Consider the following 240,999-nt stretch of genomic DNA (forward strand, 5'->3'; position numbering starts at 1 on the left):
AGCAAAGGTATTGGCAGAACAGTGGGTTGCAAGTGAAGGTCTGTTCCATTTGTTGGTCCGGTCCCTGGCTGCACCCTGACGTGGCCATCGCGGGCTGTTGACACCCGGTGGGAGCTGCGCCTGTCACCTGTGTGGTGACAGAGATCGGCTCCCCATGGCACGGCCTGGGCTTGGTGTTCGGGTCTTCCCAGCTGGGGCTGGCTTGGAGGCTGTTTTCTGTGGGCACCTGTGAGTTAAATGCTCCCCGTCAATCGAACGGTGTTTATCAAACGGAGGGTCACTGCCTTCTAAAGCTTGCAAAGCATGCAGAAAAAAATCTTGATTGGTTTTTAAGTATTACAAAAATTAAGTGTCAATTTAGGTTGAGCTAAATAAATACACTTTTTTTTTTTCTTCCTTAAGTATTTGACCTTGAAATATTTATTTTTACATGCCTGCAACTCAGATAGGACAAGTTGTCCATGCAGCAGTCCTTAAGGGACCGTGCCAGAACAGTCCTGCCAGGGATGGGGAAGGCTGTTCATACTTACAAGTTTTGCGAAGTTCTGCTATCAAGTAATCAAAGATTTTTCCCTGTTGCCTTGTAGTGATTAAGCTGAGACTGTGCCTCCATTTACAGAGGAAGAGGGTAAAAGGGAGATGGTTGTAGAAACCTTCAGGGAATTTTTAAAGATGTGATGTTCTTACCACTTAAGTACTCGGGATTTGGGTTTTTTTTTGGTCAGCCAATACAATGGTATTTATGCAGCAACAGATCTTTACCCAGTGCGGAGCAGGGCTGGTTTCCATGCCTGGGGCTCCAGATAAATACATTTCTGATGTGTGAACCTCTCCACTACCCGCAGCAGAGGGAGGCGAGCATAGCTGTGCACAGTGCAGGGACAGGGACTGCTCTTGGGACAGTCCTTCTTGACCGCGCCTGGCCCCAGACCTGGGGTGGGAGTGGGCAGAGAACAGAGGATCGACAGAAAGCGCTGCCGGGGCTCTGGCTGGCCTCCCTGGGAGCGACACGTCTGAGGGCAGAGGGACACAGAGACCCCTACCCCGCTCAGCGGTGTTACTGCTAGAAAGCAGGGACGGCTGAGGAAGGGCAGAGCAAGAACACAGCGATACTAATTTGGATGCGCTGTGACGTAGCAGGAGAAGGTGGCTTTCCCATTGCCATGACCTCCTTTGAGGACTCTCATCACTTACTGATGAATTAATTCCACTCCAGCTTTGCAGCTCCCTGGACAGAAAAGGGTGAAGGTTTCTCGGTGGGTTGCTCCCGTGCAGGATGCCGCTGCCCCGCTCCGCAGCCCTGCACGCACTGTGCTGCCACTGTGCTGCCACTGTGCCAGCAGCCCGACCTGAGCAAACAAAACCCGGCTACCAGCCACAGCCTGTGGAAGAAGGTGGCGGTGCTGCAGTGCATCAGTCCCTGCGCCTGCCGCGCACGTGCCAGCTGCGCAGCGTGAACGGAGGAGGTGCTCACAGTGCGGTGCCAGCATCCTCCCTGTGCCCTACCTGTTAAAGATATCGGCACCTACAACTGCATTTGGTGCCACTCACATCTCTGTTAGAAATCACTGCAAAATAAAGGCCGGATGGGTGAGAGCAGTGCAGCTCCTGTCCCCGGAGCCGGCAGGGTGGGGGTTCAGAGACAAACACCAGAGCTCTCTCAGCAGAGGGAGCGGAGCGGCGGTCCCCCAGCATCGCCCACCACAAACCAGACTGCCCAGAGAATCCAGCCCCCAGCGGTCCCCCTGTACAGGTCCCGGATGGGACCCTGTACAGACTTGTCGAGACCATGTGGGACCGCCCTGCTCGGCCTTTCTGCAGCGGAGATGGCAGCAGACATGTGCTCCACTGCATCCCCCAAGAGACACGGCCGGCGCGGGGGGAGACCCGGCATCTATCGCAATCCACAGGAAGGCTCATAAAACCCACTCATAAAACCCAGCGAGGGCACACAATAAGGAGCAGCTGGTGGTGGGACACCCCACCACCACCATTGTAGGTGGGACCAGAAAGTGGAAAACACCTACCTAAAACTTATTTTTAGGCACAACCTATGACGGAGCTGCTCTGTGCCAGGATGCCGGTACATGCCCCCGCAAAGGCGGACAGGCAGCACACTCTCACCAGTTGCTGGGACTGCCATCCCCTGCCCTGGATTCAGGCAGGCTCAGGGGGACGGAGACGCTGCTCTGGCAGGGATGGCCACAGGGATGGCCACAGGGATGGCTGGTGGCCCGTGCACATGCATAAACCACACATTTCCCAAAGCAAACCTGCCAGCCATCAGCAGATCACGGAGAGAGGGATTATTTCTGTGTCAGTCTATCTGAAGCAGCTATGAACCATTGGGAAGTCTACTGCACACAACCTGACATTTTTTCTGTCAGTAATGGACTGAATCCACAGCTCCATGGCAGAGGGTGTCTGAAAGTCTCCAGCAGAGGAAAAGCAGATTTAAACTAAGTCCAGTAAAGTCCTAGTTGGCTCTAGGCAGGAGGAACACCCATTCTGCCTCGCTACGCAAGTGACCTTGGAAGTAACATAGACTTTTGCGCATCTGGGAAGGAGCCTTTCATTTGCTGTTGGTTTTATTCAGCCTTTTTTTTGAGTTGATCAGATTTAGCCATAGAGAAAGACAGGAAGGCACAGGGGATACAGAGAACACCTTTGGGCAAATGGTTCATCGTGCATTCATCATATTGCTGAGAACAGGAAAAATGTCAAATAAGGAGGTGAAACATCAGGTCTGCCAAAGTGTTTTCCAGCATTTCCAGCATTACTGTAATAGACATGCTTTGGCCAACCTCAGTTTTGACAAAGACTGTGCCAGGAGCACGGCTGTTGCTGCAAACAGTAGCTGCTTAAATGGTAGAGCAATTAAAAATACACATTTGAATTTACCTCTGATGTTGGAAGCCAAACCCCATCAGACTCAGTGAGCAGCAGCAGTTTAATGTGATGGTGAATGGGTTTTTCAGGCTGACCTGGAAAAGCGTCTGGGTGCCGGTTAATCGCCAGTGCCTGGTTGTTACCTCTTCATTTCCATGTCTGTCTGCACGCTCTGAGCACCCACCACCCACCGGGTCCAGGAGCCAGCACGGAGAGAGGGGGACCGCACGGTAAGCCTCTGCTGCCTCCTCCCAGCTAAGGAAGGAGACCATTGCCGCTTCCAGCCCTCCGTGCCCACGCTCACGGGACGTTCACAGGAGGCCACCTTTGTAAGCAGAGGCCACCTTTGTCACTGTGCGCTGGTGGAGACGGTGCAGCGTCTGGCCTCTTCCAGCCAGAGCCATCACCTGCGCACCCCTGCGGGAGGCCCGACCTCCACAGAGCCCCGACCCCATGGACCCACCACCAGCAGCGATATTAGCGATGACACCTCTACGAACGCTGCACGCTCAACCCTTTGGTTACGCTGCTGGCAGGCAGCACTGCGGGCTGTGACGCGGCCTAGCTGAGCCGAAAGGGTGAATACCGAATGGCTCATCCATTTTCACATGGTCACATTCCTGCCAGCCAGAAAAGCAAAATAATAGGATCTGAGTCTAATGGACTGCGGCAAATTGCAGAGGCAGGACCCACAGCCTCTCCCCCCACCCCCAGGCAGTGGGGTGGAAGCAGAGGGAGCGGGTGCCCTGGCCCTGGGCTGTCGGCAGCGTCCCGGCAGCAGGGGTGAGTCCGATGGCCCGGTGTCATGAAGGTGGGTGGGCGGGCACTGTCCCCACAAGGAACGGTCCAGCAGAGGCTCTGCTGCTCTCAGAGGTTGTTGTTCTGGTTGTCCTCCTTGTACGCGCCTCTGCTTTTTGCCAGTGTTACGGTCTCCTGGGTGTTGTTGTGGTGGTGTCTCACCCTTCGGGAGAGAAAGGGAGTCGAGCTGTGGGGGACAGCCCAGGCAGCGCCGAGCTCCACACAGCCACCTGGGACCATCCCAACCCCTGGCACGAGCTGCCACTTGCCCCGCAGGGGCTGCACCGAGCCCCACAGCCCCGAGCCCCCGCAGTAACAGTCTGCCTGCACAAACGGGACAACGACCGCAGTTCGTGGCCGTGGGCCCAGCCCTCCACCTCAAGAACAGAGATGCCACGTCGGTCCCTGGCAGATGACAGGTCGGCCAGCATTCACCATACCTGCTCTCCTCAACTGCCTTCCAGTGAGCTCCTAAGCCCCACCTGCAGCGTTTGCCAAGGTGGCCCAAACCCCACGTCTGTCAAAAGCCAGAGTCTCCGATGCTGCCTCTGTACCAGGACTTACTTTTCTCTGTTGAAAACAATGAAGTCCCTCTGGAGCATCTCTAGGTGCTTTTGAAGGTGGCAGGCCTTTCACATTCAAATAGAAAAATAAAGAGATCATAGAATCATAGAATAGTTTAGGTTGGAAGGGACCTTTAAAGGTCATCTAGTCCAACCTTCACAGCTGACACAGGAAGACATCACAAGGACAATTTCAAGGCAATACGGAGACATCTTTAGCTATAGAGCATCTTTAGCACTGCAGTGGGGAGAAGGGCATTAGGACTCTCCTCGCACACAAAACACGAAAAAGGAGAGGGCATCTCCTCTCACACAAACCCAGTGTGTATATATGCTGCCTTCCACCAAGGGAAGATGTGGGAGAGTCTTGGGAATAAAGTTGGTCACAAGGGAAAAAAAAACCTGTTTGCTCTCACCTGGGAGGAATTGCTTTTGCTGGTGTCTTTCTCCTTCTTGGCCAAGCGCTTCTTTTTCTTGTGAAGAGGTTTGGATTCTAGGATCATTTCTTCCAGTTCAAAGGCCGGGTCACAGTTCAGTCTGCCTTTCTGGAGGGGAGAGAGAGGTGGCCTTGAGTGGTCAGAGCCTGTCTTGAAGAGTCTCTCGTAAACTGGGCCGCATCTGGGAGCTGAATTTTGTAAAAAATAATTACAACTGCACACATAGCCAGCACACCTGCCACACTTCTTACGTATTTGATCAGCTCCCTCAGCCAGGGGACATGTCAAGGTGTGACAATCGCTCTTTTTGTGCTCACTGCCTCTACTCAGCCCTTTGGCCGCTTGGACGTGACAGCGAGGACGGTGTGACGGTGTCTCGGCTGAGCTGTGCCTCTGCTGGGGGGCGCACAGCAGCCTGCGGAACTGGTTTTACAGTAGTACACTGTGCACCCACCGCAGAGAAAACCAGCAAGAGAGTGGGGGGGGACACATACAATTAACATTCATCATTTAGCCCAACTTTTGTTTGGCTGAAAAACAGTCGGAGTAACTCTGTGCACAACGGTCCTTGGATTATTTTCCGTGAGGGTTATGTTACTTCTGTGCTGCTTTAATCCAATTAAAACAGGATCAGAAACACCGATCTATTGTACTTGTTATTTCATTATGAACAATGGTCTTGTTAGGGAGAGTCATTACAGGAAGAAACAATTATCATATAACGGCGGGTGATCGCCAGGCTGCTAATGAGCCAATGCCTGTCCCTTGGCTTTCGCATTTGAGGAGCTAGTTAGTCCTAAGCTGGGCTGCTACGAAACGCGGTCCAGCGCAGGACGGCTCATGGGCACTGTCAGTGCGGGTTCCATCTACCGTGCCACGGACAGGCCGGAGCGGGTAAGACCAGTTCTGCACCTAGAAGTCCTGGCAATATTGTAAACAGAGCAGATCGATTTTAGGGCACCCACGCTTTGTAGTCATCCCCCATTACTCTTTATTACACCCACAGGAAAGTGAAAATTTTGCCCTCTGTTCCCCTGTCCCTTACAACATCTGATGCTCTTGTGGAAATTTGTAAGAACTTCTGGTGCCTGGGGTGGGGGGAGGCTGCAGCGTGTAACGCTCGGGCACATCGAGAACCTTTGAAAATCAAACTGCCTTACCGTGGGAATGAATTCTGGCATTATCCTTTTCTGGAGAACTGCATCCCAGTTCACATCAGACAGATATGGGAAGTCCTGGATATCTTTCAGCTGAGAAAAACGCTTCTCGGGGTTCGGCTCGAGCAACTGCAGTGAGAATCAAATGGAAGAGGTGTGAAAGTGAGACGCTGCAACACGAAATCAGAGCTGAGGAACACACAGATGTGTCTGTGGCAGCGTTACAGCAGGTAACGGCTGGGGCAGGGACACGGCCGCCAGACTTCTGAGCGCACGTCTCTCAGTAGCCGCTTTTCGAAAAGGAGCCGGTTTTGCTTGTGGCGGGTGGGACAGTCAGAGCAGCCGGGAACCCCAAGGGCTGCGGTGGTGGCACGCAGCTACAGAGCCCCCGGGGCTGACGCTCCAGGGCAGCTTTGCCTGCCCTCGGTGCCGGGGTCAAGTGCGAGGCCGATGCAGGTTTTCAGTTTGGGCTGGACCGCAGGGTCGGCCGTGCCTTGCCCTGCGACGAGGAGCAGCCGCTGGGGACATGGCAGCCTCTGTGACGGCTGGGGCTCGGGGAGGCGTCCCGGGGACGCCCCGCGCCATCCCCCGGCCCCGCGGGTTGGACGTGGCACTGACTGGGGCCGGGGACACGCAGCACTGGTGACACTGCATGAACACTGGCGCCTTGAGCTGGTGCCTCTCTTCTGTTGCTCCAGCTCAGATTCACTTCACCAGCATATGCGAGGGGCTCACAGTCTTTAAATCTATTCTCATTTTTATGAACAACTCTCATCCCCGCGTTAGGAACAGGCGATAAGGCAGCACACAGACATCAAACAATTTGTCCAAGGTTAAAAATAAGCGTTTGTTTCAGAATGGGGAGTTAACCTCATGCCTTTGTGTCCCCAATTTAATACCGTATCAGTAAAACATCCCCTGTTTTCTCACTTTAGTAATGGAATATTCGTAAGTATAATTCCAGTGTGAAATAATGGATTCACACTGCTTATTTTCAGTGTTTTTTAACACTGCTGTATGAATTACTTGTGTAGAGGAAATGACTGAGTTTTGTCTCTGACTTTCAAGGACCCAACATTGCATAAGCTCCTGATGCACTCTGAAAACCCAGCAGGAAAACGGGCGATGCCAACCCCGCGGGAAGGGGCGGACACGGTGAGCCCCATCAGCCCCCGCCCGGCGTGCGGCGGGTGCGGGCAGCGAGGGCTGCGCAGGGGCAGCGGTACAGACACCCCGCGCAGCCCCCTTCCCTCTGCCCGGCTCCGTGCGCCCGTCCTAACAGCAGCGACGCGGCTCTGCCACGAACCACCGTTTGCCTTGAACGTTAATACATACAGAAAGTCACAGGAGGTGTTTGAGCCAGGGCAGAACCACAGTTGGCCTCATCTTTAATAGATACGGCTGTTAAACCAGATGCAAAGGGGCACTTGGAAATTTAAATAGTTGTGACATTGCATTATTTATTCTCAAGGGAGCCTGTATGGCTTGTGGCATGTTGTGGCCCAGGGAAAGACTTCCAACATAACAATACAGAGGACATCTGCAGTAAATATCCCTATATTACTGTTAGGCTTAATGGAATATTAGCTCCATTTAATTTTAAGCAAATGGAAATAGTCTTCAATTTTCTTCTTGGAAAATATGCTGTGATTCTGTCTCAGCAAAGAATTGATGTCTCATTTTCATTAAAAAGTTTGAGAGTATTTCAGTAGAGAGGACAAAATACTTCTACATACTATTTGGAACAAAAAAATACATGAACGCTACACTAGGTACTACTTTACTGCCTACACTTACTTGAAAATTAGAAAACTATTTACATACTTTCCAAAATTTGCAGCTAGTGCTGTTAGGCAGGGTTCAGTATTTCAGCTTTGCTGCCGCTGTACGCAAACAGTCTCTGACACTGTCAAGCAACAGTTTTGTTTATTGAAGATATAGTTTCACTTCAAACATGATTTCAGCTTCAAAATGATTCCAGTAATGATTTTGAGGGAATTTTGATAACGGCTTTATTAAAAAAATAATTAAGGTGGTGCATAAACCTCATGGCATCAAAGGACTTCAGTGTATCAGCACTTCTTGCAAATCTTTTCATTATTGGGAAAAATGGTTTTCTAAAAATAAAAGAACATTATGCAAATTTTTTCCCAAATTTTTTGCCACATACATTAACATCTCCTTCTAAGTTACATCACTGCAGAGAGACAAAGTCACGGGAGAAACTCTGGAAGCAAAGACTGCGTGCGTCCTTGGAAGAGCTGCATTAGCAGCCGCCGCGCTTGCCAACGCAAGCTGCATCCCCCTCACTGCAGGAGGCGGTACTGCTGGTCACCACATCCCTGGGGCTACAACACCAGAAGCGGGATATTTATCATCTGGTGCCATCTGAAGGTCACCAACTCTGGGTCCGGACACCATTTGCAACAAATCCCCACAATCCACTGCAAAGGCCACAAAGCAGGACGCGAGGACTCAGCTGCTTTCAGCAGGCGCCGGATACAAGACATCCAGCCCCTACGCCCTCCGCTTCCGCGCTGCCCTCACCTTTTTGATCAGCGACACCATCTCTGTGGACCAAGCGGCGGGGTACATCACTGTAGCTGTCTTGAACACGTGAGCGATTTCATTTGTGGAAGTGTTGGCACGAATATGATACGGCCTCTGTGAAAAACGCCACAAGGAAAGCATTTTAATTTATATCTGTGTTTTCAGACTCCTTGGGAAATCTTTTTAGAGCAATGAAGCTCCAAAGAAAGTCTCTTCATTCTCTCCCCAGGCTCCCGCTGAAAGCCTCTCCCTGTGTGACTGTAGCTCAGTTGAAATAAACAAAATAATAATGTCAGCAAGAACGATGGTAATAACCAGGTATTTAAACAGCATGACAGATAGGAGGCAAACCCCAAAAGTTAGAGTCATTAGCCAGCTTGTGTTTGCTTGGTCTTTTCAATAGTTGTACCTTAAAGGGCTACAAAAAAGGATTTTATATATATAGTGCCGTGATTAGAGCATTCCCAACGTTCGCTGTAAAACACACTCCTGTCTTCGGTTCTTTGCTCATGTTGGAGATGACACAAGTAAGAAGGACCAGGATCTTTCCCACCTATTAAATCAGCTGAAAAAATGATGTCCCGGGAAGGGTTACAGGTCCCGGGTGTGACACCAGGCTCTGGATGACCCGTCCCCTCTGCCCGTGCCTAACACCCCGCCGCAGGAGCTGCGCCCGCTGAGCACTGGGGAGCTCAGTCTGGGACGATGGGCCATGCACAGCCGGTGTTACCGCCCAGGTGAAGTCACCCCCACGTTTAACTCCCAACTACAACAGCACTACTGCCTTGCTTTGAAAGAGAATATACAACAGTAGAGTGTTTCCATTTTGAAAGATTTTTGATTCCCAGATTTTTACAGTATTTCAGGGGGGTGAGGTATGTCTAAAAAATAGTACCTAAAAATGGTCAAATCCAATCAGGTCCATTGAGCTTAACATGTACCGACACTAGATGGACCTCAAGGTCGCCCTTCACTTCCCCCATGCGGTGACCGCCACTGGTGCCACCATCTTACCACGGCTGTGCCATCGGGTTTGAACACCTAACAGCATTTCCACTCCCATCTTTGGAACGAGTGCCATCACGCCAAAAGTCAATGTGATGACCTGTCCTGCAATTAACATTACAAATGGAAAACTCAAATAGTATATTAATATGCTTACGGGGGCACATGGCTTCAGTTACCCAACAGGTCGACAACCACGTCCCCTTAATGTGTGTTAACTTGATCACTCACAATTCGAAACACTCAAATTCATTTGAAGATCTGTTCTTTAAAATATATCCAACAAAACATTTTTTTAGGTATCCTGCAAAGATTAATGATAGAGTTTCTTAAAAACGTGTTTTGCAGACTCGCACTGAAAGAAGAGGTTTCCTAGCCTCACGAGATTTTAAACAACTTTTTGCTTAGATGAATGTAGTTTAAATAATTTTGACCCACTTTTTTACATAACACTTCCAAAACGCTAATCTGACCGTCTGCCTACAAGGCCCCCAACCTTACCTGCGCTCGCAGCAGAACACTGATGTGACAGGCAGGGATTGTGCTTTATTAATAATTTGCACATTGCGATTTGCTTTTGCTCAAACTGCTCAGTCTTATCACAACAGCAGCAGCCCGGCCCAGCTTGCGCCAACCCAGAGGCGCCCGGGCGCAGCGGGGAACTGTCGCGACGTGCTATTCTGTATTGCGACAGCTTCTCTTTGAGCTCTTAGGTGCGATCACAAGAACCCTGGTGAAGAAGAGGTTTCACGGAATCACGGACTTTCAGCGTTGGAAGGGACCTCTAGAGATCATCCAGCCCCACTCCCCTGCCAAAGCAGGATTGCCCGGAGCACATCCCTCAGGACTGCATCCAGGCGGGGCTTGAAAATCTCCGGAGAAGGGGACTCCCCCCCTCCCTGGGCAGCCTGTGCCGGTGCTCTGTCACCTGAACCGTAAAGAAGTGTTTCCGTGTATTTGAACGGAACTTCCTATGTTCTAACTTGTGCCCAGATGTTCCTATGTTCTAACTTGTGCCCATCTAACTTGTTTCTGCTTCCTATGCCAGAATAGCCCTTAAGGCCCTGAATTTGGCTCAGCCCTTTCATCCCTGTTATAGAGCATTAACCTTTCCAACAGCGTCCAGGGAAAGAGATGGACAGGGACAGGAGCCGCGCGCACCGTACCCGGGTCCTGAGCAGCTCATAGGCGGTGATTCCCAATGACCACCAGTCCACAGCGAAGGAATAGGCGGTGGGTTTTGTGGAGTTAAACATTTCAGGTGCTGTGAAATACAGAAAAAAAGAAAGTTTGCCTTATTGCAATCTCAAGTGGAAATGAGCAACACAGACTGCTTGACCCACGCCACAGAGAGCGTCCCCACTATTCTGCCTGGGACACAAATTAGCATGTTACCCGTTACCCATTACCACGCCTTTGATAATTTCTGCTTTTTTCTTCAAAGCAATGGCATACATGGCAGGTTGGTCCTTTACCAAAGCACTGCTGAGGTGGACACGAATCAGAACACACAGGTTTCCCTGCAGCAGTTCATCTTTTGGTCTCTGCCCGGTTCCTCGCCTCGCGATGCAGAACCACCCCACGCTGAGGAGCCGCAGCGCGGAGGGACACCGTGTGGACCATCCCGCTCTCCCACCCCACGGTGCGCAGTGTGCGGCGCAGCAGGACCGGCCGACCTTGCGTCCTGCTTGGTGCTGAGCGCCATCTCGGTGCGAGCCAGACCTGACCCAGTTCCCAGCACGGCAGCGTAGCCCAGATATCTGCCCGCCCTCGGAACAGACCCTCCTGGAAACCTCAGCCCTGCTGGTTGATTACCTGTGCAATTAGCAGGACGTGAAACACTTCCTAATGAGTTAAAACCCAAATAGGCTGTTCAGCTCCTCTGTGCCTTACTCTCCTCGACGGTGAAATGGGGCTGTCAATAATTTCTACTTCAGTGGAATGTTACAGAATTTAATTGATTAATGAGTGTAAATGATGGGATGGCCGTGAGCAACAGGTGTGCTACCACCTTTGTAAATAGAATGTCTGATGTTCAATAAACACAACCCAGTTCATCTGGTTTATAAAATGTTTTATATAATCACTAAGAGCTTCACCAGACCCTGTTCATTTCCTCCATCGTGCAAAGCACCACAGCCGCAGCCGTCCCGCTGCAGACCCCTTCCCGCACTGCCACGCTCCCGCTCCTGCGGCACCAGCCCCCACAGTCCCCTCCGCGTGCACCTCAGTGCTGCTCTGCCCGCAAAGCCCGAAAAGAATAAACTCCTTTTGCTGACACAGGACTTGCCAGTTATCCCACAGCAAATGTGCTTCAGAACAAGGACTAACCCTAATTCACAGAATCGAAGCATAAAACTGGCCTGAGCATCTCCTCACCCCCTCGAAAGCCCCTCCGCCCTCAACTCGTGCTCAGCAGATCCTCATGTTGGAAAGCTGCTCTCGTCCCACTCAAATCCCTTTGTTCTTATTTAAAGTACTTCAATCTGGCAGAGCCTAAATACGGCCTCGCACAGCAAATGGAAGCAGCTCTTCAGAAACATTAATATGCAGTGTAAGCGCAGACATAGTGCCAACTGCACCCTCGGCAGGGAAAAGCAGATTTTAACTGAAGGAAGCCCGAGAGCCACAGCTTTTTAGGAGGCGGTTATCCAGCTAATAGGAAGTGGGTGGAGGCACGGACTGAAATGCTCTTTCTTAGTCAATAAATTTCCCTTTTGAGATTAAGGAAAAAAAATACTGTGGGATTTTTGTGTGAGCTGGGAGGCAAGAATTGCACTAAAAAAACAAAACAGGGAGAATTGCTGTCTTTTGGGGCATGTTTTCCTTTTTAAAAGGATTGCACTGTTGGTGCAAAGGTGAAAGGTCAATTTGGTCATCTTGATAAAAAGGAGATTCCCAGGGAACATCCTAAGGGATTCGGCTATGGAACAGCTGTAGGGAGGCTGCATTATTTAGAAGAAGGAGGAAGGGGGGGACATTTGGAGTGATGGTGTTTGTCTTCCCAAGTCACTGTGATGTGGGACGGAGCCCGGCTGTCCTGGGGACGGCTGAACATCCCCTGCCCATGGGGAGCAGGGAATTAATTCCTTGTTTTGTTTCACTTGCATGCACGGCTTTTGCTTTACTTATTAAACTGTCTTTATCTCAACCCATGAGTTTTCTCGCTTTTACTCTTCCGACCCTCTCCCCCATCCCACCTGGGCGGAGTGAGCGGCTGCGTGGTCCTGGTTGCTGGCTGGGGTTAAACCACGACATCCCCTTATAAAGCAGAAAAGAAAAAGAAGGAAATTTGTTTTGAATAGTAGGAAAATGAGGTCTGCACAGGGAGCGCTCACAGTGTGTCTTCCTGCCACGCGAGTGTTGATTTGCTCACGCAAACTGTTTCTCCAGCTGACCCGAGGCTGCCATGCAGCGATCCGCCCGTTCCAGAGCCACTTTGCCCCAGGAGAACATCCCCTCCATGCACTCCTACCGCTGCCTGACAAGTCATCTTGCCTGGGACTAGTCCCATGCCACTGCCTGGAGATTAAAAGACTTCCTAAAACCTGCATTTTTTGTGAACTGAAGAAAGAAGGGGAAGGGGATGGTAAGTAATGCCAGCAACCAGCCCAGCTACTCAGCTCCACGGGCACCTGGAGGATGGCACCCCACTTCCACAGCGCCAGCACCCCGCTCTGTACGCCGGGGGCAGGTCAGCATGACAACGTGCTGAGCACTGGGGAACCCACTCAATGGCCCTCCAGCACCTGGCTGTGGCTTTCCCTTCTGCGCAGCTCCATTTCCAGGGCTGCACGTGGATGGGTTTCAGTTGTTGGCAGAAATAGCCACATCTGCTGCTACAAGAAACATAGGTACAATAAGAGGGGTTTTCAGAAAGACTGAAAAAATAGGCTCAGCATCTATCTTCCAATTGTGGTGGCCACTTCTGCACCAGCTGTGCTTCCCTTTGCTAGGGACAACACACACCCGTCACCGCTGTGCTCTGCAGACCCCAGTTACAACCGCCCTCCCGTCCCCCTGCCCGAGGACGGGATGCTGTCCTCAGCCTCGCTCGCCTGCTCCGGATGCAGACCTGCCATCAGCACGGCACCGCCCTCGACTGTGTCAGCCTGACGCCAGCGTACAGCTCTTCCCCACCGTGCTGAGCAGATGCTGCAGCCCAGGAGAATATGTCCACTCACTTGCCCTAAGCACAGAGTAAAGCTAGTTTTTAAAAAGTGGCCCGTCTATATAAAAATTCAAATTATTGCTAGTGATGCAGCAGTGTCAGACTTGTGCTAATGTACTGAGGGACCAAATACAACCCTCTGTGCTTCGTTTTCCTTCTCAAGGGTAGCAAGACATTTCATCACTGCTACACGGCTCGATGGCTGCTTGTGAAATGCTCTGAGATCTCAGGAGTGCAACTATCTCGTTTTATAATCAAAAACATGCTGTACAGTATGGCATAACGGCACTAAAATCTGTGTTTACAGTACGCTTGCTTTGGTCTGTTGTGTGAAATCACATTTTCCAGCTGTGTCAGGGTGTTACCGGGGAGGGGGTCCCACACGCTCCCCAGCAGCACCTCTCAAGCACGTTCCTCACGTCAAACGCATGCGGTTTGTTACACACCAGGAAGAAAAGCATCCAAACTCTCATCAAAAGAGACTTCACCCGAATCCCAGCATGGCTGTCAAATCAAGCCCATAAAATGGCAATTCAAGAACACAATTGTCATCGGTCCTTACCCATATACGGCTTTGTGCCAGCAATGGTGGTGACTTGTATTTCTTTAGTCAGCATCGTGGCAATATTGAAATCGGTGATGTGCACGTGCCCTGAAAGACAGAGGTTAACGTGTAACTTGATTTGCTGTAATTTCACATGAGAAAGCTTTGAATCAGAAACTTAAATGCTCTATGGAAAGGAGCTTCCAGAAAAAAAAATTCTGGTGGGAGACCTGATGGATAGAAAATATTTCAGCTCATGGGCTTCTTACAGATGTATCTTGTTACATCAACTATCCCCTTATTTACCCTTTGGGGAGCAAAAAATGGAGTTCTCCAAGGAGTCATTTAATGATGATTGTTTTGAGTCTTTATAAATTTTTGGGGAAAGAGAACTGAACTTCTCTTGCAGAAAAACATCCACTATGTTTTTGGAAAAAGAGAAAATCCTTGATATTTTTTGCTTTCAAGCTACTTGCCCTTTGGTGTTCCCAGGGACTAAGAACTCCCTCCATTTTCCTCTTTAGAAGATGTATCTGGAATGGAACAAAATAGCTTTGGCAGCAAGCAGAAAAGCCTTGTGCAAGAAATTCAAACATCATGAAACCCCCCTTGTGGGGTAGGAATGGTTTCTGCTATCACTGCCACCATGTGCACAATTGCTGCCTGCAAACCCAAAAGGGAATAAAAGAGGTGGAAGTGATTTGCAGGGATGAGAAAGGAAATGCTTCCACCTAGCTCCTGCCAGCTCTTCCACTTGCACTTTCTTTTTTTTTGTTTGCAGGCACTTAATTTATTATTCCCTACTCACTAAACTCCTACCAGCGAGCAGCAGAGCAATCATGGACAGCAGTACGGGGATCAATACAGGGGAATTTCTTTTAAACTTGTGGGTTAGTCCAGCTTCATTCGTCTGATTCAATGCAGAGTCCCTTCTCCTTCCTGACCTCACGCACCTCCTCCTCGGGCTCTGACCCTGCCCAGCCCCGACAGAGCCGGGCTCGTTATCGGAAGCATCAGATGTTTTGTATGTTGTGTTTTGCCGACTCATCACCTCCTCTGCAATAACAGAGGGTGGCTGAGATGCTGCTGTTTCCTCTGACCGCAGAGCTCAAACCGAAGTGGCTTTTTACTGATGGAGACATTATGACAATACTTCCCTCAGTCATCATCTCCAACAGCTGGAAATTCACTGCTGCTGTAGTTCACCAGTTAAAGTAGAATAACATCACCTTCGCATGTCTAAAAGTTGATGCTTTAGGAATGAACTCCTGTTGTCTTGTCTGGATGCTATGAAACGTTCAAGTAAATCTTCACAATTGCGCCTATATATATATATCTGTTATAGGAGAACAGTGATACCAGTTTGCCTGCTGCACGTATCTGATCTAGCTGGGAAAATGTGGGGAATAAAAGCAGAATGTGCGATTTCACCTAAAACCAGTGTGTCACGTCCATGTCCCTGCCTGTGTCTCCTCCACGACACACGCAGTGTGTAAAGCACAGGAGCCTCTTGCCCACTCTGTAACAGCCGAGGACAGTGTGCGAAACGCACCCTGGAGCACCCACACCAGAACCGCACGTCCTGCAGCGCGGGGAGGGGTGGATGTGCATGTCCGGCTCCTCCAGAGACAGGCGAGGAGCGGACCAGACGCCCACCAGAACTGGGGGAGGCAGCCTGCCACGCTCTGTGCAAACCCGGGCACGTTCAGCGCTTGGCCTGTGCGTTCCCAGGGACAAGGACCCTCTGTCAGGCACCGGCTCCTGCCTCCCACCGAGCCCTGGCCATACCCCTCCCGCCAGTACAGACTGGGCAGACATGACCCTTCTCCACAAGGCCCTGGGATCATGCCACAAGCCCTCAATTTCCACCTCTGTGTCCACATCTGGCGAGGAAGAATACATCCCTCAGCCCCTCCCCGTGAAGTTATCTTCATCCAGCTTTTCAGCAATTTCAAATTCCACTATCGGCCTGCCTCGGGCAGGGAAGGGGCAGGCACAGCGCGGCAGGACCACGACCTGCCAACAGCCCGTCCAGGTGGGACCCGTCCCTGCGCTCGGGGCTCCCTGCGAGTCCCAGCCAGACAGATTTCCTTATCAAATCTGTGCCGTTTGCCAGTCTTGAGTTTGAAGGAAGAAAACTTGCAGTCCCTCTGGTGAGCCGTGGGCACTGCTGGGAGCACAAGCAAGGTGTCGAAGCTCGCCCCTCACCCGGTACCCGACCGACCAGTCAAGAGCACGTCTCCCTCCTTGCTGCTCACACTGCTGCTCAGACTGCTTCACACATCAGCCGTTCCCTCTCTTCTTCAGTCTGCCCACTAACAAACGGGCGCCAAATCGCTGGGGAGTACTTGAGAGACAAGAAGGACAGACAACTGTCTTGTCTGGATATGTCCTCTACGTCCTTGCATTGTTTTTTCTTTCATCTCCAGCTCTCACTCCACTTTGTGGGGAGCTGTTTCCATAAATATGAATCATAAAGACTTATTAAGAATTTGATATTCCAAGCACAAACGTGCCTTCCTCTGGATGCATCTTTTAAACTATTCACTTCAAATAAATCATGAGTTTTATAAACTAGCCCACTTGGGAAATTACCAACTCAAGCCAACGAGGCTGAGGAAGACGGCTCCGGCCGGCACGACGGGGCTGCGCTACAGAACGGGGTGGTCCGGGCGACCAGGGATGGCAGCTACTGGTAACCAATAGGGAAGCACTGGGTGTTGCTGCTGAGCTTTAGGGTCAACCTTTAGGGCTCGTGTTTTCCTGATCGCTCAGCGTCTCGTAACTGCAGCCAGTCTGGAGAGAGCCATACGCCGCACCAGGTCCTTCCCGAAGCTCATCTGTCTGCCCGAAACCGGCACTGTCAGATCAAGCCTTTGGTTCTGCATTAAGGCAAAGAATTTTCTTATTATATTCAGCACCTCTGTTACTACGTAATTCCTTCACCTTTCTAGAGCATCTTTTGTGCAAGAAGTATAAGGCCTCTGCAGATTCAACCAAGCTAAGATTTTGAAGAATATGAAACTGGAGACATTCGGAGCCGTGGAGTACGGAGGCTCTCGGACAGACTGCGCCGTAACTCTCTTACCTGAGATTGGAGAGCAAACGGGCTCTGCGTGCGGTGCCTGCATTGGCATGAAACACCCACTTCAGCACTGCCCTCGAGAACCTTTCAGCAGTGGTACCAGAAAGGTACAAGCCATTACGGAGCTCTTGCAAAAAAACCTCCGAGTTTTACCAGAGATAAAACTGAGCTTTTCTTCAATTTTATTAGACAAAGGACCTGGCCAAAATCTCCTGATGAATTACTCACAATTCCTGGAAACTGCCATCTGTTATATTCTTTTATTCCCAGGTGAGCTGTGCTGTCATTGAGCCAAATCGATATTTGTATCATTAAAGGAGGAAATCACTTTGTGCTTGGAATGACTGCTGCAGGTGGTCGTTGTTGCAGGCTGAGGATTTTTTCGTTGTGGGACCTGATCGCAACCTCTGATGTCGAACAACTGCTTTATTTATTGCACAGAAAGACGTTTGCCTGACATCCCACCTTATTTATGGCTCACTTCAATTTCTTAGCTGAAATCAATATGGTAATACAGAACGTCACTGACGAGGGTGACAGCAGCAAACGCGTGAGGGGTGTGTTAAGGTCACGACAGTCAGCAGCGGGACAACACGTGTCAGCTCACGGCATCATGAGAGGCATTTGCACTATGAAGGCCCTGAACCAGCCTCCTACACAAAGACGAGATGATGTGCACGAGAGCTCCTGCAGCCTCGTCAGGGGTTAACACCGGCAGAAAGGGCACTGTGGTTCGTAACAGACGTGGGCGCCTGTCGGCACGTACATCTGAAAGGGAGCAGGAATCACAGCTGGAAAGGTGCTTCACAGCTGGAAGGGAAGATGGGCCAAAGGGCGGAGTGAGGTGACAAGAACAGTCTGAAAAACGAAGGACAGAAGTCTGATTGCTGAAGGTCTCCAGGTGCTTCATACTCTCAGGGGACCGGTCTCAATCAAGAACATTATAAAAAATTGATGCTGTCAAATAGCATATATTTTGTGATCAGAGTTGTGAAAGCCTGGTGAAGGGAGAGGAGAGGCAACGGGGAGCTGCAGCCCATTCCACGGGGAAAGAGGTACTGAAAAACAAGTGCAATCTACTAGGCTAAATATAGATAAACATGCTACGATAACAGTTGCTCCAGGGACAGGAAAAAATTGCACAGTGTTTGCACACAGCTGTCTGTATGCACACCTTTGCTGCCATGGACGAAGAAAAGAAATACAAGCAGTCACAGTCAGAAGGACAGTGAATTCAAGGGTAAATCCACAGACAGTAACTCTGAAACCTCTGCAACAGTTAAAACATCACAGCGAGCAGAGAATAGGCTCAAAAATCAACCCAAATTGCCGTGTCATTATAGACGCTTGCAGGTTACATCCCGCTGAATGCAACTGCAGAGCCAGTTTCCCCTCTGTTTCCCCTCTGTTCTTCCCTCTTTGGGAAATGCTGACCTACATTTCCACAGCTCTCGTGCTCCCTCTCGGGCGGCTGTATCACCCCACTCCTACGGGGCACAGGGGCTGGTGGAAGATGGTGACAGGTCACCCGAGGTGAGGACTGACCGAAGGCAGCCCCGGCCGTGCCGGCAGCCCCGCTGGCCGAGCAGGTCCGCGGTGCCTCGGTGGGGGTTGGCGGGAGGGAGGACGGGGTCTCTGCATCGGCTGTGCATGGGGCAACAGCAGGAGAAGAACCCAGTGAGGCAGGAGAGAGGCTACGGCACTTGGAGGCAGAAGCAGGTTTGCTGACAGCTCCTAAATAAATAATTAGCCGGCACTTTGAAATTAGAGGTCATATGCAAAACAGGTAGAGTGTGGGCTCCGCGCTGCCAGGCAACCCTCCTCACACAGCAGAGCCACCGCCATTCCGCGGGAGCTGCAGCATCTCCATTACAGCCTCTGAAGGGATAACGAATTCGGATACGCCTGGTCTCTAGACTGACTTTCTCTCTGCGAGTGCCTTGCTGCAGCTGCTAATGAAGATTTCTCACAACAAGCCAGTTACATGGATTTGCAAAAAATACCAAATGACAAAGTGTTTTTCTAATGAGTTAAAAGCTAATAAATATCAGACAAGTCTTTACTGCGACAGCTTTGCCAGGACAAAAAATGCGTTTAGAGAGTAATGCAAGAATATAGGTAGAGTTTTGCCTGAGAAAAAGATTAAAGACAAGATGATGGCAATATCTACAATATCGCCAGCCCCAAATCCTCTTCAGAGCTCCCTCCCAATATCAAATGCTTAAGGAAAAAGAAATCTCCTGAATGAAGATTATCTGTTCACCCATAATTCATTCTGTTTGTGAGCACTCATGACACACAGCCTGCAAGTGCACGAGCAGTTCCATTCAAATGATTACATTTTGGGTAAGTTTTAAGCAAGAGCCAAGAAGGTCTTTAAATGAGGTCTGCTACACAACCGAGCCCCAGCAGCTCAAAACGTGTAGTCCCTGCCAGTGCCTTCCAGAGACAGCAGGAGGTCAGTCGCTCAGATTAAACACCCCCAGAAATACCGCAGCATCACAGAGTGCCCAGTGCTCTGAAGGTACACGACGCTGCCACTCATAAATCAAAAGACAGCGACCACAGCACCGAAGGATGGTCCCGTTCCTCCCTGAACCAAGGGAGAGAAGGCAACCCCAAATGAGGAAAACAGCAAACACCTAAACTTGAACTCGGCTGTCCTGTTTCTGACTCTGCTTTTATGCATTGCGTGACCATAAAGCAACTGGCACTTACCACGCTCATCCAGTAAAATGTTGTCAGGCTTGATGTCCCTAAGAAAAAAGGCAGAGAAGGGGAGAGAGCCATTAGCTTAGAAAAGGGACACGAAACACGGCTGAAGACACTCGAGGGAAGCCCAGGCCCTGGCAGGACACAGTCCCAGAGACATCGCGCCCGAGAAGGTGTCTTTGCTGGGGCTCTTCAGCTCTGATGTTCCTGCAGGGTTTGGTTTAGGCATGAGAGAATGACTAATGGAACAACAGGAGCAGAAACAGTGGTACAGTGCTACGGCTGTGAAGGCTCCCGTGGTTCGCTCTAGCAGCACCCAGGTAGTCCACCTGCAACGTTGGAACTTCTTTTCATCTTTTTCCTCCTTTTACTTTTTAATCTGTTTCAATACTATATTCAGACCCGTTCCCCATTTACTCAGTAAAAATCAAATTATTTTAACATCTTTGTTCTAGAAACAAATAGGTTCTGCACAGGTTTTTTCCTGACCAAAAAACCCAACAAACAACAAAATAATAATACCTATAGCAACGCTGTAGGGAAATACTTTCTGTTGAAGGAAGAAAACATACACCTGATATGCCTATTGTATCCACCCGAGTGACTTTACAAGACATTACCTGGTTTTAATGAGCTAATTACACCAGTCCCCATTCACCTGCCATCAGCCTGAGCCAGGCACCCAGAAACCTAATGCCCCGCAAGGAGACGGGGACACACACACAGCACACGTGCGACAGCCCTGCGCTGTCCTGACGCCTCTCACCGTGCCCAGGGCTTCAAAGGGAGGGAATGCGCAGGTTTAGGATATCTTTAAAAATACAATCACTAAGATAAAGTCTGAATTCACCTAGCCGCCCGGAATACAGAAAAGACAGTATATTGAATTATCATGTAATAGCTTACAGTTCTTTGGCATTGTCTCACCCAAGCTACTTCCAGTGGGTTGTAAATACCAGTTACCTTCTTGTGCCATCCCCCATCACACAGGTAAGCACAGGCGCCTCTCGACAGAGAGAACGGGGCAACTGCAGGTAAGCGGGTGGTTTTCCCCATAAGAGCAGCAGAACTGTGCCACAGGTTAGAGCCAAACAGTCCCGATGCTCAGAACCACTGTATTTGATAGTGAAAAATGGTGATGCCACACTTGGTATTTTTAAGAAAACACTAACTTAAGGAAAAAAATTAAGAAATATTCCAGCAAAAGAGTTTGAAAAACATGGATCCTTTGAATCCCTCGATACAAAAATATTTTCAAAGTTTTGAGATGAACCACGAAGACAGGTGTTCGTTTCTCATCCAGTTTTCAACTTTTTAATTATTAATTGTTTTAGTTCCTCTGGGGCGTTTTCTGATCTCACACAGTCTGGTGTGCAGCCTATGGAATAATGCCAGCATGGTGAGATCATTCCCAGGACGCAAACAATGAACAGGGATCATTTTGTGTATCAATTATTCGTATATTTATTTTTTTATAAACTGGTTATGCCATTTCCTAGCCTGAAAAAATTAACAAATATTTCCCACTCTTCTACTTGTAGGTGGGAAATAATTCCAGCGACCAGTCTGTTTGCTGCCCTGCGCAGCTCTGTTCAGCCTGTCTCCTGGTGATCCCAATTACAGATGTTGCAGTGTAATTGACTCAGCTGAGTCACTCTACCAATCTAATACTGTCCCACTGGGACAACCTGCATTACTGTGTTAATTAAATAACTTGCAAATTTTACAGACTGTCATACATGTTTCGCTGTACTTGATTCACCTTAGGCACATATAGCTGCTTGAAAAACACACTGCAGCCTGAAGTTTAGCTTCTCCCCCTAATACTTACAAATAACCCTCCGGGAACTCCCAGGAGTTTTGCCCCTTGGTGTCCTCTTCGTACCTGCCCTTACGCCGCAGCCGTTATGGGATGTCACCCACCCTGCGGCAATGCTGACGGCCATGGGGGGACGTGTCTCAAAGCCGGATCGCAGCCCCCCGGCACCCTGCGCTCCTGTAGTGGTCACGTCTTTCATCATTACCAGGAACAGTCTCCTACTGCAGACTCGTTCGTTCCACACCAAACCGTGGGGAACCTCCATCCCCTCAGTCCTGTAGACACCACTACTAACTGTAACGCATCACCAATACAGACGGATTTGGGCCCTGTGCTTCCCTCATGTCTGTGCCCCACTCGGTTTGTTCAGGCCAAGCCGACAGCGTGAGGATTTACGCCCCGCTGCCCAGGAGAGAGGCGGCCGAGTCTGCGCTCACGAGGTTCAATTCATGCTCGTGCAGTACGGGGTGCGGGTGAGCGGGTGCCGGGCACAGGCGGCCAGCGCAATGTCCCCGTCACCGCATGCCGGCTGCGTGTCCCGACCCCAGCGGTGCCCGCTGGAGCCGGAATGGGGCAGCTGGGGGCGGTGTGCCAAGATCGGGTACATCAGAGTAGAAATCTATGCAGGTATAAAACAAAACAAGCAGCCCGAAAGCTGAGACTCCTGAGAAAGAGGGAGCGATCCCCAGGCAGGTCTGGCTCCAACTGAAAGAGAGCAAAACCCCTCTGGGGCTCTCCACAGTTGTGCCACGGCCACGCCAGATGTCAGCCTTTCTGCCTCCACGTCCCAGAAACGGCAGCCAAACACTACGGACACGAACAAGCGTTAATCTTCACCAGCCCTTGAAGAGCGTGTTCCTCCCCTTACGAACAACCAGGCTCATTTCAGTTTCAAATTTTGCACCACGCTTTATTTTTACACCTCCCAAGAATGCTCTCCTGGAGTGATATTTATAAATGAGCTAATCTTCTCTTCTGCTAGTCCGTCCCTGCCCGTACCCCCTGAGAGCAGCTCTGAACCCTTGGAGCCCCGCGGTCTGCAGTGCCCGGTACACCTGTGGCAAACAGCCGCGCACCCGTCCGTCCGCAGCCCGACCCCGCGCCTGCAGCCAGGGAACCGCTACCCCCTCTGCTGTTTTGCCGCTCTTCGAATGTGTGGGAAGACTGCAAATATTTTTTCGCTGGCCATAAAAAAATCTTGGTGGCCAAAAAGAAACTCTCGCCACTTCCAGAAAGCGATTTCACCTCATACAGAAAAAAGCTGTGTTTGGTCCCTTTCCCTGTCTTTCAGTGCGGTACAGAGAGGGGGGAGACACCTCCGAGTGCGGCAGCTGGGGAATTCTGAATGCTGACGCCTACCCTCCCTGGACCAGGATGGATATTAACGAGCTACAGCTAATTAAACCTATTACAGACAGCTTTTTGCAGGATCAGCAAACAAATCAAATATGCTATAACACAGCCATCCCAGAGGGAGAAATGCTCCGTGTTGTACGTGAAGTGCTTTTCCCTGAGAAGCCTGAGAAGCTTTACAGAAAAGCAACGTATGTGGGAGGCCATTTTGTTTAGCTCTTCAGCTTCTATTTGTCCTTTCACATCAAAGAGGAACGCGTCCGCCCCTACTGCAGTCTACGAGCCCCAGTGCACCTACGAGGTCCCCAGCTGACCTGTGGATGATGTGTCTGCTCTGCAGGTAGTCGAGGGCCAGCACCAGCTCACAGATGAAGAGTTTCACAGTGCCTTCTTGGAACCGCACGTTTTGTTGGAGATGGTAGCGCAGGTCCCCTCCAAGCAGCAGGTCCACAACCATAAACATATCTTCTTCATCCTGGAACGAATACCTAAAACGGCATAAGCACGATTCAAGGATGATAACATTAAAAAAGACAGGTTAAAAAGGGGACATATGGTACCTCTGGGAATACTCATAATTTCTTGGAACTTTTTCACTTGGTAAATAATAATTTCATTACCTTTCCATGCTCCGTTTCCCACTGCGACTAAACTCCTACCACCTATATTCTCAAAATAATTGAGATGACAATAATTCAGCTTCAGACCCATAACCACGTCAGTATGAACAACAACCAGCAGACACACTAGAATAACAGACACCCCATGTTTTTCTGTCAAACTTGTTACTCTCAGCCACTTCAGAACCAAAGCCACATCCAAACCCGTTACCCTAACGCAGCGTGCTGCCGATTTCCTCCCCCAAACAGTTGCGAAGGCAGACGGACAGGAGTCTGGCAGGCGGGCACAGCTCTCGGGAGAGTTTATCACAGGTACGAGCGGCAGTGACTGACAGCACAGACCAGGAAGGGCCCAGGAGGTGCAGACCACGCACGTGTATCTCGGGGAGGAGCTCGCACTCACCCTTGTTTACCGCTTGCTTCCTGAATCGCCAGGCAGCGTACGGCGCGCAGCAGCTTCGTTTGCTCAGCAGTTAACAGCTGCGGCCACCAACTAATGAAACACATCCACTTAGGACATGCGAGGAGGATGATGGTACGGCTGCCACCCAGGGAACGCTGTCAGGAGAGGCTGGCCACAGGCCGCCACGAAAACAGCCGCCACTTGGACTATGGAGTGGTGCAGCTCCAGAAATCACTCGTGTCACACCTGCACTGGTGCTCTGAAATCCATCCAAAAAGCCTACGCTGCCCCAGCCAACACTCGCGTATGTAAGATCCCTCCAAGGCATCCTGGAAGACCCCTTCACCCGCTGCGAAGTCCCAGCTGGCTGAGCAATGGCAACTCAATACAGCAGTGGAAATCCGGCTTGGAGCTCTGGATAAACACAGTCTGCTCCCCCCAGGGTTCACACTCAGCTTGTCAACACAGACTCTTCATCTTCTCCAAGCACCCAAGGAACTGACCATAGGAGCAACATGGAAGAGCCCAAAACCAGCAGGCGCCGCCCTGCCCCAACTCACAGCCAGCAGTCTGTGCGCCGGCGGCACTCAGAACCGGTGCTGGTTCTCCTGGCCGCAGCCTGTTAATAGACCCATTTGCTCAACACAACAGGGGACGCAGCTGCTATCTGCCGTTCCTCTTTAAGTGACCTGATTCCATGCAAGTATTTACCAAGTGTCCCTCTGAGACCGTCTAACAACCAGCTACGAGCTTTCTTCTCACGGATATTTTCTTACCAATACGCCAGCGTCTTGATGTGATGAGCAGCACCACAAACCAGAACTACTCCACACGAAGCTGGTAGTCCGCGTACCATTCAGAACGCAGGACTGCTAAAGGCTACACCCGAGGCCAGGGATGACATGATAACAACAGAAGTGGGGAAACCCAGGTGATTTGCCCTGTACAGGTCTATACACACGCATACACTGCTTAGTTCCCAGCAGCTGACGAGCTTTGCCTGGAACTGCTTGTTCAGGTAGGAAAGCTACGTCCAAAGCTCTGGGAGGTGTAGATGCATGATTCTCATTCAGACCCTAATTAGAACAACACTGAATGGCAATACCAGCAAAATCACGAGAGTTCACCTAACTACTCAAATTTCAGGAGAATTCAAAAAGGAACACAAAGTTATTCAAAATTTGTGATGTTCAATGTGGTTTAGCCTTATTTTTTGTGTTTAGCATTGCTAAGCTCTACCTCATTCTAAAAATAAATCCAATATCCAATAAACATAACTAGCCACCACCCCAGAGGAACCCTGTAACTACGGGATAGTGGCCACAGCATCTGGTGGTGTATGAGATGTAACCACTTGAAATGTTACTGGTGTCATAATAAAATTAATCTGCAGATTCTAACAGTAATTGAGTCTTGTCTAAAGTTCCTTTCCACTGCCCCACTGCAGGAAAATATGCCGAATCAAATGAAGGGGGAAGAATTAGTGCGTCCTTTATCACTCAGCTGGTCAATCCCATTGCTAATGGTTGGAAAAGGACTATAACCAGAGCACGTAGGTTGCATTTATCAGGTACTCTTAAAGGAAAGAGACCTTTTTATGTACACATTTCCCCTATAGATATATGGGTTTCTGCAATAAAATTTGAATAGTATTATTTTTCTGTCAGTAAATTCAACGAGAAATTGCTTTTGTCTTTGCTGATTAGCATCAATTCAGTCCAATATCAATAAGGTATTAAGCCAGGCTATTTAAAGTACAAAATAAACCACAAAAACAGCATCAGGAGGTGATGAGAGGAAAGTGCTGCCAAGGGAAACCCTGCGAACAGAGCACTGCTTGGCCATCGATCCCGTGCTGTTACTGCGTGGTCCTGGGAGCTGCTCGTTGAAATAGAACTGGGTTACAGTGACGAGCAATACCTGCCTAGGAAGAAAGCACAAGGGAACACACAAATGAACTCTTTTGGCTTGTCTGGGGGGACAAGGAGGCTAGCTTCTTGTTTAATTAAACAGGATTCCCCTGAAAGCAGAGCCCCGGTCAGCGGAACAGATGAGGAGCCCCCCGCAAGGTGGGGACGGGTGCCCGGTGCGCACACACGCCTTGGCCAGACCGGCACAGGCACCCACAGCCGCTTGCCCGCAGCAGTGCCCAGGCAGCCCCCCGCCAACGGCTGCCCGCACTGGGCTCGGCCAGCGGCACAACGCCCATCACGCTGCGGATGGCAACGTCCCAAAACCGGCTTGCAGCAGAGAAGCCAGCCGGTCTGGTCTCAGAGATGTCTCTTAGCTGACACTGCTGACCTAGCCAGTAGCAAAGGAGCAGTGTCTTACCATAAATTAACCAGGAAGGGGTGCTCCAGGCCCTGCATGATCTGCAGCTCCTTGAAAACATTTCTCACTTCATTGCGCTCCACGCATTTTTGTTTATTCATGTATTTCATGGCGTACATCTTCTTGGTGTCATTCTTCTGCACAACACAGACCTAAGTGAGCAAATCAAGGGATAAATCAGAGATGATGTGTCAGCAAGTTTAGGCGGTAACACCCCGTCACACGAGTGTTCTCCAGGGGCTTTAGCAAAGTCCCCACTGCCGAATCACGGCTCCATGCGCCAACACCAGGCATCGCCAGCAGATCCCTCACCCAGTTTTCAGCCAAAGAATAAATTTTGCTGGGGGGAAGTGAGGGGAAGGAATTTATCACCACACAGACAGGAGATAGGGAATCGTGCAGGAGTCAACATTTTATTTAATAGATGGTTGTGTCCGTCCCTCCCACATCAGTTACTCTTCGGAAGAGTCCTTTCCACCGCAGCACTACAGGTTGGAAACTGGGGAGCAGCACCTGACCTCCCCCTTCTTGATAAGCCTCATTCAGCTCACACAGAACCTTGTGCTTTGTCAGAGGGGTACTGGCGTTTGAATTTTAACCCTTCTTACAGTTATATTTCAAATCTAGAAAGAAACGTTGCTTCAGTGAAAGACACAGAGCTTGTAAAACTGCAAGGCAAACCAGACTGGTTTTTCAGGTTTGTTTCCACAAGAGTTTATGAGTTTGGGATGAATTTGCAAAGTTTCAGTCAACCTTTTTTGTTTTGCCACCCAATGAATCTCTTTGTCTAGAGATTTTTGGTCACACTCTGCACCTAAGACACACTCCATTTGTGGCACGAGAGTGCCTTTACGTGAAGGTGCAAATGACCTTCTGGAATTCTGTCAGCGTACATATAACAGCATAAAAATAAAATGTGTTACTGTAACCTGATGCTTAATACCAAACACTGTGTTTCACAGACAAACATCCTCTTAGAAAAATTGCCAGGCCTTTCATGTTGAATTTAGTTCTTTATTAAAGATGCATCATGATGTCTAGTGTTGCTTTGCTGGGGAATCTTAGAAAATGCTTATCCAGAAACATAATGAAATTCAGCTCATTTGATTTATCAGTATCTCATTTTAATCTCCTGTAATATAATTTGTGGCTGTGGCGTGGATGAGGAATGGGGCTGTGATTCCTTCTTGATTACCAGGAGTTGAAGCTCCGGTCAAAGCTCATTGACAAGGCAGGGGTTATTTCTTTACTCTCACGTGAGCCTCTAATCTGCCCGTTTCTCAATTATATTTCCAGCTGTCCAAATGGTGATTAGTTCACAAAATACTTACTTTTCCGAAGCTGCCCTTCCCAATAGCTCGCAAAATTTCAAAATGGTCAAAGGTGACTGCAAGAAAGAGCAAACATTCAAACATTAAATGGCTGAGCAACCACTTGATTATATTCCATTATTTCTACTTTTTTTTTCCTGAAGACAAGACCTAAGAAAAACAAGGGACACCCTAGCAACTTTCTGGTGCTTTTGGGTGGGAGATTTGGGTGCTGTTTAAAACTTGAGTGTCTGCCCAGCTTTTTTGCTTTCCAGCTGAGCTGCACAGGCGAGCGCCCTGGGTCAGCTGTTGTCAGGGGTGGACTGGGCAAGGAACCATCAAGGGAGTGTTTTCACTCTGCCCTGACTGTTAAACACAAAAGTCTCATCTTATCATAGAATCACAGACTGGTTTCGGTTGGAAGGGATCTTAAAGCTCATCTGGTTCTGCCCCCCTGCCCTGGGCAGGGACACCTCCCCCCAGCCCAGGTTGCTCCAAGCCCCGTCCACCCTGGCCTTGAACACCTCCAGGGATCTTCTTCCTGCTGAAACCAAATGCAAAGAAGTTTAGTCCATTAAATGTTTATACCACGCGAAGACGTAAATGGGCAGCTGGGTTTTCGTATCCTTGTGGTATTCCAGACGCCGTTCGATACCTGGGCAAGATAAACACAGCAACCCTGGACGCAAGCTCTGCCGCCGCTCAGCATCCAGCATGGCTATTCCTGCTCAGATGGGAAACAGGAGAGCAGCAGCTTTGCAGACTGTGCACTGAAACGGGGAGGGAGAAACATGAACGTGGTCTTCAGTTCCCCTTCTGGCCTCTGCTTGAGACAGAGGGAGGTGGACATCTGCACGGCGAGGGAGAACACGTCACTTACAGCGTTAATCGACAGACCCCACACGCCGAGTGTTTCTGATCGGCCAGGACAAAGCTGCCTGTGTTTCATCTCAGGCAATAAACAGATCCAGAGAAATAGCGAATCAAATTACCATACAGCACGCACAGATTAACTGTGGCGGCTTCAAACCCTGCTGCCAACTGCTGGGTGAGGTACCACAGCAATGGCTGCCGAGTCGAACGCGCTGAACCCCGCTGGCGCCTCTGCGGGACGCCGGTGCAGCCGCACTGTGCGCAGCAGCCATCAGCTAAGGGAAGGCCACGTGCCGGGATCCGCTCCCGAACCGGCCACTGCTGAGCCACACCGCACCGCGACACTCATTCGAGGCTTCAGGAAAAGGCCTCTAATGGATTTACAAGAGCTCATCAGCTGGGCTTGAAATCGCAGAGCTCATTTGCCTCGTGCCCTGGCAGAAGGGGCCGGACCCTGCGGCCGGAGCCAGTGAGGGCGGGTTGTCCCCCCACCAGGACCACGGGAACCGTGCGACACCATGTCCAGCCCTGCCGTGCAGGCCCTGTGGCACCTCCCCTCCCCGCTGAGGCCGACCACCAAACTGGCCGTGTGCTCCCAGTGCCGGTGCCCAGGGGTCGCTGGCAGGTTGGGCCCTCAGGAACAGCCATCCTCGGCAGTCTGCCTTTGGGTATTACTGTCAGCACCCTGCGCGAGCACAAACAGCCGCGTGTCCTGCCACCGGACGAGACTTCACACTGCCTCCAGCACTTGGCTAAATCAGAGGAAAACCCCACAGCCTCTCTCCCTTCCAGCTTCAAGTGACACAAAAATGGAAGCACTTGCTGTACAACGAAGCACGGCCATGCCTGCGCTTGCGTGCTGACAGCAGCCCGGGGCGCCCGTCGGTGCCCTCCCGGCCACAGGCCGCAGTCGGCTGTCCCACCATGGTGGGCCTCTGCTACCAGTGCTGACCTGGCGCTCACTATGGGCTGCCCGTGGCATCTTCCGAGGCGCAGGCTCTACGCGGATGTCTTGCATGAAAGCCCTGCCTGGCAGCTCCATCGGGTGCCACGGGCGTTCTCCTCTCAGGCTGACCTGAAGTAGTTCAATTACGTTGGCACCATCCCCGAGCAGACAGGTCTGAGCACACCGAGCCCCCGGCCCCCTCGCTCTGCCATGGCCCACCGCTCCGGCTCCAGGCTTGGGCAGAGCAGAGGGAATGGTTTCTGTAGCCTGCCCAAACCTTCCCAGGCAGCTTTCACCATAGCAGAGCTTGGACGTACGCGGGCTGCGGCAGTGCCACATGCTATAGCGGGTGCTGGACCCACGTGCCACGTGCCTGGTCGTCTGGGGAGCGAACCCGCGTGGGCAGGTCCACTTCTTGTCCTCACAGACACACAGGCGCGTGAGCAACCTGTGCTTCAGGCAGCAGAGCTGTCCCTCTCTGCCCCTTCCGAGGCCACGGGTTGTCTTGAAAAGTGCAGCTCTCAACACAACTGTCATCTGCTGTTTTCTGCATTAACTGAACTGTGGCACAGAAACCGAGAGGTGTTTGTCCCCACAGCTCTTCATCAGATGAGACTGCCAGCAAGGAAGCTGTTGTTAATCACTCTGCCACAGCAACAGACGAATCCTCCTCGTTACAGATTTGTGCACAATACCGGTCAGAAATAAACCGATCTTCCTCAGGCTACATCATGCCTCTAAGCTACCACAGGGATAACCGGTCAGACACTGCATCCTTGCCACCACGCAACTACAGGGAAGTGTGCTCATACTTTGCTAATGGATTTATTTATTTTTTAACGAAATTAATGTATTTTCCAAAGAAATTAACCAGGCAGACTGGGTTTCATTCAGCAGAAACATGATGCATGAGGGTCACCAAACTGCCATACGGTCGACTGAGCCTGCCCAAACTTCCTCCAAAAAAAAGGCTGAAAACAGCCACTGCATACCTTGGCCAGGAGCGTAACACTCACTGCATAACCCATAGAATACATTATTTAAAACAGGCACACTAAACTAAAAAAATTGTCCTTTTCATGGCCATTGTCTTTCCAGGTAGGATGCCACAATCTAACCAAAGCCAAGTTCATGGCTTCCAGCTATAGCACTTCCAAAAAAGATGGGCTTTTAGGCACAGAAGCCCCTTTTCAAACCTGGAACAACAGCTGCCAACATCAGAGCTAAATACAAGTCGGTAATGATTGTGCTTAACTCAGTGTGTTTACCAGTTAGACCATCTGAGGGAAGGGCAGGGGGTACCCACAGAAAAAAAGGGGAGAGTGAAGATGCTTATCACCCACGGGGGGAAAAGGGAGCGGAGAGGAGCGCCCGGTGCCCGCCGGGGAGAGGTGGGCTGCGGGACCTCCATGCCACACCGTGCAGCCCACGACCACGGAGAGGGAATCTCTGGCTGCAGGCGCTGGGACCCCACACGGGCTCTGGCAGAGCGGGGCACACCACGGAACACAGAGATCCAGCCAGACATTAACATCTGGGACAGCTGCAAATCCAGAGCAGTTAAGCCGGCAGGCAGATGTTGCATGTTAACACCCTCTACCTCCATTGTCTTTTAATAGGAACACTTTCATGAACATGTTAACACCCTCCACCTCCTTGTCTTTTAATATTAATATTTTCATTAACATTTTAAACATGGGTCTATAACTGAGCTGGTTGTAAGAAAGCTAAATTGCTTACTTTTTATTTAAGACTCTCAAACGAGGTACAATCACGTTTTAACCTCTCTCTGTTTTCACGTTTCCTATCATCCCCGATTTTCACAGTGAGCCAGTCCAGAGTCTCACTTCCAGAGAGTACAGAAATTTGTGGCGTCCAAATCAGGAACCAAACACATGCTCTTCATCCTGAATCCACATCTACAGATCTGAAAAGCCTCATTTCACTGCCTGATGGCATCTAAAACAATGAAAAAACAAAAGCATTTGCCCTTCAGAGAGAAAATTCATGTGATATGCCAGCTCAGACGAATCATGTTGAAGAGATGCCAAGGAAGATAATACAATTGCTGTAAAGAACCAACTGAAGCATAAGCACGAAATACCATTTTGAAAGCCAGGATTGTATTTCTAAACCCAGGTTCAAGAAACAATATTTAGATAAAAAATACAGAACCTAACTAGCCATGAAAAACGTCCCCATCGGAGACAAGTCAACCCTGCCAAAGCCCCAGGCTCCAACTGCCAAGTGGCAGTGAGTGCTTCGGAGGGCTCAGCTCCCCCCATCCCCATCGCCCACCCCAGTACAGCAAGCTCAACACCGCACAGTCTGTTACCACTCATCTTCCTTTTGTCACTGTAATTTCCCCCGTTTTCATTCTATTCCCTCCCTCCCTCCCTCCCTCCCGGGCTCTGCAGCCCCAGGAGAGCCAGCGCTACCGCAGGGTCAGGATGCTAACGCAGGCGCCCCTGGAGCGGGGAGCCAAACTCGGAGCAGATCCAGGCAGAGGAACAAAGACACAGCTCATGCTCTTCTGAGTCCTGGGGCAGTTTAAAGACAGAACAGCCGGTGGTGGACTACAGAGGATACTGGCAAAGGACCACAGCGGGATGTACACCCAGCTCACCCAGCCACTGTCCTCACCTATTATTTATTTCTGCTTTATCTTCCAACAAACGCGGCCAGCTGGAGAGAATATTGGGCTGCCACCCTCCAGGGGGGCTTTCCACACCCTTTTGCCCAGAAGCAGCACAAACAAAATCCGGCTTTTAACGTGGTCTCATCCTGACTACAACGGGAGGGGGATCACCTTGCGGCACTGAACCTTCTGTCTGGTTATTTCATTTTCTTTTCATCTCACTAACTTATTATCTACAACTGTGCCTACTCAGAGGAAACGCTGAGAGAAAAATAATGCTGTCATTCCACTTCAGCTGATGGCAAACAAAGCCCCTTTGAGAAGTCCATCTCAAAAAAAAAACCCAAACCAAACGTGCCACAGAAAATAGTCAAATTATAGCAACAGCAATTTGGAACAATATGCAAGGGGCGTTATGACTGTGTGTGCGTATCAAAGGACGAGGGGAGCCCGTGCGAGGCGTGAGCCCGACTGCCCTGCTCCGTGCTGCCCGTCTCTGCACGGCACGAGGTGCCGCTCCACGGAGCGAACGGCTGAGCGGCGGGAGGAGGAGGGAGCGCACCGCTGAAGAGCACAGGCACAGGAAGGTGAAGGAATCTGCCCACGGCTCTGCAGCAAACAACGGTACAACATAAATCCAGATGTTTTCACCCTCAAGACAGCTCCTTAACAATCCTGTTTTGCAAAAGGTTTCACCTTGTTGCAAGTGCCTGAGTACTCTCCAAGTTGTGGGGTATTATATTTTTCAGCAAATTGAGAGGTAGTCTGGAGAAATGAAATCACCGAACATTACGGCACAGTTCTCTGAGAAGCAGACCCGGCTCCTGGTGCAACGGCACAGTGCTCGCTGGGGCGGGATGTTCCCTCCCCCCGTGAGCAGCATCCGGCGGCCACGGCCCCACCAGCGGATGCAGCTGCAGCACAGCACTGCCAGAGGTGAAATTCGGGCTGTGAAGAATCAGGTGCCTTCCTGGCACCGCGGCACTTACACCTCTCACACTGCCGCTGTTTATATCTATGCAGGTCCCGAAGGAAAAATCTCCCTACGGCACGGCCAAAGAGGTGAGACCACTCTCCACTGCCCGGCAAAGCGCCCCGCCAGCGTCACGGAGCAGAAGAGCTGTTGTGCGGCTTCCTGCTGCACCCAGCAGCTCTTAATCCATTTCAGTTTTAATTGACACTAGAATAAGGACAAGATTGTGACATCTAAGGTGATACAGTCTGTGGTCACAAATTTGCCAAGATAATGGAAAAGTTAATAGGGGACATCCCCTTTTCAGCTGGGGTCATCTTCCCCCAGTATGTTAAAATATGACTAATTAGAGAAAAAAATGTGCTACCGCTTTTTAAATTTGGGCAGGGCCATGAAAGCACAACAGCACCAGTCTGGACACGGTATCTGGGTGCAAGGGAGACCCCTGAACCTACTGAAACTCAGCAGACCAACACTGAACGCCTTGAGATGGTCAGGACTGGGCTTTTCCCTCGACTTGCCAGCACGACACACAAACGCACCAGGCATGGGTATGACACTTCACACTTGGGGAGCCCAGTGCCCTTTTCCAGAGAGCTAACGGGGGCTTCACACGCTGTCGGGTTTTGTTTGCTGAAACCAACCCCTTTCTAAACACAGAACTGGCTCTCATGAGAAATCACCTGTCCGAGAAGATTTCCTGCCCCAAGGACAGTCACCCTGCACAGGTCACCGCATCGCTCGGGGCATTATTTATTCCTCAGTCACAGGAGCTGATGCTGCACAAAGCATGTTGAACCCAGAGAAAGGTTCAGCAGAGAGACCAGCCACCCCAATGAAAACCCTACTTGTTATAGTCAATCTCACGGCCAGGACATATCACCCCAAGGAAGGTGACCAGGAATGTGAATAAGGATTAGTCATACTGAGCTAGCACAAGTAGTTATTTATGAGAGATGCCAATAATGAGCATTTAGATGCACCAAGAATAAAATCTTCAGAAAAACCTCACAACACTGATTTCTTTGCACTAAAGTAACTGGAAAAAAATACAAAAAACAAAGAAAAATCTCAAGCGGTTGAATTATTCATTTGGGAACCACAGCCAACTTAGCCCAACAGCCCCAGACACGCTGCTGGCACTGCGGGCACAGCAGCACAGGGCGATTCACCGGCTGTGCCCGGGGGCGACAGCAGCAAGCACAGACCCCAAGGTGGGAAATCTTCTCTGCAGAATGACAAACCGGGCCGGATCACCGCAGGGTGGCTGGGGACAGCGGGGGGAACATGCCGCTGCGCAGGGTGACTCTTCCCCTCCCCAACAGCCGTCCACATCAGCCGCTGCGCACAGGGGACGGCGACAGCCTGGGGCAGGAGGCTGGCTGCTGTCTGCCATGAGCACTAACGCAGCTATGTGGGATATAACCACTGCCTTTCCAGAACAAAAGTGCGTTCCCCCTCGAGACCTCTTTCCCCAAGGAGCTGAGTGAGAAAGACCAGGTTTTGGCCACCATCCCCTCCTTTTCCCATTATGTCCCCAGTAATCAGGATTACATCCTCTCTGGTTGGAATTCTTACCTTCAGAATGGCAGTTTATGAGTGATCTAGGTTCTCGTATATTTTACTTTTATTTTAACCTATCTGTGTTTATCTAGATATGCATTTTATGATCGTACCCAGGTGAAAACCCATATGGCAGCTACCAAGCTGACTCATGCAACAGGAAATATATTTATGGAACAATCTTAATGACCGTCTCTACAATCTTGGCAGGACAGTGACACTGGCCTCCAGTACTGCTCTCAGCAATGTATTCTCCTTTTCCAGCCGACTAAGCCTGTGTGCTGGTCTCCCAGTGCCAACAGGCAGAGCTGCCCCGCCGGGCAGTCACCAGCAGCCTCCACCTCTGCCGCTGCCGGCCAGGTCTCTCTCGGTGGCCCTCCTGCCAAGCCCAAGGCGAGGATGGGAACAGGCACTGCTCAAGCTCTTGTCCCACCACACTTCATGCTGGTCCTCCTTGTGCTGTGGTCTCCAGAACAAACCTCCGCTGCTTCCACAAGAGCAGCGTTTCTCCCCTGCCTTCGCAGTGCCTGGCAGTGTCCCAGAGACATCTCTGCACCAAACCTCTGCCAGTGCCCGGCCGCAGAGAGGGGATGCGAAAGGACCACCAAGACACCCGACCACAGCTCTGCAGGGGACCACAGACACGCTGCTGCCACAGACCCCAACAGACCTTTGCTTAACCAAGACGTGCGGATGTTTGCAGCCCCAGAAGGGAGGTGGTGGTGACTCTCAGCCTCACACTCTACACTGGTGGACTCTGCAGTCCCAGACATCAACTAGGAAAAGCTCTTACCATCTTCATTTTCATCAAAGGGAGGTGACTTGCTGGAGGTGTTTGCGCCCATGGTGTGTTCAGCCCCAGTTCCTCTCTCTCCACTTCTTCAGTTGGGTTCCCACCTGCGAAGCCGGTGCCTCCGGGACAGAGTTACCTGCAGGTCACTGCCAGCAGCCCCGAGCCGCGTTCTGCTGGTGCATCCTGGGGACGGCAGGAGGCAAAAATGCATCATCATTCAGGATTAAGCAGCATTTTGCAGCTTGCAAATTTCTCACTGGCAGTTCACTGCTGTGGGGACAAAACTGAGTATCAGGGAAAAAGCACATTATAATGGAGTTCACTAGAGAAACCCAGTAACTTCATAACCTTGTAACCTAGACCAGGACCACTGCCCGCGAAGGGAAGTGCAGAGACAGATTAAGAGACCAAAAGATCTGAGGATCTGGCTCATGTTTGCTGTATCATCCAATACACTATATTTTGTAGCTTCAGTGATGTTATGACCGATTTAGAGATGCGTGACTAATTGAAGTGAGGTCAAAATCCAAAATAAATTGATATAGTGAATTGGCTAGATAAAATCAGAAATGCACTTTTGACTACTAAGGTCACGTGGGAGTGTAAAAGCTATATAAGAAGAAATTCAAAGTGTCAACCTTAAGTTGCTACAGAAGTCTTTCATTTGGAACAAAATCATACTTTTTTTTTTAATTAAAAGATTTAATGGAAAATCAAGGTATAGCTGCCATTCAGTTTCTTCAAAAATTTTTTGGATATGAACTATGAACAAAAAAATAAAATCCTCTGATTTATGGTTCAGTGCTGGCTGCAGTGGCTGGTCTTCCTCTCACACTGCGGAAGGACAGGTTTGCTCATGAGCAGACAACACAGGTTTTAATTTTCCAACTCTCCCTCCAACATGTATGTGTATACTGGAGCATTTGATTCTGTATAGTTTAGTGACGCTCAAGAGAGCTTGAGTGATCTCATATGAGTGCAGCAGCAGTTTTATTTTTAAAGCATTTACATGCAAGGCACCTTTATATGCTCATTCTGATACCGATATCCCTGTGAAACACACATTTATTTCTTTTTGGAAGTACAAAACCCTGAAAGAATAAAGTGAGGGAGTAACAGTGCAGCACCACCTGGATTTTGTCCAGCCCGGAGTGTTCTCCGAGGCGTTTGTATTTTCACTGAACGTTTTAGGATGCGATGCAGCCTTACTCATTTTTCTCAGATCTATGCTCTGGAAATACAGCTACTGTTCACTTTCTTACTTCAAAGTAACAAAATCATGTTATTGAAGCATAAAAAGGAGGAATCATAAAAAAAAAAAAAAAAAGTTGGTGAAAACAGAATTACTGGGACAGTCCTGGGAGCCGGGATGGCCACGGGATGCTGTGGGTTCCCCACAGCAGCACACTCAGCTCCTCCTCCCCAGGTACCTTCACCTCCCCCACTCAGCCAGGAACCCCGCTCTAACCTCACGCCCTGGGTCGGGACAATCACCTTAAAGCACGTGCCAAAGGCTGCCTGAGGTTTAAAAGCAACCCCTGTATTTGGGTGTCTTCCTGAGCCGGGCTGCAGCAATGCAAACTTCATCCCCAACGTGAAGGGACATCCCCAAACTTCGTCCCCACCTCAGGAATCCAACTGTGGATCAAACCGCAGCAGCTGCCGAGGCAACGCATGGCTCTCCGCGATGGGATCCATCCTCCCCACGGCAGCTGGGGCTGTGGGGTCTCCCGCATCCCCACAGCCTCCCCCAGCACCCACAAGAGGCACACGGAGCAGAGCAGAGGCAGCACACCGGGCGCTCGCTCTCCACGGTATTTTACAGCCCCAAATGCAACCCAACCCGCTTCTGCCGCGGCTCAGATAGATCCCACTGTTCCCAGCAAAGAGCAGGGCAGTCTGCATTTCTCAAAAGGCCAAAAAGAACCCAGTGCAAACCATTAAAAAACCTAAATTATTGATTTCTCATCTCGGAGAACTGGAACAAGATCCAACAGTAAAACAAATGAAGCAGCAAATGTTTGCAATCCCTATCGGTGCCTCCGAAAGGAACAGATTGAGCTTTCAGTCTGAAACAAAGCCACACCAGCACTTCTTTTCAAGCCCCAAAACTTACTCTGCAGAAGAACAAACACACCTTTGGATGTAACAGCCACAAGTCAGGTTCGCATACTGATGTGTCTACATCACAGTGAACTCATTGGTGTCAGTCAAGGTCAGCTGCTCAAGGAAATTTTCTTGTATAGGAGTCTGCATCTTAATTTATTTTTGACAATACATCAATACATAAAAGCCCTGAGGAAGGAGGGCAGGCATTCCTTGAAGTTAAGCTACTCTGAGTAATAATTACAAGGATCGGTACCTTTATAAAGTGCACCCAGGCTATGGTAATGATACATCTTTTTCTGTTTCGCGCTGTACAGTCACAAAATGATTAAAATCATTACTTTCTTTTGGGCCAAGATGACTAACGCTTCCACGTTAACTTCATGCTCAGTTGGGCTGCTCGTTGTTCCCCGCGCAGTGCAGCAGCAGCTCCGCTCGTCAGCGGTCCCGGGGTCTCGTCAGCCCCAGCAGAAATGGCACAGGCGTGGGAAAGCAGCCGGGCGGGAATGCCGCCGCTCCCACCGCCCGAGCCGGGCCGCTCCCCTCCGCGCTGCCGAGCGCATCGTACCCCCCACAGATAAATGTGAAGCCAAAGCAAAGCAAAGCGCCCACCTGAGTGCCGTGGCCAGGCCGGACACTCGCTCCGAGCGCGGACAGGAGCCCGCGGGACCGAGGGAAGGGTCAGACCTCCACACCGAAGGCGAGCGGGCACTTGCCTTGTTCGAACTGCCGCCGCCGGGCGAGTACCGACCGTCCTCAGGAGAGGGCCGCTAACTCAGGGGTTCACACGCAATTTCTCGGAACACCCCTTCATTGCTGCAGCTGCCGCGGCTCTGCTGAACACCCGAAACCGGGCAGTAAGGCGGCGACTCCCGACGCGGCCCTACCGCGCCCGCCCCACGGCAACCGCAGACGGTCCCGGACTGTGCCGCAGCGGCGCTCGGGGAGGGCGAGAGCGGCACCGGCGGTGTCATCACCTTCGGCTCCGGCCCGTCCCCGGCGGCGCGGCCGTGCGGCTGCTCAGCCCCGGACCGCCCGTCCTGCCCCGGGCAAAGCCGCTGCCGCCAGCCCCGGGCCCGCGGCGGGGGGAACAGCGCGGCCGGGGCCGGGGCTCGGGCTGGGGCGGACCCCGGCACGGCCCGGGAGGGCACCTACCTCGGGCGGCACGGGACGGGACGGGACGGGACGGGACGGGACCCAGCCGCGCCCGGCTCCGGCGGCAGCGACCTGCGGCGGCGGGCGGGGGAGCGGAGCCGAGAGGAGCCCCGGGGGCGCGGAGGGGCCGGAGCAGCCGCAGCAGCCGCAGCAGCCCCGGAGCAGAGGGACCGGAGCAGCCCAGGAGGGGCCGGGGGGGTCCGCGCCGCCCACCGCCCCGCGGGTGCCGGACCGCCCCCCCCCCCCCGGCGGGAGCTGCCCCCGGGCGGCGGCGGGAGGAGCCCACGCGTGGGGCTGCGACCCGCACGCGCCGCCACACCCACGGGTGAGGGGGGTCCCCCGGTGCCGCCGGCAGCGCGCGGGCACTGCGGGAGCGGCGGCGGCGGCGCCGTTGAGCCGCTCCTGAGGGCTCCGCTGTGACATCTCCCGCGGGCGGGGGAAGGACAAAGCCTCTCTGGTCGCCCCCCGTGGGAACCCCTCTGCCGTCCCGCCCCGCGCTCCCCAACCGCGCCCGTACCGCCGCGACGCGGGTACTTACTCCTCCCTTTTAACGGCGCCGGAGTGCCGGTGGGCGCTCGGCCTCCTCGTCACTCCTGTGCGAAAGGGTCCCGCGGAAAGGCGGACACCCCGTTTCCCGCCCCATTGTCCGCGTCCTTTGGGCACTGGCCGCTCCTCTCATCCCGTAGTGCCCGGAGCAGGCCGGGGCGCTTGGGGCTCCCGGGGAGAGCGGCCCGTGCCCCGGACAGCAATCGCCCAATTTTAGCCACATTCATGTATCACTTGGAGAAGATCCAACGAGCTGAAACATAGCTTGGCCTCCCCTAAAACCGTCTGGATTTTAGTCAAATGCACCAAATTCAATTGTCTGAAAAATAAACGCACAGGCTGCAGGAGTAGGAGTCTGGGTTCACTGCAGAGCCGGACCTGGGGCCGCTCGTGTCCCCCCCCCCCGGCCCAGGGGCAGGAACACGTACCAGAGCTCGGGGGGCAGGTGAGCTCGCGGGCAGGGGGACCCCAACTCCCCTCCCTGGGAGATGACCTGCACACCCCTACAACCGGGGCGGGGATCCAGCAGCTAGGGCACAGAAATACAATAACAAAGTGGCTCAAAGCCACACATAAAAGCATCTCTGCTGGGTAGGATAACTAGTTCATGCTGCAGGGAATGTTTAATGATTTATCTACAGCTCCAGCAACAGGAGACATCTGAGATTCCCTTCCCTGCCCGAGGTCAGACTTTACCTTTCAGAGCATCCACCTGCGGTTTTCTGCATGTTCAAAGCAGCTTTTCCTGGATGGACTAAAATTTGCTGGGTTGAGGATCCTTTCTGTGTGATCTTTCACACTAGCGATTTAAATGAAATTTGAAGAATGTTACCTCAAGCCATTAGAATTCTTTCCTAAACATTATTCTTGAGATTTTATTTTCAACAAAAGCTAGAACCTGGGACAAACCCAGTACAGATGGTGGCATCAGAAGTGAAAATGTTACAAAAATATTAATTCAGAGTTGTTCTCCGCAGAGTGCATCATCTGGAGAGTTTCAATATCTCCGTACGTTGACAGAAATAAAATATTAAAGTGGAATTCCAGAGCATGCCAAAGAAACAGCGAATGAGAGGGCAGAAGGCAGCTCTCCTGCAACAGCTTCTGAGGAACAGCCAACCTCTGTCCCTGGACCGGCAGTGGCGCTTGGAAATGGGAAAACACCGCTCAGCTCAGTGCTGGCTGAAAGCTGCCCTGGGGTTCATTTTCCATGGCAAACAGAGAGCATCATCTCCTTCAGCTGGGGCTTTGTTTGGTCTGCAACAAAAAGAGGGCACGGGCACACACACACACACAAATTCAGCAAAACTTTCCCCCCAGTTTTCTTAAGAAATGGAGCTTTCCTACTCTGTCAACTGAGAAACAGGAGGCATGTCCCAAGCAGAGGAACCTTTTCAGTGGGAATAGAAAAAGGGACTCTGTTCCAAAAGCAGACACTCATTTACAGAACTAATTCACTTACCTGTGTAATGTGCTACCAGCCAGGGGCGTTGTATACAGACGGGTTAGGGAATAATGAGCTGCAGTTCTCTTTTCTGCAACCCGCAGCCATACTCGCAGCCTTCCTTCGTTTCTACACACCCATTTCTCCAACTTCAAAATTTAGGGAAAGTGCTGGAAATTTCCTGTTACATGCGATATATGGCATCCAGAACTGTCGCAGCTGAATCCAGAGAACTACCTGCCCGAAGGCACAATGAAGCTACCGCCTGCCCGATGGTACCTATGAGCTGCATGTCCAAAACCTGCTTTAAAGCTTACATCAGAGCCCTTTGCATAGATTTTCCTCAGGTTTCTTACAACAAAACCAACACCTCCGAGCAGGCAGACCCAGGCGCAGCAGGAGGAGATGAGGACTGAGGCACGCAGCAGCAGACACCCTGTCCCACCGCAGACCCCCACTGCGCAAGGACATCTCTGGGCAACAGATGGAGGTGTGCTCCGGGAGACACATTGGGGCAGGGAAGCAGAGGCGAAATTCCCAGGTGCAGCGGAGTACACTGCGGAGAAGAGGCAGCAGCGGGACATCCCTGCACCGAAACATGCCAAGCAGAAGCTCGGGGAAGAGGAGTGGGGTCACAAAGGCACCCGTCATGCGGCACGGGCACCTCCGGCCTTCCCGGCTGCTGACACAGGCGCAGGATGGTAGATCTCTGGTGCCTTCTAATGGAGAAGAGGCAAGGCTGAGCCCTCTCCTCCGACAGGCTCCTGCGACAAATCAAACACCCTCTGCGCCTCCGCGGGGACACCGAAATCCTTCCGTCCCGCCCCAGCCCATGCGCACAGCGCAAACCCCCAGGCTCTGCAAGGGTCTGAGGGAGCACAGCACCAAATTGCTGCCACTGAATTAAAAAAAAAATGTTTTCTGTTTTATCTTTTACAACTTTAACTAGTCAGACAACTATATTTTTCTTTCAAATGCCAAACTAATTGTTAGCAATGGCTTACAAAACCAGAAATGTTTAGCCACGTTTACAGCGGAACTGAATTTCCCGGAACCTTAAGCTCTAAAAGAAGTGAAATTGTACACAGCAGCTGTATCTCAGCTGTAACCCTCTGGTGAACTTTAACATTATGGTATGTCTTCCATGTGTCAGATTTTAATATCCATTTCTGGCATCGCTTGTGGTTAAGGTGGGCTCACTTTCACATGGGTGCCCGAAGAATTAGAGATATTTTGTATACTTCGTAGTTCTAACAGGTGGATGCTTGTTCAAAAGTATAGCTATCTATACACATATTTAATCGAGCTTAAAACTGGTATGTTGAATATTTTAATCTACTTCATTTAGTTTCCCCGGTGCTGTCAGCCCACCACAACCTCCTGCAGCCGCCTGTACCCGCTCGGCACTGGAGGGGAGAGGGCTCCAGCCAGAGCCGGCAATGCCACCACCAGGCACTGATGCTCACTGACGGCTGATGCTCTCCTTTCCAGGGCTACTGCAGACCACAACATCTCCTTGGTTCAGATACCTCCGCCCGGCGCCATCACGGGGGGTGAAGCCTGCTGCTGGGGAGCCAGGCGTGGGGAGCGATGGCTCACGCTGCTTCAGGCCCCACCAGCGGCAGCTCCTGCAGCCCCTTCCCTCCGCTGCGCTCAGCGCGGCACGGCCCACCCAGCGCTCCCCTCCAGCAGCACGCTCTCCCACAAGCAGGGAGCGAGGTTTTTCTGGATGGGCAAATCCATCCCCGGTGTCAGCTGACCCTTCTAACCGTATGGGAGCAAGGACTCATTTATCCAGCTGAGGATCAAACTACTCCCTATTAATGAACAGACGGCAAACTCTCCCAGGGGGCGGGGAGGAACGATATCATGGCTCTGAAGGGCCCTTAGAAGTCATGAGAGATGAGATTTGCTTAATAAAAATCATGAGAGGAGAATCCTTCTCCGAGGACACAACTTCAAGTGTGTCAGTGCACAGAACGATCGTTGTCTTCAGCAGATCATGTGAAACTGCCAATATCATACGTTGGCTTGAATAAAAGGCTTTGGAAAGTTCTAGGCAGCGACGGATAAGATAGACAATGAAAAGCCCTGTTAGGGTTTGGAGGGGGTTTTTAGCTTATATTTGACAGATATAATTGCTACCTTTATCATCGAGAATCAAAATTGTCCACCCCTGGGAGGTATAAAGACCAAATTGCTCCCACAGCCAAGAGGACTTTGGTGTGGGCATTTGCTGTCTATTCTGGCTCTTCGCTTTAGCCAGAAAAGAAGAAACCATTAAACAATTTGGGAGATGGGGGAGTCAATGTAGCAGAAGTTTTGCTGCTGGCATCATGGCATCTAAGACCTCAGCTGCATCCCCTGGGGCTTCTCGTGTCTCTCACCCTGGGTCAGGAATGTCATCCAACCTCTATTCACGTACCAGGACTGTGTTGCAAAGTGCTCCTTCACCTCACCGGTGTGCCAGAGGAATCCAGAGCCCATGAAGGAAGGGGCTTCCACATCACCACTTGCTACTGCCAAAAGTGGAAACCATTTGGCTTCTGTTCACCATGTGCACAGCTCACTCGTGGTTCTTCCAAACCCTGTGCAAACGCCTCTTTCCAGCCTTCGGAGAGACAGCGCAGAATAAGAAAGGAGACATTCAAGCATTCCCCTGCCATGGAAGGAATTGAACCAACTTCTGCTGATTGCCACGCAGAGCTGGGGATACTGGTTAGACAGTATTCCGCACACTTCATATTTTCAGATGTTTCCTTTAAGGTGAGAAAGCTGCACTTTCCAAGTGAGCAATCTGCAGCAGGGTCTTCCCTGGAAGAGTGGGGGCCAATACACACACTAGTCAGCTGTTCTCATTTGCCTTCGCAAAAGAAAACAATCTGTTCTGGCTTTTTTTTTTTTTTTTTGCATAATCACCTTGCACTACAGCTCGATCTTTTTGCCTTCTTTCCTTAATCCATTGTTCAGCTTCCTGAGTTCATACAAATGCAATGTAATTATTCCCCATAATCTTTAGCAGGAAAGGCTCCTCACTGGCTTTTACGAACTGCACTTTGAAGCAGCAATGATGTCTCCACTACCAGCTCCCTACGCACTGTACACAACAGGGATTCTTCAAAAACGCTGTTAGAATAGCACTAAGGGACCACATGGCATTTCATCGGCAGCTGCTGAAGAACCACTAAGACGTGCTTGGGCTTTTCAGAGTGCAACACTTTATGCTGTACAAGTTCATATCAGAGTTCAGCTGAATAAAATATCAAATAACTGTTACGTAGGGGAACGAAACGTACCTCTGGCAGAGCTCCTTAAACAGGCACAAGGCTTTATCCTCAGTGACACCCTGCGTCCTGCATCTGGTGTCTGTAATAATGCTCCAAGGAAACGGAGCTTGCGCTTTGACAGCCATCACGCTGTATCAGCCCCTGCGCTGTATCAGCCCCGAGCTGGTTTGCTCTGGATGGCTTCGGGCACCCTCCGCTGTTTCAGTGGACCCTCCTCTACGCGTCGCGGGGAGCGTGCTCAGGCTGAGCGACGTCTGCCTGACAGCAGAATTTGGGTGACACGCAGCAGGCTCTGTCCCCCGGTGGACGTGGTCAGCTGCGGGCCTGAAAGGCAAAGGGCATGGTTGGGGTTAAACTGATCTCCTCCTGCCTGGATTTAGCTTTTGACATCATGTCAACAAATGCAATTAGAGCCCATCAACAGTACCTTTAGAAACCTAAAACATCTGCTAATCAACATCGGAGCACAGTCCCGTTTCCCCTTTTCAGTTAAACTGCCTTAAAAGAACAACAAACCAACAACAACACACAGACACACCCCCAACCCCCTGAAAAAAAAAAACAAGAAAAGCTCTGACAAACTCTTTTGAGCAGAAGCCAATTATGTCAGCTAAAAGCTGCCCGAAGGTGGAACTCCCACTTCTGTGGAGGGCAGCCCGGATCACTTCAGCAGTTCCGTCTCATTTCCACTGGTTTAAGCAGCGAAGCGTAACTGGCAGTGGGGCCGTCACTGGGTCTCTGCATAGGGATGGACTTCTCCCTGAAGCAGGACAGCAACTCAGGCACGCTTTTTCAAAGCATCAATTAAATTAAAAAATTCCCTCCCGAAACCTTGCACTGCACACTCGGAGGCACAGGAAAAGCAGCCGGAGCCGGCGGGATGCAGTGTCAGCATCTCAGGTGTCCAAAATGCCATCGCGCGGATCAGTCCAACACGGAAGGAAGCCACAGCCAGGGATTCAGTTGCTTTCTCTGGTTTTCCTAACTGACATACATCCCATTACATTTCCATATTGTCATTTAAGTGCTTTCCTCCCGAGAAGAACTAGAGATTCAGGCCACACTGGATTTAACTCGTGGCACATCTCCGGTTTTTCTCTGCCGAAGACAGCAGAATGAAGGATACCGTCTACTTACGCGTAAGGGAATCGGTAGGATGCAGCTGCACAATTTCAGGAAGGGACGTAACTGTGCAGCCAACAAATTGCATGCCTTGCTGTAGTTTGTTAAATTGCAACAATCATACCCGTACTAATGAAGTAACTGGCAGAAGGGGGTGGCGGGGAGAACAGTCAGCTCTGTCATACTGAATCATCCCTACACAAATCCATCAACGCAGCAGACAGCATTCCTGGGTTGAGCTGAGGTTTCAGCCACTAAACAATGCAAAACATCTAAAGCAAGGCAGAATTGCTGATACCTTGGCAGTATCACTGATATCTTGGCAGTATCGTGGGTTTATTTTGTTTTAAAAAGTACTGCGATTTTAAAATTGTTACTTTCAAACAGATCCAGCTTAAAAAAAGAAAGTGTGTGTGTGCGACTTACCCAGTTCACAGACTCCCGAGACCTTTGGCACAGCACGGGCAGTGGCACCTGCCCCCACTGATACCTGCCCTTGGGTGACTCGTTCTGAAAACACCTTGGACAACTTTTTCACACTGCAAACCACAGTATCCAGGAGCCCGGATTGAAAGAGAATTTTTAAACACATCAATCCCTGCAAGATTTCTGTTAGAGTCTGAGCTCCGGTTTGGAAAACAGACTGAATAACGGCTTTTCGAGGCTGCAGTATGTGAAGTGCTCGGACTCCTCAGCTAGGGGTCACTAGAATTTAAGGCAGAAGAGGATTTCAGAATCTAAAGTTTCTCCAGAGGGAGGACATGCTCTATAGAGGAGACTACTGGGTAGAAGCTTTTCTATATTAATTGTAGATTAACAGAAGCTCCACATTCCTTCCGTAATACTACTCCTGGTAAAGAGACTGCAAATCACGCCGCTTTGCATGAATCCCCGGGCCATGCACCAGGCTCGCTGCCACCCATCCCTCGTTCGCTAACGGGCCCACAGTGTACAGAGCAGGCTGCGTTTTGCTTTGAAAGGGTCAACGCTGAATCCCAAATACCTACAAATTACAACTACATCCCGACCCGAAGGACAAAAAATGTTTCACGGGGGCCTTATCAATATGTTACAGTTCAATAAATTAGTTTATGTTACAGGTTAAATTTATAAGGATAAAATGTGCATCTCCTGCTGCATGCGTTAATTCACAACATTAAAGAACCCTGCCCGCAGAAGAACGGAGTTCTGGAAAATCCCTTCCAGAACAAGAAAGAAGAAGCCAACCTAAGTAGTTTAAAATACAACTTGACAAATCTCTAAACAGGCTCATGCAACGTGGTTGCAGCGACAGCGGGGCCCAGGCTGCCGAACTGGAGGAGGCGCCATTCAACCACACCCACAACATGAGACCACTGAGTCAGTTCCCATATCAGACCCCAGAATGCAGATAGACACACACCGTCTTTAGTACGTGAGACAGGCACCGCGTACTTTCTCAGAGAGAAGGGACCCGATGAGGATGACAATATAAACAGTTTCACACTGCCTGTCACGCTGCCCTGCCTGGTGCTGCAGGTACCCGGGGGTCGCCCTTAACTTCAGCCTTCCCTTCTCATTCAGGTACGCTCCACGCGTTCCCCTCCTCCAGCTCTCCCTGCCCTGGAATAAGGAGAGTCTATTTTCGGACATAGACAGATACGAAAGGAAATCCACCTCATTTCACTTATGTGTTTTTCTTCTTTAGCCACAATGAAGACCACCTAATCTTCTTTTTCTTGATTTGTTTTAAAACTTTTCCATAACATTTACATTGTGAAAAACAACTGAGGGAAAATCATAGTATAAACCCAAAAGTTTTAAGTAAAGTTTAAGTAATTTTCTGCAGAAATTAATGCTTTATGAATAGCTTTGTGCACAAAAATAAATAGTGAGTGTGTAATAGCCCTCCTCCAGGGAGCTGAAACATTAACGGTAACTCTAACAACTAATGAGCTCAGTTTCACAGCAGTAAGAACGGATGCACATGCAAGTTAACTCTGGTTTAGGGTCACACGATGTGTCAATAGGTGGTCTGGGAAGTAAAAAGTATTCCTACTCCCACTCCTTTTCACTAATACGTGTCGTAACTCCACACACCAGGAAGTGTTCTCTGTGCACATCACCCAGTCCCATCAATATTAACAGACTGTCACATGCAACTCAAATAGACGCTCTCCCACTGCGATACAGCACTCGTGACTCATTCTGTTTCAGGACTGAATGCAATGCAGTTAGCAGCAGACATCATAAAAATAATCAATATCCATGTACAGCCTTTCCCTAGGCATATTTGATTTTTAAAAGAGTTCTTCAAATTCTTAGAATAAAAAGGCATTTAATTTGCATGTGGGAAAGAGAGAGACCAGGCTTGCAGGCAAGCTGTTTTCATACATCAATATCACCAGATATGTACTTTGTTAGTGCAATCCTATCCTAATAGCAAGAGCTGATGTTTTGAAAGAAACGAGTCCAAGAATTACAAGTGATGTCTACACAGTCCATGGAGAATTTGCAGAAGTGAAGTCGGCAATAAAACTTAAAAAACACAACAGCATTCTTTAAATCAATCCTCTCCAACATCTCAGATGTGGACTCAGTTACTAAAGGATTTTTTCCAACCTGGTTTCTGTAATATTGCAATATTCATGCTCTAGGAGTCAGGAGGTACCAAGGGCCAAGAAACCCTGTCTGCTGCTCTCAGCACTTCCAGCGCAAAGCAGGAATAAATGGTCCCTGGTGTAAATGTGAGAACTACAGTAGTGAGGACAGGAACAAATCCTGTCAAAGACAGTTGGGCAAAAAATGTACTGAACAACATTTATGACAGTGAAGATCGGAGGCAGAACTCCCCAGACGTTGAAGAGACTCACTGCCGCTCTTATCAAATCTTCAGTCTGATCTCCAACAAGCGTCACAGAACCTCCAGAAAATGTCAATCCTTCCATTATCCGTATGCAGATATTTCATCCTCTCCCTCTCCCTTTCTCCCACAAAGAGCTTTCCCTTGAATTTATGTCCTCCTGTACAACACCAACACCCCCACCCCCACCTCCCCCGTGACCACAGCAGACGTTAACTGCAGCAGGCTGCTGTCACAAGCCCCGACAGTGACACTGCTCCCGGGAGCCGGACGGGTGCACCCATCGCAGGCACAGCACCTGGTGTGGGACATGGCCATGTCCTCTCCAGCATGGGCAACCCAGGCACGACCAGGTTTCAGGGGTCTTCTTTGACAAGACAGGATATGTTTTTTTTTTTTCCCCAAGGCATTGCTGTGGATTAAGGGAAGTAGTTCTTGGAAGTGATTAACAAGGTTTTATTGGCACATTTTTAACCAGCTCTAATGTTATTTCTAGGCCCACAGCAAAATCCCTAGCAAGCTTACACCCAACCATAAAGGATTGCTTCGATGCAGACTAAGAAGGTGCTGTTGTTCGGGGCACTTTTCATGTATCTGTCTGGACTCAACTGTTAGAGAAGACAGGGGGCCATGCCACAGCAATCAGAGATTAAAAATGGAAATCAGGAGTTCCAGATAATTTTTCTCAATGTCTTGGACACCCGTGAGACAGTTACATTTCAGCTGTAGAAACAGTGTGCGTAATCATGTGCTCCTGACCTTATACACACACACACACACCACCTTATATACAACTGGCTTTTCTTTTGTAGGTGCTTAGTATTTTGAAGAGTTCAGATGTCCAACTTCACATTCCCACGGCCAAAAACTCTTCATCAATACCTTCAGCAGCAACTGTTTCTGAGAAATGCTTTGAAAACATGGAGAAAACATCATCAAACACATGGTTGTTTGTTGTTTCTTCAAAACAGTCATATAAAAGGAGACAGATGTGTTTATATGCACAGAAATCTTTGCAAACTGCTAGTAAGTCAACATCATTGAAAACATTAGACATCTATCACACACACAGACATTAAACTGACATTAATAAAGCTGCACTGTAAGGCATTTACAGGTTAGCAAACGTAAAAAGTCAGGATCAAGGGCTCAAATAATTCTGGCGGTTACTCAGGAGAAGTCAAGGTGAGGCAGCAGACTTAGAATCATAGAATCATAGAATTGTCTAGGTTGGCAGAGACCCTTGGGATCATCGAGTCCAACCATCTACCCTACTCTACAAAGTTCTCCCCTACACCATATCCCCCAACACCACCTCTAAACGTCTCTTAAACACATCCGGGGATGGTGACTCAACCACCTCCCTGGGCAGTCTATTCCAATGCCCGACCACCCTTTCTGTGAAAAATTCTTTCCTAATGTTCAGTCTAAACCTCCCCTGGTGGAGCTTGAAGCCATTCCCTCTTGTTCTGTCATTAATTACCTGTGAGAAGAGACCAGCACCAACCTCTCTACAGTGTCCTTTCAAACAGTTGTAGAGAGTGATGAGGTCTCCCCTCAGCCTCCTCCTCCTCCAACTAACCACTCCCAGCTCCTCCAACCGCTCTTCCTATGATTTGTCTGCGAGGCCCTTCACCAGCCTCGCTGCCCTCCTCTGCACTCGCTCCAGCACCTCGATAGCTCTCTTGTATTGAGGTGCCCAAAACTGGACACAATACTTGAGGTGTGGCCTCACCGGTGCCGAGTACAGGGGCACAGTCACCTCCCTGCTTCTGCTGGCCACGCTATTTCTAATACGAGCCAGGATGCCGTTGGCTTTCTTGGCCACCTGGGCACACTGCCGGCTCATATTCAGCCGCTTGTCACTTAGAACCCCCAGGTCTCTTTCTGCCCAGCAGCTTTCCAGCCACGCTTGCCCAGGCCTGTAGCGCTGCACGGGGTTATTGTGGCCCAAGTGCAGGACCTGACACTTGCCCTTGTTGAAACTCATACCATTGATGTTGGCCCAATGATCCAATCTATCCAAGTCCCTCTGTAGAGCTTCCCTATCCTCCTGGGAATCAACACTCCTGCTTAACTTGGTGTCATCTGCGAACTTGCTAGAGCTTGGCAGTTCCTAGAGCACACACGCACGTACTCATATCCATGTGCACACAGGACCCTACACCGCGATCTAGAGCAGCTGGGAACACAGCAATACCTCCCTCAACAAAACCACACTCAGCCTTTTAGACAAATGTTATCAAATAATAATTATCAAAGTGAAATGAGGGTCTAACTCTTACAGTTAGACCCTATACAATACCCATTATAGTTTGTCCCTTTAATGACAAAACAATAAATAATAAAAATGTTATAAACAATAAGGAAATAACAACAGCATAAACCTTGTATAATAACATAACACAGCATAAACCCTATGTCATAGCAACAGCAAAACCTTACCACAACAATTAGAAAAAGAGGTATTTGTTCATTGGTTTGCTTAGGTTAGAGAATCAGAGCTCTTATTATTGTCATGACTGTATAAAGAAAATCTCACATACAAAAATATTCTTGTCCCAGACGGGCTTGATTGCCGTATTTGCTTTCCAGTTTTTATAATTCGCACTTCAAATCTCTGAGGAAAAAAATTGCTCTAACAGCTGTTGATTTGTATGAACTAACTTGCATAAATGTTCTCCCTCCTATCCTTAAGGGAAAAGTCTGAGTAAACATGAGCCAGGGAATTCTATTCCCTTAGAAAAAGTCATCTTCTGGCAATCTGAAAAACTCGGTCCTTTACGCAAGTAAGTCATTTCAGCATTACAGTTTTTTCCCTGATGGGTAAATCTAGTCATGGTGAAACCAGATACACCACTGAAAGGACTCCAGCGCCGTACTCCCCCTCTCCCTCAAGGTCACATCCAGCATCTGGCTGCCCAAGCACCGCCATGGCTAAGGAAGGGCCACCGTTCGCCCGGCCCCGGCTGCTGAGCACCGCGGCGCTCTGACGTGCCTTTCTCACGGGCAACCCGGCCAGGATCAGCAACTCCCGTCGCCCGGGCTAGCGCTCTGCCCTGCACAACACCTTGCAGTTAAGGCCACAGCTAGCTGAAAGACCTATTTTTTTTGGCAAGAAAACCTCTGCAGTTCTTAAATTCATTTTTCTTTCATGTTTCAATAAATGTGGAAACATCTGGCAGACCGATTTAAAAAGCAGTGTTTCTCCAGGGAAATGAGTCTGCCCTCGAACTCCAGAATTTCTCCATTGAGAATTTAAAAATTAATAAATTTAAAATTTAAAAAATCCCAAACTTTACATTGGACGCTACTCAGCAAGAGAGTTACTCTAGTGCATTAGCAATGCACAAGGGTCTTGAATTGTTCCCTTGTTTCTATTACAGCACTTTTTCCTACTGGCAACATACTGGTGTTTCCTTAGCTCTAACCTACGCAGGAGAATCCTGCCTACCTGAAAGCGTGAGGAATTGACCCTGAAGTACTCCCAGTGTAATTCCTACCGTATAAACAGTGACTAAAGACCAGAATTTTAATGGGCGCTTAGTGAAGCAGATGGGAACCCAAATGTTTTTGCCGATCTGTTCTTCCATACTGAAAAGCTCTGAGTGACTGAGCTAGCAGACCCTTATGCTCGGCATGACGGTACTATGCAGTACTTATAATAAGGGTCGCATATCCATGTATTAAGCTTCACGAATTTTTCTGACCACTGATAAACAGAAGCCTACTGATCCGGGATGAAACCTAGAAAGCCTAAAGGAAGGCACAAAGCATGGAGTTACCTCTGTCAGCCCTGTGCTCAGCACCTGCCAGTGAGTCTCGTGTGAGAGTTACAGAAATGCTTAATTACAGAGAGTGAATAATTAGTGATGTCTCTCAAACACAGACCATCTTCCATAGTAACCCTCATGGAGCAAAACCACACTGAGGAGCCCAGCGGCAGAACCGACAGCAGCTGGATCCCATCCTCCACCTTGCACAGTAAAAGTTTAAAGAAGAATGGGCTGCCATTATATACAAACACTGCAGTAGTTAAAAAGAGGCTCCAGACAGACAGAACCGTTAATGGGGAGGTCAAAGGGAACAGCTTTGATCCAGAACATGTATGCACAAAAGGTTAAGTGCTGTGGAGCACACCACAGTCTAACCAGGGACAAACCCCCGGAATAGCCTGCTGGGCAGGGGCTGGCAGCAGGGACTCCGGCACCAGGAGCCCCTAGTCTGGGACCACTGGGAAAAGCAGAGCTCGGTGAGGTGCCTATAGAGCTCGGTGAGATACCTATAGAGCTCAGTGAGGTACCTAAAGAGGCACTGCTCTGTGCGTGCGCTATAGAGCCTGGGTACAAGGAGCTCACAGGCATGCAAGAGCCTGCAGCAGCCATCCTCTCTCGCTTCAATTATTCCAGTCAGATGGCACCATGCAGCATCGTCTCGGCACAGACGGCAGGTACTCGGTGCTCCCACCCAACCATGACTCTCCTTCAGGGTGATGTTGGCCAGCCGGGTGCCTGCTGCCAGCCGCTCCGTGGGTCTGTTCTCTTAATGCAGGAAGATGAGACCAGCCCTCTGCGAGCACTCTGAAACACACCAGTGAAACAAACTGCCCAGGGACTGCGAGAAGTGGGCCTGTGCGAACACCCTGAGGTTCAACCAGGCGAAGTGCAGGGTCCTGCACCTGGGTCAGGGCAACCCCTGGTATCCATACAGGCTGGGGATGGAGGGGTGGAGAGCAGCCCTGAGGAGAAGGGCTTGGGGGTGTTGGTGGATGAGAAGCTCCCCAGGAGCCGGCAATGTGCGCTGGCGGCCCAGAGAGCCCCCCGCCCCCGGGCTGCATCCCCCGCAGCGTGGCCAGCAGGGCGAGGGGGGATTGTGCCCCTCTGCTGCGCTCTGCTCTGCTCTGGGGAGACCCCCCCGCAGTGCTGCCTCCAGCTCGGGGGGTCCCCACAGCAGAAGGACACGGAGCTGATGGAGCGGGGCCAGAGGAGGCCCCGGAGATGCTGGGAGGGCTGGAGCCCCTCTGCTGGGAGGACAGGCTGGGAGAGGTGGGGGGGTCAGCCTGGAGAAGAGAAGGCTCCAGGGAGACCTCAGAGCCCCTTCCAGTGCCTAAAGGGGCTCCAGGAGAGCTGGGGGGGGACTCTGGGTCAGGGAGGGGGAGCGATGGGACGAGGGGGAACGGTTTGACACTGAAAGAGCGGAGACTGAGATGAGATCTGAGGAAGAAATTCTCGGCTGTGGGGGCGGTGAGCCCCTGGCGCAGGGTGCCCCGAGAAGCTGTGGCTGCCCCATCCCTGGAGGTGTTCAAGGCCGGGTTGGACGGGGCTTGGGGCAACCTGGGCTGGGGGGAGGTGGCCCTGCCCGGGGCAGGAGGGGGGACTGGATGGCCATTAAGGTCCCTTCCCACCCGGACCACTCTGATTCCCTGCTGTGAGCCCACCTTCACAGCTCGTAACCGGGGCGGGGAACACCGTAGCCGGACACGGGCCGGGCCGGGCCGGGCCGACGTTCCCGTTCCCGTTCCCGTTTCCGTTCCCGTTCCCGTTCCCGTTCCCGTTCCCGTTCCCGTTCCCGTTCCCGTTCCCGTGGCGCCGGGATGTCCCGAAGCCCCGCACTCCCTCACAGACGCACACCGCCGCTGGGCACGAACCCACAGCGCGGAGCAGTGGCCCGGCCTTCCGCGCCCGAGGGAGGCGGCGCCGCTGCAGCCGGACCAGCCGAGGGGAGCGGCGGGGCGCGGCGCGGGGTCTGACCGGGCGCTGCCTCCTTCCCCCGCGCCGGGAGCGCAGCGCCGCACCTCCGCCTCCGCGGTACCCGCCCCCGGTGCGCATGCGCGGCGCGGGGCGGGGCGGGGCGGAGGCGGCGCGGAGGCGGAGGCGGCGCGGTCAGCGCTCCCCGGCGGGACGCGGTGGCGGGGCGGGCTCGGGCTCGGGCCCGTGGGGAGCGCCCGGAGCCGGGCTGCAGCGGGACGCCATTCCCAGCGAAAAATGGTGGTTTTTTTTTCAGAAAGCCCTACCTGGAAATGTTGGCGTTTTCCTGAAATAGCAAACGCCTGCGCCCTCCGCGGCTGCCCGGGCGGCGCACGGGACGCGCCCCCGCACCGGGTCGGGGCTGCGGGCAGGAGCCGGGGCCGCCCTCGGGGACCGCCCTCAGCTCGCAGTCAGCCCGCGGGCAGGCCTCGCACCCGCCCGCTCGCTGGAAGGATTGTCAGTTGCTGTGAATAGGGGCGTTTCTGTCAGTAGGAATTACTAAAACGGGGCTGCCGAACCCAGGCAGGACCGCGCTCGACACAGCCGCCGCTTGTCCGGATTGAAACTGCGCCTGAAGAGTCGGCGGCAGCAGCGGCTCCGAGGGCCGTCGGTCCCGCAGCAGCCCAGCAAGTGCCACGTCAAAGGTGTCGCTTTCCAGGGCTCTTGAGAAACTTGAGTTATAAATAATTCCTTTAAAACCTCATTTTTGCCTTTCATGAAAAAAGCCCTTGCTCTGATGCCGAGAAGCTTTTCTTAAACAAGAACTGCAAACAACACGGAGTGGAGCTGGGCGAGCGGCCGGTAGGGAGACCGCGGCAGGGGTGTCGTGCTGTCTGTCCGTCTGCCTGTCCACGTCTGCTCCCGCGAGCAGCCCAGGTACTGGAAAGCACAGAAATCCCTTTTCAGAACCTTATTAGCTGTCATCAGACTCTCAGACTAAGAGGAAGAATTTGAAGTCACAAGTCCTTTTTCCTCTGAGGATTTTATCCAAATGAATAAGATAATAATAAAGAAGAGCTTTCTAGAAAGGGCATCATGATTTTGCTCCTATCACCCACCGTGCTGTCTACTTGCTTTTGAAATACCGTGGCAGAATTCACGAGACATTCAAGTTTATGCAATAATGTTAGACCTGTTCTTGTAGATGTCATTTTTTTGCCTCTTCCTGTCGTATTTTGTAGCTGTTCCTATTATTTGCACATCTCAAGTTATGAATCTCACTAAACTTAATATTCTTTCATAATCTTATCAAACCCTCAGATTCCAGATCTTTTCATACTCTTAAAATTCCAATTTTCCCCTGTATTGAGCTTGAATCATCCACTAAAGCTCATTCTGGACTTTGTATCTATTATGTATTGAAGGTGATTATATAACTTTTAATATGTATGATATATATTGACCTGTATTAATATACAAAAACTTACAATGATATAAATAAAACCAGACAGAAATCTCACAAAGACATTTGAGTAGGCCATGAGATAGTCCACTTAACTCAGTTATAGCTATACGTTATCTCCCAACCCCACGTTTTCCTTTTCTTTTGCAGGGAAGTAACAAGTTTGAGCCTGCCATAGCTCGACTCCCTGCCTGGGTCCAGTATCGTGCTTGCCCACTGTGAAACACTTATGTTTTCTGTGCTACATTTCACCTGTGTGAAATAGGTAAGACGGTATTTCCTGTCCTCATGGCTCCATTGTGCGGCTTTCTTCGTGTTTGGAAATTGCTTTGAGATAAAGTGTGTGTTAGGATAAAAGGAAGCGAGTTGTCCTTTGAGGCACTGGATTTTTGTGCTACAGTGAAAACTGCATTACAGAAAGGGAAATTCTGCTGACCTGTCAAGAAAATGAGGAGCAGCAGTAGGTAAAATCCTAATTTCTCACAGAGTGGCTTAACGCAGAGTATTGCTACAGCAGCAAACACAGGTGAGAGAGCTACAGCTTAATAATATGCCTTATAATAGAAATGCCTGTAGTATTCTTTTAAAGCAACTACAGTGCGCTTCTGATTCCAGGCAAATTTTGATTTTAATATTACGATGTGCTGTAAAGTGGCTTCACTCTGCCTGGGTTCATTGCCAAGCAGTTCACAACTACACTGACCACAAATTGGAAAACAAATCTGTTGTGGTAGTAAGAGCAGTTCTCGTCTCTGTTTCACTCTCTCTTTAATGGTGCTGGAAATGATTGGGGGCATTAGTATTCTGATGAAGAGAGGCTGTGACAAAGACTGTGATACAGGGCCTCCTGACTCTTCTGTGATGCTGCCAGTGATGTAGAGGGGACTGACTCCTATTACACCGTTTTTGAAATAGCCCTGCCGTGGTACGGAGAAAACAAACAGACGGGCAATTCATAACGCAGGCATAATGTTTGCAGTTTTGCAGTGTTAGCTTTGCACTTTGTAAGGAAGAATGATAACCGGTGAGCAAATATTTATCTTCATGCAGGGATTGCAGATACTTGTGTGCCAATTTGGATGTACGTGTGTGTGTTAGTTTACAAAAGGACAAGCTATGTACAAATGTGATCCTATCTTATCTTCTGTCTGCATGTGCTTCCCTGGCAGGATTTGGAAACCTCATGCAGGATGTGCTGTGGTGCTTCAGTCAAGTGAAAGGAACTATAGATATTGGGGTGACAGAAGGTAAGTTTATTTTTCCTTTTGTTGCTGTGATCAAAAAGAACTTGTTTGTCATGTACATCTTACTAATCAGTGTGCAGGGGGGGTTGTTCGCATGTTGTTGGAAGCTGCTGGCAAAGAGCGAAGTTACACTCCCTTAGTTTCTGCCTTCATTAAGCACTTACGCATTTGAAAGAGATGGGTCTCTAAAATTAGCTATCGATCCAGAAAATTCATTTGAAGGCATTATGGCTTAATTGTATCAATAGTCTTTGAAATAGATTTCCTTTTGATTTTCAGCTTTTATTTACAGAATTTTCCAGGGAATGATGAGACAGTGTCTCCCACTGTAATATCCTTTACTGGAATCAGTTGGATTCTGTTTCTGGGTAATATAACTTTGTGCTCATTCTTGAATCTGGAGTTAAAATAAATTGCAGTGCATACACTTCTACAGATACGTAGCTATGTGGGAGGGATTCATGCAGGCAGTTGGGGGATTTAGGAGCCCAAGACATCCCCTTTCACACTCAGTACCTTTCAGGGTGATTTGTGCCCCTCGGTCACTTAGGCACTTTGCTCTCTGCAAGCACAGCTGTTCGGCATTTAGCCAGCACGTGGACTGCAAAAACATGGACAACTGAAAATGAATAAATACATTCAATTTTCCTGACTTTAAAGTTGAATTTATTCAGTTCTGTTCCTCCTATGATTGTTGTGGTTTAAACTTCTTACCGGGCATTTTCTTACATTTTCTTATTCTCATTTCACACTTTCATTTTCCTTTCTCTTATTGCATTACCCATTAATCCAGTAATTCCTTTCCATTTCACATTTTATTCCCTATGTGTTCTCTATCCCTCAAGGATAACCGAAACCTTTATCACATCCCTCTTCTCTTAACCTTCCCAGTATAGGCAGTGGTTTGTAGGGAGGCCCAACAAACAGGGATGAAACCCTGTCTTCCCGAGTGCAGAGCAGGTTGGTTTGTGTTACTGCAGTGACCTCTACGTTTGCATGTAAATTCCTGTCCTGTGTTGTGCGGAGCACCAGAGGACATGAGCTGTGTTCTCTGGGATCACCCTGCAGACTGACCGCACAGTGGACAGCCCTGTATCTGGAATACACATAGCATGTGGGGATGCTGCCCATCAGGACTTAGTTGCACTGGCAGGACTGTGCTAACATTTTCTGCCTGAAAGCAGAACGTGGACGCTACTAGTAGCATTTCATCCCTCCACCGGAGTGGTTTTGGACATGAGAGTAATGCCGGGGAAAGAGCTTGTTCGCAAGTGCAGTAATGCCTGGGAAAGTGCTGCTAAAAGTGCAGCTCCTCACAAGTTGCTCATGTGGATATTAAGATGATAAAGGCAAGAACTGAGTTGGCCTATTAGATGTAGTTCTTCTATTTTGTTGTGTTTCCTGAAGTGTGATGCTTTCTTTAAAAGCACAGCCTCCTAAGACTGAGGACAGAGTCAGCCCAAGCCTCTGACAGCAGAGCTCTGACTTCCCCCAGTGGGAACGCCATTCCGCCTGCAGTATTGTCATGTTTCGCTTCAGTGGCAGTTCTCTGTTACGCTGCTTTTGCAGAAGAGGGTTTCATTCAGTCTGTAACATCTTGAGAATACCGTGGGGCACAAAACTCAGGAGGATATTTAACAATTTGTTAAATATCCAGGGACAGCCCCCTCTCCCCCCCCCTTGCGATTAAAGCCACATTTTTTTTCTGAGGTGGTTTTTTTTTTTTGAAAAAAAATGTTTACAAGTGGTTTGAGCTTTTACAGTAGAATCTGAAAATAATTTAAAATGGTCAAGAGTACTTGTTTGCTAGTTCAGGATTAATAAAATGGTAGGTTACCTCTTCTTACTCACTATCCTTATCTTAATTTGACCAGTTATCAACAGGAGGCTATAAGCTTTTTTTTTTTCCCCACATTTGAGACTGAGTGCTGGAGGAATCCAGAGGCACGATGACAGGAAGGGAGACCCCTGTGATTTTTTTCTTGGGGTAACCTGGACTCACAGAACAGTAAAGGCTGATAGAAAATACTTAAAGGCTGTATCCAGTGAAACCAGTAACAGCAAGGTGATGTCGCTGCTCTATTGAATCTGGTCCACAGGTACAAATGGCCTTACCCTGACTGAGCAGAAAGCTCGAGAGTGTATTTAGGTGTGGGATTGGGCTTTTGGTTGTTACGCTGGTTTTGTGTTTGTATGTGAATGTGTGCGTGTGTAGCTACAGATGTACATACCCATGAATTATGTGTCATAAATGTGTTTATATCATAGATTCCTCCCCTTCATGAGACGTTTATCCATAACTTGTTAGTTTTATGCTAGTCTCTGTGGCACATTTTTGACCTTCAGAGCATCTAAGCATCCTGAATTTACAAAATGTAATTTCATTAGTTACTGCAATGTATGCAGTTGTGTATAGTCAGTTGGAGGGAGATGTTACTATTACGTTAACGTTCTGCATCTTTAAATGTAGAAGAGCTTGCCTCCTTCAGCAGGATGGATTGTCATTCTGGCTTTCAAATGATATTTAATGTGTTGCCCGGAACAATTCTGTATCAATTCTCTGATAATATGCTTGCTCTTTTCCGTGCACACGTAAAGCCGCACATAGACACAGATTTTCTCATTTTGTTCTTTCCTTGTTCATTGCTTTCCTTAACTTGGAATATAGTATTGTCATGTGTGGTACTTGTCCTGATGAAACCAGTGGTATAATGCATCCTGTAACTCTAACACAACTCTCCGAATGAATGAGCTCTCTTATGCATCAATGGGAGGCCTGGGACATCTTTCAACTGCTCAAACACACACCAATTTCAATGTTAAATATGAAGTAAATGATGTTGCTGATTGCCATTGTGGTGCCACAGTGCTTTGAACTATATTTCATTGCTACTAACAGGAAACAAGTTTTAGAGATCTTGCCTTATTTTGATATATTGATAATTAGCAGTCTGCTCTAGAAACCAGATTTGTGCAAATTTACGAGATGGAATTTCCTCTAGTCCTTTTGAGCCTCAAGATCCACAGTCTAGAACTACCGTGGCCGTGGGAAGCTGCCTCGGCGCTTGCCGAAGGGCACGTCACAAGGGAGAGCGACGCAGTGGCTGCAGGGGTTCGGAGGGGAAGGGCAGCCTTAGGGGATGTGGGGCTGCCGTGCACCGGGCTGTGTGCTTCAGACAAGGAACCCAGGCACCCAGCATTTAAATCTTGGTCTTATTAAATTAGGCAGGTGTAAAGCATACATATAATAAAGTTGTCAAATGGAGGAATATCACATAAATATTAACGGCTAAATCAAAATGGTCCTAATGAAATCAGATGTTCTACCTCGTGTCTGGAATATTTTGCAGTCGGGATGTCACCAGATCCTAGCAAGCTGCATGACCAACAGCCATTTCCAGTGGGTGAGAGGTTTTTATTACGTCTGCTTGCACACGCCTGTGTTTGCCATGTCATCCAGATGTGTAACCAATAACTCCAAAGATTTCAGTGTTGAATGACGGTCTGCAGGCTCACCAGGCTGACTCAGAGCCTCACCTGTGTCCGTACATGTCGGTTTCCTTTTTGGGTTGCTTGCTAATTAAGCTCAAATATACATCCTGATTTTTGCATGTAAAGTGAAATTCAGTTTGTTAATGGGACATAAACCCTGGGTATAAATATTTAAATAGATCCTAGCCACAATAAAGATATTTTGGGTTGGGGTTTTTTTGTATGTGATTTTAATGAGGTGGAATTAATCTGTTTCTTAGGGAATGTTCATGTCTATTTTTGAGTGGAAAAAAATATTTTTTCTATCGTGTACAATGGAATCTATTACATCCATACACATGGTGGAAGAGAGGCACAGCATTTGCACATTTCAGTCCTACAAGTAGGTCTCAGATATGGCTTCTGCTTCAAGCTGACTCTGAGTCCCCGGGTAAACCCGAAGCATGTCGCTGCACAGCTCTGTGTGGATAATATTTATTCCAGAGGCTCACATAACCTCTGACTCTGTGATCTACATCTACATCCATACGGGTGATGCAGACACAAAAACTACAGGGATGCCATGTAAATAGTCGAAAAGGCATAAAGGGAGGAGAGACACTGACTTAGGAGGAAATATGGTCCTCCTGAAGCCATTGTGATCATCTCGTAAGCAGAACTGGGGCAAATCTCTTTCTGGGCTCTTAAGCGCAGGACCAAAGGGACCAAAGGGAGCTGACTGGACAGCTGAGCAACTTGGACTGGCCCCAGAGCAGCCAGTTTTCCTCTCCCTTCCTGGAAGAGGAGGCAGGTGAGCACCTCACGGTTCAGTTCATCTGCTCAGTTCCAGGGGTGGAATAAACTTCCAGCTCTTGCCTACCAGAGAAAGTGACACAAGCCCAGTGCTGTGATTGAAGATCTGGGTTGCAGTGCGATGTTGTTTGGCGTGGAAATGCATGCTGGAGAATGAGCAGGTTGGTCTGTGCGCAGTCCGTGACCGTGGTACAGCAGCGTGGCTGCGAAGATGCCATCCTCGGGCGGCACAGCGTACGCTGCCCTCTTCTCACGACGTGCACTGCATGTGCAGAGCGTAGGCTGCCTGCTGAGAAAGGGAAGGTCGTAACTGAAGCAGTAATACGCTCTTTTTTCCTGTGTAGAGGGCGAATGGTTTCTCCAGAGCTGCGCTCAGCTGGCCCGACTGAGGAGCAGCCGTAGCCTTCTCTAAAGGCACCCTGGCTCAGAACGTTAGTTCAACCAGCTGCTTGGAAATTACATTCTTCTCCAGGTTTTGCTGTACACTGTTATGAAAGTGGTAACTGAGCTGCTGTGATCATTAGAGATGTGTAATTGCAGTTTTCACGTCTGTGATGTGGTTTAATTATGCATACCGCACCGAACTTCCCTCTGTAATTTCAACCGGAGATGACATTCATCACTTTCTCGAGTAAATGCGAATGTAGTTTCTGGGTGCAGTTAAACAGCAGCGTTTGCTTCAGAGACGGTCGTTTCCATTTCCAGGCTAGTGTATTAAATAATCTCATTGGGTGAGTCATGTATGAACACATAAAGTGACTTTCCATGAAGACTGCTTTATAAAATACCATCTCTTTATTTTGTATCTTGTTTCCTGGGATGGACTGGAAGATACATGATAGTACTAAATCTTCAGCCTTCGCTTCTGTGTGATGCAATCAGAGGGAGCCGTCACCTTTAGGCGGGCAGGCTTTGCATTGCTTGCAGCCCAGACCTGGATTTTTTTTTTTTCTTTTTGACATCCAGAGAGGGTATTTTGAATAAAGAGAAAGATATTAGAGTGAAATGAAAAGCTGCTCTCTTCACTGGCACAGGTGCTTTGCATCTCCTTGGTATAAGTGCAGTCCTGCTGTCATCTGACAGCAACATTACCAAGGCTGCAGCCAGATGATCAAACCAAACAGCAAAACGACCCAGTGCTCCACACGAGGCAACAGCAGCAGGCGACAACGGTGAGTGGTTTTGTCCCGAACCAAACCCTCGTCTGCGAAGTAACTGAACGGCAGGAAAGCAGGGGGGCGAGCATCAGCAGCTCATCGCGTTACCTCCTTCCAACCTGCCCCTCTCCACAGCGCGGTATTCGGCGTTCTGTGCCGCTGATGGGCTGTGGCGGGGCGAGTCCGGGGCGCACGGAGCCGTGAGCGGTGTCTGCCCGAAGGAGCGGGCTGTGGCTGGAAAAGCGTTAGAGCCGCCGGTGCGGGGCGGCTCCGGCGCTGCGGGCTCAGCCCGGCGCTGCAGCCGCGCCGCCTCCGCGGGGTCCCCGCTACCGCACAGCGGGCGTCGGATGCCGCCGATGCGTCCCCGAGGCGGGAGGCCGAGAGCGCGGCCGGGGCTCGCCGGGAGGGCGCCGGGGGTCTCGGTGCGGGGACCCCGCCGGGGCAGCGACCGCCCTTCCCCGCAGCACCGCGCCGGGAGCGGCGCCGCCGGCGGGGGCCGAGCCGAGCGCCCCCCCGGGCAGGGCGGGCTGAGTCAGCGGTGGCCGCCGCGGCGGGGCCGCAGCATGGGGGGCGGCGGGGCGGCTCTCCCGGCCGGGCGGCCCCCGCCGCGTCGGCTGCCGGGGCACCGCGGGGGCCTGATGGGCTGAGGAGGGGCCGCGTCAGTTTCTTCTTTATTTTCTTAGTGTTTGGTTGGGTTGTTTTGTTGTGGGTTTTTTTGTTTGTTTGTTTTATTCCTCCCTCCCTCCTCCCTTTTTTTTTTGTTGTTGTTTGTTTTTAATTACGGTTTTGTAAGATGAAATGCTTCTCGCGCTATCTGCCGTACCTCTTCAGGCCGCCCAGCGCCATCCTCGCCTCCAGCTGCCACGCCGAAGGTACGCGGGAGGTGCGCGGGAGGTGCGCGGGGGCACCGCTCCCGACGGCCGCCCCTGGGGGGCGGGAGGAGGCCGGGACGGCGGAAAAGGGGGCGCGGGGGGTCTGAAGGCCTAGCAGAAAATGACTTTGTTTACTCCTCTCAGTGGTTTACCGTCCGCTCTGCACTAAGTGTGCAAACGGGCAAGTGGCAGCGCTGGCTCGGGGAGGACTTTCTAGTTATGGTGCTGCACATCTTTCAGGTTTATGTACTTTGTAAATGGGTCCTTTAATTCAGCTGTATGTTCCCAAGAAAATGAAAAAATCATAGCTAGCGCTGCCTGGGTTTGGTTACCTGTGCCCTTCCCCTCGTTCAGTAAAACCTATTTTCAGGGCTCAGCAAAACAACTCTGCAGCTATTTGGGATGAATGAAATGTTCTCAGGAGGATCTGAACTTTCTATTTTCTGGGCAGGAATGCAAAGCATCAGGTCCATGTTCACTGAGACTCCAGTGGGACTTCTGCCATAGGGTCTGTAGTCCTGAGTGACGGTTCTGTGCGTGTTTGTGGTCTGTGAACTGTCAGACAGTTTTGTGAATCATCTGCAGTCATCTGAGCAGCTCAGTTGGATCAAAATTTCACACCACTGCTACTCCCCTACGTGGAACCACAGCAATGTTCCTCCTGCACCCTAACCATAGTTAGTTAATGAGGAGAAACACCCTTCCTGTCACCCGGCTTTTACAGGCTCATTCATCTCCTTTGAGCCTGTGTGCAGAGACTGAATTACCAACCTCGTCCGTGAGCAGTGGGAAAATCCAGAGGAGCACTGTAGGGATGTGGGTTTACGGCTGGTTTTGAGACGATTGGCTGCGGTCTCTGCCCACTGTGTGTCTCCGGCTAAAAAGTGGCGCTTTGGGGAGGACCTCACCTCAACTCATGCCGTGACCAAGCATGGCGTAAGGCTGAAGATTGGGAGTGGAAGGGTCTGGCAGGAGGGACTGGGCAGTAGATGATGACACTCCTGGCTAAATTATTCTATCTACTTAGGTTGCTATATTTTAGTCCAAGCAGACAGTCTGGACTTTTATTTTTTTTTATTTTCTCTGAAGTTTTAAGCAGATAAAATTATCACAATAGATAACTCGGACTAGCTCTGGAGTTCTTTCTTTGAAAATTTCTCTGAAGATCTCTTTTGCTTTCATTTTGACTTTGTCTAAAGGCACAGCTCCTTAAGATATTCTGAATAAGTAACTTTTGGATTTTTCTACTGGAATAAATAATTCAACGAAGAAGCAGACCTCGCTGTTTTAGGGGAGGTCATGGAAGACTACTGAGAGAAAAAAAAAAGTTAATTCAAGAAAGAATGCCACACTGGTGTGCTCTCTATTCTCCCTTGCAAACGATATATAAAGAATGAAACTTGTACAGAACTGTTTCTCAGACCAATTATCAGATGTATATCATTAACTCAGGATGAAACTGAGATCTGGAGAGTTTAAATAGTTACAGGCTAAGTCACGAGCAAACCGAGAAGAGAACCCAGGTAAGAGCTTGACTCCTCCCTCAGTCCTCTTGAGTGGCTAAAAAGGCAATGTAGCGTACAAGAACCCTCGATATACGATGTGCAGCGGGAGCGGGATCTGGTGCTCGTATCTCCATGTTTTGAGTGATGAAGTTGCCATTTGGTGTCTCTGGTTCACTCTGGGTGGAGTGCAGCCTCACAAATGGACAGAACTATTCATGGGGTGAGGCTGCGATGTCTCGGGGGCCGCATTCAGTCGGATGCTGCCCTGGTCAGTCTTTCAGCCAGGCTTTACTCCGTGGACAGACAAGGCACAGGACGGCTGAGCGTGTCAAAGAGGAGAGGCTCCTCTTCTCCCCCAGCCTGTCAGAGATGTCCCTCTCAACCAGAGGAGAAACTCCTTCGTGCCCCTGCCCGCCCTCTGCGCTCGCCCCTTCCCGACAAAGGTGTTCCTCCAAAGACCCTTCTGATCCTGGCTCCATTCAGACCGAGACCTGAAGTCCCGATGTATTCTCTGGTACCTCACTGTAAGAATTCTCTTCCCTTCAGCCCAAATTCCCGGAGTTGTAAAGGAGAGATCTAGGTCAGCAGAGAGCCCAGAACACAGAACGGTGACTGGGCACCAAGCTGTAACAGACCTGAGGTTCCAGTGCGCGTTTGTCCTCTTCTGGCACTGCCTATGAGATGGTTTTAGAAAGTTGCAGCTGAGCTCTCATTTATTGCCCCGCAGGGCGGTTTGTTGTTCTGCTCCGCTTTGCTGTGAAGGCGCAGTGCTTGATGGGCAGTGCCCGTGGAGCTGACGCAGCGTTGTTATCGTTACGGTGGCGGAGTGGGATTGTGGTAATGAACGGGAAGGAGAGGATGCATCTGGAGAAAGCTGGTGCAGGTCGAGTGCCATAGGTGGTAGACGTGGTGTGGCTGAGCAGGTGACATGACGGCCTCGCTTGCATGACTGGTGGTTGCCATCACTCCTGATGCTCGTTGTCCTGAAACGCCAGTCCTGCTCGTGCCAAGGCGTGTGGATCAGGACGCGGTACAGCATAGCACGTGTGTTTTGGGGTCTTTTGAAAATACTGACTACTTGGGGCTTGAGAGCACAGCTCAGTGACGCGTTCAGCCGGGGGGTTAGTCCTGTGCCTCTGAGTTCAGCCCTGCTCAGCAGCCCGTAGGAACCCACGCGTGTGTCCCATTGACCTCAAAGCATGCCCGTAGCTTGGCTGAATGGGAGCAGTTGGACAGAATTTGAGCCCACGGTACTCTCCTTTGGACCCTGATTGCTACTCCTGAACTGTATTTGAATGAGGAACATTGCTGTAGAAAAGCATTTCTTGATCTATTACTTAAGATGCAAAACAGGTTTTGGGGTGTGCCTTGTTCTCGCAGTGGTGTGTGCACGGAAAATTGATCCAGACGTATCTTTTGATGTGGAACGTGCACTGTGGGCCTTTTATTGTTTATTATTTTCTGAAAAAGGGTTAAATGACAGAGGGACTGGTGCCTTAACAGAAGTATGTATGCGTTAGGATCAGGTTTGCTGGGAACTGTGGATAGGCTGCAGCAGCTGGCAGACTTGGGATGTACAAATCGCAGAATGAAACGCTTCAGAATGAATACATATATGCTGATCAAAATAACTGCCTGTTTATTTAAATGCAAACTTTTTTAATGTCTGCAACATGTTCAACTCCAGGATATCAAAGATCATTGAAATCCTCAGCTAAGTAACTTTCAGAAAAAAGCCTTTGAATTAAGAAAACAATATAGTTTCCTGCGGCCGAGGAAGCGAGCACAAAGGTGGGAAGTGAGTTCTCTGAGGTCATACAGTTGCCACACTTTGAGTCATGCATATGTTTTTCTTCCAGAACTTAAACAGAAATGTATTTTTGTGCACTTCTATGAGCAGGGTTTGAAATATTTGCTGTTCTGCAGAAGTATAATTCTTTTGGATACATCAATTGATATTTAGTCATGTAACAGTTATTTCCTATCCTTAAAACTGGTTATTGTGCTTAGGAGATCTTTAACTGCATTATTAATTTGACAGGGCAACCACTTGAATACATTTTCAGTAACTTCCAAGTATTTCCAAATTTGGTTGACATTGAGTTAGGCTGAAGGACTTGAATCACTTTGTATTTCACGTTGTAAGTGCAGCTGTTCATCGCTGCGGTTGTGGGATCTCTCTGCCATGGTGTGTTACTTTGGTGCAGATACAAAGCCGCGGACATTACGAATGCATCTGCTTTCAGTTTACTCCCTAACATTGTACAGGAATCGATAGGAATTATTTAAATATTAATCTTTATTTAATATTAAATACTTTATCCAATATCTGAATTTACTGCTAAGGTCTAGATACGATTTATTAATTGTAACAGAAAAGTAATGATGCGTATTTGATACTGCAGTGCTAAAAATTCAGATGATACAATGAAAACACATGTAGGAGGTGTGTGTCAAAGAAGCAGCGCTACTTTCAAGCTGGGTTCCAAACAAATATATGCTGTAGGTTTTGTACTGTTTTATCAACTCTAATCACCATAACAATGTAATAAGAAACTACAGCACTTCTTTTAATATTTCCCATGTACCTTGGTGGAGGACCAAAGGACAGTGTCCCCTCGGCACAAGTGACGTTAGGCCAAAGGTCTGGAGTTCAGTCCTTGCTCTGACACGAGCAATCAACTCACTGTTTGCTCTGCACCAACACATCTCGATATTTCTTGCTTTGAAGAGTCCACCAGGAGCTTGGTTCTACTCTGCAGCTCGTTCCTGCACGTTCCTTATTCGCGCAAATGGTGTCAAACGACTACTCAGTGGCTTACAGAAGGTTGCGGCACGTTACCAGCAGTGGTGCGCCAAGCACAAGGTTTGTGGTCATTGCTGTGGAATTCTGATGCTGGCTGCTTTTCTTTCTCATGGGGGAAAAAAAACAGCTTCACGCTGTACTGTGGATAGGTTTGTACTTGCTTGGGAAATAGAAAACACAGAAATAAAGGAAAACTTGCTGTGTCCAACATAGCTGAAACAGAGAGAGTGCAGTATGGGTGCAGCAGGTCTGTGTGTGCGATACGAATGGGTAGCAGCTGCTGCGGGGGATGAAGGGCTTGAAACCCTCCGTGCTTCGTCCTAGCTGCTGCTGGGTGCGGGTGGGAGAGGAGCGATACTGTGCGGAAGGGAGAGGAGCCATACTGTGCAGATGTGACTCACGTTGGAGAACAGCATGTGGTGGGGGAGCACGGGAAGGTCTTGAATCGCAGCTGCAGAAAAGGAAAACAAAGGGCTGGCTGTACAGTTACCACAGGCCGCGATCTGGGTCCTGGTCTCATTAGTCCACATCTTGACTGTCTTCATTATGTTATCGTTGTGGCTGCACTCGCTGCCCTCCTGGCTGCGCATCTGGCCCTTTCGCTGGAAACTCTGGCTTCTTCTGGGAGGTGCAATTGCAATAGGTATTGCACCTATTCTGCTCTGGCAGGGGGGTTGGACTAGCTGATCTCCAGAGGTCCCTTCCAACACTATGATTCTACGATTCTATTCCTATCTGTGCCGAGCGGCACTGCTGAGACAGCAGTCTGGGATTTTTGCATGTTCCTGGCCAAGGCTGGAGGAAAACATGGGTAGATTTCTTAGCAGCATTTTGGAAGGAATCAGAAAAATAGCATTGAAAAGTCCCTTGGGAGTCATCTAGCGGGATTAAGAGTACTTCTTGGTAGTATTGACATAGTACAGAGATTCTTATAAAAGATCTTCATCCATGCCAGATTTGGTCTGGAATCTTACTGCCATACAGCATATCTCTAGGCTCTTCTAATTTAGCAATAAATGAATTAGTATATCGATTTGAGATTTTTGAGTGGGAGGAGATATACAGGAGAAAACCATCATGCCATATTGCTTCTCCCAAGATTTAAGTGACATTTAAGTGATTTAAGTGATTTTAAGTGATAATTAGCATGGAAGTTAAATGGAAACATGCAGTCAGAGAAGTGATGGGTGACTGGAGGGCTGGTAAGGGCTAGGGAGGTCCCTTAGTTACCTTTCTGTTTGCAACAGCCTCTAATAAAGCAGATACTTAACAGGTTCTTGTCAAACATAGCTCAATCCTCAAAGGCTGACAAATTGCTGTCTTTGCTGGTAACCAGTTCTAGTGTTGAGCTGTCTTCATGGTTTGTGTTCATTTATCTCTAACAAAACTGTCTGCAAGTTAAAATGATTCTCACTCTCCACTCTGTAGCCCCCGGAAGAAATGTGCAGCGTTGGCTTTATCATGGTGATGTATCTACTCTCGTTCCATTCAGTTCCCTGTCTGAGCCTGTCCTTACAAATGAAGTTTTCTGAACCTCTTATTACTCTTGTTGGGCCCTTTTATTTTCCCTTAATGCGGGCTGCCCAGGAAGGGACCTGGTACCGTAGCTAAGAAAATAGTCCATCCTTAGTAGAGAATGCGTTTTGTATATTTGCCGTTTGCATCCTGCTGACCTGTCGGAGTCTGTGTGACCTTTGCAGCAATGGTGCTGGTAACTTAAATTCAGTTTGTGCTCTTCGGTGCGTCCGTCCCCCTAGCTTCGGTGGGTTTTCTATGCACAGAAGGGGAATTCTGGCTGAAGTCGTGAGTTTCTTTATTGCTGAAGAGAGTCGCTCGTGGCTGTGTCGGGTAACACCCCAGACCGCGAAAAGTGAAGGTCTGTTAAGAGTTAGCCTGTCGGCTGCCTTCACCTCCACGCTCCTGAAAACTTTATTTTAAAGCCAAGCTGTAGTCGTTTTCCCTACTTTTTTTTTCCTCTGGGGAGAACCTTCAATCCCTAGTATGCCTTTTTAGTGTTACCACGTAGGGTAAGATGGATTACAAGGACAGGGAATTCTCTCTGCTGTGGTGGGTCGGCCCCGTGGGTACGCCCACGCGCTGCAGGCGCAGGCAGTCAGCGGAGCCAGTCGGGGGTTCCCAGTGGGAGCGGTGCTGAGTGCGGTGGTGGCCGTGCCGGCTGGGCTGCCGGGGACGTGCTCCAGGCTGCCAACAGGGCAGGCAGGCGGGCGCAGGCAGCCTTCGCGCCTGGCCGGCACGCTGGGACCCTCCTGCGTCCTCGGCAGGGCTGCTGGCAGGGCGGCAGGCTGTCCGCTGTCGAGGGGCCCCCGTGGGCACTCCGTGCGTTCTGCGGTCGGCACCGTCCTGGTGACACTGCCCACCCCTTCCCGCTCCAGCCCTCCGGACGGGGCGTACGCCGCGTGTCCCAAACGGCTGCCCCGGGGAGCGGCGCTGGGCGCAGAGCAGCCGTATTGCTGAGCAGAGGGAAAGGAATGAAATGAAAAGGCAGTTTGATAAATAGATTTTAAAAAATCAATGGGGTAAATATTACGTATGTGAAAATGAATGTTTCTTTCAAGGCCTCTGAAGAATGGCTGGCGCCCGTGCCGGGCTCTCTGCCTGAGCTGCAGCTGCAGCGGAGGCACAGGGCAGTGACTGTCCTCGGCGATGGTGGGCACCAGCCCGCGGTGCGGCCCCGCTCCACTCTGCCACCATGTACAGAAAGCCCTTGTCCCCCATCCCTGTCTTCCCCCGGGAGAGGGCAGAGCCTGCCGGCGTTATCCCGAGGGGACGCCGGGACCCACCCGTGGCTGTCAGCCCCGTCCCAGAGCGGTGCCCACTGCCGTGGCAGACGTGAGCCGGCGGGGAGCTGGGCCAGCAGCCCCCGGCTCTGCCCCACCTGCAGTTCAGGTCTGTCCCTCAGGGAGTTTAAACAGAAAGTGTATCTACATTTGATCTTCAGAAATTACGTGTACTTCCACATTACAGACTGTGCGGCCAGAGAGCGAGGGCGGGCGGGCATGGACGAATTCTGGTCTCTGCTGCTTGATAGGTCACAGCAGCTCTTCTGTTAAGCAGCTCCTGTGTCTGCCTGACCCGAGGGCATCTCAGATGTGGCTCCATCGCCTCTGTGGGCAGTGGGAGTCGTGCGGAAAGCACAACTGCCCATTACGAGGCTGTTGCTGAGTGCATTGGCACTGCGATGCTGCGGGAGACTGCCCGACTTGCCTGGAGGACACGGCAAGTCCTCGTGTGTCCTTGTAAACCTCCTTGTGCTGGAGTGTCCTGGGCTCTGCTCTTCCTTCAAGTTTATACAAACATATGCGAATACGTCTTACAAACGTGTATCCCGAGCTCGCTGTTCGGTACCAGTGTTTTGACAAAGGCTAAGCTGGAAAAGGTCATACAGCATCTGCTTTGGGACCTGAGGTCTGGAGCTCACTTGGTTTGTTTAATGTGATTACTTTAAGGAAGTTAATCTGTTGCTTTAGGAATACCTTCACCTTTAGTTTCTTAATACGAAGTGTTCAGCCTGTCCAGTGCCTGGTTTATAAATTTCTCGATGGCGAGGTAAGCAACAAGCACCCCTCAGGTGCTGTTAGTGAAATGGACTTTTAGCTCAAAATGAAGTACTGTTTTAGTGAGAAAATATACTAGATAATGAAACCTATCTTTAAGTAGAGTAGTTATTTCCAGAATACTTGATTCTCACAAGATTCTGGGTCCTTGAAAGACCAAAATGTGACTTTCCTTTAAAATCAAGGGTTTTGAAGGTACAATAAATCGCAGAGTATTTGTATGAATAGTTCCCTGGCTCCAAAAGGCTACCAAAGAGTGGAGCGATTCCCGTCTTTAAGTGTCCCCAAGGTAACGATCATTTTGTGTTCTCTGAAGCCTTTAACGGTTCTCTGGTTTTCTGCATTTCTCAGTTTGTGCCCAGGCTTTGCAGTAACATTTTTGGAGGTTCCAGCGGGGGTGACACGAAGGCCGGATCTTTAATCACTTGTGTTTGAGCCGATGTTAAAGCTTAGCTCAGAGGTGCCCTTAAGCGAGAGGGTTAGCTTTTTAGAGGTCTTTAACATGAAAGCTCAGCCAGAGGCACCTTAAAACTACGCTCTTTACCTTAGGGGCACCTCTAGGCTGAGCTGTTGGCCTTCGGAATATTTTTGAGTGATGCATGCAAAAAATAAAAATAATTATTTCCTCGTGTGCTCCAGAGAGTGGATTCCTCTATGGGTGACTGCAGAAAGTAAGTTCAGGTTTTACCTCTTGTCGTATTTAATCAGTGGAATGGGCCGATTAACGAAGCGAAGGTGAGTCTGCCTGGGAACTGTTCGGAATGTGTGTTAAAGCTCCCGATCCCCGAGGCTGAGCCGCCAGCGGGACGGAGCCGCCGTGGCGCCCGGCTGGCAGTGGCTGACCGGCTCCTCCGGCTGGCTCGCTCCCTGCTCCGCGCTCCGCAGAGCAAACCCCGGTCGGGATGCTGCAGAGGCCGCGGGACCCCGCAGCCAAGATCCTCGGCCTGGACTGAACCCAAAATAGCCGAATTTCTGTCCGTTCTTTTTTGAAGACTTTAACTGTGTTATTCTGGTGACCGTTATACTTACCATCAGCCTCTCAGTTTTGTCCCCGCTGTGTTGGCCACAAGTGGGTTTATTTTTCTGGTGAGTCATTCCTATGGCTTAGACCCGAGTTAACGAGGCCCCAGCAGTCGGGAGCGTCACTGAAGTCCTGAATTACCCTGGAGTAAAACCCACATAAATTAAATTTGAAGCAGCGTTAATACTACAGAATGGTATGTGTGTTAGAGGTACAGTGACATTGTGTAAGTATGCAAATATGGTTTGGTGTAACTAATAGTCTATAATTACATGAAGAGAGACCATTAGTTTAAGGCTGATGGAGAACACCAAGTTGAGATTGAGCTTTCTACAATAATTGCATTTCCTGATTTAGCTGTTCTTTAATTTCTCAGTCTGAATGCCATATCAACCTCTGCTTTTTAGTGAAGAACATCAGACTTGCTCTAATCTCGGTTCTTACATTTATCAGAACTTGCGCCATGTGCACAAATGCAGCCGCCTGGTCTCTTCTTTCCATAACAGTAAATGAGGTTAATTTTTTGCAGCCATGAAGAAGTGGACTGTTACTAGGAAAAAAGAGAGGCTGAGTCCCTATCCAAAATACTGGGCATAATGTCAAAATGAAGCACGGTATGTGACAACTATGTCCCCTCCCAGTGAGCTGAAGGCTTTGTTTCTGCTACGCCCATTTCTCTTTATTCGTCCCCCGATACTCAGAGGTGAGTCCCCGCACTGCCCCGCTGCTGCCGCCGTGCCGGGCGAGAGGTGGCAGAGGGGCTGCAGCCCCGCGGGGGGACAGCCGCAGGCACATCTCCGGAATTACTTAACACGATAAATGTTGTCCTGACTGGGTACGATGGGGGCTGCGCTCGCAGGCGCGCGGCTGGCGGAACGGCGAGGTGCCAGCTCTGCCGCTGCCAGAGCCGGGGTTTGGTGTTCGGGCATGCGGGGGTGCACGTCGGCCGGTCCTCTCCATTGGGGATGATCGGTGCACCTGCGCTTTGGTTGTGGTATCTCAGGAGATGGAAATACCTTTCCTTGGCTGCACTAATTGCGTTTCCTTTGCGTTTTTTCCTACTCTGTCGGTTTCAAGGCCTTTTAGGAAAAAATAACGTTTTCTTTATTAGTATATATACTTACTGGGGTTTATTTTGCTCTCTGCTAGCTTCAGGAATTTATTAAAGAGGAAGAAGGCTGTTTCAGCTGTCACAGATACAGAGCTTTCTTCTTGCGGTTCCACTCTTCCGGTGTAATTGTTTGCCACGGAATGCAGTAACGGTAAGATCTGTGGGTTTTGCCTGAATGGTGATGCTCTCAGGATACTTTCATGGGGAAAAAGCGCACAAGCCACTTTGAAAGATGTTACTGTTTTGTTAAAAACTCAGCTTGAAGTCTCTCTCTTTAATGATATGCTAAATTTTGTCTTTTAAGGGGCAGAGAGTCAGAGATGAGAGGAACAACTTGCTCAGGACGATTCCTCTGTGCTTTGTTATTTGCTCGCGCTGAAGCTCTCGGTGTCCCCGGGAGGGGTGACCGGGCGCTGGCACCCAGCGCTGGGCTCTGGGCAGCCACAGCTCTTCCCCATGGCAGAGCGGGGGAAGCCGAGACCCCTCCTGAGCCTTCTCATGCTGTCACCTGGAGTGGCGAGGGGACGCCTGGCCCAGGCTGTGGGCGGATGGGTGCCCGCAGGGGACGGGTGCCCGACCAGGAGAGGTCGGGAGGAGCGTGGCACCCGGCAGCCCTGGGAGGGGGGTCACGCTCTGGCTGCTGCCGTCCTTCCTCAGCCTCTCCTCGTAGCGTGCCGATGCAGCGTGCTGGCTCAGTGCTGGCCTCTGCCGCGGGAGCTGAGCTCTTGGGGCTGATCTCATGTCTTCCCCTCTGAAATGGCGCCTGTCCCACCAAGGCGTGTAGTGCTGTGCGCCCAGGGGACCGTAGCAAAAAACAGACATTGGCAAAAACTAAAAACGGCCTTTTGTGGTGTCAGCTGCGGGAGAGTCCGGATGCACGTCATGAGTCGGGGATGCTGCTTTGGCCGTGGCTGGTTTGGGTGGACTGGGAGGGTGGCCGGCCGGCAGAGCAGTGCTGGTCATTGGGTCGGCAGCAGGGAGCCTCTTCCAGGCATGCCGGCGGCACCCAGCCGCACCGCGTCGCTGCCCCGCAGCCGGTCCTCACTCTCGTCTGGGCTCTGCTGCAGCCGGGATTCCTCCAGCACCCCACAGCTCCTTGCCGCGTCCCCCGTGTAAGCACCTCTCTTGGTTTCCTGCAGATGACAGCTACACCTTGGCTGGGAGAGGTCCTCTGCCCTCTTCCCCCGCAATGCGCTGCTGTCTCTGTGCCGGGCGCGGGCGGCCTCGGGCGGCGGAGCGGGTTTGCCGCTCGCCAGTCATACCGGTCCCCGTCTGTGCCCACACTGGGCTCTGCGCCGGCAGCTCATGTCGGGCCCTGCTGAAAGCCGCATAAACGAGGAGAGAGGTCTAAGCTGCACGCGATGCTCTCGTCAGTTAGGGGTGGAATTTTTTAATTCTGGCCAGTGGCATTTCTAAACCTCTTAATGCAACATAGAAGTGCTTTGTATCTGCAAGTAAGCTCTGATAGTATAAACATTTCTATGCTGAGGCCGTGAGCCCTCACATGACCTTACGCTACTGTAAGTTTACAGCCCTAAGTGACATGACTGTGTTGAAGTAGTGGTGTTTTTTTAAAAAAAGAAATATAGAAAGAAGCCCTGTAGCTCCTAGGCTCAGAGCAGGCCCGAGTTGGAGATCAGCTTTTGTTATTAGAAAAGTGTATGTATTTGCACTAATTTCCCAGGCTAAAACATGACCTCATTTGTATTCTCTCAAAGCTATTGGGTAGAGAGTGGGATTGAATTTGGTTTTAAATTCTCATGGGCATGACACTGAGCTGCTATTTGAGAGGAGTTAATCCTCATATCCTCTTGGGACCCTTCTGAGCTGTCTGAACAAACACAGTTGAGGAGGTGGTTCAGGTTTTGCCTTGGGCTCCCCTTGGCTGCGGGCAGTCCCGCAGGACTCGAGGCGAGACCCTGGGGCTGCCTTTGACCCCTTTGACTTTGGTGATTATCGACCCGGGATGAGGGTGCTGTGTGGGCTGGCTCGCGGGGCTGTACATCCCGCGTGAGGTGAACTGGGACCAGCCTGTCCTTTTAAGTTTTGCTTTTTAGCAACGCCCTCTCTACAGGGGAAGGCCAAGAATGGGAAAATACCTCACCACGGGGCTCGTTACAGTGAGTGACCACGGGGCTCGTTACAGTGAGTGGGAGCGGACATTGAGCAGGAGATGATTCTGCCGAGTTTGGAGCTTTTAAAGTTTTAATTAAAATGCAATTGAAATGGTGGATGTAGATTAGTCCTGACGGGCGAGATGGTCATTAGAGCTGCATGCCGTTTACTTAAACAGCTCATTAAGGGTGTTGCGTATGGTTTCTTCTGACGCTTTGTTTCCAGGCTTTGAGGATGCGTATTTTCTCTTAAAAAAAAAAAAAAAGAAAAAAGCTATTACCGGTTTGCTGGAGACAGATATGTATTTTTCCCCCACGAGTCGCCATCCCTTCCCTGATGGGGACCGGGGGTCTCCCCGCGGGGGGGGCAGCGGTGCGGCCGCGCTCCCGACGGCCGCCGGGGGGGGGCGGTGGCGGCGCCGCCATCGGGGCCTCTGCGCCGCCCGGCGCGGCGGGGGCGGCCTCGGCCGCTGGGGTTCCCCGGGCAGGGACCCCCCCGGGCAGGGACCCCCCCGGGCATGGTTCCCCCCCGCGGGCGGCGGCAGCGGCGCGTCCCGGGTGCGGTGGGCGGTTCCGGGGGCACCGGCGGCTCCGAGCGCGGCCCCGGGGCTCCCCCCGCCGCCCGCGGCGGGATGCGACCGTCGCTGGTGGGTCCCGTCCGGGCGGAGCGCTGAGCCCCGGGCTGGGCTCCCCCTGTGCCGCCTCGCCCCTGAGCCGCCACAGCCGCCGGCTGAAACGCCGTTCTTCTTTCGTAACGAAGTATGCTGCCGAGGGGTTTTTTTTTAATCAAAAATACTTCTAACTGTGGATGTGCCATCCCGTGATCAGAGGATTTTGAAGATGTCTTTTCTTCCCCCCAGTTCGTGTTGGGAGGTTGCTCCTCGTGCCGCCCGTGCGCTGGTCGGCCGTCCCAGTGCGGCCGCGGGTCTGCTGGTGCCGCGGCTGACTGAGGTTTGGCACATCAGACCGGCGCCAGCAAAGAGAGAGGCGAATTAAGAGCATCTTTCCGAGGCTCTGGAGGTGGTTCCATTGTGTGACTGTGTTTCACTCGCTACAGATGGGTTCAGCTGTAGCTTCCCAGCGTTCCCGTGTCATCTATATTTAGTTAGTGCTTAAATCAGCACAAAGGTACCTTCTGCCGTCCTTCCCCCGCTGAGGAGGGATGCTCGGGGAGGGACGCCTCAGGGTGGGAGAGAGCTTCAGAGCAGACCCTGCGTTCTGTGGCTGACTTGAAATTGAGTTATTTTAAGCACTTTTGGGGAAGGCGGATGGCGAGTACGGTCAGAGTGACCTACCTGTAAGAAAAACCAGGGAAATTGTCTCTATATATTCTCCCCACCACAGACAGCTTCGCCTGTGTGTTGGTGGGATTGCCGAATTCCCTTCTCCCACCCGTGGCGAGGGCGTGTGTTTCCCCCAGCACTGCGGGCTGTGTTCGGCGCAAACCATGGGCGCAGCTCCATGACTCCCATCAGACCTCGAGGCACGTTTAGCTGCTCTCCGGGGTTGGCACACCAGATGGTAAATACCCAGCGAGAGCCTGCAGCTCCTTGATTTTTGTGTGCTCTCTCCGCTGAAGCCATCCAGGAACGTCACAAATTACTGTGCTGGCAGAGGGCACCACGTGTGCCGACTCAAGGAAAACGTTCATAAAAGCAATAGTGTGAGGTTTAACCTTTCTCTTCTCTGCAGGCAGCTTTGCTAAAGCAAGGTCACCAAAAAAGCCTCAGGAATTCATTAAATGTTTTGATATTGTGGTGGAGCTGTGCGGGTGTAATTGCTGTGCACAAGCCCCTGTTCTTGCCGCGAAAGCCTTCTATTGCACCAGTGGCTGTTTGACAGCAACCCAACAAATTGGTTTTGATACTGTACTCTAAATAATTTTCTAATGTGGCTTATAAAAGAAAAACAGGCTGTCATAGGCCGATCTTGCTATATTTGGGAAGTAAATGCACTATCAGCTTTGTAAAGCCATATGGTGGATTTATTCACAATCAGCAGTTCCTTTCAAATGCAAGTTCGTGGCATTTAGTATTACATTTTCCAGTATACAGCTCAGCACTCTTTTTTTTCTTTTCCCTTTTCCAGCACATGATTTGAGAGCGGTCAGCTGGCTGCGGCTGTAGGCCACCCCTTGTCTGGGCAACGCGTGTTCAGCAATATAATTAATCACTTACATTAGTGAGTTCTTACAAACTCCTGTGCACTTCATCATCGTTTTTTGTCCCTGCACAGGTTCGTTCCCAGTGCTGCTGGCTGCTTTTTTTTCCTTTCTGTGCGGTGTTGCACAACAGTGTGGCTTTTTGGCTCAGTTTCCTGTGGAAATAGGGCTGTAGGACCATGCTTGGAGCTTGTGCCTGCGTGGCCGTCAGACCCGCTCTCCCCCCTTTCCTCTGGCACTCGCTCCTCCTCCCCCAGACCTGGCTGGCGGTCTTGGAGGTACCATCCCTGTGGGAATGTGGGCAGAGGGAGAACATCTTTGTCCCTTCGGAGGGGCGGTGGTCTTGTCCCAAGGGAGGGGACTGTGGGTGCAGAGCCGGTGCCAGGGACGCTGGCGCTGGAGTGCTGGCACTGCCCAGTGGGTCAGCACGCAGGCAGAGGTGTGCTCAGCACCCGGCCGAGGTGCGGTCAGTCCCCGTCACGGACCTGGTGGGTTTGGGGAGAGGGTGTGAGGGCGTGTGGCCGTGAGCAGCAAGGTGCAGTGCCGGTCAGAGACGGATGTACTGGAGATGTGACTCCTGGCACAGCACACTGGATTGCCGTCGGGCTGGCAGTGGTTCAGGGACCAAGGCGATGTTTTTTAGGTGTTTCTGTGAAGCACAGGCACGTGAAAACTTCCATGACTGCGTATGCAGCACAGCACATCAGTCCCACGTCTATGTACGTGTTTACCCTCGTGCAGTCTTGCGCCCTTTCATATGTGCATCTCCCCATGCCGGTAAGCTGCTTCTTGGGCAGTGAAGCCTCAAGTGGAGTTTGGAGCTCTTGGGAATGTTTTCCCTACCACAGGATCCCGCAACAAAGAAAGAGGATCCCCAAGACCTGCCCAGGGCACCCTGCTGGGTTGTGCCCTCTGCTGCTCCTGGAGCCCGTGTGCTGTGTGTACCACACCGTCTGTGCCGGTGTGTGCTGCTGTATTGGCCACGTGTGAGCCAGAGGGGGAGGCTGAAGACGGCCCTTGCTGCTGAGCCCTCATCCCCTGGTTGTGTCTGCTGACGCTTCAGCAGGAGGTCCTGGTCCGGGGGGACAGGGCTCTCCTCTGCAGGAGGTGTGTAGGGATGCTGGTCACCTCGTAGGGCAGCCACATGAAACAAACTCAGACTAAAACGTTCGGTTCATGCCTGTAAAAACACCTTTAACGGTCTCTCGCTTCTCCGCTTGAGTTCACCTCTTGCTTGGAGGCCAACGGGCTCCTGAGGCTATGAAATCAGGAGGACCTGGGTGCTCCGCAGCTTTCGGAGTCTGGTGTTAAACACCCCAACTATCCACTGAGGGAGGATTTATTGCCATGGGTATTCCTGGGGATTCCATCCCACAGTCTGGGCTGGATCGGGTCACAGCTGGCTCTAAATCTGGGGCCATTTGTGCCGCCTTTCGCCCCCAGTAGCTGTCACAGTGTGGATCCCCAGGGCCGGAGCGGTGGCAGTGCTGGGGCGCGCACAGACCATGCGTGGGCTGCGCAGGGTCGGACCGCCGCGGCCGCTGGAGTACGCTCTGCACAGCAGTGTTCCCGGGCGTCGGGAGGCGGCCGGGGGGAAGCATGTTGGTCCAAGACAGATGTCGGTGTCCGTCGCAAGCAGAGCTCACCACACGGGTTTCTTTCGTCGGATGCTCCTTGTGAGAGCGGTGGGATGTCCGTGCGCGCGCACGCCCACGCCAACGGGCAGACTCACGTGTGCGGACCCTGTCAATACAGGCTTGTGCGCTGGTGTTACTTCTCTTTAATCCGGTTTCTTAGTAACCCGCCTGAAGTGGAAATTGCACAGCAAAGCCATCTCCTGCATTCAAAAGCATGAGCTGATGAGAAGACTTCCCTTTTATTTTTGCCTTGATTCTGCCTTTTAATTCAACGTTTCTCAGCTGAAATGAAAGAGTGAGCAACTCACAAGCAGATGGCAACAAACCCACCACACTAACCCGTGAAGAAAAAAACACCAAGGTGCATTTTTTGACCCTCTGCCACATCGTTAGATGTTATTCTATTGAAAGAGGTTAATTGACTTGACTGTTTGACCTAATAGCAGCGTAGGGTTCTCTCCATCCACACTGTTAATCCGAAGTTTTAGGCGACAGAATAATTGGAGAAGAAAACAAATAATCCAATTGATTAAAGACTGGAGCAGCCTAAGAGCAAGAGGCAAAAGCGTTTGTCGCTTGGGGAAACAAGAGGCAGTCGTGTTCCCTGTATGGTTTTTGTCCATAGTGTCCCCGTACGCACGGGAACCACCACGGGCCATTGCTCCCCATGGCCGGGGCAGCCCGTGTCCCCAGCACAGGGCCCTGGGGATGCTCCCGGGGGGGTCCTGGCACAGGGTCCGTGGAACCCGCAGTTTGCAGGGAGAGAGGGTCCAGATTCCCTGAGAAACGCTCGTTTTCAGGAGAGATGTGGGACCATGGTGACAACTCCTGGTGCACGAGCAGGTCCAGACCCGAGGGCACCGGATGCAGAGCGAGGAGCGAGGCTTGGCCGGCGAGGGGGGAGCAGGGGCTGCCCGCACCCACTGCCCGGCCCCGGGCGCTCCCGTGCCTGCCCCGTCCCCCTCTCCCTGGGGAGGCAGACGGCTCCCTGACGTCTTCTGGGGGTGCTGCATCCTGAACGTGGGCGCACACACAAGTACGTGGCAAACACATTGACTACAGATGAGTCCGTTTACAGTCCCCCGCTGCTCCGGCTGCCTTCAAATCTTTATCTTCTCCTGTTTGTGCTGACTTTGCAATTTTTCAAGGGTGGTTGTCCTTGAGAGGAGAGGCGTTGCAGGTCTGCTGTGCTTGACATCCCTCTCCGTGTTCTCTAAACTTAAAAGCCGTAAAATCCACACTGATGAAATTTCATGTGTCTGAGACTGGGAAGACCACGGAGAATGTTTTTGATAGAATGTCATGGCCATATTTTTCTGACACAGATTATTTGAGGGCAGGAGTGAGGTATAACATTGCTGTTATACCCTTGACATTTTGTTCCTATAAATTCGGGTCTCAGGAAAATGGAGCACAGCAGCCTCTTTGCCATAACCTGTTGGCAGAAGTTACGTACGACGGTGTGTGGATGGCTCTAAAATAGACTCTGCAGTCAGCAGGGTTATCGCTGACTCTCTTTCTGGTTGGATGTGGCAAACGGAGAGGAAGGGCTGAGAGCTGGTGGGGACCGAGCGCTGCCAGTGCTGATGTCTGCGGTGCCGACGGGGAGGAGCGGCAGTGCCGTCTCTTGTCCTGCGGCAGTGTGGGGGTGTTGCTGCGGAGTAGGTGGAGTGAGTTGATAATACATGTGAACTCGAAATATACCTCTTTTTAATTAGCACAATTACTTGTTTTAGGTGAGTAATCACAGTAAGACTGCATACAAGTTGGCATCCAATTTTGCATATATATTGCATGAAGAATGGGGCTTTCAGTGTTTCATGCCTCAGTACTACGCTGAATGTCCAGAGAACATGCTGATGGATTGATGATGCTCGTGCTAATGAATCAATTACTCTCCATGCATGAATGTTTCTCCCTTTAAATGTTCAGAAATCATTGAAAACATGACAAGAATGAAATCAGTTTTGTTTATTAAATTGGATTAAAGCGACTGGATTCCCATATGGACTGGGGCAATTTGATTTAATGTTACTTTGCATATTGTTCCGGTCTCATCTTGGTGGAGATGGTTGTCTGTTTTAGGAAGTTGTTTGTTTTTTTTTTTTTAACAGACAATAAAATCTTAATGATCACATCGTGATGTTTCAATGTAGACTTTTATACATAATGTAATACTGACCTCACTGCTTATATCGTTATTATGTGTAATTCAGGAAAGGGCTTTGGCAAAGGCAGGTACGTGTGCGAGCCCATGTCCGTGTTCCTGTTCGTGTGTAGTCCGTGTGCTGGGCTGGGCTGCTGCTTCGTTCACGACTTGGTCGGGACTATTAGATTTCCTTCCCTCAGGCATTTTGTAATCTGTTTAACATAACACAGTCATTTGTCTTGTTTGCTGACTACTTAACAGATGGATTTGTGGTTTTCGTAATTACTATATGAACGTTAATAAGACGTGATATCTTTTATTAATTAACAGTTTTCCAGGTTTGTTTTTCTAAATGACATGAGGTAGATGATATGTAAATATTAGTGACATACAAATATTAGTTTTACAACGTTAGCGTTTTGAGAAGTTGTGCCAACTTTTAAGGCTCCCCGCGGTGTCTTTTTTTCTCTCCCCTAAGCTACACTTGTAATTATTCTCTAGCAGCACGACTGGGTTTATGGTTTGTCAAAGGTTGGTCTTTCCTTAGTGTAAGGAGAGCACAGACCTGGCCGATGTCCTAAGCCATCCTCTATATTTATCCTGCCTGGGTGGTGTTCTTCCATCCCATGTATATCCGTGTGTGACACTCACATCCCATCTTTCCTCACAGAGATTTCCAAAAGTGGAAATCGGTGTATGAAAACTGTGTACCACGCAGGAGAGAAAGCTTCCCCCGCCGCTGGGATGCAGCCGTTCCGGGGAGGTATTGCTGTACGAGGGCTGAAGAGAGGAACGGAGTGATGAGCTCCGTTGTCCTGGGGACCGGCGAGAGGCTGCCGGAGCGGGGCACGGCACCGCTGGGCTCGCTGTTGCCGGTGAGACCGTAGTCACGCCTGGCCCTCGTGCCGGGACTCTGAAAACAGGGGCGTTAATTTTGTTTTATGATGAGGAGCCGCTTCTGTTCCCCAGGCGGGGGCCGGGGAGGCACAAGGACGGGGACCCCAGCCAGTCCCGGCGCCGCGGTTCCCCAGGCGGCCATGTGTACTGGAGGCATCGCCCCGGGAGCGATCGGTCACATTTGAATGCTGAATTTGAGGTGTTCAGGGAGAATGAATGAAACGGGAGTGACGTGGGCGGGAAGGGCTGTATGGAGCGCAGTGCCTGCGCGCAGCGCCGGAGCCGCAGACACTCCATCTGCTGTCGTTTGCCGCTCCCTGTTTGCGGCTGCGAGTGATGGAGAAGCAGCATTATGGCTGAGTTTGGGACCGTGGGCACATAAGAAGCATTGGATGGGGAAAGCATAACACTCCCTGACCCTCCGTTAATGCTTAGGTGTTTCAAACACGAACGCAATTTAAGCTGAAAGGTTCCCTTCTAAGGGGCTTTGTTTCGTAGGATGATAGAGCATAACATACTGTATCATCATGTAATGACGGTATGCAAACGCAGGCGTGACGTGAGTGAGTGTCACCCCTCCGGCGTGCAGCCCTGGGGCGCGCGGCCGCCCGCCGCAGAGCGCTCCCGTTGCTCTCCGGACCCAACCAGGTGCCGGCAGGAGGCTCACAGGCCCCCCGCGAGCCACGGCTGCCGTCCCTTGGGGCAGCTCCGCCGTGCTGGGGGGACGCGGGGCCATACAGTACCAACGAGGCGGGTGAATCAGAGCATGTTGTGATGACTGCTTGTGGTTTTTCTCATACCAAAATAGTTTCATGCTTAAAATGCGTTCCGCGTTAACCCGAGCATGCATGAGGCCGGGCTGGCTTTCCAGCGCTCGGCTGAATTTCAGACTTGGTTTATCAAATGCATTTGCCAACGACCGTATCCTTCTGCCGGGGCGGCTGGGGCAGAATCACGGCTATCAGCGCTCAGGCCCTTCGCCTGCCTTGGTTGTCGTTTTGTGAAGTACCACTAAAAATTTACAAACTCCCGTGAATGTTGAAACAGTTGGCAGGTAGATCCCGACTTACAGGATCTCTCCGTTCTGCGGCTTTCGGTATTGCAGCCAACAGCTGCTTAGTTTTGCCTCACCCAGTTTTGCGTTGTCCGCCAGCCTGGTGTTGAGACCCCGTCCGTCCTTCTGACGGCTGCGAAACTTCAGCTAATCCCGACACAGGTTACGATCGCTGCTCTGCCAGACATGCAGTTTCCTTTTCTTTGGGGAATTAGTCCTGTCTGACTGATTAGCCTTTGCGCTTTCCATTTTACAGGGATGGCCGAGCTGCGTCTGGGTGTTCTCCCTTCTGCTGCTAGATGACAGTTGAGGGCGAGCAGAATGATTTTTGTGAAACAATAATCCCAGCGCCAAATTCCCAATGCTGTACAACTTCCTGTGCCTGTATTACAAGGTGCGGGCAGCCCTGGTTTGGTTTATGCCATGATGTCATTGCTTTTTGATGCAGTCCACGGCCAAATTAAATGAAGGCAGTGCAGTAATTGCAGTTGAGGATATACAATTCAAAATGACCGAGATGTGTTGGTGTCTCATATTGGCATACATCCTGTCAAATAAAATCCACCTTCAGGGCCATACAAAATTTTGCATATTTAATGCTGATTTAACAGAAATAAATGCTAAATAGTAATTCTTACAAATAATATCTCATCCCGGGATACATGGGGAAGCATCTGAGTGCTCACTATAAATCTATTACATGACAAACTTAGCTTTTTTCTGCACTCAAACTGATCCCAGTTTTTCCTTTGGTTGCTTCTTCTGATCATGCAGCTGATGGATAAACAGTTTACAAACTATTGGTCCTTCGATAGCTTTCCAGGTTTTGGGGGGTTTGGTGGTGTTTTTTTTGTTTGTTTGTTTGTTGGTTTTTTTTATTACTGTGGTGTGTGATTGTCATCTTTGCTCCGTGGAATTGTTTTTTGTCTATGGCTTGATGACTGACAGGAGGGTGGTGATTGAGAAATGGATTTTGGAAGCCCGTTCACACACACGTACCCGCCGGCGGCAGCCAGTCCCTGTGTACGGTACGTTCCGTGAGCACCAGATGAAAGGGGGTGCGCGGGGCTGGGCCGTGCAGTCACTCGAAGATACGCAGATGACCTTCAGTATAATTTTAAATATCTGTTCCGCTCAAACGCACATGCAAGTTCACACGTTCCCCTCCTATATGGTGACCTAGCCTAATATAAAACAGTTTGGGAGTGGTATCTTTGTATGAAATAGAGGAATTAACATGGTGATTTTCTTCACCAACTGAAAATAAATCAACAGGGAAAACCAAGAAAGAAAATATTGGCTTTATTTTTCCATTCTGTGCTCGCTAGATTTAGATATTCAGCCTTAGACTTCCTATACCAATGCCCAGTGTCGTCTTGCATCCTCTTTATCCCTTGTATGACATTTCCCTGCAGCAGACCGTAAGCACTTTGGGGCACGGAGCCCCTATTGACGTATTACACAGTGCCGCGTACGTGGGCCGTGTGCTCTATCTATAGTGCTCCAAGTCCCCGGGAGACCTTCTGCACTGGTCTCATGAAGGTGTTTCAGACCTGGGTTCCCAGCCAACGCCAGTCGGGTTTTGGCTTCCCACTCAGGTGCGGTGGAGTTCATTCCTACAGTTGAAAACCAAACCCAAAGGAACAGACAAACCCCAGCACCGACCGAGGACCTCATTTGCAGCGCTGCTCAGAGCAGCTGTTTTCAAGCAAAAACTTACTCCTTAGCATAGACTGTGCTGAACCGGTTCAGATGCACTGGTGCTGTAACATGTGGCCTTAATCTTCAGAACTGGCAAATCCTATTTACTGTGTAAGTATTTAAGCTAATTATACCTCTGATGTGAAGAACATGTGACAAGCGGTTCACACTGTATCCTTGGAAGGACATTGACGTCCCGGACCCTCATGAAATACTCGGTGCCTCATTACATGTTCGGGGTGTCGTGTGCGTTCTGCAGTGTATTTAGCAATAATGTAATTTAGTAATAATATAGAGAAAGTGAGTACATTATGGCTAGATTGTCCGTAGAGTAAAGGAAGAAATAATTCGTAACAAGTTTTCCCTGGAAGCGCCGTGTTTGCGTTGCGGTCGCACAGTCAGAGGGTCTCTGTTGTGTTACAGGAGTGGTTTGGTAAACAGAAAGGTGGTTTGGCTTTAGAAAAGGTACATTTGAAATCAAACTCCTGTGCTGGTGCCTTAAGTAAGAACAATACTGTTTGTCGGCGAGAGTGCGGTAAGAGGCCCGAGCAGGCTTTGCAGGAGCCGCAGAGGCGCCGGGGGACGAGGAGGCTCCTGTCCCCGGAGGAGCCATCAGCCGCCGTGGGGGACCGGCGTGCCGGCAGCGGGTCCCGTTCCCGCTGGTGGTGGGGTTACTGCCGTGCTGGGCGGCATTGCACTGCTCTCGGGAGAACGGCAGGGCGATGAAGTGCAGAAAAAAAGTCATCTTGCTGAGGAATAGCCAGTAGATAATCCAGGTCTACTGCTTAAGAGACAGAGAAATAAGACTCTTCTCTTTCTGATTTCAATGGAGGCCATTGTTATTTCTCACTTATTTGTCGTGTCACCTTTGCAGTCCGTAAGATAAATAAGTATTTTCTTTATATATATGAAGTTCTGCTATATATAAAAGTACCAGTAAACAGCATATCCAAAGTACACGATGAGATAATACAAAAGAAACACCTGAAAACATGGTTGAGAAAAGTTCTTATCTGATATCTATATATCGCGGTCTGAACTTGTGGGAAGAGTTCCTAGTGATTATTAGCCCTGATAATTGCAATGGACGTCAGTTATCACTGCTCTCAGGAGAGCAGAGAACAATCTGTGAAACCTTGATCGTTTAGCACAGAAATGTTTCTTCTTCCAAATGGTTCTGCAGCAGTCAAAGATGCCGCGGTTTGACAGTTGCATGGGATGCCGCGGAAGTGCCCGGCCCCCTCCGGCGCAGAGAGCTCTGTGCTGCCACGACCTTTCCGTGCTCTACACAGCGTCTACACAGACACTACCTGAGCAAAAGCTGTGTAGTTTTGCACTGAAAAAATGTGTCCTGCAAGCTCACTTGTAGCTATTTGGGTGTGTACGAAGGGGGAGCGGAGGTTTGGCTCAGAAGAAAACGAGCGAGAAGCACTGGCAATAGGCACCGGATGGGGCTGCTCGAAGAAGGGGCAAAAGCAGTAAATAGGCAAAGGGAGATGGTTTTCGGACCCTGGCATAAAATGCTTAGTAGGGAAAGAGTAAAAATGAAGCGAGGCCTGCTAAAATGCCACAGAAGCCGGTCAGTCTGACTGAAGGTATGAGAGAAAGCACTTGGGGAGCAGCTATTCCCCGAGCCGGGCTGCGTGTGTGGCAGTGCTCGTTACTGGTGTGCTGTTAATCATGTACAGCTTGTACCAGGACCAGTAACAGCGTGTAGCGGGGGTGAAGGCCAAGTAGATCAATTTATCATACGACCTTTGGGAGGCAGAAGTCTTCGCCTGCTTTGCATTCGATGAACTGATTCTTCCCTTTCCTGCCCCGAGGTCCTGCCCCTTGTTCTCCGCCATTCGTGGAGGAGAGGGCTGCAGCTCGCCCTCTGCCTGTGGCCTGACTTCCCAATTTTCTTGATCTTCGTTTAATCCAGTAAATTATTGGTCTTCCTGAAGTCATGCTAATCAAGGTTCATGTGATTGGGACGTCATCCCACATATAGGTTACAGCTTCCCCAGCTTTCTACGTGACTTATAGTTGAAAACATGAGAAACAAACTGACTTAGTATAGTGAAATCACAGTCGACATTTTGGTGGGCTCCATGGGAAACACAAGGGCACGGTTCCAGAGCCGGGGCTGGGGGATGCGCAGGGGGCTCAGCGAGCCCGTTAAGCGCGGTGGCATTCGCAGAGGTTCTCTGGTGACCGCGCAGCAGCCCAGCCCTCTGCCGATGCGGAGGATGGCCCCCCATGAGCTGTTCACTGGGAGGATCTTCACCCAGAGCACGTTCACCCGCACTGCGTGTCCCTTGATGGCTGGATGGGAATGGTCTTTGCCGGCCAGCGCAGGCTGGTGCCCTCGAGCCTTCCCCAGGCTCCCCGGGCAGTAACCAGGCAGCCTCGGTCTCTCTGGGTGCTCAGCCATACGGCACTGTGAAGTGCGTGGGTGCCCACGGTCCTCGGGAAGGAAAGGTCCCTGAGCTGGTGTCTGTGTCTCTGGTTCTGGATTGGACCACCCGCGTGCTGGACCAGGCACTGCTCGGAGAAGGCTTCGGGAGCGTCGGGCAGAGCGGCTCCCGGTGCGGCGGGGACCAGCACGGGGCTCCGGGCTGTGCTTGGGAGCGGGGTGGGAGGCGCTGAGCGAGGGACAAAGCCCCCAGTGCCGCTGACGGAGGCTGTTTCTGCAGAGGCCGTGCAGTGTGCCCAGCTGCAGGGTGACCGGTGTAGTCGTCCAGTTACTGTTGGCAACGCGTTTCCAGCGGAAGGCCTTAGTTCCTGGTTCACTTCTGGTTTCCCACTGGTGCCTGACCAGAACCTGAACGTCTGCTGTGGTCCCTTAGGGCTGCTGCTCCCTGCGGCTGTGGCCGTCCCAGGGACACCTCACCTATGGCATCAGGTGTGTTCAGCACTGGGATCACAAGAAGCTCTGGGTTCTGTTCACGCGGCTCTTCCAGCGTGCGCAGCACGGGGGTCTCTGCCCTGGGACAGCCCCTTTCCCTTTGGGGTCACCCTTAAATACGGGCCAGCCAGCCACCAAGCCGATCGGATGACACCAATTACACGTGGGATAATAGGAGTGTAATTACCCCATTTTTGCTGCTTAGTTAGCTTCTCAGATTTGAAGTGCTGTCTACTGGAATCTGTGAGCCGAAGGACTCGGAGCACATTTATAAATGCGTTGGGAAGTGGACACGACAAGAGAAATTGTACAAGAGCCTTAAGTGCTCTCCCTCTCAGAATATTAATTTTTTGACATGACCTTCACCCAGATCAAAAACTAGGTGCCGACTTTGGTGGGAGCCGCAGGGCGGTGCCGCACTAGGGCTGGTTTCCCCTCCCGCGCAGAGATGGGCTTTCAGTGACGGCGTGCTCTCATACGCGGGAGTTACGCAGACCTGGGCAGTGCAGGTAGTGGTGGCCACCGATTGTGTTGTGTCCTCAGTTTGGTAAGTCCACAAGCACTCCTCAGGAGAAAACTTTCCCATGTGGGGTCAGCTGTTTTCAGAGTGAGAGTGGCCTTTCCAAAGCCAATTCTGGTCTAAGGGATTGCATCACTTTGTGAAGTAATGATTGGCACAATGAATGTCATGAATTCTAATTAATTTACATATGGATTATAGTGCACTGTCGAGAAAGATGTTATTTCTCTTCCAAACATATGCAATTAAATATTTATCCCGGTTGCAATCTCTTCTGGGCACAGTTAGTGCCTCTTGCAGCAGCCCTGCTCCCACCACGTGTCGGGTTCCTCGGGGACCATCTGCAACACTCCAAAGCGGCGTCAGCTCCGGTGCTCACCAGGAGCAGTGCGGAGAAACAGCCCATCTCGCTGTGCCCTCTCGTGTGTCCGTTTCCGTAAACCCCAGATTACGGCATGCGGGGAAGCCGCTCAGCAGCCCGGTCTCCAAAGAGCCATCTTCCTCCGCGTGCTGAGGTCGGACGAAGATGCCGCAGGGTGAGAGCTCGTCCCGCTCCCAGGGAGCGTTTCCCTTTCCGGCCCCGGAGCAGCTGTGCTGCCCACAGGCCCCGCGGCTGGGGCAGAGCGCGGGGGCACAGGGACGCCGCTGCCAGCCTGTCCCCTGCATCGTGGGTGCACGTGCTGTCGCCAGAGCTTCTCCGCACAGGCTGACCTCCTGGCGTTGTCCCCCAAGGGAGCGCCTCAGTGATGGCACTGCACTAACGATCTGTTAATCAAAAGAAATAATTCTTACAAATTTAAAAGAAGTTTTGTTATCTAATATATCTAACTGTTAAAAAAATAAATAATGCTAGCGCTCTAACCCGGACCAGTAATTAGGAAAATAGGTATAGTGCTCGTGGCTGTGAAGATAAAATAAATGAGGTGAAGGAAGTTTTGTGCTGAGCATAAACTCGGAGGTTTGATTCAATTATTCTTAACACACTGCTTAGGTCCCACAGAAACCTGTGCACGGGAGTTCTTAAACCTATTCTAATTGAAGCAAAAATCAGTGGAGTGGGAAGTGTCCTGGCTCTTCAAGAGATGTCGAAGTACATAATGTGGTAGACACCTGGGGGTTTGGGAAACAGTGACAGCTACAAGCTGACCTTTGGCGAATTTAATCTGCAAATGGATTCCTGCTTAGGACAGCTAATGCTTTTAGTTATTGTAAAGGCTCGTTCCTGGATTTCAAAAAGCTGAGAATAAATGGATTTCATGATGCGGCTCCTATGCACGTTGCATAACAAACATGTGGCTTGTGGATGTATTTAAATGATACGGTGTATTGAAAAACTTTGCAGGACTTATGAATACCTAATTATAATTCATGCACAGTGGGGAGAATAATTTTTCTAGTTAATAAAGGAGAAAGGACTTGGCACTTGTTAAAATGGAAATACACTGAAGACGGAGCGCGCTGAAAAGAAAGGGAAGGAGGTTGCTGATCTGTGTTTATGTTTCTGAAACAGCATTCATAAGCGTTGCGAGGGCTTGTTATTCAGCTGGGCATTGCAGTTCGACTGCGGCTTGCTGCCTGAGACCTGAAGGGAGGATGCGACACAGTAACATTTGCTTATTAAATACCTGTCTTTATTTTTCTTCTCCGGAGTTGGGATTGTTTAAGCTCCGGTGTCCTACACAGCATTCACAACTGCACACCTGGAGGCAGACGCACACCACAGGCAGAGGTAATCTGGTTCCTGGGTGTAGTGGTTTGGTTTTCGCCTTTCTTTCCCTGCGGGAGGTCTGTGCCCTCCCTTCCCTTCGGAGCCAGGAGATCACAGGCACTCGCCCAGAGCCCGCAGCGGTTCCGAGTCCTGCTGTGCCGTGTTCGGGTCCCGTCCCCTGCGCTGTAGTGTGGACAAGGAGCAACCAGCAGCACAAAAGTTATTTTTAAAGCACGATGTTACTGCTGTGACTCTTTCTGGCCTGCAGGAGAGCTTTGGTAAATACATCTCTGTACTTGGCCGTGAAACCACGGCCGGGTCTTGTGCCATGTCGCAGTGAGTGAATTCAGACTGACCTGTGGATCTCACCCACTGCAACTGAGAGCAGCGTCAGCCCCAAATACAATGTGTTTGCTTAACTCAAACACGTGCCTGGTGATTGTAGGAAGGAACTCGCGTTCCAGAATAACTCAGTGAAGGCTTTGGGCATGGAGACTTCAGGCTGACGCCTGGCTGATGAATGCTTCTGGCTTGTCACAACAGTAATCCCCATATTAATGAATGGCCTGTGATGTGGTTGACTGACACATCCTTGAAGTTTTCTGTGCATGTGAGTAAGAGCTGGAGTTCTCCAAGGTGCAGCTTTACAATGCCTTACATCAGCCTCCACGTGACAGCATGTCAGAAGGCGTCCCGGGCGGGCAGGCAGCTGAGAGCCGGGAATTCACCTTTCCTCACAAGGTCACGACATGGCAGAAAGGGCTTTCCCTCTCTGCCTCTCGCCTGAGAGGATCCACAGGCTCCTCCAAAAGGCGTGCGGTGGTGCGGCGGTGCTGCGGTGCAGCGGTGGCGTGGAGCACCCTGTCCACAAGACGCGCATACTGGCCGTACTGGAGCCCTTGAGGCTTCTCGCTGAGGGACGCTGTCTCCTGCACTGCCCCTGAGGAAAGTGGCTCCCAGGAAGGCAGTGCGATCTCAGCAGAATAATAACGTAGGCTGTAAAATCTTGCACTTTCCCAATGAGATTTTGATTATGATACTACAGGTAGGAGAGCAAATCGAGCTGCAGCGTGCCACTGTATTTACAGTGTTTTCCAGCACCTTTGTCCATTCCCTCTGCATCCCTTATTTCACCTCTGGTCCCGGTAACAATAACACTCCCTGTGGATGTGGCACTGGGCTGTCAAGACGGCTCCTGAGGAGCTCCGTGGTTCCTGTGGCTGACCCCAGCCCTGTGCCGTGGGGGGTTCGGGGACTCTGGGCTCACTGTGCTGGCGGGTGGGCATGCAGCGCAGCACCCATGTGCGTGTGTGCCTGGCTGCCCTGCTGCACCCAGCCAGTGCCCGGCACTGATGACATTCCTGGCCCCAGCAAGGGCTCTGCTGCTACCGAGGGTGCTGCCGAGGCAGGTCTGGACGGCGAGGCGGGGGTGCGCGGTGGGTGCAGGCTCGGGTCAGAGCCCAGGCTGTGTCCATCTGCGCGTTTCCCTTCAGCAGCCATCTGGGCCGAGGAGAGTGGGGGGCAGAGGGGACACTGTGGGTCAGTTGTGGCACTGGAGCGAGAGCATGGAGTCGTGCCTGTCCCCCTCCTCCCCGCCCGCCCCCCCACCTGCCCAGGGTGCACATCGCTGCCTCGCTGGGGACGTGTTGTGTCCTGGCACTGCTGTTGGGCTTTACCTCCAACCTCAGGTGGTAGAGCTCACAGACAGAGTTGGGGGAACTTTCTCCCATGAGTTTCTTGCCTGTATCCACCAGGGGCTCAGTCAGTGCCAGGGCTTATTTCTCCCTGGAGTATATCAAGACACAAAACCCTCCCAAAGAGTCATTGTTTCCCTTTGGCGTGCACCAGGTGACACCTCCAGAATACAGCTTGTCCTTTCAGAGATGTGTCCCGAAAAGGGGAGCCCTCCCTTCCCCCATAGCCCCAGTGCTCGCGCTCTTTCCCAGATGTCAGCGGTCCCCCTACTCCCACTGACCTTTGCAGCCATAAACCACTGAGCATCCCTGTCCCCTTCCACAGCCAAGACGGTGCGAGCCTGGGCGAGACACTCACGGGCACACACCTCATCATTGCAGGCATGGCTACCCCATAGCCCCTGCTCCCTGCCCCGTCCCAGGACACCTGGCGTTTCCATGCTGCAGCTCTTTTTCTGCCGAAAAAAAAAGGGCTCGATATCAGGCCCCAGCTATGTTCTTGTGTTTGGGGTGCGCAGGTCAGGGAGCAGCACTCCTTCAGGCAAGAGCATCCGCGGGGCAGGAGCATCCCCCCGGCAGGAGCATCGCCGGGGCCGGGGCAGCGCCGCGCTCCGCCCGCCCGGGACGCGCCGTGCCCGACGGGGCGGGCGGAGCTCGGTGCCGTGCCGAGCCGAGCCGAGCCCAGCCGTGCCGTATGGGAGGAGCCAGCGGGCTCCGCCGCCCCTGCGCCCCCCCACCGCCGCCGCATTTCGCGGCCGGCCGCCGCGGAGCAGGGCGCGGGGGGGGATGATGGATCCGCGGCTGCGGCTGCTGACGCCCCGCGCCCGCCAGCCCGCCGTCAATGGAGGAGGACGTTGAGACCCGCAAGATCAGCAGCAGTTTCCTGCGAGACCACAGCTATGCCACGGAAGGTGAGCGGGTCCGCGGCGGCCTCTGCCCGCCCGCGCAGGTGGGGGCGGCCCCGCCACAGTCCCCCCGTCCCCGCCCGCATCTTCCCCGCGGCCCCGACCCGCGCTGGCGGCGCCGCCGCCGGAGCCGGAGCCGGGGCCGGGCCGGGCGGGCAGCCCCGCGGCGGCGGGGCCCGGGGGCGGCGCGGGGGTCCGGGGGGTCCGTGCGGGCTGCGCCCCGCGCCTGAGCCGCTCCGGTGACTCAGCAGCGCCCGACCCGCGGGGTCCCCGCCGCCCTCCCGCCGCGCCGGGCTTGCGGGGCTCCGGGGCCGCCGCGCTCAGCCGGGCCGGTCCCTCCGCGCCTGCGGGGCGGCCCCTCGGTGCCCGGCTCCTGGCTGCCGCCGCCGCCGAGGCGGAGAACCGGGATCCGCCCGCAGCGGCGCCCTGCCCGCAGCCCCCCCCCTCCCCCCGGGGCGCCCGCAGCCCCGCACCTCCCGCCCGGGCAGCCGGAGCGGGCCGGGGCCGTCCCCCCGCAGCCCCGTCGGGACCCTCCGGGACCCCCGCGCCCCTCCGCCGCCCCCTCCCCGCCGGAGCGGCGCCGCCGCCGGGGCCGAGCGCGGCCGGAGGCTGCCGGGCTCGCCGGGAGCCGGGGGGATGCGGGCGGCCGCGGTTGCAAAATGTGGTTCATCGGTGTGACTGCATCGGTGCGCTCCGCAGGCGGTCTGCGGGCACAGCTGCGTGCGCGGGGTCGGGAAATACAGCACATACTGGTGCGATTCTTGATACAGAAATGGAATAGTTATCTCGGGGCTGCTTTCCCTACCAGCCTCTGCGGGAAGAAATGCGTGTTCCGACTTGTGCGTCGCAGAGGCGAGGAGGTGCCCGCACTGCCGGGCGGGGACAGCGTGGTCGCCCCGGCTAAGCGTGTGGGTGCGTTTGAAGAGGATTTCCCGTGGCGGCTCCGGAGCGGAGGAGCCGCTGTGGCCATGTTCGGTTGAGCACGGGAAGGTGAGCTGCAGCCGCACATGACGCTGCAGCCTGCCACAAAGAGACAGGCCCCGCCGGCGGAGGTGGGGATGGAGGGACGGGGATGGAGCAGCGCTGCCTCTGCCCTCCCTCCTCCTGACAGCCGGAGAGCTCCCGACTCCCCGTCGGCTCCGTCACAGCCCACTTTTGCTCCCTTCCCTCAGGCGGAGGATGTGGCTGCTGTAAAGCAAAACCAATCCCCCTTCCCCCGCCCCCCCCAATCCTTCCCGGTGGCACTGACCCCTTGCACGAAACTTCAAAAACCCGACTCCACACCAGAGAGTCTGAAGAGGCTTATTAATAGCTTAATTAGTAGCTGAAGAGGCTTTCCCTTACCGTTTCGTTTTCCTTAAGGCTCTAGAGGAAGCCAATGTAGGACCAGACTTTGGGAATTTTATGACTCCAGCACGTGGCTGAAGGAGGGTTTGTCTAACGGGGTTAATATGATAATGGAAAGCTTTGGGTACCTGGTGAGCCACAGAAAATGATCGTACGCGAGTTCGTGTTGCTTGTGTGTAGCTGAAACAAGTGCTCGGTGTTGACAGCCCCCAGAGGCCGGGGAGGTGATGCCCTGGTGCACCCCTGGCTCCATTGCTCTCTCCCCGTGTCTCAGGCCGTGGGGCTGGGTGGCAGGGGGACACGCGGAGGCCACGCTGGCCTCCTCACCGCCAGTTAGCCAGCACAGGGGCGGAGGGACGTTTCTGCTGGAAGGGGTGGCATGAGGTGCTTCCAGAGGGTGGTGCGGCCAGGATGGGGCTGAGCTCCCACACTGCCCAGTCCCCTGGCTCACCGTCGCCTTGTGCTGTGGTCCACGGGAGGATGAATTTGCTGTTGCTGCACAATAAAGGCAGCTGCAGCAGCCAGCAAATAAAAAATGGGAAGGTGGCTGCCCTGTTGCGACCCGCCGAGAACTGGGTTTTCCTGGAGGGGAAGGACAGAGGGTTGAGCCGAGCCTGCAGTGATTTCAGTGGGCGACAGGACACCGGGAGGTCTGGGGGTATTCCAGCCCGAGATCTCAGCGGTAAGATCCAGTCTGGTGGTCTGTGGTGAATTTCCCCCAGCTGTAAGGTGGCTTTTGCAGAAGAGCCTTGTGCTGCCTACTAGAAAGCTGCAGCAAAGCTCTCCATGGAGGTGAAAGAGGCGGGAGCGTTGGTGCGGTAGGTGACCCGCCGAGCCGGGGCCGCCCCCGTGCTGCGGTGGGGCATGAGGAGGTACAGGAGCTGTGCGGCAGCTGGGAGTCTCTGTTCGCCTCCTGCTGTTTAGGAGTTGTGGTGCTCCACGCGGTTGTTCTGCTAGAGGCAGGCTGAAGGAACTTTGAAATGGTACATCTTGCTAGTGTGGAAAATAATTGGGGAAGATAATTCAGTTTTATTTTTTCTCCGTGTGAAAGCAGCACATGCGTAAAACGCTGTGGTTGGTAACCTGTCTTCCGCTTAAAGAAAAATCCTTCCAGAGCCTGCCCTGGAGGTGAGGACTTGCTTTGGAAATGAAGGTGTCTCTGGGAACAAACGGGGTTTGGCAATGTGGTTTAGTGAAGTGATGGTGTTGTCACTTAAATGGGTCCGGTATTTTTATGCAAATGCGGGGTGAGGATGGTATTTCAAAAGCACACACTTGAATGCCTTGCTCTCGGTGCTGCTCAGAAGTACTGCTAATGAAGGAAGTGCAGCCATTGTGCTAATTGGACTGTCGTTGCCAGGAGTGGGGAGTTGCTGAGCTGCAGTGCCCGTCCCCGGGGTGGTCGCAGGGTCCCCCCGCCGGGTGAGCTGGTTCGGGGCGATGCCGGCGAGGTTGTCCCCTGGCTCAGACCCCACCGCAAGGCCCCGGAGCGGTGGGTCTCCCATGAAGAATGTTCAGAAAGCGTGCTTGGTTTGTTCTGCTGCATAAATGCATTCGCGTTTCTGCTGAGCGCCCTGTCAAAAGTAGGACAAATTGAGACTATTTGAATACAAACAAACCGTTTGAGTGGCTTCCACTTTCAGATGCTTTTGCTGGAGATGTTGAAGGGGCCTTCACCCCCCCAAAGTTGGCCTGTTTCCAGTAGCTTGCCCCAAAACGCCCATCTCCTGAAGTCTTCAAGCTTGGGGGTGCGACCATTTTTACGTAGCATTGGTGTCCACCCGGCTGAGCCCTCCTGGTGGCTTATAGTTGGGTAAATACCTCCAAACAAAGGAGAAATGGCATGAACGCCCCTTCCTGCGCTCCCTGCCCTGATGAGCCACAATCATGACTGAGCCCGTGTGCTCAGCGGGTTGGGGTGGGACAGGAGCGGTGGCTGTCACGGCTCAGCCCAGCAGGACAACGCCTAACGAACAAGGGTGTTCCATGTCTGTAGACACCCGCTCCACTGCAGGGCAGGGACTTTGGGAGAGGAGTGGTGCTGAGCGCCATGCGGGTCCCTCCTGGGGCGGGTGGGTATGGTGGCAGGCATGGCTTGGAGCCGGCTGACACTGCCCATCCATCACCTGCAAGTGTGGCCGGGAGCGTGGCCACCTTGCACACAAGGGAGCTTGGTGGGGACAGGTTTCTTCTCTCTGGCTCTGTCCTTGCCCCCTTCTGATGCTGTGGGACATCCTGGGCTCTGCGTGGAGACCCTGCCAAGTTTGGCCCCGCAGCAGCCCAGCTGGGTGACCCTTTTGCATGGACACATGTCCCTTCCTGCTGGTTTGGTACAACGCACAGGAAAATCTGACGGGGCGTGATGGGTGTCCTGCGCCCCAGGCACTGCGGAGCTGCTCTGGGGAGGGCAGCTCCCACCCTGTGGTGGCACCAGGAGGAGTCTCAGGGTGGGGTGTGCTTTTCGGGGCATGCGCTTCAGCTGTAGGCATCGTAGCGCACGTGCCTCCAGGCCTGGCGATGGCGGTAGGTGATACAGGCATGGGTGCTTCCCTGGTGCCCGTGGTTCCCAGCGGCATGCTTGGAGGAGGAGAGGTGGCCTCACCTGGGGCTGCTTGGGGGGTGGCCCATGGGCAGGCAGTTGTGCTGTTGGAGGAGGACCCTTGGGAGGACCCATGGCCATGGTGTGGGCCCACTGTGGCCATCCTGCCCGCCCCCAGAAGCATGTCCTGCCATCTCTAGCAAGGGAGCATCTCCCCCATGGGGCACAGGTCCGACCCCACTGGGGCTGCGTGGCCTTGGGGACGCACCTGCTGCCGCTGGTCGGGAAGGCCATGACACCCTGCAACCACTCCCCGGCCATTGCTCGGCTGCTCCCCATGTGCCACTTTTCCCGGGGCATTGGCTGATGCCCCAATGCCTCTTTAATCTCCTTGAGGAGCGTTTCCCAAACTTTATAGATTTTGCTGTTGAGAAATCTGTCGTTAAGCCTTCATTTCCTTTTCCTAGTCTAATCTTGTTACTTCCCGCTGTAGCCCCGGTTCCTCCCTCAGTCATTCCCATCCACCTTTACCCCTGCCCCGCCGTCGTGCTGTGGGAAGGAGCTCTCATGCCAGTCCCCCTCTGCCCTGGCGCCAGGGACGTGGCCGGGCGAGTCCCCCCACTGGCACCTCAACAGGGCCCTCGGGTACCCCGGAGTACCTTACACGGGCGGAGTTTCAGAAGCCTGGGGCTGTGCCGAACCCACAGCCTGTGTTATGCTGTGCTCCCTAAAAGCTTTTTCACATTCTGGGTCAGTTTGCTAAGAGCTCTCTTAGTGACTTTTTAAAAAATCTATGTGTAGTCCCCAGAAAGGCACCAAGTGAGGTGTTTTCCTCCTGCGCTGGGTTCAGCGTGAGAGCTGCTGGGTATTTTTGTTGTTGCAAATGATGTGAGTTGCTGTTTGGGGATCATCTGGATTGGGATTTAGTTAATCCGGGAACCTCCTTGAAGTTGTTTTATCACATAAGTACTTTGATTGCAAAACCCAGTTCCATCCTTTATGCTTTTTATTTATATACATGTACTATGTTTAGACCTCTCTTCCTCTCCCTGAGCCTGTGCTCCAGCGGGTCGGCAGGACCCACGGATACGTCTCCTTCTGTCTAATCTGGGGATCACTGCGAGGAGAGCGATGGAACTCAGCTGTTTGTAGTGCACTGCGTCAAAGCCGACTTGGGGATACTTTAATCCACAGATTAATGACAGAATAGATGTGCCTGGGGACTCTGTAATCTGGGGATTACCGAGAGGACCAGGACCGGGTAATGATGCAACTGTGACCCATTGCAGATGGGCCGTGAGAGTGCCCGGTCCCTGGTGATGGCATCTGTGGGGCTCGCACCCGTCTGCAGGGGACGGGGCTTGGCATGTCCCCCTCCCCATCTCCATGGGAGGACCAGGTCAGGACCTGCTCCCCCTGTGACACTGGGGAAAGCTGGGTTGCTCCCAGCAGGCACCGACAGCAACATGGAGCAGTTTGGCCTTAAAACCTGGTGGTGCCGCAGTCCCTGTTGCTGTAGTGGTCTGTCTGCTCTGGGGTGCCGCTGCGTCGGGTTGGAACCCGTCACCGGTCTTTCCCTCGAGCCTCAGCCCTGGGGCACGCCGCAGGCGCTCGCACAGCGAGGCTCGAGGTGCTGGCACAGGACAGCAGGTTTCCAAATGGGATTGTGGGACACAGTGAAGTGGTGGTGGAGGCACCGGGGGTAACACAGCAGCTTTTGCCATGCCCCTCCCGTCCCATCCCCTCTGTGCCTTCCTGTGGTTTGTGCCTCCCCAGACGTGCTTGCTCCTCAGCCAGCGCCTGCGGCGGTGCCTGGTCTCTGTAGACCGCTGGTGTCTCATCAGAGGGCTCGTTGGGTTGGGCACTCGGGGTGATGTTTGTGGGTCAGAGTGACCTTATTATGCTGGCGCTGCCGGCTGCGAGGAGGCTGGCAGGTGATGATGAAGCGTTTTGCGCTCCTGCTCTGTCTTGCAGCGTCAGTGTGTGTGTGGTGCTGCAGGTCGTGGTCTCCCTTGGGCCGTGCCGGGCAGAGGCACGAGGAGCTCCGGTGGGGAAACTTCTGAAGGTCCAGTGGAGCAGCAGTCACGTGAAGGGGAGCAGACTTGGGAAGCTCCTATGGGATAGTCAACCCTTGGGGTCTTTCAGCATCTGCAAGAAGAGACTGGACAAGGTCATGAAAGCTGCCAAGGTTTACTGAACACAGGGGGACCGCTTCTGGCTCAGGAGGGCCCTGAGCTGAATGTTGTTAGAGGGTGAAAAAATATTAGTGGAAACACGTTACGTGGTTGCCCTGTTTGTGTGCGTCTCCCGTTGTCTGCTGGAGATGGGATACTGGGCTGGATGTGCTTTTGGTTTCACCCAGTATGGCCTTGCTCCTGGGCAAGGTTCTTGTGGTCACTTGTGTAAACAAGAGCCTGCAGGGCTCTGCCAAAGCCGTGACACCTCCTTCCCAAATCGCTGGCGAGATCCTGTGCCTGGAAAGCCGGTAGGCAGTTGGGCTTAATGGCAAACACTGTGGCAGACCAGGTAACCATCAGCTACCCCAAACTCTGGGAGTTAGAGCGGGGGCGTACCCCTGCCAGGGCGCCTGGCGGTGGCCGGCTGTGGGAGTAGAGGTTCGTGGCAGAGATCCTTTGAGAGTGTAAGTCCCAGCTGCTGGCGTTGCTGGAAATGCCACTGGTGCGGGGTGGTGACTCCCGTAACCGCTGAGAGAGGTGTGTGCTGGCTGGCGCAGAGGTGAGGCCCGCAGCGCGCACACGTCGCAGCGCTGAGGCGTGTTGACGTGGCAGGATGCTGATCAGGCAGGTTAAAAATAGCAGCTGCTGCCTCCCTGCTCCTCCCGATCGCGGCTGTGCCGCTGCGACCGGGAGCGCTTACACTGATGTGCTGAGCAGGCACAAAGCCCAGCTGCAGTCGGGGCTGGCGCAGGGCTCGGGTACCGCAGGGAGCGTGCCGGGCAGGGCCGTGCCGGTGCCCGCCGCCACGGGGATGAGGGGTGCCCAGCAACGGCGGTGCTGCTGCTCGGCAGGTCTGTCTGGAGCTGACGGGTAAACACCAGAACACCTACTGACTGCCGGTCTCGGCACCTCTGCGTAGTGCTGCCGCGGCTCCCAGATACCCGGCAGCCCTGCACAGTGGCGCCTGAACTCCTCGCGGCCCTCCCGAAGTCCCCGTGAGGTTGGGGACTGGTGGCTGCCCTGCCCTGGGGCTGGGGCAGAGCAAACCCAGCACCGGCCTGGGCACGCTGTGCCGGGCCCCAGTGCTCCTGCGGAGGGTGAGGTACAGCCACGGCCATCCTGCCCCAGCGCCCGGGCACCGGAGCCCACGTGTGGAGACACTCGGCGCGTTGTTTGTGCACTGTCAGAAACGCTGTGCACAGCTTGTGTCCCTGCCACCCTCCCCAGTAAAGGCGGATTGAGCCGTTAGAGTCAATGTCTCCATTCAGAGCAATTGTTCCAGCACCGGTTGTTATTTTTCTCCTGATGCATTGTGAGTCTGATTTCTTGAGAGGAAGCATTTGAAGGGTGTTTGATTGAGCGGTTTTGTTCTCCTGTAGCAGCTGCGGTCACGGACGGCGCGGGGAATGGTACTGCTCCTCTTGCACCGTGCCGCTGGCCTTTGAACCGCTCCGGAAGCACAGGCACAGATCAGTGGGACCTCGCTCAGCGTGGCAGTGACCGGAGGGAGCCCTGGGTGCTGTTGTCATCCCTGACATCCCTGTGTCGGTCCCCATCAGGTTTGCAGTTGCATCCAGCGGTTAACTGAGTTGGGATGATTTTTCGCTTTGCCCTCGACAATCGAAAAGGGTGGACGGCTCCTGACCTGCAGGAGCTGCAGTCCCTCTGCCCGCTGGGCACAGCACGGGCGAGCAGAGGAGGGTGACAGGCGGGTGAAGCAGTCTGAGGCAGTACCCTTTGTCGTAGCTTTGCCTTTTTGTTGAGGCTTTTCTGTTACCTGGGTATTTTCCACGAGCAAGGCAGACTTTACTCCTTCCCTGTGTCAAGTTCAAGCTTGTCATAAGCTCTTTGGTCCTCTGAATCCATCCGGCAGAGCGGTGTTGCCCGGGCAGGGCTGGCCTGTCTCAGACCCGGCTTTCTGTCGCAAGTGCTCGTGCTGGCTGCCTGTCCCTGCCTGTCCCTGCTCGCGCTGGAGGATGCCCCGGGGAGTGCCCATGCCTCGCCTCGGGGATGGAGGCTCTGCCGAATTGGTGAGAGGAGCCGCTTGGTCCCTGCCCGAAGCCCAGCCGGGCGCGTGTGAGGGAAACCCCAAAGCGGCCGCCCCTCCTCGGTGTCGCACCCGCGCTGGGACAGTGTGAGACATCCCGAGCAGTGCTGGGCCGGGGGGGTTGGAGGTGGGGCAGCCCTCGAGTGGGAGTACGGCTGCCCGCTGCGGGGCGGCCCACGGCACTTCTGTCGCCTCATGTTGTGTAGGAACGCGAGTGAGAGTTGGCAGGAGGCACGGACAGGGCTGCAGCCGCCGGGCTGTTCTGTGCGGGAGCAGAAGCGTAGCCGCCCCGGCACAGCAGGTCCCAGCACCAGGCAGATGCTGTGCGATCTGTGCAGGGTTTCTGGTTTGGTTTGGTTTTCATTAACTGCTTAAGCCTCCTGCGATCAAGCTCTCAGGGCAGCTTCAGCTCTCTTTGTGTTGGGGTCAGCTTACAAAGGGTGGTGTGGTACTTTGAGGTGCGATGTGTACCTCGGGAAGAAAGAAAGATCCCGGACAGGTTTGGAGCTTTGTATTGCAGCCTGGAGGGAGCTGCGGGAGTCGCAGGAGTTGGGGCAGTCGGGCTGCGGGAGAGAGCGGGGAGTCGTTTGCAGGCGGCTGGCACATCCAGAAGGATCTGCCTCCATTGCAATGCCGTTTGTCTGCATTGCACAGAATTGTTCTGCAGCCTTTTTGTTTCCTTTAAAAACTGTTTCCTCGCTTGCTCGCATGCAGCGAGTCAGCTGCTCGACAGCGCCCGGTGGACCATCTCTCCTAATGCCGCGCTAAAGCAGATCCTGTCAATGGAAAGGTAACCAAAATAGAAACCAGAAACGAAAATAGACACCTAATCTCCCATTTCGATCTCCTCTGTCCTGCATTTCAGTTGATTCCCAGTGCAGTCACAAAACACGACCATTATCTCAGCTTCCCGAGTATGCAAACAAATTGCTGTGATTTTCCTACCCTCGGATCAGCCCGTATCCATATTCTCTGAATAACAATAAAACGTTAATGGAGATAAAGACCGTTATCTCCCTCATGTCTATTTTGTCATTGGAATAACAACTTTAAATGTTAAGAGTGCTGAGATTTATAGATGCCAAGCCTGCTCAGCAAAAATAAATCATGTTCCATAGTGCACATTACCATTTATTGCCACTATATTATCTGAAGCCAGAGTGGGTGTTAACCCGGTGATAACATCCTCAAAGGGGATTTTAAATTATTTTGTAGTTTAATTTAAAAATTCTGTCGGCTGCCTGGCTTGATCTGCAACTCATTTGAGTGCAGGGGTATCAAAGTGGAAACTACCCAAAATGCCGATAACAAGCTCCCCAAGAAGTTCAGCAACGGGAGAAACTGTCCTGAAACAGCCGCTGCTTCAGCTGCTGCTTCTGTACGCCCAACCCTACACGTGCGGCTGCCCCGGGATGCTCTTTTCCAAGGTTTTGTAGACTTTGGAAGACCACTGTTTTTTTGAAGCTTCATCTTGGCGTTTTCATTCTTGATATTTAAGTCCTCAGTGACATAAACACTGATAGCAAGATAAATACATTTCAGATGTTATTTAACGTGTGATCTGCAGTCAGAGCCTCTTTGGGTAAAGCCCTGGTGCTCACCTCCCATGGGGATGGAGTGGCGCCCCGCTGCAGCAGCGCGCGGCAACAGCCGCCTTCGGACTGGCACTTGGTGCCCAGTGCCGGGTGCTCCGGGTGTCTCAGGGTGCGTGCCCAGCCGCCTTACGGCACGGTGCTGCCAGCTGCGGTGGCCTTGGCGGAGCGAGGGCAGCGCTCGGGACCTGCCCGCCTGCCGCTGCGTCACCGGGCAGTCCCGACATGAGCAGTGCAGCCGTGGCGGTGATTCATTCGGCATTGCCTTGCGCTCCTTTACTCACGGAGCTAACAAAAGGAAAAGCAATCTGACTGATGGAAAGCAACCTGTCTGACGAACACGGGCGTTTGACCAAGCACCGAGTACTAGCTGTGGGCAATTCCTCCCTGCCGGCAGTCCCGTAGCAGTTAGCAGCCGATGAGCAGCGTTAGCTGGGATGACAGATTGCTTCACTTGCAGGCTGAGTAAATTTTACCCAGTGAGAAGGGGAGGGAGGTCAGGGGAGTGCAGGGCAGCCAGTCCTTCCACCTTGCGCTGTTTACAGCGCACGCTGATGAATCTGTCTCGCCGCAGAGCTCAGACTGATGGGCGCCAGATGCCGACCGGCGGTGGGGGGAGGCTGTGGCTTGTTTAACACCTGCCTCCTACCCATTAAACTTGCTCAGATGCACAGTGCAGAACACTAAGTGCCTGTATTCTGGTGTTCCTGGTGCCGCTCCTGCCAAAACCTCCTGCCAGGAAGAGCGTCCATCTCTAAGCACGGCGTCTTGGGGGCACGGCGGCCCTACAGAAAATGCCTCGAGAGCGGCAGTGTGCGGGTGTGGGGCCATTCAGCCAGCGCGAAACTGCCCCCAAGAGGTGAGCTTTGCTTCCCTGGGGCTCCTGCTCCGTTGCTGCCTGGTGTGGTGCCCCGCAGGAGGGTGCGCAGCGTGGCCCCCGAGGCAGGAGGGCAGCACCGGTGGCGGCTCTCCCACCCTGCACCGGCCTCCAGACGGGGCATGTATGTGCTGCGCCCAGGCCCCCTGGAATCCTCTGCGATGGCTGGGGGCTACGGGGAGAGCCCAGCGCCCTCTTTACTCGGTTTTGTTGCCATCCTGCTTTCCGGGTGCTTAGGAGGCTATTGAGAGGTCACGCTGCTGGAGTCCGGCTTTGGCTATTACTCTGGTTTAAAAATCGTAATAAAACTGTGATAGACCCGTGAACAACCCGGATGCCCCTTCAGCCCTTCGTGCATCTCCCCACGTCCCTTGTGAGGAGCTTGGAGAATTCCATTCTCCTCTTTAGCCGCTTCATTTTAAAGGAAGTGCTTCATGATGTTCTGTCACAAAATGCCGTTGTGGGTCAGTCCCAGGCTGTACAGCTCCAAGGAGCTCTCCGAACGTCAGCATGAGAGCTCAGCGCTGGGAAAACGAAGCACACCTGATGTTTCCTGCACCAGCGAAATGGCTCTCATGGCTGTTGTTGGTCTTTGTTTCACTGAGACAACTGGGTTGTCCAGGGGAGGAGGAAGGTTGTCGCCCAGCCGCCTGCAGCAGGAGGTGATCTTCTGCAGAGTGTTTTAGTGGAGCGCATAATTCACGAGAGATGTTGCAAAAGGGAGCTAAGCATTTCACGCTTTTAATCTGAAATTTCTGAACCCTTCTAGGTAGATACATATAAAATTAACTCCTTTCCAAACCTGTGTGTATCAACTGATTTCCACCTGTCTGGAGGTGGAGGAAGCCTCCATTGTGAGCAGATGATTTCATGACTCCTGACTCGGGACCCTTGCACTTGCTGTTTCAGAGCGGGAGATGCGGTCTGGTGCTGGAGGTTAGACACCGGCAGAGGTGGAGGCTGCTCCGACCTCGGCTGACAAGCTGTCCGTGGAAATGTGCGTCTGTGTGGGGTTGGGGAAACGGAAGAGGGAGAATTAGAGAGGTGGTTTCTGAGAGCCCTCCCTCACAATCCCTGAATAAACTTGGCCTTGGTTGCAGTAGGCTGACAGACCCTTAATTACGATAACAGCATGAGCAGTGTTGTTTTGTAACTGGTTCCCCACTGAAAATTTCTGGCTAGCAGGAGTGGTATGCCAGATGTCTGCTTGTGATTGCCTCTGGTTGTGACGATCAGTTCGGGGGTAATGCTCTCGGCTGGAGGGTACAAATCATGCAGGTGTCCAGGGGTGGCTTGGTTTGTTTGCCTGGTTTCTTGGCAGAAGCCGAAGTCCCATTGCATAGGCCCATCAAAACCTTTGCAAGCATCTCTGCAGCAATTACCTTCCCCAAAAAGTCATTGTGTTAGAAAACACTGGAGTGGATGGGGAGCTGCACAGCTCCAAACAGCGATGTACTGCTGAATTTTGGCTAAGTTTGGAGAAGGTGTCCCTCCACCCCAGCCTTAGTTGTGATCTCTGGGCTGTGGGTTCATGCAGCCACCGGACCAGTGTGATTTCAGCCTAGTGAGACATGGCTCCCGGCAGAGCGTGGCTGAAGTCGTGCAGCGGTGGGGTACTGAGCACTCCGGCAATGCCTGTGCGTCCCGGGAGTTTTGCTGGGCTGGAGAACGCACCGAGTGATGCTCTGAGCCTGTGATTTTTGCATCCGCTGTGGTCTTTGTGTTGGAGTGGAAAGCAGCCCCGGGACGGGGCAGCGGGAGGGCGTTGGAAGCACCATGAGGAGTCTCTGGGCTGTTGCTAGCCAGTGTGTCAGGCTGTGTGCGAGTGAGAAAGCCGGGGAGAAGCCGTCTCTCGGCCAGCCTGGCCCAGCGCCGGGCAGGCTGTCGTGCTGCGGCACCTTGAAGGTATTTACTGGATGGTGACATCCAACAAAGTGCAGCTGGAAGCCCCTCTCCCCCCGTACCAGCCAGGTCTGAGTCTCCCTGCAGCCAGAGAGTTTTGGTTCTGGATCCTGTTTCATACTGTTGTTTGACACCTTGATGTAATATTTTCATTAGGAGTCCTGCAAAATACAGCAGCTTGGTGTTACTGATGAAGCGCCTCCAGCTAATAACAGGTTATTAAGCTTTTTTCAGCAATGGAAGTAATGAAGAAGCATCCTTTATTAGTCATCAGGCATAAAAACAAAGTCAAAGGTCGATACTTGTGGCACTAAATGATATAGTTTGCCCAAGATTGTGTCTGCGATGCCACACAGAGATCACTTTGTAGCCGGGGCTGTCCCTGGTGTCAGTGGGGCCAGATCCATTTGTCCCCGCAGGTCTCGAGATGGTCAGTGTTCAGTGTTGATGGCCGGTGCGGTGCCCCTCGGGTGGCAATGCTCCCTGGTACCTGCGCACAGCCCGAGTTGGGCACTTGGGAATCGGCATCTGTCAACCGGAGAATAGGATTCCTGGTTATCCAGCACTCCTTCACCATCAGGTCTCAAAGCACTTCATAAAAGAGCTGAGGCTTCTTGCTCCTACGCTACAGGTGTATTTACTGATTCTTGCCCGCTAGTGCACTTCCAGGCTGGGCACTGATCCTGGCGATGCCGCTTTGAAGCTGGAGCTGTAGTTCGCGGTGTTACCTTGTCTGTACGGGGCTCGTGGGAGGAGACAATGAAGTCTTGTCATATTTGGACGGTTGATCTAACGTAAGAACTTTCTAATTAGGATGTTTATGAGTTAATCGCATGTGACACTTTGTTTGCTCCCTGCTGCAAGCCCGAGTTGTGTGTGAGGATGTGGGGAAGTGGATCATCCTTTTTTTGGCTTTGTGTCGCCTTAATGCATTATCTCCATCTGGTTGTCTCCTCCCCCCTCGTGTCCCTCAGCTGGAAGTAAGTGTGTACCAGTGGCTATTAATAGCTGAATCCTGCAACAGTCTGCTCTTGCAGATGGGATTCTCGGCTTCTGAAGCCTAAAACTCATTACAAATAAAGCAATACGCTGTGTGGTCCTTAATACAATTAGGCTTGCTATAAGTTAGGGTCTCGGGGCCAAATGCCGCCCTCAGTTTCTGCATGGATCTGAGGGCTGGAGCCCCTCTGCTGGGAGGACAGGCCGGGAGAGTTGGGGGGGGTCAGCCTGGAGAAGAGAAGGCTCCGGGGAGACCTCAGAGCCCCTTCCAGTGCCTAAAGGGGCTCCAGGAGAGCTGGGGAGGGACTCTGGGTCAGGGAGGGGAGTGATGGGATGAGGGGGAATGGTTTTACACATAAAGAGGGAGATTTAGATGAGATTTTAGGAAGAAATTCTTTCCTGTGAGGGTGGTGAGACGCTGGTCCAGGTTGCCCAGAGAGGTGGTGGCTGCCCCATCCCTAGGAACATTCCAGGCCAGGTTGGACGGGGCTTGGAGCAACCAGATCTGGTTGAAGGTGTCCCTGCTCGTGGCGGGGGGTGTGTGGACTAAATGGTCTTTAAATGTCTCTTCCGACCCAAACCATTCTGATTCTGTGAAGGTTGCCCATTAGTGTCCTGACCTGTGGATCCCAATTGGCACATCCCTCATCATTCATGTGGCTGATGGTACGGATGCAGCCACAGTGCTTTGTCACCAGCACTGTCTGTCTGTTAGATACAGATGTGAGATCTGGTCCCGATGGCTCTGGCTGTGCAGTGCTAATGTCCCATGTGGTTTACCGCACCAGGACAGGAGAATTGTTGCTCTACAGCTTGCCTGTGTTGCTCAAGGAGGTTGGCTGTTGAGGTATTTGACTTGTCACCTTTCCTACCATCTCCTTGAACGGCTAGAACCAGTCGAAGTGCAAGTTGACCTCTTTGCATGGGGTTTTTCTATGTGGCAGGTAGAAGCCATCTCTCCTTTTCTGACCAGGGGTATTTTACCCACGGGAGGAGGCAGAAGGGCGGAGGAATATTCACAACCACTTCTGGGACCCCCTTTCTCAAGGGACGAGCAGCTGCGAATCCAACAGCCCGTCCAGCTAAAGGCAGTTGGTTGTGTGGTCACTTAGCACCTTGCGTACCCATGTGCTTGACTTGTGTGAGACCGTCCTGCGGGTGCGTGGGCATTTGCGGGCAGCGAGGGGTGTGCGGAGGGCACGGCGCGGCAGCAGCAGGACATTTCAAATGCTGGAGGCTGGTAATGTGACAAGTCCAAAGCTGTGGGCTTCTGCATTTATCTTTGCTTTGCTTGGAGTCTCAGGAACTCCAGTTAATTTTATTTCCCAAATTGCATTTTGCTGCGTCTTTCCATAACTGCGTCAATCTGTTGCTGAAGTTACAAACCCATGACGTTATTCTGTAGATCATTCATAGATCCATCACTTGAATGCCACACCTCCCTGAGCTGCTCAGGACCCTGGTGGGCGTCCTCGCCCACTCGCAAAGTCATGTCCGTCACTTGTCTCTTCTCAGGGGGCTCTGGCCCACCCAAGGCAGCGCCGAACATCTCCCAGTGGACCTGATGGCAGGGTTAGGCTACTTGCCTCCACGGCACCGGCAAGCGGAGTGAACAATGATGTGACTCTGTCCTCAACGTCTATGGCTAGGGCCTGTCCTCACATCAACTGCCAGGCAGAATCCCAACCCTCCTCCTCCTCCTTTGTTCGTTTGTGAAACGGAAAAAATGGCATTTCCCTGCCCGGTGTGGGACAAGTTCAAGGTTCCCATACAACAGTCCTGAGTTGTAAACGCCGGAGAGGTGGGGCTCTCATGAATGGGTTCCTTGAAGTTATTCTATGAAAATGTGGAAAAATCTATGATGAAACCTATGGAATTCCTTCCAGAAGGGGAGTCAGAAACTTTGCAAAGTAACAGATAATGTGTATTTCAACGGGATTTCACCTGCTGGGCCTGTGAGCTTCGCAGAGTTTCTGTGGTGTAATGCTCATTGCAAACAGGAATAGCTCAAAAGACAAGTGTGATCTGGGCAGAAGAAATAAAGCCAGTTTGTGGGTTGGGCAGTTGTCCTGCAGGGGCTGGTGTGTCTGATCCCAAACTGAGAACTGAGAATTTTGCTAAAATTTCTGCTGTCTTCCCAAATGGCAACCTGTATATTTTCCTACTTTCCCGACCAAAATAGCATGCCTGTCTTCTGCCATGTGTTAGAATAAAATCTTCTGTAGATCTGAGAGCACTGTAAACCAAAATGAATTCCGATTGGAAATGCCTGGCAGCGGGCTGGCCGGGCCCAGCGCCTGCGTTGGGTTTGGCAGAACCTCCCAGCGCGGAGCTCGTCTGCAGCCGCCGCATTTGTGCCAAGCCCCGGGGTCCCGGTGCGCCAGCCGCCCGCCCGGGGCTGTCGTTGGGACACTGGGAGCCCCCACACCGCTGGCCTCGCCGCATCCACCAACGCCAGACCCTGCCCCTGCTGTCGCGGCTGTGCCGGCTGGTGCGGGGGCCGCAGCCCATGGTGACCCCGCGGTGCCAGCTCTGTGGGCGGCGCAATGCGGACCGGGGGGTTTAAATAATGAAATTAACTTTCCAGCCCTACAACTCGGTGGGCAGAGGAGGCGGGAGGTGCGATGGCACCCAAGTGGCAGGGGCTTGGTGCTGGCCGGCGTGGTGGGGCGGTGGCCGCCGGTGCTGGCTGTGCCTCTCCGACGTCCGAGAGCCCGCCGTCCCACGGGCAGAGCCGGCCCCTGCGGCTGGAGCTCTCCAGGCTTGCTGAGACTGGGCTGCTCCCTCCCAGGTCACATACCGGACCTTCTCTGAGGGGCTAAGTCCTGTCCCCGGCAGAAAGTTGGGGGCAGTTTCTGTTGCTGGAGGCTTCTGCACCAAACCTTACTCTTGCCCTTTTCCTTCAGCCAAACCCGCCCTTTCTCGGCGCTCCAGCTCCGCATGGGCAGGGGCATCCAGCAATGGACCTGCCGAGGGCCGGGGCGGCAGCAGAGCAGTGCGGGGCGAGGAGGAGACCTCCTTCAGAGGCAGGAGGAGGGACTGCACAGAGCTGTATTTAGAGAGAAACTGCCAGCAATCGCTCCAAACTGTGCTCACGTCTGGTGTGCTTCCCATTGCCAGGGACCCACGCAGCCCTGGGAACCGGCGAGGCTTTGGAGTTTTATTCTTAAAGGCTTTGTTTCTTTAATAAGAGAGAGCTCTGCTTGCCCTTAAGAGAGAAACCTGCTGTTAAAACTGCGAGGTTGGTTTTAGATTCATTTTACCTCTCCTTGCACTTTCTGGAGGGAGGCGTCTCCTTAGGGATGCTCATGTCCCCATGCGCGGGAGGTGTCCGTCCCCATCGGGCCAGGGGTCCTGCCCCGTCTCCACACTTGCTGGAGGGGGTGAAGCATCCTGCCCAAAGCCTTTGGTGTCTTCACGTACTGTGGCTTGGTCACAGGCAGCGATGGCCACAGTGAACGTGGCCAGTGCCAGCGTTCCTCCCCGAACAGGGGCACTGCGGCTGCCTGCTCTGCTCTGTGGCTTTTCCCTTTGCAAAGTAATAACGCGGCGTGGCTGGAGAACACGTTGCTGTTCACTTGGCTGGCTAGAGATAATCGTCGTGCCTCCAGACAGGAGACATGCCCTGGTTTGAAGTGCCATTGTGCAGCTGAATTCCTGACTTTTGTGGCACTTTGTTCTCTCTCTTCCGAGATCTACTGCCTCACCAAACCTTTTTCTTTCCTTGCAATCTGTTTCTGACAACGTGCGAAGTTATTGACAAGGTGATGAAATCTGGTGGACTAGGATTTGCCAGAAAAAGAAGGATTTTTTCCTCTGCATATGCAGTCTCAGGCCATCAAATGAAACCATCCCCCCATAAACCCCATGTGCCGATGCGCAGTGTGTCGGGCTCAGAGTGGCGGCTGCAGGCAGGGGCTGCTGGGCTGGTGGCCTTGTGGCCCGTGGGCCCAGTGGTACCTTGACAGTGCACATGCAGAGACAGGAGTGATATTTAGCACAAGAAAAATACGCTGTGATACCATCCTTGTGAGTTCTCCTCCGTCGGGTGTTGGATACCACTCACCGCACCCTGGCCTGGCTGGGACAAACCTGCAGCAATTTTATCACCTGGAAAGAGGAGTGATTTTCAGTGCTGTTTTACAAAGTCGGTTTCAGTCGCTTCTGGTTTATATCAGCCTGGCGTCCAGGAGCTGTGTGTCGCGGTGGGTGGTACAGGCACTGCGGAGTTCGGGGATGGTAACGCAGCCACAGGAGTTCGTCCTGAGGTGGACTCCGCAAATGCTTCACCATGCACTGGTGGACTCGACGTCTTCAGTGAGGTCGGCATGAGAGGATACGGGTATGGTCAGACGCATTAAATGGGAAGATGCTCCCGGTGGATGATGACACTAACTCATCCAGATGGGAAGAGTTTGTTGGGAAAAATCCTGTCTTGGCAGAGTGCTTGGAAAGACTTCAGCTCTGCAAAGTTAATGCTTGAGTTTAGGTGGCATTTATTTGTGGCTGCTCTGTTGCCTTCAGCTGTCCCTGCGGAGTTGCCCTCCTGCCAGCCGGGGCCGAGGTGCCCGGTCGCTTTGAGGGCTCCGGGGGCTGTGGGTCCCCCGGCCCAGCCGGGACTGCGGAGGTGGCTCCTTCTCCAGGTCTTCTCGGTGGGATCAGGGGCTGCCCTTTCCCTGTGCCGATTAAACAGTCTCTCTGCATGACAGTACATTAAAATAGAAGCTGCTTTTAACCATCGCTCTTGGTTACCTCCAGTGTGAGAGTGCTAATAGACAGCTTGGCTAGATTGTCAGATTTAGCTTTTGTTACGCTCTCGGCAGTGCTATTTGGAGGCTGGAAGGCTATTTTAGGTATATTTAATTACAGTTTTTTCTTGCTTAGCGAATAGCTGCTGGTACAGTTATTAACCTGTAGTGAAAAATGTTAAAGCAGATGGGAAATATTCAAGGCATTCTTTTGTCGCATCCCCCTCCAAAAGATGGGGAAAACAATATTTATATTTATTGACAAGTGTTGTTTTCTGGTGAGCAGGGTTTGCAAGCAGTTTGCTGTGTGTGTTTCTTTCACTTTCCAAAAGCCAAAGTTGATTTTTGCAACCTTGCAATTAGAAAACAAGAAGCCTATAGAACGATGTTATTCCCGTATTTTAAAATGGAGCTTCAGTCTCCTGCTGTCTTTTTATTGGTTTCCCCCCTTTCCAGCCCTGCAGAATGTTGCTTGAGTCAGCACGTTGTAATTGGCCTGTGGAGATCCAGGTCTTGCTGGTATCTCTTCAAACCCAAACGGCTTCGCAAGAATTTCGCTGTTCTTGGGGTTCCCATGTAATAGAAACCGCGCACACTCCTGAGCACTCGTATTGCGGCTGTATTGACTGGGAGCACTTGGCTAATCACTTCCTGTAATTAAATTCTTCACTAGGAATAAAGTTAATCTTCTCAGAGCATGTAAAACCTGACCCGCAGCCTGAGCAGGCAGGAACGCTGTTGTTTATAGGCACCTTTATGCAAGTGTGAAGGGTCCGTTCCCAAACCAGAAGCAATTAGTATAATTAGATATTCCTCCTCCTGAGCCAAAGATATATAATAATAAACTGTAACTGATATGACGTCTTTCTGCTGAAGATATCATAGATTTTTCAAGGTTGAAGGGACCGTTTTGCCTGTTCACTTTGACCTCTGGGAAGACACAGCTCTACTCAAGCCCCGTCCATCGGATGGGGTCATCAGTTCTGCCTGTCAGAGTAGCTTCGGACTGATGTGGGGGTTTTGGGTTTGTTTTTTTTTTTTTTTTTTTTTTTAATTTTTTTAGATTAACATTTTCTCAGCCCTATGGTGGTCAGTAAGTCTGGCAGAGAGAAATCAAGGAGACTTTCCCCAACTCTTTTTCTCTGTGTTTGCATAAACACATTAATAAGCTAATTGACCAAATCCTTGCTGGCTGGCGGAAGCATTAGGCTTGCTATGGGTAGCTGACTTGAACCATATGGTTTGGTCCCAAGGCTTCTTTGGGTTTTTAGAAGAGGTTCAAAAAGTGCCTATTTGCATCATCTTGAAACATTGACATTCCAAGCACAAATAATTTTGCATAATTTATTACTCTCACTGTAGCTTTGCTCATACTTATAAGTTCAACTTCAAAGTACCGCATCCTCACTCATAATTATTTATGTGCCACAAAACAAAGCAAAACAACGTTAAGTGCCATCCAACCGTTGCTGTGTTTCATTTGATGGAGAAACTCAAAGTTCTTTCGTAGTCATAAAATTTCTTGTTCATTTATTAAGAGCCAAAGTCAGAATAAAAATACCCTTTCCCGCAGCCATTAACATTTGCCTTTCCTGGAACTTAGACCGGTCAAAACCAAGTGCTTATGGAAAGCAAATGTGTTACCTGGATGATGCCAGGTACTCACCAGCAGCTGTTTAATTTGGACAATTAAGGTATATTTGTCAGTTCCACTTTCATTTAGGGTGAGGTGCGCTTGCCAGTTCCCACACGCTGCCTCCGTGCAGCCGTACCTCAGCTGCAGAGAATGTCAGGGAGCGCTCGGTTACGGCAAGAGAGTTCTTTGCTTCCCCGGTGTACGTCCACTGCAGCGCTGGAGAGGTACTATTCACCTTCAGAGACTTGGAGAAAAGGGTCAGCTTTTTCCTCACTTTATGTTTGGGAGACTGCCTGTCGTTCTGGGATCCTCGTTGCTCCTGTGGCTCGTTAGCAAAGCCAAAGCTGGGCCGGGCGTGTGGGGCAGCGGTGAGGGGCTCCTGCCGCACGGGACCGGCTGTGCTGGCAGTGCAGCCGGGAATGGTCCCACGGAGCAGGCGGTGGGGGAGTAGGGACATTGCCCTGTCCTCTTTGCAGTATCTCACATCAGAAGCGTAGGTGAAATGTGCAAAAACGCCCCAGTAAGCAGAGTGCTAGGGATGCCCTGAAAGCGGGACTTCACCAGACCCGCTTTACTTGTGCGATCTGGTTTGCCCCTCATCATGGTCTTGAGTTTCCCGCCGATCGATTGTGCCCTGGCTAATGGACCATCGTGGAGAGCAACGGGGACTTGCTCTCATGATCTGCATCCCTCCCATCGCTGTGTGGATGCTAATGGAGGGTACCGGGGAGGCGTCAACCATTACGATAGACAGGGTCTGAATAAATCAGTGTGCATGGATCGTTGAGCATCTTTGCTGTAAAACAAATGGCCTGTGGTCAGTTAATCATTTAAAGAAACATCTCCCAGACCTCCTGGCATTATTCATAAGTCCTAAATCCTCTTTCAGTTTCATAAACAGAACATCTGTTAAAATATGGAGAAATTACAGTCTGGAACGGTTGCTAGAAATGTGGCTGCTGCAGATTGCAGGGGAAAAGGAGCGATAGATTTATTTTTTTTGCAAAAGGCTCATCTCTCCACCATTTGAAGCGCCCTTTCGCCTTTAGGTTGCAGGTCTCCTTATGCTGAGTCTCCCGCTGGACTCCCTCTCTCGGGCGCTGCAGGCGCTCGGGCACCCTGTGAGGAGCAGCGCGCGCTGGGCCGCGCATCCCGGGGGCCGCTGTACGCGGCCGATGGCTGTGGGGCCTTCAGTGCGACGTCGCTCCCCCAGCGTCACAGCCGATGGCGGGAGCCCTCCCGGGGACTGATGGGCCATTAATTACTAGTAGCAATTAATCCATGGGGGAAGCCTAGGCAGTCGTGCCGCAGTCCGTGTTGCTGTTGGAGGGACGAGGAGCAGAGCACTGGAGCAACCAGACCCTCCATCACGGGCTGGTTTGGCACAGCCCGTAAACACTACCTCCCGCATTAACTGGCAGAACGTGTACACCTTTTTTGGTAGAAAGTCACTGAGTCATTGTGTTGTTTCCACCTAGATTTATCTAATTCTGCATTAAACTGCTTTGAAGTACCTCCCAGCCATGCCAAACTGGGAGCTGTGGGCCGCGGTGCAGCCGGGCCCAGAGGAGAGGCTGCCTCGCCATGGCAGCGCTGTGCTCCTCAGGCCCTGAAAACCAGTTCCTTCTGGAGAAGGCCCAGAATGGATGTCTGTTGATTTTTTTCCATCATGATTTAAAAAAAAAAAAAAAAATCTAACTGTGGCTGTCCCAATTTACAGTTCGTGTTTCAAGAAAGTGGCTCTTATGTCTTGCCAGCCCTCAGCACGTTCACTTGTTAAATTATGCATATGCTAATGAAGTGTGAAAATCAGCCAAATAACAACTCTCTGTAATCGCTTAATGTCCCCAGAGCACTGTGGCTTTTTTTTTTATTATTATTTTATGATTTGTGACCCATTCTGAGTCACGTTTCTGCAGGGCGCTCTTCCAACAACTGAGGTTAATTAGTATTTTCACTTATTCCCCTTCTGAAAGAAGCCCAAACATGTGCTCCCAACCCACAGTGCAGCTTACGTTTTCCATTTTGAATTAAGTAATCCCCAGATTTTCGTTAGAGTGGGGAGCGGCTTCCCAGCACAGTCGCTAAAGTCCACATCGTTACCCTCGGCTTGTGCCTGGGCGTGTTGGAAGGGACCGCGTCAGCCCTTGGGCGTCCTGCAGTTGCTTTTGCTGCGATGGCCGTTTTGGGGGAGTGACGCCGCTCCTTGTCCCGCCCTGGGCAGTGTCCCCCATCCCCGGGATGAAGCACTGTCTCACCGTGCACGCTGACAGCCGTGGTGGCATCCTGCTGATCTGCCCAGAGCATTGCTCTGGAATATTAAAACATTTGTTGATTCCTCAGCTCTCCCGTCACTGCCACAGTGGAAGCCCACACAAACAATTACGCCTGATGCAGGCGGTACCAGGCAGGCAGCAAACCAGCGTCAGGAGGATGCTGCGTTGACAGCGTGTCATCTGTCACTAGAAACGGCTGTTCCTCCTTCCTGGCATGAACCGATGTCGAGTGCCGTGTTTGGACGCTGCATCATCCCACCCGAGGTGGGCGGGTGGCGGCTTCCACGGGCCCGATCCCTCTTTGTCGCAGAGATTGTCCCAGGTTCATTAGCGTTGCAGGGCACTGCCGGACTTGAAAAAGCTTGACGGGGCTGGCAGCGATGCTCGGAGTCACCGGAGGTGGGTGACGCTGCGGTGTTGGGTGGGGAGCTCTGAACTGAAGCAGGCTGTGACTCAGGCTTGCAGCGGGGTGTAAATCTGTCCTATGTGCTGTGTGGCCTTACTCCAAAGGTGTAATTCACTTCTTGGTGAACCTCAGCGGGCGGCAGGATGAGGAGAGGGAAGCCCAGTGCCTTGTCTTCCGTTCAGCATCGGGCAGTTCACAGGTGGCGAACAAAAGCAGCGTTGCCTGACATCTGGTAACATCTGGTAACCTGCTTTCTCATTGACAACACAGGGAGGAATAGAGCCGGGGTGCCCAACTCTTATCTCACAGAGGTGTGGTGATGATTAATGTTTGCAAAGCCTCAAAATCATTTCTAGAAGGTGATCTGTAAGAGAACATATTGTTTATTGCTGTGGGGTTTCAGTGGAAGTTGTTGGATGTCGTATGATTACGTCAGTTTGGTGTTGATCATGGGCGCTCGAGACACACTCGATAACCCTTCTCCTGCTGGATCAGAGCCATGTTTCACACTCGCCCTGCTCCGCTCGTGTCGGTAACTGGCTCGTGTTCAAGGTCTTTATGCTCGTGGTGCCACGCTGTTCACCTGTGGTACGTGTGGAGCCGCGCTCTTCATTAACCAGAGCTTTGTGCAAACAAAGTGTGGGCAGTAGAAGAAAAATAGTTCTTTACATTCTTTTGTGACAAGGCCCTAAGTCTTGGGAAATTACATTTTATATTGTCTGTACAGTGCATAGTTGTAAGAAAAAAAACAACAACAACAACAACAACAAAAAACAACAAAACAAACAATAAAACAACAAAAAACCCCAGACATACATGAAGCCCAGTGTTTTCAATGGCGGTGCTGCGGAAGACTGTAGATCCGGGTGGTTTTGCCTCGCAGCCCGTGCTGTGCATCAGAGAGTGCTGTCAGCCTGTGACCGGCCACGGTCTGCAGCGTCCCTGAGCCACAGGTCACCATGGGGAACGGCAAGGGACGTGCTCGTAATAGGCTCTGGCCTCCCTGGAAATTATTAATTAAATCTTCCGTTCTGCATGCCCGGACGCCGCCGGTGTGAGCCCGCAGCCCTGGGCAGCCCTTCGGGCAGCGTGAGCAGCGCCGACCTGGGGGAGCGATGTGGGGATCTGCCCCCGTGCCGGGCCAAGATGGCGGGGGGGAGGGACTGGTGCACTGGGGGCAGGACAGGCCCACTCCCTGCTCTGGCTTTGGCTGTGCTCGGCCTTGGCCGGAGCTGTCGGCTCCGGTGCTGTCTCGTGCCGGCCGTGCCGCCATCCCAGCGCCCCCCGGGAGCGGCTGTGCTGCCGGCACAGGAGCCGAGAGCCATCACACCCTCCGGACCCGCGTGGCAAGACCGAGTGGGCAATATCTGTTTAAGCAGAATTACTCAGAATTACTCAGTAGAAAATCGGTGGCCCTGAGAATGGGGTATTTTACTAAAAGCACATTGGCGTTGCTGTTTGATTGCACGAGGATCTTCTGAAATAGCAGTCGCCGTGTCCAGACGAGCGATAGCTGTGTGCCACTGAGCGGCCCTGTCGCGTTGCAGGATCATCTTCTGTATTTCTCTCTGCATTTGTCATAGTTTTAAAATAAACAAATCGGTTTTCCCTGCACTCTAAATAATTTTGCCATGTTACTGTGTTAACGATAAGACCTCGCTAGGAGCAGCCAGGTTCAGCTGCGACTGTGGTTCCTGCAGATGAACAATGTCAAGATTATCTCAGTCTAATAATTTCATCCAAAATATTTGTACTAATACTGCCTGGGGAAGCACTATGTTTAGCTTCAATGATACAGCCCCGACACCAGAAACAGAGCTCCCAGCAAAGGCCTTTAATTCCCTGTCAGAATCAACTTAATTAAATCCCATCTGACTGGGAGAGGGTTTTCATTTGATCTAATGAATGCCCGTGCCTCCAGTTGGGAGCTTATTACATCCCGGAGTTTATTCCCTGGTACAAGCAGGGTTTGTCTGCTAGTTTCCGCTGAAGATAGATTAAAATAAATCCAAATAAATTTTCCTTCCAAGAGGACAAAATCCATGGTAGAATGATTAATTTAAAATGAAAAGCGAGGGGACGGTAGGTGAATTTGTTGGCGTGCAGGACACGGCTGCGTGGCTACACGGGGCCGGCGGTGGACCCCGCGGGCTGCGGTGCCGGCGTGGCAGGGTGCGCGGGGGAGCTGGCCTGAGCTGGTCGCCTGGAGAATGGACAGGAGCGTGTTCGTGTTGGGATGTCCTCAGCGCCCAGCCAGCCCGTGGTCGGTTGGGTGCCTTGGGGACAGTCTCCTGGAGCACAGCCACCGAGGGCGGTGGGAGTCGGGGTCCCCGTGCAGGGATGGTACCGTTCACCAGCACCTGCTCCCGCCACAGCCCTCAGATGGGATCTTGTGATGCACGTCAGCAGAAAAGCGGGGGAACTCTCTGAACTATCTGAACTGCTCCAGAGGACATTTATTCCCTCTGCGCAATAAAATCCCGGTCGTTTGCACACTTGCTCACAGTAAAAATTAATAGACCGGTTTGTGCTGTGGCAAAGGCCGTGCCGGAGAGGGATCAGCAGGTACCTCTTGTCCTGCGTTGCTGCAGGGTCCTTCTGGGTTCTGCTAGGTGTATTTCTTGGAGGTGATGGTGACGATCAGCAGCCTAGCTAGGATCCAGCTGTGGACATCTTTAAGCTTAAAGATATTAGTTCTTCCATGTTAAAGATGGATCTTGTTATCACAACCCAGCAGATCCTAAAAATAGCATGACTGTGACCTCTCCATTTCAGGTGCAGATTGAGTAGTGATTTATCACCTGGGGAAGTAAGCAAGGTTATTTCTTTTTTGGGCAGACAGGAGGAGGTATTCCAGCGATGTATTAGGTCCTTATCTAAGTCAGGAGGTGAGCAATACCAATTCCTGATTGGTTTCAAAATGAAATATTTGTTATTTACACTTGCAATTTATAAACCAAGTCTTTTTTTACTCTCTGCTACATATTAGCAAGAGACACAAAGCTTTCTTACTCAGACAGATCATAGGCCATCCCCAGGGTGAAGGCAGCGCTTGTGTGCTTTCTGCTTCCCCGGCAGCACGGCTTTGGGTTTTGCCGCGTGGTGCTGTGGCCACTGAGCACCACGACGGCAGGTTCCCCCTTCGGCCAGCGGCAGCGGCTGTGGGCTTCGCGGTGGCAGTGGGCAGGACTCTGCAGATGCTGGTGCCTGTTACATTTTCTGAACCATTACACCAAATGATACTGAATGCTGCTAGCTCCAGAGGTGTACATGTGCAGACCAGACTGGTACCAGCAAAAAACGCAAAGTTCAAAAGATGGACTCATTTATAGCTATAATCTCCTCCTTCAGCTGCTGCACAAATTACTTTTAAGCAATTTATTTCAGTGGCTCAGAACATCATGTAATGAACCCAACACTAAATTGAAAGAAAGAAAGTTTAATTAAAATACTGCATGGAAAATGTCTTGAGACGAGCTCTTCCAGGGGCAGATTGGAAGTGATGGCACAGACATTCAGCTTCTGTTGGAAGAAACCTTAAAGTAGGCAGAAAGTCTAATTTGTGATGAATTTTAAACCAAGCAGACAGAACGTGTTTTGTGGACTCGCCCCATCACTCAGGCTTTTCCTGAACTAAGTTGGGTTTTGCACTGCTTTGTGAGGGGTTTGTGCCCCTTGGTGCGGAGCGCTGGAGCCACAGCAGGCACCGTCGCTGAACCCCACACGGGCATCGTGGTTGAGCCCCACACAGGCATTGTGGCTGAGCCCCATGCGGCGGCAGACCCCAGGCAGCCATGGGTGCAGCGCCATCGCACACCTGCAGGAACGGGCATGTCCTGGAGGGATGACCCCGAGCTGCACCGCTCCTCAAAGGCATCAGGGAGGGCAGGGGTGGATGCTGACGGGCCATGCCAACTCCTGGAGAGGGGACCCACAGGCTGGAGGATGAGCGCAGGGACCTACAGCTGATGGGACTTGATGGGGGCAGACGCAGGAGAAATGCTCTTGGCGGAGCACTGTGGTGGCTGGTGTCAAATTGAAATGCTCTGTTTGCTTGGAGATGGGGTGGCTCCAATGGCGTAGGTACAGCCCTGTACTTTGAGTAGCATCGCCCTGCACCGCTGGGCTGCAGCTGCTTGAGCCCACCACGAAAGAAATCCTTTTGTGATGCCTTCCTACTTGATACAGCCCCAGATGTTAGATTAAGCCATTTTAGCTGATTAAATTCAAATCTATGCAACAAATGCCAGGGACTGTCTGTACATAGCTTTAGTGTGTTTGCTTTCCCCTAAATATAGAATTGTGATATGAAGCACTTTCTTTCAAATATCAGTGCTCTCTGAAGGCTGTGGCTTCCACGTACGCTTTCTTTAAAGGTAGATTATGCAGGGATGGCTCAGCTGCTCCGTGCGGAAGGTGTTTATCTCCTGCCGGCTGCGTTCCCTGTTTGCCGTTCCCTGGTGAGCTCCGGGCCCACCTGCGTCTCGCCGCTGGTCCACTGGTGTTTCTCGCGCTGCGCTGCCTCCCCGCTGCCCCGTGCGCAGGCAGCCCGGGAGATGCCGTCCTCCTCTCCGGGTGTCTTTATGAAAGCTCTGCAATGGCTCCACCCCGTTTACACGGGGTACCCCCTTGCAGTAGTCGATCCTTTCCCCATTCTGCCCTTTGCACTATCAGCTTTCTAAAGCCTATTCTAAGCTATGCAGCCCTCGTTACGGCTTTTCAGCTCGAGAGGGGTATCCCGGGGCCGTACTCGGCGTGGGCCGGGAGGGCTGCGATCTCCTGACGCGCTGCTGGAAAGCAAACGTGCGTGTCCGGCCGGCAGAGGCGATTTGGTGAGGAGATGTCGGATCCCGGAGCTTCAGAGATGAAAGTAAATCATCTCACCTCCATCTCTGAAAGATCAAAATGGGAAAAAATGGGACTATTGCAAGGGGAGCCAGTGATGTCCATCCTATAAGATGAGAGAGGGTCTTGAGATCTGAAACATGCCCGGGCGAGCACTCGCGGGCTGCGCCGCGTCCAGCACCACGCTGCCTGATGCCTGTGACAGGTATTACAGAGACTCTGGAGAGTCTGGAGCACTGGAAGAGCTGACCGGCCAGAAGGTCTTTGGACCTTCAGGGAAGGGGAACCCCATTTTGGCAGACTGGAGGGAGCTGCCGCAGGCAGAGTGCCGCTGGCAAGGGGGACCCCTGAGAAACCTCAGGCGAGCTGCCCACTCCGGGCTGCAGGCTCTTGACTCTCCTCCGGTGTAAAAAACTGGGAAGGAGGGAACAGAACAACCCTCTAATGAGGGAAATTCTGACCCCAGTAGCGCAGATGGTGGGTATGGCTTATAGGGTTCAGGCAGCTCATTTAGTCATCCCACGCCCTGGTTTGCCCGCCGGTAAAATTGTTATGGTGAGTTTCCATGTTTGTAAAGCATTTTGCGATCCTTCATGGAATAAGTCCCTATTAGCGGTGTGCGTTACTGAACGCTCAGTGTCAGTGTCCTGGTAGAAACTCCACTTGCCGGAGGAAATCTCTGCAGCGGTCGCTGCGTGTTGAGCCGCCTGCGTTCAGCCTCGGTGCTTGTTCCAGGGCACCAAACTGGAATAATGAGATGGAGAATGACATCAGTGCAAGATGATAACAAATTTTGGTCCTAAGCTGAAAACAGCTGCTATACATGAGAGGAAAGCTTGCTGCTTCCAGATTTTACTCGCTTAGCTGACATTTGGGTACTTCTAATTCAAATTTTTAAAAAATCAATAGGTTTTGCTGATAAGCTAACAGATGGCTTCAGCAAGATGACCAGAAAGACAGAATGCACGGCACACTGAGCGCTTTGGCAAAACAACCATCCTGGTGGCTGTACACCGACCCTTTTGCTGTAATAATTTAACAGTGATATTCATGTGTTAGGGTTTCCCGGGTTTGCAAGGCGACGCCTTGAGAATACAGGTATGTGCTGACGATCGGTCGGTTGCTGTAGCGGTCGGCACAGTGCTGACCTTGCTAGAAAGGCAGTCTTTGTATTCCTGCTGAGGATAAGGATCTTCTCAATACGAAGAGCGAGGTATTGTCACTATCTGTGGATCGCGTTCCTATGTCAGCTCTTCAGGTTTCAGGAACCAGTGATGTCACTGGAAAGGACAGGTTTTCAGAAGGTATTTGGAAACCAGACCGCTTTCTGGGTTGCTTGTTCTTTATGCCCATGAATGAGAAGTGCCCAGACGGTCTCGTGGCAGACCTGGTAGCAAGCCCAAGGTTTGTAGAAATCCTTAGGGATTTTAAAGGTGTTAGTGTGGAAAGGGTGGAGGGCTTGATTGATGCTCGGGTGCTTTTTACAAAGTCTAATTTATTTTAAGCGTGTATTTTTGCAGGAGGACTTGGATTTTGTATTACAATTCCTAAGCCCAAATCAGCCATATTGAGGAGGTTTTCTGTCTTTTGCCTCTCAGTCTCTTGGCAAAAGGATGGCAATGTAAATTCTGCAGCAAGCCAAGGCACAGAGTAGTCGGATGCGTTGTCTGGGGATGCTGCTGGCAGCGCGAGCCTGCTCGGCTGCGCAGCACGGGCAGCTGGCACGGTGTCCAGCCGGGCGCGCAGGGGCTGCGGGGGGTGTGGACAAACTGCTGTGAGACCGTGTCACTGCCCAGGCACGGGTCCTCCGATCCCCCTGAACAGTAGAAACGTCAGCGCGTAATGGAAGGCTGCACCTACATGTGCACGAGTGCGTGCTGGAGGAATACTGTAGAAAAGAACAATAAAAATAGAAGAAAGCTCATATAGGAAATGGTGGATTTTAGTAATTGCACAATTCATGATAGGTTTCGTTTGCTTGAAATTACCGCACTCGGTAGAGCATGTTTTGTCATTATCTTAAGCATATTTACGGTATGTCTGTCCACCACAATCCAGATTATTATGGCAGCATCTTTAAATCTTTCCCGTCACACACAGAGCTGTGGGCACCTTTGCTCTCCACGAGTGGGCAATGCCGCCTTCTCCCGAACTTACGTGTGTGTTCAAGTTGGTATCCCTGAGGACGGCGGTGCGAGCCGGTGTCGGACACACAGCCCCAGAAATGGCTCCCGCTACGTCCCGGTGCCAGGAGGGGCAGCGGACGCTCGCACGGGGCATGGCCCGTCCTGCTGCTTGCACAGGGCCGGGGGTCTTCGTGGGGGTGAGCGCTGGTCCCTGCGGCCGAGGCTGTGCCATCCTGGCCAGGGGGTGCCCGCTCGGCTGTCGGAGGGCTGGTCCCGGCTCCTGCAAAGCCGCGTGCTCGGGGACACTGTAAAGCAGATGTTAATTTTCCTCTCAAAGTGAGAAGGATTATTTGCGCCGGTAGAGAGATTCTCTGGGTCCCACGCTAATCGTCTTGATTAACACGCTGTTCCGCCATCACAGGTGTAATGTATAACAGCTCTATAAGGTTTTCATAGCCCGACCAATTAAAAATTGTCATTAATCCAAGAGCTAACGAGTTCTGCATCTTAATGCTGCAAGAGGAGTTTTGAGTTGCACGTGCAAATCCATGCCCAGGGAGAGCGAGTCGCATGCGCCGGTGTTCCGGGTCTGGCTGCGCGCCACAGGCACTGCCGGGACGGGGGACCCGGGCGGCCTCATGGAAACCAGCCCTGCGGCTTGGCCCCCTGCTCTGTTAACCTCCTCGGCTGCTTGCGGCGAGCATGGCTGGATAAGGAAGGGTGTCGCGTCGAGGGGGACGCGTGCTGTGCCGCAGGGCGCTGGCAGGGGCGGGAGCGCAGGGAGCGGGGAGAGAGCAGCGCCGCTCGGGAGTAGGGGAGCAGGAGCCCAGCGCGGGGGCTCTCACTGCGGACACCAGCCCTCGCCTTGCTGCTTTCAGCCCTTGGCCTCTGCCTTTTCTACTCCCTGCCCAGAGCTACCATCAGAAACCACCAGCATTTTCTGAAGCAAGCTTTTCTGCCCTGAGAGCAGTGGCTGCTGCATGCCCTGCGGGACACGGCTCCTGCCTGCTGCGGTGCGGTGTCCGCACTCTGCTCCGGTGCAGCACCAAAGCTGCCAGCGGCTCCTCAGTGGCCGGAGGGCCACGGCCGTCCCCACAGGATGGGTTTTCCCTGGTCTTGTCAGGGTCTGGGTGTTCCTGCCCGGAGCATGGGAGGTCTTTCCCACCCCCGTGGCACATGGGTGTCCTGGTGGGGGTAGGAGGTTTGGCCCAGCCTGTCGCATAGACCGATCCCCCTGCACCTCTCCATTTCACCTCCTCTCTTCCCTCTCCGCTGTGCTCCTTGCTTGTTCCTGCATGGATGGGAGGGCAAGGGACTGCTGAGCCCCAAGATGTAGCTTCATCTCCCAGTCGTAGCTCTTCCCTCCTCTCCCCGTGCTCCTTGGGTGCCAGGCAGAAGGTGCAGCGTGTCCCTCCCGGCCACAGGGTGATGGCCACACTGCATGGCCGGAGCCTTTCATCCCGTGGTTCAGTAGGGAAGATAAGATCGAGCGTGTTCCTGCTCCGCCTGGGAGAGGTCCCAGAGCTCCTCGAGACTGTGGCTCCTGCCCTCCGCTTCACCACACGTGGTGTTACAGTCAGCTGCGACCGGACCCTCTGAAGTCAGATGTGTCGGGGTGAAAAAGGAGTATCTCTGTCGAGTGCCGTGTAAAGTTATGGTTCTGCCTGAAAGCTGTTGTTGGCTTTCTTTTCTATTTTATTGTTCTGTGTCTGTTAATGAACCGGCCCATCGCATTTTGAAGCTGCATGGTTCCTGCTGATTGCATTCAGCTCCGGAGGGGTGTTCGATCACGGCTGCCACGTGATGGGGACGGAGCACTGCCCTGTGCACCCGGGTGCCTGGGACTGCGAGAGCCGCTGCTCTCCGTGTGCCTTCATGCTGAACACTTCCATGACATTATTTCCTCCTGAACTCTCGTTTCCAGCAGTTACAGTGAATTAAACCTTGCGAGGACGATGGGAGAGAAGTAAATCTGTTTAGGCACTCTGGAAGAGGAACTGCAGTGGGGGGTGCGCTGGGGGAGCTACCAGATGGAAGTTTCTTTCATCTGGGTCGGTAGCACTAAATTATTCTTTGCTGTAACAAGGGCAGAGAAATTTTGAATGTGCCAGTATTTTTAGCGTTTAAATCTAGGAGAATTATTCCATTTTGGGGAAGAGTAGCAGCTGCTGCTAGCTCTGCAGCATCGCACCGTCGCAACGAGAAGCTGTACCCAGGCGGCAGAGCTCGGCGGCGTGTCCAGCCCGCCCCAGAGCTGCCGGCAGATCCCACTCTGTGTTGGGACTCCAGCCCGACCCCGGCAGAAAACAGGACTTGTGATGGGGTAGAGGAGCGGGACTGGGCTTTCCCAGGGCTTGGAGGTGCTCAGCCATGGGGTTTTGCCGCAGAACCTGGCCTCCCTCCTTTGCCGCAGCCCGGGCCCAGATGGGACGGAGGGTCGGGCAGGTGCCACCCGTGCTGTGCCGTGCTGTGCCGTGCCGTGCCGTGCCGTGCCATGCTTCACGCTGTCAGCGAGCAATGGTGTTTCAGGGCGTTTTGCTGATGATACCAGATCCTTACTGGGCTTGATGCAGTGGAATTGATTTCTGTTCGCCAGGCTATCATTCACCTCAGTGGGGAGAAATCAATGCAGATCAGTCACACGTGATTTTGTATGCCATAAGATCCCAGTTTAACCTCTGCTGTCCTCTTCCCTTCCCCCCCCACTCCCCCCTGCCGTGGACCACACAGTTTGGGGGAGGATTGATGGCCTGGGCTCAGCCCTGCTTGACCCCGCGAATCCTGCTTTGCCCATTCTGGTGGGACTCAGGTGGTGCTTCCCTGTCCCTTTCCAGCTCCATACCCTTGCCCAGGCGTCCCTCTGTAGCTCATCTTTTGTGCATCCAAGGGGCCCTGAAATCCTCTTCGTTCTGATGCCACACTACCACTTGTTCACGGACAGGGAACAAAGCTGCAGTCAGGTCTTTTGGGTGAGCTTCTTGCTGGGAGCTCTGGTTCTGCTGTGGGCTGTGCTGGGTGGACACAGGGCTGGGTCCTGCTCCCACAGACGGCACTGCTGGTGATGCTCTTGGAGCTGTTGGGATGCTCCACTTCATTTTGTGGGAAGTGTTTCCAAGGTGCCGTGGCCATCCCCAGAAGAGGTGAACCTGTAAAGCTTCAAAGTCCCTGAAGTGGCCAGGACGAGTCCTCAGCTGCCTTCCTGGTGTGGGGGTCCCCATTGTGTGCAGATCAGGAGGGGTTGGCCCCAGAAGCATTCTCCATTCTCCAACCCTCCATCATCCAGAGGGTTGGAGCACCTCTGCTGGGAGCACAGGCTGAGAGAGTTGGGGTTCTGCAGCCTGGAGAAGAGAAGGCTCTGGGGAGACATTACAGCAGCTTTCCAGTATCTGGAGGGCACCTACAAGAAGGCTGGAGAGGGACTTTTTACAAGGGCATGTAGTGATAGGACAAGGGAGAACCATTTTAAACTGAAAGAGGGGAGATTTAGATGAGATACTAGGAAGAAATTCTCTCCTGTGAGGGCAGTGAGCCCCTGGCGCAGGGTGCCCCGAGAAGCTGTGGCTGCCCCATCCCTGGGGGTGTTCAAGGCCGGGTTGGATGGGGCTTGGGGCAACCTGGGCTCGGGGAGGTGGCCCTGCCCGAGGCAGGGGGATGGGACTGGATGAGCTTTAAGGTCCCTTCCAGCCTAAACCATTCCATGATTCTATTATTTGTCGGCCAGTCGGCACCCTCTGCAGACAGGCACGGTTGGCCTGTTTGCATTTGGGAATGGTAGTTGGTTAGTTTGAGTTTGCTTTGGGTTTTTTCTTTTGTAAATGTGAACTTAGAAAAGTGAGAGCAGGTCATGCTTCCTTTTAAAACGCCTTGCAGTGTTCAAGCGTTGGTATTTTCACAACTCTCCATCAAAACTTTGCAAGTCTGCATTTAAAGCTCCGACATGCAGCGTGAATTCCTCATTGCTGACAGTGTGTGCGTTTCAGAGTTATTAAAAAAAACCAACCCTGCTCGCTTTTTCTATTTTTTTAAGAGAGGCAGACAGAAAGGGAAACTGAAGGGATCTCTTTTAAATGGTGAGATACAGAGAGTCTCACAATTTCCTGAGCAAGGCAAGACCCACAGGCTGTCACTGAGGTTTGGCGCCAGGAGTCCTCCTCGGGCAGCTGAGCATTGTGCTGCATTATTCAGTGGGAACCCGAAGGTTTGCGTCCTCCTGGAAACCCCTTTCTGAGCTCGGGGTCCACCTCCTGCCACAGAGTGGTGGGATGCGGAGACGGTGCTTCGCCCGCACCGAGACCCGCAGAGGACCCGTGGGTGATCCGGCTCTCCCGTTACTGACATGGCTGTGTCTTTCATTTCCCTCCCTAAGCCCTTTAATTTTTCATTACCTCCTCGTGCTTTCTTCCTCCACCTGAATGGTTTCAGATGTAGATTTTGTTCTCTGGTTGTTCTCCCATCAGCATCCCATTTGCTTCCTCCATTGCCGCTGAGCAGCAGCGGGGGGGATCACCATGCAACACAGCATCCCGTCCGCCCGGCACATCCCCTCTGCCCTCGCTCGGTTCGAGGGACGGAGCTGGGGGGAGAGACAGGTTTGCGCTGAGTTATTATCCCACACTTATCAGCATTAAACTGGATTTGACAACTCATGGCCTGGGATTTGAATCATCTAAATCCTTCTTCATTTGGCAGCCTGGTTTGCTGTTATTTATGGTGCTTCCCAATTTATTATCATCTGCAGAGTTGGAGGCTTTGTCTGCAGTGCCACCAGCCAAGTGATTTATACAGATAATAAAAACATGAGGGCGCCTGGAGCCGAGCTGCGGCCAGGAGAGCCCCCGTGGCCCTCGGGCGGGCCGAGCCGGCAGGAGCACCGCAGCGAGCCGTGAGGAGGTCAGGAGCTGCCTGGGAAAGGCAGAGCTCCACCCTTGAGGAATTGGGGAAGGAATTGGCCCCATGGTGTCATCTGCACAACTCCTGCGCCCGTGTGCGGGTGCTGGGTCATGGTCCTGCCCACCGCCCGCCCGAGAGACCCGTCCCACCGGGAGAGCAGCAGAGGGGAAGGAGGTGCAGGAACGAGAGCTGCGCTTTGCGGATTGCCCTCAGTCGCAAAGGGCAGCTCCTGGCCACCATCAGGTCTGAGGTCCAGAGCAGAGCCGCGAGGGCTGAAGCGTTCCCCTCTGCTCTGCCCCGGGGGAATCCCTCGGCCCCTCTGCCATAGGGTGTCCCGCCGGAAGCTGATGTCTTCACCCCGCGGAAGGGCTGGTATCGCGTTCTCAGTAAGGACGTAAAAAAGTAGAGAGAAATGAGAGCAAAGCTCTGCGCAGCTGGAAGGAGCCGATTGCCAGGGCTGGTTTAGAGGCAAATCCCTTCTGCGTCACCCCACAGTGTCCTGGTGGAATGGACCATGGCTGTGACCCCTTCCCAGGAGCAGGGAGGCAGGGGCCAGTTCCTTGGAAGTGAGGCTGGTCAAAGTTTGATGGTTTTGTTGTATTTTTGTCAATGTTTTGGCAGGAATGAGAACAATCCTAAAAATTACTGAAAATTTTGCAGATTTATTTTCTGCTTTTTTTCTCTCCTGATTATGGCCACGTGATGCTCTTCTCCTACATCTTCCACGAGTGTAAATAAGTGCATCCACTTGACTCCAGCAGGGCTCCCCAAGTTGGTCTGTCCCACAAAGTGCAAGAGCACCTACTTGTCACTTGTTTTGGGCGAGTGAAACTCTAGGGTTGTTTTATGCATGAGGGGCTGAGTAGCACTGACTGAGCACCAGGACTTGGAGGATGCGCCGGCTCTCCAGTACCGGTGCCTGGGGCGAATGAGCAGGCTGTGCGAGATGTTTATAGGAACAGACAAGCCTTGGGGTGAAACCATGCACGGCAGCCTGGAGATGTCAGCTCTGGGTCTTGTTGGGTTGGAAACGGCTAATTTTGCAGCTGTGTGACTGGCTCCTTTGTGGACCTCAGACACAAAGTTTGCTGTTTGTGATCTTCCCACTGTACCAATTTATCGTAATGATGCTTGCAGTAAGGGTCCTCTTGTCTCTAAAGGGTTTTCTCTGGGGCTGGCAGAGAGCAAGCTTTGCAGAAATGTTTGTGCGTCTGTCGTGGTCCTGCCCTGCAGGTGGAGGAGGCGGTGTGCGGGAGGGCTGCGTCGCTCTCGAGGGTGCAGAAGGCACCAGGGAGCAGAGGCAGCCAGGGAGGATGCTGTCATGCCGTGACTCACGCGTCCCCTGCTGTAAGCTGGCAGCGCCCTGGCACACCTTCTGGCAGTTAGCAGGAGGCCAGTGCCAGTGCCATGCTGCAAGCCCTCGGAATGAGCCTCCGCCGACATCGCTCCGGGTCTGGGCAGCAGCTCGGTCCCGCAGGCAGCGCGTGGCCGTGCCACCTCGCAGCGGGTACCTGCCAGCCTGCCCGGCCACGGCACCCAACACGCTCTGGGCTTGTTGTAAGCACAGTGCCGGTACATTTCTGAAAAGCTAATTAAAAACTGGGGGTCATCCAGTAAAGCTCTGGGTGTCAGAGGTTGCTGTAACACGCATACCTCAGCTGGAAAGGGTGTCCGCCTGCAGATGGATTGTTCCCCGGCTTTCCCTACTTCGAACCTCATTCTGTCTGGCTGCGCCGTGGTGGCAATGCAGAGCACTCCTTCACAGCCCTTTTAGCCCGCGGGATCAGCCCTGCAGTGCCTCCGGCAACCGGCAATGGGCTGCACCGTCCTGCCCCCCGGTGAAGTCGTTCTGCTCCGCTGGAAACTGGTCGACTTTGGAAGAAAGGGCAAAACCTCAGTGCTTCTGCCCAAGGTGGGGCCTGGAAAATGGTGCCAGTCAGGGGGAGGCATGGGCTGTCCCGGCCTGTGCCCTGCGCCAGCCGTGCTGGCTGACGTGACGTGGCGTCACACAGTGGCGGGCAGAGCCCCCGGGGGGGCAGGGGGACACCCCTCTGCCTGCGGGCTGGAGCCCAGGGGTGCCCCTGCCACCGGGCTAATGGCTGTCCTGCTGTGCCCTGGACCTCACAGGCTGGACCACGGGTGTCATCCTGTGTGAGTCGGGGGCACACGCTCCTGGCGTGTGTGGGGGGACACGCGTGGTGTCCCCTTGGCCTCCCCACCAGGACAGGCAGCATCAGGGCCCTTCTGTGGGGAGCTGCTGCTGACGCTGGGGCAGGCGGGATGTGCCAGTAGCAGGGATGAGGTGCCTGGGATGCTCTGGGAGCAGGGACGAGGTGCCTGGGATGCTCCGGGAGCAGGGAAGCGGTGCCTGGGATGCTCCGGGAGCAGGGAAGCGGTGCCTGGGACACGCCGGGAGTGGGGATGGGGCAGCCAGGCCCCCGCATCGGTGGGCAAGAGGAGAGGGGCGGCAGCGCAAGCAGCTCCCCGCTCCGGGTCAGGCTGTTCCGGGGATGCGGGTCTCATCGCCGACTGCAGCCCCCCTGGTTTTGTCTTCTTTCTTTTTAATAATGGGTTCATTTTCCCGTTCCTCACGGAGAGCACGCCTTCCCTCCACACCGGGAGAGGGGGAGGGGGGGTGTGTATTATAAATTTCCTATTTTTCTGATAAAACTGTATCGCTATGGCGGAAATCAAATCCTGTCTTCGATATTTTTAGCATGAAAGCGTGAAGGAGCACTGCTGCTGAGGGAAGGGAGGACGGGTGGTGCTGGTGGAGGGGAGGGTCTCCATGGAAACTGTTTTCTTTAAATTCCCGCATTGGGGCACTGAGCGTGTAGGAGGTGATGAAGGAAATGAAAAAGCAAAAAAAAGAGAGAAGCTTTTTTCCTTTCTGTTGTCACAAAACTGCTGTAGGAACCTTAGGAGAAACAGGCATAAATTATTGATCATTTCAATGCGAATACATGTGAATTTTAATTAATAATCACCCTGTCGTGTCTCTCAAGTGTGGTGGGTGGGGATGAGCAGGCAGCAGCCCGTGACCGACCAGCCTCTGCTGAAGGGGCCCAAGTTTGTCAAGAGACATCTTGGAAAAGGATCTTATGCCGCGTTGTGCTCCCAAATCGTAACCTCCTCCATTTTACCCCTTGGGGATGTTTCCCCGCGCAATGCCGTACTGCTGTTACCACCCAGAGACCTCAGGAGAAGAGCCAGAGCCCAGCCCACGGGTGCCCGGGGGCCATGCTCCTGCCGACAGCGGAGGGGTTTGGGCTGGGTTGAATACTTCTACTCATGAGAGGGTTTTTTTAACTGTTAGTTTTTCTTAAGGTAAGCTCTGTTCCTATCCTTGTCTGAAACCCCGACGGCGGGCATGAGCAAAGGGTTGGTCTGGGAGGTTCTGGGACCTGCATCTCCCTTCCCCGCTGGCGCAGAACGAGCGGCGATGGGCGGGGGTGGCTGGAGCGTCCTCCTGGTGCCCGGCCCCCGTGGTGCAGCCGGCTCTGCTGACACGGTGATGCATTGGGTAGCAGGCGCTGTCTGAAGAATGTCTCACGGCAGCGCGGAACGTTATTTTTAATTCATTGAAAAGTGAACAACCTAAAGCCAGCAGCTGGTGATGGAGAAGATTAAATAGTGCAAAATAATTACATTTTCAACCGAGTAATTTTAGGAGGAAAAAAAATACTGCCTAGTGCGAGGTGCACATTAACACTGCCTGGCCATGGCCTCTGCAGTTCCTCAGCTGCTGCTGCAGCTTCTGTTCCGAGTCCGACCCCGGCGCGTCCTCTGTGTGACACCTCTGCTGACGCTGGGCTCGGCCGAGGACATTGCCGCGATGCTCAGCGGGGTGGAGGTCACCCGCCACAGGAATGGAAACCTCTGCTTGAACTGTGGCATAGCGCAAGCTGCTGAGCCAGATTTGGTTCCAAACTCCAAACACAAAGTTTCTCAGCAATTGAGCATGTCTGATTTTGGCTGCGGCATCCGTCTGCAGCTGTGGATCCCATGACCTGTGAGAACCTTTTCAGGGATATGTTTTTTCTTATATCTATTAGACCCAACGTCCTTTTGTTGAAATTGTAAATTGGTTTCTGATTCTGCAGGATCTTCAAATGCTGTGGCAAGTCTGGCAGGTTCTTTGCCAACCTTTAAAGATGTTTAAAAATGCCTGTCCTGCCCTTTGGGAGGCAGTCGCTGAATGTGGGGATTGTAGGAAGGGAACTGTCCGCCTGATAGGTGGATGTTTTTTTCACTGACGCTTCGATAATTTAATTTCGGAGGTTCTGCCTTCAGTGGAGGCTCTTTGCAAAGGTTTCCCTCATGCAAGGGACTTTGCGGGTCCTTGCTCTTCTGGCCCATCGGTTGAGCAAACCCAAGGTTAAAGAACTGGGCGGATACAGGAGAGATGTGTTTTGCATAGTCGATGCTTGTTTCACAGCAGCATCAAAACGTGTCTGTGCTGTGGGAGCAGGTTGTTGATCTCCTTTTGCGTTCTGCCCAGACGAAGTAACCTGGCTGCGGATCGTGGCTTAGTTTGGGAGCCATGCGGAGGAGGGAAGCACCCTGCAGACAGTGCGGGGGTCGTGAGTGCCCCAAAGGGTGCCCGGCTGCCTCCAGACCGTGCGGGACGCGAAATGGGGATCCTGAGGTCAGAGGCTGTGCGTCACGGTACCGGTGCATTCCCGGTTGTAAATCTATTGGTAGAGGCGATCTGTTAAAAGAGGTTTTAAAGAGTGTGCAAGAACAGCAGAAGCAACCAAGAAGTACGTGTAGGTTGTATTGCCTAAGGGAAACCAGAAAATAAACAACCCTGAAAACCTTCCATGACCTGTTTTCCCAGTTCCTAAAGGGGAACGATATTTAACCAATAGTTCACTCCCAGCCAAGAGAGGAAGAATGAGCGAGCCGAAGGAGTTGAAGATCCATTCAGTGACTTTAACCCCCAAAGGCTGAAATGCCCAACAGATGCTGCCCGTGCCCAGCGGTGCAGTCAGCTCTGCCGCAGGTAGCCTGGCTTTTCACTGGTGTAAGCAGGAACAGAGCTTGGCCCTTCTGCATCACTTTTCAGCCTTTTCATTAACGTTAGTAGCAGACGGTTGAAACCTTTCTGGCAGCCTTTGCTGCCCACAGAGGTGGTCTGAGACAGAAGGGCTCTGTGCAAGAGAATAAAGTGCTTCGCCGCAGAGCTTTCCAGCTCAGTGCCACCCGGTCCAGCCCCCGGCGCCCCCCTTGCTGCAGGCTCGGCAGGACGGGGTGTCACCAGTAGCCTCTCGGGTTTTGCTTCTGCAGCGCCATCTCCATCCGCGGTGAAATTGTCTCCCTAAATCTGTTCACAGCAACCAAGTGTTGTAAATGAATTAAGATGAACTTCAGAATGCATTCGTGTGTCACTACAAATGTGCTTCATGCTGGAGAGGTGGGACGATATGGGGAAGATCCACGAGTATTACAGGAGCAGCCAGGAGTTCATCACTCACCTGCCTGCAGCCATCTGGGTTTCCACAGCTCAGCAGACGTGGGCTCCTCGCCTGCTGTCGGGGACAGAGAAGATCCTGCGAGTGAGCGTGGAAGTCCCCTGGAAGACACAGAGCGCTGGAGAGCATGGGTCGATTGGGGATGGTCCTGCGTCCCGGGTTCCTCGCTGCCGGAGGATGGTTCCCCACTGGCACGGCTTGGAGCTCACAGCCCACCCGAACCGGCAGCCGACGAGGCCAGGCCCGCTGAACTGAGCACGGCAGCACCGTCGGCCTGAGGGGCTGTGCCCGACACGGGCTCTGCCGTGGGCGGCTGAGGGCAGCGGTGTGTGGTGAGCACTGGTGTGTGCCGGTGAGCAGCCATGTGTGGTGAGCAGTGGTGTGTGCCGGTGAGCAGCAGCGTGTGCTGGTGAGCAGCAGCGTGTGCTGGTGAGCAGTGGTGTCTGCTGGTGAGCAGTGGTGTGCGCCGGTGAGGAGTGATGTGCCGGTGAGCGGTGGTGTGTGCTGGTGAGTCCCCCACACCGCCAGGAGGGGGTGGCTGCCCAGGTGCTGCCTGCTGTGGGGTCTGTTCTGACTCCCAAACCCGCCTGGAGCCCCTCGCTGGGCTCAGACACCGTCCCGGGGCGGAGGGGTGGTGTTCTGGCAGAGCCCGTTGCCGGGAGGTGGCTGGTCTGGGAGACGCTGCAGCACAGGGGGTGTGTTGGGTGGGTGCTGTCTCTGCTGACGTCCCGGAGGATGGAGACCGTCAGAAGTGTTCCCAGCAGCTGTGGAATCACAGTCCGTGCCGGTCTCCAAGTGTGGGTTGGTGGCCTTCGCTTCCTTGTCTTTTCTGGTCTGTGATAACTTTCTACCATGTATCTGAGAGGGATAAAAATCACAGGAGGGAGAAGGGACGATGCAGGTCCAGGTGCTTTCTCTGCTGGCACATGACAGGTAATAAGCAAGAGACGTAACTGTGGTGCTCGGAGGGCTCCGAGGGTGCCCGTGGTCCAGGCGACGCTGGTGGCCTGAGCGCGCAGCCGGTGTTTGCAGCCGTGGCCGGCACAGGGGTTGGCCCCTTCCCGGGGCTGCGGGGGCTGCAGCCGGGTCCTGCGCTGCCCTGGTGGAGCGCAGCGATGAGAGGGAAAAGAAATGCAAATCCTGTCAGGCGTCATGGCAGGACCGAGCTGGCTGTTATCATAGCTAAGTGCTGTTCATTGCAAAATCAATCTCGCACCCGGCACTGGGTCTCCCAGGCTGCGTGCGCTCTGCCCCGGCTCCGTGCCGGCCGGGAGCAGCACTCCAGGCAGCGGGGAACACCAGTTGGGCAGTAATTGCTGTGGAATTAACCTCTGACATTCTTCTAAAAATAGGCCCAATAAATCCAATCATTAGCAGCTCTCCCGCACGCTGTGCCACGGGGGTAAACACTGCGGATAACGCCTTTACAAGGCACAGGTCCGTGAGCGTTTCCTCGCTTCGCCCTGTCACTGCAGTCGAGCACCGGTCCCCGCTCAGGGGTTTTCCCCCTGGAGGTGGCACCTTGGTTTGGGGGAAGGGGAGTGGTGCGAGGTTGGTGGCTTTTGGGGTGACGGAGGGCTGAAAGGCGTCACTTTAATGTACCTTGATAGAAGATGGGAGATTCAGCAATGGGCAGAGGCAACTGGCGGAGTTGGTGTGGTCACCCGGGCTGCTCTGCCTGATGGGTTCAGGGGGAGAATGTGAAGGTGTCTTCACCAGTCTGCTCCCTCTCCTCCAAGGGGGAAGGGAAACCACCTCCCCGGCACACAGAGGGGAGCGAGGAAGGGAAGGGCCGGGTGGGAGCGAAGCCTGCCCCTGGCATGGGCACCGCTGGGAGGTGCCGGGCCGAGGACAGATGGGGCACGGGGTGGGCACTGGGTGGCACCGAGCTCTCCCTGGGACCCAGGAATTGGTCACGTCACCCGAAGTGGTGGTGGGGGCTCCCCTGGGTGCAAGGGCAGTGTGCCGTGCCGTGCCGTGCCATGCCGCCCAGCTCTGTGCCCCCACTGCTGGCAGCGGTCCCCAGGCTGTGCTGGGCAAAGGCACAGCGTGGAGATGGAAAAATCCCTGAATTGGGCCATCGGGGCACAGGCCGGGGCAGGGCAGCAGGACTGCCGAGCGGGTCTTGGTTCATGACAGCAAGGTTCCAAAACACTGTGGCCATTATTATTACAGACAATAGAAAAACGGAGATTTATGGAGATCCCACAGGGGATGAAGCGCTGACAAGGCATGTAGCTGTACGGGGAATGGTGCTTTCTAGATGCCTGTGAAAGCCAATCTGCCATTACTTAAATTGTCTTTGTCTTCTTCTTTCCAGCTGACATCATCTCTACAGTAGAATTCAACCACACCGGAGAATTACTAGCAACAGGGGACAAGGGGGGCCGTGTTGTAATATTTCAACGTGAGCAGGAGGTAAGTGTCAGCGAATGCAAAATGCCCGTTTTATCCTTTTAAGAGAAGCTTCCTGCTGTTTCCTAATCCGTATGTGTCACTCCTAACCTCAGGTCTCTCCTGGCACACTCCAAACTGAAAAGCGACTATTAACATAAGCAGGACCAGATTTTGTCTTGTGAAACACCCTCCAAAAACATGTTGCAGTTCCTGCATCCCTTTCCTCTGGTTGCAGCTCTCTGCAGCCGGGTGTAACCTGGATCAGGAGCATTTGTGTGTGGTGTTGGTGTCTGTCTCATAGCTAACACCCCCCAAAACCCTCTCACACCACCAAAATGTCCAGAAAGCATAGATGGATGAAACCATCGCGTTGCCCCTCTGAACACATTCCGAAGCTGTCCCGGTCAGCTGGGCTGGCACGGTGCACGCGGCGTCGCACGGCCTGAGCTGGCGGGAGCCGTCCTCCCCTGTGGGTGTGTTTGGTGCCGGGGGAAGGGATGAGTCCGGCCTGGCCATGGAAAATGTCACGGTCTGACGATGGTTTTAAATTTTTCTCGAAGTTATTTCTATATAAACTGGAGAGAACCGATTGGTTAAAGGTTACACTCATAGCCACTTCATCAACCTTTCCAGCAGTATTTCATTTCTCATTTCTCTCTCATTTTATTATTCTACTGCTTTTCTTGAACTTTAAGCTTCCTAATGTCACACCAGGTGTATTCCGTTCAGCTCCTACTTTGGAGCTGGACTGCGCCCCAGGGGACAAGCAGAGCTTCACTGGCCCAAATGCATTGTTTCCCTGCGGGAAGTTCATCTCCACGGTAGTTCTCATTTAATTTCCTCAGCCCCGTTCGGAGCCTGGTGCTGGGCGGTTCACCGCCGGGATCTGCAGATACACGATACCTTACGAGTCTGAGCCGTGGCACGCAGCGTCAGTGCCTGCAGAGGCTGTGTCCCGTTCCTGGGTGCTTTATTCGCGCTTTATGTTTGTGCACCTGCGGGGCAAACGCTGTCCTGTGCAGGTGACGTGGTGCCAGCGGCTCCCCCGGCGCTGGTTTCAGTGCCCGGCAGGAGCCAGTGCTCGGTCCCAGCCCTTCACTGGGGCCGGCCGGCGCGGCGGGCTCCATTCCCGCTCCGTTCCCACCGAGCACACCGGCGTGCGGGAGCCGCCGCGCCAGGAGAGGCCGTGCCTTGGCTTTCAGACCTGCGCTGCGCCACCGCGACCGCGCGCTCACCGTCACTTAGCAAACCGCAGAGAGCTAAAGTGTCAACAGAAAACGTTCTCTCGCTCTCTGTGCCTCACACCGCCCTGTTCCCCTTCCTGCAGAGCAAAAACCAGCCCCATCGCAGGGGAGAGTACAATGTCTACAGCACCTTCCAGAGCCACGAGCCGGAGTTCGATTACCTGAAGAGTTTGGAGATAGAGGAGAAGATCAATAAGATACGATGGCTCCCGCAGCAAAACGCAGCCTATTTCCTGCTCTCCACCAACGGTACGTGCCCGCGGCTGGGTGAGCGCCAGCGCTGCCCTCCCACCGCCTCCGTCCCGGGGCCCCGACAGCCAGCGGGGACCTGCTCCGTAGTGTTGCTTTGGGAAAAAGATATGTCAAGAAACTGTCGGCTCCCTTCAAGCGTGCCACGGGTGTCACGGGGGAGCAGGAACCTGGCCGGGCCTGTCTGGCAGAGGTCGATTCCCGTGCACCACATTTTGTCCTTATTTCGCAGCATCCGTTCCCTGCAAGGGAGGGAGTCTTTGTCCCCTGATGACAATTTATATTTTTTATTTTTTGGATCTTGGGAACTTTTGTGTTTTTTTTTAACTTTTTTTTCTTTTTTCTAAAGAACTGCAGCTGATTTGTTTCAATTTGCAGCTGCGTTCAGCTCAGCAGTTCCATGTTATGTTCAGATAAATATCAGGAGGATCCAGGAATATTACTTGGGATGAATGGGACCTTAAGATGGATGTGACTTAATTACTTCAGGGGAAAAGGAGGGGTCTAATTATCTTCCATAACCAACTTACTTTGTATTATAGAATTGACTCTATTGATCATTGTAATAAAATTCAAAGACTTATTAAACTCATTTGGGGGGAGAATCATTGAAATGCAATGAAGATTAATTATAGAGCATAATGTTCTGTTAATTGAGTTTTTAAATAGTTTTTTGATTAACAGGGATATTATCTTTCCATTTGGGATGGTGCTTCATACGCTAGCAGGTTATCAAAATGATGCTTTTAGAAATACTCCCGTGTTTTGCTGTTTCTTTTTGTTCTTACTGTTAAACTAACATTATATATAGAAACCCCCTGAAGTAAAGTGGGTTAATAAAAACAATATTAATGGCACTCTGTTGGAATTGCCGCGTACAGGAGAAAATGAAGATGGATGATATGGTTGTGTATGAAACCTGGTGGAAGTGATGATAAACTACTGATAGAGTCTCTGCCAGGAGTGAGGAAAGAAAACACCATTATTCAGAATAAACCCACGTGTTCCTGGGGCTCCTTCCCCCGGGGCCTCACGGCACGGGGCGGGTGGCAGCCAGGAGGGGACGGGGGCTGCGGGGGGCGGTTCGGAGCTGCCGGCAGTGCGTGGTAAGTGCTGGGCTCTGCGCAGTTTCTGGGTGGGGAAGGTCAGGATGACTTTTGAGTGAGTTACAGGCGCCCTTTCACCTCCTTCGGGGCACCTGCAGGGAGAGCGTCCCTCCACGCCTGCTTTGCTCCTTCGCAGCGCGGTGGTGCCGGCGGCTTGCTGGAACGTCGACTCGCCCATTGCCCTGCTCCACGTGCTCCACGTCCCCTGTGGGGGCGGCCGGGGGGTCAGAGAGGAGGAGAAACAGAACAGCTAATGAGAATTAGGAGAGCTGGCACATCCCTGGAATTTAACACCTTTCCAATTACTGGAAGCTAAACTGATTTGGAAATTAGTCTTGAAAAGTGACCGGTGGCCCCTGGCTAACTGCCCTGTGAGCTAGGAAATGTAGGAGGAAAAAATCTCACGTGGGAATCAGTCGGCTTTCCAGTGGGTGCGCGGGTGTGGGGAAGGGGGGTGTGTGTCCCTGTGTGTGCACGAGTGTGCGACGCGCATCGGCGGCAGGGAGGAGCAGAGCGGCCGTCGGTGGTGCTGGCCCATGCCGCCTCCCTGCACCGCCCCGTCCCTGTGCCAGCACCTCGTCACCTCCTCTGGGGGAAATGGCCCCGTCACTCCATATATCGAACACCAACATTGAAGGCACAACCTGAGGCCTGGGAAATCACTTCTATTGTTTCTCCATTAATCCAATAGTCGTGTTCTGTTGTTCAACCATCTCCTTACTTCTGGAATAAACACACCGGCAGTTGTCCGGCAGGGACAGGAGACACGGGGCTCTGGGGATAAAGTGCTGTGGTGACAGGTACCTCTTCTGTAACCACTTCCAGCAAGCCGCAGGTGGGGACGCAGCAGACTTTTCGCTGTTGAACCAGCCGGCGTGGCCTTGGCGAGTGCGTCGGCGGGCGGCTGGGGAGCAGCCGGCTGTAACGTGCTCCTCTCCTGTCCCCAGATAAGACCGTGAAGCTATGGAAGGTCAGCGAGCGGGACAAGAGACCGGAGGGATACAATCTCAAGGATGAGGACGGCCGTCTCCGAGACCCCTCCATGATCACCATGCTGCGGGTGAGTGCGGGGAGACCCAGGCTGTCAAGGAGCCTTTCTCTTCAGGGGCTTGGATGAAAAATGTTGCCGGTGTCACCTGTGTGCCGCAGTACTGGTAATGCCGGCATGACGCGGCGGGTCGATGTCGGAGGGCAGCTCCTTGTTTCGGAGCCCGGTGCTTTGGCTGATGTGTGGGCAAGGGAGCGGAGGAGGCAGCTGCTGCCGGAGCGGTGCCTGGGCTGTGCTGGCTGTGGGTCGGTGTGCCACGAAGCGCCGCGTTTCATCTCATGTTGGTACCCCGGTGCCCGGGTGCTGCTGCTGCTGCTGCACCGCCCTGCGTCCCCATCCTGGCAAGGAGACAGTTAACGAGCTCTCCCTTCGTCATGCATTCGCAAGCCAACTTCTGCTTTGGGAGCATAAGTACTTCTCTAAATGAGTTTTCCTCCCAGCCTAAGGAGATTAAAACCGGCCTCCTGAATCAAATGTAAACACCTGGGGCTACGTTTTCCATTTACTTCAAGGGGGACGGATGCACAGACCCCATTAAAGCAGCCGCCCCTGTGCCCTGGGAGCGCGTGGCACGGGGAGGTGTGGGGCACGGCAGTGCCTGGCTGCCGGGCATGGCTTTGCCACCCCGGGGGCTGCCTGCGCCTGGCCGTGCTGCCCTGGGGTGGCTTTTCATGATCTTTGATTGGCATATAAAGAGCCAGCTCCGGCCCGAGGCAGTGCGCACCCCCTTAATTCAATCAGAGCTCACCCTGCGCCCCAGGGAGCTGCGCAGCTCTGGCAGCGGGTGCAGGCAGTGCAGGCAGTGCAGGCAGCGGGTGCAGGCAGTGCTGCAGACCCTGACCGTGTGGGCTCCAGCAGTGAGCGGGTGCCCCTCTGCAAACGGGGAGAAGCCGTGCTCCCCTCTGCTTGCTGCGAGAGCAGAAACGGACAGTAACTCCTGTAACCCGTAGACCGAGAAATGCCAAGCATGCAGGAATTCTGTCATGACATTAATCAGCCCAGCCCAGCCTGTAATTTATTAACATCCTGTCAGAATTTGCATTTTGAGTACTTGGGGGCTTTATATTTATATATATAAAATTGTTCCTATGATTACCCTTGGCTCACTTTTATGGCTTCCAGTTGCATCGCAGATGAAGCCATTGAGAACCACAGACAGGTAGTTAATTCCCGGCTCCGTACTGAGCTGCTCTGGTGGCTGGCAGGCGTTTTTCTTTACAGAGCAAGAAAACATTTTATTTCATGTATATATGTATCTGCTGTCATGTTTCAGGCAGCATTTCCAGCCTAATAGGCCGTTCCCTAGACAGCCCGCTGGAGGGGCTTGCTGGGGATCGGGGTGTCGGCGCTGGGGTTTTCCGCGCCCTGCAGGGCTGGGAGGCAGGTTCTGAGGGACGGCAGTGCTAAGGGCTCTCACTGCAGTTGGTGCTTCCTTCGCTGGCTGAATGCGCTGGAAAAGCCCAGGGCTTCCTGAGGAACTGCAGGTCACCCTTTTGCCTACACCTGCCGTCTCTGCAAGGTCAGCATTCGCAAGGGAGCAATTTCTTAGTATTGATTTATTTTTACTTCTAGCGTATTCTTTAAGAACATTGAATTTCTGGGGGAGGTGAAGCAACTCAAGAGTCCAGGATAAATGTGATGTGTTTTTCTTTTCCAGCACAAACTGTATTAAAACTGCCAAAACATCAATGTAACCTCTTAAGCAAAATATTTCATTATGGGAACACTGAGTTTTGACATTTTGAAATGAAACTTTTTAACCTTTCGAAAATGCAGTTTTATCTTTCGGGTTGACCTGGCTGTCAGCTCTGTAGGTGCCACCATGTCCATCATGGGGTTCTAAGTGACAAGCGGCTGAATATGATCCCGCAGTGTGCCCAGGTGGCCAAGAAAGCCAACGGCATCCTGGCTCGTATTAGAAATAGTGTGGCCAGCAGAAGCAGGGAGGTGACTGTGCCCCTGTACTCGGCACCGGTGAGGCCACACCTCGAGTATTGTGTCCAGTTTTGGGCACCTCAATACAAGAGAGCTATCGAGGTGCTGGAGCGAGTGCAGAGGAGGGCAGCGAGGCTGGTGAAGGGCCTCGCAGACAAATCATAGGAAGAGCGGTTGAAGGAGCTGGGAGTGTTTAGTTGGAGGAGGAGGAGGCTGAGAGGAGACCTCATCACTCTCTACAACTGTTTGAAAGGACACTGTAGAGAGGTTGGTGCTGGTCTCTGCTCACAGGTAATTAATGACAGAACAAGAGGGAATGGCTTCAAGCTCCACCAGGGGAGGTTTAGACTGAACATTAGGAAAGAATTTTTCACAGAAAGAGTGGTCGGGCATTGGAATAGACTGCCCAGGGAGGTGGTTGAGTCACCATCCCCGGATGTGTTTAAGAGACGTTTAGAGGTGGTGTTGGGGGATATGGTGTAGGGGAGAACTTTGTAGAGTAGGGTAGATGGTTGGACTCGATGATCCCAAGGGTCTCTTCCAACCTAGACAATTCTGTGATTCTATGATCTCGCCTGCAGTGGCCGCCAGGCGGTCAGACCCACGCTGGCAAGCGTGGGGAGTGCGGGGGGTTGTGTGCCGCAGCCCCATCTGCCCAGACATGCTGGTGGGTTCCCCTTCGCCTGGGCGAGGGAGGCCACGAGGAGTGTGGTGGGTGGCCCTGGGTGAGGGGAGGCCATAAGGAGCATCGTGGGTGGCCCTGGGCCCCTGGCACTGCGTCCTCTCCTGCACGTGGTGCCGGCTCTGCCGCCCTCCCCACGGCACCGCTCGCATCGTCTGTGCGGTGCTCTGCGTGCCCAGGGAGTAAAGCGGTGGTTGAGCTGCTCCCTCCCTCACCCGCGTTACCGACGGGGCTGGGAGGCACAGCCGCCCCTCTGTGTTTGCTGGGGGGTGGGCGCAGGGGTGCCGCGCTGGCGCGTCGGGCTCCCATCCCAACCTGCCTCTGCGCTCCCCGTCTGCTCCCGCTGCGCCGGAGGGGAGCGACTGCAGATCGATCGGGGCCGCAATGAGGGTAATGAGGCCTCGGCGGGGCACATGGGCGGTGCGGTTATGAAAATAAATAGATAATCGTCGTGCTTATCTTCGCTATTGATTGTTGGCGTGAGCTGATTGTGTTTGACCACATCCTGGGCTTGAATTGCCAACCACAGGGCTGATGTGGAGCCGAAAGTCAACTTGTGTGTTTCTGCGAGCGCTCAACCTGAAGTTACACCGTTCAGCCCATCCATCACTGCCGGTGCCCCACGGGGCGTCCCTGAGGAGGGGCAGGGATGCAGAGATGCTGCCGGCATGGCCGATGCCGGGTCCAGCCCTGGGCAGTGCGGTGCTGGGGAATTCCCGTGGACGAGGGCCACCCCCGCAGTGTCCTGGGGCTGCGTGCGGGGTGGGGGCAGCGAGTCCATCCCACCGGGCACCCGCCTGCCCCAGCCCTGCTCACCCCGGCAGCAGCGGTCACCGAGTTTGTCAGGGAAGGAAGGAATTCTGATTTTTTTTTCCCTGTAGAAAGTCATAGTGAAATACCTGAGAATTGGATGCTATTTATTGGAGTCCACTGTCTGCCTCGAAAGTTTCGGCCTTTGTTCTGCGTTCAGTCCATTTATTGCTGGTAGCAGCTCGATGCCGTATGGCGGGAGGCGTTTGCTACCTGGGTCTCTGCCACTGTGCTGAGATCAGGCACTGCGATTCCCCGCTCTCCGGCGAGCAGCCCCGTGGCAGCGTGCAGCTCCTGCTTCACAGCAGCGGGAAGAGGTAAAACACAACGTAAGTGCTCAGTATTACGGTTATTAGTATCTGCCTGCGCAACGCCTGCCGTCCCCGAGGAGGGGAGACTGAGGAGTCTCCCGCCAGCCCCGGTTTGATCTAATGTTTTGATGATTTTACTCAGACAGATATTTACATAGCAGTAACCATTTTGCTGCAGCTCGGTGTATCTTTGACGTTTAATTGTCCCGTGATGCTCACACTTTGGAGTAAAGCCGCATCCACCCACAGTTTAATTTTTGACCACAGACAAACGAAAAAGGGTTTCTAAAACCACCTCGCTACAATCATCGCTTAGCCATTCGTCATAACGGTTTGAATGTACTTGATGAGCATTGTTCTCTGGGGAATTTCTAACCCACATAGTGCAAAAGGAATATTTAACTCTGCTCAGACAGCAAAGTAAGCCTTTTGCCATCATTAGACGAGCTCTACTTATTTGTATAGCCCCCAGTCTAGTAGCTACAGCCCTTCGGCCTCATTTGACAGCCTCCGTGAGCTCTCGAGTGCCGCTCCGTGTACAGCCGTACCTACGCCGTGGGATGTGTGCAGGAAATAATTAACACAAATTATATCCAGGGCTTAAATCTTTTTTAAATACAGAATGTGTTTGCTTTGATCCCACACAGCGCAAGTCAGATTGCGGTGAAACACCGGTGTGTGTCCGCCTGCCGGTACCGTCCCCCCACAGGAGGCGGTGGCTGCGGAGCGCCGGGTGCCGTGCATGGCAAGACGCTGTCTGCGCTTCTGATGAGCAGAACTGGGGGGCCGGGCCGGGGGGAGAGAGCTCCTGGGCCTCCCTTCACGACAGTGAGGGTCTGGTCTTCCCGTTGTTTGTTTGAAGAGAAGCAGCAGCAGCGACCTGTGCTGCTGGCACTGCCTTGGCGCAGGGTCGTGTCTCACCCAGGCTGTCGCTGGCTCAGGAGATGGCCGTGGTGCAGAGGGTGGGTTTCTGTGGTCTCCACTGGGCACCTCCCTGGGCGAGGAGTGACCTTCCCAGGCCAAGTGCAACGCGGGCGCGATGAGCCGGTGCGTCGATGTGGCAGGTTCTTGGTGTTTGTCGCTGTCACGAAGCTCGCTCTGGTTAAGAGCTACCGCTTCACCCTCTCAGTTCCAGCAAAATCCATCATAAATTCTGTTTTATATATCCCATTTTTCCAAAACACTCAGGTTTCTTGGCTCCTGGGGAGGCTGTGCTGTGTTCCCGCTGCATCCAGTGTACCCATGGGCAGCCCCAGAGCGGGACTGTGTGACGGGAGAGGGAAAGGGATGGATGATGCTTCAGAGGAGGACTGCTGTGCTGCTGTATCCCTGCCCCAGCAAAGAGATTTCTCTGTCTTTTCGTTGTATGCATTCTCCAAAACATTATCATTTAAATGACAAAGTAATGTGAAACATTCGGCTTTTTTTGGCTATAAAATGCACATGGCAGAACTAATCAATTTCAAATGATCGCCATCAAACCATTGCTACAGAAATTAAAAAAAAAAAAAGGGTTTCTCATTTTCATTAGTCGCTTACATTGGTCTAAAGCAGCTCAGTGCGTACGGTTTGCACGCTCGGCTGCCCGCTGGCAGCCCGGCCCCTCTGCCCCAGCCGGGCACGCTGGGCTCAGCGCCGGGCTGGTCTGGGACGCGCTGGGGACGTGGGGGGTTACTGGCTCGGGGGTGTCCGACCGTTGTCTCTCTGGAAGCAGCACCCTGGGTGAGGAGGGGAGCGCTTGGCGCGGTGTCCTGGGGAGGCACGGCCAGTCGGCCGGGCTCGGGCACCGAAGTCACCGTGCAGGTGATGGCGGTTCCCCCAGGGCCGGGCAGCGCCAGCCCCTCGTGCCGCGGCTGCGGGTGCAGGAGGGCCTGGCCGGGCCTGGGGACGCGGCGCTCGCAGCACGGCCGTAGCGAGTCTGCGGAGCGGGTCTGCCCCGGCCAGCCAGCGGCAGCACCGACCCCCCGGCACGCGCTGCTGCACCCCCGCCGGCTGCCCTCTGCGGGTGCTTGAGAAGAACTGAAGGAGCCCCTTTTGCCCTTGCTTTTCTCATTTTTTTTGTTTTTCCCAGGTCATGAGTTGAATTCTTTCTTTTCTGGTGAAAACTCATTATTCATCCTTTTAACATTTGTAAATTTGCCTCGAAATGCCGATGACCAGAATTGACCTTTTGGATATTTTTTTCATCTTTTTCCACGGCAATTACACTGCTGGTATCTGTGTCTAGACGTGCTGTAAAAACAATGTGCTGGGCAGAATTACCAAACGGGTTTGGATCGCTTTAAATTTGTGTTTGGTAACACGGCTGTGCTTCTACACACTTCTCCCTGGAAAAGGAGGATAATTGTAAACTGCTAGGTGGGATTTTACTGACACTGGCTCTTTTTCAGCGGGAGAAAGAAGTTTAAAAATATCTTTTCAAACAATTACATCTTTAAGGGGAATGCAATTCTGAGATTGGCATGAAGAGTTCAGGATTTTTAACTTTAGATGAGAAAAATGTTCTGTTTGTTCTTTGGGGTTTCTATTTTAGAGTTTAGGTACAGATGGTGAAAGTAATCCTGGAGTGTAATAACTGAACTGGGACAAATTCTCAGTTACAAACAAACAAAAAAAATCCCATCGTGCTATAAAAATATATGAAGAACGGGAAACCTGGGATGATTTGGGCTGCATGTGGAACGACGCTTGCGGTCAGTGCTCAGCCTTGCACTAAAAACCCTTCGTGAACTGCCCCTCTTTTGGGGGGGGTGTATTTGTGTTGGTGGCATTAGCAGTTGGCCCACATGGATGAACTTCAGGCTTTGAACTCGGCACTTGGTGCCCAGCAGAGACCCCCAGTCCCTGTTGTGGTGGGACCCACTGCCCACAAATGGCTCTCGTTGGCTTCTGCCTGGGGCATCCAGTCGGGACAGAAGGACGACAGCCCCGCTTCTCCCCGCCGCAGGGCTGGGGGCTCCGGGAGGGGGCGTGGGACAGGCAGCGCAGGGACCTTGTGCGCTCCCGCAGTGCGGTGGGGTCTCGGCACACAGCGGGGTACAGTGTCACGCTTTTCTGTGGCCCATCCCCAGTGCTGGAGCCCTGCCGTGTGCCAGCAGCCCGTGGCGGCGCAGTCACTGAGAAGCTGGACACGGCTCCGGCTGGCGGGTCTGCCGGGCAGCACACACTCCCGCTCTGGTGCTGCCGCACTGGCTGCACCAGCCTCCCTGCAGACCTGGTGTCCATGGTCCTCCCCCTCCTCCTGGCCCCCCAGCGGGAACCCAGACCCTTTTGGGGCAGCCTGCACCTTTTGGACCTGCACACGCGGAGGTGAATCCTCAGTCGGCAGCAAGTCTGTGCCTGCATTTCATTGTATGAAAAAAGGCTCAATAGCAGGAGACAGAAGAACTGGTGTTAGTGCGATGCTACGCAGGCAGGGAAACGTCAAGGGAGAAGAGATGAAACCAGAAGCTCTATCGGCTACGTGGACCAGTAATGAGATAACGGGTTTATCCTCCCGCGCGAAGGTACCTTCCACTCTTCATGGGGGGAGGTCCAATAAGACAAAATCCTGAAGAGCATTAAATTGTCAGTCTGCCGTGAAAGTAGTGGTTGATGCGCGTTTTGTCTGCAAAATATTAATCTGCGGGCAGCGTTGGCCAGTTACAGAATATGCGTTTTGTAGGTAAGAAGTAAACACGGGGGAGCGCATTCGGAGGAGCTCAGCTGATGGAGCAGGCGAAGAACCTTGCTGGGTTTATCCGCGCGCAGCTCGCTCTGCTCTCTGATTTGCCGGGAACTGGATTACATTTTCCTCCGCGCAAAGCCAAGGCTGGGGTTAATCTGGGCTTCGGCTGTGACTAATCCCACCTGCCCAAATCCCGCCAGCTCGGCGAGGCTGCGCAGCCAACGGGGCAGCCGTGGCGGCCGGGCTGGTGGGACCTGGCTGAGCCTGGGCATCCATGCTGGCCAGAGAGGGCAGTTTGTGCTGCTGTCAGTGCAGGAGAGGGGGAAGCTCTGCCCTGTCTGCCGTGCACACCGGGCAGTGGGAGCCGCTCCGCTGTTGGCATTGCAGCCACTGCGCTGCCGGGCTGACGTGCCGCCCGTCCCGCTGCACGGAGCAGGCGATGGCCGAGCTTTGACTGCACTTGGTGCTGAGGCTTGGTAACCCCTGACCAGGTGGGGACCAGATAGACCCCTAAAAGGGGATTGTTTATTGATTTTTTTTTTTTTAATGGCTGCTACTGGGGGTCGGATGTGGATCTCAGCATAAGTCCAGTGCAGCTGCATTGTGCTGAGAAGATTTCCATGGAGGTGACTGAGGGCAAAAGCTCCCTCTCCATTACCCAGAAAAGGGTGCGTGGTCCCAGCACTGCCGAGCCTGCGGTCGCCCCCTCCCTGCCTGCTCCTGGCCCGGAGATGGTGCAGAGGCAGGTGCAGGACCCGCAGCACAGCAGTGCTGCGGTGGAAGCAGCATGGATGCTTTGCTTGTCCGCACGGGGCTTTCCCTTCGTGCCAGCCTTGCCACTGTCACACCCTTGAGGAATTCTTGTCCCCCAGCGTGTCCCGTGGGGAGTCCCAGCAGCGCTTACGCATTGCCCGTGGGCGGGTGAATCCCGTCTCGCCGCGGGGCTGAGCTGGGGGTGTCGCGTCACCCGTCCGACCCCCAGTAAGGGCAGCGCAGACACGGCACACGCTGGACTTGTGCCTGTGGGAGGTTACGTGACCATGGCTTCCCGGGAGCTGAGGCCTTCATCGTCCTCCCCCATATATTGGCTCGTGTTTTGAACACGCTGCGTGCCGTACAGCTCCTCTGGGCAGAGGATGAGGTTTCCCTGAGAAACACCAAATCTCTGCACCTCTTGAGGCCGCGGCCGTCACAGTGCTGTGAGTGAGGAGGAGAGGCTCTGCCACACGAAGCCTCAGGAGCGGGGAGCACTTGGTGACAGTCAACATGACGGACAGTGAAAGGGGGAAACCTGGGGGGAACGGGGCAAAGTGGTGAAGTGGCAGCAAGGACTGACATGGTGGTACCCGTGCTCGGGGGCTGGAGGTGGCAGGAGGACGTGGGGCACCAGCGGTGGGATGGGGCCCGGGCGCCGCCGCCCTCCACCCCCCAACCACGGAGAAAATGAATTTTACAGCTCAAGGGAGGATTAGTGCCTCATTAACTCTGGAAAGGGGAAGCCTTTGCCAGACACGGCGAGAGGGATCGAGTGCCGTGTGCGCTTTGAGTGAGTGGGACCGGCTCTTTTGCAGGGGTGCCTGCTAAAGGCAGAAAGAAAAATTGAGACATATTTTGTTTCAGATGAAAAATGACTGGCATTTCCCCCCTTCCTTAAAACAGAAATTAATTTAATTTATTAGTGGTTTATTTTATTTGACAGCCTTTCTATGTACTTGATGCGGTTTGTTACACTGAATTACCCTTTAATAATGGGTATATATAATACCAGCGCCTGCCCTGCGGGTTGGCGCTGTAATTGAAGGGATGTGCCGGGGAGGTCTGTGCCATTGAGGATTGCCATGGCAATGCTGGGGGCAGCGGGTGGTTGAGGCAGACACTGGCTGGGACTCTGCGTGCTGCAAAAAAAAAAAAAAAACCAAGTTTCAGTCGCGGTCAGGCTGCCCCGTTTGTTAGGAGCTTTCTCTCCACCGCCACTGCCTGCTGCCGCCCTGCCTGCCCTGCTGGGCCGGGACAGCGTGGCTGCGGGGTCTTCCCTCACACCCCCCGTCTTTCCCATTGCTGTGTGTTATGCAGAAATGTAACAGCGCGGGCGTCTGTCGGCTGCTGGAGAGGGCTCTGGGGCACTGGGGCTCACAGTGAGGGGCACCAGCAAGGCAAGAGGCAGCCGGGAGCATGGGGATGAGCGAGGAGAGGGGTGCAGAGGGCTCTTCTCTGCTCGGGATTCCCATCTTGGTGGGGGCGCGCGTCAGTGTCGGCACCGGGCTGGGGCTGTTGGCACGGACTCGCGTCGGCCTCCCCGGCGGTGGCGGCGTTTCCAGCCGGCTTCGGGGCAGACTTTGGCAGAGAAGACATTAAACGCAGGCAGGGCCCAGCCTGCGCCGGGCAGCCGCTCCCCTTCACTGTCCCAAGACAGCGTTTGCCGTCCACTGCGGGATTTCTGCTGCCGAGGGATGAGATCCCCGAGGCCGTGTCTGCTCCCAGTGCGCTCCTGGCTGCTCCTGCCTCAAAATGTCACCGCTTTCAGGTTTCAGTACTTATTGATGATACCCTCAAAGCAAAAGCTCACAGCATGGGGTGAGAAGGGCCGTGGACACACTGCTTTCCATATTCCAGTGCAGATTCTTGCCACCATAAGAGGTAAAAAAGTCCTGCCTTAATGAGTACTCACAGATGACCATGTTTGTTCCTCTCATGTGGTTTTACCTGGTGACGGACCAAGTTCCAGACATAAAACACTGCCCAGAATTTGGCTCTGAAGTAACATGAGAATTTTCTTGGCTGAAGAGTTTACCTTGGCTCCGTGGTTGTGCGTGGCTGCCGTAGAAGGACCGGGCAGGGGGCTGTGCTGGGCGCTGGCAGTTGCAGATGGCCGCGCTGTTGGGGCTGAGCCCCGGGCGCTTTGCCCCGCAGTGCGCACCGCAGGGGACGGGGACTGGGCTGGGGCTGACCCCGCGGTGCGGTCGGGCCGCGCAGCATCACCGCGCTGAGCGGAGTCCTCTGCCGAAGCCTTTGCTGTACCGATTTTTGTGCCTGGAGAGGCCTGGTGTAACCGTTGAACCCTTTCCCTTTGCACAACCGTCATGTTTCCGATGGTCTGAATGACAGCCCGGCTCCTGTAATCCCTGAGCACGACGCGAGCCTCCGTCCCCAGATGGCTGAGCAGAGTTGCCTTCCAGCGGCAAACGATGCATCATTGACTGTGTCAGGCTGAATTAGCAGGCAGGCTCGTCACATTAAGCTCAGGCTCTGAGCTGGCAGTCCCTCTGCTCTCGTGTCACTCGAACTGGCTGTCACACTCCCGTCCCCACCTCTGCAGCCATGGGAAATCTCTTTGGGCAGCGCACAGATAATATACACAGTAATGAAGTAGCTCGAGGGAACAGCTTACTGGCAGACGGGAGCGCAGACTGACACCTTGCTAGTGTATTAAGTTGCCTTCAGAGCGTTATGTATGTCTGACGTTATTGCTTACACCGCTCCTTGCATATGCTATTCCTACTGTATCTCTCCATCCCCCAATGTTTACGTGAGTTATGCTTATTAATCCAAAGGCGAACGTGTCTATCTCTGTTTCTAAGTCCCTCCATCTGTCCCTGCCCTGTGCGTTCCCTTTCCCTGTCTCTTCTCATCTCTTACCTTCATCATTTCACTGTGAAACAAATGCAAAGAAGTTAAAAGAAAAATCTGTTCTGACTGGCTCCCTCAAGAAATATATTTCTGTTAGAAGTGCTCCAGGAATTTCAGATTCTGGTTAACAATTACAAAACAAGGCAGAAGTGGGTTTTGGTTTGTTTGGTTTTTTTCAAAGAAGGAGCGGTTGCTGCAGCAGAGATCCGAACCTGGTTGACTGGGCTCTCGCTGCCTCGCAGCAATCTAACCGTACTGGTGCCTCTTTCACAAGTAAAGGGCTTTTGTGCCTGCTCGTCCTTCTGTTTGTACACTGAGAAAGGCGTTAGTTTCCCTGGTGAGAGCGCGGTAAGAGGTGGGTGGGATGGAGCGCTGGCAGCCAGTGCTCTGTGGGCACCAGCCGTGGCCGCGGGGGTGTCCCCCTGTGCCGGGTGCTGGCGTGGGTTGGGTGGGAGGGACGGACCCTGGCCCTGGGTGCTGATGCTCTGCTTTCCATCCCACAGGTACCTGTGCTCCGGCCCATGGACCTGATGGTGGAGGCCACCCCCCGGCGGGTGTTTGCCAATGCTCATACCTACCACATCAACTCCATCTCTGTCAACAGCGACTACGAGACCTACATGTCGGCGGATGACCTCAGGATAAACCTGTGGAACTTTGAAATCACAAATCAAAGTTTTAGTATCCTTTGGTGCGCGCAGCCCGGCGGCCCCTGGGGCGGTCCCAGTCCGGCCAAGAGCAGCAGTAAGGGAGGTGCCGCAGCGGGCAGGTGTGGTGTGAAAGCGCTGGGAGCCCAGACGCGGGCAGGCGTCAGTGGGAGAATGAGAAAGCTGGACGGGGAGACGGGTCCGTGGTGAGGGTGAGCGGCGGAGGGGGGACCTGCGAGGTGCGGCTCTGCGGGAAGCAGTAGAGCCATGCCTGTGTCTGCTGTGATGGAGACCGGGCAGGCCGCGCAGCGTCTCGCCTGGCCCCATCCCCGCGCCCCCATCACAGTGCCTCGGTGCAGGAGCTTCATCCCCTGGCCGGGGCCCGCAGGGGCTCACGAGTGTGAAATGGTGCTGTCCTCCCTGCAGCCGACTGCACGACACCTGAAATCCCGTCCCCAGGTGCCATTACCAGGGCACCTCCCTCTCGTCTGCCCGTGCTGCTGGGCTGAGCTGGGCCGCCAGCGGGACGCCGGGTTGTGTCCGGTGGGCACATTCGGCCATCACACCGAGGCACCGTCTCCGCGGTGCAGGACTCAGCTGGCACCATCGCGACTGCTGCCACCTCGTGTGGGTGACATGATTTTGAATTTTGCCTGCAGGGTCTGCGTGGGGGGGGCGGGAGGGAGGGGGGTCTGCGGGTGATGGGGAAGACAGATGCCTTGGGGAAGATGGGGAGAGGAAATATTAATCGTGCAGTCTCCATTATGCCCTGCAGCGGGGTGACGGGCTGCCAGTCACAGCCGTGCAAATGAGGTCGTGCCAGTCACCCTTGTAACAGCCGCATCAGAAATAATAACAACGGGGCACTAATTGTTGGTGGTATTTGTATAGTGATTTCTGCTGAGAAATCCCCAGGGCATGTGGCAGGTTTGGGCAGCTGGAGAGGATTTCAGCAGTCACAGGCATGTGGCTGGTGGGGGCTCGAAGCAAGTACCGTTGAGCAGTGCTGCAACGTGTGCTGCTTTTTGGAGAAGAAGGTGAGGAGTGCTGAACGGGGGTAAAACCTCAGGGAGTTTAGGTGGCTCAAGGGAGTTTGGCGAAGGTGCAAGTGCAAAATGCTTGCTAAGAATTGATGGAGAAACGTCACCACCAGAGCAATGTCACTCAGATGTCCCATCCCACTGGCTTGCTTGTTGGTGTCACCTCTGCCCGGCGCCATGGAGCCCCTTCCCGGGGTGTCCCTGGTTTGGCTGCGTTTGGCCGAGCTGCGGGACCAGCCCCGCTGGGCTCTCCGCAGGTACCTGATGGGGCGTTGGGTGACGCTGGCACTGGGGGGAGGACAGCCGCGGCAGCACAGCCTGCCCGCCCGGGGAGGTGAGGAGCACGTCACCGGTTTTCACTGTTGTTGGTACAAACCAAATCTGTTCCCTGACAGAGCTGAGAAGAGGCAGTGCTGTGGATTGGAGTTTCTTGATTTTGTTCACATCACACAGCTGCTGCACAGTGCGATGGGATTTGAACCCTCTGCTGAGCACAGCGTGGGGGCTGTCGTCAGGGAGTTATTGTTGGTCAGAAGTGCGGCACCACTACAGAACTGTGGGGAGTGGAGCGGCATCGTGACACAGTGCGGTCCTGTACCGCGTCTCATTGCAGACTGTCAGAATGCCTTACCATCACCAGCACCTCCAGGCTTGCGGCAGTTGGGGACGGAGCGGTCGCTGTCCTGCAGGGCCACGCTGGGCTCAGGTCGGGCTTCAACCGGGATCCAGGTTCTGCTGCAAACCCACAGCATGGCCGGGCTTTGAAACCACGCAGGGGCTGTGAACTGCGGCGGCTTCTTCTGCGGAATGCTTGCTGTTGTAGGACACCCCACAGGGGTGAGAAATTCATATCTGCTGCTTCTTTATTTTTTTTTTCAACTCTTGTCTTGCCAGGAACAGCGGGACCTTGATTTGCTGTCCAGGGCGTGAGGAAAGGGGGTGCTTCTTTCTCCCCCTCTGCATAGCGGGTATATTCCCGCGCTGGGTGTCTGGCTTGCACTGTAGGATCTGAAGCTGCTTCCACCGGTGACTGCTGGCTCGGTGTCAGCCCAGGACAGATGATTGTTGGCCGTCCCCATGTGGCACCGGGAGGCTCTGTGGGGCTGCGCAGGTCCTCACCAGCACTGTCCACGAGGCCTGGGGATGGGGTGTGCAGCTCAGTTTTGAACCCAGCATTTCACCGAGCCCAAGCATGTGAAATGTTTTGGAAACTACACATCCCTGGGTAGGCACCCCAGGGCTGTGGTGGTTTTCTGTTGGTTGTCATGGTCTGGGTTTTGGTTCCCCCCCCTGTTGTTTTCGGGGCAGTTACTCGCTGTGCCCCAGTGCTGCAATAGAGGATGTTTACCCTGGCCTGGGCGGTGGGCAGAGTCAGGTCCGATGTGGTGCAGGGGGGCTCCAGGCTGCCGTATCGGAGCTGCAGTATCAGAACAGAACATGTGATGGACGTTGGCTTTGGCAGGTGCAGGCTGGTCCCAGCTCGGCACTGCGTTTCTCCCCAGGACGCTGCTGCTGTCCCGGGAAGATGTGGTTTGCACCGGGCGAGGGGGAGCCCAGGAGCCCAGGGACATCAGCAGGAGGGGCAGCGGGAGGAGCGGGCTCTGGGCCGGGCTACGTGGGGCTCCTTGACTCGCCCTGCCAGACATTGTTGACATCAAGCCGGCCAACATGGAGGAGCTGACAGAGGTGATCACGGCCGCCGAGTTCCACCCGCACCACTGCAACACCTTTGTCTACAGCAGCAGCAAAGGCACCATCCGGCTGTGCGACATGCGCACCTCCGCCCTCTGCGACCGCCACGCCAAGTGTGAGTACAGCCAGTGGCCAGGATGGGGTCCTCTCTGGGTTAAAAGAGCCCAAAAAAGGGAGCGCAGAGACTGACCTGGGCTCAGGTTTCCACTGCCACCTCACCTCATCCTCCCTCCGGCTGTGCGGGGCCGTGGTCCTGCGCGCCCCTCCGCGTCCCCATGGCCATCTGCCCTCAGCCCTGCCCATCCCGAAAGCAGCAGCTTCCCTGGGTCCCGGCCCCGCAGCCTTTGGGGAGCACGTTAAAACCCCGGGGTGATGTCTGGGCAGCGGCGGGTCCGAGGGGTCGTTGGGGTGTTGGGGCACAGCAACTATGGAGCCGTCAATGCCAGAAGCTGGAGTGCTGTGTTTCTTCAGGCCGTTTGTCCAAATAGCCTCATGTCCTCATGTCCCTGTTGGCAACAGGGGTTGGTGCCTCAGGGTGAGGATGCGCAGGAAAGACCCCTCAAAAATTGGAGTAAGCCGGGCAGGTGGGGAGCTTGTCCTTGGTGCTCCCCGGGCTGATGCGACGGGCGAGCTGCTGCTGGTTCCTGCTCAGCCTGTACGTGTCGGGGGCGTCGCTGGAAATATTCTCCGTATCACAACTGCTCAGTGAAACACTGGCACGAGCACCTACGGCATTTATGGGTGGGCTGGCAAATACCCGTTGCTGTTCCTCGTGCCCTAGCCCTTCCTGGCAGGCAGCTCTGTGCTGAGCGTGGCGCTGTAAATAAGACACAGAGATGGGACAGACCTAAAGGAGCTTGGTATCTGCCTTAAAGACGGCGAACTGGGCAGAAGCAAGGGCTGCTGTGCTGTGGGACTGGACCTCTGTGTCTCCTCTTCTTGTCTGAGTTTTCTTCAGAAAATGGCCAGTATCTTGTGGGAAATGAAGGAGATTTTCAGTATTTCAAGTGTGATCATGTTACAGCAACAACACGCACAAAGCGGGTGTGAGTTACGGGAGCCCAATGCTGGTAATCTTCGTCCAGAGAGCACCGGGCTGTGTTTCGGCTTTAGGTTTCCTAGGGGCAATAGGGAATTACACACCAGCTACTGCTTTTGCGCTCTTGAGCTGCGGTTGCAGTATGATACCTGGTTTTAAACTGGAGTAAAATGGATGGAGAAGGCGGCTGACGTCGCTGTCTGGAGATTCGGAAATGTGGAATGGCAGTTTTCCCAAATCCTGAGCAAAACACACCTTTCTATTCTTGCATTTCCCAACCGTGTCTCGCAGTCCTACAGTGACAGCTCCCAGCAGAGAATCAGAATACGATTAAGGAGCAAACAAAATGAATTTTCCTGACACCTTGGCGGCAGAAGCCCCCCTGGCATTCCCCTTTGTTTGGGTACTGCTGCGTCCCTGCCGCTCTGGGCGAGCGCACCGGCCAGCGGTGACTCCCGGCTGCGTTTGACCTCTCCCGTGACATTCCCTTATTGATTCCCTCCAGCCCTCGGAAGCATCAGCCTCAGTCGATTGCAGTTCAGCAGATGTGTGAGTCGAAATTGAGACAGTTCATCAGAGTTCAAAATGAAAAGCAACACTGGCTTTTGGAGGCGAATCTCCAACGGAGACATTTAATAACTGTCAGTATTTAATAAAAATGCAGAAGATAGCACTGCACCTCCCAGTCATGTTTATTTAGATAGATGCAGTGTGCTGCTCGGGGACAGCTTTTACTTATGTGCTTCTCTTATTAAATTCTGTTTGCCCATTTTATTTGAGGCTTCTGCGATCAGTGACGCTCTGCGTCTTCCTCCAGCTGCGTATCCGGCCCAAGAGCGAGCATCAGCATCCGTGCGGGCGTGCCGGCGCTGCGGGGATGCCATGAGCCAAGCGCTACGACACCGAGAGGGGCAGTGGTCCTGCGAGGGGGTACCTGCCAGGGCACAGCATGCACAAAGAAATCGCATGCGTTGTCCGCAGCACCACAGGAAGCCAAAGGGGAGATGGGGGTTTCTGGAGCACCAGCAGAAGCAGTCCTGCTCTGAAAAGCATATGGGAAAGCGAGGAAAAACCCCGTTGGGGGTTACTACAGTTATTTCCCCATAGCAAAAGACATTGGGCTTTCCACTTGTTTTTTATGGAGTCACCTGTGATTGTACCTACCAAACTCCTGAAACAGAAGGCTCAAAATACAGCCCCTTTCCCAAAGGAGGACCATTGCCTTCTTGTCTTTCCACTGCTGACTCCCTTACAGCAACACTACCGAGCGTTTCTTCTCTGCTGAAAACAGTTTCAGCTTTGGTTAGAAATAAGCAGCACACAAAGCTGCTTTGATAAGGTAACCAACAGCTTACAGATTCTTGCCGGCCAATACTGCAGATGTCTTTCTAAAACAAGCCCCCCTCCTCGTATTTGGGCAGCACTGCTGCCTTTCGGGGAGGCCCCCGGGAGGAGGACCCAGCCAGGCTCGGGGTCGCAGCTGTGTCCCACGCGCGTGGCGGAAAGGCTGCCCGTCCCCCTGCGGAGCGGGGTCGCCCGTGGGCTGTGTGGCCCTCCTTGGCCAGCTCGGGGGTTTGCGGGGTCTGCGTCCCCACCGAGAGGGTGCTGGTGAAGGCTGCTGGGCAGGGAGGGCTGGCGGAGGGAGCTGGCGCGGGGAGGGCAGCTCCTGCTCGGTGTCAGAGGAAAATAGGTTTGTTGTGTAACAGAGAATTAGCGCTCAGAAATCTGTTTGTGAGCTCAGCAGCCCAGATCTGCTTCTGCAGCAGGAGCAAAGCCACACAAAAGCCTTCAGCCGGGCAGCAAAAATAGCTCCCCCAAGCCCCTGCCCTGCCAGTCCGTGTGCTCTGGGTCTCCCACTGGCTCCGCTCCGCCGACGGGGACCGGGTGGCACTGCCTGTGTGCCCGCACCCCCGTCCTGGCTGAGCCCTCGCTGCCCCCAGGACCGGGGGGAGTCCGGGCATCCCACCAAGGAGCGGGCAGCTGTGGCCCTGCTGCCCAGTGGCCGTGGGACGGCGGTGGCAGGGTCTGGGGACAGCAGGGTCCGGCCTCACTGCAGACAGCAGCTTTTTCCCCTGGGGTCGGTGCCCAGAGCATGCTGCCAAAAGTGCCTTGTTACACTGTACCGTGGCTGTGAGGAAGAGGAACACGTTTTGTTGCGTTCCTACAGGTAGGAATAGTGAGGCAGAAAAGCGAATCACTCAAGTTCGCAGGGGGAGATTGGCACCAGACCAGTAATTTCTGCCCGTGGTTGTGAGGCTCCTGCACGTCTGCGCCGAGAGCGGACTGCAGAGCCGGTTGTTCCGATGTAAAGAAAAACTCAGTTCTCTGCTTGTGCCAGCTTAGCTTTTCCTCAGCGACAATGGTGATTAATTTTGTGCTTAGGTGAACTGTGGGTGGAGTTTTGGCTTCTTATGTGAAGCAGGAGAAGAAGCAGAGGGTTGATGGATGTATTTGCCCATGTAAGCGCTGCTCCGCTGTGCTTCCCCGTTTCCGTGGGGCCCCGTTTATTACCAGATTAGCTGGAGCCTCAGCTGGAGTCCAGAGGGGTTGGATGCCTGGCCCAGGGCTTGCGCACTAAGTGGCTCCATCACTCCTAGTGCACGGGCCAGACGGGCCACCTTGCAGGCGTGAGCGGCGTGCAGCCCCCGGGCCAGTGCCCCCCTCTCTCCCCGACCCACAGGCGCTGCGCGGGGTCGGGCACCGTGCGGGGTCGGGCACCGTGCGGGGTCGGGCACAGTGTGGGGTCGGGCACCGTGCGGGGTCGGGCACCGTGCAGGGTCGGGCACAGTGTGGGGTCGGGCACCGTGCGGGGTCGGGCACCGTGCGGGGTGTGCGAGGGAGGGTGCGGGAGGCAGTGTGTGCAAGCCAGAGCCCAGCGGAGATGGCGGCGTGGCACAGGTTAATACAGAGCCCTGCTGAAACACCGCCGCCAGTTAAACCCACAGCGCGCTTGCTGGTGGCCAGTCTCAGGAACACCCCAAAAGCTCAGCAGGGAATAACTACCATGTAGGACTCACCTGCTCAAGCAGAGCTTGGGTTGAGTGATCCAAAGTCCTTTTATCTGACCAGTCGCCTGCTGCAGCCGGTCATCGGTGCAGCCTGACCCTGAGGATGCACAAAAGGGGGAGAGGAGGAGGAGGAGGAGAGAGAGGGGAGCTGGGCTCTGCTAGCTGTGTCTTTCCAAAGAGAGAGGAGTGCAGGGGCAAAGTAGCCACATGTGGACTAAATTAACTTCTCCAACCAGGCGTGTGGGTCTGAGAAGGTGCTCCCAGTGCTGCTGTGGTCCGCAGTGTGCTGCGGCTGAGCAGAGAGCTTTCCCCGCACCAGCCGCCTGCCCTGACTTGAACGCCCTCGTCTCTCCGGGTGATGGTCTGGCCTTGCCGGTCGGCGACCCTGCCGCTTGGCGAGTGGGAGTCCTCTGAACGCCCGGAGAGGTTTGGCCTCAGCCCTGGAAGTCGCCTTTGCCAGCTGGGAGGAAAGGCTCTGAGCCACATATCCCGGGCTGCCATTGGCACAGGTGGGGGTGGAACTGAGGAGTGCCGACTCTGCAAAGCCAAGCCAGGCTCCAGCAAAACACATTCGCGCCCGTGTTCCTGCTAACAGCCTGTTCTCTTTACCTATTTTCTCAGCTAAGCCTTTTATAGAGGAAAAAGGTTGTGTAAGTAGAGCGCAGAGATCTGGTTCCCCGTTAGAAAACTCACTCCTCTGTGCAGAGAAAGACGGCCCTGCGCAGCGCGGGGACTCTGCGGGGCGCTGAGCTGAGCTGAGCTCTCATTGTCCCGGCTTCAGCTGGAGCAGAGTGAGCTGGTCGTGTCACCCCCAAAAACTAGTCGTCTCCTTCCTCCGACCCTCGCAGGAGCTAACCGTGTCCTGATGCACGGGATAATGGGCCTGGCAAGACCTGAAGCCAGGAATTAACTAGTCGGCTGTGCAGAATCTCCAGGGGGGTGAAGAACAAGCCTCTCGTGCCACCCTGAGCTCATTTAGCAAAGCAGGAAACCTCTTTGCCTTTGCAACACGCTCCTGTCTTCATCTGAAAGCAAAATTTCCACCCAGTGAATCATTCGCTTCCAACAGAGTGCGTGTTGGGGCTGAGCTGAGTGGTGACACTGAGCCCAGTGAGCGCCGCCCCAGCCCGGGCTTGGGGACGGCTTTGACGGGCTTTCGGTTTTCCAGTATGCCTTGCTGATTGTCATGATTAGAGTTTAAATGAGGACGGAGAAAGAAAAGACAGTGCTTGAATTAGTGTTAAATTTATTGATGAGTGGTTAAATTTATTGGTCAGCGAAAGGTCTCTTTGAAGCTTCTGGGACAGAGGGTCCCTCTGGCCGAGGGGTGCTCCGGCGCGGGGCGAGTGCGGAGGCAGCAGCTCAGGGGGGTCCTCTCCAGAGGCATCGTTTGACCGATTGCTCTCTGCGTTGGTAGGGTGGGTTTTCACTTCCCAGTGTCAGAGCCCTAGTACGGCGGGCAAGGAGACTGGCGCAGGGAAAATGCAGTTAACCCATACCAGACTTCACCTCTGCTCTGAATTTTAAAAAGTCGATGGCTCCTCTGCAGTGGACTGCATACAGGATCGGATCCTGCGCTGCACTCTTGGGCACAGCTGGATGCTGCCTTCTCGCCCTGTGCACAAGTTCCTCGGCGCAGAGGAGGTGCTGCGCGGGACCCCCTTGCCCTCCCGCTGGGCTGGGGCTGATGCTCCAGCCCCGTCCCGGGCATCGCTGCAGCGCGCGCTCCTCCTCGGCGCCGGCTCCCCCGCGGGCACGAGGGGACAGATGAGCCCTCGCTCCGATGCTGCGCGGGGCAGATGGGGACTCGCCGGAGGAGGGGGCAGTGGGGATGTGACGCCGTGCCAGCGGGAATGGTCCCTGCAGCCGGGCAGGGGATGCGGTACCTGGCATCAGAGAGTGGTCCCCAGCTCCTCGCACCGCAGCGTCTCCCCCTCGCTGACTCCTCTCGGTGCTGCCTCAGCTCTGGGGTTCATCCTCTGAGACCTTTCCTGTTTGACAGTTCATCTGCAATTTAATGTTTTCTACTTCTATGGTATCGGCAACAGTTTCCTCTTGCTCCTGTACTATGAACTGAGCACCTCCAGCCTTGACATAAGCTCACATACGCGCATCGGGGACAGACATGATGCAGCCATTAAAACAAGCCTCACGCCGCCGGCCGACCTGGTGTGAGCGAACCTGTGATGATTACAGCGAAGACGTGTCACGGCATTCAGATGCTCTCCGCAGACTGCCTCAGATCTTTATTTTCTCTTGTTGCTGTGGCTTTTCTTATTTAAAAAAACCCGATGTGTCATCAGATTTCCTGCTGGTGATTAAAGGCCCCAGAGCTGGGTCCTGCTGTGGGCAGTGCCACTTCTGATTTGCAGAGAGCTCATTTATACTGGTACTTCAGGCAGTTTTTCTGCCATATTCAGGAGTTCAGGCATTGGTACCACAGGGCTCGGCGAGGGGATGATAAGCCCGAGCAAATGCAGGGTCTCGGTGCGGCGTTGTGCAGGGCACGCTGCGGAGCGGCCGTGCCGGCTGCTGCTGTGTCCCCGCTCTGGGCATCGGGGGGTCGGAGCCAGCAGCCCCCACGGCGGAGGGTTTGTAGCGGAGGGTTTGGCTGTGAGTTTCTCCATGTTACCAGCAGTGTCCTTTAACGCTGCGCCGGAGGGCTGTCTGTAGAGGTGGAAAGAGGAGGCTGGAGGGATGTCCCCGCATCAGCAGCATCTCTCTTGATGCATCTCTGTGATGGTTTTTTAAAGCCACACTTGCCCAGCTGGTGTTACTTGGAAATCAAATTTGTAAATACATTTACTCTGGAACTTTATCGGTCTCCTTCAACTGTTCAAACTGTGATTTATTCAAAGATTGATCAGATTAAAGCTGTAGGTTGCAGTGGCTATAAAATATTTATGTTGACTTTCAGTTACTCCGCACATTTATTTCTGGAGAGCAGCAGTGACACGCAGGGTGACATGCAGGGCTCTAAATCTTCTGGGTGTCTGTGGTGCTGTTGGTAGATTGGTCTCCGATGGTGCTTCTTGCTTACTGCTCGCATTAAAAACAAAGGAGCTTCAATTGTGCCAAGTGAAGTCCTTAAAGTACGGGCATTTGTCTGCTCTGGGCCAGACCCAGAAGCGGGGAGCGCTGGCCCAGCCTGCTGCGGTGACGTCCTGCGGGGACGCGGGTGCCTCTGCTCAGCAGAGCGGGATGGCAGCTCTGGGGCCGGAGGGTGTTTCGGTGGTGGTGGTGGCTGCCCCGGGACACGGCTCAGTGCCGTGTGTAGGTCTCCACAGCCAAGCGGAGCGTCCTGCCTGCGGGATGCCCGCTCCCTGCCCAGGAGCATCCTGCGGTGCTGCGGCAGGGACGCCGGTCCCTGGCCTGGGCACAGGGAGCTCCTGCCTCAGCTGATGCTGGGGCTTGTCCTTTCCTCTTCCGCAGTTTTTGAAGAGCCCGAAGACCCAAGTAACCGGTCATTTTTTTCTGAGATCATCTCCTCAATCTCTGATGTCAAATTCAGCCACAGCGGGAGGTATATCATGACCCGGGACTATCTCACCGTCAAGGTGTGGGACCTGAACATGGAGAACCGGCCCATTGAGACCTACCAGGTGAGTGTGGCGCGTTCGGGCACCCGCAGTGATCACGAACCCGCAGTGCTCCTGCCCGAGCCGTGCTCCTGGGCCGGCAGCAGAGGGGACAGGGACAAACCTGGTGGATGGGAGCATTGTGCTGTTAAATTGTGGAAAGCAAACAAAGAACTGTGGAATGTGGGCTCGAGTGGCCTGGTGAGCTGTAACCCACCCAGGTCGGGTGCGGGTGAGGAGGGGATGCGCAGGTGCTGGTGGCCCTGAGGGTGGTGTGGGAGGCGAGCGCCGGGGCAGAGCAACGGTCCTTGCCACCCTCTGCGAGGGGACGTGCCCCGGCGCTGCCCGAGCCGTATGGGAGGCGGTGCTGGTGCTGCTGCTGACAGTGGAAAGGTGGCCGCGGTCAAGGCCGTGCGATGGCGTGCCGTGCCCAAGGCTGCCTGGCTCCGCTGCGGAGAGCGCGAGGCCGGGCCGGGTCCTTCGTCCCAGCGAGCACTGGGCTGGCGTTTGCCGGCCGCTGGGCTGTGCCGGCCGGTGTGGGGGTCTCACGCCCTGTCCCTCCCTGCCGGCAGGTTCACGACTACCTGCGGAGCAAACTCTGCTCGCTCTACGAGAACGACTGCATCTTTGACAAGTTTGAGTGCGTCTGGAACGGGTCCGACAGGTGAGCGGCGCAGTGGCGCAGGGTCACCCCGGCTCCCAGCCCTGCGGTGCCGCGTTCAGCCCAGAGGGTGTACGCTTTGGGACGGCTCGGTGGCCCCTGCGTCCCCACACAGTCCCTTCCCTGCCGTCGCCTGGGCGCGGGGTCCAGAGGGTTTTCCCTTGGGTACCACAGGGACCACCTAAACCCGCAGCCCCGTACCCGGGCGCAGCTGAGGGGGTCTGATGGGGTCCCAGCTCTGTCCCGGATGGGTTCGGTTCCTGTATCCATTTCACCCACACCCGGAGGAGGGTGGTGATGTGTTTGGCTCCAGACTGCCAAAATCTGGGGATGACAGCTGTCCACGCATAAATCGCACCGAACCAGGTGGCAGAAAGCATGTAAGAGCAGTTGACCTGGCGGGATTGCCACATTTTTTTCTTTGAACCATCAGAGTGAGTTAACGAGGCACGACTGGAAGCCCAAATCCCAAACCTTATCCACATTTCATTGTGCCTCTGGATACTCAGTCTGCCTCTAGTCATGAGGCAGTTTGGCTCTAAAACGGTGTGAAAATCCTTCAGTTCAGGTCAGCTAAATTTTGCCATAAAGTCTGGTCTCCGCACACGTTGTTATCCCGAGAGAAGTGGCCTGTGCCGTGCACAGTCCCTGTTTTAAGGAGAAGGACATGGGGACACGGGGAGGCGGCTTCACTGACCAGCCTGAGCCTTTTGGCGCGTGATGAGCACGAGCTGCCTGCTGTCCCAGTTGTGCCCCGTGTCCTGGGGGCCTGAGCCGGGCAGGTTCGGGGCGTCACAGGCGGGAGGGTGGTGGGGCCGGGACTGCGCGCAGTGACCCGTCCTTTCTCCCTCCATGCAGTGTCATCATGACCGGCTCCTACAACAACTTCTTCCGCATGTTCGACCGCAACACCAAGCGTGACGTGACACTGGAGGCCTCACGAGAGAACAGCAAACCTCGCGCCATCCTCAAGCCCCGCAAGGTCTGCGTGGGCGGCAAGCGGAGGAAAGACGAAATTAGCGTGGACAGTCTGGACTTTAGCAAAAAGATCCTGCATACAGCTTGGCACCCCTCCGAGAATATCATTGCCGTGGCAGCAACAAATAACCTGTATATATTCCAGGACAAGGTTAACTAGGAGGACAAGTTGTTCTTTAGGAATCTCATGTACTGAATACTAGTAAACACAAGATTTCAAATGTTTCTTTTCTTTCTTTCTTTCTTTCTTTTTTTTTTTCCTTTTCCTTCCTATTCCTGTGTTCAGTCGTTCCTCTGCAGATAGAGTTGTGCAGAGGGGTGCGCTCCTGCAGCCCCGGGGCGGCGGGGACACCCCCGGCACACACCAGATTTCTCTTTCTTTACACATGGAGAGCGAAGACGTGAGGTGGGGCGGTTGGGAGGTGTGAGGCTCTCGCTGTCCCGGTGTCCCCGGGCGGCACTGGGCTGTCCGAGCGCGGCGCCGTGGGCTGCCAGCGGCCAGAGCGGAGAAGGGGAGCGGGGCGGGCGCTGGGTGCCCCGCGGGAGTTTTAGTACAGCAGTCCCGCTGGGATTGATTTAAACTTGGTCCTAGAAATATCCCAACAGTTATGTTGCAAGATCAGAATGTCCGTCCCCTTTGCCATTTTTCACATTTGTCTTTTTATTATTATTATTTTGTGTTTTTACCAACAGAGACAGCAAAACCAAACGTAAAATGGAAAAGTTCAGATTTGCAATGGACAAGCTTAAAGGGGGGGGATCTGCTGCGCACCGAGACGTGTCTGCTCTGGGCAGGCTGCTACCTTCCCCCACCCCACAGAAACTCTCCTGAGGATTTGGCTTTGTAGATACTGTGGTGCCTTTTTTTGGTATATGAAATACCTTTATAAATGATGCTTCCAAACTGCATTGATTGCAAACCAAATTGAACCTGGGCTTTTCTTCTGCATTTCTTGTCTTTTTCGTGGTCATTTTTACTTGTTCTGTTGTAAGCTCTTGCATGTTGTGACTGTCTCTCTCTCTCTCTCTCTCTCTTTCTTTTTTAATTAATTTATTTATTTATTTGACTTTTTTAAAGATGAAGTATAAGTTGCTAATTTATGACCTTCTAAAAAAGAATCCAACCCTATATTGCTGTTAGCACCTGACTGCTTCAGAGAGAGGCTGTCTGTGGTCCTACATCATCATCATCATAATAATAACGATAATAATAATAAAAACAATAACTCTTCCTCTTTGCATGGCAAGGCTGCCCTTTTCTACTCTAAAGATTGTTCAGGTCCCTCTTTTACTTGAGCAACTGTTCAATAAAAAAAAGAAGTACTGAATTTTCAGTCAATATGAAAACTGCTCCTGCAACAAAAAGCAAATGAATAAATAAAGTCAATTAAAAAATTCACCACTGTCACTGTAGAAGTGGCTCCGTAAGGGTGACCCTGCTCTGCATCCGCTCCTCGGGGGCAGCGGGCGTCCCACCAGCGCCTGCATCCTTGCAGGGACCTTCACACGACTCCCTATGGGTAAAGTGCCCTCTCGGGACGGCCTCTCCGCGCGGCACCACGAGATCCCCAGCGCGTCCCGCGACGGCCTCCCAGCTCTCCCGCCCGACCGGGGAGACGAACTGCCGCTCACTCAAGGAGCGCAGGGACCCCATGGCAAACCCGGCGCTGCGGCGGGGACCCCCGGCTGTGCCCCGGGTGGGGGACGGAGCCTCGGGGTGCTGCCCTGCAGGGACGCCCTCTCCCTGGTGGCGCAGGGCGGCCGCGGGGAGAGCTTGCCGCCTTCAGAGGAGCGATCACAAGGGAAAAACAAAGTGCACTGGCTTATAACTTTATTACAAGTGATGGCTTTCAGGAGTAACTTTTTTTTTAAAAAATGAAATGGTAAAAAAAAAATAGTAAGAGTAAATGAAGCATTTTTTAAAAAAATGTTCTTTTTTGGTTCCTGTAAAGAAAGCCTGCACTCTGGTATCAGAAGTAAAGTTGTCCCAAATGTGTCTTTGTGTGGAGTCGCTGCTTGTTGTGCCTGTCGCGTGCCGGGTGACGGTAGCTCTGCGCACCAGGACAGCGGCTGAAGAAGGTCCCTGGTCAGAGGTTGCCTGCCTGGTCTGTGCTGGTGAGGGACGACTGGGGGTCCTGGAGACCCTCTCTGAGGGTATGGGGCATGGGGGCAGTGGGTAATTTGGAGCCTGGTGAGTGGGAACGCAGCCTCCCCCTCCCGCCGGGCGCACGGTGGCAAGGGTCGACCCGTGGGTGAGGGGGGCTGTGGTGCGGCCATGCAAATGTCCCACCAGTCCCACATCTGCCGCTGGCAGCGCGTGGGAGGGGGTGCGGAAACCCAGCGATGCCTACGGCGGGATGTCCCCGTGTGCAGCGGTTCAAGGACTGATGGAAGGCAGGTGTCCTGGTGGCTTTGTCACCCATGGCCCTGACCTGCTCATCTGTGCATGGGTGGGGAGGGTTAGTGCTGCTGTGGGCACAGTCGGGCACAGCACAGGCTGTAGTGCCGGGAACTCACAGCCGGAGCGACCGTCACCAGCCTCAGGCAGGGAGAGCTTTGGAAACGGTGATGTCCAACAGCATCCTGCGCCACGCTCACCCAGAAAGCACATCTATGACGCTCACGGTGATCACCCATGAGGAGGGATGTTCGGCGCTGTACCCATCTGTTTTAGGTGGTTTCTGTTGTCCCGCTGCAGCCACACACACAGAGCCCTGCTGCGGCCCAGCGGGGCCGGTGGCCTTTCCCACGAGGGGGAGGTGCCGTTTGCCTCATTTCTGCTCAAACACACCGTGTGACCCTGCGGCCGAGCACGGTAGCTCCCAAAGATGCTGGGGTGAAGCAAGAGAGGAGGGTGCACACCGTGGCTGCTGCCGGTGCAGGGGACATGCTGGGGAGGAGCCACCGCGGCTGGCCATGCCTGCGATCGTCCCAGGGGACGTCTCGGTGTGGCAGCCGCCATCGGCACCACCCCGTGAGTGGTGGAACTCCCACCGTGCACTCGAGTGCTGGGGAGGAATTAATTCCCTTTGCACGGCTTATGAAGCACAGGGGGCGGGTAAGGTTGGGGTGTTGCTTTCTTTTAAAACAACCCCGTCTGGTCACGCGCAGCCTGCGGCAGCAAGGCAAAAGTGACAGGGACCTTGAGGGGCACTGAGAAGGGGAGATATACCCACAACTAGGCAGGGAACTGGTTATATTTGGCAACTGCAGTGAGCCCCACGTCAGCCAGCAAAGCGTCGAAGCAGTACTTCAGCCATCCCGAGATATTCACGTGCAGAAAGCTCTCCAGCGGTGATCCCGAACACTCTCTGCAGCCGTAGGGGGCATTTGCGGGTACTGAGGGGTGCTGTGTTGCGGGGCAGCGTGCACGCTGTGGTTGGTTGATGCCATGTGCGATGCTACCGGGTGCACATGGTGTCCAAGGGGTCGGCTGACAGCCCACAATCGATGTCCTGCTCGCTCATGCAGGGAGCAACATTATCACATCCCAGATATTAGCCCCGTAGCCCAGCCTCAGCACTAAATATCTCCGATTACAGGGCTATGCGGAGTGACAAGGGCTATTATTCTTACCCTGCAGCCTGGCCTCTGGAACACGGAGCCACTGGACCCTTCTGTGGTGACAGTGCCTGGGGAGTGAGTCGGACCCGGTGGAACTCCACCTGCTATCGGGGGCTGGCGCAGCAGTCGAGGCAGGAGATGGATGCGTCCATTCATCCGGGGTCTCTCTGCCACAAGCCGGAGTCACTGGCTAATGGGAGCTGGACTCCCCTTTGCACGACATTTGCAGGAACAGATCACAGGTGATTGCGTGGGGATGTTCGTGCCCATAAACGAGCTGCCCCGGGTGGATTGTTGAGCCCTCACCCTCAGCAGTCTGAGCAAACACCGTATCTCATGGAAACCAAACACAGCTTTAGCTCCACACGCAGGCTTGGCAGTAAACATATATGTATATTTATTGATCCTAGCATCCCCCTGGCCTTGAGCAGCATTTCAGCTGAAGCTGACAGGTTGGCAATACGAGGTGGGGGCTGAGCCCTTCTCCCAGTCCCGGCCAGGGCTCGGGCGAGAAGTGTGGGTCGCCGCCAGCATCGTGGGGGCTGCAGATCTCATTGCATCTATGCAGACACCAACAGCCAATTAACCGTGTTGAGAATGGGCAGTTTCAACGGCACTCCCCCCCGGCACTCAGGGAGCGCTGCGGAGGAGCCGGGGAGGACACAGCGGGTTGGGGCTCCTCTCGCTCCCTCCAGCCCCGGTGCAGGTTGGGCGATTCCCAGGAGCAGCGCCTGGACCCTGCGCTGACAGCTCCGACGCGCCGCAGAGACCGAGGCCGCGGCTCACCCTCCACCACGGGGAACGGCAGGTCCTGCAGTGCAGTTCAGGAAGGATCTGGTTTCATTTACCATTTGAAATCGCTGCTGAGAGCTGAGTTCACTTTACGCTAAACCTAAAGCCGGATCTGACGCACAGCAGCTTGTCCGGGCGAGCTGCAGGTTAGCGGTTGTCACCCACTGTCCGCCCTGACCTGTGCTAAGGTCTGATGCGCTCTGTGCCCCGTCCTGCCTGTGCCGTGCCGTGCCGTGCCGTGCCGTGCCATGGCTGGGCATGTGCTGCACTGGGCATGAAGTGGCGCACGGGGAGAAGCTGGGGGGCTGTTGTTGCCGGTAAATCACTGGGAGTGTCCAACAGCTCTTCAGCAGGACAAACCTCATTATTTGATAAAGCATTAAAAGGAACTGTCAGTTCCTCCACAGTCCGCACAATAATTCTCTGCTGTTCCTGGTGATGAATTTAAACAGCAGCACCTAATTAGAAGCTGCAGGGCATGGATTATACTGTCAAGGAAATGTTATTCAAACAGACACTCATTTACCTTCACATTAACTGCTGACCTTAATCTACTGAAATGCGCACAGCTCCAAGCCCCTCCTTTGCTCCTCGCTGTTTAAGTCCCAGGTACTCAGAGAGCGCTTCAAAACTTCCATCAAGGCTTTTGACATTCAAAACAGCCAAATTTGTCTTTATGCCTGTGGAAAGCGAGTTACAGGTAGAGCTCTGTAGACCCAGGTGACAGAAGCGGTCACGGCGGAGGCCGTGCTGTGTTGTTGGGGTTACGAGGGCTGGGAGGGGACGCCCGAAACGTGGAGCTCCCATTACCCAGCATTTTAAAAGGTTGCGGCATCGCCCTTTCAGGTGCTGAGACCAAAGCTGAGCCTGGGCGCTCCGCAAGGCACGAGGGTGCCGGGCCCCCAGCGAGGGGCACGCGGGTCCCGCAGCCACGTCCCCGATGCTTCTCTTGGCGACAGCCAGAGTCCCCAACCACCTTCAAGGCCTTCGGGACAGCACCCGACAGGTTGTGTGTCAGAGTCCCGCTGCATGCACCCTCCCTCACAGCGGAGCCGGCGCCGGCTCGGGGCTACGTCTGAGCTGGCCCCGTCCCCCCCGGCCACACTGACCCCTCTGTGCCGCCCGGCAGCTGCTCTGTGCCGCGCCGGCAATGGCACATCAGTGAAATACTGTCAGAAAACCAGGCCATATCAGCTCAAAATTAAATTTTAAGCAGATTATTTGGGACTGGAAGTTCTTACTCGCTCCCACAAGTGAAGACGACGTGATAAAATCGGATTTCTGTGACTGCCATTAGCCACTGACCATACTCACTGCTCAGCGCCAGCCGTCCCCCCAGCGCAGCGAGCCGTGGTGGCAAAGGAAAACCACAAAGTTCATAATGAATATTCTTTTCCCACCTGTCTGGAAGGACCTATTTCACCGCCGCTTTCTTCACCGTGAGCCCCTGGCTTGCTCCCACACACCCCGGGTTGGGTCGGACCGTCACACAGATCTCAGCTTTGGCGGAGTGCGAGGGGGGAATGCTGTGGGGAAGGCACTCGCTCTCCCGGCACGCACAGCCGGACACACCGCAGGAGTCCCACAGGGAGAAAATAGCTAATGTCTAAAGCTTGTGGAATGAACGTGAAGAAAAAGACAAGGACTAGCGCTGCTGAGTTGACGCCCGCCCACTGCTGGCAGCACCAGGGTTGATCTCTGCCCTGGGGCAGCTACGGGCAGGCAGCAGGGCCACAGGGCTGGTGACTCGGCCATCCTGGAGGCCACCAGGCACCACGTCCCAGGGCAGGGCAGGCAGTGGCTGGGAACGTCCCGAGGAGCCGTGAGAGGCGCAGGTGTCACAGCTCGGGAGCTGTGGTGGCCATGGAGGGACCCTGGTGCTGCCACCCCCTCGTCTGGGGACAGAGCAGTGTTATGGGCCCTGGTTATTGTGGTTTGCGAGACTAGCCAAGATCCCTCAGGACACCTCAGGCTTGGCCCTGGCCCCTGAAGGAGAAACCATCGAGCAGTGCCAGGTCTGCTCAGCATCTGGAAACAGTGACGCAGCCCCGAAGGAAACTGACCCCCAAGAGTGGGCCTGGTGCTCCCACCAGTGACAGACCGCAGCTCCTTAACCCAGAAATGAGCCCGGCTTTTCAAAAATTGGGTGTCTTTCCCTTTCCTAAGCTTGCTTAGATGTAACTCCTGCCCGAGCAGTTACACAGCAGCATCCCGAGGGCCGGGCCAGGCCAGGGAGCTGCCAGGCTGCCGCCCCAGGAACAGTGCTGGAAAAGTTGTCAGCATCCCTTGTACCCAACCGTCTCCTGGGATGAGGATCCCACGGACTGTCCCTGCTGCTGGGGGGAACAGGGGACTGTGCCCAAGGTGCTGCAGGAGCAGGGGACCACCTCCACCATGTTGAGCATCACCAGCCTGTCCTCCAGCAGCATCACTGCGGCTGCCACGGCAGCACAGCCCCACCAGGGGCCCGGTGTGTTCAGCATAATTGCTTTATCCACAGAATACGCAGATAAATAAATGTTAATGAACATCTGGTCTCCATAAACAAGATAAATTAAAATTAATAGCAATCATTCATTTAATGAACAAGTTAACCATATTTTAAAACAGCCATGAAAAATGCATGGCTTCCTGCAGGGAGGCACTAAGCTGAGCCACAATAAATTTGTTTCCTGGCAGAGCGGGGCGACGCCGTGCTCTCAGGGCAAGTGGGCGCCTTGCCACGATTCCCTGTATTCCACGATACTCCGCTTCCACTCCCAGCAAAGGCACTGCCCGACGCTGGTTTCCCACAGCTCAGGTGCCGCCACACCGATGGGGCAGGCAGGCACTAAGGGAGAGGAGGGACGCTTGCCCTGAATTTGGGCAGTACGTTCTCACTACAAGCACCATGCTTCGGATGTCAGCAGTACAAATCCCTCCCAAGCTGTCACCGTCTTTGTGAGCAACCTTCCGTCTTGGTGCTCGGAGCGCAAGTCCCAACCGCCAGCTGCCAAACCAGTCATTGCTGAACAAAAATAATCAGTTACTCATGGAAGAATCAATCCTTCCCCATCCCTCAACTCAGAGGAAGAGATCCACATCAAATACAGAAGAGAAGGAAATCCTTTGACACCACCATCCCTACCATTTCACGTTTAACCAAATGACTAAAGAACTGAATTAGAAAATAGTTTTCCTTGGCACCCCACGGCGTGTATGCTGCCCTGACCGCAGCTGCTGAAGTTTAATCCCGTGTTGCACCGTGCCTCCGGTACTGTTTTGCCAAACACAGCCAAGAATTTAGGTGATATGACTGCAGTTGTTTGCTTTACTCGTAAATTCACAAGTCCAACAAAATCCAACAAAAACTGGTATTAGGCCTGTACAATCCATATATAAAAAGGGTTGGTTTATTGTAGTTCAAATACATAAACTGAACAATCCCAACATTTCAAAATTAAACTTTAGAAACACAAGTTTAACATTCAAAACAGGAGTATAGTTTACAAGAATTGCCCAGAGGGAAATCCACAGTCTAATCCAGAAGTATGTAAAGATCACTTTATCGTAAATAAAAATGTGTTTATACAACCGTCCTGTTCTGCTCCAGTAACCACTGCTATTCACCAAGCGTTCCCAACTTTGAGTAAAAATTATTAGACAAATCTTCATGTGGGCAGAGCAACCCGATTTGCTTCTAATTCATGGACAGGGTAAGGAACAAAGCAGACCTGTGAACAAATTTAATTTGGTCTCTCTCTGCTCTAACTCCGTTCAATGGATTTAGTTCCATTTAGAAGGGTGGAAGAGAATGTGGTCTTCAGTAATCAATAATTTAAGCTACCGGAGAGCATTTCCCCTCCGCAGCCAGGGGCCGCGGGGAACCATTGGGAAGCGGGTGGCACACGCAGAACAAGGTGAAAACCCAAGCGCGCTCATCCTTAACACTCACACGCGGACACTACTTAGAAGAATCCCTCTAACTCTCAGACATCCACACTCCGTGTACACACACCGCACTGCTCCGAGAGCTGAAGTTACCAAACACAGCCCACACGTTCAGAGTTTTGTCAGTCATGCCCTAAAGAAACTCATAAATACCTTTAACGTGGGTTTTTTGTTGTTGGTTTCCCCTCCCAGAGACCATTTTATGTTCACAAATGCTGCTTCTTCCTCTGCTCCTCAGATGGTTTTGCAATATATTCACGGTAATGTATATGTATAAACCTGACAGATGGCTCATGCAAGCTTTTTGATTTAACAGAAACCCTTGGCTTAAGAGTATTTCATAACTATTTTGTTGTTCGTCTTGTCGGCTCTGAAGCTGTGGGCGGCGGAGGTGGCCCTCGACGGTCCAGGTCGTCTACGTAGGACACAATGAGTTTGCGCCTCTCTTCCGGTACGCAGTCGAGTACCAGGTATCGCTTGTCGTTTTGTAGTATCTTCTCTACGTCTTTGAGATGCTGATCTGACTCCTGGATCAACTTTTTGGATCTGAAAGCAAGTGTAAGAATTACCACCTGAGCGTGGTGCGGGAGGCACAGAACGCCCCGGAACCCCCCCGCTCCCGGCGGCGACTGCTGCGGCTCGGAGAAGCTGCCCTCACCGCAAGAAAGCACCGGCAGAGTCAACGCAAGGGCAAAGCAGGGGAAGGGTGCAGAGACCTGGGTATCTTCTTAGCTAGAAAGATGCCGCTTTAGGTCAGGACTCGGCACATCAACAGTACAGGAAAGAAAGGCTTGTTGCCTACGTTCGTGCTACGTTAATTAAGCACCACGGAAGACACGTGTCTGGCTGCAAGGGCCTTGTACAGCACTACATGAACTATACAAATGCTAAAACCTAGAGGGGACAAAAGAAATAAAATCAAGAGTTTTAAATTCAGCATCTAAATGAGGCAAACAATTAGGATTTGGATGGGGAAGTCTCAGCTATGGTCCAGCCTGACTGACTGTGTCCACAGCACCGGCTCCGAGCGCTGTCCTCCCGCTCACCGACAGCGGCACCACCTGCAACCAGACCTCCAGTACACTGCAGCACTGACCGCAAAGGAACCACGTGGTTCGTCAGGATCCAAAGAACTTAATTTCATTTTCTCCTTTGTAAGTGAACTCATGTTTCTGATAGGAAACTTGTTTTGGTCCCTACCTAGGATTCTGTATCAGCCTTACCAGCCCCCGAAACTGAGCAGGAAAGTCAACTGCTTTGGCAGTCCACCCACCCGTTCAATGAAATCCTCCCACGGAAACCAGGCAAATTAGTTAGGGGATTTTTTTTATAAAATTTCAACAGAGCCAACAATTCTTTCCCGTCTCCAAAGCCCTGAAACAGAGTCCTCACTTCAGTATCGATCCCTCCGGAGCCTACACCAAGGACTAACACAAAGATGGACGAGGGGCCCCACCACAACGCACGTTTAGCGCCTGACAGCTCAGAGTGCTTTTCACAGGACACTATTCCAAAGCAAAGAGAACCTCCCACCTGCGTTGGTTTGATTTTCACTACTTGTTAGTCAGTAGCAGCAATGTCAAAATAAAGCAAAAAGAGGTCTCTAGCTGCTGCAGACTTTTTTTTTTTTTGATAGATTATAAGAGATTGTAAAAGTGTAACTTTGACATCAACTTACGCTAGGAGAAAAAACAGACATCAGTTTGTTGCCATTTATATGGAAAAGCACAATAAAGAGATCGGTCCTTTGTTGACATTATGCTACAGACCTGTAGGTTATAAATTTGGTCTCTTTCAATAGCGTTCGGAAGTCAGCTTTGGCAGTAATGTATTTGTCTCTAATGTATTCCTCAAACTCCCTTTGTTTTTTCTGAAAGAAAAAAAGGTAAGCTTAAAACACTGAATGCAGATTAAGGACTTCATGCAACTTAAGATACTGAACATATGCAATAATTATACGTTAATTTTATTTTTCCTTATCTTTTACATTTTTAATTAAAAAAAATCTTATTTAAACAACAATACTCCTGTTCACACAAAGCAGAAATCACTTCAGCTTACTTACATACTTTGTAAACTGCACCATACTGACAGTTCACAGCAGTGACACAAAGCGCTTACCCTGTCACTCGAAGAAAATTTAATGCACCTTGGATCTTCTTTAATGATTTTTTTCACTTCCTTCCATGTTGAGGTTAAAGTTATCTTTCAAAAGAGGCAAAAATAGTTAAGTTAAAAGAAAATTAGACTCAAGAATACGTAATGTAAATATTACTACATCTGAAACTTTTAAATATCTCGAGTCCACTAACAAAGTTGTTGCTGTATTTTTAAGTGTTGGGGTTTGATTATTTATACTACTACATTCATATTTTTAATTAGTTGATTTTATATATTTAATTTTCTTTAGTATTTTGCGATAGCATTTTCAGATCAAAGTCTTCAAAACATAATTTACATCCGAAAGTCTTTTTCTAGTACATATTTACCTAAATGAATGTGTTGTTAGAAATTACCTACAAAAAAACTTGCTTCAGAGTTACATGCCTGTCATTTTATTCTATCACACTAAAAATGTGCCTAATAGTCTAAGCATTTTTAACTAGCGCATTAAAAAATGAGGTGCCAACTTTCAGGTGAAAAGAAAGCTGACTGAAGTTGGCACACGACTAAAAAAAGAGCAAGATCCACTAAAACCCTGCAATACACAGAACAGGTGATAAATTCCCGTAGCATTACACAGAACAAAAGTTCAGATTCAGTAGCACAAGATAAAACAGGACATGAAAACAGATGAACTTGGCAAGATAATATACTGATATTCATTGAGAGAAACACACTGGATATCTGAAAGAGCAAGATACCATGTAGTAAAGAGTATCAAATAACTCAGTGTTGAAGAAATGCAACATCCTGCAGGAGATAAAAAGATCACTGGTTAAAAGTTCAAATGTAAATGAACTTTATGTTAAACCAAAACAACGCTCTAGATAAAGACATAAGGAGACATAATGCACAAGTTTTGTTATAACAAAGAAAAGATAGTGATGAAGAAAAGATAGCGATGAAGCAAAGGCGACCTGGAAATAAAAACAAACAAATCAGACTGACTGACAGAAAACCAGAAAAAGTAGGCAAAGATTTGAAGTTCGAATATATACAGTTCTTACCGCTGAAGTTTCATCCAGAAGTTGCCTAAAGTGTTCCCTCTTCTTTTTGGTAAGTGCTTCAATGTGTTCATTAAAGAGCTTCTCTTTCTCTTCTCTTTCTAGCAAGGAGCCAGATTCCCACCGATGATCTTTGCGTAGAGTCCTTCTGGTATCAGACCATGACACATCTGAAGAACGCACCTGAGCCAAAAGATTATTATTTTTTTAAACCATTTTTTCTACAGTTCACTGACATTTCTTATATACCGCTTGTTGTGGGTTGTGTTTTTTTTTGTTGTTGTTGTTGTTTTTTTTTTTTTTTTTTTTTTTAATTTCTCTTGTTTCAAGTTAAGGTTCAAATTAAAGATTGAAATAAAACCAAACAGCTTTTATTTAAATAAGAGACTGTAGTAGCTTCCTCACAAATATGAAACAGGCAGTGGCAGAGGGAATTACTTTGCATCAGCTCAAATGCAGATGGAGATACCCCGCTGATCTGGCTGAGTAGTCTCTCAAAAAGAAAAATCCAGCACCCTCCTCCTCTGTGCATAACATCCTCTATTAACCGTAAGCAGTCTGGAAAGGCAGCCTCAGAGGTAGTTATTTACAAAGAGACACTAGGAGCTTTGCAGTGCCTTGCTTCTAGCCCAGAGAGCATCCTCAAGGAGCTGTTGCTCTATGCTACCAGCTATACCACCGGAGCGATGAGCCGTCTGTATCCCGCTCCCTTATAAAGATTTCAGTGCTGAAATGTGGAACCAAGCACTAGTAAACACGTTTGGATTTCGTATCTTACCCCAGGGAGCAAGGGCATAGTACACATGCTCATGAAAACTAATGTGGCAAATCCCATCCTCTTTAACAGGACGTTTGCCATACAGCAACTGCGCTCTCACAGCTCAGCTTGACCAGCGCAACAGAGCGAACATACAACAGCAGAGAAATGGTAAGACAAAGGTGCTGCGTTTAGAGCACAAAGAGAGACAATGCAAAAATAAGGGGACTATTCCTAATCCTCAACAATATTTAATTTTCCAACAGACATACAGAAGTTTACAGTTGTGTGACTGAAAATCTCCCATCGCCCGTGAGACTCCAGAGAAACACAGCAGGAACGTGTCCGCTGCTGCCCGCTAACTCCCTGAGCGAGACTCCAGAACATGAACCCTAAATGCAAAGCATTCTCTTCCAACCAAGGCAAAACTCCCAACAGTGAGCAGAGGGCAGTGGCGAGAAGACAAGAGAGTTCTATTTCTATATAAAGTTAACTACAAATACCAAAAAGCTTTTACACAGGGCAACAACTAGAAAAAGAATGCACTGACAAGCCGAGAAAGCTTGTCCATATCTCACCATGTCAGACAGAAGCGCTTTGAAGTTTTGTATAGCTTCTTCCCGTTTGTGCTGCTCCCGTTCTCTATCGATTTCCTTGGTTTGCTCCGAACGAGCTTTCTGGACTTCCCTTTCTCGTTCCCGCAAACTTGCCTCAATGCGAGCTTGCCTTTCCAGCTCTTTTTCTTTTTCAGAATCTAAATTCTGAAATGTAAGAACAAACTTTTCTCAATAAAAACAACAGAACACCTTTCACATTTTCATTAGACGGGTACATAAATTAAAGGATTACCAACCTAAAGGCATCTTGGAACAAAATACTTCAAAGTGATTTGAGAACTGTGGATTACAAAATGTTGCTTCAACAGCTAGGCTGAAGCATTATAGGGTCTACGTGGGGGAAACAGAAGTTTGACACAACTGTTTGACATAATGCTGAGCACAGACCGACTATTCTCAGGACCACGTTGTTTGTGTACAGTGACAAACTCCAAATAACAGGGGCACAGGGGAAGAGTGGTATCATTATTTGCCAGCCCAGTTTTACATTCCTAACCATTAATTGCCTGGAAGAGAAAGGTAACGACATTGGATTAAGAGAGCAGACCCAGCAAAGGAACCGTGTATGAATGGTCTATATTCCTGAAGGAAGCTCAGCTGATACAAAAAATCACAGCAAAGGAAACTCTGCCCATCCTGGTAAGAAGCAATATTACACCCATTTTTACAACCAATGGCTTTACAAGAGTCTCTGCCTTTCTTACTCTGCTGGATAAAGTCTCCTAAATATTGTGTGCGCGTATGCAGGCATGCATACACGTACCACGAGAATCTGCAGCAGCACCGCCACCAGGGGTGGTACTTCTAAGCTTCAGGCTGTCATTCTGGGGTGCTTCTACAAATAATGATAGTATAGAACTCTCTTTGGTATGGAACTAACTAGTTTATCTTCCAGTTAGTCACTTCACACATTAACAGCAATGTGACCAGCCGAACATCCGAAGTTAGACTTCCGAATGTCACACGCATACCTTTGCTATTTTTTCTATGTACTGTTTGAAAAGGTCTTCCCTCTGTGAAGAGCTATCCACTGCTTTGTAACGGGGGTCAGTCTCTACTTTGTCCTTCACTTTGCTCCAGCGAGACTGACTGTCCAGGTGGTGATTAGCCAGTAGTTCAAAGAAGTCCATTTTGATCTGTTTGACAGATAGAAACAGAAAAATAATACTTGAGAAAGATATTTTGACACCCAACAGTTTGCTCTTATGAAAAAAGAAGTCAACTTACCTCCAACAGAGGGAAGCATATTAATATAACATACCATTACAATTTAGAGAAATCACTAAAATTCTGGATTTAGACATAACTGCATCTAAAATTCACTTCCCCTTGGGACAACTTTGCTAAAGCAGACACATTAAGAAGATCTGCTACATCTAAGATGAACTGTATTGTTTAAAGAATGATTCACCAATACAGTTTTTGTTATTTACTCCAATTTAAGCTTTTTTGAGCTGTTATATATATATCTCTCAAAGTAACAAGTTACTGATTGTACATTATAGCATTTTGCATATTAATACTAGAGAAGCTATGCATTTTTAAACAGGGGTCTACACAAATCAAGTTTCTATGGATTCATCCTCCAAGTGTACAACGAACAGAAGTAAATACTTGGATCTGCTGATAAAGAGCAATGCCTTAAGATGGATCTAACCAATAAAGAATTACATGGATATGGTAATTAAGTAAATTATATTTAAGATGGATATGCACACATATATAACAGTTAAAGGAAATGTTTTAGTCTACTTGTTCAATTGGAAATGGCATGTCAGCCCACTGTCCATAACAACTGCCACTGCAAAGGGCTGGCAGAGGATTAATCATGTTTGGTTTTTTTATCCCTAGACAACTAGCAACACGTTGTCATCCAAACTCCCAGAACCAGCAGTTGCAAGAGCAACTACTGTGTCTTTATTACATCTCTTTTCTTCTGGGGTAGATGATCTCCCTGTTCCTGCTGTGCTTTAGGTCCTAGGTATTTTCTTCGTTTTATTTCCACCACTTCATGCCTTAGAAATCTGGCCTGGCATTCAAGTTTCCATTTCTCCGAAGCGGAGAGGCGAGGGGCTGGTTGGCCTCACTCGCCGAGTGCCGGGGGATGGCTCTAGGGGCTGCACAGCGAGGCGCAGCATGCTGCCTTCACAGCATCCCAAACCCCGCTGGGCCACAAAGCAAACCCGGCTTTATGGCATGCTAATTAAGAAACCCCCAAACCTTGGAGAAGGGCTGGCCAGTCATTTTTTGCCACTTATCTCCCCTCCTCATCCCTTTAAAAGAAACCCACCAGAAGCATTTTCGCTGCAGAACACTGAGGTTCATAAGGGAAGCGAGCAGACGGACAGGCGAATGAACTCTGGCTTGCCAGAGAACCGCCACATCCTGACCTTCTGATGTGTTTAGCTACAGAATGCAAGAACGAAATGAAGACCAGAACCAACATTCTGCAGCCTTGCCCACTGATTATTTTAGTTCTTCACAATATTAACACATAAACATAAAAGGCTTTATAAGCCTTTTTTCTTTACTATCTCAACAGAGAGATTAAGATAGTAAGCAGAGATTAGAAATCAACTGGTTAGTGCCAGTAGGAAGTTGCTCTACATCTACAGCACTACCACTTTTTCTTAAAGTAGCTGAACAAAACGCTAAGCAAACTGTTTATTCATTGTAAAATTAAGAATGTTGTTTCAAAACATCTTAAAACATGCATGCAGTATCAAAAATATGAAGCTTTCTAAGCCATGGCATTAGAAATATTTGCTAAAAATCACACAATTCCCAGATGTTACTACAGAAGTCTATAAAGTAAGGGTATCTCAAAGTTTCTGCACAAGTCACGTTTATTTCACAGGATAAAACCTGCATAACCGCAACACTGCTGCAAGCCCCGTGGCACCAGCTGCAATACAGAACCAGACCCAAGACACCACCACCATCTGTAGGGAGAGGCTTCCACAGGTGCCACCAGCAGCACCCCCTGGCTCCCTCGGGCGCCGTGTGCTCGCTGGCCACCGAGCTCCTGCCCTGCTGTGCGAGATGCCAGCTGGGCCATCGGCTGCTTCACCAGCCACCGACGCAGCACAGAAGCAGGAGGGTACGGCCAATTCCTTCCCAAGAAACAGAAATGACACCCCCAGACCTTTACTGCTCTTAAAGCAGGGGCTTAACTTCAGTCATCCACAAAGTATATAGCACAAGTATTGCAATTTGGTTTTCAATTTTAAAAAAAGGTGAAAAATTCTCAGAGAATTGAGTCAAAAACATCTCACCAAGTAATAATCTTCTAAGATCACAGCTCTGCAGTGTTGCGAGTTTAATATATCTATGCACAGTAACTACTCTGACTAAGTAGAATGGCAGGCCTGAGGGACAGGATGCCATCCGGAGGGACCTGGGCAGGCTGGAGAAGCAGGCCTGTGTGCACATCACGAGGTCCAACAAGGCAAAGCATGAGGTTCTGCACGTGGGTCGGGGCAACCCCTGGTATCAGCACAGCGTGGCCAGCAGGGCGAGGGGGGGATTGTGCCCCTCTCCTTTGCTCTGCTCTGGGGAGACCCCCCCACAGTGCTGCCTCCAGCTTGGGGGGTCCCCACAGCAGAAGGACACGGAGCTGTCGGAGCGGGGCCAGAGAAGGCCCCGGAGATGCTGGGAGGGCTGGAGCCCCTCTGCTGGGAGGACAGGCTGGGAGAGGTGGGGGGGTTCAGCCTGGAGAAGAGAAGGCTCCGGGGAGACCTCAGAGCCCCTTTCAGTGCTTAAAGGGGGCCGACAGGAAAGATGGGGATAAATTTTTTATCAGGCCCTGTTGTGAAAGATGAAGTGTAGTGGTTTTAAACTAAAAGATGGAACATTTAGACAAGAGATAAGGAAGAAAGTTTTCACTATGGGGGTGCTGAGCCCCTGGCCCAGGCTGCCCAGAGAGGTGGTGGCTACCCCATCCCTGGAGGTGTTCAAGGTCCGGCTGGTCGGGGCTCTGAGCAACCTAGTCTAGTTGAAGGTGTCCCTGAAGATGTCATGGCAGGGAGGTTGGACTAGATGGCCTTTAAAGGTCCCTTCTAACCCAAACCATTCTACGAATATTACACAAGAAAACTTTTAAGAGATCTTGACACAGGACAGATGATAGATAAGACAGCCATCAGCACAGTGGGCTGTAGGACATTTACAGCTGAACATTTCGGTGAGTCTATATGAAGTGGGACATCAGGCTCATCTGCTGGCATGGCTCGTCTCGAGGACACGGAACAATGCTGTGTCCTGGGACAGCACATGAGCAGCTTGGTCAACATTACCAGCTCATGGTCCCTTCCCTGACACCCTCAAAGCCACGTGTACTTCCTCATCTCAGTGATCTGAGAAGTATTAGCATTGTGTCTACTCACTGAAGTTAGCCACGTGAATAAAAACAGCCATCTGAAAACCTGGCTGCTCCATCACCGTCCAATAAGCCATAACTCAATGAAACCAAATCTAAACATAATATAATTTAAAACCCTTACGTTAAAGATTTCTGTAAAGTTGATCCTCCTTAAATAAAGATTTTGGACTTTTAAAACAGACTGAGAAAGCTTCAGGTTAAATGCCTTAAATTTTCTTTTATGTTTTAAGCACTTTCAAAATCAAAGGAAAATAAAACTGAAAATATTTCAGGTGTATTTAGAAGTCTTTTTTTTGGCAGTTAACACATTGCAGGTACAACTCTCATCACTTCACAAGGAAAAAAACTAAAAAAATGTAAAGTACCGGAACTGCGGGAGGCTAAAGTCACCACACAGAGATACCAATTCTTTCCTCACTAGGGAATCCCATAATATTTGCGTGTCAGTGATTGACAGCTGTCAGACTGAACTGATTGACAGGCCGCACAGCACATAACTGTAAAATCTATCCACTTGTTATAAAACAGAATACATAAAATGGTTACAAAAGGCTTTTGGAGAAAAAAAACATTATTTCAAAAGCAAACAAATACAATCTCTCTTCTTTTAACTTTTCAACTTTAGAACAATCATGCAACAACAAAACAAATATTTACTTTTTTTTTTTTTTTTTTTTTTTTTTTTTTTTTAAGTCTTCAACTGCACTACTAAGCTGCAAGAATGCTTTAAAATTCCGTATTCATAATTGAAACGCAATATGTAAAAGTCTAGTCTGGAACTACATCAGGTCTCCTCTGAAAGCACAATCATTTATTGAAAATATCAGCAATAAGTCAACATTTGAAAAAATTTGAGTACAGAACCAAATTCGACCAGGCTAATTAGATTTAAAAGAATATGCAAAATTTACTGAATAATGAAATAGTCCCTAAATCTAACCTGTTACTCAGTATTTTTCTCTTCTGTAAGCATTCTTAGTAGGTGAAATTTGCAATAACTTTATACTACAAAATAAATATCGCAGATTTAAAATGTCAAAAATGATTAGGCTTTAGAGGTTATTTTCTCCATTCACACAACACTCAGGGACATTAAGTAGGTGGCTGCACATTTCGATGATAGTATTTGATGCCACCTCCATGGTAGCCTGCTTCCCCAGCGGCAAAAGCCTGCTCCCTGCTATTGACAATACGGTCAAATGACATTTGGAATTCATTAATCTTTAATAGCTGACCTTTAATTCTAATAAGCAGCAGTTTATACATAGGATATATTTACTGAAAGATTAAAAAGTCACTAAAAGGGTAGCTTTTAGATGGAAAGAGAAGATATGGGAGCTGTTTGAAATTTAAACGGAGTACCCTACAGAGAATTTCAAGTTCTTGCTGCCTTCACTAAGAGAACAGAGGTAACGGCCAGCTCTGGGGTTTCCAGCCACACAGGACAAGAAGATTCAGGATTATATAACTTAAAAAACAAAAAAAAAAAGAATAAAAATCAGGCCTTATTCCAGTTAAGAATATAATGTTACGTGCTTAGGGTAAATGAAAAAAAAAGTGTTATTATTTAAGCAAACTCTGCTTCACAAATAAATGTAATTTCAATTCTATATACTCTAAAAGTCAGTATACCTGCAAACTTAAAATAGTTAGTTCAGAAAGACAAAAGGGATGTTCATGGAGTGTTTACTTTGCAAAACTTCTATGGAAAGAGAAGGACTGTGTCTCAGAGAAAGCTCACTGGAAACCAAGTAGTGACTTTGTCCCGTCTCACTCAGACTCGCACCATTCACACTGCTGGAACTAAAAAATTTCACCTTACCTTCTCACCTCTGGTCTTCGAATCTTCTTTTTCCTTCTTTCTTGCCGCTGTGATAAACTCATTAAACAAGGCCTCTCGATCTTTCATCTTTTCAATTGCCTTGAACCTCGAGTCTTTAGCATGCTTGGCTGCAAATTCACTAAAAGTAGTTCTGCAACAAAATGGCAAGTGAACTCATTTGGCAGAGCTGTCTTTGCTGGGAAGCAGGTTCAGCAGAGAAATACTTCTTCTGCCAGAATACATGCCAGAGCACAGTTTAAAAAAAAAAAAAAAAAAGCAACATCCTACGGTCTCACTACAGAGATGCTCGATCAATGAACTACATAGAAAGGAGTTGGGTTTAGGCACACACATGAAAGGTATTGTTAGAGGCTTACGGGGGGGGGGGGTTGTTTGTTTGTTTGAATACAGCTACCTGCAGAAAGTGCAGGTGTAGGAAGAGGGACTACAATGCAACCAAGAAGAAGAAATGAAAAAACTCAGTTGTCTGCAAAAATCTTCTTTTTTGTGGGTTAGCAGTTCAGCCACCAGTCTGTCCAGGTATTTCACAGCTGTGAAACTGAAAATTTTATGTGCATTCACTTGCAGCCAAACCATGCTAAGAGTTCACCAAGAAAATAATCTTTTGATATTAGTCACAATAGAACACTGGCTGACTCTGTATTTCCTCCTACTGTGAACGTTGTTTAGCCTAATCTTAAAACACACGGAGTTGAAAGTATTTTAAACACTATGGGCAGACGCAGCAGTACTGGGCTTTCAACCCATTATCCCCATAGCATTTCCCTGACCATTCTCTCACCTCCAGGGCCAGATTCCAATCTGTGCAGTAGATACAGTACTGCCACTTACCTCGAAAAAAACCACTACTGTGCTTTTTCCAAGCTCTGATGCAAATCTGGCCCCAAGAATACGAGAGACACTTATAATCATACGAATGTTTTCATCACAGCATGGAAATAATTAGACTTGGAAAATCCAGCCTACTGTTGCTGTAGGGTAAATTGAAACAAGAAGAGAATTTGGTAGCTTATTCAAAAAGATTAGAAAGTGAATGTACAGCTATATTGAAGAACAAGAGCTGTTTAAAAGAAGTGGAGCACAAACTCTTGAGCATGTTGGACTGGGATAGATGATAAAAAACCAGTCTGGCACTCACAGAAGTACAGCAATATCTTTAGACAAACACTGAAACCAGAAGACAAAGGATAAGATTAAACAAGACAGCATTTCAGCTGGAACTCTCTTTCCCACCCCAACCCATAATGAGATAAAAGTCAGTCCCAATACGACACATCGGAGATATCTTGGAAGCTGAGGATACTAAAGCTAACATAATAGTCCATGTTAGTCTCTGAATTATATATTAAACTTATTACTGATGAACTTTTCCTTAAAACATTTCCATGCCTCCACTCTTCCCAGCCTACCCTTGACAAAACTGCTACCCTTATTAAATGAGCAGACAGGTGTTTTAAACAAGAGTTATTAATCAGATCTGAAGTAATTTAGAAGTTAACATAACACTGGCTTCCACCAGATTTCCAAAACGGGTCACTGAAAAAAATTAACAAGTTATTTCACTGTAAAAGAATTAATGCCAGATAAGCCAAGAGATGCTGAAAGAGAACACTTTAGAGCTCATCTGGTGACATAAAAAGATATTTCATTAACTCTATGTGAGAAAGCTGTGAAACAAACAATTCTAGCAATAAAATCTTGAATGTTAGTACATTCACTGTCATCACCTCACTATGATCACTGCAAGTAGGTCTGAATGTAAGGGGTATGTAATAATTTCTCCATTAAAGCAAACAGAACATTCTATCACATTACTATTAACATACTTTGTAACCAGAAAAACGTCCCTTCAGCCCCCTCCAAACTGAAGAATCCTCCGCAGTTTTTCTCAGACGACTAATCTTAAGAAACAGGGTTACTGAAGAAAACTTGTGGTGGTCCATGAGGCCTTTTTCACGCTCTGGACGGCATGCTGGGGATAGCTTCAAAATTACTTAAAACATGCAAATCATTATAAATCACAAGTTCTGCTTTTTCATTGGTTAAGTGAATACAAGCAGGCAAAAGATTTCAGCGATATCTGATGATTTTTCTCCTCTTTGCCCATTTTGAAAGAGGTTAATCTACCCAATACCACTCAACATACTTGGTTCTAATAGAGCTTATGCATACAAACGGGAAAGAAGCTCCTACCTTGGATTAATCTTTGCTTCTTCCATCATTTTCTTGAAATCCTCCTTGGCCTGCATTATTTTGTTTTTCTTCTCCTTGCGCTCTTCTTCTGCTCGGGTTTTCACATACTGATCAAATACCTACAGAAACACCAGTCACCAACATAAAACATACAAACCTGACGACACACAAGCTCTAGGCGAGAGGAAGGAAAACTCCCATTTCTTTCCTTTTCTCCTCTTTCCTTTCCCCTCACCACAGAGCCAACATAGATGAGGTAGAAAGAAAGGTTAGGGACTCTTTGTATTTGAATATGCAAATTATTCCAATCTGCTGAACATGTAGTTACTTTATATAAATGTAATCTGAGACCTGTGAAGAAGTTTCTTACGCATTCATGTTACGTTAACATCTTTCTGGGTCGTAAGTTTAGGACAGCAGCAACTTCCTGTATTCTTGAAGTTTTCCACTTCCCTACATCCGTTTGAATAAAAGCTTCGGGAGTGAGAACTTGCTTAATAATCAAAATGGGCTTTAGTTCCCCCCCCCCCCCCTTTTTTTTTTTAAATAAATAGATAAATTATTCATTACACCAATATTTTGAGGAGACACTGATGAGTAGCACCATTTCATTCAGGTTTTGGGAGCTCTCTGTACAGGTACAACTTTCACTGTGTTAAAGTATTAGATCTTCCAACCACAGGAAAAAAAAAAAACTATCAACTCACTTCTGTTCTTGCTGGCTTCTGTTTCCAGACAAGCCCTAATCATAACAAAAATCCCTTGCAACAGTGATTAGTCTGGAAGGTTAGCAGGAACAAAAATAGCAGATTGAGGATTTAGGTAAAGTCTGAAGCAGCTGTGTCTGGATGGGGAGTGAATTCACCATCTCTTTTACCTGTTTTCTTTCTTTCGGGTTGAGAAGTAAGTATCGAGGATCAAAAACTATCTTGTGTAGTTCTTTCTCCCATGTTGAAAAAGCAGAGACCTTTAATTAAAAAAAGTCAGGTTTTAACTAATGGTCAAGTTTCCTCAAGTATACAGAAGTTGTACAGTTTTGCTTGAAAACTATAGGACATCTGATAAAAAGAGGGAAACAAACTCATCCTGAAGTTTTTGCCACTAATAGATGATGAAAGCTGCCACAGCAAGTTTCAACACTGACTGAATGCGAAAACTTCTACATAATAATACACACTTAATTACCACTACTGTGTGACATTTTTTAAAAAATTACATCAGAAGAAAGCCTTGAGATTCTGTGTTCCCATATCCCATGCCTGCCCAATACCTTCTCTAAGCGTTATGAGTGTAAACAGTTCCGCTACAAAAAAGATTGATTTAACCATGTTCGAGCTCATCTTAAATAAGCTTTACTAAAACTAACCGATAAAATCCAGTTACTGAAAATAAATGAGGGCTGCATAGGCAGCTGGAACCACTTCCATTTTTTTTAAAGTTACTATATAGATTTATATTCTGATAGCCTAATTTATCTATCAAAACTGATTGGTATCAAGCAGAGTTCAAATTTAGTTAACTAAAACCAAAAAGTCTTTGATTTAAGGATAAGAATGTACAGACTACAGTGGAACTTACTGCTTCTCTCATGTAGGAGTGTTTCCAAAAACATTAAGGATGTGTCCAGTTTGTGTGTTGTATTTAATTTTCAATGGAAGCTTTCAATTAGGTAATTACTTGGAAAAAAGTTTGAAAAAAAAATGTCTTGATACTGTTTAATTTCAGTTACTTAGAAATCAGAATTTTGCTATAATTGTAACATTCTTTGAAATATGGAGTCTTGTACCAAATGCATCCATTAATGAGAGCAAGGATGAGACTGTTTTCCTTACATAAAGGACCACAGGTTTTGAATTCACTAAGGACTGAGACCTCTGCCTGAACCTCCCCCTCCCTCTCTCCCCTCCTCACACACACACACACACACACACACACACACACACACTGATTTCTCTGACCCCTCTTTCTAGAAGCATGTCCTTGAATTGTTTCATCCGAGCCTCCAGAGGGACAATGGCTCTCTCTCGAGCGGCTTTAATTTCAGCTTCCATAGCAGCCTCCTTCTCTGAATCAATATCTTTGTTATCATCTTTCCTGAAAAAAATTAAACATACAGTATAACTTGAGAAGTAATACATCAACCCTGTAGATTAGAAACTGAACTGATTATTTCAGAAGTGCAGGCTTACAAATCATGACAGCCATTCTCTGAGACCTGGAAATGAATGCTTTCATACTGAAAGAGCTCAGGAACCAAGGTGTTCTCAATAATTTCAGTGCCAACAAACGACACCAAGAAGTTCGCGCATTCTGGCTGTATTCAATGGTCTCGCCAGACGGGCAACAGATTTTACATTAACTGCACTAAGTTTCTCATCTCCTGTTCAAGACCATGAGACCCCGTGAGAAGACTACAACTAAGGGAGTTAGTTCAAATTGAGAACACCTTACAATCATTACAACAGAAAGCACTGTAACGCGATACATTCATTCATACATCAAAGCATTTCTGGGAAAAAGCGTGCTGCTTATTTATTTATGATTACTAAGAGCAAAGCTCTTCTTCCCAAACAAACTCAAAGCCCTAAATGCTAACAACTTTATGATCATCCCTGAGAGTAGTCAAGTAACAAATAAAATGATAAAACTACTTCTAAAACAGTGTGTGTAAGTAAGTCGGAGTGAAGTGACGTATATCACTTCCAATAGGCAAAACAGACCAAAAGACTGAACAAAAATCTTAAACCTTTTAATAGAGTGAAAACAGAGTAATTGCTATGAAAATCTAGATGGCTGGATTTTTTGGCAGCAAAATCTCATGCACAGAAATTAACAAGCTAGATAAACAAGCAACAGAAGGAAATCTTTAAGATAAACTGCACTCAATATACCCCTTGGATTCACCAACGAGTACCATTTATTTCCATGATTTCCAAAGGAGAGGTTATTTCATCTATGCATGAATTTCAACTATCTTGGAGAAATTTTATCTACACAGACCACTTAGTATTGAAAAAGCAAACTTACTTGCGCTTTTTAATTTTAATAGGCTCATCTTCATTCGCTTCCTCTGTAGATTCATGCTCTTCTCTAACTGTAAGAGAATTCAATAATACTTTAGATTTTATATGAATGAAAAACTTCGTAATTTACAAATGAAGCCTTGTGCAATAACAGAGGACTGTGTGCAGCAATAAGGTGTTCTGACAAAGGAAGACATGGTTTTCAGTCACTTTCAGAATGTTAGTGGAATTTGGTGGCAGAACTAATGGACTTGTGGCCAACTTTGGACTTAAAACGACAAACGCTGACCTCTTCTTTCCCGGGGAAAAAAACCTCAGGCTGAACAGTCTAATGAAGCACATTTGGATCTTCTGATTACCTACTTGCACTTTGCTCTCCTCCGACTACCAAGCGCACATGTCATCCCAGGATCATTTACTAGAACTCATGCCAGAAAGAAGTCTCATCTCAGCAGCCTCTTGAACGTTCTCTGCTCTTGGCAGCTGTTTTCAAAACTGCATTCCAGTTGATGTTCTCTAAGTTAAATCCTCTTATGTGAGAGCCCATTCGTACATTACGATTAATCTTTTCTGGCCCCCAAATTCCTCTTGCTTATAAAACAAACAGTCCCTTTTTTAGTCGGTAAAAACTGTTGGGTTTTTTCAGCCTGTTGGCATTTTGAAAAAAAGTTAACCTTGTTAGTATCTACTTTCTTCAACAGACTGTTTTTTTTTCCAAAGGACTCTATAAATTTGCATTCCCACCAGCCTTCTTATATTCCAAAGCTATATACATTTTTCAATATTCCCTTACATTTCTCTCACTTATTTAAATGTTACTAGCTTTGGAAACCAACACAAAATAAGTGATAAGTTACACTCAGGCTTCTTAAGAAGGCAGTAAGTTTGCTCTTACTAAGTTTTTTTCCTTCTTCCATTCCTTTTTTGTGAGGAGGTTCTTGAATAATTTTGTCCACATCAGCTCTTCCAATTAGGTCATCTGGTCGGTCCCACATAGAAAGACGAGTGGTAGGGTTATAGAAGAAAACACGCTCGTCACCAGTCCACACCACACACCTAGAAATAACAGCAGACAGGGAGCCCTGTGTTATCTTTGTCGTTGGTCATTCTGTGTACCTGTGACCATATCCAAAGAACAAAGCAAGCGTGACGGTCACAGACCAATGCAGGTTATAGTTACTGCACAGCTACCAGCCACTCCCACTGTCCAAACGGGATACTGAATTATTGCTTTTCTCTGCTGGCAGATTTGAAACGCAATTTTAAAACTGCTTTTTATCAGGAGCTGCAGTATACTCAGTTCTTCTCTAGGAAAATGTTTTAGACAGCTGAATTGCATTTTGGGATACAACGTACCTCATCTCTTCAATGCCTCACAAAAGATGAGAAAAAGCAACCTGCCAGAATTTTTTAAGTGATGGGATGAAAGAACCACAGAGATAATTTGAAGGGTGACGGTTTTAAATATCAAACATTAATACAAAAGCATCGATGGCTAAATTGCAAGAATTAAACCAATATCCCTTGCCCATCAGGAAGATTTTTACCTTGGTCATCCAAACACACAAAGATGATGTACGTACACTACAGCAAGAGTAACCTCCTCATGACGTTATACACACGGGCACCTGATGAGTATCTATGCCGAGTAACAAACAAAAAGAAGATTGTTCTGGCCAGCAGCCAATTCATTCCCCAAGGCATAAGGGCAAAAGAAGTTCAAGATTTATTATTTTTGGCCAGGATTTCATACCAGATCAGGAGGAACCAGTGGCAGACGAAGGGGACTGGGCTATGAAATCTATACTGGTAACGTACCTCCCTCAGGCTGCGGTTAGCCTGTGGCAGAAAGGCTATACACCACCAGTGAACAGCATGCGTACCAGCGCGGTGCGAACAGTGTCGGCTGGAGGACTCCAGTGTTATTGGAGACAGAAGCATACCAAGAACAGGATCTTCACATGCTATTACTTGTTCTAACTACCCCACAACCTTTCTGGTGGCTACAGCAAACGATGGGTCAGTCCCGCGGTAGAGGCCATAGGGCAAACCGTCACCTACCATGGGGTTCCTGGAATAGGAGTGGTTGCAACTGGCTTGGCCTTCTGAGCCGCTTTTTCTTCTTCAGTCATTTCTTCCTCTTTTGGCTCCTCAAGGAAAAAACAAGTTAAAGGCTTCAGGCAATGACAGCTAGCTAATTGTTATAAAGTAACTAACTTGTTTTTAACAAGCAAACGTATTTTGAAACAATGCTAACAAACAGCTCACAATTGCACTTCATCATTCCAACACAGAAGCACTGGAATTTCAACAGTAACTGCTATTCAAAAATCTCAATTCAGAAAACCTCTAAGCGTTTACTTAACTTCTGACTTCAAAGAACCCTTATTTAAATGCCTTCCAAGATCCGCATGAATTTTGATTCAAAGCCCGAGTACAGAGGCAAGGGTGTAGTTTCTCACAAAGAAATTTTGATTTATTCTTAAAATTAATTTACTTGAAAATGAGACACGGAGTATGAAACAGTCAAAAATTTGCAATAACCTTTGTAGCGTAAACAAGCAAAACAGCAACTACCTCAAAAGTAAACAGGGTAGAGTGGTAATAAAGAACAGCAACTGAATTCTGTGCTTTTGCCTACCAAGGTACATTGAAGTTCACAGAAATCAGTACAAAAGCTTTAATTTTTATTCAAACACCTTAGCATCTTCAAGAACTATGCTTTCTCAGTATGACAAAATGCCTGACAAGAAAAAAGTTAATTTTGTCTACTGCAGTGTAAACACTACAGATATTTTCTAGAATGCACGTTCTTAACAGGCTAAATTTATCAGTTATGGCACACGGAGAACGTGTAAGTTTTGTTTCAAAAGTGTTCAAAATAAAGAAGTAAAGAAATAAAGAAAAAGCTATTAAAGATTTCAAACATTCAGGACAAGTTCCATTTTTCTGAACACCTTAAAATCAGCAAGAGAACATCACGTCTATGTAATCTGCTAACATTTTCCATGTTCTTACTCATTTCTTAACTCACATACTCTGCACTTTTCTCTTAAATGTCCTTTTTTCCTTTTGTAAAAAAGTTCATTAAAAAAAAAATATGGAAAAAAATAAGCTATGAGTCCAAAAAGGAAGGCTTTCAAAATCACCCCAGGAATTTAAGAACTCAAATTACTAACCATGTCTGCTGTCAATATGCCTGGTCTACAGGTGCATCCACACCTGTAGGATGTAGGACTCAAAATGTCGATACCGACTATTTGGTTGCAAGGTCTTTTACCTCCTTTATAAGTTCTTTTATAGGTTCTTCTTTTGGCTCTTCTTCTTCGGTCTCCATTGGTAAAGGCTCCTCCGTAGGTTCTTTAATTGGCTCTTTGATCTTCTCTTCCATTTTTTCTAAATAAAGGTAGAACTCTCCTTAGTGTTATTAAGAAACCACTCTAGAACCACAACAAATTTATTTTTATCAGTATGATTTTCCAAGCCCAAGAGCAAAACAAAACTTATTTTTAATGTATTTTCACCACTTTCTGTCCTTCTTGGGTTTTACAGTTTCTGCTTATAAAGATGTGATTATCTCCTGTACCAAGATCTACTTGGGACTAGAAAACGAAATATTGTAAGGCAGCCTATTATATGAAAAAGCTAACTGAAGTGTACCAACAGAAACAGCTGAAACACCAATAAAAATATCAAGCTACAGTTGCAACCAAGAGTGCAATACTGAAGACAACTTTCAGATATGAACTGCGCTTGACATAAAATAAACATCGGAGAAAATTAATGCAGAATCATCTGAGGATTGCTCTGCGCCCATTTTAAAAAAAAATATAAAATGTATAATCTTTACTCAGCAAAACTAGTATTTGCTGTCTTAAATGGTTTCACCACAGTAAAGAGACCTATTATTTAAACCTGAATTATTAGAAAGACGGGTATTCAACTAGCTAACTGTGTAAGTGTTCTGGATTTGTCTAAACAGATTTCTTGTAACTGAAAAATTCAACAGGCAGTAGAAGGTAGAACTATTTGCACCCAACTGGATTTGTCTTCCTAAAAGACTTTACAAACTGAAAAAAGGCTACAGGATTTTTGCCCCTTCTTCCTTATTTACATTAAAAGAACAACTTCCCTCCAATATAGCAACAGTCGTGGATATAATGTGGACTCAAACAAGGACAAGTCACAGAATATGACTGGAATATGACTTTGGGATGTGGACAGGTGGAGAGAATTTAATTTTTCCTCATATTCCAAATATGTTTATACACCTAGTTTTTGAAGATGTGAAATTTAGCATTTCAACGATCTTCATTCTTTCCTGGTTTACAGTCTTTAGAATACCCGAGCTGTCCCCTCACTTTCTATCTTTCTGCAATCAGGATCTTCTCAAACACAGGAGTACGTAAAGTACTTACTTTCTACCGGAGTGGAAACACGCATTTACCCAAGCGTCACAGGATTTGGAAGCAACTCTAGAAACCAAATACTCTTACAATACACTGGGAAACAAAGAAACTGTAACTTTCAGACTCAAGACCAATTCAAATAAATACTCATAATCAGGATTTCAAAATATTCTTAAGGGAGATAACGGATTAGAAATATTCTCATTCACACTTTCAATCCATTAATGGTCTCAGCAATTTTGCCTACTATACAGCTGTATTAAAAAAAAAAAAAAAGTACCTTTCTCTTTCAGTTCTTGGGGTTTTTCCCATGTTGACTCCAAAGTCCTATTGTTATAATAGTAAGTCTTTCCATCTGCTGTTTTGTACTCTGTCCACTCAGAGACTGCTGTTGCTCCAGCCAACGTAGCCGGGGAAGCGGCAATAGCGACCTGAGGATGGATCATGGGTACGATGGGAGGGGCCATGCCTGGCAAGACACCTGGACACAGATGGAAAAAACAAAGAAAAAAGAAAAAAAGAAAAGGAAAGAAAACAGTAAGTGACCATGAACTACCTAAGAACCAAACCCTAGCAATTTACTGACTTAATTTACAAATAATCAATCTATATAAATAAATATAAAGATTGTCTTCAAAATTAAGTTGAAAAGCAACGCACTGCTACTAGATTTCCTCCCTGTGCTTTACAATTATAGTACAATGCCCATATTACCAGGCAAATTAGATAGCTTTTTATTTTAATTAAAGTAATGTGTAATTCTGCACAGCACAAAGCTTGTTAATTTTCAGACATTTGCTTTAATACTTCAAAATTAAGTGCTCTATTTATTGAAAAAATATTTATTAGTTCTCTGTAGCAAATAATTATTTTTTAAAAAAATCTACTCCACTGTTTAATTATGCTGTCGTTTTAAGAGATATTGCTACTGCTCTTGAAAAAAGACAACAGTGGCTTGAATTTGAGCCACATAATACAGAGAGGAACTCTGGTAAATCTTAAATCCTGACTTTAAAAAAGTTATCATTAATTCTGAGCCTTGGATAAAAACTGATGAGAACGAAATAATTTCAGATTGCATCATTGTTTTCTTTAGTACTGCAGACTGATTGGAAAAAACATTTTATTCACATCCTAAAGCAAAATGGCAAGTAAATATCCAAAGATAAGAAAGCCAGAATGCTACATTATCCTATTAGTTCTCTACTCATTCCACCAAAATGGATATACTGAACATATTTTGAACGACAAGTTCTAGAAAAACAAGTTGGATAGGACTAGAACTACAAGATCATAATTTTGAGCCTTTAATGTTATATGAAAAAGTCTATCTTTTTCAATAATGGAAAAGCGCACATTACACATTGCCATAAAGTATTCTCAGTAAGTGACTTTTCTTAAATCAACAATTAGAAAAACGAAAATTTATACTAAGACGCACATACACGCACACCAACATGCGAGCACAATCATGTCACTATACATGTGGAAATAGGAAAAACAAAAATCCACACACAAGAAACTAATAACTAAGAAGTATGGGCATGAAGAGATTCACAGTTATTACAGAACTCAATGATTACAGAAAACTGTACTGGATTTTTTTTTTTTATAAAATAAGCTAAGACTGACAGTTATTTGGGAAAGTTATTTCCTGGCCAAATATACTTGCATTTATACTGGTTTTGAAAACAAAGTATAGCTATTCATTCAACTGGGGAAGCAAATAAATAAATAAAAGATAAACAACAACATTCACTACCATGCCAACTTACAGACAAAACGAACTAAGATGGTTTTGAAAATTACCGGTCTTGGTGGTAGCGACTGTCTTTACATACGGGCAGCTGACTATTTGCATCATTGCTACACCTGTAAAACGGATAAGCAAGCATGTTGGAAAGCTGCCATTGTACGTCAGCTACCACTGGGAGTCTGGATGCTACGGATTTCCTGCTACAATTTGGAATGCCATTCTCAGCTGGCAAAGAGAGCGCCTCCCGGCAAGAAAATGTGAATTATTTTTGCTCCAACATTTTATGCCAGATCAAATATAAAACTAATTTTAAGATGCAGCAACAGTTTCTGCCTACATTAAAACAGCTGTTTCGCAAATTATGGGGATGTCATTAAAAAGTATTTCAATGAAGACTCAGGGGTTTAAGTTCATTCAAGGGGGAACTCAGCTCTCCGTGTAGGGCAGCACCATGGGAAAACGTCCCACCAGCACCGCTGCCTTCCACGGACAGCCCTTGCTCAGACCCACCAGGGAAACAGCAGCAAAGCGAAACAAATGGTCTCTGCTATTTTCGGTCTGCTGCTGCATTTAGAAAGCAGCGGTAAGAGTAGAAGGACAGATTTAAACTAGTCGGACTAGCAAAGCGTGGCAGGGTGAAAGCCAAGTTCAACCCCAAGGGAAAGCTGAGGCTGCGAGGGACATGACGGAACGGCTGGAGGCAGAAGAAGGAGGGGAGAAATAAAAGCAAGGAAGCTGCAAACAGAGGTACACAAAGCTGCACTAGGTCAGCAGCAGCAAACACTTTACTTTTCATTATCAAGAATGTCATGAGCTGAAAAATGCTCTCAAGGCAGCAAAACGAGCCCTCAAAAAGGCATCACCATGCACTGTTCTGCTCTCCAGCTCATGGAGGAATGACAGAGAAAGGGAAGTGTGTAATCTTCTGCAATTAGATGCAAAATTCAGGAGGAAATTAGACAGGGGCCAGGGAACACATTTCCAAAAACCTTCTTTTTAGGGTATGTAAAGGAAACTAGAAGTTCTCTCTACATTGGTCCACTCCTTTTTCAGGGCCCTCCCCTTAAATGGTTTCATTTCCACCATCTGAGGTGGAAATCCTCCAGCGCAAAGTGAAATTAAACCCCTGTGTTTATAACCAAAGTAATTTCTATTTTTCTTCATTAGAGATCTAGTATTGAAAGCATACAAAAGTACTGCCAATTTATTTTTAAAATTTCTTTGAGATTACAATTGTGATGTTCTTTAATATTAATTTCAATAAAAGAATCCAAAACTAGTTTTATAAAAAAAGTATGGATTGAGACACAAAAACATTGACTCAAACAGCACTGAATGAAGTGTTCGTCTAAATTTGTGGGGAGTGTCATGTTACGTACTTGAAAATTAATCTGAAAATTCGTTTTGTTAAGGAAGTTACAGCATGTCTTAAAACTGGGTCAGTATAAATAATGCCATCTGCGGGATCACTGAAATTAGAGATACTGCAGCGCAGATAAGACTTAGCAAATAACCAAGCTGTGTCCTCTGCCAAGTTCATTCTCAAACATACAACTAACTTTTAACGTATGAATTAAGAGAAAGCAGACTTACTTTTTAAGATCTGAGATTACGAGATATCACTAATCAACTCTTCCATTGTTCCGTCTTACTATAGTATAATGCAGAGATTAACTTTGAAATCACTTGACAATGGTATTGTTCAGCTATGCCTCTGTAACTTGAAAGCAATTTGGCTGATATTGTATCGAGTGCTGAAAGCCCCAAACATCTAAACAGGAAAACTTCGTAAGCCTTTTTGACTTCACCTGATACTGCTATGATGTCATTTTGACTTCTCTGTCGTTTCTTGTTGCTGTAAAGTATTTTAAAAGTTTCATTTACTTTTACAGTGTTTATAAACAGTTTATAAACCAACTCAAGCCAGAATTAACTGAAAGAATTAGACTGATTTTATTCTGTAATCCGGCAAAATTATGAATTAGACTTGTTAGTGGAAGCACACACTTTACTGCTAGGTAACCTTGCTATGTAGTATGGGTTCCACCCAAAAGGCTCATCTCACTGCGAGAACAGGAGAAGAGGCCAGATCTAAGACTTGCTACCAGGAAAGTTTTGAAAAAAATAATTTTCAAAAATGAGTTTAAGAAGATCAATGTTGTTGCTCTGTCTTTCCTTCTGTATTACACTACTCTCAAAACTTTTTGACTGAGAGCTTACAAAGAAACCCAACCCAAGCACACACCCCACAGTATCCCTTTCCACTGGCACTGTTCTCTACCGCTTTGACCATCCACATTTCACCTGACAGTTCACGCTTGAGTAGATGATTATATCCTTCAAAGGTACATAAGGACCCTTCACTCTATGCTGATCCCTTGCTGGGATGTCAGAAATTGCAGTTAAGGACATTCAGCTGACCACCTTTAAGGCTTACCCCTTTTTATTGTTCTTCCAAACCTCACAAATATACATCATCAGAATTCTCCCTTTATCCTTTATCTATTTTTCATTCAGCCTTGAATATCATGTTCAGAATAGTATTTTTTTCCTGTCTTAAAACCATGAGTACTACAGTGCGATTTCCTTTTCGAGCAAATTACAGATTAAAGTAGCTTCGCTCAGTTATTTTAGAAGACTATCCTAAAAGCAGAGGCAACTAAAAGTTGGTCTCTCTTTTAGTTAGTAGAACTAATACCCATTTTAACTACTTTGATGCTTATATCCTTTATCAAAGAAGTGTTATAAAGGATTACTTTTCATCCAGCCAGTTTGATGGAAGGTAAAGACCTCCCTTCATACGCACTGCATCAGTGCATTAAAGGACAGCACAGAAGTCACCTAACTCAGCTTGTACAGAGAGTCAAAAATTGGGAGGATGCTGCTCAGAGCTGCTTCTTTGTAATTCTTAATTGGAAAATAACTTGTATCCAATACAACTGCAGTCTCAAACCTTCCTTTGCAACATAAAATCAAAGCTCTTGGTATATATTTAGCTCTAGTACACACTGAAAAAAATGTTAAATACTTTGGTACCAGGAGAGGAACTCAACCGTACCCATGCAAACTGACACATGGTACCAAAGCAACAAGTGGCTCTAGCCACCCCTCAGGAGGACCTCTGCAGCAATTACAAACAGCAAGCGAGTCCAATCTTCCAGCCTAAAATTACTTCTGTAAGTATCTAAATATTTTATACAAATGAAAGAAAATACACGTTGCCCAGGAACCAGTGGGCTGCCGTCTAAGATTTCTTCTCAATGGTCTTTACATCTGAAGCCTATAATACCCTCGCATCTTTAATACCTTCATTGTGGTCCTCAGTTTAAACCTCAACATTTTGCGTAAGCGTTCCACATCATAATTGATAGTTTGAAACCGAGAGAACTGGAAACACCTATCATCATTCAGAGGTAATACATCTGAATGGCAATTTTCTCTGCTTATAAATATATTATTTTCTTTTAATTTCTTTCAGCTATTATCCATGTCCTAATAATTATTTATGCATGAGAGTTAAGGTCTAAATCAAGCAAGTAGAAAAAAATTATAGCAATATTGCCAATAGCAAAATATAGTGCTACAATACTCTCAGTCACATACAGATTCTGTCCAGGAGCTCACTTTTTTTTTTAAATAGGATGACCAGATAGACATGTGCCATGAGATTAAGAAGTGTTTAGTGTAATTCTTTTGTTTTCCTATCATCTAAAAGAAAAAGGTTTACATGTTTAAATGCAGCTGTTTTCTGATATGTATATCAAAGAACTAGAAGTCAAAAAAGTTTCATGTTCTTTGTTAATTAAAAAGTCTGTCTGCTAACCCTGAATTCTTTCAAAGATACTCTGAGTGGAGAGGATTCAGGCAAGTTCCGTACACAGTGGACACATGAGTGCAAACAAATTGACAACATGGACATGTAGCGGACAAGACAATTACAGTTCGCCAATTTACCTGGAAGTGGAATAGGCATGCCAGGAAGGGGGACACGAAATGGAGGTACCATTACTGGTGGAAAAGCAGGAATTGCTGCAGTTGGTTGAGGTACTGCATGAGGAACTGCAGGAGGCAATGTCTGTGGGACTGGCTGGGGTACAGTCTGCACAGGTGTAGCAGAAGGAGCAGAGGTTGAAACACTGACTGATGGTGTGGCAACTGAAACACCCGAACTCGGGGTCTGGTCTTGTGTGGTAGGTGCTGATAAAAAAACACAAAGAACACCTTGTATCTTAGACACTACAATATATTTGCTGCAAACATACTGGCTCTCTGTTTCCCAACAGACATTATATAAGCAGATACGCTTAGATATAACCAGCAGGAAGACACTCTTGGACAAAAAATCCTTTGCCTTCTCTGTAAGGTTAAATATTCACAAAGAAAGTCAATTTCAAATTTTACTTTGTCCCATTCTTTACACCTAACAAGTCTCTATGGCAGTAGCAAGGGTGTACCAAAGGACAAATAACCTCTGCATCCCCAGTCAGAAAAACAGAAAGGGAATGTTACAGAGTTTCAAACGGAAAAAGGTTGCTCCTGTGTTAAATGAACACAGGTTCTGCTTTTTAACAATAATGGCAGCAGCACGTGCATGACAACAGTCTGTCTAAAACTACGTTTATTAAGCTATGATCCAAGAATGCAAAAACATCAATCAAAAAAATGTATAAATAACCAAGGAAAAGTACTTTTGTTCAGAAGCTGCAAGAACTTTCTTGGTCATCAGTGCCTCCCAGTGGGAAAATACACTCTAGCATTCAATTCCATAATCCTTGCAGCATGACTGAAATCAGTGCTTAATCGAGAACAAACAGTGCTGCATATCAAAGCACTGGCAAACAGGAACTAGAGATGTGACTGATTAAACTCACAGACCAGCCTTGCAAATTCACAGTGTAAGATTTGGTGGAGAGGAAGAGAAACTGTTGTAAAAATGAGCTAATTAAAAAAAAAAAAAAAGAAAAAAGAAACCACACCAACTTATGCCCATATTATACATGGGCATAATGTGCACTTTCTTCAGTATTCAAGGACTACCAGAGGCATTCCCAATAACATACCAATATTAACATATTTAAATAAAGATTTTTGATCTGTTGTTAAGTGTTTCAGAAAGGGTGAAAGTTCTCAGCACTGCCTAAAATTTAGGGAAACAGAGCAGACAGTCAGTATGCAATTGGCCTAAGTCAAATCAGTACCAGACAAGAATGAAGCTCAGCCAGAAGTCCCAGGTTTTTTTACAGGCCAAGTCTGAGAGTTATGAAAGTATTTTAAATGATAAAATTTTATCACCTAGGCACAGACACCAACAGTAACAGTTCTTGAAAGCAAAGACAAAGTTTAGCAGGTAGAACAGGTAGAAGTGGAACAGACTCTCAGCGTTGGATATTAGGAGATTTTGCTTGAGAGAAGGTGCAGAAAGCGCTATTCCAAAAGTAGGATCAGTCCTCAAAAGCCTGGCATTAGGCCAGAAGCTAACATTCACCTCCTGCCCGATTCTTGTTACTCAGCAAAATGGTTAGAGTAGACCATATTTCAACAAAGCAGCTGAACACAGTACTAAGTTACCTTTCAAATTAAATAAAAGCCCTAAAATGCCTTGAGCGATACAAATTCTTTGCTACTCCAATGATCTGTCCTCCCGCCAGTGTTAACTAAAAGCATAACTTGAGGGTTACCTAAATCTGACTCCCTTTCATACACAGACCTCTAAAGTTTGGTTTAAGTGGTGAGTTAAGCTTGACTTGTCTTGCCTGTTACAGGAAAGAGATGAAATAATTCCAGGGGATGCAAGCACACACTACAGCTGGAGGGAGCGCAGTTCAGCAATTGCTCATCTCCTGCATACTCTTCGGCCTGAGGCAGCGCATGCATTTTTGCCAGCAGTTATAATGATCAAGACTGTCAAACAACAGGATTCCTGATCAGCGTAAATGCTGTGCTTTCAGAGCCCTGCATGGAGGCGGTGACACTAACCAAACTGCTCCTTAACAAGCGTACTTTGTTTCCTTCATGCTAGGTGATCTCACTCTTTGTTTGCTGGTGACACAATGTGCAAATAGTACACAAAATACATCTCTATATAGATGCTCTGCACTAGAGGCACTTTATTAGCACAGATATGCCAAAATACACTATAAATCAGACTATTTGTATTATATGCAGATACTATGTATAAACATGCATTATGTGCATGCTGCATACATTCAGTCCCCTTTCCTCTTGAGGTTCCCTCAGTGGGCAAACCCTTAAAAGCAAAGGCTCAGCCCACGTAAACAGCAGTAATCCTCAAATTATTATTCAAAGGTCATGAGTGAACAATAATGGCTCTAAGGACTTTCTTTTTCCTCTTTTGTGCAACTCTAGCAAATGGGAACTTACAAGGTTTAGTCAGAAAAATATGCTAATGAAAGTAATACACCAGAAGAAGCTCTACTCTGCAATCAGCCCAGGCGCAGCACTGGAAGAGCCAGCCTCCTCAAGCAACACATGCCACTTTGGAAACAAAGAGCAAATTGCTACAACTATAACTCCTACCCCAGATTAACTTTTCTTGTGAGATACTTTTAAAAACAATTTAGCTTTATCTATAGTCAAAAGGAAATGGATGCATAATAGCTTTGAGATGATGTGATAACAGCAGAAGAAAAATATACAAAGACCTAAGGAAAAAGGGTTGCACGTTGATCTAGTGTTACTCTCCTGAAGTAACTCTTTCAGACTGGGGGGAAAAAAACAGAAGGTTCGCATGCAAGGTTCTGCTGGATTAAATACGGTACTTCAAACTCACACTCCACCTTACGTTGAAACAACTTCTTCCTGGATACCAAGTTTTTGCTGCAGCATTTCCCCAAAGCAGCATCCCCACCATCTGCTCCCCACCATAGCAAAGCTGGAGAAAACCTCAGTTACTCACTGGAAATCGTCTGTGAAACTGAAGTGGCTGTGGTTGTGGTAGAGGTTGTGGAGGACTGAGTGCTCGAGGACGTGGATGGAGATGCTGCAGACGCAGGACTACTGGTGGTCGGCGTTGAGGCACCTACTGCTTGTGCCTGGGCTTGCGCCTGGGCCTGCGCAGCCAGCATTGGTGTCAGCTCTGATTGCTGAATAACTTTGACCCCATCTGGCTTAGTCCATGCTGACTCACGTGTACGCGCATTATAGAAATACACCTACGATTTAAGAATGTCACCATCAAACAACTGCTTATCTGGAGAAGGAGCATTTATAAATGGTCCAGTTCCTCCTGTTTTAAAAACTAGTTAATACGAGGATAGACAAGAGCACGGGATTTTACCACAGTGCAAGACTGTGGATGACAACATGCTCACAACAGCAGTAAACACCTATTACTTTGTTGTTTCTGATAACCATCTTACCTTGCCATCTGGAGTTTTGTTTTCTACCCATATCTCTTCTGCTGGGGGCATTGCTGGTGTTCCAGGGGCAGTGACAGGCGGCATTCCTGGAGGGAACATCATACCAGGCGGTGGTGGCATGCTACCCATGGGAGGAGGCATAAATGGTGGTCTCTAAAGGCACACAATAACAATAAAAATAATGATAATAATAATATTACAATTTTCAAGCAGAGTTTTCCTGTTTTCCTTTATTAGAGCACCAACAGTAAAAACATAGTTGAGGTAAACTCTGTCTTGAGAGCTTCTTTAACAACCTAATGCTACCAGCTCAGAGAATGCGCTTCCTGACAAGCCACCAATGGCAGAACTGCTGCAGTAAGCATTTCACTTCTGAGATGCTAACGTAAATGCAAAGCATCAGAAAAAAAAGTGGCATGAAAAGAGGTGGGGTGAGAGAAAACGGCTCTCCTGAAAACGTGAAAATATCCCAACGCAAGAAAGAGAAAGAATGGAAGAATTGCCCCTGAATAACTGCCACTCAGACATCCCCTGCTGCGAATCAAATGTAAGCAGTTACACAATGACACTCCCAGTGAAAAAATGTATTTTTTTTTTTTAATCAAATTACATTTTCATTATTGCATCATCATAAGAAATGCAGGCCTGCCCTGCACACCACTGCTACCTGAAAGCCTGCTTTCTAAATCAAGGTACATTAAGGCATTTTATTCTACTTGTTTATTTGGACTGTTCTGAAATTTTCTGTGCATAACATGTATAGTGAATACTTCCCCATAAAAAAAGACAGTCGACAAAATCCACCAAGTTCTTTAACTTATTCTGCATACACCTACAACTGACCTAATTATCTCCATCACTCCAGTTCTAACTGAACTTGTGATACAAAAGATTTCCTCTTCACAAAGGCAATGCCCAGACAGCTCACTGGTAAAAGCCTTCTAGCTCTGCACTCATCACTGACAGGCCCGAGAGCGAAACACACAGATGCAGGAACACGAGGGCTTTACTGAAGCCAGGATGTGTGCAGGAAACCCATTGCGACAGAAACAAACAAAAAAAGCCATTATGGTAACTACAGCCTTTCCCTCCTTCCTTATTTCTTCTCCACAGCTCCTCCATCTGGCCACGAGATGATCTTTCTCTTTACTGCTCTACAACCTGTAACAAGAATCCAGTAGAGCTCACTTTTTTGCCTGCTGTTGTTGCTTTCTGGAAAAAAAAAAAAAAAAAAAAAAGCGGGGGAGGGAGGGATTAGACCGTTCCATGGCAGTCCTGGGAGTGAGGAGGGGACGCCCGGATCCACAACACCCTTCAGCTCCACTCTAAGCACACCTTCTCCTACGTTTCTACAACAGAACCTTTCAAAATTGTATCCCCCTTGCACCAGAAGCAGGACGAGGAGCTAAAAAACAAATATTCAGTGCAAAGCAGAGCACACTGCTGACACGGCATGAAAAATTTAGACATGCTTGGTACATGGGTTCCACGTGTGGTAACGAGTCGTAGAAGACATGCTTACTGCATGGCATGATAAAAGAGCGATGATGTAACAGCTGAGAGCTGAAGCACATTCAGAATCTAAACCACATAAATCAAAGAGACATCAGCAGCTAGGCTTGGGGCTTCAGATTAACTCTGGCTGACTCCTGAAACTGCAAGAAGGAAGCAAGGTCCTGTTCTCCACTCTCAGGCTGAGTTCCACTGCACATTCCACTACTCTTCATTGCTTCAGAGCTTTCAAGCTAGTGCATGGGCACATGAATATTAACACCAAAAGGGAAAATAGGATCATTAAAGCACTGGAATAAAGGCGCAGTAGGTGGAAATAGTCTTAAATAAACTTAAGCTGAGCATGAAAACATATCGTAGAACAAGGCCCCTAGTACTGCCTGGAAGGAAAAAGATGATGTTCCACAAGGTGAGTGGGACCATTCACATGCCTCGAACATACTGTTTCAGTCTTCAATTCCACAGGACCTTTGTTCAGCTGAGAATGTTTCAGTGAAATGAACAGCTACTTCACACCTCCCTGAGCAGCCCAAGTTCTAACAACACACTTTATGTTCAAGAGGACAAAGGGAAAACTGCTATAGAAAGCATGCACTGGTTTCTTCCTGAAATCTTGTGCTTGGGATGATGATAGCACACAAAATTAAACTACAATTTGATGTTAGTTTATTTCAGATGAAGTCCAGCTTAAGCCCTTGCTCCTGTGCTCGCTGTTTCTTTGCTTCCGCTCATACCACTCCCTCCATTTCCCACAAAGCTGTCTGCTGAGCTACACAGTGAACCAACCTGCATTAAGAGTGATGTGGAAAAAAGCTCCCATAGCCCTGCTGCCAAAAACAATATGCAAAGGAGGGCCTAAAATACCATGAAATAAGAACATGCTGACATGGGCCTTTCCATCATGCCCACATCCCTACATTTTAGAATAAATTTCACAGCACTAAAGTTTTCACTATACTACTACAATTAGTGGATTTAAACCATTATTTATAAACCACATAGTACTATTCACCTCCTTAAAGGCCCGCCTTGCAGTCCCATGTAGTAATTACACTGCCCTAATAGCACTTTACTCCTACAATGCTATTAAAACAATACATTTCTTATTCCCAAACATGTTGTACCTTTCAAATTGTCAGTGTCTTTGAAAAGTAGGCAAAAGAACTTAAACGTATATCATCATGAAATACAGACAGAAATCTACCTTACTTGAGCCCAACTGGCTCATACTACCCTGTAGGTGCTAGGAATGCTGTAAGTTTTAAAAAAAAGACAACACAACAACAATAAACATAAGATAAAGAGCATTCTTCCTCTGCCAAGACTAAACATGTCACCACAAGGGCCACCTGCAGTTGCTCCAGGCAAATACTGAGACTGCTCTTAGTCTTTTCTTGATATGTTAAGTCTTCCTTTGTCAGGGTGTTGACAATTTCTGGTGCATTACGAATGATGCATCCTCCCGAACATGGTGCTGAAACAACACACGCCTCCTCACTGATTATGTACCTACTCCGCAGAATTGCTACCTGCCCACCTAACCAATCCCTTGGTGACCAGTAATAATAAACTACAACAGTGACGGCAGGTGTGGCTCATGCTGGAACCCACACAGAATTCAGCTGCACCTTCCCTGTCAGTCTTTGTGCACGTCCATCATTACCTCGCTAAGCGGATACAGGCAGAGTGAAGGTAACCCTTGAAGGCTGATGTGTACTTCACACGCTTGCTTTGAGGCGTTCAGAAATCCGAGCACAGCCAAATCCTGCATTCTACACGGCCACAGGGCACCAACAGTCAGGTTTTAGTAAAGACTCTTTTGGTGAGCGTATCCTAACTGCATAATTGATTAATTTAGAATGGCCTCAGGAAACTAAACAGAAGTTGTATTTACATACTACAGGTATGCTTTAGTTTTATAATACTATGCGTGAGCCTTATGTTTTTGTCATGGCCTGCTATTTTTTCCATCCATTTTAATGTCACTTCTCTTATTATTTCCACGTGTGAAAACAAACAAGAAAAATCCCCGAATCCCAACTCAACAAACCAAGAGAATCTCCCACTTTACCTGCAAATGTGGAGGTCCCATTGGTGGAGGAATCCCTCCTGGAGGTGGCATCGGAGGCATGTTCGGATCAAATGGAGGACGTCCGAAAGGGGGGCGAGGTGGCGGAGGAGGACCTCGCATCATGCCAAAAGGTGGAGGTGGTCGCATGAGAGGCGGTGGGCCTCTCATGACTGCGTTTGGTGGGGGAGCTGGGCCACGGAATCTCAGTGCTTGCTGCTGAGCCATCCTGTGGATAAGGCCAAAAGGAAACAAAGTTCGTTCTAGTTTACTGTTTAGTTGTAGGAAAATCAATTCTTACAACAAACAAGGAAAAACCCTAATAAAAATCAAAAGGGTGTGGAAAAAATGCCACGTTTGAATAAACAAGTTAAGCGTGCAACTATTTCAATAGTTTTTTCCTCTTTGGTTACAAACGGGAAAGTCATTAGTCGTCAACTGTTAGTTTTTACTCAGGGAAATGGATAACCCACAGCTGGGATCAGGGCAGGCAGGCATTGCAGAACCACATCCAGATCTGCCAAAGCTCCTTCAACACAACCTGCAACTCGGATTCCTGTCTGTACATACGTCCTAGACTTCTCAAGCAATGGCTGTCAATCATGCCAAGGGTTTTAATTATTCTCTAGCATGAGTGTCTGTCAGGACTACCTACATCCTTCGCATTTGTAACCTACAGTAGGATCTAAACTCTGACCATCACACTAAACCCACTGTGCCACCCAACCCTCTACACAGGGAGCTTTGTAAATGTATATATAGAAAGAAACGTTCACCTTTAGAACCAACAAACGCTCTTCTGCTGCTCTCAGGAAAACAATTTTGCCCACCATTTAGTGCCAGTGCAATACCAATGTTGGCATGATGACTCAAAATTGAAAAAAAAAAGGTTATGAGAAGGTGAACGGCAACACACACGCGGCTCAGCGCCCGGACCGCGGGGCAGCCCCTGCTCGCATGACCCGGGCCGCTACCGGCGCCCAGGGCGCCAGGGGCCGGCGCTGCCGGCACAGCTGCCGAGGGGGACCCGCCGGGCGCCCCTGCCGCCCGCCACCGCTCCCCGGCAACCCAGCTCCGCGCCCGGGAGCGGAGCCGCGGCCCCGGCCCGGCGAGCGGGGCCCGGCCCGGCGCCGCCCGCACACGGGGACAGAAAATGGAGGCGGCGAGAACCGCTCCCGCCGGGTCGCCCGCCCCAGGCCGCCCCGCCCCGCCCCACCGGCCGCGCCCCGGCCCAGGCCCAGGCCCAGGCCCAGGCCCAGGCCCGCTCCCCCGCCAGGCGCAGGCCGGGCCCGCGGGCGGCGCGGCGGGAAGGCCGCGGCTGGAAGGCCGGCCCAAGCCGGGCCGCGACCCTCGCGAGAGCCCGCCCCCGCCGCGGCGCGGTACCTGAGCTCGCCGCCGTACCGCTCCGCCGCCGCCTCCCCCTCGCCGCCGCCGGCACCCGCGCCGCCGCCGCCGCCCCGCTCCGCCATCGCCGCCTCACAGCAGCGCCGCCGAGCCCAGCCGCTGCCGCCCCGGCCAGGCCCCGCCGCGCCCCATTGGCCACCCCCCACGCCCGTCAGTGCACGCGGGGGCGGGCGCGCCCTGCGATTGGCCGTCGCGCCCGCCGACTTTGAATGAGGGAAGCCAGGCGCGCTGGGATTGGCTGCGCGCGGGCGTCCCGCGCCGCTTGCGGCACAGGTCACGTGAGGCGTGACCCGGGGAGAGGACCGGAATTGACCTCACGTAAGACGGAACAGGCCGTAGAGAAAAAAGGGACGGGAGCTAAGTCCAATCAGAGGGCGGAGCGCCGTATACCAATCACATCCCGCAGGGGGCCGCGCGCCCCCAACCAGAAAAGCCAAATCAGAAAAGTCCCGCCTAGGGGGCGGGGTTCGAGCAGCAGCCAATGGCGGAGCACAAGGGTGGGGCAACCGTCCAGGAAGCAAAGTTACAGGGCAGCAGCCAATGAGCGGGCAGGGAGGGGGATGGCGCCGTCCAATAGGAAAGCTGCGCGAGCCCTGCCCTGGCGCCCTGCGGCCGCCGGGAGGCGCTGTCTGCCGCGCGGTCCTCAGCGGGGCCGGGGGACCGCGGGGGACCGCGGGGGGGGTCTGGGGGTCCCGAGAGGATCGGGGAGTCCGGGAGGCATCGGGGGTCCATGGGGGGTCCTGGGCTCCCGGGGTCCCGAGAGAATCTGGGGGGGTCTGGGGGTCCCGTGAGGATCGGAGGGTCTGGGGGGTACCGGGGGGCCCGTGAGGATCAGAGGGTCTGGGGGGAACCGGGGGGTCCCGGGGGGTCCGGAGGTCGCGGGAGGCGGCCGCCTGTCCTCGCCCTGCAACACGGTCGCGTCCGCTGCAACACGGCCGCCGCGCCCTGCAACCCTGAGCCCCTCACTGGCACCGCCGCCGGCTGACGCCCCGGGGCAGGACCGGCTGTGGCTGGAGTGAGACCAGTAAAGCCCAGTTCTGAATGGGGGAGCTCATTTCTCCTGCTGGAGTTTGATTCACCCCAACGGCGGTGGCTGCACTGGTGGTAACGAACCCACCCTGGAGGCGAGAGGGTGCGTGGTGCGCTGTGTCCACCGCAGGACTCCTGCAGAGGGGAGTGGGTCCCCGCTGCCCCGGGGACGTGGATGGGGACCCCCACTGGGGAGATGGGGAGCCGCACTGGGGAGGGAGAGGAGCCGCGGGGGGGGCCAGAGGAGGCAGCAGCCCCTGAGAGGTGACCTGGGGAGTGCCTGGGGAGCCTGGCAGGCAGGTAACGAGCTGAGGACTCGTTGTGTCTGAGTAATGTCCGCGAGAAATGGTGCAGTCAGCGAAGGAAAGGCACTTGCAGCTCAGACGCCCTGTCCCGTGTTCGTTTTATGGCCCGTGTCACTGAAACAACGCGCGTGGGAGAACAGTTACTCCTCTGAAACATGTGCCGGCACTGCCCTGGGGTGCGGACTGAGGAAACTCTAAATTTGTGGTCAAAGCCTGCAATAACCCGCTGCGGAGACTGGGAGCTCAGCTGTGGCACCGACGTTACGCTTGAGACAGGAGGAGATATAAAACACTCTGTTGAAAAGCCTCCTGCAGCTGAAGTACACGTTTCAAAAGAAAAAAACCCAGAACATGAGGGAGGCAGGTCTTTCCCCCCCGCAAGGCCGCCTTTCGTGTGCCGGGGGACATTGCCACCCCTCCCGCTGCAGGGAGGACGCCGGGAGCCTCACTGAGCCGTCACGTCTTTCCATCTCTAACTGCTTTGATTTTGTGATCCCACTTTTCCCATTCGTCTCGTTCTGTCAAAAAAAAAAAAAAAAAAAAAGAGCTGTCTTTTCTTAAATAATAAAAATAATCAGAATTACTAAGGGACCTTCTGATGGTGCTTTGCTAAAGAGACTCTCACGTACTTTGATTTTGCTGCACGGTTTCTTTATTCATGTGTTTTGCTTAAAGTCGCTGCTGCTGTGAGGACGTTTGACAGCTCGGCGGGCGGCTGGGGCTCCCCGGGTGCCTGCGTGCCCCGCTCCATCCCAGCGCCTCCGGCCCCGAGCCCCGGTGGCAGCAGGGCGGGGGGCCGGGGGTCCTGACGGGGGTCCTGCCCACTGCCTTGGCCCCTCCGAGGAGCAGTGGGAAGGAGCTGGGGACAGCCTCTGCGGGCGCAGGGAACCTGTCTCTGCTCCGCGAGGGGACGGGGGATGCAGCCGTCGTCCCCACCCCGCGTCCCCCCCTCGCCAGCGCTGCGAGCGATCGGTGCTTTCTGACGGCAGGAGATTAAAACGGGTTTTGGACATGATAGCTTAGATCCTCCCCAAACAGTGGGGCTGTCTGTCTTCCACTGGCATCTTTCATCCCCCTTTTCATCTGCTTGTTTCAGGACTGTCTCAATAATTTATTAATGGCAGGCTGGCGGATAGCAGCATCTGCAGGGCCCTCTCCCGTGTTCGGGGAGAGCTGGCCCGTTTCCACGCAGAGCCCCGCGCTGCCACGCCGTGCCCCCCCCTTTCCGCTCAGCTCTGCTTTCTCAAAACGTTTCAGCCAGTAATTCTTGGACTGTGCCTCTTTCAGGAGCAATTAATTTGAGCTGCAAAACCTGAGTCGTTTTGGCAAGTTTCATGTCAGCTACCTGTTCAGCAGATGTGGCTTTTGGAAATAGTACAATTTATTGCGCTTAACATGTAATTCCCATAGATTTCATTAAAAATCTGAATTCTAATAACACAGTTTGCTGTTTGCAGGGACACCCTCACTAATTAGCCAGCAGAGTAGGCTCCAGGAGTGCAGATATGAAAGGGGACCGATGAGCTGCAGCCCCTGGACATGTTGGGGTAGACACCAGGGCTGCTGCGGACCAGGATCAGCAGTACCGGCACGTTTGTCTCAGAAAGCCTCAGCGCTGCTCTTGGGGCTGGGGAGGCTCCTTGGGGCAACCCAAACAAAAACCGACTGCATCTGCTGATGTGATAGAGCAAATGTAATGTCTTTTAGGCAAGCCGGGTGTCCAGACAGATTTTTCAGACAAATCAGCAGCCGGGGTTCCCCTCTGCTCTCGCCCACCCGTCCCCAGGCTGTCGCTCGGGGGTGGCTCAGGAGCTGCGGGCTCAATTCTGCCACGTAACAGTGCAGAGCTGCTGCTGGAGAAGGAGCATTCTCCATGGGGATTTTTAAACTGTAAACCTTTTCAAATGTTTCGATCTCTAATTTTTGAAGGACTATTTCTTACGTGGTCCAACTTCTCTGCCAAGTGTACAGGAAGGATGCTTGAAATTTCGCATTTTGGATACTCCCTCTCAAACCTGCCCAAGCTCCTGAGGTCCACAGCGAGCGGCCTTTTTCTTCCTCGTTGCAGCTGTGTGACATGAGCTGATTTTCAGCACTTTGGTCTCCTCTGGCGGTGAGTGCCGCAGCCCTGGAGCTGCGGTGGGCTCCCGGGAGGGCAGGCGTCCTGCAGTGCTGCCCAGCGCTGCCCCGCTCCGGGGGGGTGCCGCTAGCCGTTGGGTTGTGCAGGCTGGGACTCGCTGACATCTTGTCATTCTATTTTAGTTTTTTTCAGGTTTCAGGTTGAAGTGTGATGCCGAATTAAATATTTTGCCCTGGGCTGTCTGCAGGGCCTCTCGGCTGCTGCAGTGCCAGCATCTGCCGGGGAGACCCCCGGGTCCCGTGTCGGAGGGCGGCAGCCCCGAGCTGGCACCGCGCGGGGCAGCGGGGGAGGCTCCAGGGCAGAGGTGGCCTTCGCTTTCCCAGCTCCGCGCTCGGCCCCGGCTCTCACCGCCACCCGCAGAGGTGCATGGAGCCCGGGCAGGTCCCCGGGGAGGGAAGGTCCCTGCAGGGACCCGGCCCGGGGGTCAGCCCCAGTCCATCCGGACCCGGCTGCCAGCCATCGGTGAGCAAAACCACGGCACGGCTTTGGCGAAGGGGAATGCCCTTTGCTCAAGGGACATCTGGGCGTCCCTTGAAGATGCTTATCCCCAAAAAGAGCAGCTCTCACGAAGCTGTGGGCAGGGCAGCCGCAGCGCAGTCAGCAAACAAGACACCGGTTTTGTGCCCAGCATCTGCCGGGCTGCGGGGCCGGGAGGGTGCGGGCTCACCGGGAGGGAGAGCGCAGCAGCCCCCCGCACGCCGCCACCCTCCCTGCCCGCCCCGGGGCCATCCCGCAGCCCGGCGGGGAGAACGGGGCTCCCCGGGGTCGGCCACCAGCACAGCCGACACTGGCTGTGGGGTTGAGATAAACAGAAATGTCTTGGACTCTGCTTCTGATCGGGATGCAGTCCTCACTGTTTTGGTGATAAATCCGTTTTTCCTCCTGGTGTATTTTTTACACAGAATAGCAATGATTAAAAAGGTAATTGGCTTCACTCTGGCTACTCGCATTTCACAGCGAACCTATCTGTAGAACAATCCTCTCACATTTTCTAACTGCTGGGCTACTAAACTAAGGGCAGCAAAAAGAATTTACGGTTGTGGTTTCCCGTGAGGTTTAAATAATTACTGGGTTTGGAAACTATACCTTGCAAACGCAGAAGAAGGAGCGGTCTGAAGGAAGCCCGGGGAGCCAGCGATGGGGAGTTGCAGCATGCACTGCACCGCACTGCATCACGCCACACTGCACCACATCACACCACACTGCACTGCATCGCACCGCATCACACCACACCATGCTGCATCGCACCGCATCACACCACATCACATCACCTTGCATTGCATCACACCACATCACACCACACCGCACCGCATCACACCGCCCTGCACTGAACTGCATCACACCGCACCGCACCGCACCACACCACACCACACCACACCACACCACACCACACCACACCTCATCACACCACACCTCATCACACCACACCACACCACACCACATCATATTGCACCGCATCCCACCACACCACACCACGTCGCACCGTACTGCATTGCATCACACTGCACTGCACCGCTCTGCACCACATCACACCACATCGCGCTGCATCGCATCACACTGCATGGCACGGCACGGCACCACTCTCCACTCTTCCCTCTCTGCAGCTCTGAAAGAGGATAATGTTATTTAAGCCGTTCCGTAACCCTGTGATGGGGCTTGGGAGGCAGATTTTGGGGCTGAGACAGTGGGGCTGGCCACCCCCTGCCCCGCCTGCAGCACGTGCTCATCTCACCCCTCCAGCGGCTGTGAGCACCGTGCGCGGGCTGTGCTCCGGCTCAGCCACGGCGAGGCCTGGCCGGGTGTCGGGGGAGCAGACGGGACTGGGCATTGTGAAACTCTAACAGGGCGCATCCCCTCCGTCACGTCGGCTGCTGCCCGGCAGGGCGCACACAGGTCCTGGGCATGGAGCTCCCCGATCTGGCCTGATGCTCTCCCTGTATCTGTATGAAAAATTCAATTTTTTTCTGTGCATGGGGAGTGTGTAGATCCCCTCCCCCTCTATGGGGAAAGGGGCCACGGAGCTCAGCCATGGCCAGGGCTGCAGAGTTGCGCCTGAGGCCCGTGGAGGTGCCCAGAGTCAGCCAGAGCAGAGGTTTCGCTCAGACGTGGGCTGGTTCGGAGGTCATAGATGGAGCGTGGCCAGCAAAGCCGAGCACAGCCTCTCTGCCTGCTGTTGGCGGCACCATCATCTCTTGCGGCTCCTTGGCCAGGAGGGACCATCCCCAGGCAGTGCCACCCCACCCTGCCGGTCCTTCTGAAAGCGTTACAGACCTGTGACCACCGTCGGCCACCGCCGTGAGGCCGGGGGGCCAGCCCTGGCCCAAAATCCTGGGGGCGTCCGGGGAAACTTCCCCTGCCTGAAACCAGCCACAGAGCTGACACTAATAGAAAAAGACCATTAAAAAGCTCTGTGATATTCTGTTCTCCTGCTTCTGGTCCCTCTCTCCCTTTGTTGCTGCTGGCATTTTATGCATTATTGATGTGCCGAGGTGCTGCTGCTCTCCCGTTTCCTCCACCGCTGCTCCCAAAGCCGCAGCCATGCCGGACCCACACCGTCCCGGGGACGGGCTGCCGTCAGGCGATGCCCCGGGGGGCGGCAGGAGGTGCTCAGTCCCCAGCGCGTCCCCACGGCAGAGCCGAGCGTGACCCCCGCCGCTGAGCAGCTCGGTCCCCGTGCTGGGGCGCAGACCCGGGCTTGGCTGGCACGGCAGGGGGCTTCACAGCGACGCGGAGATGCCTGGTGTGCTTCTCTGCTCGTGCGAGGCTCTTCTCCTCCAGCTCCTGACCACCACTTCTGCTCGTCCCTGGGGCCCTTCTCCAGCCCGTGCTGTCGGGGGCTTCTCCTCCGGGCTGTCTCAGCCCCCTCCCCGAGCGCAGGGCACAGGGCGAATGGCGCGGGGGGAATGGCTCAGAGTGAATGGCACAGACGCCATTTGGCAGAGAGCACTGACCACGGGCTGCGGGACCCCCAGAAGTGCCCCCACAAAGCCCCGCTCCAGTGTCCCCTCCCAGCAGAGCGAGGCCGGGGTGGCCGTCGGGAATCGCCGCAGGGTGAGCGAAGGGGACAGCCCTGCATCCCCTCCCCGCGGGAGGCGCGGGCTGGGGTGGCCGCGTGCCAGCCTTGTGCAAGTACGCGTGACGGGGTGTCGGGGAAAGGAGATCTTCCACGGAGCATTGAAAATGTGCCTCTTTCCCCGAGAGACCAGAAATGCTCCGTCTCTGGGGTTAATATTTGATGAGGCGGTTTTAGGATAGAAGCTGTCTGCTGAGGGACAGGGCAGACGTGCTCTCCCGCTCACGCAGCGGTACAGGAGGGTCACAGAGCCACCGGGACAGTGCCTGTGGGGCTGCTCTGGGGGGCACATGGCTGGTGGTGGCACTGGGGTGGGAGCCGCAGTGGCCCGGGGGCCATGGCACCCGCAGCCACCCACAGCAGCCCCTGCCCAGGCTCTGAGGCGCGGGGACACGGGGACTGCAGCAGGGTGACGGGGTCTGTTCGGCCAGAGGGGTGATCCCGACCCGTTGTTCATTTGGCTGCCTGGGACCGCAGTGAATTGGAGCAAACCCGCTCCTCAGGCTCCGCCGTGGCGTCCCGGGGAATGGCATCGATGTTAAATCCCAGGACACCACGTCTCATGGCCGATTTGCTCAGGTTTCCTCGGTGGGGGCTAATGTGTTTTCCATGTTATCGTGGCTGCACGTGGCATCCAACCCGCCTGCAACGTGGAGCCGCTAACACTACGTGACTGGCTCCCGTGCCCCGTCTGCAGGGGGACAGGGGCTGTGCGCATCGCCACCGCTCTGCTCCTCCCAACGGCTTTGGCCTGGACTGACCCCAAATTTACAGTACTTCGGGTTTCCTCATTACCAGAGGAAAGGAACCATTTCTCCCACCCCAGTGTCTCTGACAAGGAAAACACTTGCTCTGTCCAAAATATTTCAGGTTCCTTCACTGCCGTCCCCCGTCCCCCAAAAAGCTACTGAAAAAAAGCATAAAATCTCTCTTTGAAAAGTCTGGCATTTGAAGAAATACCAGTTTTTTTCCTAAATATTTCCTTCTGTGTTTAGACTAGAGTCATTTTGAGTTGTGTGGCATTTCAACCCTGTTGGCAGCACCAGTACTTGTCAAAACATCCCCCTGGTGCTCCCCCTCGAGATGGGCCCCAGCTCCCCCCTCCATCGCCGTCCCATTACAACTGTCTCTGTGGTTCCTCTTCCAGCGAAGGGGTCCAAGAGACCCCATCCTTGTTGCCTACCCAAAATCACCGTCCCTAAACCTTCCATCCCATTGCTGCCCCAAGGAGACCCACACACTTGCTCCTCTGCTCCACGGGAACACGGTGCTCCGCAGACGAAGGCAGCGGAGGAGGAACGGGCAGTGCGTGGCACCATGAAGGGTGGAGGGACGGGAGCAGCCCGGGAGCAGTTGCCGTGCTGGCGACGGGAGGAGATCCTCCTGCAGGCAGCGAGGCGCGTTTCAGCCATGGGAGCAGACGGGGTACGCGCTGCCAGTGAAGCGCCTGCGTGCCGCCTGTCCCTCCCCGAGTGCCCATCAGCTGGCGGGGGAGTCACGCAGCCTAAAACCAACCAAGCAGTAAACAGAAGTTCAGATGTTTTTTTCAGATGCTTTTATATGTTCTCACTACATCACTTAAAGGAAGATCTCCGAGTTTCGCTTTTTTTTTTTTTTATAGGAAGAAAACTGCACTCAGGACATAATGTGGTAACGGTTGTAGACTAATCTGTTTTGGCATTTGGGGAGAAACAGGCGTATTGTGAAACAACCGAGATATCAAACTTTAACTATCTTCTCTGACTCAGATCCCTGACATGTTTTGTTCCCGCTCACAGAGCTGCTGAAGGAATACGTGAGTGCCGGGCTCGGTCGCAGCGGCACGCTGGGCACGGCTCGGCGCAGGCGCGGGGCAGCACAGCCGGCACCCACCGGCGCGGGGCTGGGTGGGAGACGAGCTGGGGGCCTTCCTCCCACGCTGCGGCACGCGGGGACCTGCGGGCAGGCAATGGCGCGTCTCGCCGGAGCCAGCGCTGAGCATGGCAGACGCGGGGCTCGGGCTCTGGCCCGGAGTGCGTTGGCGCAAGCTGCGGGCTGCCCGGCGGAGCCCGGCTGGCGCGCGGGGAGGGGTAGGTACGGTGCCTACAGAGACAGGTCTGCCAGGTGACTGCCAAAAATGCTGTAGGCTCTGGTGAACGGCGGGTGACCACGGGGTGCTCAGCTGGAGCTTCCTTAGCTAAGCATCCCGCAGAGGTCCTGAAAATGTAGTCCTTCTCCCCAAATAATTTCCTGATTTTTTAGTGGGTTTGTCTTCTAGGCCTAGCATCCTTTTATGTGGTTTTTTGTTGTGTGAATTATACAGTGTATTTGGGCGCGCTCTGTGCAGCGCTGTCCCACAGGCAGCTCTGGAGGAGGATTTCAAACACGGGAGATGAAAGGGATGTTCTCTGTGTGCCATAAACACTGCGGCTCCCGCGCGTGGCCCCGCTCACGGCGCATCTGAAGAGCACGATCAGCTACGATCCTTCCTTGTCTCTCCATCTGAGAACCGGTAACACAGGCAAGCCCAAAGCCACCGGAGCCTCCGCAGCGTCCATCTGCCTCTCCGGCCGTGGAGGGGAGTCCTGGGCAGCGGGTGTCTGCTGGAAGGCCGGACCCTGAGCGTGCGGTCCCCTTGCCGGCCCTCTCCCGCCTTCCCTCAGAACCGAAGAATGGCTCTGGCTGCTGTTTGGAAGCGACTTCAAGATGGAACCGCGAAGGTGGTGGGACCCCTTCCTGTGAGGCCAAAGGGTCTTGGCGTGGTTTAACCCCAGCCGGCAGCTGGGACTGCGCAGCCGCTCACTCCCCCCCGGTGGGATGGGGGAGAGAACTGGAAGAGTAAAAGTGAGAAAAAAACTCATGGGTTGAGATAAAGACAGTTTAATAGGCAAAGCAGAAGCCACGCACATGAGCGAAGCAGAACATGGACTTCATTCCCTGCTTCCCATGGGCAGGGGGTGTTCAGCTGTCCCCAGGACAGCCGGGCTCCATCCCATGTCATGGTGACTTGGGAAGACAAATGCCATCACTCTGAATGTCCTCCCCTTCCTTCTTCCCCCAGCTTACACCCTGAGCATGGCGTCACGCCGTACGGGATAGCCCTGCGGTCAGTTGGGGTCACCTGTCCCATGTCCCCTCCTGCCCTCTTGTGCCCCCCCCGCCCTTGCTGGCGGAACGGGTGAGGAGCAGAAAAGGCCTTGAGAATGCAGAAATGACCAAAACCACCAGTGTGGTATCACCAGTATTCCCGTCCCTGACCCAAAACACAGCACCACACCAGCTGCTGGCAAGAAAGTCAACTCCCCTCCAGCTGAACCCCCGACAGGTCTGTACTGGGGGAGCCCAAGGAGCATCACCTCCAGCCGCAGCCCCCCCGTCCCCCCCTGCGGGTGCAGAGCATCATGCGACAGCTTCCCGCGCTGTCCAGGGGGGATGAGGGCCGTGGGGCCGGACACGGCTCTGCTGTGCTGGTGCTCCCCTCTCCTTCTGGGAAGAACCTTATTTTCTGCCCGCACAGTTCGGCAGAGGTCTGTCGGGGGGTGCTGACGCTCAGCTGCAGAGGCACAGGCGGCTCCGAGGGCGATGGTGACGGGGTGGCCCCTGCTGTCAGACCCGCTGTCACATCCCCCCGCTTTGGGGCTGCGGGGCACTGGGCGACTCTCCGTTGAGCCGAGCGGCGGCAGCCCCGGAGGGAGCTTCTCCCCCAGGCAGCCCAGGGCGCTGCCTCTCCGCTGCTGCCAGAGGGGCACACAGGGGGGAGGACTTGTCCCCAGTGCCACGGTCCTCCCTCCGGCATCGTGCCCAGCGCTCTCGGGTCCCGCGGCGGGGCTCGCCCTGTGGGAACAAGGGCCCCGGTGAACTCGCAGGCGGTATGCGTTAGACACACCAGCCTCAGGAGGAGGAAAATCAAAGGTTCCCCTGCAAATCCATCTGCCCTACATCTCTGCTCCATTTTGATCTCCAAACTCATGCAAGTTTAAAAAGCAAGTAAATGCTGACAGCGTGATTAACCTCCCCACCTGCTCCTCGCTGCTTTCTCTCCTGGCAAGAGCGGCTCAGCTCACCTGCCTGGTGGGAGCATCTCCTTCAAGTGCGAGGATGTGGGGAGTCAAACCAAGATGGTTCCACTGAAATTACAAAAACTACACTTTTAAATAGGCGCTGAATTATTTAGCGCCCTCGCACTACCCAAATGCTTCGCTCTTTGGGTGGATGATGGCTTGGTTTCCCTTCCAGCTTTTCTGTTATGACAGTGAGTAAATGGAGAGATATCGCACTCTTCAAACATTTATAAATAACCGCCCGCGGAAGGATGGGGCTCTGCCACTGGGAACCAGGCCGGGTGGAAGGCGGTGCCGGGGGTGCCGGGGCCCGGGAGCAGCGCAGCGCTGGATGCTGCCCAGGCGTGGGCAGGTCCCCCTGTCGCCCCCTGTGGGGTCCCCACACCGCCACCAGCGAGGGCTGGGTGACACGGATGGTGCAGGCAGTCAGTTCCCAGTTCCTCTTGTGCACCTGGAGAGAATGAAAACACGTAACACTAACCCTCAAAGGCATGGAGCAAAGGCACCAAGGAAAGAAGTATCCCCGACGGGGGGTCACAGCCCAGGTGTCCCAGCCACAGCCCCAGTACTGCCCGGTGCCGGTCCAGACCCTTCAGCCCTCCCTCGGCATCCGGCGATGTGGTATTTCCTTCTGCACATAAAGGTTGTGGAAACCCTCGCTCATCTTGGTGTGACACAACAGGGCTCTGGATAACTGGTACTTGTTCCTGAATTTATTACTATTACGTTTATGTCCCAGAAACATTTCATGAATCCTCAGCAAGCTCCTGACGGGAAAGGCAGCAAATCTGCAGATGAGACAAAAGGTCATTTTCATAGAACCACAGAACACTGGAAAGGTTAGAGTTGGAAGGGACCTTTAAAGCTCATCCAGTCCTCCCCTCTGCCCTGGGCAGGGCCACCTCCCCCCAGCCCAGGTTGCCCCAAGCCCCGTCCAACCCGGCCTTGAACCCCTCCAGGGATGGGGCAGCCACAGCTGCTCAGGGCACCCGCACAGCCAAGGATTTCTTCCTAATATCTCATCTAAATCTCCCTCTTTATGTGTAAAACCGTTCCCCCTCATCCCATCACTCCCCTCCCTGACCCAGAGTCCCTCCCCAGCTCTGCTGGAGCCCCTTTAGGCACTGGAAGGGGCTCTGAGGTCTCCCCGGAGCCTTCTCTTCTCCAGGCTGAACCCCCAGTTCTCCCAGCCTGTCCTCATAGGATTTTCCACGCAGCCTGTTGCATTTTGACAGCACGCCATGGCTGAGAGTCACTGCTCTGACCCCAGCACTGTCTTTCCTGATCCATGAATGGTGAAAACAAGTGCCAGACATGAAGGTGACTCTGAGCACCCACAAACTCCGCTGCCTGACAGGGGGATGTGGGAGCTCAGCAGTTTGGAGACCACCGCTACCTGACACTGCATTCAGGAGCTTCATTTTCACCAGGCAGGTTGAAGACGTTTATCTTATGTCAGTACTATTTTACAAGAGCTGATCTAGATTTATGTAGCGTTATTGTACATTTTTAATTCTCTTTGGATTTAAAAACAGTCAAAGCGTTTCATTTTCCTCCGCGTATTGTTTTTCTCCTCCATCTAAAATTCCATTGAAAATGTTGTGACATGTATCTCCATATATAGTTCTAAATTTGCTTAAAGAAAAAAAGTCTAACCCATGTCTTGATGATGGAATAAATTTGTATCTAACATTTCCAGGCAAACTGCAAAGCACAACCAGTGTCATTAGAGACAAATTCTCTTAATGGCTTTAAAACTCTCTGTTCTGAAAATAACTAGCAAAGCTGTACCCCTGGAATGGATCCCTGCTGCTTTGTATTGGTGTAAAGCGGCATTTTCTCTTGAGTCACTGAGTCCCTGCAGAGCTGCGGTCCCTTTGCTGCGGGTGCCCACCCGAAGCCTATGGCCACGCGCTCTCAGCATCCCCGGGCCGGGCCAGTTGAACGGGCGGGTGATGGAGGGGACGGTCCCGTCTCCGTGCTGGGCTGAGCACCGGGCTGGGTTGGGTGGCGATGGGCCGGCAGTGGTAGGGGCTGCCCAGCCAGAGCCCCCTGCCCGGGGACCCCCCGCGCCCTGGCAGCCCGGCGGGAAGGCGGGCGGCTGTCCTGGACCTGCTCTGACCGCTGCTGCCCCCCGAGCCGGGCTGGGCCGCCCGGGATGCCGGGGCTCCCGGTCCCCTGGCTGCAGCGCCGTGGCGGTACCTCACCCTGGAGCCCCACATCTCTCAGGTGCGGATGGCGATCCCGCTCCAGCCATGCGGACCGCAGCCCCGCGCCGGGGCCGGGAGCCGAGGCAGGGCTCTCGGCACCCACCGGCTCCTGCAGGAACCGCTTTCCCAAGAAACAGCTTTTATCCCGAACTGGATGAGTCTCCCACAGAGGGAGAACCTCCTTCTGGGAGACTCAGGAGAAGGGAACCCTTGAAGGGGGGAGAAGTGTAGGGAAAAAAGAGACTGGAAGTTAGAATTTTTGCAGCTGAAAGTTCCCAGTTTTCTCTGGGAAATAAACAGGGCCCCAGTGCCAGCCCATGCGCCGCTTGCCAGCGGCTGCCTCTGCCCGGCCCCCAGTGCCACCCGGGGGGGTGCGAGCTGCTCTGCGCCCCCGTTGGCAGGAGCAGCAGGGAACCACGACCCTCCGCGGGCGGCCAAACCCTGCCCCGACGGCAGAGACACACACACACACAGACACACGCGCACACTCCCGCCAGGCCATCAGCTGCTCACACCTACACCGTGGCAGCAGGCTGCTGCCTTGCCGCCCCCCCGGGTGACCACCCACGCCCCACAGCCCCAAACCCACCAGTGCCGGGTGTCCCCACATGCCCCGTCCCCAGACCCTCACCCCCCTCTCCCCCTCCCCTCCCACACATGCTTTTGTACGTCTGGGGGCTTCCCCCCCCCGCAGCTCCTGTGATATCAGATGTGCTTCTATTGATTTCCTCCCTGCATTTGTTTTTGTTATTTATTATTAATGGGATCATTTTTCCATCCTCTGTGCATGAAGGCAAATTTTGTGTAAAAATCAATTGAGTGAGCACCGCCAATGGCTTGTTTGGTTTTCTGTGCTTTCATCTCTTTTGCACAGTCCCCGGGAGACAGAGAGCAGGATATTAAGGAACAAGCACGGAATAGGGAAAAAAAAAATAATCAATTGTTAGTGGTTCAGAAACCATAGACGGGGGTTTGCCTGCTGAACCTTTGTCTCACACACATGGGCTTTACTGGGCATTTCCCTCCCCATCTCCCCGTCAGGCCAGGTTTGGCGCTCCCTTTTACCCTGGCTGACACTTAAAAGGGAATTCCGTTCCTCAGCAAGTCTGGCCTGCGTTCTTCATTTTACCTGTGGGAGGTGGGTTTGTGTGTGTGGGGGGTGTTAAGGAATTAACCGTCCCTGGGTAGGTCCCACAGACCTGCTGACCAGGACGAGGAGCCCCAGCCCTCCAAGCGAACAGAGTCCTGGTCCTCACGCACGCAGAGAGAGCAGTGGGGCACGAGGGAATGGGAGGTCGCGTTTTGGTGGCAGCTCCTCACAAAACCGGTGCCCTGAGAGGGTGAGGGTGACCCCGGCACAGCCCCCGCCTGGCCTGACCGCAGCCGGCAGAGCCAGGGTCACCACTGGCCTCTGTCAAGGGTCCCGGGCATGGCGGGGAGCTGAGCCCCGGGCTGAGCTGGAAGGCAGCCCCTGGTCCAGGCGTGCGGGGTGGATGGAGGCCGGGCAGGGTGGGGGCCAGGCGGGGTGGATGGAGGCCGGGCAGAGTGGAGGCCAGGCGGGGTGGATGGAGGCCGGGCAGGCTGTGGGCAGGGACTGCACCCGGCTGCCGGCTTCTCCCGCTGATGCTTCTCACCAGGTTTGTTCGGCAGCTTGGCAGGACGCAGGTTCCCACGAAGCCTTTTAACAGCACACCGGGTACCAAAAAGTGAGGAGTGCCTGGTGCGTGTAGTGCGTGTGTCTGTATCTCAGGGCACAGCGTCCCAGGGTCATTATACAGATTGTACCCTTTCAGAGCAGCAGCCAGTAAAACTCTCTTGGCAGTTCCCAGTTGCAGCCAAAACAGCCCATGGTTTGGCTTTGTGAGGAGGGGAGGGGAGAGGAGCTGGAGGTGATGGTGCTCGCAGCAGCGGCGACGGGACAGTGAGACGGGAGGAGAGCACTGCACACCCGGGCCTGGCTCTGCGCCCGGTCAGGGATCCCGCTGCGCACTGACTCCTCCTGCCTGCCTTCCGCCGCCCCTCGGCGTTCCCTCCTGGCTTTAGGGCACTCCTTGTTACACCAAGAAGAAAATGTAGGCTGCTTCTTTGTGCCTCCTCAGCAAGAAATACCAGTTCTGAACTGCAGTTCGACTGCAGTCGAAGGAACATAATCCCCAGCCCCAGGAAGATCATGTGAGTTTCCCGTATCAGGGTGTATTTATCTGACACCAGAGCTTTGGCAGCCAAACCCGGGGGGAAGATTAAGGCACCAACGACAATTAAAACAGCACATACCTGCACTCCACAGTAAAATCCCAAATGAAGTGATCAGATCCTGCACATGATATCTGGGCAGAGCAAGGCACAAACTGACACGTGCAGAGTAAGAAGAAACCTGGAATTTGCTAAGAATTAAATTTGGGCAAAGAGAGCCTCTGCAGTGCTGTCTCTGTGCAGAGAGGAACTAGGAGTAAAGGGGGATGAGTAAGAAGGACCGGGCGCTTCAGATCTCTGGATCTCTGGTCAGCATATTTGAGGGAGAGAAGCACACAGGAGCTCCTTTCTGGGGGGGGGGGGAATGGGAGGTTTGGGAAAGTTCATTTAGGACTTTTAAGACACTTTCTGGACCTAGCCAAAAGGAAAAATGCCAAACTGTCACAAAAACATAGTGGATCTAGGCAAAACCAGAACAGCCACAAAAAGTAAACCTGCAGTGACATCTTTGCCACGGTAAGAGCGAGCACGGTCCGACCCCCCTTTCAGAAGTGAACAGGGAAGAAGATACAGCCACCCCAGTGGTGAGGTTGTCTTAGCAAGCACTGGTGAGAGGACACAAGGGCTGAGTTGGGCTCAAGCTGGGTTTAACGCAAACCGGGGAGGATAACAACCCCGTTTGAGGACAGCTTTTGAGGTTTAAGTTATTTCCGTTGCATGCTGGAAGACAAAAGGCTTGTGAAAGGGCGCGGGCTTGCAGTGCCCCGGCGGCAATGGCACTGCCCCGGCGGCAATGGCACTGCCCGGGCTTCAGGCTGCGGCTCTCCGTCCCCTGAGCGCATCGGCTCCTCGCGACCCCGGACACCTTCTCTTCGAAAATGCCTTTGCATGCAGCGTGTCAAAATGAATATTTGGGATTTAACCAAGAGGGGGTTAACCTGTGCCGACGGGCCCCGGCAGGCCCCGCTCCAGCAGAGCCTCGCTCGCCGCTGTGCGGGGGCTCCGGTTCCCCCCAACCTCCCGGGCCCGACCCCGCCGCTCCCGCAGCAGCGGCCCCGCTGCCGTTCCCGGCGGGCCGGTGCTGCCTCTCGCCCGGCGACGGGGCCCTCGGACGGGCCGAGGGGGCGGCGGGTCCCGCCGCTCCGCGCTCCCGGGCGGCCGAGCGAGCGGACGGCGTCGGGCACGGCCCCTCCGCCGGGCACGGCCGGATCCGGGCCCCGCTGCCCCACCCCCCGCCCCGTCCCGCCGCAGCCGCCCGCCCTCCCGGAGCCCCGACAGCCGCCGGGACCGGTCCCCAGCCCGAACCGGGGCCGCGACACCCCGGGGTGGCGGCGGGGGACGCTCCCAGCCATGTACCGGGACGAGGGGAGAGAGAAAAGCGCCTCTTACCTGGCTGGTTTGTGTGAACCCCCCGCCCGAAGCCCCCGCGCCCGGCGGCACCGGGAGCTGTGCCGCGGAGAGCATCCGCCGGAGTCCGAGCGGGCAGCGGGGACGGCCGCGGGCTGAGTCGCCTTCTGCCCCTCCTATATACCGCGGCAGGCGATTAATATTGCATCACCCTTATTTTAAATTTTCAGAACCCACAACATAATGTAATGGCATAAGGGCATTTATTATTAAAGGACATTTGATTGGGGAAAAATCATTGGGGCCGATTGGAAAAACACGGTGCGAGGGAGCGTTCCGGCTTCCCGGCGACCTGCAATTAAAAGGCTGAATTCGTAAGGTCTTTCCCTAATGGGGGGAGGAGGCTGAGACCCGGTTCTGAGGTTTGATGTTTGTCACTCATTGAAATGCTGAAGTGAAATATTCAGAGGAGGCTCGCGCTTCGATCATTAATTTTTAATCGTTAAGGTGCTTCTGGGAATCGTAAATAAAAGCCTTTCCCCCTTTTAAACAGCATCAGAAATGAACCCGCGATCGGTTTTGTTGGGGGGATTTTTGTTCCCACCCGACGGGCGGGACGCGCCCCGGGGCCGGCGGGGGCGGAGGGGGGAGGGGGGGGCGGCTGCCGGTCCCCCTCCGGGCGGTCCGCGGGCGCGGAGCGGGGCCGGGGCCGGGGCGCCGACGGCACCGCGGGGGCCCGGCGGGGCGAAGCCGCGTCCCGTTCCCCGGGAGGGACGCTCCGCCGAAGGCTTTTCGTTGGTTTTGCGCTCGCAAGTGTTTTCTTCGGTGTCGCCGGCGCTGCCGCGGAGCGCCACGTCCCTTCGGGTTGAAAAATAAAGCTTTATTCCAGAGCGGGGCGCGGAGCGGCGCTCGCTCGGACGGGGCGGCGGAGGGGAGCGGGGCCCGGCCCGGCCCCGGGGCGCGCTCCCGGCGCGGCTCTTCCCCGGGCGGGACGGAGTCCGGGGAACGGCGGGGGCCCCGCGGCCCCGCTCCGCGCTCGGCGCCGGGGCCGGGGCGGGGCGGAGCGGAGCGGGGGTCCGCGCCCCGTCGGGGCCGCGCCGTCAGTGCACCGCCGAGTACTTCATGCGCTTCTGCTTCTGGCGCTGGTTGCAGAACCAGACGCGCACCACGTTCTTCTTGAGGTCCAGCTTCTCGGCGATGGCGGCGATCTTCTCGGAGGAGGGCCGCGGCTGCAGGGCGAAGTACGCCTCCAGCGAGCGCTTCTCGGGGGCGGCGATGGAGGTCCGCTTGCGCTTGCGCTCGGCCCCCGCCAGCAGCTCGGGGCCGGCGGGGCGGTCGCGGTGGGCGGCCTCGGCGCCCTCCAGCCAGGCCTGCAGCACCGGCCGCAGCGCCGTCATGTTGTTGTGCGACAGCGTCAGCGACTCGAAGCGGCAGATGGTGCTCTGGCTGAGCGAGCCCACCCCCGGCAGCTTCAGCGCCGCCAGCGCCGCCCCCACGTCGGCCTGGGTCACCCCCAGCCGCACCCGCCGCTGCTTGAAGCGCTCGGCGAAGGCCTCCAGCTCCCGCGGGTCCGACTCCGCCTCGGGCGCGGCGGGCGGCGGCGGCGGCCCCCCCGGGGGGCCCACGGCCACGGGCAGCGGGGGCGGCGGCAGCGGGGCGGGCAGGGCGGGGGGCTCGGGCAGCCCGCCGACGGCCAGCGAGGGCGAGAGGTGGTCCAGCAGGTCGCCGCCGTCCAGCGCCGGGTGCGGGAGCGGGTGCGGGTGGGCGGCGAGGGCGGCGGGGTGCGGGAGGGCGGCGGCGGCGCAGGGGACGCCGCTCATGGCGGGGAAGGCGGCGTCCGGCTTGAAGGGGGGGGGGTGGTGGTGGTGGTGGTGGTGGTGGCCCTTGGCGTGGGGGACGATGTCGACGGCCGCCAGAGCCTCGGCGCGGGCCAGCAGGCTCTCATCGAAGCTCCCGAATATATTGCCCTGCAGCTGCGAGCAAGAACGCGCATGGTGGAGTCAGTGGGGAATACTGTCATCGCCGGATGAAAAACCTGCCCCGGCACCGCGATTCCTCCTCTGAGCTCAGGTCATAAAAATTAATATGAAGGCAGCAGCCCTGCCCGCGCAGACGTGCGGATCAGAGACGGGAGCGGGAGAGGGGGGAGAGAGGTTCCGAGACGCGCGATTGTTCTGGCGACATGAAAAAAACATTAAGCCGGTGCCTGTCAGAAAATGTGCCTTAAAGCGGTAATTATGCTTCATCTACATACCTGCGGGGCCGGGAGGCAAACTCTGCGCATCGCCTCCGCGCTGGAGTGCAGGCTGGAGAACTTGGGCTCCTGGAGGGCGGCGTGCATGGCGAACGGCTGCTTGGCGTTCATGGCCATCATCTTTGCGCACCTCGCAGGTAGGCAGCCCCTGACATCGGCTCGGGGTTGTCTCTCTGCCTCGCTACTGCCCAAGTGAGCGATTTTCGATGGCAGAGCTTCCCCTGCGCGCCCGCCCGCCCCCCCCAACCCGCTTCTTCACTCATCTTACACGCCGCCTGCCAGGAGCGGGCCCCGCGCACGCGTCATGCGCCGCGGGCAGCGCGCGGGCAGCACGCAGGCAGCGGGACCCCCCGGGCCCCCTTCTCCCCCCGGCTCCCCCCCCCGCCCGCCCGCCCCGGGCTCGGGGCGGCGGGACGCGCCGTCGGGGCCGGCAGCGACTCGCAACCCCCGGCCGGGCCGGACCGGGCAGCCCCGGCTGTGCGCTCCCCCTCCCGTCCCCCCCGGCTCGGGTCCTGCCCGTCCCCGGGCCGGGAGGAGGCAGGGCGGCAGGTCCCGATGGACGGGGACGGGAGGAGGGGGCATTTCCCCGTGGGTAAAGCCTGCAGGCTGACGTTTGGACCATCCTTGCCCCGCGACCTGCTGCCCGGGCGTCTGGTGTCCCCGCACCCAGCCGCTGCTGGCACCCGCCACTCGCCCATCACCGCAAATCCCCCCTGCAGCCCCTGCAGAAGGGCTCCTCTGCCCCCACGCCCAGGGACTGATGCCGCTCCTTCACACGCCGGAGGGATAAACCAAACAAGCCACAGTGCATCAAAGGGAAAACGTCTTTTGTGGTTCCTGCGAGACTATTAGAAACCCTACAGCGCTGCCTGAGTATCACAACACAGCAGGCTGGGAAAGCAGACAGTGCTCCGGCTCCTCCCGAGGTGCCACTGCATTTAGCACCCCGCCATCACGAGCTGGGATTTAAATTGTCCAGCACCCCTCCTCCAGCACCCAGTCCCCTCAGATACCCACGTTAATTGTCACTCAGGGATCAATCCTGCGCGCCTTACCGAGGCAAATCCCCATTGAAAGCAGAGCAGTGGGACCAGGGCCAGGGCCCGTGGGACCTGCACCAGGGGACGGGGTGGGGAGAGAAAAATTCAACCACTGGCAGCGTCCATCAGCGTGATGGGGTGACTGGGGCCTGCGGGCAGGACTGCCACTACAACTCAAAGTGTGAGGAAATATTTTCACTGAGGAATTTATTTTCATCGGAAATTGTGAGAAATCTATCTGTTTGGGTAGAGTTACGTGGCTTTTTAAATGTCTTCAGTTCAGCTTAAAGTTCCAGAGAGGCTCTGAGATCCTGCCCAGGGCCACAACTCTGGGTGCAGGGGCAGCTCAGGGTGATGGCAATGCTGCCCTTCCCTCAGCGCGCACACCCCCCAGCTGCGAACCGTCATAAATCCTGTGAAATAGATTCTCAAGTATAGAGAGTAAAGTAAACTGAGAGATGTTAAGTGAGCTGTGCCATGCTCACATTCATATTATGGGCTGGAAACATTTGATCCTTGTCTCAGTACGAGAAAACAGACAACCATCCCCCACCCTCCCCAACCCCCTGAGAAAAGTAGTCCTGAAGTTGGCATAATTCTACTATTGAGCAGTCATCTTATTTTTGCTCTCCTAATCTTCACACGTCTTCAGACACTATGAGACTTTGATGGTCTAGGGACATAAGTATTTTGCAAGTGGGAAATTTGAAATTCTTAAAGAAAAATAAAATCTACTCTTAGATTTAAAGTTTCCCAAAGTTTTATGAGCCTTGATGAATATAAACCAAGAGCCACAGGAGCTGCTGTGTTGGTTTCCTGACAAATGTATTGACTTTGATGTGGTGTCCAGAGAAAATAAGAGGTACTACTTCTGTGTTAAAATGTCTTTTGTTTAGGGAACACACACACAACAAAGATGCTTGCAACACAGAATCACAGAATGGTTTGGATTGGAAGGGACCTTTAAAGCTCATCCAGTCCCACCCCCCTGCCCTGGGCAGGGACACCTCCCCCCAGCCCAGGTTGCTCCCAGCCCCGTCCAACCTGGCCTGGAACACCTCCAGGGATGGGGCAGCCACAGCTTCTCTGGGCAACCTGCACCAGTGCCTCATCACCCTCACAGAAAACAACTTCTTCCTAATATCTAATCTAAATCTCCCCTATTTCAGTTTAAAATGGTTTTAAACACCTTGCCTCTGTATCTCATGGCAAGTGAAAATGCAGGCTAAATGACACGAAGTAGCCTGTTTTATAATTCACTCCAAAAGAGAAAGATTCACAGTCTGCCACGCACACTTAGAGAGCTGTTCTCTCCCCAAAAGATGCAGCAGTGCAGAGCGAGCTGACGGGACGAGGCGCCGAGAAACGCCGCAGAGGGCAGTACCGGTTCTGGGAGCAGCAGCTTGTGGGGTGGGCTGGGGGTGCCCTGCCCGAGCTCTGCCCGGCGGCGGGGGGGCGGCTGCCTGTGCACCCCAATCCGCAAGTCACGGTGTTTCGGGGGGGTTTCCCCTGCCGGTCCCGCACGGCAGCACCGAGCGAGGGCTCCCCGCCCGGAGCCTCCCCTTGCCCCGTGGGTCGGCCCGACCCCCGACCGAGAGCGGCTGCGGGCGGCGCGGGGGGCCCCGGGCTGGCTGGGGGCTGGGGGGGTGCAGCGGGGACGGCGGGCTGCAGCACCGCGGACAGCGCCAGCACCACGGACAGCGCCCGCCGCGGGGGAGCGCGGGTGGGTGCGCGGGGGAGGGGGCAGGGCACTGCGCGGGGGGCGCAGGATGCGCAGGGCAGATGCGCGGGGGCACAGGGTGGATGCACAGGTCACGCAGGACCGCGGCCGCCCCACGCCGTCCACCCCCGGCCCCGCGCGCAGGCGGGGGAAGGGGCGCAAGGGTCGGGCTGCGGGCGGCGCGGAGGAGCGAGCTGGCGAAGCAGCTTCCTCCCATCGGGGGGAACCGGCGCGTTGTCGCAAAGCTCCAAGCCCTGATTTATGATAAAAAATTTAAAGGAAATCATTTATATTTCAGAGGGCCTAAATAGCTGCATGAAAGTTTTATCTAAAGTGGCACCATATTTATAGGCAGTCCTGCTGCGTTGGAAGTAATTAATAGAGAGATAAATTTCAGGCCTTTGTTTTGTTTTGTTTTTAATCATCCCTTTATTTAGTGCTGTCTGGTTAATGTAAATAAATAAGAGGATGCAAATGGAAAGCTGGGTATAAAGCCCGAGATAGTGCCTGTTCGCCAGGGCACGTCTCCCCGGCCCCGGCTCCGAGCACATTGGCTCTGGGCTGGGACCTTTTCCCCATCTCTCTGCTGTTGCTTCCTTCCCTTTCAAGCCAGGAAATGCCGGAGCCCTCAGACACCTCCTTCCCCCGTTCCTGTGTGAAACTGCACGCCCTGTTCAGAGGATGCGCTGCAGCCAAGCATTGCACATTTGGGTACAGAGCTCAATTCGGGGCTCATGTCACAGCTCAGACCTGTCTCCTGTCACAGCCCACCCCAGGAACACCTTTCCTCACCCTCTGTTTTAGGCACAGTCTTTCCTTCCCCCCGAAGGCAGCTGCTTTGAAAGAAACCGGACTGGGTAATCTAGCTGCTGAGCTCCCTTTAATTAAAGCTGTAAAATATTGATGTTCCTGGCCCTGTCTACTGACGTTACACCTTACAAACAGAAGAGAGAAGTCCAAAGGATAAACAATAACAAGTTAAAAGAGCCCAGATGGTTTGCCATCAGAAACTATCTGCAGACTCAAAGGTGTCACTGCAATAGATTTCAGAGATCATTCAGATACTAGTAAATAATTAATAACATTTCTGGAAGAAAAAAAAAAAAAAACGCCAAACCCATACCCTGATGAAACATCACCAGTGACTCACTGAAAATCTGAAGGTAAAAGTCAGATTAGAAGTGTGTCCTATTTTATTCTTTGTCACAAGTTGAAGATTGCTCTCCATTTTTTAAATATGTATCAATATTCTGTTCTTATTTAGAATTTAATTCAAAGCCCATCACAGTCAGAAGGTTGTCGATAGGCTCTCGGTTTCATTGCATTCATTCAATTTAGTTTAAAAATTACATAGTAATAGCTTACACAGGACTGCTGGGAAGTCTGAAATATAAACATGTGTTATTTAACACACAATCCATGCTAATATCCTCTCTACAATGGGCTGTGAGCAGCACTACCTATTGCCGTCACAAAGCCAACATAACTTGCCCCGTTACATTTTCTTCAATTACTATTTAAAACAACCACATAGTTTCCTGCAGATCTGGCTTTTCTGGGGTAGACTTCTGCAACGCTCTGCCTTTGGTGATCCGCGAATAAGCTGAAGCTTGCAGAGCTAACACAGCGATGCTTTCCTTTTCCTCGCGGGGGAACGCAGCGCACGTGCCCGCTTTCTGCCTCCCACCTTGGAGCCTTTGCTCCCCTCCGCTGCCCATCCCGAGTCCTGGGGGGGTTTCTTTGTCGCACCCCAGTATTTGTCTTCACTGTGGATCTGAAAAAGAAGTCATGGTGTTTGGCCCTGACTCAAGATTCCCCTGACAAAATAAGTCCTGTTGGGGCGGGTGACGAGCGCCGACTGTGGAAGGTTCCTGCAGACCCTGGGTTTGCACAGCACACTTCTAGTACCCTAAAAACGGGAGCAATGCTGCACCCGGTATGATATGGCTGTTCCACTGCACAATCTGATCGAGGAAATATCTAGGATTACCCAGACAGTCAATTATTCATCAGCTAAACGGCCAAGCATCAATTACCTGGCTTGATTCTCTTATTCATTAAGGAGATTGAAGAGCCCAACTTAACAAAGCAAAAAGAAAGTTGCTACGTTACAGGGGCCGCCCGGCTCAGTGGCGAGGCCACGCTGTGTCAGGCTCTCAAAGGAGAGGGCTCTGACAGCGAGGAAGTCTCCGAAGCTATAGAGTGTCACCCAGAGCGCTCGGGTTCTGCAGCAGTCCATTCCGCTGCAGGGCCAAAAGTATCGGGGTTAGACAGAGGCAGGGCTGCGCCGCAGCTATGACTGCACCCGGCACGGGCGCAGAGCGGGGTCAGTGGGGGTCTGGCCCAGAAGAGAAGGCTGGAGAGGACGAAAGGTGCTGGGAGGGTGTTTTGAAGAAGAACTAGAAGGGTTAAAGCGAGGGGGCAGGGAAGGACCATCATCACTCTGGGAAGTTTTTAATACAGGTTGGGGGGGGTGGGAACTATTTCAGAGAGAAAAGCTGCAAGTGGCATCGCCGCAAAGGTGCTGCTCAGCAGAGATGCTCAGCGGGGCCCTGCAGCAGAGAGATCTCGCAGGCAGTTTGAGACAAAAGCACATTTCCCACCGCTCCTGAGCCACCTCCCGTGCAAGCGGGCCGGGCGCCACGGACTCAGTGGTTTGCTGAGGGTCTCCGCAGCCCCGTGGGCAGGGACGAACTTGGACACGGGAAGAAGCCCAGAGCTGCAGGAGGGATGTCCGCACCGGCTGCCGCAGCAGTGAGCCCAAGGTGTGCGGCCCTGAGAGTCACGAAGATGAGCTGTGAAACCAAAGCTAGAGCCAGCCGGCACGCAGCAGCGCATCCCAGGTAAAACCCGCAGCTCCAATCACTGAGCTGCACGCCGACAGTAAACAGCCAAAAATTCGCAGTGAGCGTTCGACATGCAGCCCCGGTGCTGCCAGAGTCGGTCTGAGCGACCTGGCACAGCTCAGGGAAATACAGGTTGCTGCCGGTGCCGGCATTCCTCCTTCAGAGAAGCAGATGAAGGGCGGGAGCTGTGGGTCTGGGGAGCTGCGCCGGCCGTAAGGACCGGGGTGGTGAGAGACGGGGCCATTGCCTGCGCTCTCCCCGGGGCTGGAGTGCACGGCGTGCGCAGGGCAGAGCGCACCGAGGTGACTGCCACGTGGCAGAGCAGGTTCAGAGCTCGTCGCGGCAGACTCCCGGCATCCACTCAGGGAAAAGGCCCTTCAGTGAAGTAACATAAACCTGCAGCGGGACACACAGCTTTCGCTGGCAAACTGCTTACCCCAAAATTGCCGGAGCCTGGAAGAGAATAATGACAACAAATTCAAGTCAGAAAACTGTAATGCACATAGTTACATGGCAGCAGACGCTGTCTCTTAACCATACAGTGACTGCCGAGGACTCCTCCTTACAGGGATTTGAGAGAGCAATCAGGGCACGGCATTTCATTGAGGCAAGAGCAGTAAGAGTTTCCCGGAAGTACTTGTCTCACCAACATTACCGACCTGCGCTGGCAGCGAGCGTTCCTGAGCTGTGCCGCTCCGCCACCATCACCCAAGCGGATCAGCACACGCTGCTCCAAGCACGGGCTTTCCCGGCCGGCGGCGGGTGGCTCCATGCCCCGGCTCTGCCCCGTGTCCCCGGACGTGCCGGACCTCCCTGGGAGTCCCTGGAGGTGACCGCGCATTTTCCACGCTGGTTGTGGATCTCAGTGCTGACCCGTTCACAGCAGCACACGCAACTAATCTGACTTAATGAGCAGATTTTGCCACACGTGCTTCTGTCCCATAGCGCTCTCTTCCATGATTTGTCTTGTGCCATTCCTGCTTTGTGCCCGTGGTGCGGCTGAGAGCTGGAAAGTCCGGGTGGAACAGGCCGGGGAGGGAAACCCACGGGCGCGGGAAGGGTGGTGGGAGGCAGGTCCTATCGCTCCTGCTGCTGGAAGTGGCGGCGAAGTTTCCCTGCCAGGACTCCATCCCTTGCGGCTCTGTCTCGGGGAGGACAGGACGGGCTTCCTCTGGGGGCAGGGGACGCCTGCGCGGCCACTCAGCCTGGGCCACCACCTGCCAGCTGCCGGCGCGGGCTCCCAAAGGATGGGGCGGTCGGCCCGGCCGCCCGACTGCCTTCCAAGGAGAGCAGAGGGGAAGTGCCTGGGGTTTGTGCGCGGCTTCAGATTGAGTTATAAGTGCTCATTCTCATCTTCTGCAGTTAAAAAACAAAGGGAAGTTTTGCTGGCTGCACGCAGAGGAGCTCTCGGGAGCAAAGTCTCGGGCACGTTGCTGGTCACAGACGGTGGGCACGGCCGCTCCGGAGGGCTGAGTGGGTGTTTGCGAGCATCAGTCCTGCATCGAAACTGAAAACGCCTTTAGTATTTGAAAAGCATCATGGCCAGATTAGAAAATGAGAGGTGCCAAAGCTCCGCTGCGGCGTTGAAATGCCTGTTTAACGGAGGCAGAACAAACAGCCTGTCTTCCGGCGGTAGCGTGCGGAAAGCTGACGCAATCTTATTTTTGAATTTTTCAGTAAACAAGGTTTTGATTTGAGGTCCCGGGAATGCGAGATACCAGACAGTTCATGCTAATGGGGAGGTCTGCCCTGTACTCGTTTGTAACGTGCATGAATTATAGAACTTGTTTCTTGTATCATTCCCTGAAATTAAAATTGTAAGAAAGGACACATCGGTGCTTGTTAAAAATAAACCCGATCTGTTCCTGATGGAGATAATAGGAGCAACATGACAATATTTTCCTGGGGGGGGGAACAGAGCACTTATCTGTCAGGCATCTCTTTCTTGTTATATTTGCTCCTAATTCTAGAAATACATCTAAATGTAGTCTAACAGGACTCTGTGCCACAAGAAATTAATGAGGAACAAACATTAATTATTCATACCCTGAAACAGTAGGTCTGCTAATGTTTTTGCTAATCAACAAGTCAAACAGCTGTATCTTTGTCAGGGCAATCTTGGGGAGGACGGAGGAAGAACAACATTGCTATGCTTTGCCCGGCCGCCCCCAGTGTCTCGCCCTCCGTTTGCAGGTGTCTCCGTCAGGAATCCGGGTGGCTGCTGCTTTTTAACGCCACCCGTTGTGACAAGATTGGACTGAGGGACTCTCCAGCTCAGCATCAGCCGCCGGCAGGAGCAAATGCCGGTGAAGAAGCTCCGGGGACCCCCAGCTGGGCTGGGAGTCAGCCCTTGGTGGGGAAGGTTAAGGGAACGAGACGAGAACAAAAATCCAACCGCAGGGAAAAGGAAGAACCGGGACGCAACGGCTCGGCCTGAACCAGAGACTGAATATTTGAACAAACCCCACATTTGGCCCTTCTGGTCCTTCGCGCCCGTTGGAGGCCAGCGGGCTCAGCGCTGGGCAGCACCGCCTCGGGGCACCCGACTGCGGGCAGGTTTTAGGGCTGACTTATGCTGGGCCTTACCTGGGCCAATGTAATGAACTGAACCTACAAACATGTTGCTGTTTAGATATTTGCCCAACAGAATACACTTAAAAATTAATGTTTTTGTTTAGAAAAACAATATTTAAGATATTTGCCTAACAGAACACACTTAAAAATTAATGGCTTTGTTTAGAAAAACAATATTTACAAAAATCACAGCGTAGAGAACAAGCTGCTTTCAAACAAGAGCTTGAAATGTTAAACAAAATTAAAAATATATTTTCTTCAAAGGGTCAAAGATTATGTAGCCAAAAAAGGACTTAGAATCCTCTTGCTGTGCCAAAATTTAGTGGCCTGAAGCTGTTTTTTTGGTTGCTGTGAAATTGTTTATTTCTTGAACGAGAGCAGAGCGAGGGCTGTTCAGCGTGGGTTTAAGCGGCGACTCTTAAACATCCTCTGTCTAATTCAGAAGGGGCGTTCGCCTCCACACCCAACCGAAGGAGCCGCAGGGTGTGGGGCAGAAACAGGCACGACCCTGCGCTGCCCGGCAAAATTCAACAGAGAAAACTCAGGGAAACAGTGCCAGCGAACGCAGTTCAGCATCCTCGCACATTGCTCCCAGCATAGCTGTTTGTCTCATGTTAGCCGCATTTTGATCGTCATCTATAAACCAGTGAGAGCAAATACATGTATTTTTCCACTTTCAAAGTGGAAAAAAATAATCCAAAGATTTTTTCCAAGTTGAAGGGATTTTAAGGCTTGCCCGTAGTACAAAATCTCTCCTCTACGTGCCCTACACAGTTCAAAATTCCATTAAAGCTGCTGCATCTTAAAACTAGTCCGAGAAGGTGGTCAAAGTGCTTAAATCCCGGAGCTCTCTCACAGCCGTAGTCGCAGCAGACAAAGCCCTTCCCTGCCAGGCATCCCCAAACAACCTGATTTAACAGCCCCACACAGAATTTTCCCTCTCCAGGTGCTCCGACTAACACGTTTCCATCGCATCCGCCTTGGGATTCGCTTTGAACGTGTTGGGGTTTGATGAGGCGCCCTGGGAGCCCGCACGGAGGGTTGGGGGGGGCTCGGGGAGGGGGGTGCTCGGGCGCTGCGGGCGGCCGGTGCCCCACGGGCTGAGCGCCGCGGGGAGCCGCCGGGAGCCGCCGGGAGCTGCTGCGCCCCGTGGAGTCATTCGGCTTTGCGCTGCCTCCGCGTCCCCGTTATGTTAATGCTCCCTGAAATCCTCATTAAAATTTGAAATTAAAATGTAACAATCAAAGGGGGTGGGGAGAAGTCCTGTCACCCGACGTTAAACTCATCCCCTCCACGCTCACATTTCGTGGGGTTTAACTGAGGAAGTCACACCGACTGCTGCGTCCGAGCTCGGGGAAAACAAACGGTCGGTGGCCAGAGCGTGTGTGCGGTCAGCGGCGTGCCCGCGCCACCCACCGTGGTGCCAGCGCCGACGGGCCGCGGTTCCCGTGGCTCTGGGCGATGTGGTATTGACGCGGACGCGGGGCCGTGCGGTGCCGGCCCCCTGCCACGGCAGACGCTCGCTGGCAGCACGCGCTACACGCTGTCGCAGCAGCTCAGCGTAGCGTCGATGACATCGTTTTGCATCTCGCACCGTTTTCCACCCGTCAGACACACCAAGAGGCCTCACTGTGCTCAGGAGAAGAAAACCCCAAGTTCTAACCTGCTTCACGCTTAGCCACAAACAGCCCGGTTAGAGAGCCCTGTAGGCAAGGAGTATTTCCGAAGTAGCAAAAGGTTCCTGTATTAAGAGCAGTAGAGAAATCCCCGGGGAGTATTCCCGAAGGAACACCCCGCTCGGCTCCTAACCCAGCGCTCGGCCGCATCCCGGGACCCGGAGGCGACGCGGTTCCATCCCGCACCAGCGCCGCGCTTGTGTAACTCAGCACCGGCTCCCAACTCGGTGGTGCCACCGCCGCCTGCTGTGGAAAGGTGTATGTGCCTGCGCAAGAACGTGAGGGGGTGTTTCCAGTTGGGTTTTGGCGGGGGTGGGCGGCCCAGGGAGCACAGCGGGTGCAGGGAAGGTGCGGGCTGCTCCCAAAGCCGGTGTGAACTCGGACAACTGGGGGGACTGCTCAGAGTCAGTCCCTGAGCCACAGTGGGGCGAGGAGCGAGCCCAGGGCGATGCGCAGCCATGGCAGGACGCAGGCGGGACAGGGGCTTCCCCCCTGTCTGGAAGCGCAGCGGTGGCATCGCCCGCCCAGGTCCCCCGCAGCCCCCGTCCCGCCTGGGAAGGGTCACAGGTCCCCGGTCCTAACCGCGTCCCAAAAGGTGTCCCCTCAACACCTACACAGGAGTTTGTGATGAAATTAGGCTCACTCAGGCCAGAGGGGTGAAGCTTACGTCTTCGCTTAGGGAGTACACCAAACAGTGGTTTCACACTGGGGGAGTGATGCTCCATCGCCGGTGCTTCTCGTGCGCTGCAGCAGCTCTGTCTCCGGGGCAGTGGGGGCTCTCTCCGCCCGGAGCTCCGCAGGCTTCCAGCGCAGCTGCAAAACGGCGCGGCCGTTTGCGAGGGTCTGCGGCAGGAGCGCCGCCCGGCAGAGGAGGGAGAGAGTCTTTCCTCCCCTGGTTTAGGGAGTCGCAGCACCCTAACGCTCGTGCCATCACATTTTGCAGCCCCTTAGTTAGGCTTTTCATCAGATGAACAACCAAACAAATTTTGGGCAGCGTAAGTCTGTAAGAATCCATTCCTTCTACCACAGGCAAACCTCAGACATTAATGTATTTTGTAATTAAATTAACAAGTCTCATTACTTTTCTCCCTGTCTCTTCAGTCTCCACACACTGATATTAAAGCTTCCACTGCACACAAGTAGGGCCTGAAAATACTTTCTTATGAGCGGAGATATGCTTATGGTCGCGTATGCTTTTATCCTGATTTAGACCTGACTCGCTCTTTCATAATAGAGACATCAACAGTTGGAAACGTGCTTGTTCAAGAAGTCTTCCTCACTCTTCAGTGACCCACAGATAACCCAAAGTCACGTTAAAAAGCGAAAAGGAAGAGTGGATGAAATCGTTGCCTGACATATCTTTAGCCACCAGAGAGCACACAGAGGTACGTTATGTTGAGTTGACTCCAAATAATTTTCACATGAATTACTAAAGTGCCAGAAATGTATAATTTATTAGCATTTAAATAAATCACAGAACAGAAGTGTTTTAAGGTTATTGGTGTAAGATGTGCAGACCAGGCTATAATTAACTCAAAAACGTCATTGAGCGCAGTCTCCAAGCGGTGCCGCACCGACATGTCGAGGCACAGCAAGACAAAGTGGAAAAGGGGTTTGACTCCTAAAAAATAAGATGAATAACACCACAGCACCCAAACCCTGGAGCCGGGGGTGATGCCAGGGCCAGGCTGGCAGGGCTTTTCCCTGGGCTGCGGGACATGAGTTTGTCCCTCCGAGCACATCCTCTGGTGGGACAGACGGACACCGGACCCATCCCGGTGCCGCAGCCCGCCCGGACCAGGGCCAAACGCCCGGGGAGTGAGGGGGGGTTCGGGGACAGTGAACCCGGGCAGGTTCAAAACCCGCTCTCGCTGCGCCTTTGTGGGCCCCCAGAGCAGTTTCTGCCCTTCAGGCACTGCATTTCAGTGTGAAACCCCGCGGTTTGGTTACGCGGCACACGGGAAGCAGGAGCGGTAAAGCTCTGCGTCAGCACTGCCCCTGTCACACACACACACACACACACACACGCAGAGCGCCGAGCGACATGGCACCGCACGGCCAGGCAGCACCGGCACCCCCAGGCCGAGCACCAACATGGAACACACTGTGTGTCACACACGTCCACGTGGAACGTCCCTCATGGCAAAGCCGTTACTGATCCGCAGGAACACCCGCCCGCCCCCGCGCAGGGCACCAGGCACGGTAAGCGGATGCCGCTTTTGAGCTGTGGCCAGAGTGGAAGTGATCATTCCTCGCAGAGTGCCAAAATGATGCTGCCTCACACATGCAATATTCACCCAGTCACAAGTTTAAAACACACGACATAAGCTTTTTTCTATTTATACAATTTTCAGGTCATACAAAAGCTGCAAGAACATAGCCAAATAAGTTTATAAACTTTCAATTTATACTAGGGTTAAAAGCCAGATAGAAAATATTGGAAAAGTACAGGAGCAGTAGATAAAAGATTGTATCATCGTAACTGAGTTTGCCACTGTGAAAGCACATTTAAGATCAAATTGAAAACGAAATAAGCGGACAAATCACAGTAAAAAGCATTAGATTTCCAGGATGAACACTGCTGAGGTCACAAGAGATACTGTTTGAAAATACATTTATCTGGAGATTAACACAAATCCTGTTCTACAGAGTTTCCAACGCACTCCTCTGCGCGTCTCCTCCCCGGCGATGTTGTCCGCGGTGCGGACGGGGCCGGCGGCGGTGGCACAGCTGTGCCCTGGTGCGGGGGAGCAGCCCGCGGGCGGCGACGGTACCGACCCCCCAGTGCCGGCAGCGACCCCAGTGCCGGCGCCTTTCCGTACCCCGCGCACCGGAGAGAGCCCCGTCCTCGCCGGCCCCGGAGGTGTCACACTGATCTCTGAAGCGTCCCGGTACGACCCCTCGTGATGAAAAATTATTATTGCAGAGAAAAGAACGCCACACGTGGATTTGGCAAGTATTTTGCGTGCGTATTCAGCCTACCCAATTACGGCTGTTTCTCCCCATAAAATAAGCTTCAACTAATTCCCCACAGCCGCAGCTCAGTGCCTGCCTGCGCACAGACCCCGAGGCAGGGAGCAGCCGGGGCAGCGCGGGGATGCCGCGTCCGCGGGGCGGCTGCCGCTCTGAGCCCTCCGGAGAATAACCCATCCCGAGCAGAGACCTGAGAAACCCGGCACTGGTCCTCACTTGTCCACCACACAAGAGTAAAGCGCTGAGCTCCGGTCGCCCAATGTTGACTTAAGATGTCCACAGATTTATTAAAAATAACTCCTGGACTGCATACGCTGTTACTGAGCAAAACCATCACCACTTCAACCACAGCAGGCGCTGAGGAGCTGAGCGGTGGGCGGCGTCACCTGCACATCAACCCATCAACCCCAGACAGCGCTGCAGGGGAGCAAAGGCGACGTTCCCGTCACCTCACCCGGCATTCTGCCTCGGAACCGAGTGATGTGAAAATCCGCACTCAGGTAATAGAGGTCAGACACTTAAAATATTCAGGTGCCTAAAGATGAAGATTCCAAAAAAAAAAAAAAAAAAAGTTTAGATAACCCCTAGGTCCCGACGCTTTTACCTTTCAATTAAACCTGTCTCCAAATGGCAAGGCAACGTGTGAGATGCTGAAGCGAGGTGGGTTCCCCGAGGAGCAGAGAGGTGCAGAGATGCTGCTGCGGGAAAGGTCCCCGCACCCTTCTGCCGCTACAGGGGGGCCCGCCTTCAAAATGCCAACTCAGTTTTGCCAACGGACTTTTCACCAATTCTTATACTCAGCTCCCGACACGGAGCAGGAGGCCTTCCCTGCCGAAGTGCCCTTTAAAGACTTGTGGCCCTCCAGACCAGATGCTGTTCCCACCACTTGCGGCGCCCGCGCACCCCCCAGCCCCCGCAGAAGCAGCCGCCAAGCACTGGCTTCCATTGTACGCCAGCCCGTCCCCTGTCCCCACCCCCCCCGGCTGTTGGCCTGCCAGTGGTTCTCCACATCTGGCTCCACACCCCCAGATGTGGCACGGATCATCCCACCCAAACACCACCAGCAGTAACGGGGAATTGTCTGTGCAACGATCCTTGGAGGAGAGAGAGAGAAAAAGCTCCTCAATCCATTTACATTTTGATCATCACAACTGCAGATCCGTCGCGGAAGAAAGCAGTGGAAGTGCACAGGAACACTTTGGGGAAATGTCAGACAGACAGACAGACTTTTCCATTTTGAGCCACACGCTCGTGCCAGCGATGCCGCCAGCGAGGACCCAGGTAAACGCTGCACCCCCTGCGCCGCGCGCTACGCACCACGGGCTATGCACCGCACAACTGCATCCCACGGCTCAAGAGACAGGTTAAAATTATATTTCATCTTCGGGAAACCTCTCTGTATACTGTTATTGCTGTATTTCATACAGCTATTGGCTGTAGCTACGAAAGAGACTCTTGGTCTAATAATTATAGCAACAATTGACCTTCGTGTATGGGTTCAGCTAAACCAGTTACTCACCGCATGGTGCTTTCTGCGGAACGGCTTTCAGCGAGATGTGATCTGTCGCTGCGGGAAGAGCTGCCGCAGCCCACCACAAGTACTTCTGTAATAGGGGAACGTTTCAGTGATATTTGAAAGAGCTGAGGGGAAAAAAGTAATCCAAAGGCACACACAGAGAAAAAAATGCTAGCTCCCTTGCTGCTTTTTATTCCCTTTTGCCATTAAAGTTAATTGTGATTGTGCATGAAGAAAAAAAGCATTTTGAACTGAACACGCAACATTTCCTACCCAACACCGGGGCTGCGCCTCTTCGCGGGCCTCCGCTGCACCTCGCGGAACGCAGCCAGGTCACGGGGTGGCTACTGAGCCCTCGCCCGGGGCCGCGGGCTGTGGGAGGAGACAAAGGTTCAATTCCCGACTATGAGAAAATGCCCCAAAGGCGCAGGTCTATCTCAAAGAGCCTCTTCAACGACGCAGAAACGCCAGCTCGTGTGGGCAAACACCCACATCGCAGGACACGGGATGCGAGCGAGATGGCGGCACCGTTACCACATACACCGGGACGTTCCTCCCTCTCCTGCCCCACTGCTCAGAACAGGAGTGCAGTGAAGAAAGGAACGGGGACAATTCCCATCCTCGTACAGCGTCTGCTCTGTTCAGCGTAGCACAGCGATCCGCCAACGCGGGTCAGCAGAGGGGAGGCGAGAGAAAAGGCTTTTAGAAAGCTTGGGTCACAAACAAACATTTACATTCCTGAAAGCGACACAGGAAAGAGAAGGGAGCAATGGCAACTAGTGAAAGGACCAAAGACCGACAATAAAGTTAATAATAGAATAAATTAGTTCTCAAAGGGGTTAGAATTTGCACGTATATAAATTCATGTTTTGTCCGCGTTATTTTCAATAACCCAGGGACACTCCAAACCTGGAAAATGTCTAGAAAACGTTTCGCATTTTGTTAATCTTTGAACCTTCCCCAAAACGTACAATAGCCTTTACTGGAATCCCTCCCACCCCCACTGTATCCCCCCCATCAGTTTAGCTGTCCTGACGCACTTGAAGAGTTCTCCCTGAGCTAGTATAACAACTTGCACACACATTCCATACAAATAAACACCCTCTGCACACAAAAACTTCCACCCCAAAAAAGTGATAACACTCTTTTTGTGATAGTTATAATTTTTTTGAATGGTTCTGCTGTCCAATTTATTTGTTAGAATTTTCTTTGTCTTTTCTAAATCTTGAACCATTCCATAGTATATCTTTATTGCAAAAAAGTCAACATGCATCTTAGAAATTCAGATTGTAATCAATAAAACAAACATTACATATATGAATTTAAATGTATAAACAGTTAGAAATTCAACAATATCTCCTATTATACTATTACACAAGTTCACAATTTGTAAAAACTATAGTACAAGTTTACTATACACCGAGAGGAACTTTATTCCTTTTCACATGATTTCATTAAAAAAGAAGGGCTGTTTCCCCAATAAGCAGGCACCTGTGTCAGATTTATCTTTTCAGCTCTTGAGTTTGTTTTGATCTTTTTGCTTAGGTTTAGCCAACAAGGAAAGGGAGATAATTCTTCGCAACAGTTACTTTCTCTTCTTCTCACATACCCCTTCCGTGTTTATGCCCCAAGTTGGGACTGTAACACCTAACGGCACCCTGGCTGGGGTGCCCCAGCTCCGCTGCTGATCATACCTTCTGTCTAAGACACCCTCTGGAAATGCACGTGAGTTTCACGATAAAGCATTGCCATGAAGTGAGCTATACTGTCATATTGCCTATTAAAACAAACAAAACCAAAGCGAAGCCCCCCCCCCCAGTTTAATATAGCCTAATATACCCCCAGGTACAGGGAGACCCACAGGCTTTGGCAAAACGAAGGTCACTTTCAAGGAGCTTTCCTCCCCCTTAAACACCCACCAGCAGCCAGCTGGTGCCGTACTGCCCATCACCTAAATTCCCAGTAACAGAACAGCGGGCCTTCAATACGCAACCGCAGTTCAGAGGCACAACTCACTTTCGTGCCTTGGCCTTTAGAAATTGCGTTTGGGATGCCACGTGAGGATTTACGTAAGCCTGCCGGCGTGTACTGCAAAGGGGGCTAAAAAAAAAAAAAAAAAAGAAATCATATGAACCTCTCAAGAAATCATTAAGTTTACCGCACTCGCTTCCCTCCTCTCGCCCCACCGGAGCGGCCAGCGTGGCCCGGCAAGGGCGCGTGTCCCGGGACACAGCGTGCCAGTCAAGTGTCACTTTACAGCTAAAACCATATGAAAAGGAATCCCATTCTACATGTGTCAAAGGCTACTGCAATTTTTCTTACAGCTTCATTCATTCACTGTAATTATCATTGTCCAAATACAAAAATACAACAATTCTTATTGAAATCTATACGCTGGTAGTTTTAGTACACAAAAAAGCAAAATATTTACAAAATTATACAGTTTAAGAAAAAACTCTGTACAAAAAAATATATAAATCCTTTTGTTCCCTCTATCATTTTTTAAACTGTCAGGACTCAATATGTTTGTTGCAATGGATTTTTCAAAATATACACTGACTGAGCCACAGACATTAAAAAAAACCATTAGAGATGATGGGAGAAAAGCAAGACATTCTTCTAAGTACATTGGATTGGCTTCCCCTCGTTTCTTCCCGTCTGTAATTTAGCCTCAGTATTAGCAGGAAAGTCTTAATTATATATATAAAGAGGTGAAGTGGCAACGTGAAGAGAGAGAATACCGAAAACCATATTCCCTTCAACTGACAAGGAAACAGAGAATTATACTGTTTTGACTTTTGATACACCACCACGGCAAAAGGATAACAAAGGTGGGGGAACTGTTAACCCAAGGGCATCCTCAGCTGCACGTCACTAGCCAAGTTCAGAGCCTTCATAATTTAAAGATTTTGATGGATATTTTCCTTCAGTCGGGAGCTGGCTGGCAAATATAGTGGCAAACTAATTATTCAGAAGAGAAGAGCATTTTTGCACCGACATTCTGTTTATTTTGTATAGAAATGTACACAAAATGTACTGAAAAGTGTACGGTACAAACGGAGAGAGGCAAGGAAAACGCTTACTAGATACCACGGTCGTGAAGCGCAAGAGCCGTGTAACAGTTAAGAGACGCGGCTCAGGCATCCGAACGTGTTACCCTCGCTTCCGTCAGGATACACACCGTTTTGGGGGGTGTGTTCGTATGGGGCGGTGTTTTCAAAATGGTACAACAATAAGGCAACTGAGAATGTAATGCTGTTCACCTTAAGCGGGTCTGAACAAAACTAGCCTTGAAGATAAACGAATAACCTTCCAAAACCAGCTCTGAACGCTCCTCTGAAGACTTACCACCTAAAGCCCTGTTTAACGCAGGTCTTTGAGAGGGACACTGACACTGTTGGCTAAAACGCCTTTTGCTCTGAACGCTTCACGGGTTTGGTTCGAACGCAAACAAAGAGCAGGTACCAGGCAGAGGAGGA

The 240,999-nt window shown here is 51.9% G+C and overlaps 4 protein-coding genes across 6 annotated transcripts; 1 reads left to right on the plus strand and 3 right to left on the minus strand.

Annotated features, from left to right (window-relative positions):
- Positions 1-3,756: 3,756 nt before the first annotated feature.
- On the minus strand, positions 3,757-35,585 carry STK32A (serine/threonine kinase 32A; the record flags this gene model as incomplete). The annotated part of the gene is made up of 12 exons (XM_082490134.1): positions 3,757-3,850; positions 4,252-4,316; positions 4,667-4,795; positions 5,848-5,973; positions 8,392-8,508; positions 10,566-10,663; positions 14,133-14,222; positions 19,918-19,955; positions 23,398-23,571; positions 26,438-26,589; positions 27,769-27,824; positions 35,534-35,585. 12 exons carry the CDS (start codon positions 35,583-35,585, stop codon positions 3,757-3,759), a joined length of 1,191 nt encoding a protein of 396 aa, XP_082346260.1.
- Positions 35,586-62,586: 27,001 nt separating this feature from the next.
- On the plus strand, positions 62,587-162,072 carry PPP2R2B (protein phosphatase 2 regulatory subunit Bbeta; the record flags this gene model as incomplete). Of its 2 annotated transcripts, none has more annotated exons than XM_082489949.1 (9): positions 62,587-62,741; positions 134,391-134,488; positions 135,795-135,960; positions 138,014-138,126; positions 149,650-149,827; positions 152,476-152,640; positions 160,005-160,174; positions 160,723-160,814; positions 161,670-162,072. In XM_082489949.1, 9 exons carry the CDS (start codon positions 62,663-62,665, stop codon positions 161,947-161,949), a joined length of 1,341 nt encoding a protein of 446 aa, XP_082346075.1. In that variant the 3' UTR covers positions 161,950-162,072. The 2 variants fall into 2 exon arrangements, with proteins under 2 accessions (XP_082346075.1, XP_082346076.1); XM_082489950.1 differs by lacking the exon at positions 62,587-62,741 and adding an exon at positions 92,126-92,195.
- Positions 162,073-169,521: 7,449 nt separating this feature from the next.
- TCERG1 (transcription elongation regulator 1) lies at positions 169,522-203,409 on the minus strand. Of its 2 annotated transcripts, none has more exons than XM_082490051.1 (20): positions 203,184-203,409; positions 199,601-199,753; positions 199,138-199,393; positions 196,176-196,418; positions 192,275-192,337; positions 190,746-190,946; positions 189,337-189,452; positions 188,118-188,203; positions 186,952-187,112; positions 186,061-186,127; positions 184,992-185,127; positions 183,911-184,000; positions 183,034-183,152; positions 180,820-180,970; positions 175,588-175,752; positions 174,578-174,760; positions 173,246-173,425; positions 172,197-172,280; positions 171,845-171,945; positions 169,522-170,621 (listed from the first exon to the last, which is right to left on the minus strand). In XM_082490051.1, the coding sequence occupies exons 1-20, from the start codon at positions 203,406-203,408 to the stop codon at positions 170,420-170,422; spliced, it is 2,982 nt and encodes a 993-aa protein (XP_082346177.1). In that variant the 5' UTR covers position 203,409; the 3' UTR covers positions 169,522-170,419. The 2 variants fall into 2 exon arrangements, with proteins under 2 accessions (XP_082346177.1, XP_082346176.1); XM_082490050.1 differs by having other exon boundaries at positions 188,118-188,206.
- An 18,612-nt stretch (positions 203,410-222,021) lies between these two features.
- On the minus strand, positions 222,022-223,295 carry POU4F3 (POU class 4 homeobox 3; the record flags this gene model as incomplete). The annotated part of the gene is made up of 2 exons (XM_082490002.1): positions 222,022-222,894; positions 223,176-223,295. 2 exons carry the CDS (start codon positions 223,293-223,295, stop codon positions 222,022-222,024), a joined length of 993 nt encoding a protein of 330 aa, XP_082346128.1.
- Positions 223,296-240,999: the final 17,704 nt, after the last annotated feature.

Source organism: Vanellus vanellus (genome assembly GCF_965231255.1).
Source record: "Vanellus vanellus genome assembly, chromosome: 13".
Taxonomy (NCBI): domain Eukaryota; kingdom Metazoa; phylum Chordata; class Aves; order Charadriiformes; family Charadriidae; genus Vanellus; species Vanellus vanellus.

Bases quoted from the DNA above. Each gene is read 5' to 3' on its own strand.
- TCERG1 (XM_082490050.1), bottom strand. From the start codon at position 203,408: ATGGCTCAGCAGCAAGCACTGAGATTCCGTGGCCCAGCTCCCCCACCA. The intron at 190,947-192,274 runs GTAATTTTCAAA...ATCTGTGTCCAG, and splicing joins AGTCGCTACCACCAAGACCG to GTGTCTTGCCAGGCATGGCC. The intron at 174,761-175,587 runs GTATGCGTGTGA...CTTACATTTCAG, and splicing joins ACATAGAAAAAATAGCAAAG to AATTTAGATTCTGAAAAAGA.